At 42.1% G+C, this 225,211-nt stretch overlaps 2 protein-coding genes across 2 annotated transcripts; one reads left to right on the top strand and one right to left on the bottom strand.

The window, feature by feature from the left end:
• Window positions 1-5,154: 5,154 nt before the first annotated feature.
• Window positions 5,155-122,016, top strand: SLC7A13 (solute carrier family 7 member 13). Its single transcript, XM_088844645.1, is given in 12 exon segments — window positions 5,155-5,338; window positions 71,239-71,383; window positions 71,918-72,019; window positions 84,852-84,954; window positions 87,522-87,828; window positions 87,831-88,010; window positions 88,013-88,093; window positions 88,096-88,164; window positions 103,636-103,677; window positions 103,680-103,766; window positions 115,498-115,641; window positions 121,940-122,016. Coding segments are annotated over 12 exon segments (1,521 nt in total).
• Window positions 122,017-148,708: 26,692 nt separating this feature from the next.
• ATP6V0D2 (ATPase H+ transporting V0 subunit d2) lies at window positions 148,709-201,459 on the bottom strand. Its single transcript, XM_055432057.2, has 8 exons — window positions 201,330-201,459; window positions 188,707-188,878; window positions 162,287-162,465; window positions 161,011-161,090; window positions 159,355-159,432; window positions 152,561-152,737; window positions 151,294-151,371; window positions 148,709-149,622 (listed from the first exon to the last, which is right to left on the bottom strand). Exons 1-8 carry the CDS (start codon window positions 201,457-201,459, stop codon window positions 149,461-149,463), a joined length of 1,056 nt encoding a protein of 351 aa, XP_055288032.2. The 3' UTR covers window positions 148,709-149,460.
• Window positions 201,460-225,211: the final 23,752 nt, after the last annotated feature.

Below are 225,211 nucleotides of genomic sequence, written 5' to 3'. Positions count from 1 at the left end.
TTTATTCCCCATGCCTAAGACAGAGCCTGCCACAGAGTAGGTGTATAATTTTTAATGGATGATCCCTTGGCTAAATACCTGGTTAAACTCAGATAGGGCTTCCCAGGTGGTGCTAGTGGTAAAGAATCCACCTGCCAAGGCAGGAGACCTAAGAACTGTGGGTTTGATCCCTGGGTTGGGAAGATCCCCTGGAGGAGGGCATGGCAACCCACTCCAGCATTCTGGCCTGGAGAATTTCATGGATGAGGAGCCTGGCAGGATACAGTCCATGGGGTCACAAAGAGTCAGACACGACCAAAGTGACTTAGCACACAGATAAGACTCCATCCTTCCCTAGATGAATCAGTATGGAATGGTGGCTGCTGCTTCTTTTTTTCTCTCTTATATACGTATCCTTGCCCATGGATTCATAATGCCACTTTTTCTTTTTGCAAAATCATGAACTAAATTACTACACGTACTAGTTAGCTCAGTTGTCAGTTGAGGCTGGTTCACCTTTTAATATTTAAAGAAAACCAACTCTAACGACTCAGTCAGCGTCCTAAGTCCAATTTCCTTCCCTCCCTCCTACAGCTTCTCTGAATTCTCCAGAGACAGCGTTCAGTGGTGTCTTCGGGCTGTGTCAGTCAGCTTCAAATTAACTTTTACTTCACACACCTCTGCTCCCACACGGCTTGTGTCCTCTCTGCCCCATGCTAAGCATGAGTCTCAAGACTCTCTTTCTTGGATTGCTTCTCAGCATCCCAACCCTTAAGAAAAAATCTCACCCACAAAAGTGGTTCTTCGTGTGTAACGTTTGTCACGTACAGTTAGAGGGAGACAAAGGGGAGTTGCATGCAGCAGTGCCAACAACTTAAAGTCTTTGGAAACTCCTTGCTTTCAAAACAACTTTAGTCAACACACAGCCAACAATTTCTCACCTCTCTCCAGCAGCATAGTGGTTTTTTCTCTTTAATCTCCCTTCATACAAGTGTATTTTTTTTTTTTTAGGGGGCACAGTGATGTGTCTCTTCGTTATATTATCTTCTTTCATCCTTGTTGCTGTTTAGTCGCTCAGTCGTGTCCCAACTCTCTTGTGACCCCATGGACTGTAGCCCGCCAGGCACCTCTGTCCATGGGATTTCCCAGGCAAGGATGCTGGAGAGGGTTGCCATTTCCTCCTCCATCCTAAGCCCCCACTGTTTATACAGTACTCAGGGACCACAGCTCTACTCAGGTCTTCCTGGGTACCCGTAACTCCACTTTAATCTCACTATCACTTCTGTAAGGTCAGACCTCAATGGCCATTTTGGCCTCTTCCTTTCCCCCCTTCTCTTCTTTCCACTGGTGGAAAAAGGCTGCCCAGATCTTGGTGGGAGGTATAGATGGCAAGCCCTCACACCCCCTACAGACTGGACCACAGCCTTGTCAGCTCGACCATCACCTGTTCACCCACTCCTTCCTAATACTTCTTTCTTGTCCCACTCAGCTATTAGGACGAGACATTCTAACTAAGCTCAAAGCCACCATACACCTGCCCTTCTCACGCCCTTACTCCCCCACCCTACCTCTACTCCTCCTCTGTGCCTCTGAATCTTCCTTTATAGACCCCACAATATGGGACAACCAGTCCATTCTAAAGGAGATCAATCCTGGGTGTTCATTGGAGGGACTGATGCTAAAGCTGAAACTGCAATACTTTGGCCACCTCATGCGACGAGTTGACTCACTGGAAAAGACTCTGATGCTGGGAAAGGTTGAGGGCGGGAGGAGAAGGGGACGACAGAGAATGAGATGGCTGGATGGCATCACCAACTCTGTGGACATGAGTTTGAGCGAACTCCGGGAGTTGGTGATGGGCAGGGAGGCCTGGCGTGCTGTGATTCATGGGGTCGCGGAGAGTCGGACACGACTGAGTGACTGAACTGAACTGAACTGAATATGGGACACCGAGGTCCCCACTTAAGAGAAGTAAGATGTGTATGTTCAGTAAAGAAGGTTTAATGGAAAGTACATTTTATGAAAGGAAAAGGAAGTAGATCTGACTTACAGGTGACTGTTCCAGGATGGGAAAACAAATGGGTACAGAAAGTGATAAGAAGGTTTGATGAAAAGTAGACCCCAAAGAAAGAGCTTCTATATATAGATAAAAGTTTTCTTGAGATGTTGAACTGCCTTTGATAATGAATTTTAAGTTTCTTTACCTCTGAAGTGATCTGTTCTATGTTTACCTTTGAAATCTTCTTTGTTACCTTGGCTAAATGACTTATAATCCTTACTTATGACTTTACTAATAACTGCTAGCTATGGCTATATTATTTTCTATGTCACTTGTTTCAGAAGATTATTTCGTACTTTAACAAATGTGTGACTGAGCCTATGATATAATGCTGATATGCAATTCCATATGAGATCAATGATTGTAATAATGTAACTCTGGATATGGGAAAAAGCAACAAGAGGGAATATTTTCCTGGACCAAGAGGCTAGTAAGACAGTGATCCAGAGACTTTTGCTACTTGTAAGGCCTGGTCCAATTTTAGCACACTGAGTTGCCCATCCATGGAATCTTCCCTAGACCTGGGAATGAGCCTTCCCAGCACCGCAGGACACAATGGCCATGAGATGGCCCCCAAACATGGTCAAATATGTGGCTATAAAGGGACCCTGCTGACTGGAAGTTGGTACTTGCCAGCTGCCTCTACAAAGATTACATCATGACCACTGTAAGCTGCTGACCTTCAACACCCCCTGAAGGGAATTCAGGGTGGAAATCAGAAATAAGGCACTCTGTGCTCTGGGAAAAAACCCAGAAGAACCAGCCTTCAGATAGTCAGATGTTTTCAGGTAAAGATTTTATGAGCCCAAATTCTTGCATCTTCTCATACCTAGAAAAACATTAACGTCATGAACCAATGTCTGGTCCTGGTTCTCCTGGTAACCCCGAGCAGCTTTTCTACTTCTATTAATCTTTGGGCCACGTACCTTTAACTTTCTTGTTAAGTTTGTTTGTTCCAGGATGCAACAAATCTCCAAATGGTAATATGACAAGAATATCCCTGACCAACACCTAGACAATGCTGAAACAAGTCACCTTCTGCTGGCAGTGCTCACACGCATCCGAACGACTCCCCACTCCAAGACAGGCCTCATGCTATACGTCACTTTATTCACATTGCTCTTCAGCCCACATACCAACAGCTGCAAAAGATGACCTGAAATGCCAACAGACAGAAAATGATGATGACCACCAATTCCAGACTCCTGCCTAAAGACCCTGAGCCCCTGGGAACACCAGGGTCCGGCCATGACCCAAAAACCCCACAATGCCCCTTTTCAGCAGGAAGTAGCCAGAGACGACTACGTCACCCCTTATCCTATCAAAAGGGTCAGAATGTAAGGTCGGACCTCAGTGGCCATTTTGGCCTCTTCCCTTCCCTCCTTCTCTTCTTCCCACTGGTGGAAAAAGGCTGACTATTGTGCTCTGTCCCTCATTCCCTCCCCCATTGCTAGAGTGTCCTTGAAGTGTCAATTCCCGGTAGAGATCAACCCCCTCCTAACCTCCCCCTCCTAACCTCCTGTCCAGAAACAGCAAGAACTATTCCGCTGCGTCAGCACAACCTGAGCAGACTGGGCAACCAAGCCAGTCTTGCCCCCAGCTGACTGACCTGTGAGAGACCACCACTCCAAATCTTGCCTAGAGTTATATAAGTTGCCTCTTGCCTTTGTTTGGCGCGGACTTCCTGACCTCGCTCTGTCAGGTCTTGGGGTTCCACCCAGGGGTGAGCAGAAAGTAAAGCCTGTCACATTATCTATTTGGCGTCTGGGTTCTTTTATTCAACATCATTGGGCTGTTTTGACCTTACAACTTCTGTGTTTTCATTAAAGAATATAATATTCTTGGGATTTGTTTACTTCTATCTGTGTTTTTCCAGCAAAATGTTTTCTTTGTATAGACCCACCAGATTAAGAACTTTACTAGAAAACCATGTGAAATAATATCAACTCTATATTAGTACATCAATTGCTTTTTTCAGTATCAGTTCAATTCGGTCGCTCAGTCGTGTCCGACTCTTTGCAACCTCATGGACTGCAGCACGCCAGGCCTCCCTGTCCATCACCAACTCCTGGAGTTCACTCAAACTCATGTCCATTGAGTCGGTGATGCCACCCAACCATCTCATCCTCTGTCATCCCCTTCTCCTCCCGCCTTCAATCTTTCCCAGCATCAGGGTCTTTTCAAATGAGCCAGCTCTTTTTTTCAATATATCTTTCAATTTTTCCCCTTTGACTATGGATAGGATGTATTATTGTATTATTGTGATTTATAGTAAGAAATGCGTATTTGGTTTTCAGTTGTTTCTAATACCCTTGGAGTTTCCTATATAATAAGACGAGAAAAGTTTCTTGACATTCATAAGAACTCCCCTTCTACCACTCCTGAGTTTACATTAATGACGTGACTTGTGGGGAGAGTGGCATGCTTGGAGAGAGCATGGAAACTTCGCGCTTCCCCAGCTCTTGCCCTACACATCCTTTCTTACTGTTCCTGGTTACATCCTGTTATAACAAACCAGCAATCTAACAAGAAAGCATTCCTCGGAATTCTGTGAGCCACTCTAACAAATCCCTTAAACTCATGAAGGGGGTCATGGGAACTTCCTATCTAGAGTCCACAGCACTGGTTACAAACTAAACTTGGGACTGGCATCTGAAGTGGTCAGTGGGACAGTTTTGAAGGACTGAGCCCTTAACCTATGGGATCTGATGATCCATCTCTAGGTCGATAATGGCAGAACTGAGTTACATTGTAAGACGCCTGTCAGTGTCTCCTGAGTTGAGAAAACAAGTTGGGATTGTAGAAATAGGTTTTATCATAGTGAATTGTCCTTGCAGTCTTGTATCAGCCTTTTCTTGTTTGTAGTGGCTTTTATATTAAACGGTCTATTAAGAGCAGCTTGACAACCAGGCTACCCTCCTCTGAGAAGCCTCAGTGTACTTGTAATACTTATACCCCCAACTGGGGGATTCTTTTTTTTTTGCCCAGTAATACAAACACTTGACAACAGCTGAGCAGAGCAGTGATGGGTTCTTAACCCAAAGACATCCATATTTAAATTAGACTGTAGCTTAAGACATGGTCTGGATTAAGGCTTTGCCACAGTCTCCTGGAGGATGATTGCAGCAGACACGGAGAGAGACAGGCGAATCATAGAATGGCGTGGAAACAGAGAGACTTCAGAGGAAGACGCAGTAATCGGAGGCCATGAAGTAGGAGTCAAAAAGTTAGATGAAAGTGGCTGTGAAAGAAAAGTTTCTACCTTCCAGAAGGAACGAAACAGCCACTGGAGGAGCCAAGGTAAGCTTAGCCATGAGTATGGAAGACAGCTGGAGTGAAGAGCTGCAGGTACTTGGGGCTGAGCGGTCGTAGATGAACAGGACCCCGTCTCATTACTGCAGTTGCAGAGACGTCGAGCACCTGTGCGTCCCGAGTGGCATTCCAGTTTCTCAGAAAAACCTGACCGTGGGGCTATTGACAGACTGTCTTTGCATATGTCCCCTTGTGTCAACAGATGTTACCGACATGTGGCTTTTTGCTATCTGAAAAAAACGCAACCAATGCATTTCTTTTCTTCAAATATTGCAAGATTCAACTTTCCAGATTTGTATGTTTGTTTTGGTTTTGCGTTGTTTGTTTTAGTATGCATCCCAAATGTTTGCCTATACTTTTTCATGTATTTGTGGGTATGCATGTCTATACTGGTACATGCACAGTTTGTAGGTTAAATTTTTTTTCTGTTACATTCTTTCTCTGTTGGATGCTCTGTATTACCTGTCTTATCAGTTTTACTTCGCTGGATTTGACACAATTACTTTCAGTTTACCATTGCTGTTTTTACATAGCTTTCTTTTACGCTTATATATGAGGAGTGCACCAGAGACGGAGAATATGTATATCTTTAAAAAAATCTGTAGATTTGTGAAACTTTGCCAAATTTCAAATAAAACTTCAGGACTTTTAAACGCTACAGTATATTTCTTGGAGAACTCTACTTTCTGAAGTATCCAGAATTCATTATGTGGAAATGTTCAACCGTTTCTCTTGAATGGGTTTTTAAAGTTTAGTGTCATGGTAGGTTCAGGAATCCAGGTGTCCATCAATTAGTTGTGTTAATGACCCCACCTAATGGCCTCTGTAAATCCATTGTGTTTGTCCTATAACTTACACGTTTCCTCCCACTTTGACTCTAGACTTGGGCATGTGACTTGCTTTGGGCAATAGGATGTTAGCCTCCCTGATGCAAGCAGAGACTTGGAAAGCACAAATGCTCTTTTATTTCCCTCTTGCATGATCGGGCCTGTTCACCATTCCCCTCGGCCATGCTTTGCAAACATGCCTAGGCTAGTCTGCAGGAAGGACGTGAGCGACGTGTGGAAGAGAGCCAGGTAGTTCAGACCTCCCAGCTCGGGCCATCCTAGACCAGCCAGCTACCAGCTGGACCCCTTATCTGCAAGGAAATCCACCTGAGATCAGAAGAACCGCCCAGCTAAACTCATTCAAAACCGTCAACTTGTAGTGAACAAAATAAATGCTTGTTACTTTAAGGCCCTAAATTTGGGGTGGTTTATTATGAAGCACAGTTGTGGCAATGGATAACACAGAGATACCCAAATAGCAATTAATCAATGAGGGGAACTTCCTGTGTATTTGAGGTGTCAAATCAGAGATAATATTCACAGATGGTAGATACTTTCATATGTTCATATCTCTTTTTGTTTTCTTCTGTCTCTAAGAAAGCTCATTTACTATCCCAGGAAGAGTTCCGGTACCAGAGAATGTTTCCCTCTAGCACGTGAGTAGCATTTTAGACCCTAGGCTTGTCTGACTTAGGCCGTCTTTTAGTATTTGAAGTGTTAAGAAGGTGTGGGCTTTATGTGTTCAGGATGGTGGACATAATGCCCTTCTCTGGCTCAGATTCTCATGTGGACCTAAGGTGTGGGTGAGAAGAAAGAGAGCGTAACCAGGTTTGTGAATGCTTTCAGTTGTGACCTTTCCTGACGTCTCATTGACTGTCTTGATTCAGTTCAGCTCAGTCGCTCATGGGGTCTTTGTGACCCCCTGAACTGCAGTATGCCTCCCTGTCCATCACCAACTCCCGGAGTCCACCCAAACCCATGTCCATTGAGTCAGTGATGCCATCCAACCATCTCATCCCCTGTCGTCCCCTTCTCCTCCTTCTGCCCTCAGTCTTTCCCAGCATCAGGGTCTTTTCAAATGAGTCAGTTCTTCACATCAGGTGGCCAAAGGATTGGAGTTTCAGCTTCAACATCAGTCCTACCAATGAACACCCAGGACTGATCTCCTTTAGGATGGACTGGTTGGATCTCCTTGCAGTCCGAGGGACTCTATATTGATAGATGTTTTTTAAAGATATTTGGAAATACAGGCTGTCACATGAAGTCTTCACTCTTACATTAGGCAGATGTAGGTTTCTAAATAGAAAACACAGAGGTTTCAGTTCAAGTTAACAAACGTTTGTTGATCACCTGTTTTATGGTAGTAGGCATTAAGGATACAAAATCAAGGGCTTCCCCAGTGGCTCAACGGTAAAGAATCTGCCTGCCAATGCAGGAGATATGGTTTAATACCCGGTCCAGGGCACTCCCACATGCTGCAGAGCCGCTAAGCCCTTGCGCCACAACTATTGAGCCTGTGCTCTAGAGCCCGGAAATCGCAACTACTGAGCCCACAGGCAGCAACTACTGAAGCTCACACACCCTAGAGCCCCGCTCTGCAACAAGAGGAGCCACTGCAATGAGACACCCACGCGCTGCAACTAGAGAAAAGCCTCTGCAGCAACGAAGACCCGGCACAGCCCCAAATAGAAATAAATTATTAAAAAAAAAGAATGCAGAGTCAGTGTAAATTAGCCTCTGTCCTAGAGGAACTTAAGAGTTCGGAAAAGAGAAAGACACATAAATCACCATTTCAGTATGACAAACACAGTGATGGGGTGTTCATACACAGCATGTGATCGTCTAAGCAGTGTCAAATGTTGAATGCGGAGCTGTGTTGAGAAACGTAAACGGTGAGTGGATTTAGACAAGTAAAAGATGAGCCTTGGTGGAAATGAGTTCCAGCAAGGTACAAGGGTATGAGGGCTTCCCAGGGGGTGCTGGAGGTAAAGAACCCGCCTCCCACTGCAAGAGACTCAAGAGATCGGGTTAGATCCTTGGGTCGAGAAGATCCCCTGGAGGAGGGCATGGCAACCCACTCCAGTATTCTTGCCTGGAGAATCCCATGGACACAGGAGCCTGGCGGGCTATAGTCCATAGGGTCTCAAAGAGTCGGACACGACTGAAGTGACTGAGCACGCACGCATGCACAAGGGTATGAATGATGACCTGGAGTGTGCAACAGCGTGGATTATATTGGAAGCCACAGAACATCATGTGGGACCAAGAGCTCTACTTGCCAAAGTATAATTAAAGACCTGTTAGGTATTTGCTTATGTTGTCAATTGTGCAGCCATTTTTAGTTATAAGACTTAGGAAAATAATCTTTGAGCCGTTCAGTACCTTCAGGTTTTCTTTAAATGCCATGTGGACAGAAACCAAGTTTATCTTATTCTCTCCTGCATCTCAGCACCCAGCACGGGGTCCAGCTCTTTGTATGAATTCAGTAATATATGTTGAGTGTTTACTGACCTTGGGTTGGTAAAGAATTTCTAGACACAGAGTATTTCAGGAAGGAATAAATTTGCTAAGAACAAAGAACAGAGATAATGTGGACACGGAGAGCACAGTGGACTGACACCTCCTGACAGACCAGGGAGAGGTGATGCATTTCATGGGTTAGTAGCCAATTTTTATAGCCTCAAGATAAAGAGAATTCCTGCTGGAAGGGTGGGATTAGGAGATTGGTTAGGGTGGGTATTTTTACCCACCCTCGTATGGGATGAGAGAGCTGGCAAGTTTAGATCAGGGAGACGCATGGTGATGATTGCTATGGGGCTCAGTCCTGAAGACAACCTTGGTGCAGGGCCCTGAATCTGTGGCCTTGGTACAAGGCTTCGCACCTGTGACCTTGGTATGGAACTCCATATTGAGCAAATCACCGAATTCTCAAATGTGTCAGCCCCTGCCAAATTACAACAGAAAGTTATCTTTAAATTATTCTTTAGAAACGTTATTTATTCATAAAGACTTATTTGCTTGAATAATTTATTTTGTTCAAGTATCTTCAATAAAGACAGCTTAATCTTCAGTTGTATCGTTCCCGCTACGTTTGTTCTCTCAGTTTTAGAGCTGTAACTTACATACACAGAGCACTGTATCCGATTAAGGTGTGCGACCTAGTCCCTATTTTTGGATTTTTAAATATGTGCAACTCTTGCTGTTGTTTTCAGCCCATATATCCATTTATCTTTTTAGTTAGCATATTCTTATGGAATACTTCGTTCTATGCCAGTGTTGTGATACACACTAGGAGCAGAGTAGTATTAGTTCAGACCTGCTCTGGGCCCCAGTGGAGCATATAGTCCAGAGAGGTAAACAGGCCAATATTGAACAGAGAATTTACAAGCACAGTGAGTAACAGCTTCTTTAAGTCTCTATTCAATATAGATTATTACATGATGATTATTCAACGTATTAAATTTATCAGGCTTTTACTTTGTGTCCTCTGCTTTCTGTTTTATTATGCTGCTGCTGCTGCTAAATTGCTTCAGTCGTGTCCGACTCTGTGTGACCCCATAGACGGCAGCCGACCAGGCTCCCCCGTCCCTGGGATTCTCTAGGCAAGAACACTGGAGTGGGTTGCCATTTCCTTCTCCAACGTGTGAAAGTGAAAAGTGAAAGTGAAGTCGCTCAGTCGTGTCTGACTCTGCGCGACCCCATTGACGGACGGCAGCTGACCAGGCTCCGCCATCCCTGGGATTCTCCAGGCAAGAACAAGGGACTTAGCACATGGAAAACACACTGCAAACATTACTTGATTGAACGAAAGAATAAATGAATATTTCCTCATAGAATTTGTGTTTTATCATTAAATTATTACTTTAATACTCTTGCTTGAAAGCATATGAACTCTTTGTGGGGAAATGTACATAATTTTCTGTTATAATACATCCGCTAATTGAATGAACTCTTCATGGGAATGGTACAGGTAATTTGTACTGTCTAAAGTTGGTTTATACTCTTCAGCATTCCATTAGAGCCCTGCTCAATAGTCTATTGACTTTGTTTCTGTGTAAAATGAGGTTACTGCCCAAATCTGTTTGGTTATCTGGTTTTATATCAACAAATATTTATTAGAAGTTCTTGTAAGCTCTCTTTCATTTAGGCCGCCAACATGCCATCCAGACTAAGGAAGACCTGGAAACTTAGGGGCCAGGTGAGCCATGGTCACAGCTGCATTGGTTTTTTTTTTTTTTAAAGAAGTTCTTGTAAGTTATGTGGCAGATGAGAGGAATCCACAGAATAGGTTCCCTTATAGAAACTTCAATCCAGAACAAAAAGACAATAGCACATGAGAATTTACAAACAATTCAGCTGAGAAAACATACGCCTTTTATATCTTTTGGACAAAGTTTTGTCCTAGGTAATGTCAGGGAAAAAAAGAGACGACTAAGAAGTATGCCATGCCTTCAATTTGCTTGTAATTTAACTGAGGCAATACGACAAATATACTTAACATGAAAATAAAACCAAACAGTAAGTGATATGTTCTGGTGCTGAAGACCATGCAAGTCTTAAGACTTCAATGGATGGAAATCTCTTAAAGGATTGACACGTTTTCTCTTTCGACCAAACATTAGAACAGTTTCTCCAAAGTACAACAAGACAATCCCACAGTAGTAATAGTAGTGAATTTGGAAGAAAATATTAAAACTTCCACTTATTTAGAAATGGTTTCAAAAAAGAAACTAGTCCTTCAGTTCAGTTCAGTCACTCAGTCATGTCCGACTCTCCGCGACCCCATGAATCACAGCACACCAGGCCTCCCTGTCCATCACCAACTCCCGGAGTTCACTCAAACTCATGTCCACAGAGTCGGTGATGCCATCCAGCCATCTCATTCTCGGTCGTCCCCTTCTCCTCCCGCCCCCAATCTTTCCTAGCATCAGAGTTTTTTCCAGTGAGTCAACTCGTCACATGAGGTGGCCAAAGTATTGGAGTTTCAGCTTTAGCATCAGTCCTTCCAATGAACACCCAGAATTGATCTCCTTTAGAACGGACTGGTTGGATCTCCTTGCAGTACAAGGGACTCTCAAGAGTCTTCTCCAACACCACAGTTCAAAAGCATCAATTCTTCGGCGATCAGCTTCCTTCACAGTCCAACTCTCACATCCATACATGACCACGGGAAAAACCATAGCCTTGACTAGACGGACCTTGGTTGGCAAAGTAATGTCTCTGCTTTTTAATATACTATCAAGTTTGCTCATAACTTTCCTTCCAAGGAGTAAGCATCTTTTAATTTCATGGCTGCAATCAACATCTGCAGTGATTTTGGAGCCCCAAAAAAATAAAGTCTGACACTGTTTCCACTGTTTTTCCATCTATTTCCCATGAAGTGATGGGACCAGATGCCATGATCTTTGTTTTCTGAATGTTGAGCTTCAAGCCAACCTTTTCACTCTCCTCTTTCACTTTCATCAAGAGGCTTTTGAGTTCCTCTTCACTTTCTGCCATAAGGGTAGTGTCATCTGCATATCTGAGGTTATTGATATTTCTCCCAGCAATCTTGATTCCAGCTTGTGCTTCTTCCAGCCCAGCGTTCCTCATGATGTTCTCTGCATATAAGTTAAATAAGCAAGGTGACAATATACAGCCTTGACGTACTCCTTTTCCTATTTGGAACAAGTCTGTTGTTCCATGTACAGTTCTGACTGCTGCTTCCTGACCTGCATACAGGTTTCTCAAGAGGCAGGTCAGGTGGTCTGGGATTCCCATCTCTTTCAGAATGTTCCACAGTTTATTGTGATCCACACAGTCAAAGGCTTTGGCATAGTCAATGAAGCAGAAATAGATGTTTTTCTGGAACTCTCTTGCTTTCTCCATGATCCAGCGGATGTTGGCAATTTGATCTCTGGTGCCTCTGCCCTTTCTAAAACCTGCTTGAACACCTGGGAGTTCACAGTTCACATATTGCTGAAGCCTGGCTTGGAGAATTTTGAGCATGACTTTACTAGCGTGTGAGATGAGTGCAATTGTGCAGTAGTTTGAGCATTCTTTGGCATTCCCTCTCTTTGGGGTTGGAATGAAGACTGACCTTTTCCAGTCCTGACTAACATTTAATAAAAAGGATTGACAATGGACTATCAGTGGGTAGCCCATGGATGTATGGTATTAGTATTTGACATGGCATCACATGGAAATGAAAGTGGAAATTACATCCCCCAGAACAAAGGGAAGCTCCTTCCAATCCTTCACTGTGAGGCATTGCAAGTTATGGGAGATGCCTTAAGTTTTAGCTAAACTAACTTTCATGAAATGGACAAGTCGCTTAAAAAAGTCCCACAAAGTGAGAGCAAATAAAATTTAAAATGCAAACACAATTGGACACAAAAGAAATTTTTTAGTGTGACACTGCTCTTTGTAAATAAGCTTTTTCTGCAAATTGTTAAACAAGATCTAATCAGATCTAACAAAAAGCCACCTCCCCCCAGAATCAAAGTTATGATGAAACCATTTAAAATGTGTATTTTCTGGTATTCTTGTTAATGAAGATCCTTATCTGCATGTATTGTGCCTTGAGATGTGTTCATAATTAACACAGCATTAAAACAAAATTACTTTGGCCACCTCATGCGACGAGTTGACTCACTGGAAAAGAGTCTGATGCTAGGAGGGATTGGGGGTAGGAGGAGACGGGGACGGCAGAGAATGAGATGGCTGGATGGCATCACCGACTCTGTGGACATGAGTTTGAATGAACTCCGGGAGTTGGTGATGGACAGGGAGGCCTGGCGTGCTGTGGTTCAAGGGGTCGCAAAGAGTCGGACATGACTAAGCGACTGAACTGAACTAAACTGAAAACAAAATAAGGACAATCTTTTACAAGTTTTTCAGAAATTTTCAAAGTCAAGACTTACTCAATCTGGCATTTAATGAAATTTCACTGGCCTTAATGACAAATGTTCAAAAATTTCCTTGCTAATAATAGACCCCTTGGAAAACTGTTTTCCTTCCACATAAGACTGAAATAATAAGTCACAAACGAATATGTAGTCCTTTGGCAGCAGTGTTAGAAGATACACAGAAAGTTTTCTAAAGACTTTGAGAAACAGATACTAGAACAAATTATGCAACATTAGAATTTAGGCAGTGTTAGAACTGAGTGGATCTATCAGCATTTCTACCATGTCTCAAAATATACTTGCTAGATTGCGTTTCAAAAAGAAAACTCACGATTGATCATAATTTTGTCCCTCTAAAAGAAGAGTATAATGAAGATAATTCTCAGCAGTAAGAGAATCCTTGTTGATTTTTTTTAAATTGCTTTATGGGAAGTATACTGCTTTGATGGAATTAAAAAATTGTGACCGTTTTCATACGTGAGATCTTAACTGCATCATTGATTAGCCAGGTTTTTCATCAGTGACTCTGAAGTCAGGAGTGCATCAACAATGATGTTTCTAATTTCACAAGAACACAACTTCAAAATGACATCAAATATTTATATGACTTTGTAATAAGATAGGGAATAACAATGTTAATATTTGCTGCCAGAGAATTTCACTGATTATTTCACTGCAAAGTACTTAAGGAGTTGCTGGATTTAAAGACAAATTAAGCATTTCATTTACAAAAAAGTAAGTGCTGAAAACGTGTTGACCTTTTCACTGATGACAAAAGGCTGTCTGCACAGTGCAGTTATCCTTTACATGTCAGCAAAATAAGGGCGCATTTGTACAGTGAATGAGAAAATAAACAATTTTGGGGGAAATTTTGTGTTATGGAAACTATTTGAAAACAGATGTTTGGAAATATTTATATTAATGTGTGGTATTATAGCTGAAAGTGATACAGGTGTGCCGTCTGTAAAATTGCTCACTTATAACTTTTCAAATAGAATTTCCCACAGTATCATCTTCTAAATGAAAAAAATTTGAATCCTTTCGGTTAGCCTTTTTTTTTTTTAAACCCAATACCTATGGGCTTCCTTCATAGCTCAGTTGGTAAAGAATCTGCCTGCAATGCAGGAGACCTGGGTTCGATTCCTAGGTCGGGAAGATCCCCTGCAGAAGGAACTTGCAACCCACTCCAGTATTCTTGCCTAGAGAATCCCCATGGATAGAGGACACTGGCAGGCTACAGTCCATGGGATCACAAGAGTCGGACATGACTTAGTGACTAAACCACCACCACCTACATCAAGCTGACATCAAGATGAACTGAACTGCCTATCTGAAGTTCAAAACTTTGACATAATTGGTGTCCAGGAGTGAACGTGAATTTCATGTTTTAAAACTAAGGATAATGATATATACTTAATCTATTTGTGTCAACATATTTTTAAAGTATCTTTTTCATCTGTGATAGCTTTTAATATTAAGCAATGATTCAGTTGAACTTAGAACCCAAGCCATCAAAATATTATATCACTAAATATTATACCAAGATTGAAAAAAAGATGATTTCACTAACCAAGAGCAAAATACTCTGTATTATTAATAAACAATAAAATACCACATTGGTTTTAAAATATTGATTTCATTGCTATCTAAACTTTCCTTTCAATTATTTTTTTTGCTTATGATTATGAGTGTACATGCACAAAATATCAGTACAATAATACATGTAGGCAATTTATTTTAAAATGTGTATAAATTTATATGCAGATTTGTTCTCCCTTATTTGGTAGAGGTATGGGTTCAAATATTTTCTACTAATCAAGATATGTGATCAAAAAAGTTTATAAGTCATTGACTTGGTAAAAGGGACAGAGGCAGCTTTCTTGAGACAGTTAATCTGATAAAGTCACATGATATATTTGGGAAGGAAAAAAGGAAACAATATAAAAAATTTAGCATTATTAAAACAGAAAAACATGGGGCATAATAATATCTTTACAGTAATAACATCTATTCACTTAAGTTCAGCGCATTTGTTTATACCTGTTATGCTCTGCTTGGCCCTGGCAGTGAAAAGATGAATGGTACGGTCTCCTGTCCAGAGCAGCCCACTATCTAACAGAGACGTAGGACATGTGTGACCATATGATGTGGTGGAATCACGTGAATAGAAAATTTCTACAACAGAGTGTAAGCAGGGCACAAGATGGGCTTCTGTGAATACAAGACGGTATCTAGTGATGTCTGAGAGCATAGGGCTCCTGGAGGACGTGGAAACTCAACTAAGCTTTCTTGAGACCATAGCAGAGAAAATACGATAGATTAAAAAAAAGGAATTTGAAGAGCTTACAGAGTATTCATTATAATTTCATTTCTTTAATGATGCGGAAAAATCTGTAAGAATTGCTGAAGACTTCTGTCTTCATAAACATTTAAAAAGTTTTGATTACTGAAGGTATTCAGTTCAGTTCAGTCACTCAATCGTGTCTGACTCTTTGCGACCCCATGAACCTCAGCACGCCAGGCCTCCCTGTTCATCACCAACTCCCGGAGTCCACCCAAACCCATGTCCATTGAGTTGGTGATACCATCCAACCATCTCACCCTCTGTCGTCCCCTTCTCCTCCTGCTTTCAATCTTTCTCAGAATCAGGGTCTTTTCAAATGAGTCAGTTCTTCACATCAGGTGGCCAAAGTATTGGAATTTCAGCTTCAACATCAGTCCTTCCAATGAACACCCAGGACTGATCTCCTTTAGGATGGACTGGTTGGATCTCCTTGCAGTCCAAGGGACTCTCAAGAGTCTTCTCCAACAGCACAGTTCAAAAGCATCAATTCTTGAGCGCTCAGCTTTCTTCACAGTCCAACTCTCACATCCACACATGACTCCTGGAAAAGCGTCAGTTGTCTAGAAGTTTCCTCAGACTGCACTCGTGCCACAGGAATAACACACTTTCTTTCACTCTCTCTCAGTCAGTCGCCTTTCTTGGGCACCAGCTCTGCATCAGACACTGGGGTGGAGGCCAGGAACATAAGTCAAAATAAGCCCAATAAGACACGATTTCAGCCCTGGAAGCACTGGAAAGTCTCATTTCAGACAGTGTCGTAAAGCAGCACATGGAAGCTGGTGTGAGAACTGCCACAGTGAAGGGCAAAACCTGTTCATGTTGCAGTGCTGATCAAAGAAGAGACGATCTTTGATCTGAAAGAGACAAGTGGACCGCACAGGAAAAAGATGACCAGCAGGGATGGCTAATCGAGGTCTCAAAGAATGAATAAGACTTTGCCAAGGAGATGGTGGAAGGAAAGGCATTCTAGGGAGACGAACAGCATATGCAAGTGCGAGGAAGCCTGCCTCCACTTTCTAGCGCCTTCTACACTATGTTATTCACAGTCTTACTCACCATTACCTCACCAGTTTTTGTTTAGCTAGACAAATTCTATTAGATGACAGTTTACAAGGTCTCTATCTTTGGCATGTCTACAATCTGGTTTGCTCTCGGAAAGGGCACAAATTTAGTGCTACATTCTACACCAACACTGGACAATTCAAGCATTCATATCAGTTGGAAGCACCAGATTCTTCATGGGTGTTGGCCAAAAAGGTGTGGCCTCATTGGTAGTTTTGGGTGGTGACTGGGTTTTATAGCTTCGCTGGACCTGTCTGCTAATCATTGCCTCCCTCACCCAGCCCTCCATCTAAGGAAATCTTCCCCCTGGTCACACCCATGGCTATCATGCTTCTAGCACAGAATCTTCCGGGTCCTCAACCCCAAAGGGCTTAGCATAGCTGACTAGACAGATAGCCCAGATTAAAGCAACCTAAAGCTTAGTAGGGCCAATAAGATTCTCTTTCTGAGCGTCTGCTGTTAAGATGCTATACTTTGACCACTTGGTGGTAAAGGGTACTGAATAAGATATCTAAACTCTGGGCCTGCTGGTTGGCAGAGAAAAACTCTCCCCATCAGGACCAAAAATGTCAACAATCTAAGAAGTATACCTCAGGTAGAGGAAGCCAGGTAGCAGTAATTCCTACCCAAGACTTATTAGACAGGGGATCAGGTTGCTATATGCAAAGAGTTTGAGGTGCCTTAAAATAGCTCTGTAGATTCTGCTTACAAAGTCATTCACCTAATGAGCTAAGGAAGATTTTCCGATGGGCCGGCTGAGTAGGGTGTTTATTTGAAGACTATGTGGGAGTCTCCATAATCCAACTGCAGGTAGTACCACTGTGCCTCCTACACGCTGAACAGTTTCAGACAAGCTCCTTTCCTTTCTTTTCTTCTTCAGCCAGCACCGCGTCTCTCCCTGCGTCTCTCCATCTTTGCCTCCATTTCGTTCTCCTGAAGGCAGTCAGGCTTTCTCATGCGGCTCTTAGTTCCTCTTCCTGAGGAACTTCAGTTTAACGTGAGCCTTTTGTCCTGCTCTGGAGTCATTTGGGCACAGATTTGATATTACAGTTCCAGTAAATGCTACTGCTTACAAAGTCAAGCTCTCCTGTTACTTACTTTGAATTCTTGTGCCCAGGGATATACAAGCAGTTGACATTTTTGGTACTGATGGGGAGAGTTATTCTCTGCCAACTAGCAGTCTTAGACATTGGATACCTCATTCAGGACCCTTTACTACTAAGTGTTCAGATCGGAACATCTTAATCTCAGTTGGCAAAATATTCTAGATAGTATAGATTTAAAAGACATCGGTGGGGCATTTGTAAGTACAAGCCAGTTGGCAAAAGTCCTGACATTGGCACAGGGAAAGCAAAGACCAGATCCTGCCAGGATGTCATCATTGTGGGGCATGTCAGCAGCATGTTCCATCCAAGTTACAACTGGAGTTAAGCCCTAGAGAGGATTGGCAAGCTTGCCTGTTGCAGAAAGCAAGGAGGAGAGTGCAGGCAAAGTGGCAGAAAACAGGGGCAAGGCTCAAGGTTAAATGAAAACTGATACCACCAATATTAAGGCAGTCAAGAAAAATAATCAAAGAGGTCATAAATCAGAGCATGCTTGGAGGGAGCAGGTATTTCAGTCCAGAGCATTTGCTGAAAGAGGCCTGTAATTTCAGAGCATATCAGAGTATTGACAACATTCCTGCTTCTAGATCATAAAGAGCCTTTTGGAGCCAAAGTAAGGACCAGAAAAGAGCCTTCAGAGCTGTTGTCCAAGAGGGATGACTGTGCCATCTTCTGCACAGAATTGTATTTTGAACAGTCAGTGATCCTCACAGGGGCTCTGATGGGTCATGCCCCAATGGTGCCAACTCAGTACCTTGGAGATTTCCTTCTACTGAATGTCATGGTCACGCTCTCTCACATTACCCTAGTTTAGTTTCTTCTTAGTCCTTATCACCATCTGGAAATCTTATTTGCTTACCTTTTATCTCCCCCCAGTAAAAGGTAAATTCCTTTAGAATAGAAACATTAATCTGTATTTTCCTTTAATGCTGTCTTCTTAGCACCTTGAATACTGCTCGGCGGTTAGTAGGTTCTCAGTAAATATCTATTGAATAAATAAACAGAAGTCCATGAACTCGGTGACGTGGTCAACAGCCAAGGGCCTGGACAACAGTCTGAGTCCTGGTGATCCTAAGAGCCCTGGATTAAGCTATCTGCATTTTAAATATACTTGGAAAACTTGAGTGGATGTCAACCATGGACACTGGCATCCCAGCCCAACCACACCCAAATTCTGCTGTCAACTGATTTAGCAGATTTTGTAAGAGGAGAAAATGTGACTGTGCACTTCTGGTGGGGAAACTGTGCAGCCACTTGTTCCCGTGGAAGGAGCCCTCAGCTGTGGGTGTTTTCTCCTGCCCAGCCTGCTTCTGGAATGACTCTCCAGGGATCCCCGTCCCAGCCCCCCAGTTTGTCCCTTTCTTCCCAATAAACAAACTCCCCAGTTCTTGCAGGTAATAAAAACCTCTCTTTCAGGGAAGTGTAAGTGAGCATGCTTTCAGGAAACAGCTGAAATTTCTCCCTGTACTTTGCTTTTTGAAAAGCAGCCACGTGGCTCAGTATGTGTGCAGCACGTGTTTACTTTAACAAAGAGTCTCCCGCTGACTCAGCCTTCCCTGCCTCCCAATTTCCTTTTCCATTCTCAGAAAACTGTTTGAATGAGTTCAAACTTGGCCCAGCACTTCTCGACAAATGGTGGGGCTCCATTTATCAGCATGAACACTGCCACGCTGGAAATACATATTTCTTTTAGAGGGTATAATCAAGTAAAAATAGTTCACGAAAGTCAATTTTGGAGTCATTAAGTGAATATCTACTTTGTACGATGACACAGGATCTCTTTCTTTGAAAGCAGCAAGTTAGAGTGAAATTTATTGTTTCAGAATGACATAATTAGCTTTAAAATCCAGTAACAAAATTTTCATTAGAGGTTAATTGACAGATATGTATTTCTTTGGTAAGACAGGCTGCTATCCCAAACTTAACATGTTCAGAATGGAACCACTCACTCCATACCAGGAACTTTCTTAGTGATCCTTATTTTAAAAAGTGGTTTACAATCTAATGGAAGAAATAGATACAAATAAACAACATTTATGAAACCGTAATAGTGCCTTCGTGGAGTCAGACCCAAGATAATATATATGTTTAGGGAGGGGCAGTGAATGCAACTAAGTGCAATGGAACATAAAGCACAATATTCTTTGTTATCAGAGGAGAATTTCCTGCTATCATTCAAGAGTAGTTTAAAGCATACATCACTGGGTAATTATTTTCAAATGTATCTTTTTTCTTCTCTGCAAATGTTGTGTCTGTCTTCTGTGCTGATAGAGTCATTCCTTCAATAACATGGGTCATTCTTTTTGGTGTTTCTGCCTGAGAATGCAGTGCCTCTCTGAGTCCTGTCTTTTCCTTACAAAACTGAATTGAACTGCTAGCCAAAAGGGCCTCCTGCTTTCATTATTCACAAAGTTTAAAGTTCCCTCTTCTTCAGCCCTGGCTGAATCAGTCAGGACTATCATGGCAGCCATTTTGAATATCACATCGGTTTAATTGCTTTGAGAAACTATCTTCACTTTGCCAACCCATTTTGGACTGCATAATTAAGATGGGACTGTTAAAACTGAGAAACCAGTTTTAGAATTCAGTGGGCTTTATAATTTGTCCTCTATTTGAAAAGATAACTTTGGGGCTTCCCCAGTGGCTGAGAAGGTAAAGAATCTGCCTGCAGTGTAGGAGACCCGGGTTCCCTCCCTGGGCTGGGACGATCCCCTGGAAAACGGAATGACAACCCACTCAATATTCTTGCCTGAAGAATTCCATGGACAGAGGAGGGAGATACGACTGTTAAAACTGAGAAACCAGCTTTTAAATTTAATGGGCTTTGTAATTTTTCCTCTATTTGAAAAGACAGCTTTAGCTCTATGATACTGGAAGTGTACATTCAGAATTTCAATGTGGAGAATTATTTACAACTCAGCTAATTTACTAACTGTAAAACGTATAATGATAATGCTGTCCAGGTCTAATTTTCAGTGTATTGTTGTGAATCGCATATAAACCCTGTTCAATATGAGGTCTCTGCAGTTCAATGCAAAATATTTTTTCATTAGGGAGGTAAAATGGTTCCTGGAGCAGTTAGGCAAAGATTATTGCTATTCTCTTGAGAAGAAGATTAGTTTTTATTTTTATGGATCTATTCATGCACACAGGTGAAATTAAAAATATATATATATATTAATGAAATGCTAGTAAACAACTCCGGGAGTTGGTGATGGACAGGGAGGCCTGGCGTGCTGCGGTTCATGGGGTCACAGAGTCAGACACGACTGAGCGACTGAACTGAACGGAACTGAGCTGAGTGAACTAGTACGCTGTGGCACTCAGTGGCCAGCTTCAGATTTAGCAGGTGGTCAGTGGCAACCCACTCCAGTGTTCTTGCCTGGAGAATCCCAGGGATGGGGGACCCTGGTGGGCTTCTGTCTATGGGGTCACACAGAGTCGGACACGACTGAAGTGATGCAGCAGCAGCAGCAGCAGTGTCCTCCACGGAGAAGGCACTGGCACCCCACTCCAGTCCTCTTGCCTGGGAAATCCCATGGATGGAGGAGCCTGGTGGGCTGCAGTCCATGGGGTCGCTGAGAGTTAGACATGACTGAGCAACTTCACTTCCACTTTTCACTTTCATGCATTGGAGAAGGAAATGGCAACCCACTCCAGTGTTGTTGCCTGGAGAATCCCAGGGACGGGGGAGCCTGGTGGCCTGCCGTCTATGGGGTCATACGGAGTCGGACACGACTGAAGCAACTTAGCAGCAGCAGCAGTGTACTCCACTGACTTGTGAAGGGGAAGATCGCTTGTCCCCCCAACACAAATCCATTCTCTGCTGTTTTCAGTACTTTCTTTTCGTTCCTTTGAGTCTGAAAAGGTTTGTGGTCTTCAAAGCCTTAACAGATAGATAGGAAGATTTGGACAGGAACAGAATAGGATCAAATGTGTTTCCAATTATAGAAATATAAATGTGCAAAATTTAGAGGCATGGAAGAGGATATTTGGGGAAAGTGAGTTTATCAGGTAAATGCCTTACAAGTAATTTAGTGGTGGATATTTATTTTATGCTTATTGTATAGCAAGCATCATGAGAATACTTCATAAAGATTATAATATTTAATCTTCATATAAGTCCAATTTTAATAAGACTCCATTTCAAAGAGAAGAAAATTAATCTTAGAAGTGTGGAGGTAGGAGTCAACAAATCCTTTGAGCTGATTTGGGCTTTACCTGCCAAACATTGCCAGAATTAGACCAGTTTGAGTACATTCATCCCTGTTGTCTAAACCAACATTTTCCACTTGGCCATTGCAATAGTCTTCAAACTGGCCTCCCTGTTTCTATTTTTGATCTCTTACAATTTATCCTTCACATTGCATTCAGAAAAATAATTTTTAAATTAATGTAAAATCAGGTCACTTCTTTGCTCAAAACTCCCTAAAGATTTTATAGCCAAAATAAAACCTAAACCACTGCCTCCAAGGCACTACATTGTTCCATGCGTTAGAGGTGCCCACATATCAGAAAAACACACCAAAGTAGATGTATTAGGTGACATACAGGTAACCTTCGTCACTCAGGAGACATTTCTCAGCACACACATGGCACAGCCCCATCCTACACTTAAACTCTTGTGACTAACACTGTTTAGGCCCCAGGGAAATGTCATTTTACATCCTTTACCCAGGTCTTCAAAATGCTGTATATATTTGTAGATTGTGCTGTTGCCAACAGTTGAGAATGACAGCACTTCAAAAAGGAGTGGAAGAACTTAAGAGAAAAAGACAGAAAACGATAAAATTCTGTAAAGTAATTACCCTTCAATTAAAAAACAAATAGATTTTTAAAATTTAAGCAGATAGGTAGATATCAAAGTACATGATTACAGTAAAATTTGAAAAAAAAACCTGCTAATTAACTTCTCAAACCCTTTCAGAAAACATGAATACCAAAAATTCTTGTGTGATGAAGTAATGTTTCCCAGTATGCCCTGCATATTTTTTCTGTTTTGATTCATGGTTCAGAAAAATTGTTTGGGACCTGAGGAACAATAATTGCAGGTGGGCCCTGAGGAACATTTTTAAACAATTTATATTTACTTCTAAATTTGTATGTAAGTAGATCTCAATGCAATATATGAAACAGTATCAATTCTTTGCATTTTACATTTTATGCCTAATAGGCGATCAGGCCCAAAAATATAAAATTACAAATAGCTTTCCTTCTTTGACAAAAATGTAATAAGATTTAATTAAAATTTTGAAAATGAAATTCAAATGTTTGCTTTATTTATATAATTAAAATTTTATGTTCTTTAGTCACAGATTGAATTTTGCAGCTTAATTTTAATAGATAACTCCAAGCATTTTAGAAAAAGTAGAACACTTCTGAAAACATGAATGAAAATTTTAATCTTTATTTTATTATATTTTTGGATAAATATGTATTCAAAGTATGAGCACATTGAATGCAATTTTATTACATATACACATACGTACATGTCTGTATGTGTATATGTGTTATTCTTTAGATCATTGAGAATGAGGACAGGTTGAAAGTATGACAGCAGATTGAAATTATAAGACAGAGACCCCCAAATAAAAAAATCTGAAAATAAGAATGAAGCAGAAAATTTCCTAAAAAAGGAGACTGCTTAAAATTTTAAAAACCAGAAACAATGAGAGTCAAGAACAACCCACACAAAATTCATGAAAACACATTGCATATTCTTTATTTAATGAAGACTTAATTAGTGATTAAAATAATAAAAGCAAGCAGGAAGATTATTTCCATCAAATTCACAACATATACATGACATGAAATCTGTGCAACTTCATATTCTTTGCTAAATAAAGATTTAACTACTAATTTAGACAAAGACCATATAGGTAAGCCTCCCTTTCTACTCTTGCTGTGGGTTCATAAGTGTTCATAAAAGTGGGTTCACAAATATTTTCTGTTATTTTTCTTTATAGAACTTGTCAAAAAATGGCATGTTTGTTTGTTTATGAAAAGTCTCCTGATAGATTTTTAGTTTGATAAGAAGAAGAACTTTATTTTCTTCATATTGCCATCTATTCAAATTCTAAAACAATGCCTGACCCAAAGTATGGGTTCAAAAATTTTTTCTGAGCTTGGAATTCTAAGACATTAATAGTCTTAACTGAGAAACACACAGGGTTCCACGGAGATGTCTGTATAAACCTCTGGGAGACAACTGGGGAAAGGGAAAGCAAAGTGCAAATCACAGTGTTAGCTGGTCTCATGGCAACCATTTCAGCCTGTCCTCCTAAGGTTACCATTAAGACTTTAGCTAAATTTTGCTTTAACCTAGCACTTTGTGCAAAGTATTGTCTTGGGTGGTGTGGATTCAGGGAGCAATAAGACATGATTCACTTTACTGTAGACTGAATTAATGTCAAAATACTTGCTGCCCCTCTTTACTGGGTCTGCCTTGACAGCTGATCTGCTTTGGCTAAGAAAATGTGAGTGGCAGCGACTTGCAGCAATTCAGAACAGAACGACCAAGAGTCATCCTATGGCCCCACTCTTGCTCTTTTCCCCTGCTACAAATTGGTCTGTCCCAGAAAAAGGGCAGTCCTTTCAGCCTGTATCCTGAAATGAAGATGGCCTCAGGCAGAGTTGAAGCTGAACTGCAAAGAGTTTGTACCATGAGCAAGAATTAAGCTGTTGCTGTTGTAAAGCCAGTGGTGTGCTGGAGCTGGCTTGTACTGGCTTGTAGGAGATGACTGTGCTCATCTCCTCCCAAACCTGCATCAGGTGATGCCACATTAGTAGCTTAACACTGGTGACAATTTACATTCTGAAAGTTAGCAAATGCTACACATCAAGACTTTTTTTTCCTGAAGAGCTTACTTTATGTTTATCAGTACTCCAGTGTTTAAAGGGAGAAGGCAATGGCAGCCCACTCCAGTACACTTGCCTGGAGAATCCCAGGGACAGAGGAGCCTAGTGGGCTGCCGTCTATGGGGTCGCACAGAGTCGGACATGACTGAAGTGACTTAGCAGCAGCAGCAGCGGTGTTTAAAGAAACTGATAGTTGAGATTGTTCATTACCACACCACAACTTAGCCTAAGCTGTCTGATTCGCTGTTCTCCAACAGTTCATAACCTATGGTAGATATTAATAGGATAAAACAGGACAGCATTATACAGTTGAACTACATGGATTTGAACTGTGCAGACACACTCATGTGGATATTTTTCAATAGTAAATATCAGTACTGCAGTACTGCAAGGTCCATGTGTGGTTGCACCTACAGATGCAGGGGAATTGCTGACACACAGGGCTGACGACAAGTTATACACAGATTAATCCCCCAGGTTGTTCAGGGGTCAACTGTGGAAAGTGCTACATTAAGGCACAAACAGGACTTTATAAGTGTCAGAAGCTGTGAAGCTGCTGAGGTGTCATCCTTGCAAGCCCACAGGTTAGCCTGCCAGTTTCATGGCTGCTGTCTGAGGATACCCGGATCAAACACAAAGGACTGTACCAATCACAGCACCAAAAGCAGCATGAGCTTCCTCTTTTTCCCAGAGTCACAAGGGAAGTGGAGTGGCCCAGGGAAGACGCTGCTCATGCAACAAGTTTAAAACCACAAGCTTAAGAAACTGGAAACTTTTGTTAATGTACTACAATCAAACCTCCCCAATTTTTGCTCTGGAGGAAGACATGATTTTATTTTGACAATAAATAAATCTGTATTCTCTAGTGGGAGACACCACTATCCTCCAAGGCTGTTTGCTCTACACACATTCTTGAAGACACCATCCAGAACAAAGGCCATCCGTGGCTCCACTCAGAAGTGCAGGGGATGAGAGGCACCTAGAGATTTGTTCCCCGAGTGGATATGATCCCTGAAGAGCGCCTCACCTCCAAAGGAAGGTGTGTTTTAGCATCTCCCTTTGTTGTTGTTCAGTGGCTAAGCTGTGTCTGACACTTGGAGACCCCGTGGAATGCAGCACGCCAGGCCTCCCTGTCCTTCACCATCTCCTGGAGTTTGCTCAAACTCATATCCATTGAGTCGGTGATGCCATCCAACCAGCTCATCCTCTGTCGTCCCCCTCTCCTCCTGCCCTCAATCTTTCTCAGCATCAGGGTCTTTTCCAGTGAGTCAGCTCTTCGCATCAGGTGGCCAAAGTGTTGAAGCTTCAGCTTTAGGATCAGTCCTCCTGGTGGATATTCAGGGTTGATCTCCCTTAAGATTGATTAGTTTGATCTCCTTGTTGTCTAAGGGACTCTCAAAGATCTTCTCCAGCATTACAGTTGAAAAGCATCAATTCTTCAGTTCTCAGCCTTCTTTACAGTCCAACTCTCATATCTATGCATGACTACTGGAAAACCATAGCTTTGACTATACGGACGTTTGTCAATAAAGTGATGTCTCTGCTTTTTAATATGCTGTCTAGGTTGGCCATAGCTTTTCTTTCAAGGAGCAAATGTCTTTTAATTCATGACTGCAGACACCATCCACAGTGATTTTGGAGCCTAAGAAAATAGTCTGGCACTATTTCCACTGTTTCCCCATCTATTTGCCATGAAGTGATGGGACCAGACGCCATGATCTTAGTTTTCTGAATGTTGAGTTTGAAGCCAGCTTTTTCACTCTCCTCTTTCACTTTCATCAAGAGGCTCTTTAGTTCCTCTTAACTTTCTGCCATAAGGGTGGTGTCATCTGCGTATCTGAGGTTGTTGGTATTTCTCCCTGGAGTCTCTCTTAAAGAGTAACACATGATAGCATATTTTCCCCCTTCTTTCTTTGATTTTCTGGTCCTAGACCTTTGTGAGATCATTGAAGTTTATGCCGTAACAATTTGAGGGGTTCATTGTGGATGGTGGTCTTGTTGTTCCTCTGAATGACACAGTAAATAGGGGCAAGCAGCTGGTCAGGCTCTGCACGTGGTTGCATCTGAGGAAAATCCTAGACTCTTCACTCACTCTTAAATTTGAACAAGTTTCAGGATGATAATGCATGTATAATGAAAGCGTCCTTGTGCAGTATTGACAGAGAATTTCTTCATTCTTGGTATTTCCTGAGGTTTACTTTCTTGTCCTGGGCTTTCATTATTAGAGCCAATATGGAGTTGGAGTATTCAGCCTAGAATTAAAAAGTCAGTAAAACTGTTTATCTTTAAACTTCCCAATGGAAAGTTAACATCTCTAATAGAGACAATAACCTGAAAGGCTGAAGACCGGACTAGAGAAACTGTCTTCTCACAGTGGAGGCCTCTGAGCATCACGGAAGGCATTGGGTTGGGCCCATCTTCATGTCCCATCTTTACCAAGGAGAAGAGGAGATCAAGGAAGAGGCTGAAACTTTGCCCTGAGATTAAGTTCTGAGTTTACTTCTTTTCAAATCGAAAGTGTCTGGAATTACTTTGGTGGGCAAATTTATATTTTTCCTCAATTAGTGGACATGGGTTCAGTTCAGTTCAGTTCATTTCAGTCGCTCAGTCGTGCCTGACTCTTTGCGACCCCATGAATCACAGCACGCCAGGCCTCCCTGTCCATCACCAACTCCCAGAGTTCACTCAAACTCATGTCCATCGAGTCGGTGATGCCATCCAGCCATCTCATTCTTTGTCGTCCCCGTCTCCTCCCACCCCCAATCCCTCCCAGCATCAGACTCTTTTCCAGTGAGTCAACTCTTGGCATGAGGTGGCCAAAGTATTGGAGTTTCAGCTTCAGCATCAGTCCTTCCAGTGAACACCCAGGATGGATCTCCTTTAGAATGGACTGGTTGGATCTCCTTGAAGTCCAAGGGACTCTCAAGAGTCTTCTCCAGCACCACAGTTCAAAAGCATCGATTCTTCGGTGATCAGCTTTCTTCACAGTCCAACTCTCACATCCATACATGACCACTGGAAAAACCATAGCTTTGACTAGACGGACCTTGGTTGGCAAAGTAATTTCTCTGCTTTTTAATATGCTGTCTAGGTTGGTCATAACTTTCCTTCCAAGGAGCAAGCGTCTTTTAATTTCCTGGCTGCAATCAGCATCTGCAGTGGTTTTGGAGCCCAAAAAAATAAAGTCTGACACAGTTTCCACTGTTTTTCCATCTATTTCCCATGAAGTGATGGGACCAGATGCCATGATCTTCGTTTTCTGAATGTTGAGCTTCAAGCCAACCTTTTCACTCTCCTCTTTCACTTTCATCAAGAGGCCTTTGAGTTCCTCTTCACTTTCTGCCATAAGGGTGGTGTCATCCGCGTATCTGAGGTTATTGATATTTCTCCCAGCAATCTTGATTCCAGCTTGTGCTTCTTCCAGCCCAGTGTTCCTCATGATGTACTCTGCATATAAGTTAAATAAGCAAGGTGACAATCTACAACCTTGACGTACTCCTTTTCCTATTTGGAACCAGTCTGTTGTTCCATGTCCAGTTCTAACTGTTGTTTCCTGACCTGCCTACAGGTTTCTCAAGAGGCAGGTCAGGTGGTCTGGTATTCCCATCTCTTTCAGAATGTTCCACAGTTTATTGTGATCGACACAGTCAAAGGCTTTGGCATAGTCAATGAAGCAGAAATAGATGTTTTTCTGGAACTCTCTTGCTTTCTCCATGGTCCAGCGGATGTTGGCAATTTGATCTCTGGTGCCTCTGCCTTTTCTAAAACCTGTTTGAACATCCGGAATTTCACAGTTCACATATTGCTGAAGCCTGACTTGGAGAATTTTGAGCATGACTTTACTAGCGTGTGAGATGAGTGCAATTGTGTGGTAGTTTGAGCATTCTTTGGCATTGCCTTTCTTTGGGATTGGAATGAAGACTGACCTTTTCCAGTCCTGTGGCCACTGCTGAGTTTTCCAAATCTGCTGGCATATTGAGTGCAGCACTTTCACAGCATCATCTTTCAGGATTTGAAATAGCTCAATTGGAATTCCATCACCTCCACTAGCTTTGTTCATAGTGATGCTCTCTAAGGCCCACTTGACTTCACATTCCAAGATGTCTGGTTCCAGGTGAGTGATCACGCCATCGTGATTATCTTCGTCATGAAGATCTTCTTTGTACAATTCTTCTGTGTATTCTTGCCACCTCTTCTTAATATCTTCTGCTTCTGTTAGGTCCATACCATTTCTGTCCTTTATCGAGCCCATCTTTGCATGAAATGTTCCCTTGATATCTCTAATTTTCTTGAAAAGATCTCTTGTTTATCCTATTCTGTTGTTTTCCTCTATTTCTTTGCATTGATCGCTGCGGAAGGCTTTCTTATCTCTCCTTGCTATTCTTTGGAACTCTGCATTCAGATAGATGCTTATATCTTTCCTTTTCTCCTTTGCTTTTCGCTTCTCTTCTTTTCACAGCTATTTATAAGGCCTCCTCAGACAGCCATTTTGCTTTTTTGGATTTCTTTTCCATGGGGATGGTCTTGGTCCCTGTCTCCTGTACAATGTCACGAACCTCTGTCCAGAGTTCATCAGGCACTCTATCTATCAGATCTAGTCCTTTAAATCTATTTTTCACTTCCACTGTATAATCATAAGGGATTTGATTTAGGTCATATCTGAATGGTCTAGTAGTTTTCCCTACTTTCTTCAATTTCAGTCTGAATTTGGCAATAAGGAGTTCATGATCTGAGCCACAGTCAGCTCCTGGTCTTGTTTTTGCTAACTGTATAGAGCTTCTCCATCTTTGGCTGCAAAGAATATAATCAATCTGATTTCAGTGTTGACCATGTGTAGAGTCTTCTCTTGTGTTGTTGGAAGAGGGTGTTTGCTATGACCAGTGTGTTCTCTTGGCAAAACTCTATTAGCCTTTGCCCTGCTTCATTCCGTGCTCCAAGGCCAAATTTGCCTGTTACTCCAGGTGTTTCTTGACTTCCTACTTTTGCATTCCAGTCTCCTATAATGAAAAGGACATCTTTTGGGGGTGTTAGTTCTAAAAGGTCTTGTAAGTCTTCATTGAACCGTTCAAATTTGGCTTCTTCAGCATTACTGGTTGGGGCATAGACTTGGATTACTGTAATATTGAATGGTTTGCCTTGGAAACGAACAGAAATCATCCTGTCATTTTTAAGATTGCATCCAAGTACTGCATTTCGGACTCTTTTGTTGACCATGATGGCTACTCCATTTCTTCTAAGGGATTCCTGCCCACAGTAGTAGATATAATGGTCATCTGAGTTAAATTCACACATTCCACTCCATTTTACTTCACTGATTCCTAGAATGTCGACGTTCACTCTTGCCATCTCCTGTTTGACCACTTCCAATTTGCCTTGATTCATGGACCTAACATTCCAGGTTCCTGTGCAACATTGCTCTTTACAGCACCGGACCTTGCTTCTATCCCCAGTCACATCCACAACTGGGTATTGGTTTTGCTTTGGCTCCATCCCTTTATTCCTTCTAGAGTTATTTCTCCACTGATCTCCAGTAGCATACTGGGCACCTACCGACCTGGGGAATTCCTCATTCAGTATCCTATCATTTTGCCCTTTGATACTGTTCACGGGGTTCTCAAGGCAAGAATACTGAAGTGGTGTGCCATTCCCTTCTCCAGGGGACCACGTTCTGTCAGACCTCTCCACCATGACCTGTCCGTCTTGGGTGGACATGGGTACTTACGTACTAATTCGTATTCAATTCTAGAGAAGTGAACGAAGCCGTATTTGGAGCATCTGAGAGTTTTTGACTTCATTTCAAACCTGCTATCCACGGGAGGGGCTGGTGTGCTGCCACACAGAACATATTCGATGAGCACTATTCACTGTTACTGACGGTGTTATGCACATACCTTTACGAAGCCGTGGGGATAACTGAGAAGTGTTTGAAATCTGTTTCCTGTGTACCTTGCTTCAAGCTTGTCTTTCATGTTGCTTCGGCTCTCTCACTCACTCAGTTAGTAACTAATTCTCTCTAGAGAGTTAATGTGTTAATTGATAGATATACTTTTCCCAAGAATATTTTTCAATTGCGTAAGACAACCAAACACAAAAGCCCTTCAAGACTCAGAAAGAATGCACCTCCAGTTATGGGGTGCAGCATCTCACACTAGCTGTGGATACTTTGGGGTAGAGGAGAGCACTTGCTTTTCTCAAATTTTATGTCAGAAGTGTCTGCCTTCTTTCTTCCAAATCCACAGGTTAGTGCAGGAGGACTCTCAGAGTGCTAAATTCAAGTAGAGTGTAAGAGCAGAGATTTATGTTTCTCCTGGCCGACTTTTAAGGAGAATTATTTTGGCCAAGTTTCCAAATTCCCTCTTCATTCCCACTACTTCACAGGCCTGAAATTATATCTTTTGAGGCAATAGACTTGAAAATATTACTAGTGATTTTTATCATTAACATTTTTCTGCCTTGAGATCTGTCTGATGAAACCTATTGATACTTATACTGGCTCCACGGGGACCCTCATAAACAATTTATTCTACTTTGTTCTGCAGGATGCTTAGCCTTACAGCCACTGTTCCAAAAGAGGGATGCTGCTTAATTAATCTACTTCTTAAATGTTGATTTTTTGACTAATATCTTTCAAAAAATAACTTAAAACAACTCTTCGAAAATGAGCCTCAACTAACAACTTAATTTCAGCTCATTTTTTTCCATTAAATCATCTACTGTTTCCTTTATCTTTATGGGAAGATACGTAAAAAACCATATCTGAATTTTTATAGAAAGAATTTTTAAAAACCAACTGTTCTTATTCTATTTCCAAGAAACCCTTGAATTCTGCTTGGCTTTGATCCCAATGATCAAGCCTTCACAGATATGTTTTAAAAATCTTTCTTTCTTTATAGAAATTTCTATTATAATTAACTTCAGTGTGCTTTCAGTTTTGTTCCATTGAATTTGAAAGAGAAGTCATTTAATATTTAAAATTACTGTTGGATACTTTCTTCTCTGAAGTGTCTGGAAACAGATTCTCCAAATTCTACATAAAGATACATCCTTCTGATGGAGGGGAAACATGTATATCTATGGCTGATCCATATTGATATATGGCAAAGGCATCACAATATTGTAATTATCCTCCAATTAAAATAAATAAATACATTTTAAAAAGAGAAATTATTAATAACATAGGTCTCCCTGTTTCTTTGAGAGCAGTTTGTATATTTGTAGATCATTTCTTAGTAATGTTTTAGCATGCTATGAGTTTAATAAATGTTTCTTGTATTTATAAAAAAATGAGATACATCCTTGTAAAACCATCAGTGTGAAAGTTCTATACACTTTTTCTTTTTTTAAGAATGAGATCATGAGTCTACATATTCCAGATATGTAGTGTCTAGCATATGGTAACAGGTATATTTTTAAAACTGAGCAAAATTTATACTTAAAAAGAACTTTTTTGTTAAAATGAAAATCAAGTGCCTTTATTTACATGGCTGCTTCTTAAGAATGAAGTTTAGTGGAGGCTGCAGTGCAGCCAGCTGGCATGCTTACTCTCAGTTCAGCTCAGTCACTCAGTCGTGTCCGACTCTTTTCAACCCCACGGACTGCGGCACGCCAGGCCTCCCTGTCCATCACCAACTCCCGAAGTTCACTCAAATTCATCTCCATTGGGTCGGTGATGCCATCTCATCCTCTGTCGTCCCCTTCTCCTCCTGCCTTCAATCTTTCCCAACATCACAGTCTTTTCCAGTGAGTCAGATCTTCGCATCAGGTGGCCAAAGTATTGGAGTTTCAGCTTCAACATCTGTCCTTCCAATGAATATTCAGACTGGTTTCCTTTAGGATTGACTGGTCAGATCTCTTTGCAGTCAAAGGGACTCTCAAGAGTCTTCTCCAGCACCACAGTACAAAAGCATCAATTCTTCAGCACTCAGCTTTCTTTATAGTACAAATCTCACATCCATACATGACTACTGGAAAAGCCATACCTTTGACTAGATGGACTTTTCTCAGCAAAGTAATGTCTCTGCTTTTTCATATGCTGTCTGGTTTGGTCACAGCTTTTCTTCCAAGGAGCAAATTTCTTTTAATTTTAATTAAAAGACGAGGAGTCTTTTAATTTCATGGCTGCAGTCACCATCTGCAGTGATTTCTTGGAGCCCAAGAAAATAAAGTCTGTCACTGTTTCTATTGTTTCCCCATCTATTTGCCATGAAGTGACGGGACCGGATGCCATGATCTTAGTTTTTTGAATATTGAGTTTTAAGCCAGCTTTTTCATTTTCCTCTTTCATTTTCATCAAGAGGCTCTTTAGTTCTCTGCTTTCTGCCATAAGGGTGGTGTCAGATGAATATCTGAGGGTATTGATATTTCTCCCTGAAATTCCAGCTTGTGCTTCATCCAGCCCAGTATTTCTCATGATGTACTCTGCATATAAGTTAAATAAGCAGGGTGACAATATATAGCCTTGATGTAGTCCTTTCCCAATTAGAAACCACTCTGTTGTTCCATGTCCAATTCTAACAGTTGCTTCTTGACCTGCATACAGATTTCTCAAGAGGCAGGTCAGGTGGTCTGGTATTCCCATCTCTTTAAGAATTTTCCACAGTTTGTTGTGATCCACACAGTCAAAGGCTTTGGCATAGTTAATGAAGCAGAAATAGATGTTTTTCTGGAACTCTTTTGCTTTTGTGAAGACCCAATGGATGTTGGCAATTTGATCTCTGGTTTCTCTGCCTTTTTTAAATCCAGCTTGAACATCTGGAAGTTCAAGGACACATACTGTTGAAGCCTTGCTTGGGGAATTTTGAGCATACTTTACTAGCGTGTGAGATGAGTGCAATTGTGCAGTAGTTTGAACATTCTTTGTCATTGCCCTTCTTTGGGATTGGAATGAAAACTGGCAGTTTCTAGTCCTGTGGCCACTGCTGAGTTTTCCAAATTTGCTGGCATATTTAGTGCAGCATTGTCACAGCATCATCTTTTAGGATTTGAAATAACTCAACTGGAATTCTATCACCTCCACTAGCTTTGTTCATAGTGATGCTTTCTAAGGCCCATTTGACTTCACATTCCAAGATGTCTGGCTCTAAGTGAGTGATCACACCATCATGATTATCTGGGTTATGAAGATCTTTTTTGTACAGTTCTTCTGTGTATGCTTGCCACCTCTTCTTAATATCTTCTCCTACTGTTAGGTCCATACCATTTCCGTCTTTATTGAGCCCATCATTGCATGAAATGTTCCCTTCCTATCTCTAGAAGAGCTCTCTAGTCTTTCCCATTCTATTGTTTTCGTCTATTTCTTTGCACTGATCACTGAGGAAGGCTTTCTTATCTCTGCTTGCTGTTCTTTGGAACTCTGCATTCAAATGAATATATATTTCCTTTTCTCTGTTGCCTTTCATTTCTCTTCTTTGCATAGATATTTGTAAAGCCTGTTCAGACAACCATTTTGCCTTTTTTTGCGTTTCTTTTTCTTGGGGATGGTCTTGGTCACTGCCTCCTATACAATGTCACAAACCTCTGTCCATAGTTCTTCAGGCATTCTATCAGATCTAATCCTTTGAATCTATTTCTCACTTCCACTGTATAATTGTAAGGGATTTGATTTAGGTCATACCTGAATGGTCTAGTGGTTTTCCCTACTTTCTTCAATTTCAGTCTGAATTTGGCAATAAGGAGTTCATGATCTGAGCCACAGTCAACTCCTGGTCTTGTTTTTGCTAACTGTATACAGCTTCTCCATCTTTGGATGCAAAGGATATAATCAGTCTGATTTCAGTGTCAATCATCTGGTGATGTCCATGTGTAGAGATACATCCATTCTTACTCCGTTACATGCTACTGGAGGTGGCATCTGCCCGAGATGGTGTCTTTTTTTTACTGTGGAGAGTCTCCCTTTTCACATCTTGATGAATTATAACCTGCCTCTCCCACTTGTTCATTCATTTTGTTGTCTTTTCCTTCTCTGTTAAGTCTAAACTACACTATTAATAAAAGTTGCTAAAAATAAAGTCTTTTTCTCTTCCCTAAAACCTATTTGAGGCCTTGATTTCAAGTTTAGAGGGCAACTTCATTTGCTGCATCCACTTTTAAATTTCTAGTACTATCAACTTAAGACATGATCCATTTCATTCTGTGTGCACTTCCTAGTATTCCTAAATGCCTAGGAAAGCATTTCTATGTTTTTATACAGTTACAAATAGGACATATACTTAGAGCTATTTCATTTTTATTAACTGATTGACTTTAAGCCCAAAGTTAGTTTGTATGATGTAGGATGCATAGTTACTTGCATTAACTCAAAATCTGCTTCCGATTCAGACATGGGAGCTATTTAAGAAACAAAAGGGGAAGAGTTATGGAATGAAAGCATCCCTGAAAGCCTTTAGCCTTCCCAAACTGGTGACAAATTGTTGGGGTCTACTACCTCTTTCACTTAAGTAGCTGAAGGCAACTATTACTGAGCCCCTTATTTCTCTAGGCTATTTATTCTTAATTTCTTTTAGAAATACCTGATTTTTATCTGATTTATCAATCTGGTCAGTTTTCTTTACTTTATATATTTTCTGTATATGTGAGACCCAAGAATGAATGCCATCTCTCCAGATACAGTCTCAGGAAGGAGGTGTAGGGCAGGCCTGTATCTTTGCTAATTCTAAATATTAAGTCTGTTGACTCTCAGACCACACATAGGTTCATGGGTTTCGTAAATCTCTTACCTAAACTAGAGTCTGATTATTGCATTTACAAAAGATAGTGTATAGCTCCTCCCAGGGAATATATTCTTCCAAGAAAGATAAAAAGAAATTAGATAACCTTGACAGAAAGGAGAAATGTAAAATTTGTCTTTGAGGGAAGTGAAATTTGCAACATGAATTATTTACTGTATTTTAAAATAAGACCTTATAGAAAATTTGTTCAGTAAATATGCTGCCTTCAAATTCCTTCTGTACACATGCTAAACATTCATGTTTATTCTGGGAGCCATGATTGCTTTGAGTGGTGTGAGGTGTGGGGCCAGGATTTTAAAATATGTATCCCCCTGGGGACCTAAGGGGAAAGATTTAATTGCTGTACTTTCCAAAATGCAGCTGTAACATTTCCAAGAATACCCATATTTATTTTGTAGATTATTCCACAGATGTGTGTACCACACTTTGAAGATAAAATGTAACAATCACTCTGACTCTATGGTAAAGGGCTCGGTAGATCTTTAATGACTGGTTTGTCAACATGTAATCAAAGAAGGAGGCGGTGTCTGTGGGCTTACTGTTTAAAACAGCCCATGGAGAAGAGACTTGAGACTTCCCACACTTTCAGTTGAATTCCTCATTTGTTGTTGTGGGTCCTCTGATGTCAGAGATGCTTGCCTCCATAGGCAGGAACTCATTGACAGAACAGAATTTGCACCCTGAGGGAACAATTTCAGACTCAGACCTAACAAAGGAGTATTGTCAGATGCTGTACCTGTTGGCATGACTGGATTACAGTCAATTGAAATTAAACCCTATGAATTTAAGCAAAGTCAGGAAAGATACAGGACTTTAGTCTGATGGATTGGGCTTGAGAACAGGGAAGAATCAGGGAAGCTGGGAAGCCACAGAACAAGAACTTCATGGCAGGAGCTCTCTTGTCAGATGGTGCTGATCAAATGGACATATGCCAATCATGCTAGAGTTTAGGATGCTCTGCGCAAGCTTCTGTTTGGTTCAGTTTTTATGGAAGAGGTAGACCCCTGATTACTCTCCTTTAGATGAGCAGTTCTCAAGCCTTTTAGTCTCAGGGACTCTTTACACTCTTGGAGATTATGGAGGATTCCAAAGAGCTTTTGTTAATGTAGGTTACATCTGTGTACCTTTACCATCTATTTTTTTGCTTTTAAAATTTGTTTTCTTATTTTACTTATTTATCTCACTTGGTTATGTCATGAATGAATAGTCCTTGTGTAAACAAAGATGAGAAAGGATGAGAAAAGACACTGATACCATTTGAGTGCCCGCCATGTGTCAGGAAGGGTCTGTAAGGATAGTAATGCTGTCTGTCATCTTTGAGCGGCACTCAAAGTGTGGACAGAATAATGAAGATCGTCTGTTAGTGTTTCCTTACATATACATTCTGCGCACTGTCCATGTGTATGCTACGTTGTTTCAGTCGTGTCCAACTCTTTGCGACTCTAGGGACTGTAGCCCGCCAGGCTCCTCTGTCCATGAGATCCTCCAGGCGAGAATACTGGAGTGGGTTGCCATGCCTTCCTCCAGGGGATCGTCCATACCCAGAGAGAAAATCCATGTCTCTTGTGTCTCCTCCATTGGCAGGTGGGTTCTTTACCACGAACGCCACCTGTGAAGCCTCTGCTGTCCTTGCACTATCTCATTTAATTTGTATACCAGGCTTGCAAAGCAGCTACATGTTTACTGTATTATAAGCCAAAAGTGATGCAATTAAAAACATTCATGTATTCCTTTATTTTAAAATAACAATAACAATAAACTTGTCACATGTTAACATCGCAAACTCTTGAAAAGAAGTTATACTTTTCTAAACAAAGAAATAGTAGAAATAGTGTAAATATATATTTATATTTTTACCAATACCTTTAGTTTGTCTTGATCAATGAATTTTTTTTATCTACTTTTCACTCAGTCATATGCAATATACTGTCCAGCTGAATTCCATAAAGAAAATTTGATCTCACACAGATAGAGGAGTATTTAAAAGCCTTTTTCAGTTAATGGTGGATCAGTGGTGTTAAACGGTAAAATAGAGGCAATAGTCTGAAAGCCTGAACACTAAGCTAGAGAAGCTTTGCCTCCGTGGAGGCCTTTGAGAACCAGAGGAAGACGCTGGGATGACACCCCTGCTCCTCACGTGGGTAAGCAATGTAAATCATCCCTCTTCTCCCAGCACCATCTTCCTCCCCAACCAGGGGCACGGGTAGATCCAAGGGAAGTTGAGGGTAAATTCTGAAGTTAAGATCAGAAGTTTCTGTACATGGTCACATGGAGGGTCTTCCAGCCTCACACTGTGAACCCATTCCTGCATACCCGGTTCTCCAAGCCTTTGACTCCTTCCCCCACTAACTTGATATGATGGATCTGACATCTTTGCTTAATGAGGGCCATTCTTTTTTCTGAAGTTCCAGGACTATCCCAGTAGCATATTGGGACCCTCACCCACAGCCTTGACCAAGATGTTACGTCTTATGGAAGGATATCCCTGTAATGAAAAACACCCGTTTGGAGTTTCGTGTTCCCTCTGGCTTGATCCGACACTCATTTTCTTTGTTCTCGCCAGGATGCATCAGCTACCAACTTTAGCACACTCTCTCTCCTCGCTTAGCAGGCCGAGCACTTCTCCAGTCTTGTGCGGAGATTTGACCCTAATCGTGTGTCCATAGCCAGGGAGATGGAAGCAGATGCTGAGGAAGGCAATGGGATCTTGCCAGGCTTCAGCTTCATATGAAGTCTCCACAGGCCCTTCAAGCAGGGAAGTGAAAGGTGGTTCTGTCTGTCAATAAGAGAAAGTCGATCAATTCTGCAAGCCCAGAGGGCTCAGAGGAATTCAGACATTCAGGCTTCTGAAGTTCTTCTACTTGGTTATCCTCAGCCTGTTACTGAACCAAACTGGGATGCATACCTCATGTGCAGAAAAGCCAGTCTGCCGACACTGGGTCGTGGTGAAGGAAAGTACAGCATTATTACAGGGGACCAAACAAGGAGTTTAGGACAGCTAGTGCTCAAAAAGCCCAAACTCCTCGATGAGTCTCAGGAAAGCATTTTTAAAGGCCAGGTGAGGAGGGGGTGGAGTCCCAGGGCCTGTGATCATCTCGTGTACAATCTCTGATTGGTTGATGGTGAAATAACAGGGCAGTGTCACAGGGGTTCACATTATCAGGCTCCAGCAGGCTGGGGAATATGTAGTTAACATCATCCATTTGGTGAGGGGAGAGGGGACTTTAGCATCTGTAAAAACAACTCGGGAAATATGCATCAGATGCTGTTATCTAGGGACTTCACAGAGGACCTAAGCAGAGGGTTTGAGGGCAGGGGCTGTCCCAGGAAGGCCCGAGGCTCCCTCTCAGTTCTGATCCCGGATCTCAGTTCTCCCTATCAGAACACTGACTTTGCCACCTGAGATTTGCCTGAAGGAGAATCCAGCTTTCTCTCTGGTTCTGCCACTTCACAATCAAATCCTGTACCTGATCTTCAGTGTTTCAACTATAAGACCATGAGCTTCTATTTAAAGGCAGTCAAGGAAGTCTTCTGAGTATCATATTTTGCTTTAAGTTGTTGGTTAACAAATCTGAGACTTACTTTTTTCTTTTCCATGAATCAGTAACACTTAGCATTTCATTCCAGTCTTTATGTCTGCTTTCTCTAGTACTTCTCAAATGCCCCAACCATAGCACCAGCTTTTGTAAGCTCTTACACATATTTGCAGTTTGCCAGAAATTAAAGTCTTCACAATCACATAACTACAGCAATGCAGTGATGGTGACTACCACACTTATTATGTCTGATGGATCCCCATTGCCATTCACCCAGGCAAGTGTTGCAACTCTAGAATCTCATCCTTAGCGGCTACTTTGTAACACTACATTCTAGAACAGAAACAGAGCCTGAGACTGGGGATCTTAACTGTAAGTGATTTATTGCAGGAACTTGCTGAAGATAAAGGGGAAGGAAGGAAGCAGCGTACAGCAGGGAATTAAAAGCTAAGCAAAATTGTGGTCTCAAGTAGAGGCTGGTATTCATCCACGGAATTCGCCAGGCAAGATTACTTGGAGGGGGTTGCCATTTCCTTCTCCATAATGGAAGTAGAGTTGTCTTAAAATATTGTTAGTTTCAGCGGTACAGCATAGTGATTTAGTATTTTAGCAGGGTATTGCATTCCATTATAGATTATTACAAGATAATGGGTATAGTTCCCTGGGCTCTGCAGCGAATATTTGTTGCTTATATTCTTTATATACAGTGGTCGTTTGAATACTACTCTTACTCTATAGTAGTTTGTGTCCGTGAAACTTGCATACCTCTAATTTGTCCCTCCCCACTTTCCTCTCCCCTTTGGTGACAACCACAAGTTTGCTTTCTCTGTGAGTCTGTTTTTGTCTTGTATAAACGTCCATTTGTGTTACATTTTAGATTCCACATATAAGTGACGCTGTATCGTGTTTGATACTCTGACTATTTCACTAAGCATAGTATTTCTAGGTCCACTGATGTTGCTGCCAATGACAGCATTTCATTCTTTTTTGTGACTCATATCCCATGACATATATGCACACCTACGTGTTCTCAAGCCGGTCATCTGTTGCTGAGCACTTGAGTTGCTTTCACTTGTGTCTTAGCTATTGGAAATAATAGTTTGAATACTGGTATTTGTGTATCTTTTCAAATTAGTATTTTCATTTTTTCCAGATATATACCGCAAATGGAATTGCTGGATAATATGGTAGTTCTAATTTGTGTGTGTGAACCTTCACACTGTTTTCTATATGGTTGTACCAATTTATAGTCCCACTAATAGTATACAGGGGTTTCCTTTTCTCCAAATTCTCTTCATATTTGTTATTTATAGACTTGCTGATGTCTGATGTGAGGTGGTACCTTGTTGTGATTTTGATTTGCATTTCTTTAATAATCAGTGATGCTGAGCATCTTTTCATGTGCCTGTTATCTATCTGTATGCTTTCTTTGGAAAAATGTCTATTTAGATCTTCTGCCCATTTTTTCACTGGATTTTTAAATTATTTATTTATTTATTTTAATTGGAGGACAATCACTTCACAACACTGTGATGGCCCTTGCCACACTTGCATTGGATTTTTAAAATACTGAGTTTTATGAGCTGTTTGTATATTTTAGATATTAGCCTTTTGTGAGTGAAAGTTACTCAGTCGTGTCCAACTCTTTGTGACCCCATGAACTCTACAGTCAATGGAATTCTCCAGGCCAGAATACTGGAGTGGGTAGCCTTTCCACTCTTCCCAACCCAGGGATCAAACCCAGGTCTCCCACATTGCAGGCAGATTCGTTACCAGCTGAGCCACCAGGGAAACCCAAGAATTACTGGAGTGGGTAGCCTATCCCTTCTCTTGTGGATCTTCCTGACCCAGGAATCGAGCACATCATTTGCAATTTTTTTCCCATTCTATAGTCTATCTTTTAATCTTGTTGATGATTTTCTTTGCTATGCAAAAGCTCTTAAGTTTAATTATGTCTCATTCATTTATTTTTGCTTTTATTTCTTTTGCCTTGGGGAAATAATGCTATGATTTATGTTGAAGTGTTTAGCTTATGTTCTCTTTTAAGAGTTTTGTGGTAGTATGTCTTATATTAAGGTTTTTAATTCATTTTGAGGGTTTTTTTTTTGTGTGTGTGGTATATGGTTGAGAGAATGTCCTATTTTCATTTTCTACTTGTGACTCTACATTCCCCCAGTACCACTTATTGAAGAAACTATCCTTCTCCATGGTATATTTTTGCCTCCTGTGTTGTAGATTAGTTGAATGTATGTGTCTGGGCTTATTTCTGGGCTTGTTATTCTGTTCTATTGGTTTATGTATCTGTTTTTATGTCAATACCATTCTGTTTTGATTACTGTGACTTTGTAGTATAGTCTTTGTAGTATAGTATAGACTTTGTAGTCTGAAGACTGGCAGGGTTATACTGCCAGGTTTGTTCCTTTTTCTCAAGATTTCTTTGGCAATCTGGGGTCCTGTGAGCTTTCATATAAATTTTAGGATTATTTATTCTAGTTCTGTGAAAAATGCCCTGGGTGTTTTGATAGGGATTTCATTAAATCTGTAGATTGCATTGGGTGGTATGGACATTTTAATAATGCTAATTTTTTCAATCTAAGAGAATGAGATATGTTTCCATTGTTTGAAATCATCTTCAATTTTTTCATCAGTGTTTCATATTTTTCAGAGTGTGGATCGTTCACCTTCTTGGTTAAGTTTATTTCTAGGATTTTTTATTTTATGCAATTTTAGATGGAATTTTTAAACTCTCTCTGTTGTTTATTAGTGTATAGAAGTGCAGCAGACTTCTGTACATTAGTCTTGTATCCTGCAAACTCACTGAGTTCACTTATTAGTTCTAATAGTTTTGGGGTAGAGAATTTAGGGTTCTTTATATAGAACAGGGGTCCTCAACCCCTAGGATCTAATGCCTGATGATCTGGGGTGGAGCTGATATAATTACAAGAGAAATAAAGTGCACAACAAAGGTAATGCACTTGAAGCATCCCCAAACCATTTCCCCCAAGTCCGTGGAAGAACTGTCTTCCACGAAACCAGCCCCTGGCACCAAAAGTCGAGGGACCGCTGGTGTAGAGAATCATGGCATCCACACGTAATAACAGTTTTACGTCTTCCCTTTCTATTTTGGATGCTTTATTTTTATTAAATCTTTTTTTTTTTCTTCTCTGATTGCTGTGGTTAAGACTTCCAATACTATGATAAACAGAAGTGATAAGAGTGTTCATCCTTGTCTGTTTCCACATTTTCAACAATGAAAAGCTTCTATGTTGACTATGGGTTTGTAATAATTCTATTGTGTTGAGATATGTATCCTCCATACCTACTTGGTGAGAGTTTTTATCATGATGGATGTTGAATTTTGTCAAGTGCTTTTACTGTGTCTACTGATATGATCATGTGATTGTCTTTCTTTTTGTTAATATGGTGTATCATATTGATTGATTTGCATATGCTGAATCATTCTTGTGACCCTAGATTGAATCCAACTTGATCATGGTGTATCGTCCTCTTTATATATTGTTGGATTTGGTTTGTTAATATTTTGTTGAGGATTTTTGTGTCTATCAAGGGTATTGGCCAGTAATTTTCTTTTTTTGTAGTTCCATTGTCTCATTTTGGCATCAAGGTAAAGTGGCCTCGTAGAATGAATTTGGAAGTGTTATATCTTCTTCAATTTTTGGAATAAATTTGAGAAGGGTAAGTATGACTTCTTTATATGTTTGACAGAATTCCCCAGTGAAACCGTCCAGTCCTGGACTTTTGTTTGCAGGGATATTTTTATTACAGATCTACTTCACTTCTGACGATCAGACTGGTCAAACTGTCTGTTTCTTCTTGACTCAGTTTTATCAGGATGTATGTTTCTAGAATTTCTAGAATTTTTAAAAGTTTTTTCTCAGTTGTTTAATTTGTTGCAGTATAACTATTCACAGCATCACAACTTTTTTGTATCTCTGTGGTGTTAGTTGTTAGTTCTCCTTTTTTATTTTTTATTTTGCTTATTTGAGTCCTCTTTCTTTTTTTTCTTAGTAAACCTGGATAAAGTTTTATCAGTTTTGTTTATTTTTTCAAAAACTAGCTCTTGGTTTCATTGGTATTTTCAATTATTTTAATCTCTGTTTTATTTATTTCTTCTATGATCTTTGTTATTTCCTTCCTTCTGCTGTTTTGTCTGCTCTTTTCCCAATTCTTTCAGTGGGTAGGTTAGGTGTTTTATTTGAGATATTTCTTGTTTCCTTGAGGAAGGCCTGCATTACTATGCACTTTACTTTTTGAACTACTTTTGCTGCATCCCCCAGGTTTGGGAAAGTTGTATTTTCATTTTCATTTGTCATGAGGCATTTCTGATTTCCTCTTTGATTTTGTCATTGACCTATTAGGGTTTTTGTTAGCATGTTGTTTAGTCTCCACGTGTTTGTTCTTTTCCTATTTTTATTTTTTGTAGCTGATTTCCAGTTTCATAGTCTTGTGGTTTTGAAAAAAATGCTTGATATAATTTTTATACTCTTAAATTTGTTGAGGCTTATTTTGTGACCTGCTGCGTGGCCTGTCTTGGAGAGTGTTCCTTGTTGAAAAAAGTATATTCTTTTTTGGATGTAGTGCCCTGTAGGTATTGGAGAAGGAAATGGCAACCCACTCCAGTGTTCTTGCCTGGAGAATCCCAGGGATGGCGGAGCCTGGTGGGCTGCCATCTATGGGGTTGCACAGAGTCGGACACGACTGAAGCGACTTAGCAGCAGCAGCAGCAGCAGCCCTGTAGGTATCAATTAAGTCCAACTGTTCTATCATGTCACTTAGGACCTCTGTTGCCTTACTGACTTTCAGTCTGAAGGGTCTGTCCATTGATGTCAGTGGGGTGTTAAATTCTCCTACTATCATTATTGTCGTCCTCGTTAGTGGTCCAGTTGTGTCTGCTCTTGGTGATCCCATGGACTGTAGCCTCTGTCCAGGGCATTCTCCAGGCAAGAATACTGAGTGGCTTGCAATTTCCTTCTCCAGCTACTGTATTCCTTTAATTTCTCCCTCTCCTTTAGTATTCGCTTTGGGTATTTAGGTGCTCCTGTACACATTGGAGAAGGAAATGGCAGCCCACTCCAGTGTTCTTGCCTGGAGAATCCCAGGGAAGGGGGAGCCTGGTGGGCTTCCGTCTATGGGGTCACACAGAGTCGGACATGACTGAAGTGACTTAGCAGCAGTAGCAGCAGCAGCAGCAGTACTGGGTGCATATATGTTAATGAGGGTCATATTCTCTCCTTGTAGTGATTTCTTTATCATTATATAATGTCCCTCTTTTTTTTTTTTTTCTTAAACGATCTTTGCTTTAAAGTGCATTTTGCCCGATGTGCGTTTCGCTTACCTACACTCCTGTCATTTTCTTTTGCAGGAAATCACCCCCTCACCTCACCTTCAGCCTACGTCTGTCTTCCACCCTGAAGGGAGTCTCTTGTAGGCAGCATTTTGAAGATTCTTGCTTTTCTTTTTTTTTAACCTAATCATCCACCCTATGTCTTTTGATCAGAGCACTTAGTCTGTTGACTTTTAAAGTAATTCCTGATAGGTATGTACTCATGGGCTTCCCTGGTGGCACAGTAGTAAAGAATCCGTCTGCCAAGCAGGAGGCACAGATTTGATCCCTGGGTCAGGAATATCCCCTTGAGAAGGAAATGGTAATCCACTCCAGCATTCTTGCCCAGGAAGTCCCATAGACAGAGGAGTCTGGTAGGCTACAGTCCATGGGTTCCAAAAGAGTCAAACATGACTTAGCAACTAAAAAACAATGTCCTTATTGCCCTTTTATTTCTTGTTTTCCTTTTTTTTTTTTTTAATTTCTTTGTTCACTTTTCTTTTTTGTTTTTCCCATTGTGATTTGATGATTTTTTTTGTAGTGGGCTTGACTTCCTTTCTTTTTCGTTTTTGTATATCTATTATCCATTTTTGATTTGTGATTTCCGTGGGATTCATATATGTTGATCCCCAATTATATCTACTTGATTTAAACTGGTAATCATTTAAGTTCATATTCTTAAAGCTCATTTTTTACCACCCTTCCCTACATTTTGTGTTTTTGATCTCGTATTTTACATCTCATGCTTATCCTTTTTTTGTAGGTATAGTTGCTTGTTCATTTTGGGTTTTTTAAAAATTTACATGCTGACTTATATAAATTATCTTCAATCCATACACTATATGTGCCTTTCCTTTTGAGACTGTCCCTTTCCTATAGATTCTTGCTTCTTTTGCCCTTAGAGAAGACCTTTTAACATTTCATTTAAGGTAGGTTTGGTATTGCGGAATTCTTTTAGTTTTTGCCTGTCTGAGAAATTTTTTACCTCTCCTCTATTTCTAAATAGTAACTTGCTGAGTAGAGTATCCTAGTTTGCACATTTTTTCACTTCAGGACTTTGACTATATAATGCTACTCCCTTCTGGCCTGCAAAATTTCTGCAGAGAAATCAACTGAGATCCTCACAGGGGGTCCCTTATATATGACTCTTTGTTTTTCTCTTGCTGCCTTTAGAATTCTCTATTTTTAACTTTGACAACTTTAATCATAATATGTCTTAAGTTCATTTGTTTGGGACCTTCTGTGTTTCCAGGACCTGAATATCTATTTCCTTCTTTAGGTTTAGAAAGTTTTCAGCCATAATTTCTTCAAAAACATTTTTGATTCCCTTTTGTCTCTTTGCCTTCTGGAACCTCTATTTGTGTATGTTGGCACAAATATATTATCCTACAGTTCTCATATGTTACTTTTTAAAATTTGTTTTTCTATCTGTTCTGATTGGATGATTTCCATTGTCCCACCTTCCAGATCACGTATGCATTCTCTGTGTCGTGTATTCAGGTTTTTATTGCTTCTGAAGTGTTTTTTTATCTCAGAAATTGAATTATCTTCTTTTGATTGGGTGGTCTTTATAGTTTCTAGTTCCTTATTAAAATGATGTGCATTTACATTGATACTCTTTCTTAATTCAGTCAGCATTTTTATTACAAGCTTGTTGAAGTGAGCGTCTGGTAGACTAGTTATGTTCCATTATTTGTATTTTCAGGGTTTTCCTTTTGCTTTCAGTTGGGAGTAGTTCCTTTGCCTTTCATCTCACTTCACTTTCTCTGTATCTATGAGTTTGGATGAAACAGTTGTCTAGTCTGGTCTTGAAAGTGTATTTTTATATGGGTGCTCCCTGTGTGGACTGCTTTGCCTCATGCCTTTGGAGGGAGGGCTGGATCCAGTGTGGATGCCAGCCCCGTCTTTCCTGCGGGTGTGCTGGCCACTGTCATCTTGGCTGGGTGTGTGGCTTGTGTTGGAGGAGCTAGAGCCCGTGCAGGGCGTGAGCCAGGACTTACTGCCCTATCACTGCGGTCCCCCTGCCCGGGGTGGGGTCTGCTCCCAGTTGCTGGAATGGAAGCCCTGAAGACTGGCTTAGGTAGGCTGAGCTCACTTTAAGTGTCTGCCCTTTCTTCTTCCTGACCTGGAGACTTTTCCCCAAAGGAGTGAAGTACATAGGAAAGGGAAGCTCTTGCACTCACAGAGGTCCAAGATATTGCCTGTTCAGGCTGAAAATCACATTCCTTCCCCTACTGTGGGCATTCCAGATCTAGCGCAAAGTTGTGGTGTGGAGTGGGCAGGGTCAAGGCATGTCTCAGCTGGGACTGGGGGTTGCAATATTTTGGTTGCAAGGAGTTTTTTGAGCACCTGCATTGTTGCCAAAAGTTTGGGCTACGTCTGTGGTGCTGCCTCTGTAAGTGTCGACCGTGGTCACTGCTGCCTCCCACGAATCACTGCCCAGGCCTCCTGGTCATCCATGTATGACCATGTCACATCCCTTTCTGGGACCAGGTTGCCCTATATCCTGTGCCATGGCATGGAATGAGTGGAGCTGGTATGTCTGCCCAGCTTGACTTGGGGAGTAAGGCGAGGGGACAGCTGCTAGTGCAGAGCTCTCTCTGCCCTGCCTGCAGGCAAGTGAGCACCCGTGCACTCGTCACAAGTGGAGTCTAGGCTTCTTTGTATCTTCCATCTGTCCCAGCTTTCTCCCCAGCAGCCAAGAGGAGAAAGGAACTGGGATGCCGAGTGTACAGTTTCCTGTACAAAAATAATTTAAAAGAAGTTTGGATTAAAATTTATGAAAAGCATTTATTCTATTGTGCCTTGGGTTCGAGTCCTAAGAACAGATGATAATTGTGTTTCATTACCCTTTATTAACACCAGTTATTTCTTCTTACCAGTTTAGTTGTGTGTGAGCACTACACAAAGGTAACAGGCGGATACAGATAACCCAAACAGATGCCCCTCTTGCTACCAAGTTCTTGTACTATTATTATTGAATATACTTATGTTAATAATGATTTACTAAATTCCTACTGTTTTCCAGGGACATTATGTTATATCTAATTCTTATAACTGCAAGGTAGATATTATCAGTCACATTTATTTAGCTTCAAGGAAATTGAGGCTTAGAGAGTTAGGTTCAATGGCCCTAGCTCACATTCTAGTTAGAGATCAGTTTCCTGTTCTCATTGTCAATATTTACCATAATTTAAACCAAAAATTGGGGCCCATAATGTGAGAACAGGATGTAATAATATTTGAAACTGGGTTTCAATTTCCATGAAATTTTCAACACCATGAAAAGTCTGTGATAGGTGTCTGGAACATATGTGTCTATTTCCTTAGAACTGCAGAGCATATCTTTTTCAGAAATCGTAACTAATGAACAGTGTTTATTTTCTTTTCTTTGATATTTAGAGAAGCAGAAGAGCCACAGATGACGCCAAAGCATGTTGTTAACAACAGTTCCTTTACTGACTGTGGTATCTTCTCTGCTTATTTTTTCAGACACTCTAAGAAGTCCTCTATTTATCTTTGGTAGTAAATAACTAAGAGAAAAATGGACTTATCTTCATCAAGTGCTTAAGTGCTACTGAACTATTGAGGAGTGTGGTGGTTCTGTATGTAGAAGACAGTTGTATTTATACAATTTGTATGGTTATAGTTACATATAGATATGTAATTATCTATCATAAACAACAAAAACTATTTTTTTGTGTAGGGAAACTTTTATCCTTAAATAAAATATGAGTTTTGATAATACCGAATGCATTTCAAATACTGTGCCTGAAACTGCATAGTAAAGATGTGACTAAAGTTCCTGGTTTCCTTGTTGTAACCCATTTTCATAAGACTTTTCCTAAACACCATCTGGAATCTTCCTAGGTGGCTCAGAGGTAGGAGGTGCAGGTTCAATCCCTGGGTCGGGAAGAGCCCCTTGAGGAAGAAATGGCAGTCCTCTTCAGTATCCTTGCCTGGAAAATTCCATGGTCAGAGGAGCCTGGCGGGCTGCAGTTCATGGGGTCCCAAAGAGTCGGACACGACTGAGTAGCTGAGCACACACACTGAAGCACCCCATGAACATGGCTACCATCGATAACATCTTTGGGAGAACTTGTGGTTCACAGTTCTTAACTGAAAAGAGCGTTTACTCTAATTTGTCTGTTCTTGGGCACCAAAAATGTGTAAAGCATTATAATGTAAAGCTTATAATTTTAACCATTTCTAAGGGGACAGTTCTGTGACATGGTGTATATTCACATTGTTGAGCAATCACCAACTCATCCATCTCCTGAACATTTCTGTCTTCCCAGCTGAAACCCCATAACAATCAGCACTAACTTCCCACCCCACGCTCACTGCATACCCCGGCAACCATCTGTCTACTTTGTGTCTATGAACTTGACTCCTCTACGTAACTCATACAAGCAGAATCACGATATTTGTCCTTCTGTGGCTGATTTATTTCACTTAGCATGGTGTCTGCAGGTTCATCCATGTAGTAGCATGTGTCAGAGTTTTCTTCCTTTTTAAGACTGAACAGTATTTCGTTGCTTATGTATATTGCATTTTGTTTATTCACTTACTTTGGACTCCTGTATTAATTCCACCTTTGGCTATTGTGAATAATGCTGTTGTTGACATGGATGTACAAATATTAGCTCTGATATCTGCTTTTAATTATTTTAATTTAACTTTAATACCCACAAGTGGAATTTGTGGATCACAAGGAAATTACATTTTTAATTTTTTGAGGACTCACCATACCATTTTCCACAGTAGCTACACTATTTTGCATTCCCACCAGTAATGCACTAGGGTTTCAGTTTCTCTATATTTTTAACAACCCTTGTGATTTTTTTTAAAATAAAAATTGTGCTCATGAGTGTAAAAGGGTGTTTCCTCTTGAAAGAGCACATACTGAAGATAAATAGAAACAAATGCCAACAAACCAACAATATCTAATACTCTTACGGATATTTGTTGTGAAGTCAGTTTGAAAATATGCCCTTAAGATAATGAAAATTAGAACAGCAGTATTGTAGAGTTTTTATTAAGTACAGAAAATGGGAAAAGAATAAGAAAAAGAACAAGAACATGCACCGTAAAATCTCAAAGGGAAGAATGTGTATTAAACAGGAGTAATGTATCCAAGGAAGGTGTGGAAATGTGGATAAAAGCGAGGACTAGAGAAGTAGGAAATTAGTAATTTCCTAAATAAAACACTAAACCTCATTTATTTATCTACTATAAACAATGAAAGCAAATTCCTTTTGAGTACATGGCTATTGCTTCTTTAGTGAGTGCTTAAGAAGTTTAGAAAGCTTATGTGAGACTTTAATAATGGTTTTTAGTCTTGTCTCTGTTCTTAAATTATACCAAGAGAAGAAGAAGTTGGATTGTAATCATCTAGCTGTACTAGGGACATGCTAACTAAACAGAAGTGAGATCAGTTTTCCTAGTAACAGAATTCGACAGCCTTGTATATGATTGATGATCAATTTTTAACTTCCAAAATTAAAAATTTTTGTTTGAATGTGGAAACACTATAAAGTGTACTGAATACCATGTGACCTGATTTAAAATGCCTACTCTTAGGCCAATTTTGGGTGTAGTTTAACTTTTAGAAGTTCAGAAATACAGTCTAATTCTACTTCTAGATGTTTATTAATTAATCATCTTTACTGAGCATCTAGTGAGTTCTAGGCACTTTTCTAGGCACTGGGTATATATTCAGTGAAAAAATTAGACTAAAATCTTTGTTTTCATAGACCTTCATTTTAGCAAAGGAGAGAGACTATAAATTGTAAATGCAGCAAATAAATAATAATTTAGGTATTAGACGATGAATATTATAAGGTATTGTTATTAGGGTATTAGATGTTAAGTGTTATTGAAAAAAATGAGGCTAAGGAAAAGGACAAAGGGCTGCAATTTCAAACGGGGTGATCCCAGGTTTTACTGGGAATTTTATAAAAAGGTTCCAGAAGGTAAGGGTAAAGAGCATTCGCCCACACCAAGGAAACAGCCAGCGCGAAGTCCCTAAGGCAGGAATGTGTCTGACACATTGAGAAGCAACTGGAAGGCAAGTGTGACTGGAGCAAAGAGCAGAGTGAGAAGCCAATGAGCAGAAAAAAAATCAGAGTTGCCCCGAGATTTATGCACATCGATGTCTAGCAATGTATACTACCGAATAAATTCAGTTCAGCTCAGTTGCTCAGTCGTGTCCGACTCTTTGCGACCCTGTGGACTGCAGCACACCAGGCCTCCCTGTCGATCACCAACTCTCGGAGTTTACTCAAACTCATGTCCATTGAGTCGTTGATGCCATCCAACCATCTCATCCTCTGTCGTCCCTTCTCCTCCCACCTTCAATCTTTCCCAGCATCAGAGTCTTTTCAAATGAGTCAGTTATTCGCATCAGGTGGCCAAAGTATTGGAGTTTCAGCTTCAGCATCAGTCCTTCCAATGAATATTCAGGACTGATTTCCTTTAGGATGGACTGGTTGGATCTCCTTGCAGTCCAAGGGACTCTCAAGAGTCTTCTCCAACACCACAATTCAAAAGCATCAATTCTTCAGCTCTCAGCTTTCTTTATAGTCCAACTCTCACATCAATACATGACTACAGCTCATGTTTAAAAAGGAAAATTTAATGACTTGATACAATGCTCACAACTTAATGGTAACTAAAATATGTGCTATGAAATGTAATAAACCTGAGAACAAATCCTTGTTTTTACAAGTCATTGAATTTGATTTGGTTTGTTATGCATCATTACTGCAGCAATAACTGATATGTGGACAACATGCTTGCCTTGGTCAGCATTGAAAAACTCACTCAAAGCTGTGAAATACACAGAAGATTGAAACAACTGAAGGTCAGTATTCTCGTGGATTTTTATACCAGTCCCAGGTTCTGAACTCTGACCTGTTTGTTTCTGTATTACTCCACTGAAGAAACTGAATATTGATCTAATTCCTAAAGTAAATTCTGGTAGCAAGAGTGGGATAGGTTAAGTTAGGATGAAATTGTATAGCATCATTGCGGTTGCCGAGAGCAACCTGGGTACCAGTGCTCTTAGCATAGCAGTTCAGTACTTCCTTTAGTCCGCCACAGGGCTTATTCCTGAGATCACTCCCCTGTTAACCGTCTGCGTGCAAATCTGCATTTCAAGTCTATTTCCCAGGAAACTGACTTAAAGGCAGTGAACAATATTTGTAGTTTTACCTTATGTATGTAAAAAATAATGACTAGATTTATGTTTTCTGTGCGTGGGTGCACATTTGCAGGTGCTTAGGAAATGTCTGAAATGATGTAATAAGTTGTGGATAAAGAAGACATGGTGGATATATACACACACACACATATGCATGCAATGGAAATTACTCAGCCTTAAAAAACAGTGAAATATTGCCATTTGCAGCAACATGGATGGACCTAGACATTACTATACTAAGTGAAGTAAGTCAGGGATAAAAAGACAAATATTACATGATATCACTTATCTGTGCAGTCCAGCGAACAGTAGAAATCAACTTATTTCCAAAACAGAAACAGACTCACTGACTTGGGAAATAAACTTATGGTTCCCAAACAGGAAAGGGGAAGGGCAGGGATAAATTAAGAGTATGGGATTAAAAGATACCACCACTATAAATAAAACAGATAAATAATAAAGATTTGCTGTATGGCACAGGGAACATTATTCAGTACCTTGTAGTAGCCTATCACGGAAAAATATCTGAAGCTGTACACCTGAAACTAACACAATAGTGCAAATCAACTGTTTAGTTAAATTTTTTTAAAAAGGTGTTGCAATGGAAATGGGGAGAGGGGATTGTCAATGATAGAATTTGCTTTTCACAATACATTTTTTGTTTGAAATGTTCCAAGAGTTTGTAGTACTTTTTACAATATAGAATGTTTAAAATTATTTTTAAAAGATAAAAACAAATACAGTTAAAAAAAAAACAAAAAAGCCTCCTGCAGGCTCTATTGTGTAGTGAGCTGAACCAGATCTACAGACTATACCCAGCTAGTTTTGCCAGGAGCATGGTGTTTGTACAAAATCCTTTGCTATCGCAACAGTAAATATAGCTTAAGTATGTAACACCTAAAGACACACAATCCACAAGTGCAAGACACAATTTTTCTTCTTCCCTTGTAATATTAATTTTATTTTAGTAGCAAAGGATCTATATAAAGAAGTTGCTGCTACTGCTACTGCTGCTAAGTCACTTCAGTCGTGTCCGACTCTGTGTGACCCCATAGACGGAAGCCCACCAGACTCCCCCGTCCCTGGGATTCTCCAGGCAAGAACACTGGAGTGGGTTGCCATTTCCTTCTCCAATGTGTGAAAGTGAAAAGTGAAAGTGAAGTCGCTCAGTCGTGTCCGACCCTTAGCGACCCCACGGACTGCAGCCTACCAGGCTCCTCCGTCCATGGGATTTTCTAGGCAATAGTACTGGAGTGGCTTGCCATTGCCTTCTCCGAAGTTAAGTAATGTTAAAAAAGTTTTTTAAAGAAGTTAAAAAATCATTGCCAGTCCCCTATTTAGAAATAACTTTACTCCAGATGTTTTCCTGTACGTAAGCACAGATGGAAGCATAGGTATATAAACTGGTGAAAGTGATTTTTTAATGAGATCATATTCTAAATGAAAATATTATATTTACATTTATTCATGTTTAACAGGAATAAAATTCCTCTCAATGGGCTATTACGTTCTAAAAGATTTATCTGAGCTTAAGCGATAACAAAGTGCATTAAGAAGTTGGAGTCATACTTCAAAATTACTTATTTCCACTTTAAATAGCATCGATTAAAGTCTCTGCTGTGGGAAATGAGGGCATTACTAACAAAAGCAAGCAGTGATTGAGTGATTACAAAGGACCAAGCACCACTCTAAGTACTTTAAGTGCATTAAATCATAGAATGCTTAGAACAGTCCCACAAGGCAGAGTATCGTCCCATTTTTTTACATGAAAAAAAGTAAGGTAAAGAAAATTTCACGATTACCCAGGCCACTAATTAAGAAATCAGTGAAGCTAGAATTCAAGCCGGGGCCTGAAGCCTTGGGTTCCTGACTCCCACTGCTCCGCTCTGGTGCCTGCGCCCCTGCTGGGTAGCCGAATTCTCTTTTATTCTGTCAAACTGTATGTCACTTCTATTTTTTTTATGTTCCATTTGTTTTGTCTCATTTTGTTTTTGAGTTTAAGGTCAAATTGAATTTTTTTCCTACCTCTTCAGTTTTTTTTTCATTTTGCTTTACCAGGTTTATTGGCATGCGCCACTGTATAAGTTTCAAGTGTACAACCTGGTGCTATTTGATTTACACATGTTACGAAATCATTACCGCAAGAAGGTTTGGTTAACATCAGGCATCTCATACAGATGCCATCAAAAGACAAAAATTTCTCCTTGTGATGGGAACTCTTGGGATCTGTTCTCTTAACTTTCCTGTTTACACAGCAGTGTTAATATGTTATACATGTTAAAACTAATACTTATTCACCTTAAAACTGAAAGTTTATACCTTTTGACCACCTTTCTCTAACTGCCCCTACCTCCAACCTCTGCCTCTGGAAACCACAAATCTGATCTCTTCTCCTGCGGCCTTGGTGTCTTTTTGTCTCATTTTGTGTGTTGGTATTAGATTCTACCTGTAAGTGAGAGTGTATAGTATTTATCCTTCTCTCTGACTTGGTTAGCAGAGTGTCTTCAAGTTTCATCAGTGTTATCACAAATGGTAGGCTTTCCTTGTTTTTAAGTGGCTGAACAATATTCCATTGTATATACACAGCTGACTCTTGAACAGCTTGGAGATAAGTGGTGCCGGTCGCTTGGTGAAGCAAAAATAATCCAGCTTAACTTTACAATTGGTCCTCCGTATGCCTGGTTTTCCGTCTGCAGATCCAACCACCTGTGAGTCGTGTAGTGCTGTAATATGTATTTACTGGAAAAATCCACAAGTAGAGAGAAACATCCATAGACAAGCAGACCTTCACAGTTCAAACCTGTGTTGTTCAAGGGTCAACTGTATTCCACCGGTTTTTGAACACAATAGCTTAGCACTTATTTCACACTTAGGTGAATTTCATTCCACCCCCAGTCCTTTTACCTGTATTGTCCATTTCTGAGTTTAGTAATCTGGGATTTTGGGTTTTTTTTGCTTTGCTGCTTTTTTTTTTCTCTTAATAAGAACCCATGAGTCCTATGTTCTTTCAGTTTCTTTGAAATAGTTTGGAAGGTCTGTTTGATTTTCTCACATCCTGGATGAGTATAATTTCCTTGGGTCATATGAGTTTTTTTCTCTTTTAGGAGTTTCCTGGATGTGTCTTTCTACCATGCTTTGTTTTGCGTCATGCTGTGCCTCAATTCTTTCTCCTTTTTAGTGGAGATTTTTCCTACCTGATGCCTGAGATTTCTTCTTTTCTTAACTTTTCCTTTCCTGTCCTTCTTTTTCTCCTCTTTTTTTCTTCCTTCTGTTTGTTTTCTTTATTTTTAAACTATCATGATTTTACCAAGTTATGGCTTGATGAGTGTTGATTATGTGTGTTCAGTCTGCTGGAATCATTATTTGAGGATTATTGTTGGCAGTAATTTTTTGGAGGCTTTTGTTCTTACATTTGTTTAGTTCTTTGGTTTCAGAATGCTTCTATTGAATTGTGGCCATCTGTGCTCCAATCTGAAATTGATCATTTCAATGTGCACACCTTTGCCATATTCTTATCTGGTGATTGATCTTATTGGTGATTTTCTCAAATTTTTAATCTATTTAATAATTCAACTTTCATCTCTGCCCATTATGTTTTTAATTCACTTATCTGTAATGATGTTCTTTTGTCCCTCAACTGAATTCTTATAATCTCTCATTTCTTCTCCTTCTGTTCTTTTCTTATCTTTTTTTCAACTTTTTAAAAACTTTTTAATTAACAAAGTAGGTTGTCTACACATTTATTTTTGCCCACTCTTGGTTAGTGTAGTTCAGAATTTATCTTTGTTCTAATATAGTTAATTATTGGTTTTCTTTACACCATGCCTGGAGGAGTTGGCTTTCTTTTGTGTGATACAATTTAGAGATGTTTTCGATAGCACAAAGCATTATAGGAGAAAGGGATAACTCAGAAGAAATTATATCTAGTATTTGTAACAATCTAGTATTTGCTCTCATTTCTGAAGCTTTCTTAACATTCTGTATAGGGGTTATCTATGAGGGTTAAACTATCTGTTGTAACAAGTGATTCTCAAACCTTGGAGATTTAGCACAATAAAAGCTAGTTTTAGTTCACTTATTTTAGTCTTCGTCCAATGAGATATTGTGGGGGGAGAAGACCACTGTCATCTAGTCATTCAGGGGCTAAAAGCCTCCATCTTGTGAGGTTGTCATCTTCAACACGTGGCTCCCAGGGTCATCAATGGAAAGGAAAGAGAAAACAAATACTCTCACATGGGTCTGACAGTATCATTTTTAGACTTTGCCCTCATTCCATTGGCCAAAACTTAGTTTCATGGCCACACGTCGTTGAAAAGTGGCTTGGAGATGCAGAGAAAATGTGTGCTCAGCAGAAACATTGGACGGATTTAGTGAACACATAACAACGTTTCTGCTGCAGGTTCACACCCTGCTTTGGTCTCAAAAAATAACTGTAAACAGTTAAGTACCATCAAGCCTCAGATAAGTTCTCCAATTCAGTGTGACTCACCGTGAATCAAACTCAAGGCTAGTTTCTGCCGTGGAACCAGCTTTTCCCATCACGCATGTCTATGACAAAAATAAGATGGCTCACTTAGTTTTTATTTTAAAGGCTAAATATTGGAGTGTTAGAATTCTGAGGGATTTGTTTACTCAACAGTAGAAAGGGGTGAGGACATTCGATTTCTAGTGCTGCCGTGATATCCTCCCACCCCGCTCTTGCAAGACATGCCCACCACGCTAAAGGAGAGGCTCCTCGCCTGCCGAGCACCTCTTTCGCTGGACCTGCTGTACTTAGTCCTTAATCTACTGGGTTTACCTCTGTACTGCCCTGGGAATTATTCAAACAAGCGATCACGTCCTCCAGGGGTGACCCACTTACTCCTGCAAAGCCTGGCTCCCACGGTCTCTGTTGGTTCCCTCTGCTCCTGAGTGCCATCCTTACATGGCCCTGCACGGTGGGCAGTGTCCTCTGACCCGCAGGTGTGAGTTCTGTGACTTATAAACTGCTGTCGTGCTCATCTGTCCAGGTTTGGGGGTCATGTGTTCAGATATCTAACTACTTAGGGTGAAGAATCCCTCCTTCACCAACAAGGTGAATTAGAAGTGGTTCAGAATAGAGGGGGTTTGGAGGCTTATCACACTGAATCATCCAATTTTGCTTCAGCATCTTGTGGATTTTTTTCCCTCTTGTTTTTTCTTTTGTTAAGAAAACAATATTAGATGACAGCTATCTCACTGTTTGGTTTAGTGGTTTTTTGACTGGTTTGATTGGTTTTTGTTTCAATTACTTGATGTGAATAGACAGTTTCAGAGTAGCTTTGTTTTGCTTCAGGTTCTTTATAGGCAAGGGTCTTGTAGAAAAGTGTAGAAGGGCAATGTATAGAAATAAGGGTGTCCAGGAGCAGCCATCATTAATATCATTATTGGACATGAACAGTAAATCTGATAGAACTGTTCTTAAGAAGAAAATCTAAGTGACTTTTGGTATATTGGCATTAGAAAGAGAACAAAAATAATTATAAGCTTTTAAAAAGTGAACTCAGGGAAGCTATTAAATTGTTGAACCATGTGATGTCATTGTAATTTCATCATGCTGCAATTCCATCATTCTTATTATTTTATGAGTGGACAATATGTTGATGCCATCAAAGACAATCTGGAGCTACTAAAGTCCTTAGAACACCTTACAGAATGGATACGCCCAGGGACACTCTGTATCCTATAGCCTAACTCTGCTTCTGAAGAGCAGTTCTGTAGCTAGTCATGCATACAAACCATTACTGGATCATTCATGAACTATTTTTTTTAGTCACTAAGTCATGTCCAACTCTTTTGTGACCCCATGGACTCTAACCTACCAGGCTCCTCTGTCCATGGAATCTTGCACTGAGAATATGTTGGAAGGCAGAAAAGAATGCCTGGAATGAAGGCCACTTCAGTTACCTTCTTCAAAAGGTTTCTCTTAAATTCTAACTTAATTGCTAATCTGTTTATCCAGAAATTATTTATTGGCCACCAGCTGTGGTCTTGGGATTGTGCTAGATATTGTGGATATAAAAATGAATGATTGTTCCTGTCATCAAGCAGTTCACAGCCCAATGGAAGAGTTAGAAAATAGAGAACTGTAAGTACAGCATGGTAAGGACCATGTAGGGACAAGCGAAAAGAGCTAGGCACCCTACAGCTAGCACTGGGAAAATTTTTATTACTGGCCGTGGACACTGCACCATGATTTACCCTTCTTTAAAAGTTCTAGTTCAGTTCCGTTCAGTCGCTCAGTCGTGTCTGACTCTTTGCAACCCCATGGACTGCAGCACGCCAGGCCTCCCTGTCCATCACCAACTCCCAGAGCTTACACAAACTCATGTCCATCAAGTCAGTGATGCCATCCAACAATCTCAACCTCTGTCACCCCCTTCTCCTCCCGCCTTCTATCTTTCCCAGCATTGGGGTCTGTTCTAATGAGTCAGCTCTTGGCATCAGGTGGCCAAAGTATTGGAGTTTCAACTTCAGCATCAGTCCTTCCAATGAATATTCAGGACCGATTTCCTTTAAGATGGACTGGTTGGCTCTCCTTGCAATCCAAGGGACTCTCAAGAGTCGTCTCCAACATGACAGTTCAAAAGCATCAATTCTAACCATCTTTCCCTACTTTATTTTTCAACATAGCCATTTGACCTATTGACATTTGTTTATCACTAATACGTACACTGTGTGAAAACAGGAATATTATCTGATTTTTTTCATCGCTAAAACCCATGTATCAAAAATAGTGTTTGACCCTAATAATTGAAAAAATAAACGAATAAATAATGACAACAAAGTACTGAGCACAGTGTCTGGCTCATAGTAAACATTCAGTAAGATGAGTTTTTATGATTGTGATTATACCCTGACATACACGTGCATCTTAAGTGGCAAAGGGTTAGCCTCAGGTGTGCGGGAGAATTGATGAATATTTGTCTGTGTGTCCTAGTTAGTTATCTTCTGCGCATTCTTATTTCTCCATTAATCTCAGTTTTTGACTATCCTAAAAGCCATTAGGCAAATGGTTGACCCTTCACACTAGTTTTTAAGAGAAAATCCTGAATGCATAATGACTCAATAGCAAACAGAATAAGGCTGAGGGAATTGTTGGTCAACATACCAGTTCTGGGCTTCCCTTGTGGCTTAGATGGTAAAGAATCTGCCTGCAATGTAGGAGACCTGGGTGCGATCCCTGGGTTAGGAAGATCCCCTGGAGGAGGGAAGGGCTACCCACTGCAGTATTCTGGCCTGAAGAATTCAATGGACTGTACAGTCCATGGGGTCACAAAGAGTTGGACACGACTGAGTGACTTTTGCTTCACTCCACTCTCCCCATTCCCTCCTGCCTCTTAAATCACACCAAATAACCTACTACCCTCTGACCAAAACACAGCTAGATGATGTTTTGTGGATTTATAACATGAACTTTTTCTAGTTTGGGATTTGTTTACTTGTGTTTCCCTAAAGAAAATCTCCATAAACACATGCTGGCCAGGCAGCAAATGATTGCAACCCCGTCACACACGTGGAGTATGATCACTAAGGCGTGCTCCTACCATCAAAGCAAAATCCTGACAATGACACCCTCCAAAATCGTCTCTTTCCTTTCAGTTTTATTTTACACCTTCCAAGATAGCTCAGCCTGCTTCATGGGTCCTTAACCTAGATTCTGTTTTATCTTTAGAGAAATATTCAGACACCACTCTATGGGTTTTTCATGTTAAACTGTTCATCTATTTTGGTTCTGATCCCAATGATCACATCTCCATGTTATCTACCTATAATATTTTCTCTGTGGGATAGGTTTTACTTTAGTATTCTTTGTATTTCATTTTATTTTGATGAAGATCACTGATTTGTAATTGCTATCAAAGGCTTCTTCACCTAATGCAGCTGACAAAGAGCTGCCTGAGCAGGAAGCTATGAGAAACAGCTTTGCGAGGATGCTTTGAATCCCAAATAAAAATTAAATGTCTGCTCAATCAAAAATAGTGAAAACACTATAACACATTTAATTCCGAAGTGAACTGCTAGGTAAATGTGCCTAAATTCAAGCCTAGTCTGTTGTAGGCCCACATTGTCTTATACACATAATGTGTATCTCTTTAAAATTGATCCTCATGATTGATTCATTAAATAAAAGAATTGCTCATATTCTTTTCCCTGTACTTTCTCTATGGAATTTGTAAGTTATGCTCAATTAAAGGAAATAATTGGAAAAAAAAAAAGATGTTTTTCAGTTTTCTCTGAATATTTTCTCTGATAAAAATTTGAAGGTGAGAGTAATGCCATTTGCCCAATCAGTAGTTTCTTCCTAATGTTTTATTCCTGGGTTGGGATGGGGGAGACTGATCTATTGGGATCATTATCTTTTTTTCCTGTGTGTATTCAAAAAAAGTCTCAAACGCCTTAGAGAATATTATTGTGTGTATATTCAATTCAAAATAAGATTCACATCGATTTTCTGCTCAAATACCATAGTTACATGGCAAAATTTGATTCTTGTGACCTAAAGTTTGTTGCTGTTATTCTTATTTTTGCAGGTTCAGTCTTACAGCTTCAAATTCACATTATCAGCAGCTATTTAAATTACAAGTGAGAATAATCATAGCACAGGATTATCATCTCTTTAATTCTAGATATCAAATTTCTGTTAATTGCTTTGGAAGCCACATCGACCAATAAAGTCATGTGAAACATTGCTTTATAAGTAGGACATGATAGTCTTTTACATAAAATTGTTAAGCCTCATCGTCTCTACCTGGCATTTGATGACGACTATCTTTAGATGTACCTGGGAGGACACCAATGGAACACAGGTAAATAAAGTAGAAGAAAAATATTTTCATTATTATAATTATATTTTTTTCTTTAATGCTCTATAAATTTTATTGCTATTTAGTAATTAAATGTTTATTTTCAATGATGTGCTGAGGTTGCCTTGTATTGGTCCATAAGAGCTGACATCTTCTCAACTCCAGATTTAGTGACATCAGGTTGTTGGCTTGAAATTAGCCATAATGAGAGTATTTATGGAGAAGGCACTGGCACCCCACTCCAGTACTCTTGCCTGGAGAATCCGATGGTCAGAGGAGCCTGGTAGGCTGCAGTCCGTGGGGTCACTGAGAGTTGGACACGACTGAGCGACTTCACTTTCAGTTTTCATTTTCCTGCATTGGAGAAGGAAATGACAACCCACTCCAGTGTTCTTGCCTGGAGAATCCCAAGGACAGCAGAGCCTGGTGGGCTGCCGTCTATTGGGTCGCACAGAGTCAGACACGACTGAAGTAACTTAGCAGCAGCAGTAGCAGCAGAGAGTATTTATATGGTGCGGAGTAGCAAATAAGACAAACTAGGGCCATTTTTTTAAAACCTGGAGAGCTTGTTGTTAAATATTTACCAGCATTCCACCGCTGGTACTGTTAGTACTGTTAATTTCCTGATGTTGATAATTGTACTAAACTATGTAAAAGATTATCTTTGTTTCTAATAAACAAATCCTGAAATAGTTAAGGGCAAAGAGGTTTTATGTCTGCAACTTACTCTCAGGAAATTTATATGGTTATATACACATAATTTCCACACATAGACAAGACAGAGAGAGGATGGTAAGGCAAATATGGGAAAATATTAACATTTGCAGAATTCGGGTGATGGTTATAAGGAATTCTTTGTGTTATTTTTGTAACTTTTTTGTAAGTCTGAAATGATATAAAATAAAAAACTAAAAGAAGTGTCCTTGAGGCTGAGATAAGGTGCTACAGGAAAAGGAGAATGTAAAAGAACAAGTGAATGGCAAGAGCACATTCTTGGCAGGTTATGCCAGGCAGTGGGCAGGAACAGACTCCAGCGTGGGGAAGGCGGTGGCTGGGAAGTGGGGGTGTGGGGGGTTGAGGTTGCCTTGGTTCAAAGGACAAAGATCAGCTCTGCTATTTCTTTTCTCTGGACTTGCCCACTGACTCTCTATGTGCCTGTTTCATCTGTAAAATGGGGTAATAATAATATCGATGCCAAGCAGTTGTTGCAGTGATTAAATGAGTTAATGTATGAAGCATCTCCATTAGGGCCTGGCTCTTAGTGAGCAACTGCCATTGTTTTTGTTAGTGGCTTTGAGTTTTTAAAACAGGGCATCAAAGCTTCCAAGACCAGGTGCTTAGGAGAGAAAAATGCTCTATGAATTTCAAAATCTTGATAAGTATCAAGAACCAAAGCTGTAGGCTTAAAGAGTATACCACAACGTTATGGAGTCTGAGACTGTAGGATACAGATAAGAGCAGTTTTAAGTCACAGGGTAAGGAAATTAGAAAACAAGAACCAAAATGGAAGCTCAAAATCCAAAAATAAACCCTTGGTATGAGAAAGATATATGGGGAGGATTTAGAAAGAAGAGTCTGAGAGCTCAGATACAATGTGGAGCTTTATCTCATTCTCCCCTTCCCTGGATGAAATCTTTATGAATGTCAGTGATGATGCTAATATTTATCGAACGATAACTATATGCCAGAGTGTCCTAAGTGCTTGACCTGGATTATCTTTTATAATTCTCCCCACCTCTCACGTCCCTGGTGACTCAGAGAGTGAAGAATCCACCTGCAATGCAAGAGACCTGGGTTCGATCCCTGGGTTGGGACGATCCCCTCGAGGAGGACATGATAACCCACTCCAGTATGCTTGCCTGGAGAATCCCCATGGACAGAGGAGCCTGGCGGGCCACAGTGCACAGGGTCGCAAAGAGTCAGACCTGACTGACAGACTAAGCACAGCACAGCACAGCACCTCACTGCAGGTGGCATTATTAGCTCCGTTTCATACATAAGGACTTGGATGCAGAAATACTAATATTAAGTAAATTCCCAAGGTCACACACTTAAAAAGTGTTGGAACAGAATTAGAAGCCAGATGGTAAACTCCCGAGCCTGCACCGTCTCTGGTGAGTTTGGGGCTCAGAAAGAATGACTGGCTCCTTGTACCCCATGCAGAATTCTGGGAGAAGAGAAACCTGACAGAATGTTCATGTAGAGTCGGCCTCCAGGATGGTCTACCATGACCTCCTCTCCATGGCTAGCTGCCATGTCCTGGGGTGTCTTCAGACTCTCTCCTGAGATGCCCAGATGGTGAAGAACTGGGATCTCCTGCCCACAGCAACATGAGTGACTTTGGAAGCAGACCTCCTCTAGCCCCAGCTGAGCCTTCCGGTAACTGCAGCCCTGCTGACATTGTTACCGAACAAAGATTTGTGTGCTCGATGCACAGTGAGGCCAGATAAACCGAGACATTGGAGTCTGGACCAGGGAAAGTCTTATTGCAGCAGCAAGCAAGGAAAACAGGTGGCCCGTGCTCAAAACCCCTGAACTCCTTGATGGTTTGGGGGGAGAAGTTTTTATAGGCAAAATTTGGACTGAGAGTTGCAGGGTATGTGACTTTCTTCTGATTGGTTGATGGTGGATGGATAGGGCTGTACTCCCGGAGTCTTGGGCTCAGCCTGAAGTTGCCATCCTCTGTCTGGGAAGGGCCGTTTGTTCTGCAGAAGATACTGTTATGTACATTCATTAAGGAGGAATCAGGATCCCGACCCAAGGCTGCCCCAAAGTTGAGGTATAGTTGATTTACAATGCTGTGTTAATTTATGCTGTACAGCAGAGTGATTCAGTTATACATACATATACATTCTTTTTTAAAATATTCTTTTCCATTGTGGTTTATCATAGGATATTGAATATAGTTTTCTGTGCTATACAATAGGATCTTGTTCATCCAGTCTATATATAAAATGTTATATCTTTTAACCCCAACCTCCTGCTCCATCCATCTCCTACCCCCATCTCCCTTGGCAACCACCAGTCCGTACCCTACACCCATGATTCTGTTTTTGTTTCATAGACAGGTTCTTTGTGTCACATTTTAAATTCCACACACCAGTGACAGCGTATGGTATTTATTTTTATCTTTCTGACTCACTGCACTTAGTATGATGACCTCTAGGTTCATTCAAGTTGCGTCAAATGTCAACATCTCATTCTTTTTATGGCTGAGTAGTATTCCACTGACATCTCATTCTTTTTATGGCTGACTAGTATTCCACTGTATATATGTATCTCATCTTCTTTATCCATTCATCTGTCTACGGACATTTAGGATGCGTCCATGTCCAAGGCTGCACTATTGTATCTTCACCTTACTTCTGTGTTCATTCCCTCCCATCCCTGATTAAAGGCTGAATCTGCTCTTTGGAACTCAGGGAAGGCCAAGGAGGTTGAATGAAGTCTGTTTCCTACAAACAAGAAATAAAGGACATAGGAGGGATTTGTACCTGGGAGACCTACAGGGTCCTGCTTGTTTCAACATCTTGACCGCAGCTTCAGGAGAGACCCCAGGTAACAACCACTCACCACCCATCGGTTGCTCCTGAATTTCTGACCAGTGGAAACTGAGATAATACGCATTTTTTTGTTTTAAACCACTAAGTGTTGGGATAATATGTTAGGCAGCAAAGGGTGACTTATACAATCTAGCACCAAAAAAGAAAAAAAAAGCTTCCAGAGAAACAGTGGTATAGCAGGTTTGTACAAAGAGAGCATGAGGTGATCTATTTTTCCCCCAACAAATATTTTTGGTTGAGAATTAAGATCTGAGAGGGGAGCCCAGGACTAGGGTGATAGAACGCTATACTAGAGTCTGCGGAGTGGACCGCCCACGTCAAAGCGACCAGACTCCAGGTTACGCCAGCTGAGGACACATGTGAGAAGTGCTGGAGACAGAGAGTGATGCCCAAGATCAAGTCGCTCAGGCCTCAGTGCAGTCTTACCTGAGACAGGTCAGCACAGCCTTCCCCTTCCGCAAGCCCAAGATGACTCTCTCGGGAACTGACAGCTTTTCAGGAACTTTACTGCTTGAGAAAGGCCATAAAGGTGATGAGAAAGATGGGACAGTCTTGAGAGGCTAAAGTTTAAACTGAAAATGACTAAGTTTTACCTTGAACGAATTTTCTACCACAAATTAGCATTTGAAAATAAAATTAATTTCAACTACAGAGAAATAAGTTATTTATAGACTTTTGCACAATCAATATTTGTTGTTACAAATCTCCACACCCACTGTTTCACAAACGGTAGGGATTCTTGATCCCAGAGCAAGACAGAAGAAACAGATCAGGAGTGTCACAGAAAGGCGGTGCCGGTTTTCTTTGTTCAGAGGTGCAACTGCATCACTTTTGGTGATGAGTTCAGTTCAGTCACTCAGTCGTGTCTGACTCTTTGCGACCCCATGGACTGCAGCACACCAGGCCTCCCTGTCCGTCATCAACTCCCAGAGCTTGCTCAAACTCATGCCCATCGAGTCAGTGATGCCATCCAACCATCTCATCCTCTGTTGTCTCCTTCTCTTCCAGCCTTCAATCTTTCCCAGCATCAGGGTCTTTTCCAATGAGTCAGTCCTTCTCATCAGGCGGCCAAAGTACTGGAGTTTCAGCTTCAGCATCAGTCCTTCTGATAAATATTCAGGACTGATTTCCTTTAGGATGGACTGGTTGGATCTCCTTGCTTGGTGATGAGAAATAAGTCTTTATGGAAAATAAACTCTCTTACTTTGCACTACTGTTGGCTAATACTCCTGATATACTCACAATGTTCCAGGGAGTTGTTCTCATCATTTTACAAATATTAAACTTATTCTGTTCCCACAGAAAATCTTTGGGGTGCTTATTAGTATCAGCTCCATTTGAAAAATGGGGAAACTAAGGTAAGGAAGCTTAGCAAACAACCAAAGGTCATACATAGCCAGTCTGGTTCTGGGGTGGATAATTTAATCAGTCTTCTCATGCTCTTCAAAATGTATCTTATACTCCAAATACTTTATTTCTGGTTTTGTTGTTGTTTATCACTAAGTTCGGTTCAATTCTTTGCTATCCCAAGGACTGTAGCCCAGCAGCCTCCTCAGTCCATGGGATTTCCCAGGCAAGAAAACTGGAGTGAATTATCATTTTCTTCTCCAGGGGAACTTCCTGACCCAGCGGTCGAACCTGCATCTCCTCCATTGGCAGGGGGATTCTTTACCACTGAGTCACCTGGGAAGCCTTATTTCTAGTACATCAGGTTTATCCTAAGAGCTGTAACTAAGTTGGAAAAGTGAATAATTTAGATCCAAATTTACTGTGGAATTTCCTGATGATACTAGACAAAGAGTTTATTGGCTGATTTCTAAAATGGGGCTAATTGTAGTCATCTGCATGCACAGGTGTTTATGGAGATTATTCCGCTAGTATCTAGATTTCACTTTGAAGTGAATAACTTTAGGTGTCCTGCTATGGGGTGGAGAGCTCTATGAATCTTTAAGGACTGGCTTGTAAACATGTAATCAGAGGATCTGGTGTTGCCCGAGAATCCAGAGCAGGTTTTAAATAGCTCACAGAGCACTAGGCTGGTCTTTCTAAGTCCAAGTTATCAAAAATAGCTTCCTAGTTTGTGCGTGTGACCTTTCCTGGCTGCAGACACTCAGCCATAAAGGCTATTTTGCCTCTGCCTGTCACCAGAAGCAAGAGCAAACTGCTGACTTTTTCGAACATGAATGACAGAGATCTAAATAATCTCAGATGTGGTGCTAGCACCAGCCCTGGGAGGCCCTTGGGTTTCCCTGAGTTCAGTGGAACTAGTCTTTCCATCAGATACCTCCAAGATAGGGAATGGGCCTCCGTGGCCACATCCTGACTTCATCAGAATATTCAGCCAGAAACAAAACAGCCACAGACGCCCAAGGATTCTTCTATAGACAAATGGAGAATATCTGATGTTGTTGATTAACTTGTTTTATTTGACTTATCTGAAATTTACTTGTCTCAAACAGTCTGGCGGCTTTGCTCACTTCATTAGACCTGGAAGATAGGTTCCATCCAACATTTCCAAATCTATTTTATGAACTTTTCATTTGAGAACTGTTCTAACACCTATATGTGAAGTTAGCAGGGAATAAGAAAAATGATTGCTATGCTGAGATATTTTCTAGATGGTAGTCATGTGGAACTATTGTGAAACATCAAAAATTAAAAAAAAAAATCCTAGAAGATAAACATTTAAAGTACTCAGTGAGTGGAATTTTGGCATTATTCTCCAATTTTAAAAAATCTGCTACTTTGGTCCAGAAAAAGATAGACCTTTCAGTGCTCTTTTCTGTAAAGAGACTTCTAAAGCACTATCGGGTAGAACATATAGTCACGTGAAATACTAAGTAATAATCTTTTAATATTGTTTTTTAAAAATTTATTTCTATTGAAGTATAGCCACCTCATGCGAAGAGTTGCTCACTGGAAAAGACTCTGATGCTGGGAAGGATTGGGGGCAGGAGGAGAAGGGGACGACAGAGAATGAGATGGCTGGATGGCATCACCAACTCGATGGACATGAGTTTGAGTGAACTCCAGGCCTTGGTGATGGACAGGGAGGCCTGGCGTGCTGTGATTCATGGGGTTGCGAGAGTCGGACACGACTGAGTGACTGAACTGACGGTTGATTTACAAGGTTGTGTTAGTTTTAGGTGTACAGCAAAGTGATTGGGACATTTTTCCCATACAGGTTGGTTCAAAATATTGAGTATAATTCTTTGTGCTGTGCAGCCACGGTCATTTATTTTACATGTAGTGGTGTGTATATGTTACTTTTTAATATGCTCCTTCCAGTTTTCCAGTGAATCTTTATTCTTAGGTAAGCCATGACTCAGGATCCCGGGGTGGGATCACCGTGTACCCAGGTGCCCCCTTGCCACCCTGGGAGAAGGATGGGGGGCGGAGGAGGGGGTGGAGCCACTCTGGGTCTCCCCAGGACGCAGTGTCTCAGGCTGAGAGTCAAGCTGTGGTGCAGGAGGGCTCGCACACACGGTGCCCTTCTCGCCCTGTGGTGGTACTCCCACTAGCTGTCCCTGCCTCTCACAGGAGTGCAGGTCCGGGGAGCTCTGTTCCCAGTTCCAGGTCTGCTTCTTGTTGGGTAAGGTGCCGTCAAAGCATCAGTCTGGTAGTTCTTGATTTGGGTCTTGCTACCTTCAGCCATAGAGCTGACTCCCAGAGAAACCCCCGAAGCAGCGGGAGGCTATGTCTCATACCGCCGTTTATCACCTAAGGGCTGGACTCTGCTGGTGGTTCAGTGGTTGAGAGTTTGCCTGCCGATCCAGGAGACGAGTTCAATTGCCTCATCTGGGAAGATTCCACATGTGATGGGGCAGCTGAGCCCGTGTGCTGCAATGACTGGGGCCCACCTGCCCTGGAGCCTGTGCTGTACAAGAAAAACCCCCTCAGTGAGAAGCCCATGTAGCGCAACTAGACAGGAGCCCCCTGATCTCTGCAACTGGAGAAAGCCTGTGTGCAGCAAAGAAGACCACAAAAAAAATAAATTAAAAATTTTTTTAAAGGACTGGATTTAATTTTCTGGGTGAGTTAACTGAGATTTAACACTGTTTACTTTTCTGCTTCATGATTACAAGTCAACATTTATTCAGAGAATGGAATAAATAGCATTTTATTTTCCGTATTTATAAAATGAATAGATATTTCTTGAAATGTGCATTCTCTTTTTAAAGTGCACAGCTCACTAGGGCTGCTGTATTTTTTTCACATTCAGGTGCTTTTATTTTTTATTTAAATCTGTTTATTTTTAATTAGACAATAATTGCTTGAGAATATTGTGTTGGTTTCTGCAATATATCAACGTGCATCAGTTGTAGGTATACATTAGGCTTGCTGTTTTTTTTTTTTTTAATTGACTGATTCTTGAATCATGCAGGAAAAAAATTTAAACTACACTTTCATGGCACTCATCATGTACTTTAATAAACTTCTGCTGTCAAAACTTTTCCTGTGCCTGAATATCGCTTTCCGTGGGTCCAGTTCAACTTCATGGAACACTTGCATGTTCACAACCGCCACAGATTCTGCCTCTGTTTCTCAGTTTTCATTTCTTAACTGAGGAATCTTACTGGTCTAGCTCACCTTTCTGATCAGGTCCTAAGAACCTTGTGTGTGCTGGTGCCTTTGGGCCAGCGGCCTTCCCCGGCAGACACAGATGCTGGGGCAAAGGGAGTTCTCATAGAAAGGTATGCAACATGGGGCAATATTGGCATTTTGGGTGCAAAGTAGGAAACGAAAGATTAACCTAGTTCCTAGAATATTCCGTTCTTTTGAAATAAATTCCTTGCAACTTATTATGGAGCACTTGAACTTGATTTCATAATCAGTCTTAGTTCAAAGAAATAAAAACAGCTTTTGCAAACTACTGCTGACACTGTTGGTTGGCTGACCCAATGGTTCTTCCTGCCCCTTGAACTGGAGAATTTCCTTGAATTTTCTTGATTTTCTGGTAAAAGAAACTTGTGAGGCAGCACTGCGAGTTTGTCTTCCTCTTGCCTTGGTTGCTGGTGCTAAGCCTGAGTTCTAGCAGCCATCTATCTAGTAAATTTTAGGGACATTGGAAGGTGTAAGTCACTGGACCAATTTCTACTTCAGCCTTCCTCCGAGGCAAGTAAAAAAGATGACTATATTTTTGAAAGCTATTTCAATTTCCTGTAACTTATTTACATGCAGTCCTAACTGATACAATAAAATATGGTTACACCAAAGATGGTCATGCCAGAACTGAGAGGACTGATGACAATATTGAAGTAAAAACTGGACATTGTCCTATTTTTTTCAATACAATGAAAGATTTCAAGACCAATTTCAAAATTAAAAAGTGCATTTACTATTTTGGCATTTCTCCTTTACATTTATCATTTTCTCTTCATAAGCCTAATTGTAAGTACCACCTCCCATGAACTGAGCAAATTATATTGTCTTGTAAACAGTGGTTTTTATATATCGGCCATTCCTCTCAAAGCATTATCATAAATCAATATAAACACTTTTACTTTGGAAGAACTCCTGACATTTGCATGTACAATGTAATTAATAGCAGAGAATAAATTAGATCTCTCTTCTTTCTCTTTTCCTTCCTTCTTTCTCTCTTTGTTTCCAATTATTTCCTTCCTCTCGCAATGATTTTCTCTATTTAATCTTCTCTCCTTAAAAAGAATCTTTCCTGTATTCCTCGTAAAGAAACATTTTTCTGAACTTTCCTAGTTGTCTCTGTTGTTGTTCTGTCAGTTGTGTTTGACTTTTTGTAACCCTGTGGACTGCATCATGCTAGGCTTCCCTGTCCTTCACTGTCTCCTGGAGTTTGCTCAAACTCATGTCCATTGAATTGGTGATGTGATCCAATCATCTCATCCTCTGTCACCCCTTTCTCCTCCTGCCCTCTATCTTTCCCAACACCAGGATCTTTTCCAATGAATTGGCTCTTCACATCAGGTGGCCAGAGTATTGGAGTTTCAGCTTCAACATCAGTCCTTCCAATGACTATTCAGGACTGATTTCCTTTTGGATTGAATGGTTTGCTCTCCCTGCTGCCCAAGGGACTCTCAAGAATCTTCTCCAGCACCACAGTTCGAAAGCATCAGTTCTTTGGCGCTCAGTATTCTTTATGGTCCAACACTCACATCGTAGATGACCACTGGAAAAACCATAGCTTTGACTATACAGACCTTTGTCAGCAAAGTGAAGTCTCTGCTTTTTAATATGCTGTCTAGGTTTGTCATAGCTTACCTTCCAAGGAACAAGCGCCTTTTAATTGCATGGCTGCAGTCAGCATCTGCAGTGATTTTGGAGCCCAAGAAAAGAAAGTCTGTCACTGTTTCCATTGTTTCCCCATCTATTTGCCATAAAGTGATGGGCCTGGATGCCATGATCTTTGTTTTTTGAATGTTGAGTTTTAAGACGGCCTTTTCACTCTCCTCTTTCACCTTCATTGAGAATCTGCCTGCCAAAGCAGGCTACACAGGTCCCATCCCTGGTCCAAGAAAATCCCACATGCCACAGAGCAGCTAAGTTCCCATGCTACAACTGCTGAGCCTGCGCTCTAGAGCCGGAGAGTTGCAATTACTGAGCCCATGTGCTGCAACTACTGAAGCCTGGGCACCTAGAGCCCATGCTCCACAAGAAAAGGCCCTACAATGAGAAGACTGTGCTGGGCAATGAAGAGTAGCCCCTGCTCACCTCAACTAGAGAACGCCTGTGTGCAGCAACGAAGACCCAGCACAGCCAAAAACAAGTAAAAAAAAATCTAAAAAAAAAAAGAATATAGACGTTTTTCTAAGTATTTATGCACCTTTGTGGTAGATATTTTGTCCTTATGCATTTTGTGGGGAATTTGCCAGCATGTTAACATGTTATACAACATAATCAGCAATGGAAAAGGTTTTGAGATTTTCCGTTTCAAATAATTTCCCCCCATTTTTTTTCTATAAAAAATATAATCCCTGTTTGAAGTACATGCCATTTTGTCACAGTTGGAGATTTTTGATTCAAGCCAAAATGATCAAATGATTTTTGATCATTTTGAAATATGAGATCACAAATCCATAATCATATTTGTTTACTTACCAATATTTTTCTACTCATACGTATAAAAACACTGTGTGTTTTAATATTATACCAACTTGCAAAATATAGTTCAGTCAGTGTCTGAGAAATAAGATAGGATTAAATAATGTAATTTGGTATGTTGTAAGTGTTTTAAACTGAACAGGATAAAAATTAAAAACAGCCTAATGTTGAGTAAGACATACAAAAAGCAAGCTTAAGCCATCTCCTTAGACAAGAAGGGCCACTTGGCATACAAACGAGAGAAACAAAACAGAAGATCTTTTCCAGTTTTTAACCAAATTCAAGAAAGGAAAAATAATGCACTGAAATACGATTTCTCTGTCCATATGAGTCTGAAAAAAATCTGGACAGTAATTTAACCAGAATCCAAAGTTCAGGGGAAAGACTGCTGAAAGCTCTCTCAGTTGAAAATCACTGTTTGTAGAAGTAAACCTTTGTTCCTGGTCTGTAAATTATTAAAACAAGCAAATAATGAGTTCCCAGGCCTCCTCGTTAGGCCCCCTTGCAGGCACTGACGCGCTCACCCCGCAGCTAGCTCTCCCCGGCGGCGGCTGCAGCCCTCGACGTGGGAGGAGGCCACGCCGGCCCCAGGGCCGCACGCGCATCCTCGCGCCAGCTGCGGGTCGCTCTTCCGCCGCCTCCTCCAGAAGGCCAAATCTGGGGAGCTCCGTGGAGGGTAGCGTCCTTGCTCTAGGAGCTTTTCTAATGCCATTTCCTTTCTCTTCTGTATAATTTGATTTTTGCCTCAAAGTTCTCATTTTGCTCGAGCCAGAAAACTTGGACATGTCTGAGTAAGAATAAATTCTGTTCTTTTCGGTCCCTTAGTTTTGAAGCTTGATTACATTCACGGTGTTTCCCCCTGTTCAGTCTTTTCCTTTCTCCTGGGTTGAAATTTAAAATTTTAAGCCCCTTTTATATTTTTAGGGGCTTATGCAACTGCCTCTGTGGGTAACGTGGGAGGGGCCTGACCTCATGCAGGTCTAGATTTATTAAGTCCTACACTGGACCCTTGCCTTCCATGTAATTTATACTATTAGACTCTTGGCAACGGCGAAGTATGATACTTTCTCAGATGGCAACCTGGACAGAATGTGGCCTGGCTATCTTGGCATCTACTCTTCATAGCACTGGTGTCCCTGAGCCGTTCTGGCCCTTCTGTTTGGAGGATGGCCCACAAAGGGCCTGTTGGTTGTGTCTCTCTTTATCCCAGTTGTAGGACTGTCCACAAAGGGGAAACACGCTTTCTCCCAGTTACTGTTCATGCCACAAATGGGGCCCAAAGGACCTGGCAGACCCCTTCTGCTCTCCACAGGTGTGTCTGGTGGATGTGTGTATATCTCGCTCCCCTAGTATGTCACACTACCATCCTTCCTTTCCCACAGACTTGGTGTTGAGACGCTGTTTTCAATGAGGGGAGGAACCGATCTTCGCACAGGCAGCTCTGGTGTCCATGAATTCCGTTCAATTCTGACACTGCATACCTGGAGAGAGAATCAAATTTCAGGGTAAAGGTTCAGTCCCAGGAGACTGCTCTCCTTTTCAGATGCCAGTGGCAAACCCGGGTTTTACGTGTATTTGTGACCGACTGGCTGCAGAAAGAGGTTTATACCACCCTGTCCTTTCTTGTTGTTTGCTGCTCAGCTGTGTCCAACTTTTTGCGACCCCATGAATGGCAGCACGCCAGGCTCCCCTGTCCTTCACTGTCTCCTGCAGTTTGCTCCAATTCATGTCCACAGCCCTCTCATTGGGTTCGGTTAATTTGCTAGACAGCTCACAGAACTCAGGAAAATCCATTTACTCACAAGATGACCAGTTTATTACATATCAGTCAGCAACCTGGTGAAGAGATACACAGGTGGGTTACCAAACAAAGACACTTCTGTCCTTATGGAGCTTGAGACACAGCAGTATGTAGAAGCATCCTGGCTTCTCCACGTGGAAGCTCTCCTTTTCAAAATGCCTGAACTACCTTACACTGTCACTGGCAACATCAGAGGGGTCTTATTTGTCCACATCTTGCCACCACTTGTTAATGTCGGTCTGATTTATTAAAGCCATTCTCATGGGTGTGAAATGACATTTCATTGTCATTTTAATTTGCATTTCCTTAATGGACGATGTTGAACTGTGGTGTTGGAGGAGACTCTTGAGAGTTCCTTAGACTGCAAGGAGATCCAACCAGTCCATCCTAAAGGAAATCAGTCCTGAATATTCATTAGAAGGACTGATGCTGAAGCTGAAACTCCAATATTTTGGCCACCTCATGCGAAGAGCTGACTCATTTGAAAAAACCCTGATGGTGGGAAAGATTGAGGGCAAGAGGAGAAGTGGACAACAGAGGATGAGATGGCATCACCAACTCAATGGACATGGGTTTGGGTGAACTTCGGGAGTTGGTGATGGACAGGGAGGCCTGGTGTGCTGCAGTTTGTGGACTGAGCAACTGAACTGACTGACTTATGGATGGTGGAAGGATGGACCAATGGTTCAAAATTGGGAAAGGAGTTCGTCAAGGCTGTATATTGTCATTGCCACCCTGCTTATTTTACTTGTATACAGAGTACATCACATGAAATGCCGGGTTGGATGAAGCTCAAGCTGGAATCAAGATTGCCAGGAGAAATATCAATCACCTCAGATATGTAGAGGACACCACTCTCGTGGCAGAAAGTGAAGAGGAACTAAAGAGCCTCTTGATGAAGGTGAAAGAGGAGAGTGAAAAAGTTGGCTTAAAACTCAACATACAAAAAACTAAGATCATGGCATCCAGTCCCATCACTTCATGGCAAATAGTTGGGGAAACAATGGAAACAGTGAGAGATTTTATTTTGGGGGGCTCCAAAATCACTGCTGATGGTGACTACAGCCATGCAATTAAAAGACACTTGCTCCTTGGAAGAAAAGCTATGACAAACCTAGACAGCATATTTAAAAGCAGAGACATCACTTTGCTGACAGATGTCCATATAGTCAAAGCTATGGTTTTTCCAGTACTCATGTACAGATGTAATTGTTGAACCGTAAAGAAGGCTGAGTGCTGAAGAATTGATGCTTTTGAACTGTGGTGTTGGAGAAGACTCTTGAGAGTCCCTTGGACTGCAAGGAGATCCAACCAGTCCATCCTAAAGGAAATCAGTCCTGAATATTCATTGGAAGAACTGATGCTGATGCTGAAGTACTAATACTTTGGCCACCTGATGTGAAAAGCTGACTCACTGGAAAAGACCCTGATGCTGGGAAAGATTGAAGGCGGGTGGAGAAGGGGACGACAGAGGATGAGATGGTTGGATCTCATCACCGATTCAATGGATGTGAGTTTGAATAAATTCCAGGAGATGGTGAAGGACAGGGAAGCCTCGAGTGCTGCCGTCCATGGAGTTGCAAAGACTGAGTGACTGAACAGCAGCAACAATGGATGATGTTTTTGAGCGTCTTTCCATGTAACGTTTTACGTCAGCCGCACATGCGTCTTCTTTCATCAATGTATGTTAACATGTTTAAACATTTTGATGGATCGTCTTATTATTGAGTTGTCAGCATTCTTCACAGGTTCTGGATATAAGTTCTTTATTGGGCATGTGTTTTGAAAATGTTTGCTTCTCGTCTTTTGCTTATGTTTTCATTTTCTTAATTGTGACTTTTGAAGCCCCAACGTTTTAAATTTTGATGAGGTCCAATTTAACGAACTTTTATTTTGTGGATTATGCTTTTGGTCTTTCCCTAACACAAGGTCTTGGAGCTTTTCTTTTACATATTCTTCTAAAAGTTTTATTGTTTTAACTCCTACATTCAAGTATATAATCCATTTTGAGTTAATTTTGTGTGTGTTCTAAGATGAAGGTCAAAATCGATCTTTTTTGTGTGTGCATCTAATGGTTCTAGTCCCAGTTCCGTTTGTTGAACAGATTATCCTTTCCTCCCAATGGATTGCTTTGGCATTTTATAAAACAAATCAGTTGACTGAAATATAAGCTTTGTTCCTGGGCTCTCAATTCTGTTTCATTAATCTGCATACAGTTGACCTTACACAACTCAGAGATTAGGGGCACTGGCTCTCCTCACATTGAAAAATCCACATAAATTTAGTCTGCCTTCCATAGCAGGTTTCATCATAACTGCATCTGTGGATTCAACCAACTGCAGATCATGTAGTGCTGTATTATAGTACTTACAGTTAAAAAAAATTCTGCCTACATGTGAACCCTCACAGTTCAAATCTGTGTTGTTCAAGGGTCAATTATATTTGTATGTCTAAATGCCAATACCAGGCTTCTCTATTGGCTCAGACAATCCTCACAACACAGGAGACTCTGGTTCAAACCCTAGATTGGGAAGATCCCCTAGAGAAGAGAATGGTAACCCACTCCAGTATTCTTGCCTGGAGAATTCCACGGACAGAGGAGCCTGGCAGGCTACAGTCCATGGAGTCACAGTCAGACACGACTGAGAGACTAACACACACACATACGCCATTACCAGATTGTCTGATTGTTTTAGCTTTTCCGGTTAGTTTTGAAATTAGAAAATAAGAGTTCTTTAACTTTTTGTTCTTTTCAAAATTATTTTGGCTGTTAGGTGTTTTGCATTTTCATATAAATTTTAGAATTTGTCAGTTTCTGTAAGAAGTTTTTTGATAGGAACGTGTTGAATACTTGGGAGAGAATTGTCATCTTAACAGTATTGAGTTTACTAATCCATAATCACAGAATGCCTATTTGTTTAGGTCTGGGGCTTCCCTGGTAACTCTAATGGTGAAGAATCTGCCTGCAATGCAGGAGACCTGGGTTCCATTCCTGGGTCGGGAAGATCCCCTGGAGAAGGGAATGACTGTCCACTCCAGTATTCTTGCCTCTTGACAGAGAAGCCTGGCAAGCTGCAGTCCATGGGGTTGCAAAGAGTCAGGCATGACTGAGTGACTAACACTTTTTAAAATTTACCTCAGCAAAGTTTTATGATTTTCAGTGTATGCTTTGCACTTTTCTTGTTAAATATGTTCTTAATTGTTTTATTCATTTTGGTGCTATTGTGAGTGAAATTTTATTCTTAATTTTGCTCATATATCAAAATACAATTGATTTTTGCAAAATGATATTATATCCAGCACACCTGCTGTACCTTTTGAAAAAAATTAATGGACTTAATATTTTAGAGCAGTTTTAGGTTTGCAGAAAAATTAACAGAAAGTACAGAAACTTCCCACCTACTGCTCCTCCCAGTGCTCTCCTCTACCCCTATATAGTTTACCCTTTATCAACATCTTGTTAAATATGTTAAACAATACTAAAAATTGCCTTAGCATGTGATCCAGCAGTTCCTGGATCTAGTGCTAGAGATGCACTTGAGCCAATATTGCATTAAGGTTCACTCTATGTTGTACATCCTACGAGTTTTCACAGATATATCCACCATTCTGGTGCCATACAAATTGCTTCACTGCCCCTGAGTTAACCTCTGCAACACCTGTTCATCCATCCTTCCCTCCTTCCAAATCCTTGGAAGCCACTTATCTTTTTACTGTCTCAGCAATGTTGCCTTTTCCAGATGTCAACTGTTGTGTCTTTGTTAAACTAGCTTTTGTTGAGTCTTGCGATGACAGACGGTGAGCCCTGGCTCAAAAAGAGGCCACAAGGGAATTGAAATGGAGAAGTTTATTGCCCGTAGATCATGGAGGAAGTACACCACACACACTGGGGGAGCACATGGGGAGGTCAGGGCAGGGTGTAGGCAGAGAGAGGGATGGGCTGTGGGGCATGGGCTTTGCTTAAGGTCCATGGGTGGAGTGCTTTAGGGGTTCCCGCTAAGCCAGATTGGCCAGTTCTAACCATGAGAAAAGGGGCTTTGATAAGTTCCGCAGCTGTCTTATCTTATCTAAGAAACACACGAGGGGAGGGCCCTGGACGGAGGGGTGAGAGTTTATTACAAGGGCTTTGGGGGAAGTCACATTGGGAACTTAGATTTTCTTGTGCCTCTGCAGACTGTCATCTGGGCAGTGTTCTTGCATGTGGAGCTGATGTCAGTTTAAGGCCCCTACAAATTTCTTGCCCCCCAAAAGGGAGGTCAAGGCAGCGCTACCATGGAGTAGCTTAGCTAAATTTTCAACAGTTGGAATCAAGAAGCCTGTAGTGTCTTTGAATCAGTTTCTTTCACCTCCAATATACATTTTAAAGATGTCTCCATGTTTTATCATTTAACTGCTGAGTGGTATTCCATTGTGTACAACATAATAATATGCCATTAATAGTAACACAGACGTTTATTCTTTCAGCTTTGAAGACCGCATGGCTGCTTCCAAGTTTTACTTAAGTTGTGAATAGAACTTTGTGTGCACGTCATTAATTTCAACTCATTTGGGTAAATACCAAGGAGTGCAGTTGCTGCATCATATGGTAAGCCAATGTTCAGTTTTTTAAGAAACTGCCGAGTTGTCTTCAGTGTTGCTATACCCCCTTTGCATTCCCACCAGCAATAAATAAGAGTTCTTATTGCCCACATCCTTACTAACATTTGGCATCGTTAGTGCTGTTGTCAGTGATTTCAGCCATTTAAAAAGGTGTGTAGTTTTACTTTAGTTTGCAATCCCCTCATGACGCACAATATGGAGCATCTCTTCACATGTTTATTTGCCATCTGTACATCTTATTTAATAAAGTATCTTATCAGTTTTTTTGATCACTTTTTGGTTGGGTTTTTTGCTTTCTTATTGCTAAGTTTTAAGAGTTCCTTCTATATTTTAGATACATGTACCTTATCAGATACATATTTTGCAAATATTTTCTTTCAGTCTGCAGTTAGTCTTTTCATTGTCTTAACAGTGTCTTTGCAGAGCCAAAGTTTTTAAATTAGGGAAAGTCCAATTTGTCACATATTTTCCCCCACAAATTGTGCTTTTGTTGTTGTGCCTAAGAAGTCATCACTAAGCCCAAGGTCACCTACAATTTTCCTTATGTTGTCCTTAAGAGCTTTGTAGTTATGTGTTTTATATCTAGGTTTGTGAACTGTTCTGAGTTAATTTTTATGAGAAATGTCTACTCTGTGTCTGGATTTATTTGTTTTCTTCTGCATTTGATGTTTAGTTGTTTCAGTACCATGTGTTGAAAAGATTCTGCTTCCTCCATTGAATTGCCTTTGCTCCTTTGTCAAAGATCAGTTGACTGCATTTGCGTGGCTCTGTTTCTGGGATCTCTCTTCTGTTCCTTTGATCTGTTTGTCTCTTCTTTTGCCAATACCACACAGTCTTGATTGCTGTAGCTTCCTTCTGCTTTTGATTTCTAACTTAACTCCATTCGTATGACTTAAGTCCATTTAAATTTATAATGCTTATTTCATTACTTAACATATTATCTATTTTGTAAAATGTTCCATATGTGGTAGAAAATATTTATGAATATTGTTGATGATGGGTGTTAGATTAAGTGGGCTGATGATATTTTTTAAGTTATACATATTCTTGAAGAATTTTGTTCCAGTTTTTCTATCAACTTTTTGAGAGCAACTATTAAAGAGTCAGACACGACTGAGCGCCTGAACTGAACTGACTGATTTACTTTTTTAATTCTTTTTTTTGGCCACATGATATGGATCTTAGTTCCCTCAGCAATGATCAAACCCCAGCCCTTCGCAGTGACAGCAAGGATTCCTAACCACTGGACCCCAGGGAATTCTCAAGAGCAACTATTAGTGAATTTTCTGTTCCTACCTCTAATTCTGTCGATTTTAGTTCCATATATTTGGGACTCGGGTGTTAGGTGTTTGTAATTATTATTTGTTCTCGTAACTCAATTCTCTTATTATTATAAAATGTTTCTCCAGTCTAGTAGCAACTTTTTCTTAGAAGTTTGTTTTTTATTAGTGTAATCTCTCCAGTTCTTTTTTGCATACCATTTGTATTATATATCTTTTTCTATCTTTTAACTTATTTGTGTCTTTGAATTTTACTATCTTCTATATAGCATATTTAATTGGATCATTAAAAAATTCCATCCTACCTGTCTCTACATTTTGGATCATAGCATTTAATTATTCACATTTTCTGTGAATGCTGTTAAGGTAGGAGCTATGTTTGAAATTTTGCTGTTTGTTTTCTATATGTCTTTTTTATTCATCTGTTCTTCCATTACTTCTTTCTCTTGTGTGAAATAGATATTTTCTAGTGTACCATTTAAATTCTCTTTTCTGCTTATTCTTTTTAAAAAGTTGTTTTCTTAGTGTTTGCCCTGAGGATTACAACTGGCACCTTAACTTAAATCATCTAATTTAGATTATATTAATATTAACTTAATTTCAATGGTATATAGAAATTTTGCTCTAATGGAGAAACTCTGCTCCATTCCTTCCTTTTTTCCATGTGATATTATTGTTTTACAAATTATACCTTTAAACATTATAAGACCATCAACAAAAATTTATATGAATTGCAATATATAGTTGTCTTCTAAATCAGATAGGAGAAGAAAAAAATTACAAAAATTGTATTATATTGTGTTTTATATTTATCTGTGTAGTTATCCTTACTAATAATCTATTTCTTCATGTGGATTTGAGTTACCCCCTAGTGTCCTTTCATTTTAGACTGAAAAATTCTCATAGAAGTGGTAATTGTGAATTCCCTCAGCATTTGTTTGTCTTGTAGTATCTTGATTTCTCTCACAATTTTGAGGAATGGTTTTCCTGAATATAGAATTCTTGATTGACAGTCTCCCCCTCCCATTCCCAACACTTTGTATTGTTCCACTGCCTCTGGCTTCCATAGTTTCTAATGAGAAGTTAGTGTTAACTTTATTAAGAATTTCATATAGATGATGAGTATGTTTCCTTTGATGGTTTCAAGAATCCTTTGTCTATGTCTTTCTAAGTTTGAATACAGTGTTCTAGGGTATAAAGTTAATTAAGTTTATTGTATTTGGGACTCATTTGTTTTTCATCAGTTTGAAAGTACATTAGTCATACTGGATTAGGGCCCACCATCATGACTTCATTTTAAATTAATTACCTCTGTAAAGACTCTATTTCCAAATATTGTCACATTTTAAGGTACCAGGTATTGGGACTTAAACATGTCTTTTGGAGTTACATAATTCAACCATAATATGAATTTTATAGAATTAGACTAGGAAAGTGATTAAGCAATCACACAAACACACACACACACACCCTGGAAATAATAACAACAAACTTTGGGGAGGAGGGATCTGATTTTCAGAGTTGTGACATTTATTTTATCTAAAATGTCCAGTTTCAACAAAAATTTGTGTGACTTATGAAGGAACAAGAAAGACTCAGAGGGAAAAGAAGACATCGGGAGAAAAGAGCATGGAACCGTTGTCCTGCACCTACAAACCAGGGTACGCTAGAGATCGGCAGAAATCACCCAGCGCTGGGTGAGGTAAGGGGTTCTCACCTAGAGTGGTCAGAGATTATGGGGCCCTGCTGAAATCCTGATTTTGAACTTCTAGCCTCCAGAACAACGAGACAATAAATTTCTGTTGTTTTAAGACACCTCAGTTTTGATACTTTATTGTGGCAGCCCTGAGAAACAAATAAAAACTTGTATTCCCTAGTGTGCAGCCACTGAATTCTTTACTTGGTGTGCTTAATAGTCAGCTAATGACTCATCTCACACGCTAGCAAAGTATGCTCAAAATTCTCCAAGCCAGGCTTCAACAACACGTGAATCGTGAACTTCCAGATGTTCAAGCTGGATTTAGAAAAGGCAGAGGAACCAGAGACCAAATTGCCAACATCTGCTGGATCATCAAAAAAGCAAGAGAGTTTCGGAAAAACATCTCCTTCTGCTTTATGGACTACTCCAAAGCCTTTGACTGTCTGGATCATAATAAACTGTGGAAAATTCTGAAAGAGATGGGAATACCAGACCACTTGACCTACCTCCAGAGAAATGCAGGTCAAGAAACAACAGTTAGAACTGGACATGGAACAACAGACTGGTTCCAAATAAGAAAAGGAGTATGTCAAGGCTGTATATTGTCACCCTGCTTATTCAACTTATATGCAGAGTACATCATGGGAAATGCCAGGCTGGATGAAGCACAAGCTGGAATCAAGATTACCGGGAGAAATATCAGTACCCTCAGATATGCAGATGACACCACCCTTATGGCAGAAAGTGAAGAACTAAAGAGCTTCTTGATGAAAGTAAAAGAGGAGAGTGAAGAAGTTGGCTTAAAACTCAACATTCAAAAAACTAAGATCATGGCATCCGGTCCCATCACTTCATGGGAAATAGATGGGGAAACAATGGAAACAGTAAGAAACTTTATTTTTTGGGCTCCAAAATCACTGCAGATGGTGACTGCACCCATGAAATTAAAAAATGCTTGCTCCTTGGAAGAAAAGCCATGACCAACCTAGCCAGCATATTAAAAAGCAGAGACATTACTTTGCCAACAAAAGTCCATCTAGTCAAAGCTATGATTTTTCCAATAAGCATGTATGGATGTGAGAGTTGGACTATAAAGAAAGCTGAGCACTGAAGAATTCATGCTTTTGAGCTATGGTGTTGGAGAAGACTCTTGAGAGTCCCTTGGATAGTAAGGAGATCAAACCAGTCCATCCTAAAGGAAATCAGTCCTGAATATTCACTGGAAGGACTGATGCTGAAGCTGAAACTCCAATACTTTGACCACCTGATGCGAAGAACCGACTCATTAGAAAAGACCCTGATGCTGGGAAAGATTGAAGGCAGGAGGAGAAGGGGACGACAGAGGATGGATGAGATGGTTGGATGGCATCACTGACTCAATGGACATGAGTTTGGTAGACTCTGGGAGTTGGTGATAGACAGGGAGGCCTGGCGTGTTGCAGTTCATGGGGTCGCAAAGAGATACAACTGAGCTACTGAACTGAACTGAATGACTGGTCAGAGATTCCCATAGGTGCCTGGGGCCAGTGAGTCTTTCAGTCTTTGCTAAGGAGCTCTCTGTGTAGGTTAAGGCATTCCTTCTATGCTCAGGCAAATTATTAATCTAACTTAGGCTTCATTTCTAGTTTTCACAGGGCCTCAGTGTCAGACAAAAGTGAGAGCTTGGGGCCCTGTCAGGCCTTCTCTGGGCATTTGCACAGTCCTGGATGTGCATGTGGCCTTTGAGATATTTACCAATACATCAGCACTTTTCAAAAGCCCTTCTGGGTGTCCCTTCCTCCAGATCTTCTTTTTAAATTTTAGGCTTGGATATCCCCTGTCCCCCTCACCCCCTAAACTGGCATTGCTGCCTTAGGCTGTTGCTGTGTTAAACAAAATTGCAGTTGATTGTTTCTGTTAAATACTCTGCTGACAGTGATTTTTTCAAGACCTGCATATGGAGTTTTTTCAAGGAGCCGAGAGATAGGTCCAATGAGGAGAATGCTCTGGAGATGGTGCTCTTTGAGGAGCTCCTGGTTTACCACTTTCCAGTGGCTGCAACACTGCTCATTTTTACAGCTGCAAGATTTCAGAGCTGTTGGTTTTCAAGGCTGGCTTGGAGCTAGGGGAAGGAGGATGGGAATAGGCCAAATTTAAAACCCACAAACTCAACTGTATTAATTAAAGTTCAGAAGCTTTTCTTCAATAATTCTTCCTAGATTGTGACAGTTGTTGACTTAGATTCTGAAGTACAGAAAAAGTTGATTTTGACAAATTTTTCAGTATCTTGTTGCTTTTATGGCAGAATAGACATATGGGGTCTTCAATCTGATAATGTGTCTACCATACTTATATTTAAATCAGGGGTAAAACAGGGAAGCCTGGCGTGCTGCAGTCCACAGGGTCACAAAGAGCTGGACATGACTGAGCAACTGAACTGATTGACAAATGAAAGGAAAAATCTAGTGCTAGCTGCAGAGATGTGGATGGACCTAGAAATTGTCATATGGAGTGAAGTAAGTCAGCAAGGAAAATAAATGTCATATAAGACCATCTATATGTGAAATCTAGAAAAATGTCTCAAATGAACTTACTTGCAAAGCAGAAATAGAGCCACAGATGTAGAGAACAAACTTATGGTTACCAAGGTGGGAAAGGGGTGCACTGGGAGATTGGGACTGACATATACACACGACCGTGTCTAAGAGAGCTCACTAATGAGAACGTACTGTGCAGCACAGGGGAGTCTACTCAGTGGTCTGTGGTGACCTAAATGGGAAGGAAATCTGAAAAAGAGTGTGTATATATATATATGTATATGTGCAACTGATTCACTTTGTTGTACATCAGAAACTAACACAACGTTGTAAAGCAATTACACTTCAATCAGTTCAGTTCAGTTGCTCAGTCGTGTCTGACTCTTTGCAATCCCATGAACCACAGCACGCCAAGCCTCCCTGTCCATCACCAACTCCCAGAGTCCACCCAAACCCACGTCCATCGAGTTGGTGATGCCATCCAACCATCTCATCCTCTGTCGTCCCCTTCTCCTCCTGCCCTCAATCTTTCCCAGCATCAGGGTCTTTTCCAATGAGTCAGTTCTTCGCATCAGGTGGCCAAAGGATTGGAGTTTCAGCCTCAACATTAGTCCTTCCAATGAACACTCAGGACTGATCTCCTTTAGGATAGACTGGTTGGATCTCCTTGCAGTCCAAAGGACTCTCAAGAGTCTTCTCCAACACCACAGTTCAAAAGCATCAATTCTTTTGCGTTCAGCTTTCTTTAATCCAATTCTCACATCCATACATGACTACTGGAAAAACCTTAGCCTTGACTAGACGGACATTTGTTGACAAAGTAATGTCTCTGTTTTTTAACATGCTATCTAGGTTGGTCATAACTTTCCTTCCAAGGAGTAAGCAACTTTTAATTTCATGGCTGCAATCACCATCATACGCTTCAATAAAAATTAATAAATCAGGAATTTATTCTACAAACAGTAAATTTTATTCTACAAATAATTCTACAAGCAGTAAATTTAGGTATTAAGAACATAACCCAGAGGCATATGAATTGCACAAGTCCCTTTCCTTCTATGAGCCTCTTTTTTGCACATCTGTACAATTGAGCTAATGATACACGTTTAACAAGACTGACACTATTAGATCTGTCATCATGACAGATCTTCTCTTAGAATGCAATTAAAGAAAAAGAAGAATAAACAGGAAAAACGCTGTCAGCCTTTCAGGATGGCGTCTCACTCTACAATTTAGTCTTTCAAAATATCTCTTCTTTGCTTCCCTCTTCTCTGATTCTCTGCTTATTGCAACTCCTGTTGCTGTTTCTTGAGTCATGTGTTGAAATGACATGGTCATGGAAGTTTCACATTTTGCTTTCCAGGGCCCTTTTTGTCCAAGGGCTGAGCTCACCTACATGCTGTGCAGAAGGTAATTCCTCAGGGCACCGGAGGAGCTGTGCCAGTGAGCCTGATTTTGGTTCACTCACCTTTTAATGGCATAGCCCCACCTGGAATCTTCAAGAATATGCACCGTGGAGTAGGGATCCCGTTTCAAAGGGAGCTCCCTCTGTATTTGCAGAATCTCTGATAGTCCTGAGAATGCCAGGAATGTGGGTTGATACCCCAAGTCTCTTGTTTTACACTCTCATTGTTCACCGTCACAGACATTTGTTGTTGTTTAGCTGCTATGTCATGTCTGACTCTCTTGCGACCCCATGGACTGTTACAGCCCACCAGGCTCCTCTGTCCATATTTCCCAGGTAAGAATACTGGAGTAGATTTGCCATTTCCTTCTCCAGGGGATCTTCTTGACCCAAGGATTGAACCCAAGTCTCCTGCATTGGCAAGCAGATTCTTTACCACTGAGTGACTGACATACTTGAATACTACTGAACTCAAGGGATACATGAAATAGCATATCTTTTGTTCCTTGTATCAGTTCGAACAATGGACCCTCTAGGAAACTGGATCTACATCTGCATCTATTTCATCTATGTATAGAGCCGTCTATAGCTCTTTATCTGCGTCAGTACCTGAATCTCTATTTCTATTTCTAGCTACGAAAATGAAGAGGATTTGCTTGTTAAAGAGATTTGACTCTAGTTGTGGGAGCTGATTATGTAGTCTCTAGTCCTCAGGTCTGCAGCTGGAAGTTGAAGTTCAGGTCATCCAGAAGGTTAGTGGATGTAAAAGTGAAGGAGGACAGAACAAGCTGGAGCTCACGAGGATAAACTGAAATCTCAGTTTTATTACCATTCACCTTGACAGCGTGAATATCTCACCGAAGCTGAAGCTCTTCCTGGTGGAACTAAGCATGCACCAGACCCAGAAGTTGGAGCAGCTGAAAGAGGACTTTGGTGAAGGTGGAAGAGTTATAAGTTTACTTACTGCCTCATGCTAATGAGATAAGCCAGCAGATATACAACAGTTATAGCAAAGGGGTGAGCCATCCTCTATAACACAATGTATATTGTAAAAGAAAAATTGCTTAGCATGCTGGTTACAAATGGCAAGGCAGATTTTATTCAAGCTACTGCAGTAGGGGAAAGAGACTTCAGTCTAGAACTGAACTCGATTCCAAAGACATGTGGGGATTTATAGCCCATGCAGAGAGTGAGGGGGGTCAGTGAAGGGAGAAAAACTAAGAGGAACTTGATTAGATAGCAGCAGTGTCGGTATTCTTGCTAAACTGTGCTCAGCAAACCAAAGGATGAGGGCTCAAAGGAGTCTTGTCTAAGTTTGGTCAAGGAGGGCTTCCTTGTCAGTGTGAAACATCAAAATGATTTCTGCTTCACTTCTGTTTTCTAAATCTTACTCAAGAATATGCCTTGTGGGGACTTCCTTGGTGGTCCAGTGGCTAAGACTTCACACTCCCAATGCAGGAGCCCCTGAGTTTGATCCCTAGTCAGGGAATTAGATCCCACGTGTCACAGGTGAAGAGTTCAAATGCTGCAACTAAGTCCCAGCACAGTCAAATAAACAAATAAGCAAAAATTAGAAGAAAACAACAAACAAAAAAGAATTCTTCCTTATGGTTCATTTTAACTGAGAAACTTGGGAAACGTAGTTCAGCATAGTCAAATGTGTAGTTAACACAACTGCAAAGCTACCACACTGTTATTTGTGGGGGGTGCGGGGAGGGGATCATGCTTCTTTTTCTAGTCTTATTTTCCTGCTGTGAAATCCAGGACACGGGTAGTGGGTTCACTCACTGTCTCTCCTGAAAGCAGGTAGGTAGGAGATTGAGGGGCAGGACGTTGGCTAACTCTGCCCCCTGCTTCTGCTCTGTTTCTACCTTTCTCTCCCCATCAGTTAAATTATATTTTACCCTCATTTAAAGTATCTTCTTGTGATAAGAACATAACATGGGATTTATCTTAAATTTTCAGTGTGCATTCTTGTTGACTATAGTTAAATGGTGTCCATCTCTAGAGCTTTTTCACATTACTTAGCTGAAACTTCATGACGTCTAATTAATAATTGCCCGTTCCCCCCTGGTCTCAGCCCCTGGTAACCATCATCCCACTCTTTGACTTTATGACTTTGACTATTTCAGATACCTCATTTACGTACAGTCATGTAATATTTGTCTCTCTCTGTGTGATTATTTCACACACTGTAATTCTGCTTTAAGGTGAATGTTCTGGTCTCCTCCCCTCACTTCTAGGCCCTTCTCTCCAGGACAGAAGGGGAGGCATGCTTTCATTTGGGTTGTGAACTTGCTCGTGTTTATTAAGATCTGTACAGTATTGTTACTGGGCTTTCTGGCTAATCAGATGCAATCTGCCAGAAAATAGCCATTTACCTGCAACCAAAACAAAAATATAAACAATTTTATTTTCATTTACTCTTAAAGGTTAATGTAGAAATAATTTACTTCCAAGGCAGGGCGTGTCCTCCAAGCTTGAGACTTTAGAGATGCTCAGGATGACACTTTGCATTGTGGAGTCAACATATTTAAGAGCTATGAAAGCTCAGGCCTTGCTCAGATGTTCAAGACCTCCTTCCTTCTGTCTAGGTGGCCAGGCCTCCTCCTGTCTTTCCTGACCTCATCTTTCTGCACGTGACCCAGGCCACCAGAATGGTGGCTGGTTAGGGGACAGGCTTATGTTGCCTGTCTTTCACTCCCTCACGTTGTTAATTTGTTTCTAGAAAACAAATGAAAAGTAGATACTTGGTCGCTTGAAAGCTTGATGGAAAAAAATGGAAGGAATAGCCAATTCCTCAGTGTTCATGGGCGGAAGTCGACAGACACTGTCTTAAGTTGAGATATTTATGACTAAAAGTTTCCGTATTGCTTAGAGTTGTGGAAAGAAAGAAAGCATTAGTCACTCAGTCACGTCTGACTCTCTGCAACCCCATAGATTGTAGCCCACCAGGCTCCTCTGTCCATGGGATTCTCTAGGCAAGAATACTGGAGTGGGTTGCTATTCCCTTCTCCAGGGGATCTTCCCGACCCAGGGATCAAAGCCAGGTCTCCTGTATTTCAGGCAGATTCTTTACCATCTGAGAACTGTGGAAGCAACCACCGAGAAGAACCAGAGCCATAAACACTCTTAAATGGTTGTTTTCAGAGGACAAAAACCAGGAATATGTTTGGGATGGAGTGAAGTAGAGTAGAAAACCCTTGCTTTTTGCTGTCATGCCTATCTTACCGAAATTTGTTTCTATCTGAATGTATTATTTTGATGATAATTTTTTAAAAAGTCAAACTAAAACCCCTTCAGTAATCTTACACTATTTTACCTGGATGCATCACATGTATTTTGTTAATGATTGAACATAGACTCTATTTAACAAAGGTGGAACAAAAAGGGGAGCACTCTTTTATTTCAGAGAATTCATGAACATCATTTCTACCAAACTAGGCAGGAAAAGTCATCAATTGTCATTTACACAGGATTTAAAAATCCTGTTACAATGGCTAAAGAGAGGTAGATACAGCTCAAGAGAGTATTTGGATGTTGCTGGGGCACGAGTTTTCTAATCGCTGATGTAATTAGAGCAGGCGTTTTTGTGGCCCTTGAAGGGGTGTTGAAGTCCTTGTGCATGAATCCGGGGCTCTCCCTGAGCATCCAGGTTGACTGGGCCCTGTGGTCCTTTATGACCCCTCTCCGCTCAGCGGAGGAAGGTGTGACCTTCCCATGCAGTGGAGCTCACTACTGTTTTCTCCAGAGGTGTTTTGGCAACGTGATCTCTTTCGTGAATCTCTGGACCACCTTTCTGGGCCCAGGGCTCGCTGCAGGCAGGCTCCGCTCCTGGCCGAGTACAGCATCCAGCCTTTTTATCCCAGCTGCTCTGCTCCAAAGCTGCCGAAGAAATGTCTGGTGCTGGGGGTTCTGAGTTCTCGTGGTGTGAGAGAGGTGACTTGGCTTCAGATAGCCAGCATGATGCTGAAAATGGCCACGCTCGGCCTTATTTCCCAAAGTGCATAGTGCTGCTGGTGAAAGGGAGGAAGGAGAAGCTAGAACTATTTCAGAACTCTTTCAATGCTGAGTTTCCAGAAGCCTCCAGTTGACAGAAGCCATCTTCCAAGGATATTTTGCATATTGAGATGGGAGATGCTTTATGTATCCAGCAGGTAACCAAGAATACCTTGAGAAAAGCAAATCTCAAGCCATGACTTGTTGCATGCAATGTGAAGTGCACATCTTTTATTACATTTTGTGCCTTATTTAAATTAAGTAATTTTTTCTTCATTATTTTCCAAATCAGATCAGAATATGCCAGCTCTGCATTTATCACCAACTCTTAATTTTTTCCAGTTATTCCAAAGTACTTACTTTCTTGAATAACTTCTCTTTTCCAGCTTTCTTTTCTGGGACAACAGATAGGGGACTTACGTGCCAATCTAGTTTTTAATTCTATTTTTTAATTCTATTTATTCTATTGATGGATGAATTTGAGAGTGTGGAAATAGTCTTCTTCCATGAAACTGTAAATCTAAGAACAATCCAGTGCCAGACCATGCTTGTGTTATGGGTGGGTGTGACTCCTTCAGGCTTTTAAGTATTTTTAAAAAGAATAGAATCATAGATTTCCTTGATTGCTCTAAGGTCAGATTCAGTACTCTTCCCTTCAATGTCAGCATACAAGCTTTCTCTCCATTTTCAAAGTCAGCCTTTCCCCTTGACCTCCACCTGTATGCTTCCCTCTCACCTCCTCAGGAAACTTTCACACTTATTTATATCATGTTTCTCAACTTCAACCTTTTTATCGGTGTTTTTCTTGGACATTTAAACACGAAGCAGACTCTCTACTACCGAAAAAAGTTTTCCTTAATTTTAGGACCCCCCTGTAGTCACTGATGCGTCCAGCATCTATTAACTCCCTTGTCAGAAGGTATTTTTTGCAGCACTGATGATTTCCAAAGCCCTGCATTAGTGCCTTAATGAGTCAGATGCATTCCTTCCACCAAAGAGCTTTGCAGGGGTGGGGAGGCTCTCCCTAGATTTGTGGCCTGACTTCCGCCACTTCTAGCTGTGGCAAGTGTCTTTATCTCTCTGCACTTCCCCCTCCCTCATCTGAAAAATAGGCAGTATTGCTTAAAGTCACTGTAATTCTGTGACTTAGGAGTGAGCAATGATATGATAGTATGTGCTAGTGACTGTAAGGGAACAATCGGTTACAATGGAGATTCAGTGTGAGGCAAAACCACCTTCTGCTGTGTCATCAAGTGGAAAAGGTAGCAATTTTAATGAGACCCCCCCAAAATTCCAGCAGTAGAGAAATCTGAGTGAAGCTGTGGAGACCAGAAGTGTGCAGATGTGTGTGAGACATGGCACACAATCTTAAATGACTGCCAGACTGTTTCCCCCTCACCAGCCTGCTAATCAATACAGTTGTAATCAATACCATTGTAATCAATACAGTTGTTCGGTCGAGCACCCGTAGTGAGGAAGCACAAATGGCCTAGGATTGGAGACGGATGATGGAGAATGTCAACGTTTAGGAGGCAGATGGAGAAAGAAGATTCAATAAAGAAGCCATAGGAAGTCTAGAGAACTGTGAAAGAAAATCACCAAGTTCCCAAAGGAGAGAGTAATCCTCATGGTGAAATGCTTCAGAATTTGGAGAGTGTGAGAAATGATCAAAAGCAATTTTACTAACCAAGAGGTCACTAGTGAAGTTTGAGCATGAGAGGAAAGTCACTCAGCATTGAATTTATTTTTTTTTTTATTTTTATTTTTTTTTACTACAAACAGGTTTTTGTGTGCGTACTTTCTCATTTCTTTTTTTTTTTATGTAATTAATTTATTTTTTATTGGAGGCAAATTATTTTACAATATTATATTGGTTGGTTTTGCCATACATTGATATGAATTTGCCCCGGGTTTACATAAGTTCCCCCTCCTGAACCCCCCTCCCACCTCCCTCCTCCCTTTATCCTCCCTCTGGGTCATCCCCACATGCCAGCCCCGAGCATCCTATAACATGCATTGACCCTGAACTAGTGATTCGTTTCACATATGACAACATACGTGTTTCAATGCCATTCTCCCAAATCATCCCACCCTCACCCTCTCCCATAGAGTCCCAAAGACGGTTCTATACATCTGTGTCTCTTTTGCTGTCTCGTATACAGGGTTATCATTTGCATCTTTCTAAATTCCATATATATGTGTTAGTATACTGTATTGGTGTTTTTCTTTCTGGCTTACTTCACTCTGTATAATAGGCTCCAGTTTCATCCACCTCATTAGACCTGATTCAAATGTATTCTTTTTAATGGCTGAATAATACTCCATTGTGTATATGTACCAAAGCTTTCTTATCCATTCGTCTGCAGATGGACATCTAGGTTGCTTCCATGTCCTGGCTATTATAAACAGGGCTGCGATGAACATTGGAGTACATGTGTCTCTTTCAATTCTGGTTTCCTCGGTGTGTATGCCCAGGAGTGCGATTGCTGGATCATATGGCAGTTCTATTTCCAGTTTTTTGAGGAATCTCCACACTGTTCTCCATAGTGGCTGTACTAGTCTGCATTCCCACCAACAGTGTAAGAGGGTTCCTTTCTCTCCACATCCTCTCCAGCATTTATTGCATGTAGACTTTTGGATAGCAGCCATTCTGACTGGTGTGAAATGGTATCTCATTGTGGTTTTGATTTGCATCTCTCTGATTATGAGGGATGTTGAGCATTTTTTCATGTGTTTGTTAGCCATCTTTATGTCTTCTTTGGAGAAATGTCTGTTTAGTTCTTTGGCCCATTTTTTGATTGGGTCATTTATTTTTCTGGAATTGAGCTGCAGGAGCTGCTTGTATAATTTGGAGATTAATCCTTTATCAGTTGCTTCATTTGCTATTATTTTCTCCCATTCTGAAGGCTGTCTTTTCACCTTACTTATAGTTTCCTTTGCTGTGCAGAAGCTTTTGATTTTAATTAGGTCCCATTTGTTTATTTTTGCTTTTATTTCCAATATTCTGGGAGGTGGGTCTTGGAGGATCCTGCTGTGATTTATGTCGGAGAGTGTTTTGCCTACGTTCTCCTCTAGGAGTTTTATAGTTTCTGGTCTTACATTTAGCTCTCTAATCCATTTTGAGTTTATTTTGGTGTATGGTGTTAGGAAGTGTTCTAGTTTCATTCTTTTACAAGTGGCTGACCAGTTTTCCCAGCACCACTTGTTAAAGAGACTGTCTTTTCTCCATTTTATATTCTTGCCTCCTTTGTCAAAGATGAGGTGTCCATAGGTGCGTGGATTTATCTCTGGGCTTTCTATTTTGTTCCATTGATCTATATTTCTGTCTTTATGCCAGTACCATACTGTCTTGATGACTGTGGCTTTGTAGTAGAGCCTGAAGTCCGGCAGGTTAATTCCTCCAGTTCCATTTTTCTTCCTCAAGATTGCTTTGGCTATTCGAGGTTTTTTGTATTTCCATACAAATTGTGAGATTGTTTGTTCTAGTTCTGTGAAAAATATCTTTGGTAGCTTGATAGGGATTGCATTGAATGTATAAATTATTTTGGGTAGTATACTCATTTTTACAATATATATTCTTCCAATCCATGAACATGGTATATTTCTCCATCTATTAGTGTCCTCTTTGATTGCTTTCAGTAGTGTTTTATAGTTTTTTATGTACAAGTCTTTTGTTTCCTTAGGTAGATATATTCCTAAGTATTTAATTCTTTTCGTTGCAACAGTGAATGGAATAGTTTCCTTAATTTCTCTTTCTATTTTCTCATTATTAGTGTATAGGAATGCAAGGGATTTCTGTGTGTTGATTTTATATCCTGCAACGTTACTGTAATCATTGATTAGCTCTAGTAGTTTTCTGGTAGAGTCTCTAGGGTTTTCTGTGTAGAGGATCATGTCATCAGCGAACAGTGAAAGTTTTACTTCTTCTTTTCCAATTTGTATTCATTTTATGTCTTTTTCTGCTCTGATTGCTGTAGCCAAAACTTCCAGAACTATGTTGAATAGTAGTGGTAAGAGTGGGCACCCTTGTCTTGTTCCTGACTTGAGGGGAAATGCTTTCAGTTTTTCACCATTGAGGATAATGTTTGCTGTGGGTTTGTCATATATAGCTTTTATTATGTTGAGGTATGTCCCTTCTATTCCCACTTTCTGGAGGGTTTTTATCATAAATGGATGTTGAATTTTGTCGAAGGCTTTCTCTGCATCTATTGAGATAATCATATGATTTTTATTTTTCAGTTTGTTAATGTGGTGTATTACGTTGACTGATTTGCGGATATTGACGAATCCTTGCATTCCTGGGATAAAGCCCACTTGGTCATGATGTATGATCTTCTTAATATGCTGTTGGATTCTGATTGCTAGAATTTTGTTAAGGATTTTTGCATCTATGTTCATCAGTGATATTGGCCTGTAGTTTTCTTTTTTTGTGGGGTCTTTACCAGGTTTTGGGATTAGGGTGATGTTGGCCTCATAGAATGAGTTTGGAAGTTTCCCTTCCTCAGCAATTTTCTGGAAGAGTTTGAGTAGAATAGGTGTTAGCTCTTCTCTAAATTTTTGGTAGAATTCAGCTGTGAAGCCGTCTGGACCTGGGCTTTTGTTTGCTGGGAGATTTTTGATTACATTTTCAATTTCCATGCTTGTGATGGGTCTGTTCAGATTTTCTATTTCTTCCTGGTTCAGTTTTGGAAAGTTGTATTTTTCTAGGAATTTGTCCATTTCTTCCAGGTTATTCATTTTATTGCCATATAATTCCTGATAGTATTCTCTAATAATCCTTTGTATTTCTGTGTTGTCAGTTGTGATCTCTCCATTTTCATTTCTAATTTTATTGATTTGGTTCTTCTCCCTTTGTTTCTTGATAAGTCTGGCTAGTGGTTTGTCAATTTTATTTACCTTCTCAAAGAACCAGCTTTTGGCTTTGTTGATTTTTGCTATAGTCTCTTTTGTTTCTTTTGCATTTATCTCTGCCCTAATTTTTACAATTTCTTTCCTTCTACTGACCCTGGGGTTCTTCATTTCTTCCTTTTCTAGTTGCTTTAGATGTAGAGTTAGGTTATTTAGTTGACTTTTTTCTTGTTTCTTGAGGTGTGCCTGTATTGCTATGAACTTCCCCCTTAGCACTGCTTTTACAGTGTCCCAGAGGTTTTGGGTTGTTGTGTTTTCATTTTCATTCATTTCTATGCATATTTTGATTTCTCTTTTGATTTCTTCTATGATTTGTTCGTTGTTCAGCAGCGTGTTGTTCAGCCTCCATATGTTGGCATGTTTAATAGTTATTCTCCCATAATTGAGATCTTATTTTACTGCATTGTGGTCAGAAAAGATGCATGGAATGATTTCAACTTTTTTGAATTTACCAAGGCTAGATTTATGGCCCAGGATGTGATCTATCCTGGAAAAGGTTCCATGTGCACTTGAGAAAAAGGTGAAATTCATTGTTTTGGGGTGAAATGTCCTATAGATATCAATTAGGTCTAACTGGTCTATTGTATCATTTAAAGATTGTGTTTCCTTGTTAATTTTCTGTTTAGTTGATCTATCCATAGATGTAAGTGGGGTATTAAAATCTCCCACTATTATTGCATTATTGTTAATTTCCCCTTTCATACTTGTTAGTAATTGTCTTACATATTGCGGTGCTCCTATGTTGGGTGCATAAATATTTATAATTGTTATATCTTCATCTTGGATTGATCCTTTGATCATTATGTAGTTTCCTTCTTTGTCTCTTTTCACAGCCTTTGTTTTAAAGTCTAGTTTATCTGATATGAGTATTGCTACTCCTGCTTTCTTTTGGTCTCTATTTGCATGGAATATCTTTTTCCAGCCCTTCACTTTCAGTCTGTATGTGTCCCTCGTTTTGAGGTGGGTCTCTTGCAGACAACATATATGGGGGTCTTGTTCTTGTATCCATTCAGCCAGCCTTTGTCTTTTGGTTGGGGCATTCAACCCATTTACGTTTAAGGTAATTATTGATAAGTACGATCCCGTAGCCATTTTCTTTATTGCTTTGGGTTCAAGTTTATACACCCTTTCTGTGTTTCCTGTCTAGAAAAGATCCTTTAGCATTTGTTGGAGAGCTGGTTTGGTAATTCTGAATTCTCTCAGCTTTTGCTTGTCTGTAAAGCTTTTGATTTCTCCTTCATATTTGAATGAGATCCTTGCTGGGTACAGTAGTCTGGGCTGTAGGTTATTTTCTTTCATCACTTTAAGTATGTCTTGCCATTCCCTCCTGGCCTGAAGAGTTTCTGTTGAAAGATCAGCTGTTATCCTTATGGGAATCCCCTTGTGTGTTATTTGCTGTTTTTCCCTTGCTGCTTTTAATATTTGTTCTTTGTGTTTGATCTTTGTTAATTTGATTAATATGTGTCTATACCCAGTTGTGGATGTGACCAGTGATAGAAGCAAGGTCCGGTGCTGTAAAGAGCAATATTGCATAGGAACCTGGAATGTTAGGTCCATGAATCAAGGCAAATTGGAAGTGGTCAAACAGGAGATGGCAAGAGTGAACGTCGACATTCTAGGAATCAGTGAACTAAAATGGACTGGAATGGGTGAATTTAACTCAGATGACCATTATATCTATTACTGTGGGCAGGAATCTCTTAGAAGAAATGGAGTAGCCATCATGGTGAACAAAAGAGTCCGAAATGCAGTACTTGGATGCAATCTTAAAAATGACAGGATGATTTCTGTTCGTTTCCAAGGCAAACCATTCAATATTACAGTAATCCAGGCCTATGCCCCAACCAGTAATGCTGAAGAAGCTGAAGTTAATCGGTTCTATGAAGACCTACAAGACCTTTTAGAACTAACACCCAAAAAAGATGTCCTTTTCGTTCTAGGGGACTGGAATGCAAAAGTAGGAAGTCAAGAAACACCTGGAGTAACTGGCAAATTTGGCCTTGGAGCACGGAATGAAGCAGGGCAAAGGCTAATAGAGTTTTGTCAAGAGAATTCACTGGTCATAGCAAACACCCTCTTCCAACAACACAAGAGAAGACTCTACACATGGACATCACCAGATGGTCAACACCGAAATCAGATTGATTATATTCTTTGTAGCCAAAGATGGAGAAGCTGTATACAGTTAGCAAAAACAAGACCAGGAGCTGACTGTGGCTCAGATCATGAACTCCTTATTGCGAAGTTCAGACTGAAATTGAAGAAAGTAGGGAAAACCACTAGACCATTCAGATATGACCTCAATCAAATCCCTTATGATTATACAGTGGAAGTGAGAAATAGATTTAAGGGACTAGATCTGATAGATAGAGTGCCTGATGAACTCTGGATGGAGGTTCGTGACATTGTACAGGAGACAGGGAACAAGACCATCCCCATGGAAAAGAAATGCAAAAGAGCGAAATGGCTGTCTGAGGAGGCCTTACAAATAACTGTGAAAAGAAGAGAAGCGAAAAGCAAAGGAGAAAAGGAAAGATATAAGCATCTGAATGCAGAGTTCCAAAGAATAGCAAGGAGAGATAAGAAAGACTTCCTCAGTGATCAATGCAAAGAAATAGAGGAAAACAACAGAATAGGAAAAACAAGAGACCTCTTCAAGAAAATTAGAGATTCCAAGGGAACATTTCATGCAAAGATGGGCTCGATAAAGGACAGAAATGGTATGGACCTAACAGAAGCAGAAGATATTAAGAAGAGGTGGCAAGAATACACAGAAGAACTGTACAAAAAAGATCTTCCCGACCAAGATAGTCATGATAACGTGATCACTGACCTAGAGCCAGACATCTTGGAATGTGAAGTCAAGTGGGCCTTAGAAAGCATCACTACTAACAAAGCTAGTGGAGGTGATGGAATTCCAGTTGAGCTATTACAAGTCTTGAAAGATGATGCTGTGAAAGTGCTGCACTCAATATGCCAGCAGATTTGGAAAACTCAGCAGTGGCCACAGGACTGGAAGAGGTCAGTCTTCATTCCAATCCCAAAGAAAGGCAATGCCAAAGAATGCTCAAACTACCGGACAATTGCCCTCATCTCACACGCTAGCAAAGTCATGCTCAAAATTCTCCAAGCCAGGCTTCAGCAATATGTAAACCGTGAACTCCCAGATGTTCAAGCAGGTTTTAGAAAAGGCAGAGGCACCAGAGATCAAATTGCCAACATCCGCTGGATCATGGAGAAAGCAAGAGAGTTTCAGAAAAACATCTATTTCTGCTTCATTGACTATGCCAAAGCCTTTGACTGTGTGGATCACAATAAACTGTGGAACATTCTGAAAGAGATGGGCATACCAGACCACCTGACCTGCCTCTTGAGAAACCTGTATGCAGGTCAGGAAGCAACAGTTAGAACTGGACATGGAACAACAGACTGGTTCCAAATAGGAAAAGGTGTACGTCAAGGTTGTATATTGTCACCTTGCTTATTTAACTTATATGCAGAGTACATCATGAGGAACGCTGGGCTGGAAGAAGCACAAGCTGGAGTCAAGATTGCTGGGAGAAATATCAATAACCTCAGATATGCAGATGACACTACCCTTATGGCAGAAAGTGAAGAGGGACTCAAAAGCCTCTTGAGGAAAGTGAAAGAGGAGAGTGAAAAGGTTGGTTTGAAGCTCAACATTCAGAAAACAAAGATCATGGCATCTGGTCCCATCACTTCATGGGAAATAGATGGAAAAACAGTGGAAACAGTGTCAGACTTTGTTTTTTTGGGCTCCAAAATCACTGCAGATGCTGATTGCAGCCATGAAATTAAAAGACGCTTGCTCCTTGGAAGGAAAGTTATGACCAACCTTGATAGTATATTAAAAAGCAGAGACATTACTTTGCCAACCAAGGTCCGTCTAGTCAAGGCAATGGTTTTTCCCGTGGTCATGTATGGTTGTGAGAGTTGGACTGTGAAGAAGGCTGATCGCCGAAGAATCGATGCTTTTGAACTGTGGTGTTGGAGAAGACTCTTGAGAGTCCCTTATACTGCAAGGAGATCCAACCAGTCCATTCTAAAGGAGATCAATCCTGGATGTTCATTGGAGGGACTGATGCTAAAGCTGAAACTGCAATACTTTGGCCACCTCATGCGACGAGTTGACTCACTGGAAAAGACTCTGATGCTGGGAAAGGTTGGGGGCGGGAGGAGAAGGGGACGACGGAGAATGAGATGGCTGGATGGCATCACCGACTCTGTGGACATGAGTTTGAGTGTACTCCGGGAGTTGGTGATGGACAGGGAGGCCTGGCGTGCTGTGATTCATGGGGTCGCGGAGAGTCGGACACGACTGAGCGACTGAACTGAACTGAACTGAACTGAGGAGTATTTCACCTTGGGTTTATCCTGTTGGGGACTCTCTGGGTTTCTTGGACTTGGGTGATTATTTCTTTCCCTATTTTAGGGAAGTTTTCAACTATTATCTCCTCAAGTATTCTCTCATGGTCTTTCTTTTTGTCTTCTTCTTCTGGGATTCCTATGATTCGAATGTTGGAGCGTTTAACATTGTCCCAGAGGTCTCTAATATTGTTCTCATTTCTTTTAATTTGTTTTTCTTTTTTCCTCTATGTTTCATTTATTTCTACAATTCTATCTTCTAGCTCACTTATCCTGTCTTCTGCCTCTGTTATTCTACTGTTTGTTCCCTCCAGAGTGTTTCTGATCTCATCTATTGTATTATTCATTGTATATTGGCTCTTTTTTATTTCCTCTAAGTCCTTATTAAACCTTTCTTCCATCTTCTCAATCCTTTTCTCCAGGTTATTTATCTGTAACTCCATTTTGCTTTCAAGATTTTGAATCATTTTCACCACCAAAATTCGAAATTCTTTTTCATGTAGATTCCCTATTTCTTCCTCTTCTGTTTGTGTTGGTGGGCATTTATCTTGTTCCTTTACTTGCTGGGTATTTCTCTGCTTCTTCATTTTGCTTATAATGCTTTGCTTGGGGTGGCCTTTCCCTCTTCTGGCCGTTTGTGGAGTTCTCTTTATTATGTAGTTTCCTTGCTGTGTGTGGGGTTGGACAGGTGACTTGTCAAGGTTCTCTGGTTATGGAAGCCTGTGTCGGTGTTCTGGTGGGTAGAGCTGGATTTGTTCTCTCTGGAGTGCAATGAAGTGTCCAGTAATGAGTTATGAGATGTCAGTGGGTTTGGAGTGACTTTGGGCAGCCTGTATATTGAAGCTCAGGGCTAGTTTCCTGTGTTACTGGAGAATTTGCGTGGTATGTCTTGCTCTGGAACTTGTTGACCCTTGGGTGGTGCTTGGTTTTAGTGTAGGTATGGAGACGTTTGATGAGCTCCTATCGATTAATGTTCCCTGGAGTCAGGACTTCTCTGGTGTTCTCAGGATTCGGGCTTAAGCCTCTTGCCTCTGGTTTTTGGTCTTATTCTTGGAGTAGTCTCTAGACGTCTCTATCTGTCATTTCCAAGGTGGTTCCCTCTGTTTTAGCTTCTGTCTGCTGGTCTCTTCAGTGTCTAATTTCCGCCCTGGTACTAGGGGGTGGGTGGACACTTTTTAAGGCTCAGTTGTTCAGTCCTGTTCTGGGAAGGGAGGAACGCTGCAGTTGATTATCTCTGGCGTCTGTGGGGAGTGCTCGCAGCGTCTCGGCCACACTGGGTTTGCCCCCGCTCACAGCACATATGCTGTCCCAGTCTACACTGCACAGGCTCTAGGTTGCTCTGCCGGGAATGGTCTGTATGCACTTCCCAGGTCTGAGCGGCTCAAGTTCAGGTTCTCAGGTACTCCACAAAGGCGCAGACTTGGTTGGGCCTGCGTTTTGTGCCTTCCCCGGTCCGAGCAGCTCAGGGGACCAGGTGTTTGGCGAGCGCGGTCTCTGCGACTTATCGCCTCCCCAGTCCCCGCCACTCAGTTTTCTGGGTGTACGACCGGCGAACCTTCTCAGGGGGATATCGACCAGCCCGAGCCCAAGAAGTTTGTATCGGATGCCTTTCTGGGGCCGCGGTTGCCCGCTCCGGCTCTGGCTGCGCTCCCTGCCTGTCTCGGCGGGGGATGGGGGATGGGCCGACCGCAGCCGGCTCGCTCTGCTCAGTCCTTTCTTCTGTGAGCGGGGCTGGCCGAGTCATAGGTTAGAGCTTTCCGCCTTTTCGTGGGGAAGCTATCCCACAGTCTGCTTTGCTCTCCCCAGTTCTCTCAAATTGTTCTCGCGGCATTCAAGCCCAGTCCTCTCTCTAAGCAGTTCAGCCGGCTCCTCCAGCATTGAATTTAAAATTGAGATATTGAGAAAAGAAAACTATGAGAGATCGGTGTTTGATAATTAAACGGGCCACTGCCGTTTGAGAGGATAATGAGCAAAGCTTTCCTCTCTCACATTGTCTCTTTCTCTTTTAAGAACAGAAATCGTTGGCTTCTATTTGTGCCAATTCCATCTTGTTTCTTTGCCAATGGTGTTTCATTGCTAGACGACTCTGCTGTGAACAAATTAACAAAATTTGCTAACCTATTATGGAACTCTTCAAAACCAGCGAGCAGTAAACAAAAGCTGGAGGAATTTGGGTATATGCTGGGATTGTTAATTTACTTAATAACTTCTAAGCATAACTAAATTCTAAGTAACACTTTTACCAGTAAAATGGTAATTTGTAAGCAGCTGACTTTGCCTAATGCGGGAACATTCATCTTTTAAGTTCAAAACCAAGGATATTCACCACTTGTACAGCTATTATACTGTATATTTTATTGTAGTATACTCCTTATCTCCGATGTATCAATCTAATACACAATGAGAAAGAGCAAAAGGCCCGGAAAGAACAGGTCATCCTGAAAGTTGCCCTTTTGCTTGCTCAAAAGCTTTAACTAATAACTCTTGTCATTAATAACTTATTAAGTGCTAGGTATTTGATTGGACTTTTTTTGTCTCTATATTTTCCGATTACTCCCGATATACAGGTAAGGAAATCGGAAGCTTGACGGTCAGTAAATCATCCAGAAGCCCGTGGGAGTGAGTGGCTGCGGCAGCGCCGCACGAGAGCTTTGCAAGTCTGTCTTTAGTCAGCCCGTATCGGTGTGCGCCAGGGACGGGATGTTCAGCCCCCGGGTGGGTGTAGATGGGAGGCGTTGGATATCTGTCAAAGGACAAATATTTATCAGTCAGAGCTTTTGGCTTTAAGTAACAGAAACTCTCACACATTAGCTTAAACAAGCAAAAGGAAACGGGCTGGAAGAACAATGCTGTATTTCAAGGAAGACCTGAGCAACCAGTCTTCAGGAACAACAGAAATTAAGGAAGCTCTAGGACTTAAAAATTAAAGTTACCAGTTGCCTATTATGCAAACACTGAGTGCTTTTTTCTGGGTTCTCTCAGCTTTGTAGACATATGGTTCAACTCTTTGCAAGAAATCTTGTGTCCTGGCAATGACAGGCTTCCAGGGAGTCAGAGGTCTGAGCGGTCTACCTCTTACCAGGGCACAGAGTCACACTGTGTACACGTAGCTGTAATGTTCAGTTCTTTATGTCAGGGAGAGTTCTCAGAAAATGGTAAGACTGGGGAAAATGGTGTCATAAACGGGACAATATTTGGAATAAGACTATCCTGGAAAATCATTATATATATAAATACTAAATCATGATCTCTTTTCTGCAGTGAATGTTGGTGTAAAGGAAAGGTGAGGACCCACAGGGAAAGGTACTTCTGACTGATTCTTTTACTCTTTTCACAGATGCTATGCGAATGTATAACAGGACAATTTTGTTGGCCTAGGAGAGTTTCGATAGACAGAGTGCCTGACGAACTATGGATGGAGGTTCGTGACATTGTACAAGAAGCTGTGACCGAAACCATCCCCAAGAAGAAGAAATGCAAGAAGGCAAAATGGTCACTGGAAAAGACTGTGATGCTGGGAAAGGTTGGGGGCGGGAGGAGAAGGGGACGACAGAGAATGAGATGGCTGGATGGCATCTCCGACTCTGTGGACATGAATTTGAGTGAACTCCGGGGGTTGGTGATGGACAGGGAGGCCTGGCGTGCTGTGATTCATGGGGTCGCGGAGAGTCGGACACGACTGAGCGACTGAACTGAACTGAACTGAACTGAGGAGGCCTTCCGAATAGCTGAGAAAAGAAGAGAAGCAAGAGGCAAAGGAGAAAAGGAGAGATAGACCCATGTGAATGCAGAGCTCCAAAGAATAGCAAGGAGATGTGAGAAAGCTTTCCTCAGGGATCAATGCAAAGAAATAAAGGGAAACAACAGAACGGGAAAGACTAGAGATCTCTTCAAGAAAATGAGAGATACCAAGGGAACTATGCATATGAGATGGGCACAATAAAGGACAGAAATGGTAAGGACCTAACAGAAGCAGAAGAGATCAAGAAGAGGTGGCAGGAATACACAGAAGACCTGTACAAAGAACATCTTAATGACCCAGATAACTGTGATGGTGTGGTCACTCACCTAGAGCCAGACATCTTGCAGTGTGAAGTCAAGTGGGGCTTAGGAAGCATTACTATGGACAAAGCTAGCAGAGGTGATGGAATTCCAGCTGAACTATTTCAAATCCTAAAAGATGATGCTGTTGAAGTGCTGCACTCAGTATACCAGCAAATTTGGAAAACTCAGCAGTGGCCACAGGACCGGAAAGGTCAGTTTTCATTCCAATCCCAAAGAAAGGCAATGCCAAACAATGTTCAAACTACCACACAATTGCATCATTTCACATGCTAGCAAAGTAATGCCCAAAGTAGGTTCACTTTGAGGTAGGTTTCAACAGTATGTGAACTGAGAACTTCCAGATGTACAACCTGGATTTAGAAAAGGCAGAAGAATCATCCATTGGATCAGAGAAAAAGCAAATGAATTCCAGAAAAAAAACCTACTTCTGCTTCAGTGACTATGCTAAAGTCTTTGACTGTGTGGATCACAACAAACTGGAAAATTCTTAAAGAGATGGGAATACCAGATCACTCTACCTACCTCCTGAGACACCTGTATGCAATTTAAGAAGCAACAGTTAGAACTGGACATGGAACAATGGACTAGTTCAAAATTGGAAAGGGAGTATGTCAAGGCTGTTTATTGTCACCCTGCTTATTTAACTTATATGCAGAGTACATCATGCAAAATCCTGGGCTGGATGAAGCACAAGTTGGAGTCAAGACTGCCAGAAGTATCAGTAACCTCAGATATGCAGATGGTACCACCCTAATGGCAGAAAGCGAAGAGGAACTAAAGAACCTGTTGATGAAAGTGAAAGAGGAGAGTGAAAAGCTGGCATTTTTAAAACTCAGCCTTTGGAAAACTAAGATCATGGCATCATGGCAAATAGTTAGAGAAAAAATTGAAACAGTGACAGACTTTCTTTTCTTGGGCTCCAAAGTCACTGCAGATGGTGACTGCAGACATGAAATTAAGAGATGCTTGCTCCTTGGAAGAAAAACCGTGACAAGCCTAGACAGGGCTTTAAAAAGCAGAGACGTCACTTTGCTGACAAGGTCTGTCGAGTCGAAGCTATGGTTTTTCCAGTTGTCATAGATGGATGTGGTGAGAGTTGAACCATGAAGAAGGCTGAGGGCTGAAGAATTGATTCCTTTGAATGTGGGGCTGGAGGAGACTCTTGAGAGTCCCTTGGACTGCAAGGAGATCCAACCAGTCAATCCTAAAGGAGATCAACCCTGAATATTCATTGGAAGGACTGATGCTTAAGCTGAAACTCCAGTACTTTGGCCTCCTGATGTAAAGAGCTGACTCACTGGAGGAGACTCTGATCCTGGGAAAGATTGAAGGTGGGAGGAGAATGAGGCAACAGAGTGGCAACCGACATGGGTTTGAGCAGAGTCCAGAGACAGCGGCGGACAGGGGAGCCTGGGGAGCTGCAGTCCACGGGGTCTCGGAGCTGGACACGGCTGAGCGGCTGGACAACAAGGGGAGGGCTGGCTCCTGTCTTCCCGGAAGAAACTGTGATTGCTGAAGGCAGGGAGTGCCAACTAGGCAACTAGAGAAGGCAGAGAGAAGGGACTGAGGGCAACAGGGAGTCCGTTTTTGAGGAACTGAAAGAAAGCTGGTGTGCCTGTGACGCAGATCGCACAAGGGACCGTCAAATTGTCATAGACTGTATTTTCACAGCCCTTTCTCTTTTATATGGACACTTACCACAGTCCCTATTTCAACTCCTCTTTATGTGATTATTGAGTTAATTGAAGCTCCTCTTCTCATAATCTTAAGGTAATGAACATATGTTTTAAAATGAGTAACAGATTCAAGGAATGAAAGGAAATCTGGGGGAAAATGAGGAACAGGAAATGGCAGAGGTTGAGCTTCCTGTTTGTTTTTGCTTACCACTGTATTCCCACAGCTCACACTCAGCGGCTAGTACCCAGCAGAGAAGCCTGAAGACACAGGGGGACTCTGAACCCACAGGCTCTTAGGGCTCAGCTTCCATTTTCATTCTTGTGACTTTAATTCAGAAATTTTACCATATATGGGGGAAATGAAGACATTTTCCCCTTTGTTCACTCAGCACCAAGCTCTGAAGGGAGCGGGTGTGTGTAGCAGTTACTATTGTGGGTGTTTGTGCATATTAGTGTGTGTGTGTGTGTGTGTGTGGTAGTGGCCCTGGTGAATAGGAAGAATGCAGCCCAACACTTGGCACATGGAACAATTTTAAAGATACTTTTAAGACATAAGATTTACCCGTTGTGATTTTGTTCTTTTACATCTTTCAGAGAAGCTCAAGAAACCCAGAAAGACAATTCTAAAGTACATATTCCTGCATTCCCTCTGTTAACTCTTGTTTATTTACTGGTTAACATTTCCTACCTGACTGTTCTGACACCCAAGGAAATTCTCTTTTCAGGTTTGTACATAAATTGCTAAGACAATAAATAATAATAAATATAGCATATGTAAGTATCCCTTTACCAGTTGGAACTGTTGTTTGCTTTTCACTATTTTATAGAGAATCTATTGTAATTTTTGAAGATAACAGAGGGGACAAGAGTATGGTTTGGTTAAGAAAAGAGTTTCACATGTAAGCATGGTAATATGATTTTTGTTAATATGGAAAAGTATACATAATGCTGGCATATGATGCAGACTGATTCAATGTTAGCATTCTTTTCATGATCTCATATCAGCAGGGTGATGCTGTGTAATCAGATCTTAAATCTACTAAAACTTGGACAATGTGAATTTTCCAAATATTCTTCTAGGTGACATAAAGAATGATAAACTTGAAAGATAAGACATTAGCAATTAAAATAATAGATGCTAATGGATGCTAATGTATATAATTAATATGATAAATATTAATAGGTAATATAATGTCATTACTTATCATAAATAACTCTAAAATATATGGTGGCAAAAGGCCCTGAACACATTGGAAATTTGACTAAAAGGTAACTGTTTGATATCCCTAATTGTAGAATAAAAAATAAGAAAATCTTAAGGAAATAAAACATATATTTAAAAATGAGCAACAGATTTAAGGAATGAAAGGAAATCTGAGGAACAGGAAATGTGAGAGACTAGCAATTTCCTCAAACCAGCGTTAGACTTTGTAACCACCTTCTGCGATAAGCTATCAGCCAGTCCCTTTGGGACTAATCTCTTTTGAGTTGTTATCACTGCTTTGGTAAATCTTTGGGTCACTGGAAATAAACCTGGGGAGGTTTAATATAAAAGTCCTAACACACTCTGCCTGAGGTCTTAAGTTCCTGCCATGTAGGAAGTTGCCATATACATAATATCAGTGTTGATTCACAGTGGTCTAGCTGTCTTTGGGAGCTGCATGCTAGAAATAATCAAGATTCTGAGAATTTGTAAGAACAACCTGACTGCTAAATTGGATAAAAGCAAGTAGCGTGTTAGTTGCTCAGTCATGTCTGACTCTTTGCAACACCATGGACCATAGCCTGCCAGGCTCCTCTGTCCATGGAATTCTCCAGGCAAGAATGCTGGAGTGGGTTGCCATTCCTTTCTCTAGGGGATCTTCCCGACCCAGGGATCAAATCCAGGTCTCTTGCATTGCAGGTGGATTCTTTACCATCTGAGCCAACAGGGAAGCCCTCTACTTTGATTATGTAGAAAATAAATTTATAAAGCTAGCTATAGATGTGGTCAGGGCTGTTGGTCAGCTGGCTAGCTATAATGGTTCACTGAAGCTGACATCTGTTATGGCCAGTCATAATGATTGTGAAAAATAATGAATATCTCTTCTCAGTTGTCATAACAGTTGCAACATTTTTGTGGGTCGTATAGTAATTTTGGTATGTGTGGAAGACTCATAAAGTGTTTTAACTATATTTGATATGATTCTTTTAGACATATCATCAGATCTTGTTTAAATTCTGAAATAATATTTTTATTGTACTATGAACTTAAATTAAGAAAAAAATCAGAGCTATACACAAAAACTGTATGTACAGAACAACCATCATCAGTTCAGTTCAGTCCAGTTCAGTCGCTCAGTCGTGTCTGACTCTCCACGACCCCATGAATCACAGCACGCCAGGCCTCCCCGTCCATCACCAACTCCCGGAGTTCACTCAAACTCAGGTCCATCGAGTCGGTAATGTCATCCAGCCATCTCATTCTCTGTCGTCCCCTTCTCCTCCTGCCCCCAATCCCTCCCAGCGTCAGGGTGTTTTCCAGTGAGTCAACTCGTCGCATGAGGTGGCCAAAGTATTGGATTTTCAGGTTTAACATCAGTCCTTCCAATGAACACCCAGGACTGATCTCCTCTAGAATGGACTGGTTGGATCTCCTTGCAGTCCAAGGGACTCTCAAGAGTCTTCTCCAACACCACAGTTCAAAAGCATCAATTCTTCGGCGCTCAGCTTTCTTCACAGTCCAACTCTCACATTCATACATGACCACTGGAAAAACCATAGCCTTGACTAGATGGACTTTTGTTGGCAAAGTGACGTCTCTGCTTTTTAATGTACTATCTAGGTTGGTCATAACTTTCCTTCCAAGGAATAAGCGTCTCTTAATTTCATGGCTGCAATCACCATCTGCAGTGATTTTGGAGCCCCAAAAAATAAAGTCTGACACTGTTTCCGCATCTTTTTGCCATGAAGTGATGGGATCGGATGCTATGATCTTTGTTTTCTGAATGTTGAGCTTTAAGCCAACTTTTTCATTCTCTTCTTTCACTTTCATCAAGAGGCTTTTTAGTTCCTCTTCACTTTCTGCCATGAAGGTGGTGTCATCTGCATACATGACTACTGGAAAACCAGTAGTTTTCAGATGTTTTGTCAGCCTTAACTGTCTGCTCATAATTAATAATAATGGACCAAAAAGTTGATTGGAAAATCCAAATGTATACATATAACTTACATGCTATATATATGGCAATCTGAGTGAACCTATTGTTAAGGCATCGTCAAAGTCAGAATCTGTCCATCTTTCATCTTGGGTAGCAGGTTCCCCAGAGAAGTCTTCTAATCTTAAAGTCAGGACTCTGACTTTCAGGTACTGGGAGCTGAGCTGGAGAATGGGACTACAGAGCACAGTCTCTGCAGTTAGTAATCAATGAATATAAACTCATCTCATTTTCACAGAGTACCTAGAATTTCAACTGTGCTGATATGTCCCATCAATAAATCTGCAGTCATTTGCTATGGTAGCACAGGAGCAGTTGCCTAGGGATTAAGACTAGAACTGGATTCTAGATCATTTCCACATAATCTTCTTTATTTAAGTGATATAACTGCCCGGCCCCAGTCAGACCTAATTCCATTAATTTGCATGATGCTTTTGAGCATTAATTTACATGAGCTTTTGAGCAGAGTAAGTCACCTTGTTTCTCAACTTCTCCTGCTTTAAAGACCCACATTTGTAATGCATGTTTAATGCACTTGCTTTCCAATTTACAATATTTGGGAATATTTTTCTCAAAAAAAAAAAAGCTTTTCTCTTTTCCCCCTTCCTCATGGGGTTATTTATTTGAACATTTTCTTCATTCTGGTTTTACTGGAATTGCATAAGAGTGAAGGTACCACGGTTTGGACAGAATAGTGGAGTGGGGAGCCTTGCCCTTCTCCAGGGGATCTTCCCAACCCAGGAAGCAAATCCATTGCACGCGGATTTTTTTTTTTTTTTTACCATCAGAGCCACAAGGGAAGCCCAAAAATGCTGAAGCGGGTAGCCTATACCTTCTTCAGTGGATCTTCCCCACCCAGGAGTGGAACCAGAGTCTCCTGCATTGATTTGTAAAACATGTTGCATGGCTTAACATATTTGTGGTATGTAGCTGCAGTCCATGGGGTAGATAAGGGTTGGACACGACTGAGTGACTTCACTTTCACTTTTCACTCTCATGCATTGGAGAAGGAAATGGCAACCACTCCAGCGTTCTTGCCTGGAGAATCCCAGGGACGGGGGAGCTTGGTGGGCTACCGTCTATGGGGTCTCACAGAGTTGGACACGACTGAAGTGACTAAGCAGCAGCAGCAGCAGCTGAATTTAAGAGGCTTTCCTGGTGGCTCAGATGGTAAAGAATCTGCCTGCAGTGTAGAAGACCCAGGTTTGAGCCTTGGGTTGGGAAGATCCTCTGGAGAAGGAAATGGCTACCCAGTCCAATATTCTTGGGGTTTCTCTGGTAGCTCAGATAGTAAAGAATCTGACTGAAATGCAGGAGATCCGGGTTCAATCCCTGTGTCAAGAAGATCCCCTGGAGAAGGGAATGGCAACCCCCTCCAGTATTCTTGCCTGGGAAATCCCATGGATGGAGGAGCCCGGTGGGTTACTGTCCACGGGGTTGCACAGAGTCAGACACAACCGAGTGGCTAACACACACACACACACACACACACACAGAAGAGTAGCTTAAATAGGGGCTTCGCAGGTGGCTCAGTGGCAAAGAATCTGCTTGCCAGTGTAGGAGACGCAGGAAATGGATTTGATCCCTGGGTTGGGAAGATCCCCTGGCGAAGGAAATGGCAACCCACTCTGGTATTCTTGCCTGGAGAATCCCAGGGACAGAGGAGCCTGGTGGGCTTCAGTCCTTGGGGTTTGCAAAGAGTTGGACAAGACTGAGCATGCACTCACAGCTTAAACAGATGTTTCTTCAGTCTGACATCTTAAACCTAAGACTTTTTTTAAAGTGTGTTGCAAAGATTTTTTTAAAAACAGGTAATATGTCCGTCAAGAAATCTGAATTGATCAGACTCATTATTCTGAATAAAGTTTAAAGGAAAGATGTTGAAAGACATTTGACTTGAAAATCTTTGTCTCAGTGATATAAATTGCTTTAAAACAAGAATATGATTAGTATACATTGTCTTGTTTCATGGTATAGTGTAATATTTTCTTCCTTTTAATGGCTGGCCCCATTCTCAGGCTAAATTTGGTGTTAGTTAACACGTTTATATATGGCAGACAAGGCACAACTCTACCAAGATGTCCTGTAGTCTTACCATGCTTCAGTTCCACATGCTTAGGTTAATGGTGCATTCAAAATTTCTCTCTCAGTTAAAATCTTACGGAGGATGATGTAGCTAATGGCAAGTGAGAAAATTCCTTATTACCTGGAATCTTTGAGCACTTTAATATATAAGGGAGATCCTATAGGTTGTCCCCTTCCCTTACCTGATTTTATTCAGGTAAAAGGCAAAATTACACTCATCTTCAAGGTAATGAATTATAATGGATCCTGGCTAACCTCTGTAATCTCATGCTCCTGGCCTGTGATTTGTTTAGGAGTGGGTGTGAGACCAGTTTTTGCCAACAAAATGTAAGAGAGTCCAATACAGGGCTGATGAGAAATTTTGCTCTCTCTGATAAGAAAAGAGAAGCCAGAACAATCTCTCTGTCCTTTCTTTTCTTGGATTTTATCATGTAAAGGTGGGATGCTTGAAGCTGTGCTGACTCTAGTAACCCTGATATGCAAGTCAGGAGAACACAGAGAAACGGAACACTCATCTTGTGAAGCTGGAAACATAACCAGCCCTAGAACTGCTTCCCTCCCGACTTCTTCTTGTGACTTAATTTAATACACTTATGATTCAAGATACTTTTATCGATCTACTTTAAGCCAAAAGTATTTTAACTGGAAAATTGGTAAAATGCGAGGTGCTTGGTGGGCATCAAGTGATGAAGTGGTAATCAATATCTTTAAACCTATTTTATCATTTACAAATTGCAGTTAATACTGACACTTAGGGGTTTATGAAAATTAAATGAGGTAATTTCCACTTAAAATGAGGGGGGGTGGGAAGCAGGTTCGCGAGGAAGGGGATATATACCTACGTACAGCTGATTCACTTTGTTGTACAGCAGAAACTAACACCACATTATAAAACAATTAATATTCCATAGAAAATAATACAAACATTTTATAAAGTAAAATAAGGTGCTTTTCTCAGCGTCTGGTAGCTGGTAATCTCTAAATAAATAATAGTAAACCTTATCTTAATTAAGATGTGTAACTTCTTTCATTTTAATAATTGTCTTAATAACACTCATTTTTTTGCCTAATGAGACTATATACACTTTGGAAGCAAGCCCAACCTTATGTGTATCTTTTCATGTCCAGTATGAGGCACAGGATAAATGTTCATAAAATTAATGAAACATAGCGAACACAGTAGGCACGCAATGCCTTTTTATTAAGTTAATGAATAAAAGGGTGAGTGAGTGAATTAGCGTGAATTGTCTGTCGTGTCTATTGATTACCCTAAATTGTTAGAAGGAAAGGTGACATAGTATTCAAGGAAGTTCTGTGAAAACTTTGACAGAGTTCCTCGAGAGAACACGGGATGTAAGGGCAACGTGAGCTCTATACAGAACGCTGCGCCACGTCCCTTAACGATAATGCGGTCCGCCGCATCATGGGGAAGCATCCCGGAGCTGCGCGAGTGAAATCTCTTTGAACTGTGTTAGGACAGAGCTTGTTTCTCACCCTATCTGGAATTTTATCTTAGAATCTTACAGGCTTATGCAGCATTAAATTGCATTTTATAGAATACACATTTAGCATTTTGCCATAAACAGAACTCTTTAAAACAAATGGAATGTACCAGAGAGGCTTCTAGGGAACAAGGTGTTCCTTGTAAAAGCCCATGGCCTCTTTAATTCTCTTCTCTTTCTGAACAGATAGTTCATTCTGGGCACCAAGCAGACCTCCAAATCCAATGTCATCGTCTGCTGGTCCCAATCTTATCACAACAGTTTGTATTTTTTAAAGGAAATACATAAAACTGAAAGATAATATTCTTTTTGTTTGCTCACAGGAAACAAGCATTGTGTTTTTCACTGAAAAATTCTGGCTCGCACAACCCTTGACATCACAACTGATCTCAGAGTCCATTCTTGTTTTGGAATTTTTTGGAAGTTTGATTGCAAGTTCTGTTGAAATAATGATTTAAAAAGCAAGAGCTCAAACTGTTTTTGATGCTGGTTCAACAGGATCCAAGGTACCTCAGGTCAATGTAAAGGAAATGACTTAAACCAATGATCAAACTTGTGCAATGTCCTCGAGAAAGAAGTAAATGATTTATGTCTAAATATTTTATGAACCTAAAGGCTGAATCTGAGAGAGAGGAACAGCTTTGAAAAGCCAAAGCCCTTGAAGAATTAATGGTATAGTTTCTTTGGTCACTCTTCTGGAAAGGCACTGAGAGAGTCTGGGGATGGTATCTGTGGTTAAGGGGGAAAGCCGCTAATGGGACAGTGCCACACAGTTTCTTCATCTTGTAGATGAGCTGAAAGATGACCCTTGCTGAGTCCTCAAACCCCAGTCATTGGAAGACTCACTCATCTTGTGGTCTGATGCGGAATGTCTGTTACAGATTTGTGAATCAGTGATGACAGAAAGGAGAATGTGGTTGACAGGTGGAACCTGACTGCATTGAGGAAAGTTTCAGCTGTGGTAAAACTAGTGAATGGAAGGCTTAAGCTCCAATGAGAGACAGGATTCAGTGAAAAGTCTATAAAGCAGGGTATGCAAAAAATTTGAGAATGACAGTGTCACTCTCTGTCCTGAGATGGAGATTCTGTTTGTATGTTTGACACTGATGATGGAGGTGTGCATATCTTATCCTCCTAAAATTGTTGATTAAATGAAATTATGCCCATAACAAAGACAATAATTTTCATTATATGTTAGGCAAAAGTAGCTACCAAGCAGAGGCAATTATTTAGATTGTCTTCAGATACTACTCTAAATCAGACAGCTATGATAGGAGCAAGTCAACCATTCTATCTCAGACATCCATGATTTACTGATTCTGATTTTTATAGCAAGAGAGAATGGATAAAAGAATTTGACGTGGAAAGAGAGAATCACCTTTCATTCCACATCTATCAAGACTCCTTTAAAAGCACTAGAAAATGTCCAGCCAAGTTGAAGCCTGTGCTGATCATTAGACTCAGAGTTCACTGACACACAGTGTGTCTGAGATGGTACAGAATTTACCTGGTGGCCAACTCTATCTCAAAAACTCTCCCTTCCACTCCTCTCCTCCCCATTACAGATGGCCAACTTTCTATGGACTCCTTTCAAAATTTCCAACAAAGGTTAGAGATGGTTGGCTACTTGAGAAAAATTGAGCAGATTAAAGGACATGGCTAAGCTACTTACTATTTTCAGAATTTGAAGAGGGATATTTCAGACAGAACAGAGTAAAGCAGAAAGAAAAGAAAGTCTTTTAAAGTTGCATCGAGGGGCACAGGAAGATAAGGACCCGCCTGCAGATACGGGAAGATGTGGCACATGGATTTGTTTTACTGGTATTTGAAACTGCATATGCAAGATTGAACTTCTTTCCAAGCAAGCCTTCTCTAGTTCTGCCTCTCAGTAAGCGGCATCGATATCTCCCCAGCAATGTAGACTCACACTTCAGAGCCATCTTTGAGCCCTCCTCCCTCTCCCTCCCCGGGATTCAACAGGCTGTCTAAAGTTCTATTGATTCCATCTTGACAGGGCTTCTCACATTGCTTCTCTCTTTTCCATTGCCATATCTACCTTCTTAGTACAAGTCCTTGACTTCTGACCACCAGTTCTAGAGTGTTTGCAATATCAACCATCAATTCTTTTTCTTTGAAAGCAGTTGCTGCAATACCTTCTCGTGGTATCCTAGGCAGATGTTTGGTCTTTGGCCCACATTCCTGGCACAGAGATCCTAAAACCCTTGGATTTTCCTGAGTGATAAGGGTGGGGGAAAAAAAGCTTCTTTTGTTCTAATGAGGTGACTCTTATCCCTAGATACCTTCAGGATGGTGTTATGTCATCAGAAAGCCCAAGCCCTGATTAGAAGCTTAGAAATTTTAGCTCTGCTTTCCCAGTCTCCAGGAAGGGGAGAGTCTGGAGATTAAGTTAACCACCTATTATTTAGGTTATTATAATAACCTCCTGTTACTTAATCAATCATGTTTATGTCATGAAACTCTTAAATGATGGGGTTTGGAGAGCATCTGGGCTGGTGAACACATCTGTATGCCAGAAGGGGGCACACCCCACCTCTAAGGAGACGGAAGCTCCTGCACTCAGGACCCTCTGAATCGTGCCCTGGGTGCCTCTTCGCCTGGCTGTTTATTTGTATCTTTATACCTTTTCTAATAAACCAGTAAACGTACGTGAAGTGTGTTCCTGAGTTCTGTGAGTCATGCTAGCAGCTAACTGAACCTGAGGAAGGGATTGTGGGAAACTCTAATTTATAGCTCGTCAGTCAGAAGTATGAGAGACTGAGAATTTGCAGTTGGAATCTGAAGTGGAAATGATCTTGTAGATTTTGTGGGTTTTCTGGATCTTCCTGCTAACATTCATGACCCCCTGAGAGGTCACCCAGACAAATTTCCCACATATTATCCATCTTCATGTCACATAAAATGCCAGGAACCGGCACCTTGTGAATCAGTTCAGTTGCTCAGCTGTGTCCAACTCTTTGCAACCCCATGGACTACAGCACGCCAGGCTTCCCTGTCCATCACCAACCTTGTGAACAGCAGACTGGAAAATGATATACCATTTAATATGTATTACTATATTATATATATGTACTATTATTGCCATTTAGAAATTATAAAATAAATTAGAAATCTGAAAAAAGAATAATTAGATAACCCCTAAAAATGTGTTTATTATATGGTCACTAAATCTATATCATATATTGAATTCTAAGTTTATACGGCTTTAACTTTCTTTGGCAGACTTATCTGAAAATTCTTTAAGTCTCTGAAATAGGCAAACTAAGATCATCTGGTTTTAATTAGCTTATCCAAGACATAGTGAATTATGATGGTCAGTGGAAATTAACACCAGTTTTTAGGGAATAAAGTAAATCATGCTCTGGGCATTGCCAAAATATGTTATTTTTATTGTTTTGACCTCAAACAAGCTAGTTCTCTCAAATGTTTCAGTAAATAAACTTGATCTTACTCCAAGCTTTCCCAAAATTTTCTCCACAGAAATCCTTTTAATTGTACTGTTTTGTTTTAAAACAAGTGATATAGAATTTGGAAACCCTATACACAAATGAAAATAAATTATCTTACAAAGTAAAAAAGAGATGATTTTTGTATTCAAGGAATGTTTATACAGCCACTATTTGCTAGGCAAAAACTTTTCAAGACTTCAAATGTAATCTAAGGATGGAAATGGGAGATAATCTGATAAATATGAGGCTACAGCATCACAGCCCGTTCAACGTTTACCTGGTACCCAGAGGAAAGGCCAGTATAGGCTTTACCTGATACAATTTCAGTTGAGATTAAAGACAGAATTACCAGAGAGAACAAGTCAGCTTTGCACCTTGTGTAGGACCAAATATCTCTATAATTGGCCCAGTTGAAAATTACTTAACTTGGGCTTCCCTGATAGTTGGTAAAGACACTGCCTGCAATGCAGGAGACCCTGGTTCGACTCCTGGGTTGGGAAGATCTGCTGGAGAAGGGATAGGCTACCCACTCCAGTGTTCTTGGGCTTCCCTGGTGGCTCAGATGGTAAAGAATCTGCCTACAATGTGGGAGACCTGGGTTCGATCCCTGGATTGGGAAGATCCCCTTTCTGGTGTGGGGAATTCCATGGACTGTATAGTCCATAGGGTCGCAGAGTCAGACACAACTGAGCGACTTTCACTTCACTTTACTTCACTTAAACCAATGGATTTACTTAATATATTAATGAAAAGATAATCCAAGGTTATTGACTTTAGGAGGAGAAACTGGTTTCAGATTAAGAAACTTTTCACAACCAGCTTCCTGCCAAATTGTTAATAAATATGCACACCCAATCAAATACGAAAGTGGTGTTTCTTTTCTGCAACTTGGATTGCATTTTCCTGAAAGTTATCAGTGAAGGCATGGCACTGATTTATCTAGAACCATTTTATGGGCCAGAGGGCTTTTCAAAGAGATGTGCCCATATGTCACCTTCACAAGTCTGAGTCTTGGGAACTGTTCCTAACTGATGTTGATGGTGGGGTTGTCCACGGTCCAGACCTCCTGGCTAATCCACTTCCAAACAGCAACTGAGGAGCTGCAGCCAAGGTCCTCCATACAGACCCTTATGTTGATTGGAGGAAGCCCTAGGAGAAGGCTTGGAGCAGAAGGGAGAGAAGTCCAGGCTTTTGAGAGACAAATCTGACTGTGGAAGCCTTGAGATCTCATCACTGCCCTGGAATTCTGCCATGGGGGGAAAATTCATTCCTGCTGGATATAGAAGAAAATAGTGAATTTAACTCATCTTATGTCCTCCATTACCACTGGCGTGGTCATCATCAACGTGTAATTACTGAGTGTCTACTGGGGGACAGGGAAGGACAGGGAAGTCTGGCGTGCTGCAGGCCATGGGGTCTCAAAGAGTTGGACACGACTTAGCAGCTGAACAACTGGGTACATGCCCTTTAACTAAGGAATATGCAGCTCTTATAAACCATAGAAAAACAATGGAGAATTTTTAGGAGATTTAACAGAGAAATGAGTAGTCCTATATTAAGCATAAAAATTTTAGGTAAATACACACATCAGTGTAAAATGAATGAATACGGACAGCCAAATGGCTAATTTTGGCTTTGAATTAGTCTCCAGATTGGAAATGACAGGTTCCAATTAAGAACAGGTGATCATGAGTATATAGTTAAAGCAATATAATACTTTAAAAGCATTTAGCAGTCTTTTTCAATAGTTACTGAAAGAAATACTATCACATTAAGCTTAAAAAATAAGTGCTACTTAATAAAGATAAGTTGTGAAGCTATTTTAGGTCCTCAGAGTACTATGGTCTTTAAATCCAAAGCATTATTGGGACATTTCCTTCCCATCAGTGATCCCATGGATTTCTGGGACCAATCAGATAACCGAGATAAGCACTGTTTCTTAATATCTGTAAGCTCTCTGGCCTCTAACATATCTCTTTGGAAATGGAAATATTAAGGACAAAGTGAAGTACAGTTATGGTCCCCTCAGCATTCTGCATCTCTAAACTTCTAGGTAAGTTAGATCAGATTCAAACAAGGAGGAAGTTAGAGAAAAACTATCTTTTGGGGAAGGAGAGATGCTCTCTTTCGTTTGAAGTCCTCCCTCTCTTCTGTCGGGGAGTGATCCTCTCATAGCAGCCCTACCCTGCTCTGGCTCTGTCCCAGGCCTGATTAGAAGCCCTGGGGCTCTGTCCCTGGTCACCAACGTGAGCAAGTTTACCCAAGGGCAGGCTCACGCTTCCTTCCTGCCGCCCACCATTCAATACCCAGAAGAGTTTTCTCAAACCTTGTTACACAGCTCAGCGCAATGTAAGAGTTGCTAAAGAAAAGTGAAGTCGCCCAGTTGTGTCCGACTCTTTGCGACCCCATGGACTGTAACCTACCAGGCTCCTATGTCCATGGGCTTTTCCAGGCCAGAATACTGGAATGGGTTGCCATTTCCTGCTCCAGGGAACCTTCCCGACCCAGGGATCGAACCCGATCTGCCATGCTGCAGGCAGACACTTTACCGAGAGCTACTAAATCTATAACAAATACGACTTTCCCAAGGTCCAGAGACATGTCCCCCCAAGAAGCCAAAGTCTTCCCCAGGGAACCGCTCTTGGACACACCCACGTTCCTAATCTAGCTCCTCCCATTCCATGCTTTCTTTTTCTGACTTCTGCTTCACAAATCTATCCCCTCCCTTTTGGGAAACTTACCTCTTAACCACAGCAGTTGATCTCCTTCCACAATCCGTGCTTCTCTTCCGCAGAAGTACTTTTTTATTGTTTCCAAATCTGAGACATTCATGTCAAAGTAACATACTTGGTGGGTTAGGGAGAGGGTCAATGGTCTGCGCTGGCCTTTCCTAAGTAGCTTGGCAACAGCCAGGATGGACAGGAGTCCTCCAGCCCGGTCTCAACCTGAGAGTGCACTGGGAGTCCACAAACGGCAGCTTTGTGCAGTGAGGAATCTTTACAGCCGCCACACACGTGCATGCACCCACACACATGCACACACACTCCCAAAGCACATCTCGTTTCTGATACATGGTGAATTCTGATCCTACAATAGAATAGAGAAATATTTTTCTCCTTCATAATCAAACCAAGGTCCGTCTAGTCAAGGCTATGGTTTTTCCAGTGGTCATGTATGGATGTGAGAGTTGAACTGTGAAGAAAGCTGAGCGCTGAAGCATTGATGCTTTTGAACTGTGGTGCTTGAGAAGACTCTTGAGAGTCCCTTGGACTGCAAGGAGATCCAACCAGTCCATTCTAAAGGAGATCAGTCCTGGGTGTTCATTGGAAGGACTGATGCTGAAGCTGAAACTCCAATACTTTGGCCACCTCATGCGACGAGTTGACTCACTGGAAAAGACTCTGATGCTGGGAGGGATTGGGGGCAGGAGGAGAAGGGGACGACTGAGAATGAGATGGCTGGATGGCATCATTGACTCGATGGACATGGGTTTGAGTGAACTCCAGGAGTCGGTGATGGACAGGGAGGCCTGGCCTGCTGTGATTCGCGGGGTCGCAAAGAGTCGGAGACGACTGAGCGACTGAAATGAACTGAACTGAACTGAATCAGATGTGCTCAGGTCTTAATCAATGAGTCGGTCTCTGATTTTCTTGACCTTGTTTCTGATGCCATGTAGCAATGCAATGTCCTTTGGTTGCAAGTCTGCATGATTGTGGCCTACTTTATTAAAGTCACTTGTGTGTCTACCATTCTACCAGGGTTTCCTGTTCTTCCATGCAGCACTGTTCTAATTTGGCGCCAGCTTCTCTGTTAGCACACTCTATGAGTTGTCATTAGTCTCTGGCCCTAAGTCTGTACACAAGGAGCAGAAAGTGGCACAGTCTGTCACTGTATATGATCACTGTGGACAGCAAGCCAGAAACCTGGATGAAAATTAGCCTCAGTCTCTTCCTCAATAAGGGAAGTATTTGTAGTTTTTGACTAGATGTTCCGTGTACCTTAGGTGTCCTCTTCTGTTTGCCCACGTAGATTTATGTTACAGAAACATTTCACTCTGTGTTTTCTTTTTAAGCTCAGCATTGTCATTTAAATACTAATAATGTTTTCTGTTCAGAATTTAGAATTTTCCCTTTTTCCATGACACAGCTTATACAACTTACTACACACTGTGTTTTGATCATTTATCTTAACTTAGTGTCTTAGAAGATGCTAAATAGTTTTCATTTTATTGCGTTGCTTTACTTGACTATTCTATATACAAGGCATTTATAATTTCTCCCTCAAGTCCAAAGACCACATCAGGTAGAAAAATTCATGTAGGAAAATATTTGGGTTATAGCCTTTAAAACCTGGCTCTAAGTAAAATTACTATTTTTAAATATTCAAGGACTTTGTTCACTTCATTCTTGTTCTTTCTTGAATCTTCCCTGACCTCTCACCCTGTGGGATCTCCTTATTATATTCTCTGATAGTACCACTTTCTTATCTTTCATAACTTCTATCTCAATTTACAAGAATATGCTTATTTTGAGATTACTTGATTAATGTCTAAATTTTCTTATAATTTGTAAACTCCATGAAGGCAGAAAAAGTGAAAATGAAAGCCACTCAGTCGTGTCTGATTCTTTATGACCTCATGGCCTGTAGCCTGCCAGGCTCTTTTGTCTATGGAATTCTCCAGGCCAGAATACTGGAGTGGGTAGCCTTTCCCCTCTCCAGGGGATCTTCCCAGCCCACGGATCAAACCCAGAACTCCCACATTGCAGGCAGATTCTTTACCACCTGAGCCACCAGGGAAGCCCAAGAACACTGGAGTGGGTAGCCTATTCCTTCTCCAGGGGAATCTTCCTAACCCAGGAATTGAACTGAGGTCTTCTGCATTGCTGGTGGATTCTTTACCAGCTGAGCTATCAGAGACTGTGTTAATGAAGAAACAGACTAAAATGTTTTAATAAAGAAAACCACAAATAATACAGCTTATACAGGCTTCATGTCTATTTCTCTTTCGTGTAACATCCCAGGTAACGGCAATCCAGGGCTGGTAGGATGACTGCTTTCCTCAGCACAGGCCTCGTCCTGACTGAATAGGGCTGCCAGTGTCTTATGTGTCTCTGTCAGCTAGAAGAGGAAAGGACCAGAGCAGGGTGTGTTCAGTAGTCCTTTAAAGGGTCAGAGTCCCTGAAGAAGACAATGTTGCTTCTAAGCTCTACCCTTTCAACCACAGCTTACTCACATGGTTCCTAATAATTGCAACAACAACAACGAAAAATCTGGGAAATGTAGGAGTTAGTTCACAACCATGTATACTAGGAAAGATGAGGAGATCAAACCTAGGGGGACAACTAGCAACTGTGCCACAGTATCTGTGTACGTTATTACGGAACATTACGTCTTCAGAGCCCACTCCAGAGCAAAGTGCTTAACAGCTATTCACAGGGTAAATGGATGAATGGAGTTTAGATTCACACCATCACTGACTTTCCCCTACATTTGACCCTTTCCTCTTCCCCCACCTGAGAAAGCTGTGAATCCAGAAGAGCAGGTGGCTGAGGAGAGTCACAGAGGTGAGAGAGAAGCTATATGCACACCACGGGTCACAGCTCTTTGTTTTGCAAGGTTTGTAAGATTCATTAATCCTTAAGATGAAACGAAAATATTTTGGAGCATGCCCAGGTCACTGGGGTCTCTCAGGTCTAGTCACCCTTTGTGATGTCACCCATGACCCTTAAGTTGAAGGCGTGGTGGTTTCTTCTTCCAGTTGAGCACAGAGGGCTGTTGAAGAGAACACACATACATCTCGAGAACCCAAATGTAAGTTCTGAGAGATGGTGGAGTACGAATATATAATACGGAAAAAAGAAACGGTTCTCTCACAAATGAATTACTACTTCACATTATCAAACTAAACGAGAAATAGGACCATGAGTCTCCAAGGAAAATTTAATTGGAACTTTTCCAGGCCTGCTTGGCACCTTTTAAGGCACTTTGCACATGGTATTACACTTAATCTGTGAGCTGTTTGTGGACTGAAAGCATGTCTTATTTATGTTTATACAATATTTCCCCCCAAGAACCAAGTGGCACTCAACAAACACCTATTGAATGAATCAATGAATAAATGAGGAATTAATGAATCTCCTGAGTTATTGTGCTCAAAATGTAACTGGAAAAAAAGATAAGTTGAAGCATAAAACCTCCTCTACCCTCAGGAAAACCTGAAGGAATTGCTAAGCGTCCATAGGGTCTTTGTGAAGAAAAGGCATTAATCATTAAAAGGAAACAATGAAAGAAAGGAAACAGCATTTTTGGTTTAGCCTAAAAAATATGTGAAGTTTGGTTCAGTTCAGTTCAGTTCAGTCGCTCAGTCGTGTCTGACTCTCCGCGACCCCATGAATCACAGCATGCCAGGCCTCCCTGTCCATCACCAACTCCCGGAGCTCACTCAAACTCATGTCCATGGAGTCGGTGATGCCATCCAGCCATCTCATTCTCGGTCGTCCCCTTCTCCTCCTGCCCCCAACCTTTCCCAGCATCAGAGTCTTTTCCAGTGAGTCAACCCATCGCATGAGGTGGCCAAAGCATTGGAGTTTCAGCTTTAGCATCAGTCCTTCCAATGAACACCCAGGATTGATCTCCTTTAGAATGGAATGGTTGGATCTCCTTGCAGTCCAAGGGACTCTCAAGAGTCTTCTCCAGCACCAACAGTTCAAAAGTACAAATTCTTCTGTGTTCAAAGAGAATTCTATTTGAACCCTAACACAGAAACTTGATTGGCAAATTAATGTCTCTGCTTTTTAATATGCTTATTCTAGTTTAATTCCACTGTGGTCTGAGAACAGACTTGTATGACTTCTATTCTTTTACAGTTAACATGTGTTTTATGACCCAGAATGTGGTCTATCTTGGTGAATGTTCCATGTGAGCTTGAGATGATTACTCTATACATGCTTTGTTTCTGTTATATCTAACAGGTATATAATTTGTACTTGGAAACAGAGGGAATTGACTAGATCCTGGATGTTAATCTAGAACATATCTACTTAATCACATCTAGTGTCAAAATTTTATAAAACAACCAGTCATCATGGTAAAAAGTGGCTATTTACCCCATATAACTTTTATTTTTTTAAAATTTTCAACTGGAGGATAATTGCTTTGCAACCCATATTAATTTTACATATTAAACTGTTTCCCCATTTTACATCATGATGGAGTATCTTGGTCTCACTAAATTAAGAGGCAATTGTGTAGAAGAAATAGATGTCAAGAAAAACTGACTTTTGCAAAAGTATGCCTTGGCTAATAAGTTCACATGCTAAATTAAATATGATTTTCATGAATGCTCTTGGGACAAAAGAAAATACTCATAGAGAGGAAGAGAGAAGCATGAAAAATGTATGGTTAAAAGTGTTGATAACAAAATAGCCATGAACATATTAACATTTCTTTTCTATATTAATGAAAATTTCTACCAGTGGATATAATCCTAATAATTATGATGATGATGCAATTTTAACTTCATTAGAAGTTACTGGAAGTGTTTTCCAAGAGAGTTCTGGTTATTTAAACAATTTCTTTTGAGAGGAAATAATAGATTAATGTTATGTTTTAACTACTCCATTGCATAAAGAGGAATATTATGTGTTTCTGGAAAGCTAAATTTTAAAATAGGAAAGAAGAAATTTCAAAGAATTCATTATAAATATCCTTATCTGTTCTGGTATTTTATAATGATCATAAAAGTCATATCTAATTCAAGTTAAATAACATTAATATCACAGTTCAGTTATGACTCTTTTATTGGAATAAAAATTCATCATTTTGAAAATGAATTGCAGTACTATCCTGAGAGGAAAAAGCTAATAAAAATAGAAAGAAATACATTTGTTCAAGAAGCAAAACATATTTAATCTATGTCATATTGATATATTATCATTTTTGAGGCATTCTCATAAGCATCACATTGTTTTGAGACAAAAGTTCCACATGATAGGAGGTGTTTATTCAGTGGCTGTTTATGGAACATCTACTCTGAGCCTGGTAACTTGGTTGGTAAAGAATCTGCCTGCAATGCAGGAGACCTGAGTTCAATACCTGGGCTAGGAAGATGCCCTGGAGAAGGAAATGGCAACCCACTCCAGTATTCTTGCCTGGGAAATCACATGGACAGAGGAGTCTGGAGAGCTATAGTCCATGGGTCACAAGAGTCGGACACGACTTAGTAACTAAGTCATGAATTTACTTAAGCGAGAAGGATATTTTCATTATAAGGATCTTGATGATCTCACACTTCTCAAGGGAAAGACTGTTGAGTCTCAGAAACAATCAAAAGCGAGAATCTAAATGCTGCTAAGACCCTGATTTTCCCTTTCATTCTGCCTTTAATCTCTATCTTCCTCTTAATCCTGACAACTTAATTTTATAATTTATAGTTTCAACCACTGGAATAAAATCGATAAGCTATTTCTCCTGTAGGAAACCTAAAACTTCCATGGTAGGAATCCTCTGGCTCACTTTAGTAAATTAACTACTCCTGATTCATGCAAAGAATTTGTAGGGCTGAGTTCTTTAGAACAGATTGGATTTAGCTTTACCCTTGAAGCCATTTCCAGGGGCAGAAAGTCACTCCTGTGTTCTGGTTCCCAAGGCTGCCGCCCTCTGCAGCAGCTTTCACAGGGCCCATTCAAGTCTGAGCCCCGATTCTTCACGAGCTCCATCCCGTGACAGGGCCGAGCTAACTGATCTCACCTCTCACCTTCCTTTTCGCAGCCCTGTTTGTTGAAAGCAGTTTCATGTCCCTTAAGATCGGTTTTCTGCCTATTTGCCATTTGGCTTACATTTTCATCGCTCCGAGCAACGCCTCTTGCCCAGGCTGTCACTGATTCAGCGAATGCCTATCAATCCCCATCTCGCAAGAGCCCTCTGCAGTTTGTGTCACTGTTCACCAGCTCTTGTGTGGCAGAAGTTTCCAGTTTGCTTTCAGGATATGTCTTCCCCTTCTTAGTAAAACAGAGCTCTATTTTCAGCTGGACTTCTGGTTGCCCCAAATTTGATATGCATTTCCCAGCCTCCCTTAAAGGGAGGTGTGTTCACATGGCTAAATTCTGCCAATAGACAGACGTGCTGTGTAAAGTGGAGGGAAGGGTCCTGAGAGGAAGGACTCTCCCTCCTTCACCAAGTCCTCCTTCCCCTGAGATGAATCATGAGGAAACCAGTGGGATTATCAGGATGCCAGGTAACAGGTAGAAGGAAGTGAAGTGAAAGTCTCTCAGTCGTGTCTAGTACCAGCGGCCCAGCTCCACATCTAGTCTCCCTGAGAAAGAGGTGTAGCCTGCAGCGAAGCCGCATCCTAACCCATACGTACTCTTTCCTGAAACTCCCTTCCCTCGGTCTACTTTCTGTTATATCTGCTCTTTACTGCTCTTCTTCTTATTCTTCAATTTCCAACTCAGTTCTTTCCCTTGGTCCATCCATGAATTATAGTCTCCAGAATTCCATTCTCAGGTCTGTGTTTATTCAAAATATCCTTCCTATGAAACTCATCAGTATCCACATTTTGAACGGCTGTCTTGTCCTGTTAACTCAGAGGGGTCTCTCTACTGATGGCAGACCTGTGTGTGCGCCTGGCCTCTGACTGGTTTCAGCAGTCTCTTCTTCAGCTCCTCTTCTCAGCTAGCAACCCCACCATCTAGTCTGCTATGTGAGAAAGAAGACAGAATTTCCCTGGACCTTCCTTTTCCACTCTACAGCAAGTTCCACGTAGCGGGTCTTCTTCGCTTGTTCATACTCCTTTCCATTGCTGTCAAAGTGGTCTTTCTAAAAAAAACATTCAACATGTCACTCACCCAAATCAAAAATCCTTTACTGACTCTGTTGCCTAAAGCATCGGATCCATAGACCTTCATGTTATATAATAGAAACTTCAGGGGTGTGCTTCTTCCTCCAGATTTATTTTCAGCAAATTCCACTTCAGATTCCCAAACCCCAACAACACTGAACTGCTCAAAGCTCTGCAGACAGCCACACTGTCTCTTACTTCTACCATTTGTAGGTATTGTGTGCTTTGAAACTGCACTTTTTCTAGAGGGCATGCCTCTCCTCTTCATTTCATAATAAATTCCCACTTATCCTTCAAGACTCAACTCATAACCTATAATAGAAAATAATCTGAAAAAACGCATAAATGAATCATTTTGCTATACACTTAAAACTAACACAATATTGTAAATCAAGTATACTTCAATTAAAAAAAAGACAAAAATAAATAAGACAAAAAAAAAAAGACAACTCAAATATTCTGAAAAGATTCCCTGACATCTCAGGTGTACGTCAATTGACACTTTTTAAAGCTTCTAGTGAAGTGAAAGTCGCTCAGTTGTGTCTGACTCTTTGTGACTCCATGGATAGTCCATAGCATTCTCCAGGCCAGAATACCGGAGTGGGTAGACTTTTCCTTCTCCAGGGGATCTTCCCAACCCAGGGATCGAACACAGGTCTCCCGCATTGTAGGCAGATTCTTAAAGCTTCTAATAACTTCCTAAATATGCACAAGCCTGAATTATATCTGATATGATGCTACTCATTATTTACACATCTGCATCTCTTACTTGGTTGAGAACTTTTTTATACCTAGAGTTTTGTCTTCTCCCTGGCACACTATAGGTATTTAATAAAGTGTTGAAATTATTTAGGAAAACCAATGTTCTGTTTGTAACTCCATGAACCTAGAGCCTCATTATGACTTCAGCAATAACAGTAGATAGAATTGGGGCTGCTGCTCAGTACACAATGATTCTCTGAGTGGCCTTGATCATTTTCCCTTCCCTTTACTCTATACCCTTTATCCTTGGCAGTGGATGTTAACCCAAGGGTAGATATGCTTCCCAGGTGGCGCAGTGGTGAAGAATCTGCCTGTTAATGCAGGGATGCAGGAGACGAGGGTTCGACCTAGGTCAGGAAGTTTTCCTGAAGTAGGAAATGGCAACCACTCCAGTGTTCTTGCCTGGAAAATTCCATGGACAGAGGAGCCTGATGGGCTACAGTTCATGGGGTTGCAGAAGAGTCGAATACAACTGAGGTACTGAACTCAGGTACACACAGAGATGCTAACTGTGCCTGGGCCAAGAGGATATTTCTTCCCCAGACATTTGACAATGAGATCTGCAGAAGCTGAAGCTTCTCAGAACCAAGTCACCTGATATGAGTGTCCTAGAGAGAATATTCATGAGCAACCAACCCCAGTGATGTCTCTGGATCTGCTCTGATTTTTGTCCTCTGCAAGGTTTGTGCTGCCCTTCTTTTGATTTTGTGAGCAACACTTTAACTCACTCTCTTAATTCACTTGGATTAGCCAGAGTCAGTTTCTTTTGCCTGAAAATTAAAGAATCTTAATCAGAGTGCCAATTATAAAAGCACTACAGGATGGCAAACATGATTGGCAGGTCCTTTGTTCCGTGGGTTAATCATTAGTTTCTTATAAACCCACACGGTTAAGCCCTTGGAGCACACTGATCTAATAGCCCTCTAATAGATTAGATTTAAGAGAAACAAAAATGGACAAATACACAATAATCTTTTCCACAGACATAATTTAAATCATTTTTTTTTCCTTTTCAGGTGTCCTATTCTCAAGTTTTTCATAAAAATATATTTTTCCCCTTCAAGAAATTGACTTTTCACTTCAAATTCAAAATGCTTCATCAAGTTAGTAAAGAATTTTGGCTTAAGTTGTTCCTAGAAATTAGGCCTACTTTCCCTCAATGCCAATTAAAATGACATAGTCTGGCAGAATGGAGTATCTGACATTTCCAAAGCAGCGGGCACTAAGCAGCTTTGCTTACTAGTTAGTCTCATGGTACAGTCTGAAATTCCCTTTACCCAAAGCCCAGAGCTTAGAAGATATGGCCTTTTTTATAAACATAACCTTATATGACAGGAAACCAAAAAAGCAAAATTTATCCGGATGAAACAGAAAGGGGAAATGTGTTCAGCCAAAGTATTAGATTCAAGCCGAGAGCTGGCAGAACATTGGAAAGAAAATAACCTCTCCTGAGTTGTTATCATACACATACTCAGTGGAATACTTAATAATCAGGCTTGTTTTGTAATGCAGTTTGGCAACTGGCATCTCCAGTACGCAAGGTCTTTAAATTCGTCACAAGACATGATTTAACACTGCTTTAGAGGACATGTCGATCTGCTGATTCAGCTCCACCACTTCCTGTCAACAAGAACACTAATATTATAAAAACTCTTCTCACGTACTCAGTGGTTATTTAACAAAGTAATCTAGCTCTCAGGAAATAGAGAATTAATCCATCAGGCCAAAGAGTTTACTGGGAATTCAGAGCTGCCTCACAATATCCAGGTACTCAAGTTTATCCTCAGTCCTATTTACATATCTTTTGGACCCAATTCTAAGTGGTATAAAAGTATGGTTTCATTGCTCCCCTTTGGTGGGCAGCAAATCAGATGTAATAGGAAGAAGCCAGAGAAAACTAATAAAAAATAACTTCTATTACACTGACAGTTATAGAAGGGGCAAGAAAACTGTAGAAAAAGCAATCATAAAACTATAAACATTTACTTGTCTGGAGTCATTTCAAAGACAGGTAAATGAGCTTGTTCAGTTTAGTAGCCCTTGAGGCAACTCTGTGTTATTATTATTTTTGGTCTTTTCTATCCCTTTTTATATTCTGAAATTATAAGGAAAAATATTATATAACAGTAATAATTTTAGAACGGCAGCTGTAAATTTAACTCCTGGACACAAGTATGTACTGTGCACTAAAAGAAAAAACCATAACACCCTCAAAGGGGGGGCTACAGAGAGGTCAGTTGCTCTTGGAGGGTGCAGGTTTGGGGATGCACCAGGAGTCAGGTGAGAGCATCAGGGTGCAGCAGGGTACACTGCAAATGCTGGCTGCTCTCTGGACGCCCTCACCCATCCTGGTGCAAGAAGGTGCCCTCTGTCCTTGAAAACTAGGCAAAGGCAGGACTCCAACTGCCTAGGTCCCCCAGGACTGTTGTTCATCTCAGACTTTGTGATCCCACAGACACTTTCTAAAAAAGAAGGCAAATTATTAAACTGTAAATTATGAAGACAAAACAATGAAAACTGGAGGAGTGAGTGGTGGCAGAAAGGATCTCAAGCCACCAAGAAAAGTTTCCATCCAGTGTGGAGGCTTCTAGTTAAGAAGATAGAGACATATTTATCCAACTTTCTATTAGCGTTTACTGTAAGACTCAGATGAGGCTTGGGGAGGGGAGGAGACTGACAAAAGAGGAGCGATGAGTCCCCCCAAAAATCACAGGAGACGTGACCCAGGCTAAGCGGGATTGCAGCAGACCTGCAGTGAGGGACTTAGAGAGGGAAGGGCAAGGAGAGCTGGGAGCAGTAAGCAGAACTGTAAGACCAGAACATGAAGTGCTCTAGGAGTTTGGGGAAGGGCAGCCATGGCCTGGAAATGGAAGAAATTACTGTACAAAAGAGATCGTATAGTATTGTACAGGTTTATATGGAAGGCAACAGTCCCCGTTAATCAGAATTAATTAATCTGCAGCCAACCTGGGAATCCAGTAAAATTATTTTGGTCATATATCTATATTATATCAATATCCAGTAGCAAGTTTTGATTCGATTTGAAAAGCGCATATGATTTGAACTAATGGAGACACAAAAGTAATTAACAGATGGTCTTCACTTTCCAGATACTTTCAACCTAGTGACTGGAACAGCTGCTGCTGCTGCTGCTAAGTCGCATCAGTCATGTCCGACTCTGTGCGACCCGATAGACGGCAGCCCACCAGGCTCCCCCGTCCCTGGGATTCTCCAGGCAAGAACACTGGAGTGCATTGCCATTTCAATGGAGTGAAAAGTGAAAGTGAAGTCGCTCAGTCGTGTCTGACTCTTCGTGACCCCATGGACTGTAGCCCACCAGGCTCCTCCATCCATGGGATTTTCCAGGCAAGAGGACTGGAGTGGGTGCCATTGCCTTCTCCGACTAGGACAGCAACATGCACAAATTATTCAGATGCCAGTCTGTCCAAAGGAGGTATAACAGGACATTTATTGAGCTCCTACTTTGTGCCAGGCTGTGTACTAAGCATTTAAACATATTGCTTAATCTAAATTTTGTAGCAATCTTAAGAAGTAGTTGTAATTCTGTCACTCATACAGAAGTTCAATCTTTATTTATTTAATTTGGGTTGCACTGGCTCTTTGCTGCTGTGAGGTCTTCTCTAGTTGCCATGAGCAGGGGCCGCTCTTTGTTGCAATCTATGGGCTTCTCACTGTGGGAGCTTCTCTTGCTGTGGAGCACAGGCTCCAGACACGTGAACTTCAGCAGTTTCAGCAAGCGGGCTCAGTAGTTGTGGCTTGTCGGCTCCAGAGCACGGGCTCAGCGGTTGCGGTTCACAGGCTTTAGTTGCTCTGCAGCACGTGCAGTCTTCCTAGGTCAGGGGTCAAACCCGTGTCACCTACATTAGCATCGTACCACCAGAGAAGTCTGAGAGGCTCAAACTTAAAGTTGAGTAATTTGCCTAAGGCTACAAAGTTCTGGCGGAGAAGACACTGGCACCCCACTCCAGTCCTCTTGCCTGGAAAATCCCATGGGCGAGGGAGCCTGGTAGGCTGCAGTCCATGGGGTCGCGAAGAGTCAGACACAACTGAGCGACTTCACTTTCACTTTTCACTTTCATGCATTGGAGAAGGAAATGGCAATGCACTCCAGTGTTCTTGCCTGGAGAACCCCAGGGATGGCGGAGCCTCGTGGGCTGCCGTCTATGGGGTCGCACAGAGTCGGACACGACTGAAGTGACTTAGCAGCAGCAGCAGAGGCACAAAGTTCTGGAAACTAAGGAAAATAGACTCAAATTCCTGACTCTACTCGTTTTCTCAAAGGCTTTCCCGCTCTAATCAGTTAATTCCTTAGAGTCTAAATGTGCTTGTCTGACAAGACTGAGACAAGTATTTATGAAGCCCTTATCTGCCTTGAAAGATGGAACAATGATATTAAGAGGGAAGGACCTCCATGGAAGACAGGCTCCTCTCTGCTGTCTAAAAGGGTGACTATGGAGGATGAGGTTAACCTTCAAAATCATTTCACATTTTAGTTTTTAAACCCCCACTCCCTGCTACCAGAAAACTACTAGAACTCATCAATGAATTTGGTAAAATTAATACATAGAAATTTGTTGCATTTCCATACATGAAGAGTGAAAGATCAGATAGAGAAATTCAAGAAACAATTCCATTTACCACTGCATCAAAAAGGATAAAATACCTAGGGATAAATCTACTTGAGGAGACAAAAGACCTGCACTTTGAAAACTATAAGACCCCGATGAAAGAAATTGAAGAATACACAAACAAATGGAAAGATACATAGTGTTCATGGATTGGAAAAATCAATATTATCAAGATGACTATACTACCCAAGGCAACCTACAGATTCAGTGAAGAACTGGAACAAAAAAAGTTAAACCTTGTATGGAGACACCAAAGATCCCAAAGAGCCAAAGCAACCTTGAGAAAGAGAAGTGGAACTGGGAGAATCAGGCTCCCTGACCTCAGACTACACTACAAAGCTACAATAATCAAAACAGTGTGGCACTGGCACAGAAAGAGAAATAGAGACCAATGGAACAAAATAGAAAGCCCGGAAATAACCTCATGCACTTATGGTCAATCAATGTCTGACAAAGTAGGAAAGGCTATATAATGTTGGAAAGACAGTCTCTTCAGCAAATGGTGCTGGGAAAACAGGACAGATATACATGGGAAAAAAAATGAAATCAGATCACTCTTTAACATCATACACAAAAATAAGCTCAGAATGGATTAAAGACCTATATATGAGACTGGATACTATAAAACTCCTAGAGGAAAACATAGGAAGAACACTCTCTGACATAAATCCAGCAATATCCTTTCTGAGCCATCTCCCAGGATAATGGAAATAAAAACGAACAAATGGGACCTACTTAAACTCAAAAGCTTTTGCACAGCAAAGGAAATAATAAACAAAATGAAAAAAACAACCCACCAATTGGGTAAGAATATGTGCAAATGTGACTGATAAGGGATTAGTGACAGTCACTCAGTTGTGTCTGACTCTGCAACCCCATGGACTATACAGTCCATGAAATTCTCCAGCCAGAATACTGGAGTGGGTAGCCTTTCCCTTCTCCAGGGGATCTTCCCAACCCAGGTTCAAACCCAGGTCTCCCGCACTGCAGGTGAATTCTTTACTGACTGAGCTATCAGGGAAGCCCTAAAAAGGGATTAGTCTCCAAAAGAGACAAACAGCTCTTGAGGCTTAACATCAGCAAAGCAAACAATACAATCAAAAAATGGGCAGAAGACCTAAATAGCCATTTCTCCAAAGAAGACATGCAGATGCCTAAGAAGCACGTGAAACTATATTCAACATCAGTAATTATTCAGTTCACTTCAGTTCAGTTCAGTCGCTCAGTCGTGTCCGACTCTGCGACCCCATGAATCACAGCACACCAGGCCTCCCTGTCCATCACCAACTCCTGGAGTTCACTCAAACTCATGTCCATCGAGTCGGTGATGCCATCCAGCCATCTCATTCTCTGTCATCCCTTTCTCCTCCCGCCCCCAATCCCTCCTAGCATCAGAGTCTTTTCCAGTGAGTCAACTTGTCGCATGACGTGGCCAAAGTATTGGAGTCTCAGCTTTAGCATCAGTCCTTCCAATGAACACCCAGGACTGATCTCCTTTAGAATGGACTGGTTGGATCTCCTTGAAGTCCAAGGGACTCTCAAGAGTCTTCTCCAGCACCACAGTTCAAAAGCATCAATTCTTCGGTGATCAGCCTTCTTCACAATCCAACTCTCACATCCATACATGACCACGTGAAAAACCATAGCCTTGACTAGATGGACCTTGGTTAGCAAAGTAATGTCTCTGCTTTTGAATATGCTATCTAGGTTGGTCATAACTTTCCTTCCAAGGAGTAAGCGTCTTTTAATTTCCTGGCTGCAATCAGCATCTGCAGTGATTTTGGAGCCCCCAAAACTAAAGTCTGACACTGTTTCCACTGTTTCCCCATCTATTTCCCATGAAGTGATGGGACCAGATGCCATGATCTTAGTTTTCTGAATGTTGAGCTTCAAGCCAACGTTATGTGGCAGCCTGGATGGGAGGGGAGTTTGGGGAAGAATGGATACATGCATACATACGGCTGAGTTCCTTTGCTGTCCGCCTGAAATAATCATAACATTGTCAACTGGCTATACTCCAATATAAAATAGAAAGCTTAAAAAAAAAAAAAAAAACATGGGAGGAGAGGGTAAAAAGTAAGTAGACTGGACTATCATAAAACTACCAAAAAAGTAAGAGAATGGTTTCTCAAAGGAGGTGATAATTGAGATAGACCTGGATCAATGGCTAAGACATTCAAAGGTTAAAAAAAAAAAAAAGAAACCTCACAATGTTCAAGTCAAGGAAATAGCATAAAAGCATGCACAAAGAACAGAGGTGGCTGGGTCTGGTTGGCAGACTGGCTCAGAGGAGGATGGGAAGGACACAATAGTGTAGAAGAATCTGACTATTGGGTTCAGATCTTAGAGATGGAAGAGTTTGGATCCTCTGACACAGACCCTGGGGTGCTAATGAAGGTTTCAGTGTGGAGGTAACCTCAGTGTGGAGTCCAGAAAGGGGAAAAAGGAAGGTAGAATAGCACTCAGGAGCATTCAGGACTGTGTGCCGATCGGACGAGCAGTTCACGGTGCCTCTAAGAACCAAGGGGAGCCAGGGAGACTCTGGGGCAGAAAGGAAAGGGGACAAGAATTTGTAGGACAAATGAATGAAAGGTGAGGCAAGTGAAGGGGGATTTGGACGCGGTAGGTGACATGGACTTTAGGCCACTCTTTCTGGACATAAATGATTGTTTACACTTGTGAAGCAATACCCTGGACTGAAGGATGTATTAGCTTTCATTCAGGCTTACTAATTCTGCTCTACTCTGTGGCATTTCGAATCAGGAACAGATGTGTGAAGGGAAGTCAGTGGGGCTGGGGTGGGTGCTAGGTAACCTGGAAAGCAGTTTCTGAACTAACAGAGTTGGAAAAAGCCACAAAACTTCAAAAGTGAGGTAGTCAAAAAAGCCTGGAAAAAGAACCCTTTTTCAGGCTGGGTATGAGCAGGAGGCAGTGGCCCTGGGAGAAGGTCAGATCCAGGGGGTCTTAATCCAAAGGGCTCTAGAACAAGTTTTGCCTCGGAACAGGTGAATGGATTCCAGGACCACGGGGAACAGAAGAGATGAGCCATCCGCTGGCTCCTTGCTCCTTGTTTTCCTGTGGGTCTCTCAGCCTTACTGTGCCTCCGGCTGACCTCACTTCCTCCCTTCCCTTCCGCCCCTTCTGAAATCTGTGAGCAGAACAGCAGTGTTTCCTTCCACTCAGTTTTCCCGAGCTAAGCATCCTTGTGGTCCCTGACTGCCTTCATTCGCCCCATAATCAGTGGCTGGGAGACCCTGCAGATTCTGCCTCCTAAAGATCTTGGGCCTCTGTGCCCACTTCTCCAAGCCAACTGCCACTGTCATCACTGACGCCCTCCCATCTCCTTCCTGACTCGCTGCAACTGCTTACGGCCAGCATCTTCACACTGGTCTCTCCCACACTGTGCACCGTGCCAGTCCTACAAACAGATCTGAGCATGTCTCCACTAACGTAAAAACATTAACTGGCCTTTCAGTGGCCACAGGGTGAAGGCCACACGGCTTGGCAGAGTCTGTAAAAGCCCTTGTCGCCTGGTGTCAACCATTCCCTCCAGTTTCCCACAAACCATCCATGCCATCCCACGCACATACACATGTTCTGCTCTGCATCTCCACGCAGGGCCTTCTCTGCCTGGATTCTTTCTCCAATGCTGGTCTGTTGCTTAAGACTCAGCCTGAACATGGCCTCCTCCAGAAAATTTTGCCAATGCTCCAAAATTCATAGCATTGCATTTTGGTGGGTTCCTTTGTCAATTAACAGATTTCTAAAAAAAAAAGAAAAAAAAAAAGTATTGTTCTTAAAAAAATGCCAATGATATTTTTCACAGAACTAGAACAAATAATTTTAAAGCTTGTGTGGAATGCAACAGACCATGAATAGCCAAAACAATCTTGAGAGAAAAAGAATGGAGCTGGAGAAACCATGCTCCCTGACTTCAGACTATATTACAAGGATACAATAATCAAAATGGTATGGTAATGACACAAAAACAGACACCTAGATCAAAGGAACAGAGAAGGCAATGGCAAGCCACTCCAGTACTATTGCCTAGAAAATCCCATGGATGGAGGAGCCTGGTAGGCTGTAGTCCATGGGGTCGCTAAGGGTCGGACACGACTGAGCGACTTCACTTTCACTTTTTACTTTCACACATTGGAGAAGGAAATGGCAACCCACTCCAGTGTTCTTGCCTGGAGAATCCCAGGGACGGGGGAGCCTGGTGGGCTTCCGTCTATGGGGTCACACAGAGTCGGACACGACTTAAGTGACTTAGCAGCAGCAGCAGATCAAAGGAATGGGGTAGAGTGCCCAGAAATAAACCCATACACTTATGGTCAATTAATCTATGACAAAGGAGGCAAGAATATATGGTGGAGAAAAGACAATTCCTTCAATAAATGGCACTGGGTTGGACAGCTACATATAAAAGAGTGAAATTAAAACATTATCCAACACCAAGTACAAAAATAAAGTAAAAATGGATTAAAGACTTACTTGTAAGACAGAATACTATAAAACTCCTGGAGAAAAAAATAGAATACTTTCTGACATAAATTATGACAATATTTCCTTGGATCCATCTCCTACAGTAATGGAAAAAAAGCAAAACTAAACAATTGACCCAATGAAACTTAAAGCTTTTGCACAACAAAGGAAACCATCAACAAATCAAAAAGACAGCCTAAGGGCTGGGAGAAAATATTTTCAAATGATGCTACTGATATGAGATTAGTTCAGTTCAGTTCAGTTCAGTCGCTCAGTCGTGTCCGACTCTCCGCGACCCCATGAATCACAGCACGCCAGGCCTCCCTGTCCATCACCAACTCCCAGAGTACACTCAAACTCATGTCCACAGAGTCGGTGATGCCATCCAGCCATCTCATTCTCCGTCGTCCCCTTCTCCTCCCGCCCCCAACCTTTCCCAGCATCAGTCTTTTCCAGTGAGTCAACTCGTCGCATGAGGTGGCCAAAGTATTGGAGTTTCAGCTTTAGCATCAGTCCCTCCAATGAACATCCAGGATTGATCTCCTTTAGAATGGACTGGTTGGATCTCCTTGCAGTATAAGGGACTCTCAAGAGTCTTCTCCAACACCACAGTTCAAAAGCATCGATTCTTCGGCGATCAGCTTTCTTCACAGTCCAACTCTCACATCCATACATGACCACGGGAAAAACCATTGCCTTGACTAGATGGACCTTGGTTGGCAAAGTAATGTCTCTGCTTTTTAATATACTATCAAGGTTGGTCATAACTTTCCTTCCAAGGAGCAAGCGTCTTTTAATTTCATGGCTGCAATCAGCATCTGCAGTGATTTTGGAGCCCAAAAAAACAAAGTCTGACACTGTTTCCACTGTTTTTCCATCTATTTCCCATGAAGTGATGGGACCAGATGCCATGATCTTTGTTTTCTGAATGTTGAGCTTCAAGCCAACCTTTTCACTCTCCTCTTTCACTTTCATCAAGAGGCCTTTGAGTTCCTCTTCACTTTCTGCCATAAGGGTGGTGTCATCTGCATATCTGAGGTTATTGATATTTCTCCCGACAATCTTGATTCCAGCTTGTGCTTCTTCCAGCCCAGCGTTCCTCATGATGTACTCTGCATATAAGTTAAATAAGCAAGGTGACAATATACAACCTTGACGTACACCTTTTCCTATTTGGAACCAGTCGGTTGTTCCATGTCCAGTTCTGACTGTTGCTTCCTGACCTGCATACAGGTTTCTCAAGAGGCAGGTCAGGTGGTCTGGGATTCCCATCTCTTTCAGAATTTTCCACAGTTTATTGTGATCCACACAGTCAAAGGCTTTGGCATAGTCAATGAAGCAGAAATAGATGTTTTTCTGGAACTCTCTTGCTTTCTCCATGATCCAGCGGATGTTGGCAATTTGATCTCTGGTGCCTCTGCCTTTTCTAAAACCTGCTTGAACATCTGGGAGTTCACAGTTTACATACTGCTGAAGCCTGGCTTGGAGAATTTTGAGCATGACTTTACTAGCGTGTGAGATGAGTGCAATTGTGCGGTAGTTTGAACATTCTTTGGCATTGCCTTTCTTTGGGATTGGAATGAAGACTGACCTCTTCCAGTCCTGTGGCCACTGCTGAGTTTTCCAAATTTGCTGGCATATTGAGTGCAGCACTTTCACAGCATCATCTTTCAAGACTTGAAATAGCTCCACTGGAATTCCATCACCTCCACTAGCTTTGTTCGTAGTGATGCTTTCTAAGGCCCACTTGACTTCACATTCCAAGATGTCTGGCAGACGCGACGCGAGAGATGCCGGCCCCGGCGGCGCAGACGCGACGCGAGAGACGCCAGCCCGGGTGCAACGAACCACGCAAAGAGGTGCGGCCGTGAGGAGCTACCCCACGCCTGAGGCCAGGGCCGGCGGCCGAGAGGAGCTACCCCACGTCCAACAGGCGGTGGCTGCGCGGGTGCAGGAGGGCCGAGAGGAGCTACTCCGCGTTCAAGGTCAGGAGGGGCGGCCTTGAGGAGATACCCCTCTACAAGGTAAGGTACAGCGGCTGCACTTTGCTGGAGTGGCTGTGAAGAGATTTTCCACGACCAAGGTAAGAGAAACCCAAATAAGACGGTAGGTATTGCTAGGGGGCACCAGAGGGCAGACACACTGAAATCATAATCACAGGAAACTAGTCGATCTGATCACATGGACCACAGCCGAATGTGGTCCACTGGAGAAGGGAATGGCAAACCACTTCAGTATACTTGCCTTGAGAACCCCATGAACAGTAACAAAGGGCAAAATGATAGGATACTGAATGAGGAATTCCCCAGGTCGGTAGGTGCCCAGTATGCTACTGGAGCTCAGTGGAGAAATAACTCTAGAAGGAATGAAGGGATGGAGCAAAAGCAAAACCAATACCCAGTTGTGGATGTGACCAGTGATAGAAGCAAGGTCCGGTGCTGTAAAGAGCAATATTGCATAGGAACCTGGAATGTTAGGTCCATGAATCAAGGCAAATTGGAAGTGGTCAAACAGGAGATGGCAAGAGTGAACGTCGACATTCTAGGAATCAGTGAATTAAAATGGACTGGAATGGGTGAATTTAACTCGGATGACCATTATATCTACTACTGTGGGCAGGAATCCCTTAGAAGAAATGGGGTAGCCATCATGGTCAACAAAAGAGTCCGAAATGCAGTACTTGGATGCAATCTTAAAAATGACAGGATGATTTCTGTTCGTTTCCAAGGCAAACCATTCAATATTACAGTAATCCAGGCCTATGCCCCAACCAGTAATGCTGAAGAAGCCGAAGTTAATCGGTTCTATGAAGACCTACAAGACCTTTTAGAACTAACACCCAAAAAAGATGTCCTTTTCATTCTAGGGGATTGCAATGCAAAAGTAGGAAGTCAAGAAACACCTGGAGTAACTGGCAAATTTGGCCTTGGAGCACGGAATGAAGCAGGGCAAAGGCTAATAGAGTTTTGTCAAGAGAATGCACTGGTCATAGCAAACACCCTCTTCCAACAACACAAGAGAAGACTCTACACATGGACATCACCAGATGGTCAACACCGAAATCAGATTGATTATATTCTTTGCAACCAAAGATATGAGATTAGTCTCCAAAATAAACAAATAGTTCATACTGCTTAATATAAAAAACCAAACAACACAATCAAAAAATGGGCAGAAAATTAAAATAGACATTTCTTCAAAGAAGACATACAAATGGCCAAAAGCACGTGAAAAGGTGCTCAATGTTGCTAATTATCAGAGAAACGCAAATCAAAACTACAGCGAGGTATCACCTCACACTGGTCAGAATGGCCTTCATTAAAAAGTCTACAAATAATAAATACTGGAGAGGGTGTGGAGAAAAAGGAACCCTCCTGCATTGTTGGTAGGAATGTAAGCTGACACAGCTACTATGAAGAACGATATGAAGGTTCCTTAGAAAATGAAAAATAGAACCACCCTATGATCCCCAAATCCTACTTCTTGGCATATATCTGGAGGAAACTGTAATTAAAAAAGATAAGTGTGCCCCAAAGTTCATTGCAGTGCTATTTACAGTAGCTAAGACATGGAATCAACTCAAATGTCCATCAATGAAGGAATAGATAAAGAAGATATGGTACATATATACAATGGAATATTACTTGGTCATAGAAATGAAATAATGTCATTTTCAGCAACACTGTTGGACCTAAAGATTATTGTACTAAGTGAAGTAAGTCAGACAGAGAAAGACAAATATCATATGATATCACTTATATGTGGAATCTAGAAAAAAATGTTACATATCAACTTATTAATATTTTTAAAACAGAAACAGACTCATAGTCATAGAAAACCAACTTGTCAAAGGGGAAGATATGGGGAGGGAAAAGTTAAGAATTTGGAGTTAACACATACACACTACCATACATAAAATAGACAGCCAACAAGAACCTTCCATACAGCAGAGAACTACACTTAATGTTGTGTACTAACCTATAAGGGAAAAGAACCTGAAAAAAAAAGATATATATGTACGTACAATGGAATCACTTTGCTGTGAATCCAACACAACATTGTAAATCAGCTATAAATCAACTATAAAAATCAACTATATAAATAAATAAAAAGCTGTTTGTTTTGACAAGAGAAACCCACTCCCACATGGTATCAAAGCAAATAATAGTCTTTGAGGTATCTCTGCCTTAAAATAGTTCTCCATAACTGTGAAGTAAGTTTTGGAGAAGGAGCTTAAGGCAGATGGTCAGAAAAGCAACAAAAATAATGGCCAGAATGACCAAAATACCTCCATCATAATTGCTTTCCTTTACCTAGGGTCGTATTTCACATCTTGCTAAGTTTCACTAAGTTCAAGTATTAGGACTATTGAACTGGTTTATTTGGGGAGTGTCTCCTTTGGAATGACTCATTTCAGACACATTTGGCAGATTAGATTAATTGCTTAAGTACCTAGGAGGAGCAGATGTCAGGGAGGAAGCACAGTGCTACTCCTCAGTGGGTGCCTTTTCAGCTCTCTCCTCACTTCAAGACAGAAGTTCAAGAGGACAGAGGTCTCACGTCTTCAAGCAGCTTTTAGTCTGTCTTTGGGTGTGGGTTACTTGTCTTACCTGCTCCTGGAGAAGACCACTGTGGAAATGGCCAGCCTCTCTGTCTAAGGCTACACATTTAAGTAGAGAATACTGAAACAGGTGCTCAAACGCCATCTTCCCAGGAGACCATGCTAAGAGTATGGAATAGATGTGAAACCCCCAAAACAGCTATTTCCCCAAATCTCAGCCACTCCTTTAGTTGAACGTAGCCTTCTCTGAGTGCCTTTCCGTTCCTGTTGGAATGAACATGGTGTGGTTTGGTGCCTGGTGAACAGAGAGACACTAGTATCAGTAATATCTGGACTTTGCAATTAACCTTCCATTCCACCTGTGGTTATTCAAAATAATTTCCATTCCTTCCCTTCTTCTAAATATCATTCATCCTTTCCCCTCTTAATATTCCCATTAATCTTCATCACTGAAGTGGAATGTTCTGCATTTTCGCTTTTATCTCCATGCCTAGAACTCTTTGAAAGAGAGCGATAACATAATTAGTTGAATAAACAGTGCATGGCAGAGTAAACCATGTTTGATAATTCTTTTCAAACGCCGTATAAATGAGCGAAATAACCAGTTTTTTATGTATTGTAGAGTCCTGTGAGTTTCAAGTTAGATGTTAAAAGAGTTTGAGCAGGCAGGCAAAGTGGATTGAGAGTCATTACCCACATTTATCTTGGTGTGCAGAGAACCCCGTGGAGCAATTTTGGTTCATTGACCTGTTCTTCGGGTTTGTCTTCTGTAGACACCTGTGTTTGTCGATGACGGGAAATAGGCTCCGTTTAGTTAAGCAGTTCTTGGCTGAGGTGTGTTTCTGTGATTGAATTGGCTTGGCTCCTGACTGTGGTTGCTGTGCCAAACGTGAGCGCAGACAGAGAACTGCCGTCTGGCTTCTCTCACTCTCAGCGAATGCTGTACTTGGGATGGATTCCGGGTCACTCTCCCCCCTTTGGCTGCAAAGGTCAGGCGTGGGTGGTGATGTAATACTTCCTATGCACATGGGTTTATTTACTCAACAAATACCGGTTGGATGCCTACTGTGTGCTGAAGATCTCACTGTGGTCCAGAGGAGCCCCCTGGGACCCCATCTTTGAATGTGTTCCTGTTTTCACGGACTGAGGAGGTGACATTTTATCAGATTCAGTTGTTTGGGCTTTTTAAAAAAATCTTCTTGGGCTTCCCTGGTGGCTCAGCTGGTAAAGAATCCACCTGCAAAGCAGGAGACCTGGGTTCGATCCCTGGGTTGGGAGGATCCCCTGGAGGAGGGAAAGACTACCTACTCCAGTATTCTAGCCTGGGGAAGTCTATGGATTTCATAGTCCATGGGGTCGCAAAGAGTTGGACACAACTGAGTCACTTTCACTGGGCATTGAAAATATCTGTGCCCCAAAGAAAACTTATGGGTCCCTGAGTTATATTTAGGCTTTTCCTTCTATTAAATTAACTAAACGAGGAGGACATTAGACTAGGAAGGTCTTAAGACCTTAGCAGTCTTTGCAAGCAAACCAAAACTTAGACCTACAAATGCCTCAAGGTTAGGAAATAAAAACCTGAGGACAATCCATTAATAAACAGTCAACTAGCCTCCCCAAACGGAGAAGGCAATGGCAAGCCACTCCAGTACTATTGCCTAGAAAATCCCATGGATGGAGGAGCCTGGTAGGCTGCAGTCCGTGGGGTCGCTAAGGGTCGGACCCGACTGAGCGACTTCACTTTCACTTTTCACTTTCACACATTGGAGAAGGAAATGGCAACCCACTCCAGTGTTCTTGCCTGGAGAATCCCAGAGACGGGGGAGCCTGGTGGGCTTCCGTCTACGGGGTCACACAGAGTCGGACACGACTGAAGTGACTTAGCAGCAGCAGCAGCCTCCCCAAACAAGGCAGATGCTTAAGCTATAGCCATTCAAACAGTTTCCTTGCTTTCCTCCAGCCTTTTCTCTGTAAGTCTTTCCCCTTAGCTGCTGTCAGCGGAGCATGCCTCACTACTTCCAGAGTGGAGCTGCCCCAGTGGAATCGATTTTGCTTAAATAAACTCTTAAATTTTTTAATATGTCTCAGTTCATCTTTTAGCAGTTCTTGATTTGAATCTATGTATTTTTCAGGTGCAAGAATTTGTGCATTCATTCATTAAACAAATATCTATTAAATGCTGCCATATACCAGGCTCTGTGCCAAATACTGAATATATTAATATAGCGATGATCAAAAAAATAAATTTCCTGCTCTCACAGACTATAGTTGGGCGGGGAAGGCCAACATTACAAAACAGATAAATCCATTATGGTTACAAACTGTGGTAAGATATAAAAGGTAAGGAACAGGATGCTTTGAGAGAGACAATACAAGGTACCTCTTTGAAACTGAAAAAAATCTTTGAGAAGCTGAATATATAGGAACATCGTGTACTGGTGGTTTGCACAACTTCAAAGATAGAAAAAGTGCCCGCTGGAACTGGGCAATGTGACAAAATCACGTTAAAACCTGAAGGAAAGCAGCCAGCCTTGGGAGAATCCAGTTGGAAAAAATTCTATGTAGAGAGAGGAACATGATAGCCCTAAATGGGAACAAATCTGGAGTCCTGAAAATATGAAAGAAGGCCAGTGAGCTTGGTAGTGGACAGAGGATGTCAGTGGAAAGGTAGCAAAGGCCTGACTTTTTGGGCCTTGTAGATCATGGTAAAGTTCTGATTTTATTTCAGATATAAGGGGAAATGATGGGAGAGTTTTTCTTGTTGCTTTAAAGGGTTAGATTTTTAAAAGCTCTCTCAGTTGTACTGGGGATGACAGACAGTGAGAGGTTTATGAACCTAACACATACAAAATATGATGAGTTATTGGACTTAAGTGGTGAAATAAAGAAATATTTTTGTTAGCAAAATAGGGAGAATTTACTTACAGATTTATACTATGGGTAAGGGAGATTAAAGTGTCGTGATATAACTTAGTTATTAACATTTAAAATTTAAATGTTAATAAACCAAAGTTTTGATAACCAGCATTCCAAATAATTTTACATTCAGTTGAGTTCAGTCACTCAGTCGTGTCTAACTGTTTGTGACCCCATGGACTGCAGCACGCCAGGCCTCCCTGTCCATCACCAAGTCCCAGAGCTTGCTCAAACTCATATCCAAAATTTGGCACTTGGTGTTGGATGAAATGGCAAAATTATTTTCAAAGTTACACTGCACATGATATGGCCTGGTACTCAGTAAGGGCTCAGGGTTTAAATGATTAAAACGATTCGATAAAATAGGTAGTGTTTCTACTATTCTAATAATTTATAAAAATAAATTAACAAATGTTTAAAAATGCTTCCTCAATTCTCAAGTAGTAACAGAATGATAAAAATTATAGTTGCAAAGACTTACACGAAATGCCTAGGCAGGTCAGTCACTGTCGAATCTGGAGCATTTGTTGCTACTGGACTAGAGGAATATTTCCCACTAGGCTAGGATGCTGCTCATCATCTCTGCCATGACATGGGGAAAACAGATAATTTTTAATGAAATCTTTGAAGCCCCGGATCCAGTTCCATGAGCTCTGCAAATTCCCAAAGATATGAGATGGTTTCCTTCTCATAATTTTATGAAGTTTGATAGGATTTCTGTTATTTTTTTACAGGACATATTTGGAACAAACAGGAATCTTAGTCTTAAACTGGAGGTGATAACTTAAAGAGAAAATTAAAAAAATTTTTTTCTACTATCTCTAAGAAAGGTAGTAACCTAAAACCTATAACTTAAAGAGGAAATTAAAAACTTGTCTACCACCTCTAAGAAAGTAGAATATCTATATCTATCTATCTATCTAAGGTGGAAGACACAGAACACTTGAGACTTAGTTTTGACTCCTAATCTTAGCTCTTCTAACCACAGTTTCCTTATCTGGAAAACCAGTGCCCATTCTAGTTCTGAAATTCTACGTACCCATTTTATGCCCATCTTTCAGTATCCAGCTTAAATTATCCATTTTATTTTATTATTTTAGGCTAGATACAACAGATGTAGACATGTTTCTTAGATGGCTATATTTGAATAAAGAACATTTAGCCTGATGTACTAAATTTGTCAGAGAAATCCAATTAAAAAAATTGAGCAAGATATAGCCATTAGACAGATTTACTGTCGAAAGTTAATGGACCATACACATATGTCAATTTATTTTCAGAACCATTGTGCTGATATTCAGCTTGAATTTGTGCTGTAAGACCTACCTTCAGAGGCTGCGGAGAACACCAAGTTCTCTGGAGCATACAAACCAAATTGTGCTGCATATTTTCTTCAGGTAAGTTATTTCTTGAAGTACACTATTCTCAGGGCTTCAATCCAGAGCTGATATTGAGCAGTCATTTCCTCTGTGGCCTGCAGATATCTGCTTCATTTTCACACCAGCATCCCTTTTCTCCCGCTGTTGCTTTCCCATATTGTAAAACTGCTCCTGTAAGTCAGCTGACACTCTCCAAGTGGTTCAGTATGGGCTGGCAGTGTGTCCAGCTGTTTTTGATTTACATATAATTTCTCCACGGTCTTGCCTGAAAATGGTCCCATCAGTGCAGGACAGCACAGGCTACTTCCTGAACATAAGGATGTATGTTTGCTTCTAGAAAACACCGATTTAAATGTCCACCTGTTCCTCCCAGATTTATAATATTTACTAAAGAGGCTCTGCATCTGTCCTGCCCACTCTTCATCACTCTGCTTGACTTATTTTAGTTGGCTTTAAGCAACAAAGCATGACTTTTATATAAATTAAAGAAGACAGAAATGATTCCTTTCTAGGTGCCATGAGAAAATGTGAAGTGCAATGTTCGTCTCTTACACTGAAGGTGCTGCCTTAACAGTAATTTTTCCCATTTGATCATTCCAACCTGAAAATAGGCTTCAGGAAATATCAGCTGGGCAGATGTATTTATGGTTTTAAGACAATTAAGACTGGCTTTAGGCTTCCAACAAAACTGAGCGGGAGTCCCAGAGATTTTCTGTGCCCCATGCGTGCAGAGTCTCCCCCATCACCAACACCCCTCGGCAGGACAGCACATTTTTCATTTTTCATCAAGGATGAACCTACATTAACACATCATAATCTCTCCAAGTCCACGGTTTACCTTAGCGTTCATGCTTGGTGTTACTCACTGCATGGGTTTACAGAAATGTATAATGACATATGTCCATATCCTAGAGAGTCACTGACCTAAAAATTTTCTGAGCTGGGCCTATTCATCTCTCCCCCCGCCACCCCTGGCAAACACCAATCTTTTTATTGCCTTCATAACTTTGCTTTTTCCAGAATGTCATATAGTTGGAATCATCCAGTATGTTGTCCCTTTATATTGACTTATGTCACTTAATAATATGCATTTAAGATAGCCCATGGGGTCGCAAAGGGCTTCCCTCATAGTTGGTAAAGAATCTGTCTGCCGTGCAGGAGACCTGGGCTTCGCTTCCTGCATCTGGAAGATCCCCTGGAGAAGGAAATGGCAACCCTCTCCAGTATTTCTGCCTGGAGAATCCCATGGACAGAGAAGCCTGATGGTCTACAGTCCACAGGGTCACAAGAGTAGGACATGACTTAGTGAGTGAACCACCACCATGGGGTCGCGGAGAGTCGGACACGACTGAGCGACTGGACTGGACTGGACTGGACTGGACTGGATCGTCTATGATATGGAGCATCTTCCCATATGGTTATTTGCCATTTATGCATCTTCCTTGGTGAAATTCCTCTTAAGGTCTTTTTTTTAACTGGGTTGTTTATTTTCCTAGTGTGGAGTTTTAGGAGTTCTTTGTACGTTTTGCATAGGTGCCTTATCAGATGTGTCTTTGCCAATATTTTATCCTATAGTTTGCCTTGTTATTCTCTTGATATTGGTTTTTGTCGATTTAAGTGAATGTGTAATGTCTATTATTCTTAGGGAAGGTGTTCATCAGATTCTTAAAGGATTATTTGAACTCAAATGATTAGAGACACGGTTAATGACTCATGTTAAAGTTGGTGGCTCAGGTAATCCTGGTATTTCACAGAATTACCTCCAGCACAGGGAACAGTTGAACTATGAACTGATAATTCCCTATGATATGGTTTATGTTTATTTATTTGCACGTGTGGTTCTTGCATAACTTTCTTCCAGTCTTTCTACTGAAAGCCTTTTGGGTTCTGAACGATTTGTTCAATACAAACCTCTCATCACAGCACCAGGGTGAAACCTTGCACACAGCCATGTGATCTGAACACCCAGAGCTAGAACTGATGGTCACCCAAGCTTCCATGTTTCCACATATCTTAAGAAATAGATTGAGTTAAAATATATCTAATCATGATCATTAAGGGGCTTCCCTGATAGCTCAGATAGTAAAGAATCTGTCTACAATGCAGGAGACCTGGGTTCAACTCCCGGGTTGGGAAGATTCCCTGGAGAAGGGCATGGCACAGCATGCCAGTATTCTTGCCTGGAGAATCCCATGGACAAAAGAGCCTGGTAGGCCACAGCCCATGGGGTGCAAAGAGTCAGACATAACTGAGCAACTAACACAACCACATCAACCAGCAATCATGATCACTGAAATCTTACCTATAGATTTCCTTTAAATTTTCACTTACATTTGGGGAAAAAGAAGTCAGTCTCATAGAAACAGAGAGTAGAAAAGTGACTAACAGGGCAGGGAGTGGCACAAATGGGAAGAAGTTGGTAGAAAGGTCCAAACCTTTGGTTATAAGATGAATAAGTTCTTATTAATAGAATCTAATGTGTTACACGGTGACTATAGTTGATAGCACTGTATTGCATATTTGAAATTTGCTAAGAGAGTAGAACTTAGATATTCTCTCACATACAAGAATAAAGATATTACCGCGATGGGAGGACTCCTTTCACAGTGTCTGTACCTATGCGTATCAAATCATATTGTGCACTAAAATATCTTACAATTTTGTCAATTATTCTTCAAAAAACTGAAAAAATGAAAATCTGTTAATTTAAAAAATTCCTGATGTTGCAGAAATGAACTGTAATATATTAGCATTTCACTCATTTTTTTAAAAAAAGCAGAAAATTAAAAATAAAACACTAAATCAAAACAAAAATTTAAAAACCGTGAACATCTTATACAACAAAACATGTCTCTCATCAGCATGAAGAGCTGAATACAGAATGAACTGCTTTAATTTTTAAAAACTTACAAAAGAAGAATCTGAAAATGTCTAAATGGTTTAAAATCTAAAATTGCTGTTTGTTCAAAAAATGACAAAGGTAATAATGACTCAGCGTCAGTGAATCTGGTGCGGCCAGACCTTACTGGAAAGCAAGATGCTACACTGTCACCCGGAGTTGCTTGCTCCTCTTGGCCTTGGGCATGATATTTCTGTCTTCAAATGGCACAGAAGTAGTCCCTCCGGGTCAGAGTCAAGACTCATTCGCAGGTGATACGTGTAGAAAACCACACCTACCCCCACCACCTACAAAGATGATTGGAGAGTGGATGACTTAGGCCTCAGAAAGGACTTCAGAGTGGCCACAGACACTGTAGGACATGTCAGTGGATGATTGCTGCTGCTTAGTCTCTTCAGTCATGTCTGACTCTGTGCGACCCCATAGACGGCAGCCCACCAGGCTCCCCTGTCCCTGGGATTCTCCAGGCAAGAACAATGGAGTAGGTTGCCATTTCCTTCTCCAATGTGTGAAAGTGAAAAGTGAAAGTGAAGTCGCTCAGTCATGTTTGACTTGTAGCGACCCCATGGACTGCAGCCTACCAGGCTCCTCCGTCCATGGGATTTTCTAGGCAAGAGTACTGGAGTGGCTTGCCATTGCCTTCTCCGAGTGGATGACTACCAAGTGCCATTGCTCCATTTGTACTACTGCGTAAAAGTACCCCCGATTTAGCGATTCAAAGCAGCAACTCTTTATTAAGCTTAAGGATACTGCAGGTCGGTAATTTAGGACAGGGCTTGTCTGGGTAGGACAAGACTCGCCTGGGATCTCTCATGCAGTTGTGGTCAGGTATTGGGTTGAGCTTTAGTATCTGAAGACTGGCCTGGGCTAGACATGGCAGTCTAGAAGTGATACTGTTGGTTGGAGTTCAATTGGCATTGTCATATTTGAATATACCTTGTCTGAGTGTCTAAACTTGGCTGCTGTATGTGGCTTGGCTTCCTCACAGTATGGGAGGCTCAGGGAAGCTGGACTAGTTACATGGTAGCTCAGGACTTAAAATCCAGTAAGCAAAGGGAACTGAATGACCTTGGAAGGCATACAGCACTGCTTTTCTGGATTTTGTTGGTTATGAGTAAGCCACTAAAGATAGTTTTTGTAAAAGAGAAGGGACAAAGACCCCCCATCTCTAGGTGGAGGAGTTTTAAAGAATGTGAAGACATATGCAACCTGGCAGTAAAGCCACTGCAACCAGTCTTAATGACAGCCTGCTCTATTGATAGGGAGTCTGGTACTTGGGAGATCTAATAATTTCTTATGTATTTATTTATAAAACTTGCTTCCAACTTTGTCAATAAGAGATCCACACTAACTGGAATGTTGACAACATTCTTACAGATATCAAAAGTCTGCATAGAGCTACCAATGTACTTTTATAGCTTGTCAATAATCCCAGTCTTTAAATGACATTTTGTGGATCTGGACAGAATGATAATTTTCTGGGGACAATTTCCAGTATATTGATTGATACTTTTTTATGTGCATCTTCTTAGTGTATTCTCTTTCCTTTTCAAAGAGAATTCCAACTTGCCTTCCCTTGGATAACCAGCCAGATGTTTTCATTGAGCAGTGCTCTGACCAATCATATTTCACTTAGTGATCAAGTTGGTTGTTGAAGCTGGAAATTGCAGCAGAAAGTGACTGAGGATAAAGTGGGAAAGTAATTGATGGGAGGCCAGACAGAGTAATGAAGATGTGAAAGAGGAAAATGAGCATGGGAAATTGCTCAGGGCAGGTGGTTTGGCCCTTATGATAGTTTCTACAGCCTATTCTCTTATTTATAAAGCTCGTGCATTTTGTAACTATGCAGCAATCCAAACTGACATAAAAACTCCCAATATCAGGTCTGGCCACAATGCGGGAGATGTGGGTTGGATCCCTGGGTTGGAAAGATCCCTTGTATTCTTGCCTGGAGAATTCCATGGACAGCAGAGCCTGGCGGGCTACAGTCCATAGGATCGCAAAGAATTGGACATGACTGAATGACTAACACTCTTACTTTCACATATATCCACATCTCAACTGAGAGCTGACATTACCAGCATGTTTCAAGTGGTAGGTGAAAAGTTATTACTGACGAAACCTCTCAAATCTGACGAAACCTCTCAAATCTGATCACCAAGTCTTTCTTCACTCTACACAGTTTTATTTATGAAGTTTTCTTAATGTCTTATTAAGTTGCTGCCATGCTGGGGGGAAGGGTTAATTCAACTTGTCCAATATTCAGCAAGACAGCCTTAGGCGAAATCCACCCAGATTCAGTATGGTCCTTTTTATTTGTTCTCAGTATTCCTAAAGCATTGCAACAAATAAAAGGACTGCAATCTTTTTTCCTCCCTCAGATAGTCTCCAAATTTCCTGAGAACTGCAATTGATGATTTTGACTCCCCAAGCACCGCAAATTCACCTGACTGCAAAACTTTCTTAGAGATTTAACAGGTTCCCGCCCACGGATAGACTGATAAATGATTTTGGAACCTTCGAGAAGGGGACGGGAATGAAGGGGTGGGGGTGGCCGGAAGTCTGCCTGTGGCGCAGGCTGGACCGGGTGCAGACTGAGCAATTCTGCGTGTAGAATCCACCGGAATACCGTGTCCAAGACCAACGTCAGCCGATTATAGAGGTGGAAATCTGGGACTGATGGAATACTGCTGGGAGGTGGGTGCTAAAGGGATGACAAGGAGCCTCAGCTTCCACCACTTAGGAAACGAAATGCATTTTTGCCTCGTGGTTTTTGTGTTGCTCTCTGTACCTGATTTGCGGGCCTCGTTTCCAAAGGGTCCCCAAGTATGACAGAGAACTCGGATCCCAGCCACACTTAAAGGCTGTCACGTCGAAGCCAAGTCTTTCCAGCGGCAGAGGGTGCACCCCCTCTCTTTCAGGGCACATCCTGCAGCGTGTGCGGCCTGAGGTGACGGAAATTCCTTTCTCTTCTGTCCACACGATGGTTAGACTCGGTGGTAGGGAGGGGTTGGGGGCGCTGGCGGCTTCATTACTCGCACAGAGGTGATGAGAAAGGTAACAGCCTGCAGCCCTGGGGCACCTGAAGGGCCCACACGGTCGTGGAGAGGCGTGTGGGAAGGCTTGGTCTGAGAAAGCACGGGACTGTCTCTAAAGGGCCGCTTTGCAACCAGCACCTTTGCCCTCGACCCTTGAGGATGATCAGTCTCCCCTGATGCAGACCCCTGGGTGGAAATGCGATTTATGGGCATCCCCTGGCCTCCGGGCTTCGGAGGGGAAGACGGCAGCCGCAGGTAGGCGCAGGGGCGAGCCGAGGAGGCCAGAGGCTGCCCCCGGAGCAGCTCCTGGGCCCGGCTGCTGACGCGCGCTGGAGCCTGCGAGCGCGGCCTCCGCGCGGGCACGCGGCCCGGCCCCTGCACAGCTGAGCGGCGAGCGCCTGCCTGCCTTCTGACTCTCTGAGCCACTGTTTTTCCTCCTGCTTAAAAGTTCCTGTCACTGAAACTAGAAAATATTTTCTGAGAAGTTTAAATTTTTTCCCCAAAATGGATTTACTTGTTGGTCTTTGCGCTTAATTCGGTGGAGGTATACTCTCGGTATTCCTGGGCTTCCCTGGTGGCTCAGACGGTAAAGCCTCTGCCCAGTGTGGGCGACCTGCGTTCGATCCCTGGGTCGGGAAGATCCGATCCCCTGGAGAAGGAAGTGGCACCCCACTCCAGTCCTCTTGCCTTGAAAATCCCATGGACGGAGGAGCCTGGTGGGCTACAGTCCATGGGGTCGCGAAGAGTCGGACAGGACTGAGTGACTTCACTTTCTAGACTGTCTGTAAATATTCTTACTTGAAGAACTTTCAAATATAAATATATGTTTACCTTTTAAAATATGACAAAACAGCCAGGTTTTTCTATTTAGAAATTTTTTATTTTTGTTTTTAAAGAAAGCACTGGAGCAGTGTTTGTTGATTTTTCTTTCTCTGGTAAACTGGAGTTTTACAGAGAATCCATATCCTGTGAACCTATGATTTATGTTTCTGAATGAATAAAATATAACAACTTTTTCTTCTCAAAGTATTAATATGAAGAAAGTGTAAGAAACAGAGGTATACCTTTTGTTTAATGAAAGTTGTGAGAAAATAAGTAATAATTGGTAGCCTTAATAAGAAATTTAACATTACCTGCACCTATGGAATATGATTTGGAACTGTGTAGCTTTCCCAAGCCCACCAGATCAAAGTGTATTAGAAAAAAATACAGTGTTTTCCACTATGTGTGGTCCTTGATGCCTCTTTACTACTCTGGATTTTTGAGGACATAGGTAAGGAATGGACAGTTAACAAGTAAAGGAGACAGTGTTTGGGCCTGTGGAGAAACATGGGAAAGCAAGACACTGCTTCATAGACTTGGTTTTATAAGAAGAAAACGAGAATAGGGAAAGTACCACAGGCTAATTGAAAGTAATGTCTAAGGTCCAGTGAAGAATGAGACATAACAAGATTTAAGAAAGATGAAAAAGATACACTTTGTTTCAGGGTTGCTTTGCTGTGTTTCCAGTGGGTGTACAATTCATGAAGTGCAACGTCTCTTACTTTTGTGTGATCTAGATAATACAGCACAACTCTTTTATTTCCCTCGTAACGTCCTCTTAACATTTATGATTTTCTGCATTTGAGGCCCCTCACTGGGTTATAAGATTGGAATGTAACTGTTAATTTTAGTTCGTTGTCTCTGTGAAATGCATTCGGCTATCCACACGATATTTCTCATTTCTTGTTCCTTCAGCTTGGTGTATGCATAAAATACGCCATAGTGGAATTGCCTGTTAAATGCCAGCACGTTCATCTGTACCTGAGGAAGGAAAAAACAAACAAACGTGGACCATCAACTTAGATGGAACATACTACATTAATGAAATAATATGAAGCTACAGACCAGCTAGTGCTTGTTTAGTACTTATCTGTATTTAAATAGACAATTTCCAGATTGGGTCAAAGAAAGGGAAACAGCACGAAATTTAGCAAGTCTAAAGGGAGAGTGTCACTTTGCAGAGAAAGGCAGGCAACCAGCAATTTAAGAAGTAGGTTTGGAAAATTATAAGACCAGCTCCAAATCTCAGTAGCACTGCTAGTACTGACTCACCGATTCCTAGGAGGATTTCGTCTGTGTGTGTGTGCGTGTGTGTGAGTGACTTGGTAGTGATATCGACTTGGCTTCTAGCTAGTGGGCTTCTCTCTTTTATATATTTTTCCTTGGCCGCAATGTTTACAATTTTCAAGTCTTTTTTAGGCTATTGAACTCCTTTTTAGGGCAATGTCATACAGGACTCTGGAATCTGGACCAGGTGACACTATGAGTTTCCTTAGAAACTTGACATATAGTTAACTGTTAAAAGAAAATTACCAAAAAAAAATTTTTTTTTAACTAAGGTACAGTCTGAAATGGAACATCCTTTCATTCTTTTCCATTAGGAAAAAAAAGAGGTACCAAGTCCCTTACTCCGTTCTGAAAACCTCAAGCAAAGCTGTCAGGAAGGGGAGGCTCCCTGCTGTCAGGAGCAGGCAGGCATTTTTTTCCTGCCAAGGGGGCTCTTTTAACAGCCATCTTTGCAGCAGAAGTTCAAGAGTGTGGGCTTTTAAAACATCCCTAATATATGAAACAACTTACATTGTTTTCACTTCCTTCTAGAGAGCTCTTAAAAAATGTCTAGAGTAGGACTTACAGGAAGACCCTCATACTGCTTTCTGGAGCCAGTCTGACCCTAAAGTGTGGGTAAATTTCAGGCTTTTCTCTAAAACCAGTGGTTTTAGGGAAATGAATAAAACACATCATAAAAAAATTCTCCTGATTGGGGGGGGGCCATTGGGCTAGCTGCCCAAAGTCCTCTCGTTGCACATTTTAGAAGCCCACGAACTGGTTATAAGATTAAGTAGTCTTCTGCCTTTTCAGGGAAACAGAATAATCTAGACTGGATGGATTTCCACCCAGATAATTCCTAAGTGCTGTAACTGCACAGGAGTGACAAAGCCTCCTTGAAGAAGGGATGGGTTAGAGGGTGTCCCCTTAACAGAGTGTGCTCCATGACGGCTGTCAACACACGATCACGAGGGCATCCTGGCTTTGTTTCTGTAGGTGATTATGGACGAGCTGCCTCACTTCCATATTCTATGCTGGAGAATCCCCTGGACAGAGGAGGCTGGTAGGCTACAGCCCATGGGGCCGCACAGAATCGGGCACAGCAGAGGCGACTTAGCACAGCACAGCTGGCTCACTCCTGGAACTTCATAATGAGCGCATCTGTCTGGATGGGACAATCCCACAAGAAGCCATCATTTGTGAACCTCAGGGCCTTGACGCTCCAAGGCAGAGATACTAACTAATACCTGTCCAAGCTACAGACGTGCCAGTTGGCCTGGTCAACTGTAAAGAAAACCCAAAGCATAAAAAAAAGAAAACAAACTTAAAACCCAGAGAATGAGAAAAAGGGTGTATACGCTAGGAGCACTTCCATTTCCACCATACCTCATGCTCATAAAACACATCCTCCAAAGTCTTTCCCCCACTGCTATCACTTACAGCCTCAAACAAAGGCTTGTATACCTGAAAAACAAAGGCGAGACATTGTTTTTTTAAACAAATTTTCACTTCTTTTAAGTATAAAAATTATATCTTTCCAGTAACATAAGAATTGCGCATCTGTTTTAGAAAATCTATCCAGAAGACCTGAATGTTTTTTGTAGGCTCTTTGGTCTCTTGAGGAAACAACAACAAAAAATCCAAACAAGGAGAGTAGGGATGGAATTCCATTCTGTTGGCTTATTCAGGCCTACAAGGCAGGAGGTGACAGGAGTTCTCTCTGTGCACACGGTTTGAGCTAATGTCCACATTTGTCTCTTAGGGCTGGTTGGAAACATCATAGAGGCTAAATGAGTGCTCATGGTTTAATCAGTATGGCTTCACGGGTTCTTTGAGATGACAACTGATAAAATTCATGTGGAATTTTAAGTGAGGAAGGGGTGAAATCCAGGGAGAAGCTCAAATTTCAGGATTACGCTCAGGAGCCTCTTGCAGTGACACAAGAGATGTTACAAAGGTTCATGCATTGTTGGTTGGCTTATCTTTTCCCGGGGGTAAAAAACCATAGGCAGAGATGAGAGGGGTGTCATTCTAGTTCTGGAAAAGCTCCCTGGAGGGTCTGTGTGTTACTGTCTGCAAGTCAGAAGGGAGGGTACCAGGGGATGAGGTTATAACCTTGAGCTGAGAAGCTTCAGGCTGTCCAAGAGCAGCCGGGTGCCACAGTAAGAGAGGACGTGGCAGCCCTCTTTCCCGAATCCTGGCCACCGAGCACAGGGAGAGCTATAAACAGAATGACCATTTCTCCCCTGTCCTTCTAGGAGACATTCTGTACCTAGCAGTTTGTCCAGTGGGCACTTGAAAGGGCGGCTGGGGCAGGCTCTTTCACATAACTCTGACATGAGCTCACATTTCCACTGCGCCAGTCCCTTGGGGAATTTGCTCTATCAAGCACTTTATTAAAAAAAAAAAAAAAAGGCTCAAATGACCATCCCCTGGAGATTTAAACAAGTACTTGCTTGGCAGGAATCTTAAAAAACACACTAGCTTGGGTGAGAAACTCGATGTATTTCTTTGGGAGAGACATCATAGCAAGAGATACTGCCTTCTAGCCTATAAACATTCTAACCGTGTTAGATAAAGTGTACATGTGATGTGTGGACTTCTAAAGCAAGCGAGGGGAAATCACGCGAGACATTCCGGGATAAGCACGCACGCCGTAACTGTCCGCAACCCTCTTCATCTGCTCGAAGTCCTCGGCCTGGGCCAGCAGGCGCAGCCCCTCGGGGTGGAGCTTGCCGCAGGTCGGGTAGAGGGTCTCCCGGTCCTCTTTGCTCAACTCGGTGCCAAAGGAGTTCAGAGTGATGATGAAAGCACGCCGGTCAGCCTCAAACTGAATTTGCAAGACATGAGAGTCAATGAAATTGAACCACCTACTAAATGCTCTAGACAAATTCATTTTCAAAACGATCTGCTTTCTTTCCAATCTATGGCTAATTATAATACAGACATGTGTTATTAATGTTCCCACAGTCTCTTCCTGTCATGGAGCAACTCTGGTTGCCAGAGCAGGAGCTCACAGCAGTGACGATGGCCCAGGAGGCCAGGGCATCCCACTAAACCGCAGTTCCCAGGCTCTCTGTTATCAGTTACTAAAGCGTTTCTCTCACGTAGGCTCCTAGAGTCCCAAATGTCCCTTCCATAAAAATCAGAATAAGACCTACATGCTGGGATTGATTCAGGGATAGGACAAGATAATGTACATAGAAGGTCCCGGCAAAGTGCTTAGAACAAAAAAGTGCATGTCATACCAGTTAACATCCCTTTCTGAATGCTGACATCAGTTCAGTTCAGTTCAGTTGCTCAGTCATGTCTGACTCTTTGCGACCTCATGAACTGCAGCACACCAGGCCTCCCTGTCCATCACTGACTCCTGGAGCTTCCCAAACTCATGTCCATTGAGTCACTGATGCCATCCAACCATCTCATCCTCTGTCCTCCCCTTCTCCTCCTGCCCTCAATCTTTCCCAGCATCAGGGTCTTTTCAAATGAGTCAGCTCTTCGCATCAGGTGGTCAAAGTATTGGAGTTTCAGCCTCAGCATCAGTCCTTCCAATGAATACCCAGGACTGATCTCCTTTAGGATGGACTGGTTGGATCTCCTTGCAGTCCAAGGGACTCTCAAGAGTCTTCTCCAGCACCACAGTTCAAAAGCATCAATTCTTCGGCGATCAGCTTTCTTCACAGTCCAACTCTCACATCCATACATACCACTGGAAAAACCATAGCCTTGTCTAGCCGGACCTTTGTTGACAAAGTAATGTCTCTGCTTTGTAATATGCTGTCTAGGTTGGTCATAACTTAAAACAAACCGGGCTACTTACCATTTGTACTTCCCTGGAATTGGCTTTCTTCTTTCAAGTCCTAGGATAGATATCAATAAATCTAAGCCTGTTGCTAAGGATCATGGGACTTAGGACACGTGACTTTGCTCTCCGGACCTGTTTCCTTATTTGTGAATGGTGAGGTCTGACCACACGCTGTCTCAGGAGGGGTCAGCCTACTCCCCACCTGTCTCCTCTGCTGAGCCCTCCTAGACACTGAGCTCCCCGCCCCACGTCCTGCCTGTCTGTCTCATCTAACCACCAAACCCTTCTTGAAATCACCCTCTATTTCTTCGCACTGCTCTCAGTTCTGCTTCTACCCACGCTGACCATTCCATCTCAGCCCGTTCCCCACAGGTAGCTCCTCTGCCCGCCAGGGGAATCTGCCATGATGACCTTGGGCCAAGAAGACCTTCTCCATCCACCCAAAGCAACCTGCGCTTACCACATTATTTTAAAATCTCTGCATATGCCTTTCATCCCACTGTACTCTAAAATCGTTGAGGGGTCATGTCTGTCTTGTTCATTTTTGAATATCTAGTGCCTGACACAGGAAGATCTTAAATGTTTACCAACACCAACAGAATGGTCCACAGTTCTGCCACTCTAAAATTCTCTAATGTTCTCTACCATGTTGCTACCCAAGGTGTGTTTCAAGGATTTGTAGCTTTGACCTCACTGGGAAGCTTGTTAGAAGTTCAGAATCTTAGACTGTAGTCCAGACCCAGTGAACTAGAATCTGCATTTGAAATGAAATCCCAAGCTTGCTCATATGCACATCAGAGCTGAAATGAATTGCTCTACAGTATTATTTTTTTTACTAATTAACCAACAGCAAATGCAGACTTACAACAGATCTTACTGGAACTGTTTTGTTAGAACAGGTGTTTGCTATCAGTAGAGCGAGAGTTGGTTTCTTCTGATTCTTTTGATTGCTCTCATGGAAATTATGGGTGCGTCAGAAGCAAGGGGAGGCCTTATAAGGAAGTAAAGGCAGCTGCCTCTGGCTACTGAACTCTCCAGGTCGAAATTCTACCTGCCTTTGAGGATCTCCTCAAATACAATCTTTTTCATCTGAAGCCCTTCTCTCTTCTCTCTAATCGGATACGATTTCCTTTGATGCCTTATTATATTTTAATTTCCCTTTTATTCTAAGTGTCTGTCTACCGCTGTCTTCTAGCCTAGAGGCTGTGTGTGTGTTTGTGTGTGTATTCTCTTCCTGAAAAGAACTATAATTTTTGAATTGTAAAGAGGCCATCCTGTCTTTGACCGTCCCTCAGCAGACACTTTGCCATGACACCTGGTTACGGAGGCGAGTAGCTGGGGTGGCACTAGTAAGCCTGCATCACTTGCAGAGGGCGAGCAGCCTGTGTGGTACACGTACCTTAAACAGCCTGTCTTTCCTTTCCCTGCAGACACTCAGGCACTGTAAAACCATAACTTATTTTCTGTTGCTGTTGCAAAGGATAGCTATGCACTGTTGACAGATTCAAAAGCCTTATCCGTTGCTTATGACAGAGTTGGGCTGACTAGTTTGAAAATCCTTGCCAGTTCCTTACAGGAGGAAGGGTCTCCCTGGTGGGAGCAGTGGATAGAGGGGTCGATGGCAGAGGAAGAGAGTGAAGTGCGCTGGGACCAGCCCCTCCTTATCAGCGTGTGTCCTGGCCCAGGGCGGTGAAACAAACATACTCGGTGCTTATTTTCACGGCTTCATTAACCGTGCAGATCATCGGAAAAGCAGGAGTGAGGCAAACAGTACACTGCAGCACATTTGCCCAAGACGTAAGTCAATTTCTTTTTTTAAATACGAAGCCACAATCTCATAATTGGGTCACATTTTCACCTGCAAGCCTAGGTTTATTCCCTCTTCGACTATATTCAATCTTTTGAAGTCTCTTGTCAAATAAGATCAAATGAGAATATGTACGGAAGAACTTTGAAATTCTAAGTGCTCTATGGTTGTGAAAAGGAAAGGGGAAGTAATTACATGACCTGGGATATTGACACAAAACTGACACACCTGTTCTGATCATCTCATTAGACATGTAATAATTGCACATCATGCGTAACTGATATTTTTACTTAAGCGTATAAAGATAGTTAAATGGATTTTTATTTTCAACACTGCTTGAAAAAGAATCCAATATGGTACTGGGAAAGGACAAAGAGAACTCAGGGTATAAAGTATTTTGGCCAAATCCTCCTGTTGGTAAGTACTCTTCTGATACTGTGCTGTCCTTTTCACATTACCAAGGATGACAAAGATGTAATTCTTATTTGCTTCTGGTTTTTAAACATGTGGAGTATGATCTTGCTTAAGAATTAGCACCTAGCTTTATATGGAAGAGCTGCAGGTGAATTTGATGTAGAGGGAATCTAGCACAGTAATAAACACAGAAGAACGGGCGCCAGACAACCTGCGTTCAAATCCTGACAGCTGTTTGACGTCAGGCGACTTACTGGCCCCTCTGTGCCTCAGTTGTCCCCTCTGAAAAAGAGGCCCTGAGCTACACATCTCAATGTGCTATTCTGAAGGCCAGGTGAATCTGTATATACACAGCACCTAGGATGATGTCTGGTCTGCAGTAAGTGTTAGCTGTTAGTACTGCCTCTGCATACCTCTGTAAGGTTATTATTCTTTTTCCTTTTTTATTAAATGAAAGATTATTCTTTAGCACTTTACGATTTTCACGTCGCATTTCATAAAATCCCATAATAACCCTTCCTTCCCCCTCTTCTGCCCCTCCCCCTTCACTCTGCCCACTGGTAACTACTAGTTCGTTCTCTTTATCTACCAGTCTGCTGCCTTTTTGTTTTATTCACTGGTTTGTTTTATTTTTTAGATTCCACATATAAGATAACATACAGTACTTGTCTTTGTCTTATTTCACTTAGCATAATGCCCTCCAAATCCATCCAGATTGCAAGGGTTCATCCTTTTTCGTGGCTGTGTAGTATTCCATTGCATAAATGTACTGCATCTTCTTTACCTTTTCATCTGTTGATGGGCATTTAGGTTGAGTCCATTCCTTGGAAACTGTAAATAATGCTACTATGCACACTGGCATGTATATATCTTTTCAAATTAGTATCTTTGCTTTTTTCAGATGTATATCCAGGAGTGGAACTGCTGGGTCATGTGGTAGTTCTAGTTTCATTTTTTTTTTTTAGAAACCCCATACCACTTTCTACAGTAGCTGCACCAATTTATATTCCTAACTGCAGTGGCAATGATTTCCTTGTCTCCACATCCTTGCCAACATTTGTTGTTTATATTCCTTTTGGTGATAGTCATTTTAACAGATGTGAAGGTTATTAATCTTAACATAACTCTTTCCCACGTATTTGGTAGGTACAAAGTACATGAATCATTGCTAAGCCACAGGAATTATGCCACATAGAATCTATACTTTGAGCCATAATGTGGCTTTTTATAGTGTGGCTAGCAGCTAAAGGAAATGGCAACCCACTCCAGTGTTCTTGCCTGGAGAATCCCAGGGATGGGGGAGCCTGGTGGGCTGCCGTCTATGGGGTCGCACAGAATCGGACACGACTGAAGTGACTTAGCAGCAGCTTAGCAGCAGCAGCTAAATTCATGAACAGAAAGTGAGGTGCTTCAGGGGGCCACTAGGCTGCATGTCCTATGTACTCAGTATGTTCGGAACTCGCTTTCTGACAACTGGCATGTCTTGAAAAAATATGTTTTGAGGCCCACTGCCTATGTAATGCAGATAGAGATAAAAAAATATTTCTGGAGTCCTCCAAAGATTTCTTACTTCAAGGACTGCTTTGACTTTAAATTTTCAACAGTATCTTTAACTGTAAAAGTTTAATAATTAGATATTTGAGGGGAATTACTTTTATCAGGGGGCTTCCCAGGTGGCTCTAGTGGTAAAGAACCTGAACTGCTAATGCAGGAGATGTAAGAGATAAGGTTTGATTCCTGGGTCAGGAAGACCCCTGGAGGAGGGCACAATAACCCACTCCAGGATTCTTGCCTAGAGAATCCCATGGACAGAGGAGATTGGTGGGCTGCCGTCTGTCGGGTCACAGAGTTGGACACGACTGAAGCAACTGAGCACACACACAGTTTTATCAAATGTGGTGTCAGAACATTAGGTCAAAATATGCGCTCCTGCTGCTGCTGCTGAGTCGCTTCAGTCGTGTCCGACTCTGGGTGACCCTATAGACGGCAGCCCACCAGGCTCCCCCGCCCCTGGGATTCTCCAGGCAAGAACACTGGAGTGGGTTGCCATGTGCAGATGAAGTTATTTTAGCTTTTTCTCTTCTTCTTCAATGAGTAGTTCGTATCAGGCTTTTCTTGAAATTAGAAGTCATTCAAATATGTAAATATTAATATCTACCCAGTCCTGAGTGATTGGAAGGACTGATGCTGAAGCTGAAACTCCAATACTTTGGCCACCTGATGCAAAGAACTGACTCATCTGAAAAGACCCTGATGGTGGGAAAGGTTGAAGGGGGGAGGAGAAGGGGACGACAGAGGATGAGATGGTTGGATGGCATCACCGACTCAATGGACATGAGTTTGCGTAAACTCTGGGAGTTGGTGATGGACAGAGAGGCCTGGCGTGCTGGTTGCAAAGAGTTGGACAGGACTGAGAGACTGCACTGAACCCAAAAGGAAGCCAGTATAACTGATAATCTAATGATTAAGGATATTCTTTAGACAAAACTTCTTTCCATAGGTCAAAGCAAGAGCTTTCTAAGCCCAGTAAGTTTTTTTGTTTTGTTTTTTGGCTGTGCCATGTGGCTTCAAGGATACTTAGTTCCCCAACCAGGGGTTGAACCTGTGCTCTTGGCAGTGAAAGCGAAGAATCCTAGCACTGGACCACTGGGGAATACTTCTTTTTTTTTTAAGATCCAAGTGAAACAGTAAGTCAGCAAGAGAGATCCACGTAAAACACTCAGTGCAAACTACGCCCAGAATTCCCCTCCGATCCCTTGATCTCTGGCCTGAGTCTCCCGTGCGTGTGCAGATTGACATTTGCAAGCAAGAGGGCCTCTGGGCACAGATGGAAGCTGTGATGATGAGGAGGAATTAAAGGAAGTAGAACATCAGTTAGAGAGGTGGGCGCCGATGGGCATCCGCCACGCTGTGAGGAGTAAGCGGGCACGCCAACTGTGAATCACCACGCCTGGGCTTTCTGTGTGGTGCTTGAGGGTTGCTCGTGGAGGCCTTTCTTTTAGGACTTACATGAGACACGCCACCCACGGTGGGTTTTGCTGACAAGTTGTGGGGGTTCCCAACAGACCCGATATTGGGAGGGAACTGGGTGATTGTCATGGGGACCTGTAGTGCACCAGTTGTCCAAAGCACACTGAGTTTTTAACGAATTGTAATCTGCTTCCTTCCTACTACATCCAAGTAAATCATGATCAAACTCCCACAAGCATTATTCTTGTTTAATTCCCAAACAGCTCTTCTGTGTAGAAAACTAGGAAAATGCCACTCTTATTTGAAGACATCAAATGATACACATAATAAAATATATTGCTATTTTATTTCTAGATAAAAGTACTTCTAAGAATAAAAAAAAATGGTAGCATTATATAAAAACACGTGTAAGCCCGTTATTTGGCATAAAAAATCAAGGTCTCTTGCTTACCTCCAGAATGGGACACATGACTTCCGCTGTGACATCACCGTGATTCTTACAGAATTTATAGAATGCCTCGATGTAGGACTTAAAAAGAAAAATCACAAAACAAGAAAATGAACATATTTTCCTTTCGGAAATTTCTAGATCAGCTTTTCATGACTTATTAAACTCTTTAATGAAAATTGAATTACTTCTCTCATAGGGAGATATTTTATAATGTATTTGATGCAAACTTTCACCTTGTAGTACATTGCACAGCCTAAAAAGCAAAACTCTGTAAAAGAACAAAATTGAACTTATCATAGCTTGAAATAACTTACCAAGCACTTTTTTGCATGGCTCTTGGATTATTTCATAGTTAATTCTCACTATTCTAACAAGACTATGAAACTCTCTCATGAGCTCAGCAAATAAGTCCAGAATGGGTCCTATGAAAAGTGAAAGTCCTAGCGCTCAGGAGACACATTTGGGATGGCGCTGAGCATGGACAATACATGGGGAAGGCAGAGTCTAAGCTGTAGAGTCAAGCAGTCTGTGTTTGAGTCTCAATTCTATTACCTACTAGCTCACTGACTTCTACCAACTAAATTTACCTCTCCATGTTTTACTTTTCTAATTTGGGGAGTGGGGATGGCATGGAGTTGATTAAATGAACTAATGCCTACAAATGCTTAAAACAGTGGCTTCTGTTAGCTGTAGCTCAGGGATGCCTCCTCTAAGCCCGTAAGTCTTTTATAAAAGGGAAACTGCTGCAATGCAGTGCCTTGGAGAGGTTTCATATGTTTCAGCATAAGAAGCTGGATAGAGGGCACATCCATTCAGCTGCTCTGGGAGAGTGTCTAAAGATGCTGCGGTTGCATGGGTGACCATGGACAGCCCCTGTGACTCAGCCCACATCACACAGAGCGTCTCAGAGGGCGGCAGCGCGGTCCAGAGACACAGTCACGCTGCACAGGGTGGTGTCTGTGCTGTCGAGTCCACGGGTTGGTCATCCTGGTGTGCTGCACGCTGTCAGTAAATTAACATTGTGTGGGCAGGTTCACTGTGAAATTCACGGACTCTGTAACAGGGCTGAGGACACAGGGTTCACTGTGTACGCTGCTGCTTTTGAAATGCACTGACGTTGATCACCCCACTCATCTATCTACCTATCCATCCATCCATCCATCCAGTTGACACCTTTTATGTTCCAGGTGCCATGTAAGAGCTAAGGATACAGAGAAGAATGGGATCATCTCAAGAATCTTGCTGGATGGGAGAACTTGACATACATGTATTTAACTAGAAGACAGGTCAGGACTAAAAAGAGATTTGTTCCCATTATGCCTAAACTCATAATTCAGAAGTTGGTTAGCAAGAGCTAGTGCTAGCACTAAGTCGCTTTCCGTCATGTCTGACTCTGTGCGACCCCATGGACTGTAGCCCACCAGGCTCCTCTGTTAATGGGATTCTCCAGGCAGGAACTCCTGAGTGCTCCAGAGTGGGTTGCCGTTTCCCTCTCCAGGGGATCTTCCCAACCCAGGGATGGAACCTGGGTCTCCTGCTTTGCAGGCGTATTCTCTACCAGCTGAGCTGCTAGCAAGTAAGTAACATCTAATGAAGAACTCCGGTTACAATGTATTATGTAATAAAGAAGAACATCATATTTGGGGAAACAGTTACCTTGTACAGTTTGTTACGCAGGATTTCAATATTCAGTTCATCTAGAGCATTTTCAGATGTACAGTCTTGAAAGAACGGAGCTGAAAGCAGAAATTATCACAAAATAAATCAAAATAGGATTTTAAACTGTAGAAAATGTTTCGTGAATGTACCACCCTCTGCTCACCCCTAACTAGGACACTGAAGAGTGATGGGCAATTGACAGCCTCAATGAAGCTAACAATGACGGTGACGGGGGAGTGATTACTGAGGAAGCATTTGCTCTGTGCAAGCCGTCAGTAAACGCTGGATACACTTGAACACATTCAATCCTCAGAACCTTGAACTACTCACTTTATGGTTTCCGTTTTTGAAGTCCCGCCCCATATCAGCCAGCTGTATTCACCATTTGCAACCTTACTAAGTGACAAGCATGGAGCTGGATTAAAACTGCCCTAGTTTTTAAAACTCTGTGATAGGAAGAGAGCATTGTTTTCAGAATGAGTAAAACTGGAATGAAATGAATTGTCCCAGGTCCCTTGGTTGGGGCCACAGGGCCTGGCTTCATGCCTGTGGAACTGGGTTTTCAGACTCACCGGCTTTCAGCCAAGGGATGCTCCTGGAGCAACCGACACTTAATGATGATGCAATTACTTTTCTTCTTAAAGTTTGTTTTAAATGGCGACTATTAGGATGAATGATCAACAGTAAACTGCTATTATCTAGGTTTCCTGACAATGGAGATATAAAATGATTCCTTCAGCATTTTAAATGCTGCAACTATTCTCAGTGCCAAAGTATGATGACATTAACATTTATTTTATCACTGCTTCAGGTCATTTGACAGATACTCCTGACCATCTCAGAAAAAAATGGCATTCCCAAACTTCCTAAAACAAAGTGTTTCCCAGACACAGCCTTATACAGACAGAAAATGAAAATGAAAGGTAAGGAACTAATCACCTAAAACCCAGCTAGAAAATTTTTTGAAAAATTGCAAGTTTTATCATTTATTTGCTGTGATCAGGAGTGAAGCCCATGGGTTTGGAGGTTGGAAGGTGAGGCCTGGCCCTTCTCGGCTACCAATGGTCTGCATGGGATCTGGGGTGTATTACACCACTTGTCTTGATCTGAAAAAGGAGGGAGCTGGACCAGACGATTCTGCAATGTCCCCTCCCCTTCGAGGAATCTGTATAGTATGACCTGTGTTCACGGAGACAGCTGTGACTTGCAACTGCATTTTCTAATAATGTGGCAACACACACAAGTAGCAGCACGGTTACTTATGCACTCGTACCTAATGGTGTCTCGACCAGAATGGCAGTGAAGAGGTCAGAAGGTGTCTCTGCAATGTTGACTGCTTCCATTTCTGTGAAATGGCCCAGGGGGTGGCACTTCCCCAGAATGTCCCTCACAGGTTTGTTCTGCAGTGCGCCGTTCATCAGGAGAATCACGTTGTCTATCATGTAGCTGCACCTGGTGTGGGAGGAGGATCCATCGTTAGGGAAACGATGGCGTGAGGATAAGAAGCATCCCGCAGGTTAAATGAAAGCAGCACACACCGTTCTGGCACATGCTCGCTCACGAAGGAAACTGCATCTCCTTTTATTTTAAACTCTGGTGTATGAGAGATGTGGCTGGGGTAAAACACATGACTCCCAGAGGGAACTCTAGTTTGAAAAACCATATTCATAGTTATAATAACTGACCGGCGGAACCACGTAGAAGGTGACCTTACACATTAATTGTTGTATGTGGGGGTGGGGCTGGGGGCAGAGAGCCGCGAGGGTGTAACGTTGCTTGATTCCTCATGATGGACTGCGGACTGACAAAGTTGAGAAACACAGAACTGAAGGGTTTCTTTCTACTTTAAAAACTGACTGTTGAAATCTGTGATGAAGCCCCATCACTGAGGATTCAAAGCTTTAAATACTTAAAATAAAAAGGTATAAAATTAACATATTCATTTTAAAATTAAAGTGTTTTATTTATTGAAAATTAGACTGTTCCGGTCTTTTTCTCTTATGAGAGAGTGAGCTTTCTAGCCTCTTCCCCCTCCCAGAACCCCAAGAGTCCGTAGATTCACACTTTATGTGATTTCTTTCTTCAGTACAAAGCCCTGTATTGCAAGGATGCTTCAAACAGTGAGGTGGAGACGTAAGAGAGACACCGTCGCCTCCTTTGTCGAGAACGTAGCTTAAGGGAGGTACTGGACAAGGATCCACCGGGATGCCCTGCAGTTCAGCACAATGGCTGCGCAGAGACTGAGGGGTGGTGTGCGGCTTCAGAGCCGGGCGTTTAAACCCATCTGGGATCAGGCTGATGAGACGGTTGGATGGCATCACTGACTCGATGGACGTGAGTTTGAGTGAACTCCGGGAGCTGGTGATGGACAGGGAGGCCTGGCGTGCTGCAGTCCATGGGGTCGCAGAGAGTCAGACATGACTGAGCGACTGAACTGAACTGAACTAAACTGGGATCAGACTTCCCAGGGAGTGACTTCAGGCTGCAACCTGCAGAACAAGTAAGAGCTGTCCAAGCAAAAGCGGCTGGGAATGGGCGAAAGAGCGCTTCCAGGCAGAAGGGAGAACGCGTGGAAAGCCCCAGAGGCAGACAGCCAGGAACAAGGACATCCTTCTGCCTGAGGCTGAGTGCTGGAGGTGGGGCCCAGACCGAACAGGCGGGTCCTTAAGGACGAGATGAGAGATGAGGAACGTAGATTGAGGGCCCTGGGAGGCGCTGGGTGCCTTTAAGGACAGGGGAGGATTATCATCTACACAGAACAGGCATTAAACAGAAGAGGGAGACACACTTCAGTAAAATGCTTTTCAAAAGTTATCCTGCATTTTTATTTAACTATGATGATCACACTGTGATGATAATAGGTACTATTATTAATGAAATTTTACAGATGAGCAACTAGAGGCCCAGACAGGTAAAAAAATCTCAGCCACGCTGACACAGCTAACAAATGAGAGAGCCGTGCGTCAAACTCGGTCTGCTCCTGGAACCTTTCTCTGAACGCTCAGGTTATGTTGTGTTTAGTTGTCAAGGATGATGCATCGGTTTCTGGTTTTAACAGAAGCTGGAGCCATTTATTGAGATGAGAGCATTGGAGGAAGAGCAGGTTATAACAGGGGCAGGTTTTGGGCAGAGTGAGCTCAGAGGCCCGGGAGGAGACCCCAGGCAGGCTTCAGACAGATGAGTCCTGAGCACAGCGGTGGGGCAGAGGCGGTCAGGGGGCGGGGTGCAGCGTGGGGCGGGGGCCGGCTTAAAGGTAGAAGCCGGTGTCTCGGCGTGCTTGAGGTCACACCTTGGAGTGCACCTCAAGAGTTCTGTCCTGAGAACTCTGGGGAACCCCATCATTCAAGGCCCTGGACGGAACCTCATCAGGAATGACCAGACGGGAGGAAGAAAGCCACAGGAGGGAGTTCTAGGATGTTTTAGAAAGAAGATGTCAAAGGCCACCGGAAAATCAAGGTGAAGGGAAGTCGCTCAGTCATGTCTGACTCTTTGTGACCCCATGGACTATATAGCCCATCAGGCTCCTCTGTCCATGGTATTTTCCAGGCGAGAGTACCGGAGTGGGTGGCCAGTTCCTTCTCCAGAAGATCTTCCCAACCCAGGGATCGAACCCAGATCTCCCACATTGTAGGCAGACGCTTTACCCTCTGAACCACCAGGGAAAATCAAGGTGGACGCTGAAGCCAAGTGCTTTCAGGATGCAGCCACTGAGAGGCCCTCTAACACCAGAGCGAACACGTGTTCAGGGGGATCTGCTTGTGGAAGGGCAAGGGGAGAAGGCAGAAACCTGGCCACTGTGTGTTTAAAATGAGTGGGAAGGAAAGAGGTTTTGTTCATTTTGTTTTTTAAAAGAGTTCACACTACAGGGCAGCGGAAGGTAACTATATGGAGACCTAGGGGCTGAAGGAACTTTGGACTTCCAGTTTTGGTGTTTTTTCCTAAAGACAGGAGCGAAGAGAATGTGATTTAGAACTGAGGGGAAAGAGGCAGCGAGAGGCTGAGGTGGAAGAGACGGAAGAAGGGACAGCTAAGCGATGAGACACCGTCCTCAGGTTTGACAGCAACGGGACTCAACCACCGCACAGTTTAAGCTTGAAAATAAAACACCTTTCAGGACTTCCCCTGGTGGTCCAGTGGTTAAGAATCTGCCTTGCAATGCACAGGACGCCAGCTTCATCCCTGGTCAGAGAACCAAGATCCCACACGCGAAAGGGCAAGTAAGCTCACGCGCCTCAACTAGAGAGTCCGTGTGCTGGAAACTAGAGAGTCCACGCACTCTGGAGTCCCGCACAACCAGGGAGGCCCATGCACTGCAACAGAAGATCCCACAGGCCGCAACTAAGACCAGAGACAGCCAAAACAATAAATAAATATGAAAAACCCACATCCACCTTTCACTGGATGAAAACACACCGACCCACTCAGTAGCAGTCTCTGGAGTCTGGCTGCCTGGGTGATGGACTTCCTGGGCAAGCATGCATTTCCAGCAGGAAAATAGTCCCCTACATGGCACCTGAGCTTCTAAAAGTTATCCCCAGAAAAATTTTACCTAAAGAAGTTTAGAAGAAGGCACGTATCCCTTCACAAAATTGTGTAACTATAGTTTCTTCACGCCTTTCAAACAGCAGTGCCAAATTTAGACGTTATAGAATTGGAGAATCCTTTTTATCTCCTGAAAAGGATATTAAAATGTAAGTGCTTATTTAACTGTCCCTTTATGGCTCAGAAGCTATTACCTGAGAGGGGAATTGCCAGCACTTGCAATACTTTGGCCGCCTCATGAGACGAGTTGACTCACTGGAAAACACTCTGATGCTGGGAAAGGTTGGGGGCGGGAGGAGAAGGGGACAACAGAGAATGAAATGGCTGGATGGCATCAGCAACTCTGTGGACATGAGTTTGAGTGAACTCCAGGAGTTGGTGATGGACAGGGAGGCCTGGCGTGCTGTGATTCATGGGGTCGCAGAGTCGGACACGACTGAGCGACTGAACTGAACTGAACTGGATAATCTTAGCAGACTCCATATATTTAATTGTTCCCCACAGCACCCCTGTAATGTAAAAGCAGGGGAGCTGCCAACATTCCTGACCTGCAGAGGACTATTAGACCGATGCTGATGGGGGCAAACAAAGTCAGTGAGAATTCAGCCCACAGGTAACAGAACTCAAGCCCACGCCTGTACAGTGCATCTGGGAGTGTGCACGTGTGTGTGTGTCTGTGTGTGTATTGGGTGCTTTTTTTTAAGTTAACAGAGAGGCTAGGCCCCACATTGCAAAGAGGAAGGCATACGGAGATTGGATTGCTTTATTTCAACTCATTTAAGTGGCCTTGTTTTCAAGACGGGATAATAATGGCAGTTCTCACAGTTTTGTTCAGAAAATGAAGCGAGAACTCAAGACTGGACCACGGCAGGGGAGAGGCGTCTCTTCCCTCACCTCCATCACGCAGGCACCGGGTGCATAATGAGTGGAGGTTTGGGGTGGACGGGGATGATATACCCAGAAGATAGCTTGTTCTCTGCAGACTATGATCCTGATAACCTTCAGGGCCACGCCTCCAGTGGTTAGGAATGAAATCTCTAAATGGGTCACTTGAGTCATGTTTGCGTTTAAAGTCAGCTGGTTCAAACTCCTCATGTTTCAAATACTTGTGCTCATAAGTAGTAACAGAGCCAAGACCCGTGTCCACCCATTTGGGTCAGTGTTTCTCCCACTCATGGTCTAGACAGACATGCTCAATAAGCCCCTGAAACCGCAATACTTTGGCCACATCATGTGACGAGTTGACTCCCTGGAAAAGACTCTGATGCTGGGAAAGGTTGGGGGCGGGAGGAGAAGGGGACGACAGAGAATGAGATGGCTGGATGGCATCACCGACTCTGTGGACATGAGTTTGAGTGAACTCCGGGAGTTGGTGATGGACAGGGAGGCCTGGCGTGCTGTGATTCATGGGGTCGTGGGGAGTCGGACACGACTGAGAGACTGAACTGAACTGAACTGAAACGTTTTCTTCTGTAACTCTGACATCGGCACCTGTGAAAATCACGAAGTGAAGTGAAGTCAAAATCACTCAGTCGTGTCTGACTCTTTGCGACCCCAAGGACTATACAGTCTATGGAATTCTCCAGGCCAGAACACTGGAGTGGGTAGCCTTTCCCTTCTCCAGGGAAGTTTCCCAACCCAGGGATCAAACCTAGGTCTCCCACATTGCAGGAGGATTCTTTACCAGCTGAGCCACCAGGGAAGCGCGTGAATGAACCTAAAATTGTGAGAGTAGATGACACGATTTCAAAAGTTCAGGTTTTAGAAAGACTAATGTTTACGAATCCCAGCCTTTCTTGCTAACATGTGTCAGGCATTCCATGCAATACATGCGTGGTTCTAGTCAAGGCTCCCCACAAGTCAGTGCGTAAGGACCACTTCACACAGAGGAAACAGGCTGTGGGGGTTCCAAACCTTGTCCAAGGTCACACTGCTGGAGAGGGGCAGGCTTGGGACCCCACCGCCGAAGCCCGGCTCCATGCTGGATTTAGATAAAGCAGCTTCACCCAGAAGATATTTTAATATTTCCTTTTGGACTTAGCGCTGTTCTTTTTCCTTCTGCTCCCCAACCTATTTAAGGATCTCGAAGCTAACTAAATTAACTTTCCTATGATATAACTATCAAATTCTGGGCTAATATAATAGTTGCTAAATGGTCAGACACTAGACAGAGCCATAGTTCGGTGTTAGTGGAACTGGTCTATGGATAAAATTTTAAGTACTTAAGTGTCATTAGCAGCAGCTGAGAAATGACCATCATTCCCTAGGTACTCTGGCGCCAGACATTTAGGCAAAGAGAGAGAGCTCTTTTAAGAATATAGTTAGGAGAGGTTCAGAAAAAAGTGGTCACATCCTTTCTGAAGACACGTCTACTGAGATGGTAGGCACAGGGAAAAGCCAGAGGATTTTACAAATGCTTTAGGCTTCTCTGGTCGGATTTTGCTCTGAACGTATCATGCACCATTTGACCCCCCTGCCCAAACCACATTAATATTCAAGGTATATGAAAAGGAAAACATTCATCAATGGAGTGAAATGAGGGGAAGAAGAGATTTCAATAAACTTCTAGAAGATCTCAAACAAGTGGAATTTTATTGATGGCTTTAGAGAAAAAGAAGTCCCTGATCAGAAGGTACATGTGATAAAGCAGCAGCAGAATTGGGAAATTGCCATGAAAGGTATCAGGCCTGGACTGGTTCAGGAACGGTGACAATTGGTTCAAGGCTATAAGGCAAGGGGTCAGGGCAATTAACTACAATAATTTTCCAGGGACGTGACCTCCTAGGTGGGGTAAGGCAGCAGGTCTTAAGAGCGTTGCCATGGAACCACATGAAACAATTGCTGAAAATTATGCACTAGCTCATTTACTTTAAGTTGATACGTAAAAACTTTTATTGCAAGCTTAAATACTGCAAAGATATTTCTGGTATATCATAGATGTCAGTATTTAAAATGAAATCAGTCAAATTTGTTTTGTTAAATTTGATTTGTTAAATCAGTCAAATTAAATTATTCAGTGAAGTGTCTGGATACTCACCTGCTATAGGCTGATTTTTGTCCTAAAATTCATGTTGAATGAAATTCCAGCAGAACTATTCAAATCCTTAAAGGATGATGCCATCAAGGTTTTGCATTCATTATGTCAGCAAATCTGGAAGACCCGGCATTAGCCATGGACTGGAAAAGGTCAATCCTTATCCCACTTCCCAAGAAAGGTAGTACCAACGAATGTGCTAACCATCAGACAGTTGCACTCATCTCCCATGCTAGTAAGGTCATGGTTAAAATCTTGCATGCTAGGCTTCAGCATTATTTGAACCAAGAACTTCCAGATGTCCAGGCTGGGTTTAGAAAAGGAAAAGGAACTAGAGATCAAACCGCCAACATTCGCTGGATCATAGAGAAAGCAAGGGAATTTCAGAAAAACATCTATCTCTGTATCATAGACTACGCTAAAGCCTTTGACTGTGTGGCTCATGACACTGTGGAAAGCTCTAAAAGAGATGGAAATACCAGACCTCTTCCCTGTCTTCTGAGAAACCTGTGTGCAGGTCAAGAAGCAGCAGTTAGAACCCTGCATGGAACAACCGATTGGCTCCAGACTGAGACCTGTTTGCTTAACCTGTGCGCTGAGCACATCGTGGGAAATGCCGGGCTGGATGAGTTACAGGCTGGAACCAAGACGGGGGGGAAACACCATCAACCTCAGATATGCGGATGATACCACCCTAATGGCAGAAAGTGGAGAGGAACTAAAGAGCCTCTTGATGAGGGTGAAGGAGGAGAGTGGAAGAGCCGGCTTAAAGCTAAATATTAAGAAAACTAACACCATGGCATCTGACCCCATTTCGGCATGGCAAACAGAGGGGGAAAAGGTGAAAATAGTGACAGATTTCCTCTTCTTGGGCTCTAAAATCACTGTGGATGGTGACTGCAGCCATGAAATCAGAAGACGATTGCTTCTTGGCAGAAAAGCGATGATAAACCTAGACAGTGTGTTGAAAAGCAGGGACATTACTCTGCCGACAAAGGTCCATATAGTCAAGGCTATGGTCTTCCCAGTGGTCAAGTAAGGTTGTGAGAGCTGGACTGTAAAGAAGGCAGAGCACAAAAGAATTGATGCCCTTGAACTGTGGTGCTGGAGAAGACTCCTGAGAGTCCCCTGGACTACAAGGAGGTCCAACCAGTCAACCTCAAGGAAGACCAACCCCGAATAGTCACTGGAAAGATTGATGCTGAAGCTGAAGCTCTGGAAGTTTGGTCATCTGATGCCAACAGATGACTCATTGGAAAAGTCCCTGATGCTGGGAAAGACTGAGGGCAGGAGGAGAAGAGGGCGTCAGAGGATGAGATGGCTGGACGGCATCACCGATGCAATGAGCAGGAGCTTGGGCAAACTCCGGGAGACGGTGAGGGTCAGGGAGGCCGGGTGTGCTGCAGTCCACGGGGTCGCAAAGAGTCGGACACGACTGGGCGACTAAACAACCAAAAATTTCATGTTGAATCCCTAGCCCCAGTGTGATGGCATATGGATTTGGGGCCACTGGGGCTGTTAATTATGTTCAAGTGAGGTCCCAATGGTGCAGCTTGCATGATGGGGTTAGTGCCCTTCTAAGGACAGACACCTGGCACCTTGCTCTCCCTCCTTCTGCTGTGTGAGGACATGGTGAGGAAGAGAGCCTTCACCAGGGGACCAAATTGGACGGCACCTTACCTTCGGACTTCAGTGTCTCCAAAACTGTAAGAAATAAAGTCCAATTATTCAAGTCACCAAGTCTGTGCCACTTTGTTATAGAAACTCAAGCTCACTAAGACACCACCACTATTCAATTACAAATACATAAACAGAAATGATGTTGTTCTTTTTTTTTTTCTGGAAATGTTATTTCTACTCCAATTCTCTGATGAAATTTTACACTAATATAGCGTTTATGTCTTTATGTTGAAAGTCTTTTATGTCTCTCTATAACTCTCTATACATATAATTAAACACTAATTTTTCATTTCCTGTGATCACAGGCTTCAGATGTTAGAAGAGATTTTATGAGTTATTATTACTGTTACCACCATGTGGATACAACAATATGGAATAAATTTTTAAAGCTTTTTATCTTGAAATAATTATAGATTCTCTAGGAAGTTGCAAAATCGTACAGAGAGGTCCTCCGTCCTCTTGACCCCGTTTCCACCAGTGGGTACATCTTCACAGCTACAATGTTAGAATGAGACAATCGACGTTGATCCTCTGCATGCGTGTAGTTCTGTGTTACTTTATCCCATGCGTAGATCGGTGCAAGCCCACCACAGTCAAGGCACGGAACTCGCTTGTCATCTAAAGGCCTCCTGTGTGCCAGCCCTTCACTGTCACACCCTTTTCCCACCAACCGTCTCCTGTGCTGTGCCATCTTTAGCCACTCAGTCATGATTCTCTGTGACCCTGTGGACTGTAGCCCGCCAGGCTCCTCTGTCCATGGAACTCTCCAGGCAAGAATACTGGAGTGAGTTGCCATGCCCTCCTCCAGGGGATCTTCCCAACCCAGGGTTTGAACCCAAGTCTCTTGCATTGCAGGTGGATTCTTTACCATCTGAGCTACCTGGGAAGCCCATCTCTGAACCTCTGGCAAATACTAATTTATTCTTTCTATAACCTTGCCATTTTTGTGAATAATATTTAACAGGAATTATATATTATGTGCCATTTTGAGATTGGATATTTTAATTCAGCTTAATTCCCTTGAGATACATGTAATACATACAAGTTGTTGCCTGTAAATAATGTAAATATGGACAATTGTGTGTCAATTTTTATGTAGAAATAAATTTCAATTTATCTGGAATAATGTTTAGAAGTGCAATTTGAGTTGTATGGTAGAGTATGTTCAGTTTTTTTAGAAACTGCATAAATCTTATCTCTTAAAATTTCTCCTTGCCTTCCCTACTTATAACAGAACAGTCTTAAATATTTTCTCCATGTACAGTAAAGACCACGTCAAACATTAATTTTTGCTTCAACTGTCAACTATAATATAGAAAATCAAAAGGAGAAAGTCTACTGTATTTGCTCATGTTTTCCTCCTATTTTGTTGTTTTTTTCCTGTTGTTTCCAGATTCCTTCTTTGATCATTTCCTTTCTGTTTCAAGAATTTTGTTCAGCCATTCTTTCAGGGTAGGTCTATGGGCCACAGATTCTTAGTTTTCATTCTTCTGAGGCTGTTTTGAGTCATCCTTCATTCTTGAATGAGGCCTTCATTGTATACAGAATTCTGGGTTAACATTTCTTTCCCCTTAGCAATAAACAATGTTATAACCCTTCCTTCTGAACACCATGGTTTCTAATGAGAAATTCATCCCTGTTCACACAGCTTTCAGGCATTTTTGTGTTTGTCTTTCAGAAGTTTGACACATCTTGGCTTGGATTTCACTGGGTTCCTCTTATTTGGGGTTCGTTTAGTTCTTGAATCAGTGTTTTGCCAAATTCTGAGGGTTTTCAGTCATTGTTTCCCTGAGCAGTTTTTAACCCTTTCCTCTCTTCTCCTCTCCTTTGGGAATCCCTGCTGCTTTGCCTTGAGTCCAGGGCGTGATAGACGGTGGAGCCGGGGGAGTCTTAATCTTAAAGGGTGCGGAGGGAGAAGTTGGAAGCTTGAAATCCAGAAGCTTGGAGGAGGGCTCTGCCGCCACACCCCTCCAGTCACCCCTGCAGACGAGTTCTGCACCTCCACCTGCAAAGCAGAAGCCAGAGGAGCCACTGCCATCGCGTTCCATCAAAGGAGCCTGCTGGCAGCATAGCTTGTGACCGCCTGTGTCATCACGGGCACCCGGCTGAGGCAGTTTGCCGGACTCCTCCACCGAAAAGGCCCTGCCTCCGCCTCCCATATTGTCCTCTTCGGCAGTGAAGCATAGGAGAGGCGGGAAATACTGTACGCCCCCGAGGACGGAGCGCCTACACAAATCACTCTGCAAGGGAGACGTGTCTCTTCTCCCTCATTTATTAAGTTAGCCAACCACTTATTTAGACCAGGATGGTCTTAAAAATATTTATTGTATATTTTGGATGATAATTCAGTACAACTTCTTTTATTTCGCTGCTCAAATTGCTCCAGCTTTGGCCCCCTGGGAGCTCCTTTAACACGCCCCAAACCATTGCAGATTCTTTGGTTTTGTTTCATTTTTCACATCCGCATATTCTGGTGTTACAAGATAGTTCATCTTGTACATTTCTTGCTCCAGTCCTCAGACAGCTGTTTCTGCAAGGAATGTCGGTTTCCTTTGTGGGGGAATGGTTTTAGAAACCAAGGTCTAACAAAAGAGCTGAAAATATACCCATTAGACTTAGCAGCTAGAGTGGTTTTGAGGGCATGGTGCGGCCGGAAACAAGACTGAGGTGGGTTGAGAAATGAGAAGACAGGAGTGGAGACCACCCTTTTTTAAGAAGCTTGGCATCAAGGGGTGGGAAAGGGCAGAGTATCATTGTCTTCACACGACTTCTGTGCAGAGCAAATCAAATCACACACATGAAAACAGTTTGTAAATCATCAATTATAACAGTAAGAGGAGGCCAAGCTTTGAAACAGATAAGCCTAATTCTAGGCCCAGCTCTGTTACTTAAAAACCAGTTTAAAAAGAGCTCCACTTCCTCAGTCTCAATGGAACTGTTTCTTCAACTTGAGCTGCTGGCACCAGCATTAGTCACACATATGAAAACACTAGTAAGGTGCCTCCAGTAAAAAAGGAGAGTCACACACCCTTAGAGGAAGCTAACTCCCTGTGAACCGGACCTTGGGGGGAGAGGAGGAAAAAATTAGAAGCTGTTATACATGATATTCAGTGTAAAAATTTTGCAATGTTTATACTCTTTCATCAAGCCTGAGACTTGTGTATCTCTGTACTTTCACACTTAGTCCTAGCTAATAGAATCCTTTCTAAATTTACCTATTGCTCTTAGAAGACAAGGGATTAACCCCTGGTATGGCATGGAGATATTGGAGAAAGAAATGGCAACCCACTCCAGTGTTCTTGCCTAGAGAATCCCAGGGACGGGGGAGCCTGCTGGGCTGCCATCTATGGGGTCGCACAGAGTCGGACACGACGGAGCAACTTAGCAGCAGCAGCATGACATGGAGATATGAGGCTGAGGGCTACAGTCATCTGGGAGACAGAAGATCCACAGGACATAAACCAAGATACCTGTTGGGATATTGGCCCTCAGATCTGATTTAATACCTTTTACAAAATCTGTTACCAACCTGTTCTGCATCTTATAGCCCTAGAATTATCCTTGTGTGGTCATCGGTTCATATGCTGTCTCCGTTAAGATATCTGAACTTCAAAATGTTTAATGTTTTCTCTTTGGAAATGTAATCATTAATTTTAGAACATTCTGGTTAACTCGTCATAAATGATTGCTGCTTGTATGTATAAAAAAGCCTGAGCCCCTTAGTGAAGATGGAAGCTCTTCATGACTCAGAAACTCCCCTCTCCAGACACAGCTGGATAGGAAGTAACTTGGTGAACTCGGGGATGGGCAGTGGATTCATCATCTCAAAGCTCTGTGACTAAGGCTTGGCTTCATCACGGGAGGCACACCCTGATACCAAGAGTGATTCCTTCTCCCTAAGCGGCGGGGTCAGCATCCTTTCCTCTGCAACACATCAGAGGGTGCTCTCAGCGTCAACAGTTCTGCTCTGGGTGAGCAGGACTGCGGTATGTTTCCGGGACACGCTTGTACACATGGAAAACACAGGAAGAGGGACAGAAAATGCACAATTCATGCAAAGTGTGCGGGGAGGACGTGTGAAGCACATTCAGTTCAGTTCAGTTCAGTCGCTCAGTCGTGTCCGACCCTCCGCGACCCCATGGATCGCAGCAGCCAGGCCTCCCTGTCCATCACCAACTCCCGGGGTTCACCCAAACTCTTGTCCATCGAGTCGGTGATGCCGTCCAGCCACCTCGTCCTCTGTCGCCCCCGTCTCCCCCGGTGCACTTATTGATTCGCAGCGACACTCTTCAGTGAAGGGTGCCGACCCGCCTTACCAGGCCCGCCCGCTCTTTACCGTGACACAGAGCACGGGGCCGGGCTTCTCAGGCCGAAGAACCTGCCCGGAGACCCGGGCTCGACCCCCTGGAGGAGGGCATGGCGACAAGCTCCAGTGTTCCTGCCGGGAGAGTCCCATGGTCAGAGGGGCCTGGCGGGCGTCCGTGGGGTCACAAAGAGCGGACACGGCTGAAGCGATTTAACACGAAACAGACGATAAGGCCATGTAGGAAGCATTTTCCAGTGCGTTAATTTTCAAATGAAAGCTTTTCTTGACTGCAGTGATAAACGTTTCTGTGTTACCCAGATGTACTCAGTCCAATGCTAATCCCATATTTTCAGGTGGGGCAGCCCTGCATTCAGTCTGATTTGCTAAACAGGCTGTTGAGATTTAGAATCTATCCATTAATATTCTGTTCCTTCTTGAAACTGGAAATTTAGGGTAACATTTCTTACTCCCCTGAAGTTTCGCACTTTTTAAATAGAGGAAGTGAAAATTAAAGCAGTTTTTAAAAGCAATTCATTTTGCTGTCACGTGCATTTTCTTTTCTTCTAGGAAAATAAAATATTGAAAAACTATTCTGAAGTCAGCATTGCTGGAACAGCACATTTTGAACAAGAATCCTGATCACTATGCATTTCTCATACCCTCGGTAGCTCTGGAATCTTTAGCACTCTTCCCTAGTACTTAAGATTCTCGACAATGTTGGTCTAACCCATTTGTTTGGATTAAAAATTCTTCAAACTCATTCGTCCTTTTCTATATCAGTGTCTTGGTTCCTGCTCCTCTTTAGATGGAAAAAGTATCCATTCCCCACCAACTGCTAAATGCTGAAATCGTTCCCATCCTTTAAGGCCAATATTCAAATATTTATTTTAAGCTTTTAAAATATCTCTAGCTAGAAGTGATATCTTTCTTCTGTCTCTAAAGCTCTGTATTTATATTTATCTTGGTGTGAAGTTAATTTTCAGTATACATTGGCAGTAGCCATGGTGAACACAGGGAGGAGTTAGCTCATTCATACACGAATATTTATTATATGTCTAAGGAGCTGAGACCTGGATTCAGCATTAATTCTGTCACTATTCAACTGTGTAATCTTGGGTAAGTGATTTCACATGTTCATTTCAAATGTAATTATTTACAGATAATTCCTACTTTATTCCTTACAATATCCTTAGAGACTGTTCATTTTTTTGTGGCCTCCAAGAGGCCTGAACCATACTTGCCCAGAACAATAGCACAGAGATGATTTTTTTCAGATGACGAGTACGTTTCTTCCTATGTTCAGACAAGTATGTTAACTCTGATAGTCCCTGGGTAAAAAGGATGAAGGAGATATCTGGTACTTTTTCTAGGGATCATAGATGCTTATTCCTTGCTTTTCCTTTACTTTTCTATTGAGAAGAATAACATCAGCAAGATGGCTTCAACGCTGCCTCTTCCGTAGCAGTGTATGTAAATATTACAGAAATTGATAGGAAAACTCCAATGCGGTGACAATTCTTCTTGCCCATTGACAGGTAAACGTGCTGTGAGTGTCTGTTACAGGCTGTCCTCCATCTGGTCAAGAATACTGACTGGTGAATCTCATGTTTATTATATTTAAAACACCAGTCACACAGGTTTTGGAGAATCTTATTTCTTCAAATGAGGAAAGAACAAAAAGAAACAGCTGAGAAGACAGGGAGAGGAACAGAACATTCCAGAATTGTTGGAGTTTGAGAGTGCAATCTGCTGATAACTGTCGAAGTCTAGAACCTGCACAGGTACGGACAAAGCAATTTCACGTCTGGAAACCCCTCGTAAAGAAACGCTGGCAAGAGAAAGCAAGCATAATAGGTACAATGATTTCTACTGTAGTATTACTTGAAATAGCAAAGAAATAAACTATATGGACAAAACAGAAAACGGGATACAAGGTAAGCTTTAAAATAAGATAGATCTATGTGCACTTATCGGAGAAGGAAATGGCAACCCACTCCAGTGTTCTTGCCTGGAGAATCCCGGGGACGGGGGAGCCTAGTGGGCTGCCGTCTCTGGGGTCGCACAGAGTCGGACACGACTGAAGTGACTTAGCAGTAGCAGCAGCAGCATGTGCACTTATGAGCTTTCCATGCGGCTCAGTGGTAAGGAATCCGCCTGCCAATGCAGGAGACATGGGTTCGATCTCTGCGTCAAGAAGATTGATCCCCTGGAGAAGGAAATGGCAACCCACTAAAGTATTCTTGACTGGAAAGTCCCATAGACAGAGGAGCCTGGTGGGCTACAGTCCGTGGGGTCACAAAAGAGTCAAATACGACTTAGCCCCTAAACAACAACATTATGCACTTCTGTAGAAAATTCTTAATATCAATAGATTACATTAAAAAAAAGACAAATTGTAAACAATACATCATATAATTTAACTGTTCTAAAAAAATTAAAACCAGCTACGTATATTTTATATGTTAGTTTAGATATAAATATATGCATACATATAAACTTTTTTCACGTTGAAAGACATTTGAAAAGGCATACATAAAATTTACAAGTGCTTACTTCTGGGCTTTGGGAAATAGGTACGGAAGCATAGACTTAACTTATAAAACCTCTGTCCTGTATTTCTAAAAAGCCACCTCATAGGATTGTTGTGACAATTAAATTTAATGCATGAATAGTGACTGTAGGGCTTCCCAGGTGGTTCATTGGTAAAGAATCCTCCTGCCAATGCAGGAAACTTGGGTTCGATTCTTGGGTGGGAAAGATGTCCTGGAGAAGGAAATGGAAACATGTTCCAGTCTTCTTGCTGGAAAATCACATGGACAGGAGCCTGCCAGGCCATTCCATGGGCTTTCAGAGAGTCACATGTGACTTAGCAACTAGACAACAACAAGGTGACGGTAAAATTGTTGGTTTGCAGAAAGCACTAAATACATTTTTTAATAAAAACTATGTTTAAAAATACAGGTGCTTCATTTTAAATTTAAAAAATAAAATAAACAAGATAAAATACAACTAGGGCAGTGGTTATATGAATTAGTACCAGGATTATGGGACAGTCTCAGTTCAGTTCAGTTCAATCGCTCAGTCGTGTCCGACTCTCCGCAACCCCATGAATCACAGCACGCCAGGCCTCCCTGTCCATCACCAACTCCCGGAGTTCACTCAAACTCATGTCCACAGAGTCGGTGATGCCATCCAGCCATCTCACTCTCGGTCGTCCCCTTCTCCTCCCGCCCCCAACCTTTCCCAGCATCAGAGTCTTTTCCAGTGAGTCAACTCGTCACATGAGGTGGCCAAAGTATTGCAGTTTCAGCTTTAGCATCAGTCCCTCCAATGAACACCCAGGATTGATCTCCTTTAGAATGGACTGGTTGGATCTCCTTGCAGTCCAAGGGACTCTCAAGAGTCTTCTCCAGCACCACAGATCAAAAGCATCAATTCTTCGGCGATCAGCCTTCTTCACAGTCCAACTCTCACATCCATACATGACCACGGGAAAAACCATAGCCTTGACTAGACGGACCTTGGTTGGCAAAGTAATGTCTCTGCTTTTTAATATACTATCTAGGTTGGTCATAACTTTCCTTCCAAGGAGTAAGCGTCTTTTAATTTCATGGCTGCAATCAGCATCCGCAGTGATTTTGGAGCCCCAAAACTAAAGTCTGACACTGTTTCCACTGTTTTTCCATCTATTTTCCATGAAGTGATGGGACCAGATGCCATGATCTTTGTTTTCTGAATGTTGAGCTTCAGGTCGACCTTTTCACTCTCCTCTTTCACTTTCATCAAGAGGCTTTTGAGTTCCTCTTCACTTTCTGCCATAAGAGTGGTGTCATCTGCATATCTGAGGTTGTTGATATTTCTCCCAGCAATCTTGATTCCAGCTTGTGCTTCTTCCAGCCCAGCGTTCCTCATGATGTACTCTGCATATAAGTTAAATAAGCAGGGTGACAACATACAGCCTTGACGTACTCCTTTTCCTATTTGGAACCAGTCTGTTGTTCCATGTACAGTTCTGACTGTTGCTTCCTGACCTGCATACAGGTTTCTCAAGAGGCAGGTCAGGTGGTCTGGTATTCCCATCTCTTTCAGAATTTCCCACAGTTTATTGTGATCTACACAGTCAAACGGAGAAGGCAATGGCAAGCCACTCCAGTACTGTTGCCTAGAAAATCCCATGGATGGAGGAGCCTGGTAGGCTGCATGCAGTCCGTGGGGTCGCTAAGGGTCGGACACGACTGAGCGACTTCACTTTCAGTTTTCACTTTCACACATTGGAGAAGAAAATGGCACCCCACTCCACTGTTCTTGCCTGGAGAATCCCAGGGACGGGGGAGCCTGGTGGGCTTCCGTCTATGGGGTCACACAGAGTAGGACACGACTGAAGTGACTTAGCAGCAGCAGCAGCACACAGTCAAAGGCTTTGGCATAGTCAATGAAGCAGAAATAGGTGGTTTTCTGGAACTCTCTCCCTTTCTCCATGATCCAACGGATGTTGGCAATTTGATCTCTGGTGCCTCTGCCTTTCTAAAACCTGCTTGAAGTCTTATTAAACAATTGCTGGGGACGGAGCAGAGATTTGGAAAAAGGGTTATGGGGATCAATCGCGCCCCCTGGTGGTTGACTGCCGCCCAGCCAGAATGTTGATGAAACAAAGGAAACAATGCATCTACCTTGATTTCTCACTCTGGGGAGAAGGGTTGTAGCATCCTAAGGTGTTTTACGCCCATGACCTTAGCATCCTTAGTCCTCAGACGCTACTTTTGCTGTCATCAGTTAAGTGGCATGGGCAATCCAGCAGCACTACTGGTTAAGGTTATGTTTCTGCTCTCTCCGCTAGATTCTTCCCTCCTGGCCACATACAAACAGGGTCCCATCCTTCCAACCTCAGTCTCAGCATTACCTCCTTTATGCAACCTTTTCTCACTTTCACTGGTGATAAGACCCTAATGTGTAAAGTTAACTGTATTAAGCAAAAGTATGTAGATACACTGTGTGTGTGGATTTATTTATATATTATATACGTGTATACTTTTCAGTGAGCTTCCCCGATGGTGCTAGTGGTAAAAAATCCACCTGTCAATGCAGGAGACGCAAGAGACACGGGTTCCATCCTTGGGTTGGGGAGATCCCCTGGAGGAGGCCACAGCAACCCACTCTAGCACTCTTGCCTGGAGAATCCCATGGACAGAGGAGCCTGGCAGGCTACAGTCCATGGGGTCGCAAGAGCTGGGCACAACTTAGTTACTAAACCATCACCATGCTTGGTTTAATTCTCTGCTGCTGGTCTCTTGGAATTACTGTTTTTTAACAAGGGCCATATATTTTCATTTCACCGGGCCTCATGAAACACATAACTTTCAATTAACACTTAGACTCTATATGATATATGTGTTCTCAGTTAAACTTGCAACTCTATTGTATATAAATAATTATTATTTTGGATGAGGAAAAGACTTTGACTGACTAAGGAATTTTTTCAGGGCCCCACAGCTGGTGTATTGTAGACTCAGAGCCTGTCTACTTGCTGTAAGAATTTCTCATGTACATCAGGGTCACCAGAGGGCCTTCTGAAAGTGTAGATTCCTAAATTGCAGTCCAGAGCTTACTAGAACCTGATTTTTAGAGGCATGGTCTTGGAATCTGAGCCTTAAGTAACTCTTCCACTTGCTTAGAGAAGCAAGTCGGTATTCAATTCATCTCCAGTCTCAGAACCTAGCATAGGCCTTCACTCATAGCAGTCACTTAATAAAGGTCATGCTGATTAATTAGGCTTCCACTGTGACACAGCTGGTAAAGAATCTGCCTGCAATGCAGGAGGCCTGGGTTTGGTCCCTGGGTTGGGAAGGTCCCCTGGAAAAGGGAAAGGCTCACCACTCCAGGATTCTGGTCTGGAGGACTCTCAAAGAGTTGGACTCCACAGAGTGACTTTTAGTCAGTCACTCACGCTGATTAAGTATCATTCAGCTACAGAAAGACCAAGTGTAAATTTTGTGGAAGAGCACCAGTGTTTTCAATTCCAGCACTTGGAGAATTTCACAGAAAGAAGGTCTCATCAGCAGCTGGACTAGGGACATTTTTGCTTCCCATTGAACATTCACATAGAATCTCTGGATATAAAACCTTTAAGATGGTGCAATCTGTAAGGTTTCAGAAGACCTTTTCTGGCCAAAAAGTCAAAATCACAAATACACAGTGTTGTCAACTGGATATTATTCAACCTGATATTTTTTACTGGGAATTTGATTCTCTTTTTTTTTTTTATTTAAAAACAGCTCCATCCGCTCCTCTGGAGTCATGTCCAGGGGTTCATAGACACCGTCCTCCATGGCAGCTAGGAAGGCCCGCAGGGAGTCCGGGGCGGTCCCAACGGTCAGCCCGGATCCGCGTTGGCCCGTGGGCTCACCTGAGCCCGCTCAAATGCCCCGGGAGCCACCGCTGCCTCCTCAGCGCCAGTCCTCAGCGCTGAAAAGACTCTCGGGAATTTGATTCTTGAAATCAGACTTTAACAAATTAAATACTTTGCAGACTTGGAGGTCAGGAAGAAATAAAACACATCGAGAATGTTCATGACCAGATGGAAGCCTATACAATCATTTAAAAATACTAGAAGAAAACTTTTGACATGAAAAAATTCTGGTAATAGATATTAAAGATTAAATTATTTCACAGAGTGATCTTAATTCTTTTAAAATGTATGAGTATAAAAACATGTCAAATCATGGTGAGGCTAAGGATAATTTATGAATTTAATGTAACTTAAATAGGCTTCTTATTCTTTTTGATTAGAAACAAAACAAAACTCTTTTATCTTATTTGCAAACGCTTCTCTCCCTTCGCTTAGGATTCCAGGAATCATTGATTGCTTTCTCTCACTCACTGCATAATGAGTCAAGATGCTAAATTCGGTCAGGTCTACCTATCAAATGCATCTAACACTGTCTTCTCCTTCCTATCTCTACTACCGATATTTTCAGTGTAAACGTTTAAAATAGCTCCCTCTATAGTTTCTCTGTTTCACGTATCATTTCTTCAATGCACCTTTCACAATACCAGCAGAATCATCTTCCTAAAATATGTAGCAGATCATTCCCCCTCACTTTTCAAGACAATGAGAACTGAAAAGTAAAAACAAACAAGAAAAAGTAGAATCTTTGAAATGCTATTTGGAAAACCCAATGTCACATCGGAGAAGGAAATGGCAACCCACTCCAGTACTCTTGCCTGGAAAATTCCATGGATGGAAAAGCCTGGTGGGCTATAATCCTTGGGATCGCTAAGAGTCAGACATGACTGAGCGACTTCACTTTCTTTCTTTCTACAGTTCCTTTCGCAGAGGGAAATGGCAACCCACTCCAATGTTCTTGCCTGGAGAATCCCATGGACGGGAGGGCCTGGTGGGCTGCAGCCTGTGGGGTTGCAAAGAGTTGGAGACGACTAAGCAACTAACACCACACACACACAATGTCACATCTTAGGGTCTCTATTACTTACTAACAAAAAGCACGTGGGTGTTTGAAGCATGGAGTGGTAGCACCCTTCCTGAAAAGCTTCCCTCGACTGGCTGTTGCTGATGGAGACAGGTGAAGTCCTGCATCAGGCCAGCCTCTTGTCTCGTTCCCCAATCACGCTCCTGCTCTTGCCTGGGCTCCAGCCATGCCTGAGATGACTCGTCACCTCCAGGTATACAATCTTCCCATGTCTCACTTCTGCAATGTAGTCTTTCAATCTGATGCCCACTTGAAATACTGGTTCAAATTCTACCTTCTCTGCAAAATCTTTAAAAATCAGGATTAGTCATTTCACCCTCCAGCTTCCTCCAGTTGAACATTCAAGTCTCTATTACAGCTGTCACGTAATTCTGTCATCTTTTCACCCTTTGTGGACACATCTACCTGCTCCATTAGAATGTGAGTTCTCACTGACTCAGAATTATGTTATTTATGTTTCGACTAACAAGTGATGGGGTGACCAAGTTTATGATCCAGTTTATGGAGGACTCTGGTAAAGAATCTTTCTGCAATGCAGGAGACCCCAGTTCAATTTCTGGGTTGGGCAGATCTCCTGGAGAAGGGATAGGCTACCTACTCCAGTATTCTTGCCTGGAGTATTCCATGGACTGTATGGTCCATGGGGTCGCAAAGAGTCAGACATGACTGAGCAACTTTCACTTCTTCATTTTAGCACCAAAAGACCTGATTCTGAGAAACTTTTTAGGGCGAACCAAACTGTACAGCCCCCTAAAGTACAACACAATGCAAAACCTGTAAAGGGTTATAAAGTGTCACTGAGATAGTCAAGAACTTTTGATTAGCTTTTATAAATGAATCTCTAAAGATTTCTTCACTGTGTGGATCTTAACCTATGATTCTTGGTTGATGTTACTGTGAAGTATTGAAGATTATATTTCCTTGGTTATACTACGTTGAAAAAATTTATTTTAAAATATTAATAAAACGTAAAGCTTAAAAAATTAAATTAGTATTTTGAATATTAAAATATTTTAATCATAGAGCTAACATCAAAAGATAGAAGTTGAAATTCTGCTGGAAAGTGTTGAGTAAGAGGGAAGAAAAACAAAAGAATCCAAGCCTATATTACGTAGTCTCTTCATTAAAATGCTATAGGATTCACTCCTTTGTTTCACAGCACTGTGTATAATTATAGTACACAAAACCTCCAGATCTTCCTGCAATAAGCACTTAAAAATATCCATTCCAGATTTTCAAAACAAGTTTCACATGTACGGTAATTATATCATACAAATGTACAGTTCTTGTACATTCATATTGTATTTATCATACCAATTTAAATATAGACCGTTTCTATTAGGGTTGGCTTAATCATTTTCATAATGATACCCTGGGAATTTCCTAGTAGAGCAGGAAGTTAGCCTACTTGATGGGAGTTCACAGGTGCTAGACAGACCCTTGACTTTGCAATATGTTCTAAAAGAGAAGTAAGAAAAACAGTTTAAGAACAACTTTGGAAAGACTGATGCTAAAGCTGAAACTGCAATACTTTGGCCACCTCATGCGATGAGTTGACTCACTGGAAAAGACTCTGATGCTGGGAAAGGTTGGGAGCGGGAGGAGAAGGGGACGACAGAGAATGAGATGGCTGGATGGCATCACTGACTCTGGACATGAGTTTTAGTGAACTCCGGGAGTTGGTGATGGACAGGGAGGCCTGGCGTGCTGTGATTCATGGGGTCGCGGAGAGTCGGACACGACTGAGTGACTGAACAGGACACTTGTCCTGCGCACACACACCTTTTGGTAACATATCTCCAGGCACTAAAGGAGATCAGTCCTGGGTGTTCACTGGAAGGACTGATGTTGAAGCTGAAACGCCAATACTTTGGCCACCTGATGCGAAGAGCTGACACACTGGAAAAGACTCTGATGCTGGGAAAGATTGAAGGCAGGAGGAGAAGGGGACGACAGAGGATGAGATGGTTGGATGGCATCACTGACTCTATGGACATGGGTTTGGGTGGACTCTGGGAGTTGGTGATGGACAGGGAGGCCTGGCATGCTGCAGTCCATGGGGTCACAAAGAGTCAGACACAACTGAGCGACTGAACTGAACTGAACTCCAGGCACTGGTGGATGCTGGCAGGTCACATGAATGGTGGGACAAACCATGGACTGAGATTCAGAAGACCTAGGCTTCGGTGTGATTCCTTTGGTCTCTGACAAGGAGATAACGCTATTCATTGTAATTAACTGTGGCTAAAGACTCATGAGAATAATTGTGAAAGTGACTTCCAAGTCATAAGGTTGGGGCACCATAATGGGACATTTTCAATTAAGGGTGCCTATCTGAATAACCCGGGTGCCTTCCAAAATACAGGTGAGCCCCACTCCCAGGTCAACTAGGTCAGAATCTCCTGGGATAGGGATCAGAAATATACTTCTATTCTAAAGGTCCGCAGATACTTCTGATTTTCTTGCCTTTTGACAAACTATGGAGTGAGTGCAAGACCATCAGCTTTCTAGAATGATGGACCCACACCAAATGCTCTCCAAATCTCGTAATGATGCTCTGACTTTGAAATATACATTGATTCATTAAGCCTCCGCGTCTCTAATTTGAAAACTGGAGATATAAACACTTCTTTGCATGCTTCTGGTGCAAAGATGTAGGCAAAACATCTAGGTCTGATGCCTGATAAGAAACCTAAACATCTGGGGTCTGATAAGTCACTTAAATACCTGCAGATCATAAGACAGAAGGGAGCATTGGAGACCGTGGCTAACTGGGGAATGCAAGCCTTAATGAAACACAGTTTTTAATATTACTGTAAACACTACCCTGGTCACAAGAATACTGGAGTGGGTTGTCATTCTATAGGAATGACATCTGATTTTTAGCCCTAACATACCATTCAGTAAATAACCAATCCTCAAGTACCATATATGAATTAAATATAAGATATAAAATCCTGAATTGTCTGAAAGTATGTTTCTATATGCAGGTGTAGGATGCTGCTGGATACAGGATTATATATTGATTCAATAAATATTCAGTGTTCATTATTTACTAATGAGTCCAGACAGAGATCCTTAAAAGAACTAGTTCAGAGTTCACTGCCAAGAGAGAGAAAGAGAGAGAGGAAGACGATGAATTAAAACACGTCCATTACTAACGATACTAACACTGCCAAAACTAGGCTTCCGCGTCCATTTTTGCATTAACATTCCACCCAGGCATCTGTGACCATCTCTACATGCTTATACAAAGTTTTCAAATATCACTAATGACTAGAAATATTTGGAATTTTAAGTAATTATTTTTAGAAGCAGTATATTTTAACTAGATCGATATGATAGTTTGTTGTGAAATAAGAAGGCTTGCTGAATTAATCTAAGGTTCTTTCCAGGTTTACGATTCCATAGTTAGAAAACAATCAATCACAGAATCATCACAAAAGAGGAACCACTGGCCAAATGACTCAGAGTCACTCTTAGAGCATTTCTTAACATACGTGGGGAAAATTTCCGTCATGTGAGATCGTCTCTCAACCTAAAAAGTACAAAACCTGGCCGCTTTCAGATTCAGTTAAAATCGGACGTGCCCTCTGTCTTCATCTTAGGTCTGCTTTTCCTCACTCATCTAAAGTCTGAGCAAAATAATTCTGCAAAGCCTACTGCTAACATTATTTCAAGTCACTTTTTAGTGGTTTGGGCAAGTTCCTGCTCTTAAGTTTTCATTTCCTCGTCCTTAAAACTGTGATGACCAGAACCGAGTAAGACTTTTCTCTGAAGACTCCATAATCGGACTGGAATTTTCTTCCCTAGCCTCCCTTCCCCATTCTGCTCCTCTTTCTGCACAGCCTGCTCCAGCCAAAACCGACCGGTTATTACTCAGCGTCCTTCCCATCCGCACGCTTCAACCTCAGCCTTCTCCGGAATCTCCAGTTTCTAATCCATCTCCAGCCTTGGCAACAATGTCGGCCCTTCTGGGAAACCTTTCCAGAATCTTTCTCAAAGAAAATGCTTGGGCTTTTGACTGAGTCAGACCCAGGTGCATATCTGATCTCCATTCTCACTAGTTGTTTATTGGAGGATTCTTTTAAAACGTCAGCATCTATATCTTGTCTACAAATAAAAATCCCAGACTACAGCGTGGTTAGGAGGCTGCATTGCACAAACAAGGAACACAGGTGCTCACAACATGTCTCAGGTACATCAGTGATTACTTCCTGCCTCGAACTATGATCATTCCTTCTAACTACCTACTGGATCGTTATTTGGGAAAGACAATCCGAGCCGGATCCCTATTCTCCTTCACACCAAAACACATTTTACATGAATCACAATTTTAAATGTGAAGAACAGCAACAAGAGTGGAAGAAAATACAGGTGGGTTTGCTGACGCCTTGGAGTGAAGGCTTTTCTAAGCAGGACACAGTAATCAAAAGACAGTACAGTAAAAAGACTGATGATAACTAAATACAAAATGTCAATATTCCTGCAGCAAAAAGAACTTAAATAAAAGCTCAGTTATATCAAATGGACCAAGGGCTAACTTTCTTAATTTATAAAGAGTCTTTATATATCAACAAACAATGCTGCATACTCTAGTAGGAAAAACAGACAAGGAATTTGGTCAGGGAGCAAACACACATGCCTAGTAAGTGTGAAAAGATGCTCCTCTCTGCTAATAAAGAAACATGAAAAGTGAAAGTCAGTCGTGTCCGACTCTTTGCCACGCCATGGACTGTAACCTGCCAGGCTCCTCTGTCCAAAGAATTCTCCAGGCAAGAACACTGGAGCAGGTAGGTAGCTGTTCCTTTCATTTCCCTCTCCAGTGGATCTTCCTAACCCAGGGATCGAACCCAGGTCTCCCACATTGCAGGTGGAGTCTTTAGCGCCTGAGCCACCAGGGAAGCCCAAGAATACTGGAGTGGGTAGCCTATCCCTTCTCCAGGGGATCTTCCTGACCCAGGAATAGAACCGGGATCTCCTGCATTATACGCAGATTTTTTTAAGAGCTGAGCTACCAGGAAAGCCCATAAAGAAATATAAATTAAAGCAAAGAGTTTTTAACCTGTTGTTAGGGTAAAAATTAAAAAGATAATATCTGATGTTGGTAATAGTATAGGGGCACAGGCCTTCTCATGCACTATTTTGGGGGTACAAATTGGTGCTATTTCTGTTGCATTCAACTTAGCGAATTTTCTAAAATAAACAAAGGGACATTCCTTTGACTTACTCCTTGCACTGCTAGAAATTTAGCTTAGAAATAAATTCAAGATCTACATTATAATGAGTTAGAGCTAGTTGCAAAACTTTTTGTAATAGAAAAAAAAAGTTAGTTATTTGTTAATCAGTTCAGTTCAGTCGTTCAGTCATGTCCAACTCTCTGCGACCCCATGGACTACAGCATGCCGGGCCTCCCTGTCCGTCACCAACTCCCAGAGTCTACTCAAACTCATCATAATGCTTGATATATTGAGTTAGAATGTATACCGAACGTGGACTTGTGCACAGTTATTAAAAACGCATGACATGGATGAGGATATTTCTAACAAATATTAAGTGCGAAAAACTGATGTCATCTGCATGAATTGAAATGTGGGAGTAGGGGGATTGAGTATATCAATATACACACACAATGCAATTTTTTTTAGAAAAGTAATAAGAAACAGAGTAGTGCTTACTTTTAGGGAGAACTGTGTGGGGAGGAAGGGGATAGGTGGCATAGAGGGATATTTGTACTATATGCCTTTCTCAAACAGTCTATGGCCTGGATGTAGTAATCATAGCTGTACATTAATCCAAATTATATGTACATGATAGCTCATCCTTTGTGTGTGTTCATTCCCAGCTTATCAGCTAAGACAACTAAAGGGGCGCAAAGTTTTGAGCACTGGATATAGTTTATTAACTAGATTAAGAAATGCAGTTTACTATTGTGTAGAAATTCAAGCACTTTTTAGAAAGAAGGGCCTTCACACAGAAAGACTGGAACCATTGGTGATGGAGAGGGATAAAAATAAGACACGTCGAACTATGATGGGAGCGCCTTATTCTGTTGAAGGGGTAGGTGTGACTTTAAGAAAGATCTGTGATATCTCAGCCCCACCTTGTCAAGCGATCTGAAAACGTGGCTAGTACCTGCCTGCAGTTCCAACAGCTGGAACGTTTCAAGCATCGGCAGCGCTTATCAGTGCTTAGAGTGAATGACCTAATCATGTTTATAAGTAAATAAAATAAATAAATGAAATCTATTTTCTAACAGTGAAAATGTGGCTCTATGCTCTTCCTTGGTCGCTCAGACGGTAAAGAATCTGCCAGCAATACCCGGGGAAGACCCAGGTTCGATCCCTGGGTCGGGAAGATCCCCTGGAGAAAGGAATGGCCACCCACTCCAGTATTCTTGCCTGGAGAATCCCATGGGCGGAGGAGCCTGGTGGGCTACAGTCCATGGGGTCGCAGAGAGTCTGGGGACGGAGTGACTAACACTGACAAGACACGCTCTTATTAGTTCTTGGATTTGAATGCATTCAAACTTATGAACAATAGAAGTGGTCTTGAGCTTCAGGCCAGCCTAGCCCCACCTGGAACTCTTAGGGGGCGTCTGCACAGTCACCCTGGGGAGGCACAGGGCCCCTGCTGTCACTTACGTCATGTATGTGAAAAAGGTGCTTAGCGGCTCCAGGGAGTGATTCCGGAAATACTCAAACTCTCTGCAGAGCTTTTTCCTCATCTCCGTGTCAATAACGGAAATGGTAAGAGGAGTGGCCTGATTGGCCAAGAAGTTGCCGTAATCCGTGCTCTGGAGATGAATTTTCAGATCTGAAATTAAACAAAGCACCACATCAAGCTAAATTTGGAACATGCACGGAAAAGCTTTACAACACTGACTGAATTTGTGGTAACTTTATGATAAACGCATATTTATTGACTGTGTGTTATTTATTTGGTTGCACTGGTCTTCGTTTCTGCCTGTGGACTCTCTAGTTGCAGTGACCTTTCCTGCTGCAGAGCACAGGCTCTGGCGCGTGGGCTTCAGTAGCTACAGCCCGTGGGCTCAGGAGTTGTGACTTGCAGGGCCCAGGGCATTCAGGCTTCAGTAGCTGTGACTCAGGGGCTTAGCTGCTCTGCAGCATGTGGAATCTTCCCAGACCAGAGATGGAAATCCTGTCTCCTGCATTGGCAGGTGAATTCTTATCCACTCTACAACCAGGGAAGTCTGATAAATGCATATTTAATTATTACTATCTTATTAGACCTTAATATAAGGTCTACATATGATTTAGACTTGAATGTTAATCTCTAAAGCAATAAAAGAGTCAATGTTAATGCAGATAATCGAAAATAACTTTTAATTACATAAGAACTATAGAATCATTGAGCACAGTTGAAAAGAACATTAGAAACCACCTAGTCCAGAGATTGCAAATTGGTTCTAACTGAGCCACTATTTGGAAATAGTGCTGGGAAAACTGTCTGAGGATACTAAGCCTCCATCCCAGCTTAATGGCAAAGAAAAGTTTATTACTATTTATCCTACAGATGAAGAAATTAAGTCTCAGGGGGTCTAACTGGGTTTTAACATTAAAAAAAACAAAGATCATGGCATCCGGTCCCTTCACTTCATTAAGATAACGTTGAGAAATTGATTCAAAGCCAGTAACATACCTTAAAAAAATCTGTATTTTATTACCAATCAATTAAATCAGATTATCAATTATTTTGTTACTGAATTTTGTCTGGTGGAATTATTTAACCTCACTCATCTGAATTTCAAAGTACTTGGATAAAACTTCTAGCACACCTCCTGTCCCAGGATATTACAAAGTCTTAATATGTTAACTCCAAAGGGGCAGTTCCAGTTTCTTAGTAATATCTTTTATCTTTTGGTTCCTTGTGTGGTACCCAATGCATAAGTGTTTCAAATAGCTGTACATCAGAAATGTCTTTGTCACCATCTAGCACATGACTGGAGTCAGTAGAGCATCTTAGACCTTATTGTAATTTTCATTCAAACATTCATTGAGTATCTATTATGTGCTGTTACCACAGGAGACAAGACATATTCCTCATCTTCAAGGAAACTCATAATCTGGTGGAGGTATAGGCACAAAAAAACAGATGATGCAACCAACTGAGTTCAGGGATAAAGATAAGAACCTTGATTTATGGGAACACAGAAAAGGACTTGACGGACATGAGTTTGGGTAAACTCTGGGAGTTGGTGATGAACAGGGAAGTTTGGCATGCTGCAGTCCATGGGGTCGCAAAGAGTCGGACACGACTGAGCCACTGAACTGAACTGAGAAAATGAAAGCAAGACTCAGAGGGATGAAAGCAAAATAAGCCTAAGAGAGTTTCTGGAAGAAGGTTAAGCCAGAGATGAGCCTTCAAGCGCTACGCAAGAGTGCAAGGAAGGCATTCCATGAACTCGCACAGGTGGGGAGGGGCAGGAAATTCAAAGCAGCTCAGCGCTGTTGAGGAGCTGAGTGGGACAGAAGGAGGGGTACGAAATGAAGCCAGAGAAGTACGCAGGGGCTGTACCCAGGAAGACTTGGTGTGGCATCCTTCATCCCGAGCATAACAGGGAGCCCCTGCGGGTGATGAGCTAATCGCCCTGGCAGCTGATGCGGGAGGGGGCATTTGCACTCAACTGGTTCTTGAGTCTCAGCAGACAGGCATTCTTCAGGGCCTGGAGTAGATCATGCATCAGAAATGCTCTTCATCTGACTGACCGCAGAATTTATTTGCTCAATTACCTATTTAATTAGCTTAACTGAAAAAATAAAGCATGCTCTTTTGCCATGTCTTGTTTGGCTTTTATTTTGACAGTTCAGATTTTTATACAATCTGACAGTGTGCAGTCTCAGCACCGAGAAATATTTGCCAACAAGAGTGACACAAATGGTATTTCTTCCAAAACCATGATATATGGCTCATATGACATATGTTTCTCTTTCAGCTGCCAGTGAGATGCTTTAATTAAATGTCTCAAGTGTTTCAGACCCTGCTTAAGCAGTCTTGTGAAACTGTGATTGGTGGATAGTTAAGATAGAAGGAGCCCTGCCTCCCCACCCCAAGGTGATCCAAGGGACCCTTGAAATCAGATCCGAAGAAAATCTTATCTTGAAATATCTGCTCTGAGTTAATATCATTATCTTCCAATGATAATGATCATGCTGATAGTTTCATAGTTTTAAAAATGGGGTCACATTTTCCCCAAGTGCTTATGTAAACATGTGTGCCTACGTGCTCAGTTGTGTCCAACTCTTTGTGATCCCATAGACTGCAGTCCATCAGACTCCTCTGTCCATGGGGCTTTTCCAGGCAGGAATTCTGGAGGGGGTTGCCATTTCCTGCTCCAGGGGATCTTGCCGGCCCAGGGGTAGAACTTGTATCTCCTGCATCTCCTACATGGGCAGGGTGATTCTCGCTGAGCCACCTGGGAAGCCATGCTTATCTTAATACGTATGTGATAAATAGAGCTTTGTGTCAGATACATTTGGAATAAATAAGCTTCCTAGCTGCAGGAACTGAAAGTCTTTAATACATTAATTTGAATGATTTCTTTGGAAGGAGTTTGGTACAGAACTTCCCAAGCCACTAGGAAACAATGCAGCCACCCACAAAGCACAGTTTGGAAGATTACACTCTTTTTTTATCCAGAGTCGTGTCACAAGTGGCACTTTTTCTTTTTTATTCAAATGAGGAGCCATGAGATCACTGCCAACTAAATCCATTTTATAGGTCCCAAACACAATAGCACAACGGGAACACATGCAGCGATTATAACAAATATCTGAGCATGTCACACAGAGTATAATAGCACATATGCGTTTGTGCCTGCATGCGTGTGCAAAGAGTCATAATGTAAAAATGCTTCTTCTGTGGGTTGCAGTCATTGGGTTTAGGGAGTTAGCTGAGATCTCTTGACTAGTGAGGCAGGAAAACTCTCTGGTTGCTATTTTTTCTCTGCTGCTTTGTTGGGTAGTTCATTTTTCTTTCCTGTGCAACTTCCTGTTGGAACTCCTTACAAATGAATGCCCAGACTGCTCACACTCCGGGGGGTTTATGCCACAGCAGCACCCGCACTTGTGAAGGATGCTATCTTTGAGCAGCCCCCCAGCTCTTCCCCACACTCTGCTTGATGCTGAACTTACGGAAATTACCTGACCTTTCTGACCTCAGTTTTCTCACCTTCAAAACGGGTAAGAATGTATGCTTTTGGGGTTACTGTGGGGCTTTGAAAAAGATAATGTAGATGAAGACCTTTTTTGCCCCCTTACTTGTACCTATCTCCTTCCAAAATAATTTGATTCGATTGGCTAAGACTTTGATTTTTATTCTCTAAATCAGAATCTTCTTAAACAATATATTACCATATACCTTACAGTTACTTAAATTTCAATAAATCTATCAGCATTTTTAAAGCCAGATGCTTCCTCCTCCATTTTTGCTACACAGTGATAAAACTTCAAGTCCTCTTTGAAGATTTATTAACTCCAAATCCCCTGCATTGTTTCTGAATATCTTCCCAGATTTCCTCTCCTTATACCCCAGTTTCAAATGACGATATCATAAACCTAGATCACTGTGGCAATCTCTTAATAGATTCTCCCAGATTTATTTCCCTTCTGTACTCCATGCCTCAAACTTTAATCTTTCCCCAGAAATGTATGGATCTTAGAACGATCCTCTAAGTAGCATGGAGCTACTGGATTTTGGGCAGGTTAAAAGCGACTTGCAAATTATCTGTATTTTACCACTGACAGATTATTTTAACACACAATATAAGCCTTAACAATAACCCCCATTTCTTAGATGAAGAAGCTGAGACTCAGAGAAATAACTTGTACATCTTTCCATGCATACAGGTATTTGACTGAAGATTCGGACATGACTCTCCCCTCACTCAGTATTCTGAAGTTCCATAATTAGACCTTCGGTGGCCCTTGAAAATTTTCCCAGCATAAACTCTTGCATTATTGTAATATTGCAGGTAACTGCTTTACCCCTCACCCGTATGCTTTTATGTTTTTCTACTTCCGTTCCGTTCCGTTCAGTCGCTCAGTCGTGTCCGACTCTTTGCGACCCCGTGGACTGTAGCCTACCAGGCTTCTCCGTCCATGGGATTCTCCAGGCAAGAACACTGGAGTGGGTAGTCCATTAATTCTCCCCAAGAGCCTAGAACGGCTTATCATCTCAACTCCCCTGACCTCACCTCCAGTTCCCCATTTCATTGGCATTTTCCCAACCCACTGTCCTTCAAGATTCAGTTTAATTTTGAATATGTCCTCTAGCTATAAACTCTTCTTAAATTTTAATAGTTTTTATTTATTTATAGAATGCTTGTTTCCAAAACAAACCAGAGCTCTTTGAAGGAAAGCAGAATCAACAACATAGAGTCATACACCAAACACTATTAACCACAACCAAGAAATGGGAAGGATTATTTCAGGAATTTGAAAGTCTAGCAGAAGAGGGTAAATTAATTCTTGTTGTATATACACGGCAGTTCAGGCGGTGTTCTTATGACTTCCTGGGAATTCTCATGATTTACAGTTTACAAAACATTTTCAGAAATTTCTGATTCCCTTAGAAACTGGGAGTGAAGCCAGGGAGATACCATCTATCAGAAAGGAAAGCACCGTGACTAAAAGTTAAGCAGCTGGCTTAATATCCCAGGGCCAGAAAGCAGTCAGGACTTAAACAGGCAGACAGGCCTGTTGTGTATTTTCAAATTCTTACTACGTGCAAAACACAGCCTCAGGCTAGAGAAGCTAGGAGAAAAAAAAAGGATATGGTGTGGCTTCTATCCTTTAAAAAGTCTTTTTTTTAAAGTTCAGTTTTATTGAGGTATAACCAACAAATAAAATTCTAAGGCATTTAAAGTATACATCGTGGTGATCTGACACACTCTAACGCGGTGAAAGGATTCTCCCACCTCGTCTATCAGTCAGTCAGTTCAGTCGCTCAGTCGTGTCCGACTCTCCACGACCCCATGAATCACAGCACGCCAGGCCTCCCTGTCCATCACCAACTCCCGGAGTTCACTCAAACTCATGTCCACAGAGTCGGTGATAGTTTCTGCCCTTGAGAAGCTTACATTTTAGGAGGGGATAGATTCATTTGGGCTTCCCTGGTGGCTCAGAGGTTAAAGCGTCTGCCTCCAATGAGGGAGACCCGGGTTCGATCCCTGGGTCTGGAAGATCCCCTGGAGAAGGAAACGGTAACCCACTCCAGTATTCTTGCCTGGAGAATCCCATGGACGGAGAAGCCTGGTAGGCTACAGTCCACGGGGTCGCAAAGAGTCGGATACGACTGAGTGACGGAACGGAACGGAGATTCATTTACTCATTCAGGAATTAAGCCCTTAACCGTGATAACTCAGGGGACCAGACAGACAAACGAGACAAACGTCCTACCCCAGGGTGACATACTTATGCAAATATCACAGATTTAGGTACATTACACGGCACAATAAGGCACAAAATTGAGACTTGTCAGTTCTATCCCAATAGAATTCTACTCATTCCTATTGGGAATGAGTAGAAAAGGGTTTATAGAGAAAGTGACTTTGAAAGGAGTCTTTAAAGAGGAATGGGAATTTTCCAGGCAAGCAAGATGCAGAAAGGAATTTTTTCTGAAGGAATAACTGTGGAGAAAGGCAGAAGAGCTCCGAGGAAACGCTTACCAGGTAGAGATGGGATGGTAACAGGCCACTTAGCTCAGCTGGTTAGCTGCTGCTGCTCGGCTGCTTCAGTCGTGTCCCTATGTGCGACCCTATGCACAGCAGTCCGCCAGGCTCCTTTGTCCATGGGATCCTCTAGGCAAGAATACTGGGGTGGGTTGTCATGCTCTCCTCCATGGATCTTTCCCACCAAGGGATCAAACCCAGTTCTCCTGCATTGCAGGTAGATTCTTTACCGTCTAAGCCACCAAGGAAGCCCCATTGGTTAGAGTGTGGTGCTAACAATGCCAAAGGTCACTGGTTTAATCCTCATAGGCCAAGCTGTCTAGCTTTTAAACTGAGTTAAGTTTATCCTGCCTGATGAAAATATTTTTGAACACTGACAATACTGCATATGCATTTTTAATACAAGGCAGGATACTATACTTAGGGCTATACTATACTATAATTAGGGCTTCCTGGGTAGCTCAAATAGTAAAGAATCTGCCTGCAATGCGGGAGACCTGGGTTCCATCCCTGGGTCAGGACGATCCCCTGGAGGAGGGCATGACAACCCACTCCAGTATCCTTGCCTGGAGAATCCCACAGACAGAGGAGCCTGGTGGGCCCCAGTCCGTGGGGTCCCAAAGAATTGGACACGCCTGAGTGACTAACACTTTCATTTTTACATAATTAGAGGTACAAATAATTTGTAAAGGAGATCGGTGAAAGCCCTTTGAAATAAGAGTCTTCCTTCTATAAGAGTTTTTTAAAACTTAGACTACCTTTTAACAGATAGTAGGTATAAGGTCTCCGACTTGTCAGCCACGTATCCACACCGCTGCCACTCATTACGAGCCCCAGAAACTACTATTTTTAGCTCCACATGAATCCTCTCAGTTTCTTGCGCCTTCTCTTTCATGTTCTGTAATTATAGGGCATGATATGACACGACTGTTCCATAATTTATTTAACCAGCTCCCTTACAGTGCATATTTTATTTGTTTTTCATTTCCTGCCATCCCCAACAACACTACACGAAGTCCCAGGCCAAGTGTACTTGCATTTAGAATTTTGAGGCCCAACCACTCTCATCAAGGGGTTCTTACTTTCAATGTTTTTATTCTTTAGAGTGGGAGTCCTTTTAGGGCAGGGTATTATTTTTTTCATTTTTCCTTCTCTGGTTCTAACTAGAAAGTGTTGAGTACACGCATTAATTCCCACATGAAGGCACAGTTGGAAAGGAATGGAGGTCACGTCCCTTGAAAAGGAAGCGTTAATAATTGTTCATAAGCCGTAATCAGCGCCTCTCATTCACTTCCCTAAAATGACGGCAGAGACGACAAGGTAAAGGCTGTATCCAGACCTCTCGCCACACCCGCAAGCCAGGGGTCACTTTCAACACGTGTTTTAGAGAAAGCTTGTTGTTGTTTGTTGTTTAGCTGCAACCCCATGGGCTGCAGCCCACCAGGCTCCTCTGTCCATGGAATTCTCCAGGAAGAAATACTGGAGTGGGTGGCCATTTCCTTCAGGGGATCTTCACCACGCAGAGATCCAACCTGCGTCTCCAGCATTGCAGGTGGATTCTTTACCTCTGAGCCACCAGGGAAGGCTATTGCTTACTAAATTTTTGAGCTCTGAAGTGTTAATCTTACCACTTTGTCTTTTTTTGAAAAGGAAAGAATACTTACAACAATCTGGTTTGTAATTTAAAAATCTAATGAAAATAGCAGTATTGCCATGAAAAGACATGAAAGAGCCTCAAATGTATGTTATTAAGTAAAAGAAACCAGTCTGGAAAGGTTACATACTTACTTAATGATCCCAACTGTGTGACATTCTGGAAAAGACCAAACTAGGGAAACAGAACATGACCAGTGGTTCCCGCAGGGGGTCACGGATATGGAGAATAGTCAGAGCACAGAATAATTTCAGGGCAGTGAAAATACTCTGTATAATGTAACAGTGGTGGATACGTGTTGTACATTTGTCCGTTCCCATAGAATGTGAAAGAGGAGAGTGAAAAATCTGGCTTAAAACTCAATAGTCAAAAAAACTTAAGATCATGGCGTCTGTCCAGTCACTTCATGGCAAATATATGGGAAAACAGTGGAAACAGTGACAGACTTTATTTTCCTGGGCTCCAAAATCTCTGCAGCGGGTGACTGCAGCCCTGAAATTAGAAGACACTTGCTCCTTGGGAAAAAAGCTATGATGAACCTAGACCGCATATAAAAAGCAGAGACAGCACTTGGCCAACAAAGGTCCATCTAGTCAAGGCTATGGTTTTTCCGATAGTCATGTATGGATCTGAGAGCTGGACTATAAAGAAGGCTGAGCACTGAAGAATTGATGCTTCTGAACTGTGGTATTGGAGAAGACTCTTGAGAGTCCCTTGGACTGCAAGGAGATCCAACCAGTCCATCCTAAAGGAAATCAGTCCTGGGTGTTCATTGGAAGGACTGATGCTGAGGCTGAAACTCCAATACTTTGGCCACCTGATGTGAATCACTGACTCATTGGAAAAGACCCTGATGCTGGGAAAGATTAAAGGCAGGAAGAGAAGGGGATGACAGAGGATGAGATGGTTGGACGGCATCACCGACTCAACGGACATGATTTTGAGCAAACTCTGGGAGGCGGTGATGGACAGGAAGCCTGGCGTGCTGCAGTCCACGGGGTCGCAGAGAGTTGGACACGACTGAGCCACCGAACGACAACACAGAATGCAGGAGTGAGTGCAGTGTAAACTCTGGGCTCTGCGTGATTCTGATGTGTCGAGCATAGGTTCACGGGTTATAAAAAATGCACCTCTCTAGTGGAGGATGCTGATAACGGGGAGGCTGTGCATGCTGGGGAGCAGGGGTTATATAAAACAATCTCTGCACTTTCTCCTAAATTTTGCTGTGAACCTATAGCTGCTCTAAAAAACAAAAATTAATTAAAAACTTAGCAGTGTGAATTTTTCTAAAGACTATTTTGTGCCCCTTTCACATTATTCTTTTGGTTCAAGTTAATTGTAAATAACTTTTTAAAAAAGTCACTTTTTAGGAATTGTCTATGTTCAGTACCAGTGATACAGGCCATGTGAACTGGCTTCCTCTCGTATTCCCGGGAGGGACTGAGCCATGGAGGGGCCTAAAACAGAGGGCCCTCGTGCCTGGTTCAGATGACTGTGAGTCAGGGACAGGCCTTGGAGAAGATGAATATTTCTGACCACACTCACTTGCACAATCATAAATGCCAGGATTTTTCAAAGCTTTTGTGGACAACTTTCCTATTTCTCTCTTCCAAAATGACCTGAATCCTCCTGTGATCCTGGCAATGGTTCTAAAACAATTCGCTGGTGTCAGGATACTTTTCTTTTAAAGACTAGAGAAATTTCAAAGACTAAAGGCAAATTTAATCTTTGCCAAGTTAGCTTTCCTTTACCGTCAGTGCCTGCTTCAACACACAGCACTATCCCGACACCGTTTTCCCGGCTCTTCGTTACCCATCACTTGTATGGTGTATATTATGTGCAAAAGTAAACAGAAATCCTAAAGTCCCTAACTTCTGTCCCAAGGAGTGTCCATGATTTCCAGCGTGTTTTAAACCAGCTGGGAAGGTGGCTGGGTTTCTCTCAGTAAATTCACAGATGCAATAGCTAAGTTGCTTTTCACTAGTGCCTTATTTCCCAACATCCTATAAGATAAACAGGCAAGGCAGAGCTTATTATTTTCTATATAAAATGGAGCTGAGAGCAACATCGACCTATTCATGGATCTTCCATTCATGCTCCGAAGGCAGACATTTTAGTGGAAAAATTATAATAGATGCAGATGTGTGCACACCTCACCCCTGGTGAGGTGGTTAGACTGGTCACAGCCACGCCAAGCCTCAGAGTCCTCAACTGAAGACAGGAAATCTTTATTTAGATTGATTTTCTCAGCAGTTATTATAACCTGTAGTTTGAGGGCATATTTGGTATTCCCAAGGGTCTCCAAAAAGACTGGAAACAGATTCAAACACAGTTGTGAAATGAATGGCTGAAAAAGAAATATTACAGGGAGAAAAGAAAGGTAGAAACCATGAGATAGAATGAAAATAATACAGTGGTGTACATAGGAAGGTTTCTCATTCAGGGCTCAGGATGACTTCAGGTGGTCCATGACTCCTTGAAATTATATGGAAAATTCCGTATGTTCGCACCTGTGTGTATTTTTCTAAGAAATTCACTCTTCAGGCCTTTAAGAGTCTCACAACTTTCCTTCTCCCCCAGATTGAAGCTGAGGGTGGTTTCTCTCTGAATTCTTTAGTGAGCAGGCTTAAACCTTGCTTTGTATCATGAAGACATTTATGTATGGTTTGTGTTTAAATGTGCATTCCTCAACTCATTTAAAAGTCTGCCTGAAAAGTACTGAATTCATTCAAATGGCTTCTCTCTGAAGCATTCATTCTGCCTTGTGCTCATTAATTTTTTCTACCTCAATTTATGCTTATTTTCTATATGTGATTAACATTCTCCAGGCACCAAACTCCAAATTAAATATGCTGAAATGATCTAGGATTTGGAATTAAATTGCAATTATTTGTAGCCAACAGAATTAGTTATCATGGATGGAGGAGCCTGGTAGGCTGCAGTCCGTGGGGTCGCCATGGGTCAGACATGACTGAGCGACTTAACTTTCACTTTTCACTTTCACACATTGGAGAAGGAAATGGCAACCCACTCCAGTGTTCTTGCCTGGAGTATCCCAGGGATGGGGGAGCCTGGTGGGCTTCCATCTATGGGGTCACGCAGAGTCGGACACGACTGAAGTGACTTAGCAGCAGTTAGCAGCCATTTCCATCGTGAATGAAGAGAGGAGCTCCCTTAACTTAGGCAGTTCTGCCTTAACTCTGTTTGGCTTTACCCTCAGTCCTACCTGAGAAGCCCACAGTCACCTTGTTTTTTTGTCTTGTTTTCGCTTTCTGATACTCTTCCTGGCAGTTTATTACTTTCTTGCTTTTTCTAGAATGATCTAGACATTTTAAAGCACCCTATTATTGGCATTATAATGATTTTATGAGCATGTTTCAAAGTTGGTAAATGTAGCCTTTTTTAATAATAAAAATGCTATATTATAGATGTGAAATCTTTGGTAAGGCTTTGAAAACATCGTAGCTTAATTTCCAGAGAGGAAAGGGAAATCGGGAGGTACTGGTCAAAGGGTATGCAGTGCTGGTTACACAGACAAATAAGTCCTAGCGATCTGCTGCAGAGCGTAGAGCCGTAGTTCTCACACACACATGAGCACACACACACACACAACAGAGGGCAGGAGAAAACCTTCAGAGGCGTCAGCTGGGCTTACGGCACAGACTGGTGATTTCCCAGGTGTATACTCATCCCTGAACTCATCAAGCTGTATACATTAAATATGTACAGCTTTTGTATGTCAAGCATATCTCAGTAAAGTGGTTAAAAAAAAAAAAAGATAATTGGCTTTGTAGGGTCCTACAGGAAATCAACCTTGAATGTTCACTGGAAGGACTGATGCTGAAGCTGAAGCTCTGATACTTTAGCCACCTGATGCAAAGAGCTGATTAACTGGAAGAAAAAGACCCTGATGCTGGGAAAGATTGAAGGTGGGAGAAGGGGATGACAGACGGTTGGATGGTATCACTGACTCAATGGACATGAGTTCAAGCAAACTCTGGGAAGTGGTGAAGAACTGGGAAGCCTGGCGTGCTGCAGTCCATGGGGTGGCAAAGAGTGGGACACAACTTAGTGACTAAAGAACAAGAGTGCTTCATAGCTGTTCACACATTCTCTTATGTATTGCCTTATTTATTTCTCCAAACCACTCAGCAGAGCAGGCAGCGTTACCACTCAGGCTCAGAGCCTTTGAGCCTCAGGCCACCTACTGACTCTCTGCAGAGGTCAAAGTCACGGCTTTTGAATCCAGGGTGGCCTCACCACACGCCTGTCTCTTGATTTTTTTTTCTTAAGCTCCAATGAAGACAAATCTCAAATACACATGCCCTCATATTAATAGACACGGAGAAAGAAGATAGAATAAAATTCTCTATACCAAGGTTTGGGGGGGAGGGATTAAGGCTGTAGATCCCTGGTCAGTTTGGTGACACCCTTCTCCAAATATTTATAAATATGTAGAATCAAAATATATAGAATTACAAAGAAAACAAAATATATCAAAATATAGTTACTAAGATATTGTAAAATGTGTGACAACGTGCTTCTTTATTAAGACAGTTAATCTCAAGGATAAGTCCAATATCTAGTATACTTAGAAACAGTGAAAGCATAAACGATATTTCAAGGCATCGGCAAGAACAGTAGGAAGATATGAAAACACTGGGTTTCTATTCAAAGTGCTAACCAGCTGTGATTTGTTCCCTATATTCATAACGAAAGGAAATGATAAACTTCACTTAGAGACTTTGGAAAACAGAGGTGCAATTTTTCTCCCCCTAGTCAAAATTCAGGACCCCTGAAGTCTGGATCTTGGGCTGAAGACACCGCCCTGGACCCTAGGCCAGGGGACACAGCCCCCGGCCCGCGCTTCCTTCCAGCGGGCGGCGTCAACCCCTTTTCCCTTTTCGAAGAGCGGCGCTTACCTTCCAGGGTCTCACACTGGACCAGGTTGACGTAGTCCTGCCGGGTCAGGAGGCCGGCCTTGCAGCCGCGCACCAGGCCCTCCAGGTAGCCATGGTCGGCGTTGAAGTTCAGCTCTGCGCGCTCGAGCATCGCGGGAGCGGCCGCCCAAGGCTGCAGGGGCGCGCGGGACCGGAGGGGCGCGCGGGTCTGGAAGGGTGCGCAGGTCTGCAGGGGCGCGCGGGGCCGGAGGGGCGCGCGGGGCCGGAGGGGCGCCCGGGTCTGGAAGGGTGCGCGGGTCTGCAGGGGCGCGCGGGTCTGGAAGGGTGCGCGGGTCTGCAGGGGCGCTCGGGGCCGGAGGGGCGCACGGGTCTGCAGGGGCACGCGGTTCTCCCGAGTGGCCAGGCGGCGATCTCTCAGCTGATAGTCACGCTGTGGTGACCGGTTTCCTCCGCTTTCAAAGGCTTTCCACACAGCCGGCCCAGCCCTGTTTTTCCATCCACAGTGGATCAGCCAGATAACCCGCGGGCAAAGCCCTGCAGGGAGAGGGGGGTCGTGGGAGGGACGGAGGGTCAGACGCCCGGTCCCTGCCCTGCTCTGCTATTGCAACCTTGCTACACCTGAATGTTGTGCAAACAGTCCTCCCCCATCCGAGCTTCTGTGCTTTCAATTGTAAATTACATTCCTCCCAGGGACTGGGGAGCCTGGTGGGCCGCCGTCTATGGGGTCGCACAGAGTCGGACACGACTGAAGCGACTTAGCAGCAGCAGCCGCAGTAACTGTGTTGAGGGCTACTAAGAAGAGAGGGCTTTAACACACACACACACACCACACACCTTCTGTGAATAGATCGAATGTGAGCTGGTGATGGAGAACCCCCAGGAGCTCATCTGGCAGCGCGGTGTTTGTAAAACAAAACTCTAGTAATGCCTTGGGCTTAGCCGCTCAAGTCGTGTCCGACTCTTTGCGACCTGGACTGTAGGCCGCCAGGTTCCTCTGTCCATGGGATTCTCCAGGCAAGAATACTGGAGTGAGTTGCCATGCCCACCTCCAGGGGATCTTCCTGACCCAGGATTCGAACCCAGGTCTCCCGCATTGCTGGCTGATTCTTTACCATCTGAGCACCACCCACCCCCTCTCCAGGGAAGCCCCAGTAATGGCTTACCCTGCCCCAAGTCTCCTATCTGCTTCCCTCTCGGCCCGGTCCTGGGGCAGAGACCAGAAGGCAGTCCAGGGAGCAGGTACACAGCGCTGTGATTCTATAATAATAAGCCACTGTCTTTGCAAACTCTGAGTCTTTAGGAGGTGCTCTTCATTCTCTTTTTCCCTTTCAGATCTCAGGATTTACTCAGAGGAGTATCTGGACTGATCCTATTCCTGAGGTCAGTCCTGTCCTGCTCTTTACTGTAGCCCCTCCAGGCTCTTCTGTCCAGGGAATTTTCCAGGCAAGAATGTTGGACTGGGTTGCCATTTCCCACTCCAGGGGATGTAGCCCTACTCCTGGGGCTTCCCTGGCACTTCAGTCAGTAAAGAATCTGCCTGCAATGCAGGAGACCTGGGTTCAATCCCTGGGTGGGGAAGATCCCCTGGAGAAGGGAATGGCTACCCACTCAGGGTTCCTGCCTTGAGAAACCCATGGAGAGAGGAGCCTGGTGGGCTACAGTCCATGGGGTCACAAGAACTGGACCCGACTTAGCAACTTAACCACCACCACCTCTCCAGGGGATCTTACCCACCCAGGGCGCCAACACAGTCTCTCGTGTGTCTCAGGCAGATTCCTTACCACTGCGCCACCTGGGAAGCTGTAGTGTTGATGTGGTGGTGCTGGTTTAGAGGCTAAGTCCTCTTGGACTTTTTGTGACCCCAGGGATCAAACCCACAGAAGCCATAGTACTATTACCCAAATCACAAATAAGGAACCAGCTCTCAGAAGTTGGGAGGCAGCTCAGAATGCACAGCATAATTAAGCCGGGATGTAATTGCTGTTTCCTGCTCCCAAAAGGAATGCCGGTTCTCCCTTATACCTAGCTCAAAAACTGTGCCAAGTGTCCTGAACATGATTTTACACATGTTGTATTTCACTGTCATATAGATTATCTCAAATTCTTAATTGCAGTTAAAGTGTCAGAAATTCTCCAGTATTTTTAAGTCTTTCTGAGTATTTCTAAGACCGTGTGCCATGGAGCAGGGCAGCTCTCTTGGGTTCCCTTACCCTGATGTGCTCAGGCCTCTTCCCAATAAAAGTCTTTTGCTTTGTCAGTATGTGTATCTCCTTGGGCAGTGTATTTCCCAGTGTTACACAAAAGCCCACTCCTGGGCTCTGAGAGGGGTCCACCTTCCGGTAACAGTTACGTTGTGAATTGCAAAAATTTGAAGAAATAGTCTTTCAGTATTCAAAAACCATTGACTACTTCTTTTTTCCAGCAAAGAAGCCAGTCATGTTACATATGTCTTCACTGTTTCATTTTAGTCCTACTAATTAATGTAAATAAAAATACCAGCCAACCATCATTGGAACTACACTCCTTTGTCATTTGCAACCAAATGTTGGCAACAGATAACCAGATCAAACCTGGGTTTCCTGCATTGCAGTCAGATTCTTTACCATCTGAGCCACCAGGGAAGTCCACTGATATATACACTAATGACCTGGATAACCACAATGGTGTGGTTACTCACCTAGAGCTTAACATCTTGGAGTGTGAAGTCAAGTGGGACCTAGGAAGAATTACTACAAAAAAGCTAGTGGAGGTGATGGAATTTCAGCTGAGCTATTTCAAATCCTAAAAGATGATGCCATTAAAGTGCTACACTCAATATGCCAGCAAATTGGAAAACTCAGCAGTGATCACAGGACTGGAAAAGGTCAGTTTTCATTCCAGTCCCAAAGGCACTGCCAAAGAATGTTTAAACTGTTGCATAACAGCACTCATTTCACATGCTAGCAAGGTAATACTCAAAATCCTTCAAGCTAGACTTCAATAGTATATGAACCGAGAACTTTCAGATGTTCAACTTGGATTTAGAAAAGGCAGAGGAATCAGAGATCAAATGGCCAAAATCAGTTGGATCATAAAAGCAAGGGAATTCCAGAGAAACATCTACTTCTGCTTCATTGACTATGCTAAAGCCTCTGAACTGTGTGGATCACAACTTTTGAAAACTCTTCAAGAGATGGGTTTAGCCAGACCGCCTTACCTGTCTCTTAAGAAACCTGTATGCAGGTCAAGAAGTAACAGTTAGAACTGGACATGGAACCATGGACTGGTTCCAAATTGGGAAAGAAGTACAACAAGACCGTATATTGTCACCCTGCTTATTTAATTTTTATACAGAATACATCATGAGAAATGCAAGGCTGGTTGAAGCACAAGCTGGAATCAAGATTGCCAGGAGAAATATCAATAACCTCAGATACACAGATGATACCACTCTAACTGCAGAAAGTGAAGAGGAACTAAAGAGTCTCTAAATGAAGGTGAAAGAGGAGAGTGGAAAAGCTGGCTTAAAACTCAACATTCAAAAAGCTAAAGATAATGGCATCGGGTCCCATCACTTCATGGCAAATAGATGGGGCAACAATGGAAACAGTGACAGACTTTATTTTCTTGGGCTCCAAAATCACTGTGGAAGGTGACTGCAGCCATGAAATTAAAAAATGCTTGCTGTTGAAAGAAAAGCTATGACCAACTTAGACAGCGCACTAAGAAGCAGATACAACTCTCAGCTGACAAAATTTTGTATAATCGAAGCCATGATTTTTCCAGTGGTCGTGTATGGATGTGAGAGTTGGACTATAAAGAAAGCTGAGCACCGAAGAATTGATGCTTTTGAACTGTGGTGTTGGAGAAGACTCTTGAGAACCCCTTGGCCAGCAAGGAAATCCAACCAGTCCATTCTAAAGGAGACCAGTCCTGAATATTCATTGGAAGGATTAATGGTGAAGCTGAAGCTCTGGTACTTTGGCCACCTGATGTGGAGAACTGACTCATTTGAAAAGACCCTGATGCTGGGAAGGATTGAAGACAGGAGGAGAAGGGGATGACAGAGGATGAGATGATTGGATGGCATCACTGACTCAATGTACCTGAGTTTAAGCAAACTCTGGGAGATGGTAAAGGACAGGGAAGCCTGGAGTGCTGCAGTCCATGGGGTTGCAAAGAGTTGGACATGGCTTAGCAACTGAACAATATTATATATATAATATTATATATTGTATTATATATTATATATATATAACAATATTATTTATTGTAATATAATCATATTATACTTGAAGTTATTCCTTAGTATTAAATATCCAATGTCCACATTTTCTCAAGGTAATGATTTTTTACACTTGGTTTGCTTTCATGAGGAGACATTACAGTTGGATTTTATGTATCTTAATTTCCGTTTCGGTACACCTTCTCTCTGTTAGCTTTGCATTTTGTTTAAAAAACCTGGTCACAGAATCTAGAGAGTTTTCCACAGTTTGGAATTTGCTGATTACATCCTGAAGTGTCATTGAGCTTGTTGCTCTATCTCCTGTTATTCCTATAAATTGGTAATTAAATCTGGCAGCTTGATCAGTTTCGTGTTAAAGTGTTTTAAGAACACTTCATAGCGGTATTGACTACTTCTATCAGGATGCATGTAACATGTCTTTTTTTTTTTTTTATTTCACCTGCCATTTATGATTACTACTTAGATCCAGTGTTTCATTGTCACAAAATGATTATATTTTAGACTATCATTCATTCTCCATTTATTAGCTGGATAACTTATATAAAAAGAGACTTTTCAACATCAACTGTTGGTTACCTTAGCTTACATTTCCTTCAAGAAAGATAGGATAGAGGACTTCCCTGGTGGGTCAAGAATCTGCCTTCCAGTGGAGGGGACATGGGTTTGATCACTGGTTGGAGAACTCAGCCCCACCCGTGCAGGATAGCTAAGCCCCTGTGCTCCAATGAGAGAAGCCTGCCTGCTGCAGCTTCCGAGCCCACACACTCTAGAGCCTGTGCTCCGATAAGCCTGTGCGCCGCAGCTAGGGAAAGCCAGTGTGCCGCAGCGAAGATCCAGCACCGCAAAACAAAACAAAACAAACAAACAAAAAAACCGCTGGATAAATGCTTAACTCGTTTTATTTACCAGCTTTCCAAATAATGTGTTGTTTCCCTAGAATCCTCCAAAAGTGACCAATAAAGGTTTTTCTTTTTATTTAATTTATTTATTTTAATTGGAAGCTAATTACAATATTGTATTGGTTTTGCCATACATTGACATGAATCCGCCATGGGTGTACATGTGTTCCCCATCTTGAACCCCCTTCCCACCTCCCTCCCCATCCCATCCCTCTGGGTCATCCCAGTGCACCAGCCCTGAGCACCCTGTTTCATGCATTGAACCTGGACTGGCAATCTGTTTCACAAATGGCAATATACATGTTTCAATGCCATTCTCCCAAATCATCCCACCCTCGCCCTCTCCCACAGAGTCCAAAAGACTGTTCTATACACCTGTGTCTCTTTTGCTGTCTCGCATACAAGGTTATCATTACCATCTTTCTAAATTCCATATATATGCTTTAGTATACTGTACTGGTGTTTTTCTTTCTGGCTTACTTTGCTCTAATAGGCTCCAGTTTCATCCACCTCATTAGAACTGATTCAAATGCATTCTTTTTAATAGCTGAGTAATATTCCATTGTGTAAATGTATAACAGCTTTCTTATCCATTCGTCTGCAGATGGACATCTAGGTTGCTTCCATGTCCTGGCTATTATAAACAGTGCTGCGATGAACATTGGGGTACGTGTGTCTCTTTCAATTCTGGTTTCCTCAGTGTGTATGCCCAGCAGTGGGATTGCTGGGTTGCATGGCAGTTCTATTTCCAGTTTTTTGAGGAATCTCCACACTGTTCTCCACAGTGGCTGTACTAGTTTGCATTCCCACCAACAGTGTAAGAGGGTTCCCTTCTCTCCACACCCTCTCCAGCATTTATTGCTTGTAGACTTTTGGATAGGAGCCATTCTGACTGGCGTGAAATAGTATCTCATTGTGGTTTTCATTTGCATTTCTCTGATAAATGAGTGATGTTGAGCATCTTTTCATGTGTTTGTTAGCCATCTGTATGTCTTTTTTGGAGAAATGTCTGTTTAGTTCTTTGGCCCATTTTTTGATTGGGACATTTATTTTTCTGGAATTGAGCTGCATGAGCCGCTTGTATATTTTTGAGGTTAATCCTTTATCAGTTGCTTCATTTGCTATTATTTTCTCCCATTCTGAAGGCTCTCTTTTCACCTTGCATATAGTTTCCTTTGTTGTGCAAAAGCTTTTAAGTTTAATCAGGTCCCATTTGTTTATTTTTGCTTTTCTTTCTATTACTTTGGGAGGTGGGTCATGGAGGATCCTGCTGTGAGTTATGTCAGAGAGTGTTTTCCCTATGTTTTCAAAACTCTAGGAGTTTTATAGTTTCTAGTTTTACATTTAGATCTTTAATCCATTTTGAGTTTATTTTAGTGCATGGTGTTAAAAGTGTTCTAGTTTCATTCTTTTACAGGGGTTGACCAGTTTTCCCAGCACCACTTGTCAAAAAGATTGGCTTTTCTCCTTTGTATATTCTTGACTCCTTTGTTAAAAATGAGGTGTCCATAGGTGCGTGGATTTGTCTCTGGGTTTTTCTTTTTGATAAAAATATTATCATTAACACATAGATTTAAGCACAGTCATCATCTTCTTCTGTTTAAATGTTTACTTATTTATTTGGCTGTACCAGTGCCTTAGCTGCAGCGCATGGGATCTAGTTCCCTGACCAGAGATCGCACCCAGGCTCTCCGCATTGACAGCCCAGAGTCTCTGCCACGGGACCACCAGGGAAGTCCCTATCATGTTCTTTTGGTTTAACCCTAGTAGGCATTGACAACCTCCTTGCTTTCTGTAATGACAGGCTGGTCCGTGCTTATTTTGTTCCATTTCTACCCAGACCTAGAATCAGCTGTTTCTCCAAGGAGCTCTGGTTTAACACTGCAGTTCAGAAAAGAGTGTTCAGAAGAAAAGCACATTCTCTGCAGTGGGTGGGCAGCATGCTCAGTGGTGTGAGAGCCCCACACGGCCCGCTGGAAGCCAAGGTCAGTCCACACAGGTGGGGAATTTCTAAGCGCACAGGAACCCAGGCGAGGCAGTGCTTGGGTCGATGGGTTTGCGGTTACCTCTCATAACTGTTTTTCCCGGTACTCAAGCTCGCCAATTAGAACATGTGAACACAAATGCAGACTTCCCATATCAGTCCAAAAAACCCCATCATGATGAAAAGTGAGCTTTGAAACCACATCAATTTCCGGGTATGTTCTTCAAGAATCCCAGCTGGATTGAAGGGGGTTACATTGAGAAACCCCAGAGAGCTCGTGCCTGAATTCAGTACAAGGACTCCTCAGGCAAAGCAGATGTTCCCTTGACACTGATTCAGAACGGCTATCGTGGTGCTCAGCCCGGCTGCGCTCCTGGATTTACTCTCTTAAAAGCAGGAGGGTTTGCCGTCAGCATCGTTGCCTTTCTGGGCCACGTCGGTCAGGAGAATCTCTCGTTTAGGGTTAAAAGAGAGCCTATTTTTGCTTTGTTGGCTTTGGCTAATTTAAAGTTTTAAGGATGTTTTAATATTTTTCTTCTTGCTAAAGAGAAGACTAAAAGCACTTCATATGTTGGCTGGTGATGAAACCTGTTTTGTCAGGGGTTTGTAAGGTGCTATTTGCCCTAATGATTTATCTCTTATACTTTATCAAAATGATATTCTTTATACCTTAATTAAGCCTGGACCTGATGTAATATGTGTCTTCCTTCATAATATCTTACTGTTCTTCAGTGACCCTGTTTAATGTCTTATTACAAAATCTGTTCTAGGGAAAAAATTTTAATCTGATTAGAAAAAGTGCAAAAATGAATCATCACTCATAATATTTAGATAGAATAATTATATAACTCTAAAGCAAAGGTAAAAGGCCCCAAATCCTGTTTCTTTAGGAAGATTAAGAGCATTACTGTACTTTAATCCAGATTCTATCTTTGACTTGCAGAGAAATGACTGTCTACCCGAGAAGGGCGATTGATTCCTTGGTGTTTTGTTCAGTCTTCATTGTGTTTTGCTCTGATCACCAGAGCAACGCATACTTTTTGCAAAACTTTTGACTATCACAGAAATAGACGAGATGAAAGTCCCTCTACCACCACTCCGAAGAGATAACCACTGATGATAGGGCAGGGAAGCACTGAAAGGCGTTACTTAAACTCTAAGACAGACGGTGCCAGGATTAAGTTTTCAAAGGATCATTTTGACTTTGAACTACAAGGGGTCATCATAACATTACAGCAAGCATCTTTTCATTTGACTTACCAGTCAAAAGCCAATTCAACTGAGTATCTCTGGAGGTGTAATTAGCTTTAATCCACAACTCATGAACCAGGAAGCATTCCATCGGGTACTAGAAGGGCACTCCAGAGGCCAGGAGCAGTGCAAGGCAGAGGGCTTTTATAGAAAGCAGGGTAGGGTGAGGACGTCATTGGTAAAAGAAAAGAAAGGGTTACTTGGGGCCAGGACAAGTTCTTTTTGGAAGGAAGAGACCCAAGGGTTTTATCATGTGATTCCCTCTTCTTCCTCTGGTGTGGTGCCAGGGAGAAGACTGTACTGTGCTGACTCAGTACAGTCCATTCGGTCGCTCAGTCATGTCTGACTCTTTGTGACCCCATGGACTGCAGCGTGCGAGGCCTCCTTGTCCATCACCAACTCCTGGAACTTACTCAAACTCATGTTCATTGAGTCAGTGGTGCCATCTAACCATCTCATCCTCTGTCGTCCCCTTCTCCTTTTGCCCTCAATCTTTCCCAGCATCAGGGTCTTTTCCAATGAGTCAGTTCTTTGCATCAGGTGGCCAAACTATTGGAGTTTCAGCTTCAACATCAGTTCTTCCAATGAATATTCAGGACTGATTTCCTTTAGGATAGACTGGTTGGATTGCCTTGCAGTCCAAGGGACTATCAAGAGTCCTCTCCAACACCATAGTTCAAAGGCGTCAACTCTTCGGTGCTAAGCTTTCTTTATAGTCCAGCTCTCACATCCATACATGACTACTGGAAAACCCATTGCTTTCAGTAGACTTTGTTGGCAAAATAATGTCTCTGCTTTTTAGTATGCTGTCTAGGTTAGTCATAGCATTTCTTCCAAGGAGCAAGTGTTTTTTAATTTCATAACTGCAGTAACCATTTACAGTGCTTTTGGAATCCAAAAAAATAAAATCTGTCACTGTTTCCATTGTTCCCCCATCTATTTACCATGAGGTGATGGAACCGGATGCCATGATCTTAGTTTTTTTAATGTTGAGTTTAAGTCAGCTTTTTCATTCTCCTCTTTCACTTTCATCAAGAGGCTCTTTAGTTCCTCTTCACTTTCTGCTATAAGAGCGGTGTCATCTGCATATCTGAGGTTACTGATATTTCTCCCTGCAATCTTGATTCCAGCGTGTGCTTCATCCAGCCCAGCATTTCTCATGATGCATAACGTATATGCATATAAGTTGCATATAAGTTAAATAAGCAGGGTGACATATACAGCCTTGATGTACTCCTTTCCTGATTTGGAAGCAGTCTGTTGTTCCATGTCCAGTTCTAACTGTTGCTTCTTGACCTATAATACAGATTTCTCAAGCGGCAAGTGAAGTGGTCTGGTATTCCCATCTCTCTAACAATTTTCCACAGTTTGTTGTGATCCACACAGTCAAAGGCTTTGGCATAGTCAATAAAGCAGAAGTAGGCGTTTTTTTATTTTTATTTTTTTTAACTCTCTGGCTTTTTTTGATGATCCAGGGGATGTTGGCAATTTGATCTCTGGTTCCTCTGCCTTTTCTAAAACCAGCTTGAACATCTAGAAGTGCACGGTTCATGTATTGCTGAAGCCTGGCTTAGAGAATTTTGAGCATTACTTTACTAGTGTGTGAGATGAGTGCAATTGTGCAGTAGTTTGAACATTCTTTGGCATTGCCTTTCTTTGGGATTGGAATGAAATTTGACCTTTTCCAGTCCTGTGACCACTGCTGTTTTCCAAATTTGCTGACATACTGAGTGCAGCACTTTCACAGCATCATCTTTTAGGATTTGAAATAGCTCAACTGGATTTCCATCGCCTCCACTAGCTTTGTTTATAGTGATGCTTCCTAAGGCCCACTTGACTACCCATTCCAGGATGTCTGGCTCTAGGTGAGTGATCACACCATCATGGTTATCTTGGTCATGAAGATCTTTTTTGTATAGTTCTTCTGTGTAGTCTTGCCACCTCTTCTTAATATCTACTTATTCTGTTAGGTCCATATCATTTCTGTCCTTTATTGAGCCCATCTTTGCATGAAATGTTCCCTTGGTATCTCTAATTTTCTTGAAGAGATCTCTAGTCTTTCCCATTCTATTGTTTTCCTCTATTTCTTTGCACTGATCACTGAAGAAGGCTTTCTTATCTCTCCTTGCTATTCTTTGGAACTCTGAATTCAAATGGGTATATCTTTCCTTTTCTCCTTTGCCTTTGGCTTCTCTTCTATACTCAACTATTTGTAAGGCCTCCTCAGACAACTATTTTGCCTTTTTGCATTTCTTTTTCTTGGGGATGGTCTTGATCACTTCCTCCTGTACAATGTCACGAACCTCCGTCCAGAGTTCATCAGGCACTCTATCTATCAGATCTAATCCCTTGAACTGTTTCTCACTTCCACTGTGTAATTGTAAGGGATTTGATTTAGGTTATACCTGAATGGTCTAGTGGTTTCCCTACTTTCTTCAATTTAAGTCTGAATTTGGCAATGAGGAGTTCATGATCTGAGCCACAGTCAGCTCCCAGTCTTGTTTTTGCTAACTGTATAGAGCTTCTCCATCTTTGGCTGCAAAGAATATAATCAATCTGATTTCAGTGTTGACCATCTGGTGATGTCCATGTGTAGAGTCTTCTCTTGTGTTGTTGGAAGAGGGTGTTTGCTATACCAGTGCGTTCTCTTGGCAAAACTCTATTAGCCTTTGCCCTGCTTCAGTCCGTGCTCCAAGGCCAAATTTGCTGTTACTGCAGGTATCTCTTGATTTCCTACTTTTGCATCCTAGTCCCCTATAGTGAAAAGGACATCTTTTTTGGGTGTTAGTTCTACAAGGTCTTGTAGGTCTTTATTAAACTGTTCAACTTCAGCTTCTTCAGCATTACTGGTCAGGGCATAGACTTGGATTATCGTGATATTGAATGATTTGTCTTAGAAACGAACAGAGATCATTCTGTCATTTTTGAAACTGCATCCAAGTACTGCATTTTGGACTCTTTTGTTGACTATGACGGCCACTCCATTTCTTCTAAGGGATTCTTGCCCACAATAGTAGATGTAATGGTCATCTGAGTTAAATTCACCCATTCCAGTCCAGTTAATTCACTGATTCCTAAAATGTCAATGTTCACTCTTGCCATCTCCTGTTTGACCACTTCCAATTTGACTTGATTCATGGACCTAACATTCCAGGTTCCTATGCAATATTGCTCTTTACAGCATCAGACCTTGCTTCTATCACCAGTCACATCCACAACTGGGTGTTGTTTTTGCTTTGGCTCCATCTCTTCATTCTTTCTGGAGTTATTTCTCCACTGATCTCCAGTAGCATATTTGGCACCTATGGACCTGGGGAGGTCATCTTTCAGTGTCCCATCTTTTTGCCTTTTCATACTGTTCATGGGGTTCTCAAGGCAGGAATACTGAAGTGGTTTGCCATTCCCTTCTCAGTGGACCACATTTTGTCAGAACTCTCCACCATGACCTGTTCGTCTTGGGTGGCCCCCCACGGCATGGGTCACAGTTTCATTGAGTTAGACAAGGCTGTGATCCATGTGATCAGATTGGTTAGTTTTCTGTGATTATGGTTTTCAGTCTGCCCTCTGATGGAGACGGATAAGAGGCTTATGGAAGCTTCCTGATGGGAGAGACTGACTGAGGGGGAAACTGGGTCTTGTTCTGATGGGCGGGGCCGTGCTCAGTAAATCTTTAATCCAATTTTCTGTTGATGGGTGGAGCTCTGTTCCCTCCCTGCTATTTACCTGGGGCCAAACTGTGGCTCAGAGGTTAAAACGCCTGCCTGCAATGTGGGAGACCTGGGTTCGGGAAGATCCCCTGGAGAAGGAAATGGCAACCCACTCCAGTACTCTTGCCTGGAAAATCCCACCTACGGAGGAATCTGGTAGTCTACAGTCCATGGGGTTGCAAAGAGTGGGACACGCCTAAGTGACTTCACTGTATATTGTATATGACAAAGATAATGGTGACGTCCTTCAAAAGGTCCATGCACGGAATGCCGCCCTGTGCCCCTGACCCTGCAGCAGGCCTCCGCCGACCCACGCCTCCCCCAGAGACTCCTGGGCCCTCCGGGCAAGTCTGGGTCTGTCTCCTGTGGGGTCACTGCTCCCTTCTCCAGGGTCCTGGGGCACAAGGTTCTGCTTGTGCCGTCCCAGAGTCTGTTTCCCAGTCCTGTGTAAGTTCTGGCGGCTCTGTGGTGGGGTTAATGGCGACCTCCTCCATGAGGGCTTATGCCCAGAAAATTGCAACTGCTTGAGTAAGGTTCAACATTCAGAAAACAAAGATCATGGCATCTGGTCCCATCACTTCATGGGAAATAGATGGAAAAACAGTGGAAACAGTGTCAGACTTTATTTTTTTGGGCTCCAAAATCACTGCAGATGCTGATTGCAGCCATGAAATTAAAAGACGCTTACTCCTTGGAAGGAAAGTTATGACCAACCTTGATAATATATTAAAAAGCAGAGACATTACTTTGCCAACAAAGGTCCATCTAGTCAAGGCTATGGTTTTTCCCGTGGTCATGTATGGATGTGAGAGTTGGACTGTGAAGAAAGCTGATCACCGAAGAATTGATGCTTTTGAACTGTGGTGTTGGAGAAGACTCTTGAGAGTCCCTTGGACTGCAAGGAGATCCAACCAGTCCATTCTAAAGGAGATCGATCCTGGGTGTTCATTGGAGGGACTGATGCTAAAGCTGAAACTCCAATACTTTGGCCACCTCATGCGACGAGTTGACTCACTGGAAAAGACTCTGATGTTAGGAAAGGTTGGGGGCGGGAGGAGAAGGGAATGACCGAGAATGAGATGGCTGGATGGCATCACCGACTCTGTGGACATGAGTTTGAGTGAACTCTGGGAGTTGGTTATGTACAGGGAGACCTGGCGTGCTGTGATTCATGGGGTCGCGGAGAGTCGGACACGACTGAGCGACTGAACTGAACTGAACTGAGTAAGGTTGCATTTCTGAGGCAGGCTGAAAGCACAGTTAGATTAAATCCAGGGGGAATCCTGGGCTTCGGCACACGGGGCCCTCCCTGTGGCCGTGGTTTTTGTCCTTCACGTGCGTTAACAAACATCACGGAGCTCTCCTACTCCCTTCTCTCCCTCTGCGGACCACACTGTTAGCGGACACACTGAAACCGTCCCCCTGGCGGGCACCACAGTGGCCATTTGCATGAGTCATTTGACAGTTATTTTGTGACAGGAGGCCTGGTAAGGCGCAAGGAACTGACAAGCCACCACCAACCAGAAGAATTCGGGAAAGGTCAAAAGGAAACACCAGTCCGTGTGTCCTACCAACCTCCCAGAATCCTCCTCGCTGGAATCCGTCTTGGCTGAGCGATGCGTGTGCCACCAAGAAAGACCCTGAGCCAGAAGGACTGGCCAGAGACGACCTGGAAACGAATCCCCTCACCGTGACACTGGAGACTGAGAGCCTGGGGGCAGAGCTGGGTTCTCTTACCCTCCCGCTCTCCGTCCGGGTGCCCCTTCCAAAGAAGCCTCTGGGTTTGTCAGCATATGTGTCTCCTCAGATGACCTATTTCCCAGTGTTACACACGAGCCCACTCTGGGGCCCTGGTAGGCATCCCCCTCCCTGCAACAAATCCATCATGGTTTCCTCCATAATGCAAGCCCTTATCTTCATCCTGAATAGCATTTTTTAAAATGTTTTCATCTGTTATTTCACAATCTGGTTGCATTTACTCTACATATTCACTGCAACTTACCTTGTTTTAAGGATCTGTAAACAGAAAAAAACAATGTTGCTCATCATACAGTTACACAAAGGGTTAAGTCGCAACCGACTGCAGTCAGCCTCCAACAGTAAGTCCTGAATTCAGGGAACTCAGGATGGAAAAACTAGGATGAGCAGTCTGTGTTTTGGATTTTGGTCCCAAGATAGTTATGATGCATATCTAAGGAAGAGTTTTGGTGACTCCAGAGTCTTGCACCTTCCCATAAATAGAAAAGCACTAAACTCATTGACTTCATATATCTGGTTTGTGTGTGTCTGTGTGTGTGATTAGCAATAATCTTTTATCAAGATGTATGCTTGACTACAGGTATTTTCCAGCCCCAAATTCACATATATATTGGCGGCACTTTCTCTACCTCTTCAGAGCTATCTGAGAGACTGTCTCCTGGGCTACAGTCCTCAGTAATGTTTCCAAATAAAACTGAATCTCACTGCTTTTAAATTGTGATTTTGGTTTTCTATTTTTTATTTTCAGTCGATATTTCCTTGAGAGATGTTCTATGGTGGAAGGAAAAACTCTGTGAACAAGTAAGTTAGATAGTACCCCCCAACTTGGACGATCAAAATGCAGGCTAACATACTGAAGTCTCTGGGAAGTCCTTTGGTGATTAGAGCCTTTGAACTTTAAGATAGCATTTTCCAAACAATAGATTGAACAATGGCTCCCTTTGTTTGGGCAACTAATGTCTTTAGTGACTTGAAGAAGTAATATTCTTTTGAATAGTATTTGAGAAATTCTGATTTATAACATTAATTATTTTTAAAAGTTATAAAACTCATATATCACACAACTGTATAAATATTCATATTTTTACTTGAAAAAATATCTACTTTTGAATTCATGAACATTTTAAAATGTAATAGCCTTACAGTGTTTATCTTCTCCACTCCAAATATTTCTGATTTTTCATTTTTTTCTGTCTTGATGGCAGAGATCCCAGGACCTGTTTTGCTACAACAGTAAGCTTTGATTATAAGAACTAATGATGGAAAATTCACCAGTGGGAATAATAAATGGCATTGTTATGCTGAGAACATTATTTCTATGAAAAAATATGAACTAAGAAAAAATGAATTATTAGGTAGAAAGGTCATTATTTTACATTATTATACAGGTCATTATTATACATTATATTTACATTTTTTAAAATGTCATAGAAGAAAGATTTGTAATCAGAAATAGTTATATACATATAAACCTTATCATCGTAGAATAGGAAAGGATGTTAACAGAGAAAATTTGATAAGATGTCATACCAACTGAAGAAATATGGAGACACTCATGGTTTTTTGTGGCTAATTCTTACCTGGAAAGGAAATTTCTTGATTTAAGTTATCCCAGTGCCACATTTCATACGATTATAAAACGTACTGGAAATTATAAAGAATTTAAGAACATCAAAAACAGTCTTCTTGGGCTTCCCTGGTGGTCCAGTGGTTAAGAATCCGGCTTGTAATGCAGGGGACAGTGGTTGGATCTCCCGTCCAGGAAGCTCCCACATGTCACCGAACAACTTGGCCCAAGTGCCACAGCTACTGAGCCTGCACTGCGGAGGCCCTGAGCTGCAGCGGCTGAGCCCACGTCCTAGGGCCTGCGCTCCACAACAGGAGGAGCTACTGCAGCGCGAAGCCTGCTCACGGCGGCTGGAGAGCGCTCCCCACTCTCCGCAGCTAGTGAAAGGCAGAGTGAAGTCGCTCTTTGCAAAGACCCCATGGACTGTAGCCCGCTCTTCAGTCAACGGGGTTTTTCAGGCAAGACTACTGGAGTGGGTTGCCGTTTCCTTCTCCAGGGGATCTTCCCGATCCAGGGATTGAACCGCGGTCTCCCCCATTGCGGGCAGACGCTTTACTGTCTGAGCCACCAGGGAAGCCGTCTACAGCCAGAGAGCTAGACAAAGCCTGTGCACAAGCACCGCGACCCAGCGGGCCAAAAACAAACACACAAATATTAAAAAATAACACAGAAGCCCAACCTTCTGACCTCAAAGAAAGGGAGGCCCAGCTTCAAAAGGGTCAAGGATTAAAAAAAAGCAGATATTACAAATCAGTAATTGCAAATGTGGAGATAAAGCTATTCTGACTCTAGGTTTATGATTCATCCTGCTATTTAAACAGAGATTCATAAACTAGTCACACTGTTGTTCGCTGTCATGTCTGAGTCTTTGCGACTCCGTGGATTGCAGCCAGACTCCTCTGTCCACGGGATTCTCCAGGCAGGAATCCTGGAGTGGGTCGCCATGCCCTCCTCCAGGGGATCTTCCCCACCCAGGGACTGAACCCAAATCTCCTGTGTCTCCTGCACTGCAGACGATTCTTTACCGCTGAGCCACCGGGGAGGCCTAAACTAGTCACAGTTTTATACATATGTGAAGTTATTACTGGATTGAGTGACCTTAGAGCTGTATTGTGAAATGGGATTACTCTCTAAGGGGGAAAAACCTTCACTTCCCTATTTCCACCACTAGATGGCAGGCTACTGAATAACACACAATACAGGATTTCACAGGTCTAGAGTGGTAATGGGTCAATGAGGAGAATGGCAAGTTGCAAAGTCACAAGAGACAGGAAGTTGTAAACAGTCTGGTGAATTGGGATTTACCTGAGGAGAATGAGGCCATAACTTTCCCCTACTTTACTTCTAAAGCAGTGAGAGCCAGGTCTAACAACTCCTGAACCCTGAGATATAATTTGCTTTGGGGATCTCCAATCTGTGTGATGAGTAGAAAATAAGAAACTGATTAAAAGTTCAAAGTCTGATTGCACAGTGCATTTCTGCATCACAGTGTATCCAATTTGGGAGTCCTTTCTGAGTATAATGCAAAAAGCAGAAACAATACAGGAAAAAGCTTAAAAGACTTCAACACGAACATTTAAAATGTATACGTGCTGAGATTTCGCTGGTGGTCCAGTGGTTAAGAATTTGCTTTGTATGCAGGGGACGCAGGATCTATCCCTGGTCAGGGAACTAAGATCCAGCAGCAGCTAAGCTCGCACGCCCCCCAACTAGAGAGTTCATGCATCAAAACAAAATATCCACATGAGGTAGCGAAGACCCTGCACGCTGCAGCTGAGACGATGCAGGCAAATGAATAAATATTGAAGATAAAGGAACTGAAACGTCTGTGTTGAAAGACATCCCATGTGCACCGCACAGTGGGACTGGATATTCAGTGACAAAGGAATAGTTAAACTGTGGAATAGCCACATGATGGAGTGCTGGTCAGTCACTTGAAATAATCGTTTAGAGAATGTTTTACATAGGAAATAAAGATGCCAATAGATGGAAAAAATGTTACGTTATATCAATATGTACCATAATATGTTTAGGGAATAATGATAAATAAAAATGAAAGATAATGACGTTCATTTACTCCATAAATCAAAGTTATTTTTAAAGGTCAGCTTTCTATTCGTGTTTTCAAAAGTGTTGCACTAAGCATGTATTATCTCTGAAATTGGAAGACAGCACAACTAAGCATTCAAGAGAACGGTTGGCAAAGCCACTGTCACCCCCGCGCTCCCGCTGTCCTAGCCCTCGGCGCGCGCCCTGCCCTCCCTCTTTGCCCCTTTCCCTCCCCTGGTAGTGGCGGTGACCACCTAACCTCTGACTTCCCTGGAGGTGGTGGCACCTGGGTGGTGTCTATGAGTTCACTGTTTAGGTGGTCAGTTTTGTCATTCATGAGTAATAGTACTGAATATAGTTATGAGTCTTTGGTTTAAATTTTAATGACTTTTAGTTTTCAATGTCTAAAACAATATTTTCAGACTGGGGTTTATAGACCACCTTGCATTGATTTGTTAAAAATGCAGATTTGGGGGCTTTGTCCCAGGGTCAATGAATCTGTAATTTTGGAAAAAGTGTTCTAAATTTTCATTTTTAACTAGCTCCTTGAGTTATTTTTATGCATATTGAAATTTGAGAATTGTTGGTAATGGTTGGGATCAAGTGTGAGAAGAACAGAGTGAAAATATCAAACTAGGGAACACTTTTAAAGTCTGAATATTTATCAGACGGCTCATCTCAGCTATTTTTTTCCAACAGATGCTTATATATTCAATATTTTTAAAGGCACAAACATATAGTGACTAATTAATGTTAATAACTTTAATAACCTAAGCACTTCCCCAATCAGTCATCAAAAATTCACTATTTCATAAAAGCACCCAGCATATATGTGGAAATTGCAGTAAATAAACCAAGAAGCAAGGTCTTAAAAAGGACAAAATGAAACAAAACAACATTTCAGAAATAAACTTCACATAGTGGAGGAATACGTCTGGATTTAGACATTCTCTGCTATTCCTGAAGTCAAATGTCACCTGACAAATTTGGATGCCAAAGACGCTGGTGACAGGGTGAAGAGCTCAGGTCTTGAAAGCTTTCACGGGTAGTTTCAGCATGACCATGGGCTCCCCTCCGCGGTAAAGCTGTGTCCTATATTCTGAGACTGACGTTTGCAAGGAAACGTTGACCTCCAATTTCAATCCGCTGCGGGTTTCAACAAAATGCTGGAGAGAGAAAATTAGTCACAGACTAACAGTTGGAGAGAAAAGCACTGCCAAGGATACAGCTGACGGTGTCCAAGGATGATAAAGCTATTTCCCTGGTGAGAGAGGCTTATGTGGGAATAACAGATTTTAGAGAAGTAGCACGTTGTGGAAATGCCTTGAAAGCACAGGCCAATAAAAAACCAAGGTTCTCATCCCTGTTGACTTTTTTGTAGAGTCTTGTTTGAATTAAATATTGCAGCGGGGAAATCCAGAGCATGTTTCAGTAAATAGTTAAGAAATTTGGATTTATTCAAGTTAGGAATCAGTCTCTAGGTCACTGGTTTTTGAAATGTTTATGAAAATGCTGGAATAAACATTTTGATTTGCGGGGCTTCAGTTGTGGAGAATCTGCCCACCAATGCGGGAGACACGGGTTCTATCCCTAATGCGGGAAGATCCCACATGCTGCGGGCAGTCAAGCCCGAGGGCTGCAACTACTGAGCCTGTGCTCTAAGAGCCCAGGAGCTGCAATGACTGAGCCCACGTGCCCTGAAGACGGTGCTTCCCAAAAGAAGACTGCAAAGACAAGCTTGTGCCCCACAGCCGGAGAGGAGCCTCCCTCGCCCCAGCTGGAGAAAAGCCCGCTCAGCAGCGAAGACATAGCACAAGCCAAAGCTAACTAAATGCACATTAACAAACAAAACAAGTTTTGTTTGTTAAAAAGCTCATTTCAAAGTAGTTTAGCTGTTGAAATATGGCTTTCTTTTCATAATAACCGCCTTGATACTTGATTACCTGTGGCAGCCGTGAGATCTGCACCTTGAGAACGTCCTACTGGAGGGAACTACTGATGCAGGAGCCGACCACCCGTGCATTTCCGGACAGGCATTCTCTGATGCCCCGGCCTGGTAGGGAGGCATACTCGGAAAGCCTTAGTCCTCAGAGTCAGCAGATGCTTCTCTGCTGACTTTGTTGTTTGAAAGCAGATAAATTTGGAGATGTGTTATGAAACAAGAGATAAGTAACACAAGCCCTTAAAGCCATTTATTTAGGCTAACTTTTAGTGAACTGTGTAATTGTTATGGGGCTTCCCTTGTGGCTCAGATGGTAAAGAGTCTGCCTCTGATGAGACCTGGTTCGATCCCTAGGTCAAGAAGATCCCCTGGAGAAGGAAATGGCAACCCACTCCAGTACTCTTGCCTGGAAAATCCCATGGATGGAGGAGCCTGGCAGGCAACAGACCATGGGGTCGCAAAGAGTTGGATAGGACTGAGCAACTTCACTGAGCCAAAAGCGGCTAAGGAGACGGGGACGACAGAGAATGAGATGGCTGGATGGCATCACCAACTCGATGGACATGAGTTTGAGTGAACTCCGGGAGTTGGTGATGGACAGGGAGGCCTGGTGTGCTGTGATTCATGGGGTCGCGGAGAGTCGGACACGACTGAGCGACTGAACTGAACTGAACTGAACTGAACTGAATGGATTGTGTTCATGAATGGATTGTGTTCAGTTCAGTTCAGTTCAGTCGCTCAGTCATGTCCGACTCTTTGCGACCCCATGAATCACAGCACGCCAGGCCTCCCTGTCCATCACCAACTCCCGGAGTTCACTCAAACTCATGTCCATCGAGTTGGTGATGCAATCCAGCCATCTCATTCTCTGTCGTCCCCTTCTCCTTCTGCCCCCAATCCCTCCCAGCATCAGGGTCTTTTCTGGTGAGTCAACTCTTCGCATGAGGTGGCCCAAGTATTGGAGTTTCAGCCTCAGCATCAGTCCTTCCAATGAACACCCAGGATTGATCTCCTTTAGGATGGACTGGTTGGACCACCTTGCAGTCCAAGGGACTCTCAAGAGTCTTCTCCAACACCACAGTTCAAAAGCATCAATTCTTCGGCGCTCAGCTTTCTTCACAGTCCAACCCTCACATCCATACATGACCACTGGAAAAACCATAGCCTTGACTAGACGGACCTTTGTTGGCAAAGTAATGTCTCTGCTTTTTAATATGCTATCTAGGTTGGTCATAGCTTTCCTTCCAAGGAGTAAGCGTCTTTTAATTTCATGGCTGCAATCAGCATCTGCAGTGATTTTTGGAGTCCCCAAAATAAAGTCTGACCCTGTTTCCACTGTTTCCCCATCTATTTCCCATGAAGTGATGGGACCAGATACCATGATCTTAGTTTTCTGAATGTTGAGCTTTAAGCCAAACTTTTCACTCTCCTCTTTCACTTTCATCAAGAGGCTTTTTCGTTCCTCTTTACTTTCTGCCATAAGGGTGGTGTCATCTGCATATCTGAGGTTATTGATATTTCTCCTGGCAAACTTGATTCCAGCTTGTGCTTCCTCCAGCCCAGCATTTCTCATGATGTACTCTGCATATAAGTTAAATAAGCAGGGTGACAATATACAACCTTGACGTACTCCTTTTCCTATTTGGAACCAGTCTGTTGTTCCATGTCCAGTTCTAACTGTTGCTTCCTGACCTGCATACAGGTTTCTCAAGAGGCAGGTCAGGTGGTCTGGGATTCCCATCTCTTTCAGAATGTTCCACAGTTTATTGTGATCCACACAGTCAAAGGCTTTGGCATAGTCAATGAAACAGAAATAGATGTTTTTCTGGAACTCTCTTGCTTTCTCCATGATCCAGCGGATGTTGGCAATTTGATCTCTGGTTCCTCTGCCTTTTCTAAAACCAGCTTGAACATCTGGAAGCCTGGCTTGGCGAATTTTGAGCATTACTTTACTAGCGTGTAAAGCCATTTATTTAGGCTAGTTTTTAGTGAACTACGTAATTATTATATATAATACATTAAAATAATGATATTTATTGAGCATTTATAAAGTTCTAGTTGTTGGTCTAAGTACTTTATATGAATGAAGTTATTCACAGCAATCTTACAACATTTGTGATGCTATCATTTCAAATTCATGGATAAAGATGGGAGAACAGAGAGGCTAGGTAACTTTCCTAATTTAGGGTCATAGCGCTGGGGACTGTGTTAACAGGACTTGAACTTGGAAGTCTACTTTCAGAGCCAAGCTTTCCTGAAGTGGCATCAAGCTGTCATCTGGGGCTGTAGCCATCTAGAGGCTCAGCTGGAGGTGGGGAATCTGTCCCCAGGCTCTGTCACATAGCTGTCAGCAGGCCTTGGTTCCTTGCTGTTTGATTTTTGGCTGGAGGCTTCCTTCCACACCACAGGAACTTATCTCATTAGTGAGTTTACAAATGAGATCACACAATATAGGGTTTCTTTTTTATCTTTTTCCCCACCCAGAAATATTAATATATTGTAACTTTTTTTCCATGTAACTAAACCTATTTCTAACCATCATTTTTTCTAAAGGCTTTGGATACAATTTGTCAACTTAACAATGCAGAATTCTTTGGGGCAAATCATTTAAAATATTACGGAAAAACTCAGCTTATCTTCTTTGATTTACACTAAAATTTTACTCACAGTTGGCTGTTGGCTTCTTTGATTCATTACTTTTTTTTAAAAAAGGAAAGATTTGTGTTTTTATTTGACAGCAGAGATCTTACTGGCAATTTATTGCTATATTGTAACATTTATCTTCTTTTTGTAATTATTGAAATTCTACAAAAATGAAATACTCTTTTTCAGTGCTAAATGTAGAGCTATGCAAATTAACAGGAATGACTCACTACTATAGTGGAGGCAAAATATTTAAGGTAATTAAAAATTTCTTGCTGACTTGTCTGAATTATTATAATTTTTAAAAAATGTGTGTGTGTGTTGTGATAATGAAAAATAGTCTGCCAGGGGTAGCAGGAACGTTCTTCTCATCTCTAAATTTCACACAAAGACATCCATGAGGTCGGATTTTTTTCTTTAGAAACTGGAGGTTCAATTTATTTCATCCTCTTCAGAAAACACCACTGGAGCAAACTTCAGCACCAGAACCAGATGTTAAACACCACAGTCCTTTTTCAGCTGGTGTGAGTCTCACAGGAAGCCTCTTATAAGCACTAAACACATGAACATAAAAATAAAAGTTCATTTAAAATGAGCCTTACATCTAAAACTTACTTCAACAATTGTATTACTTCAATTAGGATAAAATGTATAATTTAAATAGCTATAAACAGTTAATTAATGTGTAAACAGCATGTGATCCCAAACAACGCTTGCATGATTTCGAAAACAATGAAGCAATTATGACAACAAAGAGAAATACACACAGGGGACGCAGCCTTAGGATGCTACTCTACACAATACCGGTTTTTTCCCAGGGGTTAGCTAGGCTACAAGAACACGCAGACGATGTGTGCTTAACATTTTGGCATTTTAAAGCTTGGTGGAAACCCATAAAAGTTTCGACTACGTAAGTCATTAAATTTTGTCTCCTGGCACACCAGGAGAGTGGAGCTCGTGTCTCTTCTGGCTGCAGGAGCTAGCAGAGTGCCAGACATGGACTAGAGTGTGCAACTAAGGCAAAAGAGTCCAGTGATGGTTTACACTTTAAATATCACAAGCTCTTAGAGCTGAAAATAATGTATTTAAAGTTCATATCATCTTAATATGAGTGAGCTCTGCTTTGGAGACAGGAAAAGTCCTTTAGAGGGAAGTTATGCTTTATAGATATAACTTCGTATGTTCACGTCCCCATTTCACAGACCAGAAGACTGAGGCTCCTGCCTTCTCCTCCACTTTGCTTTTACCACCTCTAAATCTACTAGGGTAAGTGGTCAGTGCGGATCAAGGCAGCCTGACGTCGACAAGGCTTTCTTCCCAGCAAGGACTCCTGGGCCGGGTGGTCTGTCCCACCTCCCTTGTGGTTCCGGCGGTGAGTGGGTGGCTGCCCCCTGCAGAGCGGGCCCGCTCCCTGCCTTGGCCCTGGGTTGCAGCACCAGCAGGAAGGTGCACGTTCCGGGGCGCCTGCACCAGCCCAGGTGCAGTGAGAGGGTCAAGGCCAAGGCCACTCTGGAGGACCCCAACCCATGGCCGTGCACAGGATGCAAGCTGCCTGCTTCTGCGCCAAGTCTGAGCCCCGGGGTCTCACCAGGTAAACCACAGTGCAGCGCCGGGGGAGCGGCAGGGCTGAAGTGGGGCTGAGAAAGGTGACCCGTGACCCAAGGCCTTGCCATTCCCCTAGGCTTGCCAGGACGCTAGTGAGTTGATCAGTCCTGTCCGACTCTCTGCGACCCCATGGGCTGTATAGTCCATGGAACTCTCCAGGCCAGAATACTGGAGTGGGTGCCCTTTCCCTTCTCCAGGGGATCTTCCCAACCCAGGGATCGAACCCAGGTCTCCCTCATTGTGGGCTGATTCTCTACCAGCTGAGCCAGAAGG

Source organism: Moschus berezovskii, chromosome 16 (assembly GCF_049115385.1).
Source record: "Moschus berezovskii isolate FMDL1 chromosome 16, NW_MosBer_1.0, whole genome shotgun sequence".
Classification (NCBI taxonomy): domain Eukaryota; kingdom Metazoa; phylum Chordata; class Mammalia; order Artiodactyla; family Moschidae; genus Moschus; species Moschus berezovskii.
This window is presented reverse-complemented; position numbering and strand designations above follow the sequence as displayed.

Bases quoted from the DNA above. Each gene is read 5' to 3' on its own strand.
- ATP6V0D2 (XM_055432057.2), bottom strand. From the start codon at position 201,459: ATGCTCGAGCGCGCAGAGCTGAACTTCAACGCCGACCATGGCTACCTG. The intron at 162,466-188,706 runs GTAAGTGACAGC...CTCCCACACCAG, and splicing joins ACCTTTTTCACATACATGAC to GTGCAGCTACATGATAGACA. The intron at 151,372-152,560 runs GTGCGTGCTTAT...TTTGTTTTTCAG, and splicing joins GGGTTGCGGACAGTTACGGC to GTATACAAGCCTTTGTTTGA.